Here is a 234,286-nt window from a genome sequence, read left to right as displayed (position 1 = left end):
AGGGTCTTAAGTCTTTTTAAACATTTTGTAGTGCCGCAACTTGCAATCGTTACACAAACTATTGAACCAAAAGTTTAAGCTGATGACTGTATGAAAAGCACTATGTCTCCACGCTTTATGAGCAGCACAATGATTTAAAGATGGTCCCCTTATTTTACTCAAACCCATGCCTTTACACGTTTTATAAAGCTGTACAGATAACTTAACTGATGCCAAGGCATCCATTTTGGCTGAAGGGGACTAATGTTAAAAACAAGTGAGTGCTCCTCATCTCTGCTCGAGGCTACATCAACCACAGATAACTCAAGGGTTTCATGAAGCAGCTGTCTAACACTGGCACATTTACAGAAACACAAATGTGCTTCAGTCTTGTAAATATATGAAGTCTGCGCAACATGAGATCACATTTCCACGGAAGATGTTACTCTGTGTGAGCTGAAGTAGGTCTGTTCTATTGAAGGTCAGGGTAAAGGCGCATAAAATATTGGACATGTTAGATGATCGTTTATAAAAAAAAAAAAATTGTGGAAAAAAATAGATTTTGTTGGCTACGACGAGGCTACACTCAGGCTTGTTGGCCATGTTTGGTCCGAAAAGAGCAATTTCACTAGAACACCATAAATCAATTTCGAGAGTTTAAATAATGAATAGTATTGTCACATGGGACTTTTCTTGTTTCTCACAGGGAATCTCTCTTATGTAACCCTGAGCCTCTTTTAAGGTCAAGACCAAAGATGTTGGTACCATATAAAACAAAAGGTTTATAGGTTAGAGATTAAAGGAGGAGCCCTTTCATCAGGCCGCAGGGCAGGCGCCCCTTTAAAGTAACTAACGTAACAGTTCTTTGCAACCTAAGGGGAGAGGAGGAAAGATTAAAAAAAGCAAAAAAAAAAAAAAACTATGTGCATGTTATGTTACATGTGATAGTTTTATAGTACTTTAACTGAAATGACAAGAGCATAGATGCTGTGAAGGAAAGCTTAGGTTAGTGATACAGGGAGACATTGGCTTATTAGCTAAATCTGGCCATGCAATAAAATAAATAAATAAAATAAAAATAAATTAGTAAATAAATAAAAATGATTTTTTTTTCATATTATAATTTAAGTCAGTGAATTTTAAGATGATTTTAACTAACCTGAAAGCAGCTTCTTCGGGCTGCAAATCAGTGCCATTAAAACCCCTGGACAATCACTTTTACTGATGTTTTAGGTTTTACTGCCACTAAAGTTGAAGAATTTGAGTATTTTTCTCTTTATCTCTTGCATAATTGGTATACTTAATGCACTTTGTTAATTTTTGCTTTGTGTATTGGTGTCTCTTAACCCTAAGAGTCACAGTATCATGCTTGTGTGAAGGTTAAATACTATTAATACAAAGTAAAGTCAATCTTTTTAACATTGTAGTATTTACTATCAGTCAATACAGAAAGGTAGTAATGAACAGAAATATCATTATTCAACTTTTTAAAGTAAATCACTTTAATTTTTTTTATTTTACTCAAACAAAATCAGAATGTGAAATGCAGAAAAATAAAATAAACATGCATAAAAAATTAATAAAATATGGTAAATCAATACTCCAAAGTTGATTAAAGTTATTTCCCTCATATAAATGAAAATGGAAAGTGGAATAATCCAGGTTTCAGTCTGTAATCATGACTAGTCATAGGGAGGAGCCATAGAGTTTGATGGCCACAGGTACATGTAGTACTGTAGTACTTCAGTTTACACTGTCACTGAATCTGCCCACATTTTAAAAGTTTTTAATTCAAACAATTGATTTTGTTTTATTATAACTGTAAAACAAAAACAAAAAAAACAAAAAAATTGTAAGTCACCCAATCTTGGTCATGGATACACTGAAATCTGTCATTTAACAAAGACCCAAACATTGATCATTAATTTATTCACGAATAAAATATAACAGTTTGAAACCACACAGTCCTAAACGTCCATACTATCTTTAAAACTACTGAAGGCATTGGTCTGGTGGTACTGTAATGAACACTTCTTAAAAATTATGACTTTCTGATCCTTTAGACCTCTACAGTTACAATTTTTTTTAATTACATCTGGAGTTTCTAAAGACTTTCAATGACTTTAAACTTTAAAATTATTGCATCCAGTTGTGGGGTTCTGATGAATGTCCTGAGCCACAGGACTCAGGATGTGGCTCAGATCCTAATTTTGTTTTGTTTTTGTTTTTTCTATCCCAAGCTCCTCCATCTTCATGATGAAGATATTTGGGGAAAGATAATTAACCTTCTGTTAAAGTTGCTGTATGAATGCCAGAATAAAGGCTGTTGTGTAAAACTGCTTTGAGGTGAGTAAAACCACTCCATTCAAAGGTTGGCTCATAAAAGTTGGCAAACATTTCAAACACTGTATTTTTCTTTATGAGCAAATTTACTTAAAGGCAGCTCTAATGGAGACCAATTGAATAACATTTTAACATGAAGCAGCTTTTGTGTGATTTTTTTCAGACATTTTTAGCTTGAAACAAGATCATGCTTTACAACAAGTCCAAAGCAACGACTTCTAATTCACTTTAGGTTAATAATATTGCCTCTATCACAGCTATCCAGCCAGTGAATTGCTCGTTTGCGTTTGCCTCTCGGGGCACTGATATGGGGTTGGAGGGCAACATCTTGAAGCAGATCTTTTTCCCCAGGTCTTAGTGACCCATCTGCTACCTCAGAGGTGACAGCTGCTGCTGCCTCTCACAAGGACCCAGTGGAGAGAGCACCAGCTGCGCTGGCATGAACAAACATCTTTGTCATGATTGGCTGAAAAGTTTCAGTGTTAATCTCGGCTTTGTTTTACTCTGTGTCTTATCAGTGTGTTCTTTCAGAGGAGCCCTGTTTGCACTGAGGGAGTAACCACCAGGTTTCAACACATCTTTCAGATAAAATGAGAAGCGCTGACTGACACAGCAGGCAGGACTGTTTCTCGCTCTGTTTGTTCTCAAGTAACACCTTGGCGACAGGGGAAAGTGGAAAATGGTTCTCTGTCTAAGTGCAGTTGTTATGACTGAGGATCCAAATTCAGAGAAAGAAGAGGTGCTAATAAGAGATGACACAATATCTTCAACATCTCATTCATCCTCTCAATGATCACAGAACTGAGTCGAGCTTGATCTCACAGCTACTTCTGGTTGTCTGTGCTAGAAATTTGGGGAAGGTGGAGAGAGAGCTCATGCAGGGCTCTATGATGTCATTAGGATATCAGTTAATAGAATAAAACAAAAATACCTAGAAGAGGTTGGAAAAAGAGGGAAGAAAGTCCAGCTCCTCCATTCTGTGGAATCTGGTTTCCGTGCATGAAATCCTCTGATATTTCCATCTATGGCTGCACTGTTAAAGCCTGAAGTCATACAAGTGGAAATAAGAAACATTTTTATCAGCAAACTGTAATAGCAGCAAATGTGAAAGCCATTAGGCAGCATAATTACATTTTAGCCTTACTGCATATTTAAGCCCAGCTGATCATTGGCAAGCCAATATTTACACCAGATATTAGCTATGTGTTGATGTATCAATATAATTTATAACAGGGAATAAATGAAAATTCTGAAGAGTAAAGAAAAGATGGGAGAAACACCATTCAACCATATTATAAGAATTGATGCTATATAGTTTGTCCACCAGAGGGCACTCTGCAGCGTCACTGTTGGTAACAGGCATGTTTGGAGACATTAACATAACATCCAGCTGATCCAAGTACATTCAGGCAAAGCATAAATTTAGGGAAATCCATTTATGTGCCCTTGAATGAATCAGGTAATATACTGGAATATTCTATTGATAAATTATGTTTTTATTCTGTTATTGGCCTCATTAAACTTTTATGCTAAAAAGTTAAACAAATATCACCATTTCTGGGACACAGCATGAAGTGAAAATCCATAAATATAATATCTGTGATTAAATTATTTACATATATGTACTTTTTTTAATGCAGCATAAGGAACAGAAAAGTATGCTTTCCTTTTCCTCGACTGTTGCCTGCATCTATTTGTCCCTCAGATGTTGCCCTGCGGTGAGCCTGTTAGTGTTGAGGAATGACTGGAGATGAGCGTGCAAACCTCATGCCTCAATAGGAGACCAATCAAGTGAAGCGAAGCTCATTTGATATCCTGCAGCAAAAGGAGGTTTTCATGCGATGCTCTCTTCCACTTGTTATTGTTAATTACCCCTGGCATTCCCTAACATTTGTGGGAAAGCCAATAAGATGTAATATTCTGTCATTTATAACTGTTTGGACTTTAGTCGTGTTCCATGCAGGTGACAAATGTTTGAAAGCAGAGAGAAACCACAATGCTCAAATTATTTCTGACATTATCTGATGGGGTTTGGGAAAGAAAATCAACTAGTTGCCTTAAATGCCAGATAATCTAAAGCCAGGCTGGAAAATGTAATTATAGTTACGTAAAGTATTTACTGTATACTGCATACATTGCCCGATACAGACAAATTAGAAGGTTTTCATGAACTAGATTAATCTTTCAGCTCTGAGAAAGCACACAGAAGCCAAACGTTGTTTCTTTCATCTGTGAAACCTCTGAGCACAACATAATCCAGATGTTTCTCTACTTGACATTACTTGAAAAAAAAAGTATCTTGTGAGGCTTTAAGATTACTTAAAGGATTTTTTTTTTAAAGTGGGCCTTAAAATAACTACCAAGTTCTCATAGAAGCACTGAAACATGAGATTCTTGCTGTAATCATTCCTCTTGTTCAAAGTGGTCAATAAAACCTCCCTAATCTACGTTCAGTGGCTATTTGGTACAAGTGAATGTTCCAACATTAATCTGAAGATAGTGGATGTTTTACAGTTGTTATGTTTTTGGGGATTTTTTTTTTGTATAACATCAATTTTCCTCTCTGTCGTTGTTCACATAGGTGCACAAGACAGATTTGTGCGTCTATTTTGTAAAAATATAGCTTTAAACCTTCATGCCTCGAGTACAATCACCAGCCACTTGGCAAAAAGAACAAGCAAAAAAATCACGCTGCTGATACTAAAATGACTCTCATTAGAAAGCCAAAATGGGCTGCCCTGAAAATAGTTATATGTTCCATCACAGCTGCAAAAAAATCTTTATATATATTGAAGTTGGGTTTTTTTGTTATGTTTTTTTTTTTTTTTTTTTTTTTTTTTTTTACATCCCAGCACATCTGTCACTTTTTCACATAAACAAAAGACTCCAAATATAAACTCTGCCTATGGACATATGATGAATGAATGCCTGCCATATAATCAGTCCTCGCTCACACTCTTGAAAAGATCTTAATGCTCTGTTTATGATACAAACGAAGATAGTTAATCTCATTACAAATCTTCCTCAGCACACTAAGTCCACGGGAACTCAAGAGCCATGACTTCACACTGTTACAATGCACACTCAGTTTGATAAGAAGGTACATCCTGGAGCAGATTGCCACATTTAGGCACAAAGACTTGTTGAATAATGTAGGTACTTGGAGTACAATACTGTGGTAATGTTGTGTTCCAGCACTTTAGTGTATATATTGAAGAAATATTGAATATTTTATAAATGTTTTAGATCAAAGAAATGTTAATATTAGACAAAGATAACATTTACAAAATGCAAAATGTTTTGTTTATTCAGAGAAAAAGGTTATCCAAACCTACCTGGCTCTGTGTGAAAAAAAGTCATTACTCTCTCTTCTTTCCAGAATTGTTTTATTTTGACCACATGGGAAGGTTTTCAAGCATATATGGCCTGTTTAAGGTCCAGCACCATGTTTGACTGTTGGTGTGATGTTCGTTTTATGAAATGCTGTTAATTTTAGGCAGATGTAACTCAAACCTTCCAAAAAGTTCAGCCTCTGTCTCGTCAGTCCACAGAATATTTCCCAAGTGTCTTGGGGATCAATCAAAATATATAATTTTTGGCAAATGTGAGACAGGCCTTTGTGTTCCTTTTGGTCAGCAGTGGTTTTCAGCTCTCACTGGCATCCCAAAGAGTTACAATGGCTTTGTAGCTCAGACTGATAGATGTGACTGATTTTGTTTCTCAGCTGTTTCTTTAGATCTTGTTATGGTGTGTCGCCTTTTGAGATCTATTAGCCTGCTTCACTCTGTCAGACAGGTTCTAAGTAAGTAATTTCTTTATTCAACAGTGACCAGAGTAACCTGAGTATGGCCAGTGGAATTAAAATCAGTGTCAAAAAATGTGGTCAATTACAGTTAATTCATGATTCTGTCTAATATTAGAATTTGATGCTCTGAAACATGTAAGAGTGACAAATATGCAAAAAAGAAAAAGAAAGAAAGAAAGAAAGAAGGAAGGGGGCAAATACTTTTTCACCGCACTGCACCTGTTAGGTGTGTTTATTTTATTTTATCTGACACTCTGTTAGATGTAGACAACTGACTTTGCATGTGTGTACAAGAGGAACCATTTCAGTTCCTTTTTCCAGTAATCCTAACAAACTTGATTTTATCCAGAGGCATTGTTAGGACAAAACATCAGTGACCTAAAGCTGTCCTCATTTTCATCCCCACTTCCTGGCATGTAGTATTTGTGCTATTTGACTTTGACATAGCAGCTAAGAATAGCTAATACGATTTAAAATGAGGTGGAAAAGGCCTGTAATGGGAATAATTTTTCAGTAGATCCTCCTTTTTACAGATATTCTTGTAATTTATAATTCTTAGGCTCAAAAGTTGTCCTTTATGTTTTATAAATCAGAGAGTGTAAATCTGATTTATCTGCAAGCAGAGCCTTGATGCTGATTTAATTTATCTGTCTTTGACTAGAAGGGCTTTGGTGGTGATGTTTGGAACAATTTATGACTTAAGCCTGCATAACAGCAACTTAAAATATCAAAAGCCTTGTCTACACTTACACTGCTGGCTTAACTCACATAGCTCTTATGAATATCCTGAGGTAAACTGGCAATGCACCAAGAAACACATTTTAACCTTTTCTGTGTGTCATAACTGTGAGCACTTATAGTGTTTCAAAACACTTCTTCCTTTTTTTAATACCCTCCCCCGAACACACACACACACACACACACACACACACACACACACACACACACACACACAAAATAAATATCTCAACAAAATTAATAATAATAAGAATATTGACACATTGTGTCAAATGTTGCATAAGAAGGAAAACATGGGCGGTGAGGCAAGACTAATTCGATAGAATAAGGTGTGCAATAGAGACTAAACACAAGATTTTGCATTCTCTAAGGGAGAACCAAAGAGGATTTCTAGAGTTATAAATCCCTTACTTTACTTATTGGCTAATTTCACCCCAGACTCAGATGGACTAATGTTGGGTGTTTGTTTTTTAATATTTTTTGGTAAACTATTGAGTATATGCTTGTTTATCTGAAGAGCTACAAAAATCCATGCAGTAAATGTGACTCTCGGGCAGGGGTGTAATTTCCAGGGGGGTTAGGAGGGTTATGACCCCCCCAAATAATCAGACCCAACCAATATAACCCTCTCACTAAAATTATGAATTATCTTGCATAAATAGGCTGTTGATTTTCTTTACTCATTTCCGGTATTACCAGCAATCTGGGAATTTACCCAGATTTATTTATTTATTTAGACAGAGATCTTGACCCCCCCCACCCCCCCCAATCCCAATGTTCAGCACAAAGTAACGCCGATTCTCTCAGGGGACAAGTACAAATGTTTGAAGTACATCCATGTGTATAGCCTCCTGAGACCCAACATATCCATCCATGTCCTCTGTAATGGACATTTGTTTTTGCTTTGTATCTTTTGACTTCTTTGAGCTACCCTAAATCCCTATGTGCTTAATGGAGGACATCCTGGGTTTTCCAATGGTATCTAATCTGTTTGGGTGGGCTCTTTTAAGAGTCAGGAAATCACAACAAAAGTTCTAGAAGATGCATTTTTCCTCGGTTCTCAAGATGAAATGGGTGGTAATATAAAATACATTTAAAACCGTCTTAAATTTAAAATGAAAAAAAAAAACTGATAAAAGAAAACGGAATATTGTGAAGACGTGTATGACGAACTATCCAGAGACCGTTCCCGAATTTACGAGTTACTATAAATGCACCATAAATGGGAGGTGCCAGTGTGGCCCAATAGAAAGCCCCAACCAGAGACACGTTGAACTTTTGCTTTAGTAGACATGTCAGCCCCCAGTGCTTAGAAACAACAGATAATAAACTGTGTAGTTCCTTTGCTAGGCTGAGAACTCCAAAATGGTAAGGTTACTGAAATTAAATTATCGAAGCGAAGTCGTGTCTGTATTCCTCTGTATTCAGACCCACGAGTAAGTCTTTCTCGTGGGTTCCTCAGTTCGTGGCTTAGCAGTTAGCCAGTAACGCTAGAAGAGTAATTGCAATTGCGATTGTCAGATGATCTCCCAACCAGCTGCTGACTTTCTGTCGTTCTGTGTGATATCAGGTCGTTGTTGACTCCGAGTCTGCGACTATTCTTCGTGTCAAAGGTCTGCTGGAGTTCAGATGTCAGCTGGACAGCACAGATGGTATGTTCAGAAACGTTTTTCCACAGTATGTCTTAAATGTACACACGTGTAAAGTTAAAACATCTGCAGTCGTGGTCAGTGCTTTACATCCACTCAGCTTGCGCATGATTGTCATGATATTTGTTATGATATGATTTCTTGGAACTGCTTTATTCCAAGCACAGCGCAGCATACATTTTTAATGACTTAAAAAATAATAATTGTGTGTCTGCACATGTTTATTTGGGGTTTTTTTTCTACTTCACACAGACTCAAAAGTATACATAAAGGTTCAAATAAATAAATACACTCATTTCATTCTTTTGATAAACGGAGATTAAGGTTCTAAAATGTATTTTAACTTGACAGGGCCAAAACCCGTTAAGGTCTCATTAGTGATCATGATTGATTAAGAAATTGTAGTTTCTCTTTGTATTTGTAAAAGTCAAAGGAACTCCCTGAAAATCTAAGAATGAGAATTACAGTTTTAAACAAGCTGAGAAGGTCTCACGGAGCCACTTACGAGCAACTGCAGATTCCTTAATCATCACTTCAAACAACTGTACATAATTACATGTTATTTACATATGTCACCACTTTGTCATGGTCTGGAAGAAGACCCAAACTATCACCCTTAGATGAGAGGGAATTGGTTAGGATGCTCAGGAACAACCCAGGAACGACCAAGGCTCAAACTTCCCATGAACTGGAAACTGCTGGAACACCAACATCACTGTCCACAGTGAAGAGAGTTTTACATTACCTTAGACTGAGAAAGAAGTCCCTGCTCCAAAATCAGTACCTTCAAGCTCAACTGAAGGACTATTTAAAATTTGTGGATTATGCTTAAAATCTGCGTCCGTGCCAGGAAACAAACCAGTTTAAATGAACTCTACCAATTCTGCCAAGAAGAGTGACCAAATATCTAGTCAGAATTATGCCAGAATTTTGTTGCTGGCTACCACGATGCAACTCTCTAAGTGACACTTAACCAGATATTAGTGTGGGTCTATCTATATATTTGATCCTGTGTGGATTATAGAACATGCCATTTTTCCAGGAATATAATTTCAATATACATGCTTGATGTAATGATGACCTCCTAAGACAAAACCCCAAAACATTGCTTGTCCTCATTTAGAAGAAATTTAGTTAACTAAAGTAAAATGTCTACATCTGTAGCTGTTTAGTGTACTACACACAGTAAATTCCATAACAGAGTGGCAGTAAATGATCAAATACAAATTCCAAAACTCAAACCATACAAATCTATTACCCTAACACTGTAGTAATGTTAAAGAGATACACTATTTTCTTCTTACAGAGCAGCTGGTGCGAAATGCCATCTCGAGAACGTTTGAGACGCTTCGCTCCCAGGTGAAATCTGAATCCTGTGTTCTGGCAGTTAGCGACAGTCCTGTTATTATATGGCCAAACAAAGATGCTTATGCCACACCTGAAGAAATAACTCCAAGTACACCATGTGAAGATATGCATCAATGGATACAGTAAGTACAGTCATTATTACACTACCTTATTTCACTCTTGTATAGATTCTTCATCTTATTTTGTAAGAAGAAGGCTGATCAACATGCAAGAATTGTGACAATATCTTTGATTGTGGCTCATGAACAGTGGTTCCTTGTTGCACCGTGAGAGATGTTCAGAGTTGTGGACCACAGATAATTTGGGACGTAATTATAAAAAAAATGTCTGAAATTTTATGACGACTACCACATAAATAAAACTGTTGCTACCAACTAACCAACAGGAATACAGTCTTTAGTGACGTATTGATCTGCATCTTTTAATGGCACCATGAAAAAAATCTAAAGCAGAATAGATGAAGGTAAAAAAAAAAAAATAATGCAAAGCTAAAGCAGAACATTTAGTATGAGTATCTTGCCCGAGGATAGTTTGGCATGCAAACTGGAGCAGCCAGGTATCGAACCACCAGGTACCTTCAGAGTAGACTCTATCTCCTGAGCTGCAGCCACCCACAGCAAATTTCAGATATTATGTAAAATTTCAGACATCTGTGGTCATGTGATACATTTTATGCACTCCATAACACACAAACTTTCTAGGAATAAATGCATTGATGTGTTTGGCACTGTGATTTGTCCTCATCTGTTTTAGTCTCTGTTTTGTTTTTTAAATGTGTGTTTGTGTGTGTCCTTATACTGTCCTGGACCTCTTTTATTGTCATTGCTGTTTCTTTGTCTTTTATTGGGCTATATTAAAAAGTGTGGGGTTTTTTGTTTTGTTTTTTATTTCAGGGCAGATGAACAAGAGACTTCAGGGAAAAAATCATCAAAAAAGAAAAGCAAAAAAAGTTCGCTGGCGGTACGTATCGAATAATTAGCAATATTTTGTGTTCTGTGAATAAAGTGGAGCCGTATTAAAGACTATAATCAGTTGGACAGTGATTTTTTTTTTTTTTTTTCTCAAATTATCTGACCAATTTTTGTTTATAAAAGAAAGAAGAAAATGGGAATGTTTCCTGAGCCCAGCGTGATGCTTTGATCCAGTCTAATCACAATAGTCCATTTCACAGTGACGATATATGATGAAAGTGCTGACACAGTAGAGCAGGCTCAGTCCTGCTGCCACAGGCCAGGCATGCTCGGTCTTTGTCAACCTGCTGCTCACTGCAGATGCGACTTGAACCTAGGCCACTGGCTAATTGTTTCAGCTCTCATCGTAACGTTTTTTTTTTTGGTTTTTTTTATGTCTAGTTGTCTTTATGGTGTTTGTGTTTACCTGTGAATATAAATTTACTCTTATTCCCTTGCAGAGTGTCATAAACCTTCGTCTGATGACGGAGGTGACAAAGCCAGGCCCCCTCTCAGCCCCCATCCTCACCAAAACAGTTCTGAAATCCCACTTTGTGAGTGTGACTCTTCCACTAGACTGTGTTGTCCGCACTGGCAGCAGCGATACAATCAAAGAGTATGTCTTATATACAAAACATCTGGTTTTATACCACTAACCAAAGCTTGTCTTTTACAGTAATATTACTTTTTGTCTTTTTATTCTGGTATTGCAGTGCCTGTGAGCAGCTAATTGAGGCGCTAACTCATCAGTTGTGTGAGATGGAGAAAGTGACCCTTCAGAACATGAAGGGAATGACATTACTTGTTCCTGAACCGGTCCACTTCCTCCTTCCAGAACCAAAAGGACTGGTGACTGTTGTTTATCCAGCAGGAGTGCCCGATAGCCAACTAGTAACACAACGTAAGGTTAGTGTCTTAATATGTGCTCAGGAAATTCCAAGAAGTTGATTCTGTTCATCTGGTTGTAGCGCTACGTCCAGATGAACAGAATCAACTTTTTGGGAAAGTAAAGTAAGAACCACATAATCGTAGATATATTAATACCAAGGAGTTCAACTTGTACTTTCTTGTTTTTTAAAAAAAAAAAAAAAAAAAAAAAAAAATGAATCACCTTTCCTTGAAACTTTATACATCTTTTTCTCTCTTTCTTTATTTTGTCTGAATAGGAGCTACATCAGCAGTTTGACCTACCAGATGACAGGCCTTACTTCAGAAGAGCCAACGCTTACCACTTTCCCAATGAGCCCTACAAAGATGGTTATCTCCGAAACCCTCATCTGGCTCTCACACACCCGACTCTGGACAATGGAAAGGTATATCTGATTACTTATTTTTAAATCCTTAATAGTATTCTGCTCTTTTGCAGAAGTAGATGAACATAGCAAGATTTTTTTTTTTTTGTTTTCTCAAGGTGTACTTGGTCCAGGGGATCTACAGCTATCACCACTACATGCAGAACCGTGTAGATGACAATGGCTGGGGCTGTGCTTATCGCTCCCTGCAGACTATCTGCTCTTGGTTCCAGCAGCAGGGTTACGTAGAGCGGCCTGTGCCCACTCACAAGGAGATCCAGCAGGTAGTTGCCCTATAAAATATGATTCGAGTACAAGATATGTCCACATTTCCTCTTTTTTTTTTTTTTTTTTAAATGTTATCAGACATGTCCAAGCTGCCTGGTTCTCTGCTTTCCAGGCTTTAGTGGATGTTGGAGACAAGCAGGCATCCTTCGTGGGGTCACGTCAGTGGATTGGATCCATTGAGGTTCAGGCTGTTCTGAGTCATTTGCTCGGGCTCACTTCCAAGATCCTGTTTGTGAGGTGGGATTGCATTTCTTGTGAATGATTATGTGTTTGTGGATAATTTTAATATATCTGACAACTAATCTGCCTTCTCTGTAGTCAGGGAGCTGAGCTGGCATCCAAAGGCCGAGAACTGGCCAACCACTTCCTCACTGAAGGAACTCCAGTCATGATTGGTCAGCTCACTTTCAAACTGTTATAGTTACATTAATTATATGACCTCGCAGAAACTTAATATTCTTGATATTGTTTATGATAAGCCTTATTTTTATAATTCATTATCCAAATATAGAAATGTTACCTCACCGCAAAAACTTGAAGAGAAGCAGAAGCCCACTATCATTCCCAGTTTTGTTTTGTTTTAATTGGCAACTTATTGATTTTGGATTTGGTAAAGAAGAGAGTTCATCATATTCAAAATCAGAATCAATAAACTTCATGTCCATTGCAAAGTAGTGGAAATTTGTCATGAATTTTGCTGTCAGTGAATGACAACATAAAACTCACTATAAACACCACATAGCAACATTAAAACATTTTTTTTAAAGTCACATCACCACAAAAACTCAAAGAAAACCAGAGCCTGCTATCATTCCCAGGATTTGTGTGTACAATCGACATTTTAAGAATTTTACTAATTGGCCCAAAAATATGAATTGTACTCTATGGATTTGGAAAAGGAGGAGCTGACTATTTTCAGAAGCTTGTGCTGTTGATGGCTAACATAGACAAAGCTTGTTCAAACTTGCATTGCTGTTTGCTCTGTGTTGCAGGAGGAGGCGTTTTAGCTCACACTATCCTGGGTGTGGCTTGGAGTGAGACCACAGGGCAGATCCGCTACCTCATCCTAGATCCTCATTACACTGGAGCAGAGGACTTGCAGGTTATCACAGACAAGGTAACAGAAAAGCATTCACACTGCCAGCAATTGTCAGTCTGAAAAGCGGGTTCCCGCACACGGTGCTGATATTGGTGTGGCTGTTATATTTCCAGGGCTGGTGTGGTTGGAAAGGGCCTGACTTTTGGGATCAAACTGCGTATTATAATCTGTGTCTGCCTCAGAGGCCGAAGGTCATCTGAGCTCCCCTCAGCCTTCCAGATGGGTCTCGTTTCAGTGAATCATCTTCAGAAATATGGAGGAGCACTCTAACTCGCCTTCTTTATGAACACGTGTCAACTTTTGCAAACTGAAGTAAAATGTGTTGTTATGTAAACTGCTTTGGTTTTGATTGAGTCCTGCATAAATGATTAACTTGCAGGTACAGTTGGAAGTAATGTTTGTACTGAAATAAGAAAATAGTTGTTTACTGTGCTTTCATTGTTTGACATGGTTTAATATAACAAAGACTCATCAATTATATCAATTATGCTCAGTTATATACATTAGCTGTTTGAAATGAAGTAAGATCAAACAGTTTTCTCATTGTCTTTTGTTCCTGGTGGATATATGAACCTACCATGAAAGATGGAGTCCTTGCTAAAATGTTCCAATCTGAGATGAAAAACTATATTTATTAAACAATTTAATTGAACAGAAAACCTATAAATGTTATAACTATTTTTTTTTTTTTTTACTCTTGTTGTTTTTGTAAGCCATAAGGGGCAATGCACTCTGGTCACTTTATCAGGTATACCTGTTTAACCGCTTGTTATTACAAATATCTAATCAAGTTACATAGCAACAATTCAATGAATTTAGGCAAGTAGACATGGTGAGGACAACCTGTTTAAATTCAAACTGAGCATCAACATGGGGAGGAAAGGTGATTTAAGTGATTTTATGCCATGATTGTTAGAGCCAGACAAGTTGGTCCTTCTCTGTAAACTCTATAGATGACTGTGAACTGTCTGAAAAAGAAAAATTATCCAGTGAGCGGCAGTTCTCAGAGTGAAAGTATGTTGTTGATGGCAGAAGAGAATGATCAAACTGCTTCAAGTTGACAACCAAGATATGCAGAAGAGCATCTTTTATGTATTGGACTTTGTAACAGGTGGAGTGCAACAGCAGAAGACCACACTGGGTGCTACTTTTGTCAATTACGAACAGGAAACTACATTTCGTGCAGGCTCACCCAAATTGGAAAAAAGAAGATTACAAGAATGTTGTTTGAAGAGTTTGATGTCTACTGCAACATTTGGATGGCAGGGTAAGAATTTGGTGTAAATAGTATAAAATCATGGATCCATCCTGCTTTGTATCAATAGTTCAGGCTGCTGGTGGTGTAATGGTGTGGGTTTTTGTTTGTTTGTTTGTTTGTTTATATCCCGAGTATTGCTGCTGACCATGTCCATCCCTTTATGACCTCAGGGTAACCATCTTCTGATCAATGCTTCCAGGATATGGACCCAAATCTTTTAGGAGTATTGCCAGCACCTTGTTGAATCTGTGCCACAATATTATTGTTTATATGATAAATAATTAGTTGGTTTCCTACATAAGACGACTAAAGAACAAACCTTACATCACATTGTGCGGATATGTATTCTGTATTCATTTGGAAACAACTTACAGTTGAAACAGAAATAAATTAATTCTATTTTTAATGAATAGAGTACATTTCACTGAAACGAACTCTCAGTTTGTAGGATATATAGGTATTCGTGTCTTGGGTTTAAAAAAATGGTTAATGAAAAAGTTATTTGTGGAAAACGGTCCTTCTCTGTAACTGAGGTTCCAATATTAGCCAGGCGTCACAGTCAAATGAGTGGTTTTCTTTCAAAGAAAACAGATTTATGAACTTTTTTCATCTTTTTCATACTACATTTGCAGTTACTTATGCCTTCATTGTCTGAGTATGGGACAAATAAAGAAAACCCCCTTATTCAATCCTCATTTCGACCCATCCTGCATTGGCATGTAAATTATATGACAATGACCAGTCACAGGTTTATACAACAGATTCCCCCAAGTGCTATTGTCCCAGGACATCGGCATTTCATTAGTGTGTGTCACTTCTTGGTCTAATTATGTTATTAAGAGTAAAACCATGACAAATTGTGATTTCAGGGGACGCGCCTCCAGATAATCCCCTTCTTGGTAATGGAGATGCCCTATGGGGAGCAGTTACTGTGGCATAATGGATCCACAGGAGAAACTTTTTCTTTTTTTTCTTTTTTTTTTCCCCTGTCCCGTATGGATCTTTAGCCATCAGAATTGTTGTCTTAAGGCCAAGAGAGATGCCAAGTGGATTTACTTTACCAACTGGATCATCATGGCCTTGCCATATTGATCCATTTGATTGACCTTTATTATAATTATGTATTTATTTTATTTTCAGTTGTTACAGCCGGGACAGACATGACTGGGAGATAGGACAGGGAGAAAGAATGAAAGAAAGAGAGGGAGAGAAAGAAAAATTGAGGGGAGAAGAGATGGCGAGAAAGGGGAGAAGAAAGAAAGAAAGAAAACAAACAAGACACCTGAATCACCTGTATGGAGAGAAAAAACAGAAGAGACAACAAACAAACAAACAAACAAAAAAAAAAACAGCTACATAATAAATACAGCACCATCACAATAAACTAGCTAGCAGTAGATAACAGTAGATACTAAATATTAAATGTTGTTGTGCAGCACACGAAGATAGATATAGCGCACAATGTGCTTTGAGGTAGCAGCCAAGAAAGGTGTAGTTTGTGTCTGTGAACACCCGTGTATACACCTGTGTGGATAAGTATGCTTGTATTCCAAAGGTTTCTCCATGTAACGATCTGCTAGGGAGTATGGGGAGCCATAGCCCCGTCCCCCAGGGCATGAAGCAGCCATGGAGGAGATCCAGGCCCCAGACATCCAGAGGCCCCAGAGTATGAGGACCCAAGGAGGACCACCAAAGGGGGGGAACCGTGCCACCCTCCTGGGAAGAGCTGAGTAGACCCCCAAACGAGAAGTCACCCAGCAGCCACAGAGCAGAGGCCGGAGGGGGTTGCAGTGGCGTGCCCGCGGGCTCTGCCAGCAGCCGGCTGCGCCAGAGAGGACCGAGCTTCAGGCCCAGAGGCCAGAGGCCTGAGGGCACCCCACCCCCTGGAAGGGGCCCAGCCAGGCCACAGGTGCCAGGCCCCGCCAATCGGCCACCAGGAGTGAGCCGGTACATACATGAGTGCCCAGCCCCAGTTGACAAGAACCACCAGCACACCAACGCCTGAGGGCATCAGCCACCGGCAGGGAGTGTGGTGAGGGAGATAGGCCTCCGCACTTTGGAGGGCCTGAGATGTTCCCAGAGAGGTAGAGTCTAAGGCCCAACCTGACATATAGACACAGACAAACAGACGCACACAGACTCAAGCGTGCATTCCCACCCCATATACACAACCAAATACTCGGCACTTACCCAACATGTAGACAGACACAAATAGACACTGCACAGACAATCACACTCCCCAAACATACTCTGTATCCCAGGTCCAGGTACCCCCACCCCCAGAGGGGCAAGCCGCACCTAGACCCAGGAGGTGTAACCCTTCTCTCTGGGGTGGAGGCAAGCGGACCGCCCCCCCATCTGCAGTAGCAGGGAGGCCCCGCATCCCAGACCCCAATCTGACGGCCAGCACCTCCTCCCAGCCCCCAGCCCTGACGGCTAACAGAACCGGGTGAGTGAAGACCCCAAACCTCCCTCCGCCCGCTCATATGTAGTGTTGCTGTGTGCTGTTCTAAAGTGCATTTAAAACACAGGAGGGCATGGTGCTTCCTGCCAGAGAGCAGCACGGCTCCTCCCGAAAACCCTCAGTGTCTATATGCATTAAAATTGAGGGTAGGGCACCAGCGCCAGAGGTGGGTTGGAATACACCGACCATCCTCTGGATGCTGTAAAACGTGCCCACCCCCAAGGCCCTATATGTATGTGTTATGTGAGAGTGTGAGTAATGTGGATGTCTAGGTTGCAGAATAAAATTGAGGCACAGGTGGCCAGAAGGGGACAGAGGGGGGAGTGCCTCCCTGCACCCTGGTGACACATCTGCACCCCAAGCCCTGTGTGTGTGGGTGGGTGTGGTAGAGCGGGAAGAGGGAGGCAGCTGAGGATGGGGAGGGAAGAAAGGAGGGCAGTGGCCCTCCTGGGGCCAGCTCCCCGCTGACCCCAGTAAGCACCCCAACTCTGGAACCCACCAGGGCAGGGGCCCAGGCCCATCCGGATCGGGGCCCCAGCAGCAGCACCGCCCAGCCCCGCAGAGTCCGGGCAGCCCACCCAACTCCACCGCAGAGAAAACTGCACCCACCCCATCATCCAATCATCTCCCAAACTACACAAGACAATAGACACCCAGGTTGAGTTCATTCTCTACCTCTCCTATATCTCTCCCCCACCTGCAAAGTGAGCTCCTGTAGAGAGGAGACCACCTGCAAAGATGTAACAGCCTCCCCACCAGTTAGAGAGTCCCCAGTTGGGCTGATGCACCAGAGGTCCCTGCACTGGGGCTGAGCCCCCCTGCACCCACCCGCCCACAGCCCCGGCGACACAACAGCCAGGACCCAGACCCCCAAGCCTCCACGCCTGTCCCGGACCCACCCGGGGGCAACCAGGCCACCAGGCCAGTAACCAACGTCCGCCAGTACAGACCCTCCCCCATCTCCGCTGTACGCAGCCACAAGGATAACACCATCTAGGAGCCATCAGAGCCCCTAACCAGGTCGTGGCCACATCCCCCGGGTTAGGCCCTCCAGGGAAAACATCCCTAGGGACTCCCCAGACGCCCTAAGGCCGTCCCTACCCCCATATCAACCAGGATCAAACCATGACCCCCCACCCCCACTAGGTGATGAAGCCGATCAAAGGAGCCCAAAGGGATTGATCAAATGTGGTGGCAGAGGCTGTATCAAGACTAATGTGATCTATTAGATGGTTTTTATATTGATTAGAATTAAGATTATTTTTTATTTTTCCAGTTAAGGAGGACTGTTTTCTTGGCAATGCATAGGGCTGTAAAAACAATGTGGGCTGTGTTTATTTCTGCAGTGACCTCATCCAAGTTGCTCAGCAAGCATACTAAAGGGAGGCTGGAATGTTGCATTTCAGACACTTTGATAAGTCTTCACATATCTCACGCCAAAACTTCTGAACTGGTGGACAGAACCAAAGAGCGTGGATGTAATTGTCCGGTGTATTTGCTAGACAGTGTGAGCAGTTGTTGGAAGATGTATAGCCCATCTTGAACATCCTATGACCAGTATAGTGCACTCTATGTAATATTTTGTATTGTATTAATTGCAAACTGGGATTTCTGATCCATTGAAAGGTTTTAAGCATATCTGAGACCAAAGGTTTTGGTCTAAGCTGACTGATAAATCTGCTTCCCATTTTGCAATAGGAAGGATATTGACTCATCTATTTTAGAAAGCATTCTGTATATTTTAGACAATAATTTGGGGGTTTTAGATTAAAAAATGTACCACACTTGGTGGTGTTTGTAATTCTGCTTCACTGGGAATAAATTTCTTTTTACTATGGATTTAATTTGTTGATATTCCAAAATCGTTTCTTGTTGATCCCATATTGTGTAACTAGTCTGTCAAACGAAATAAAGTCTGTTCCTTCCAATATATGTTCCAAGTATTTAATTCCTTTGCAACCCAATCTGGAAAGTTTATCATATTATTGTTTTGTAATATGTCCGGATTGTTCCAGATAGGTGTACGTTTGCATGGGATTAATGAGGACTCTGTCATTTTAGAAACTCCCACCATGCTGTCAGAGAAGAGCTGATGTTGATGCTTTTAAAGCATTCATGTCGTTTGATGTTTGAACTGATAAATGGTAGGTCTGAAATTTCTAGATTATTACATAGTGCCTGTTCTACATCTATCCAAGGTTCATCTAAGAAGGTGTGTTTAAACCATCTAGAGATGAACTGAAGCCTGTTAGCTAAAAAATAGTGATTAAAGTTAGGCAGATCTAATCCTCCTTTATCCTTGGTCCTTTGTAATGTTTTTAAGCTGATACGTGGGGGTTTGTCTTTCCAAAGGAATTTAGAAATACATGAGTCTAGAGATCTGAACCAATCTTGTGATGGCTTATTTGGGATCACTGAAAACAAATAGTTTATTTTTGGCAAGACCATCATTTTTATAGCGGCGACCCTTCCCATGAGTGATATGGGTAAAGATTTCCATCTAGCCAGATCGCTTTCTACTGTCTTTAAAAGTGGGATGTGGTTTAATTTAGTTAATTCTGAAAGCTTAGGAGAGACATTAATACCTAAATATTTTATATTTCCAGATTGCAGTGGTGTAGGAGAAGAATTATGGAAGGAGCAATTAATCGGAAGAACTGTAGATTTTGACCAGTTAATTGAATAATCTGAGACTCTTGAGAAAGAGTTTATCAATGCAATCACCCCAGAGATATTGGTTTGTGAGTTTTGGAGAAAAAGTAACACATCATCCGCATAAAGGCTAATTTTATGTTCTACATTCTTACATTTTATGCCCTTAATTGTTGTAGCCTGTCTAATTGCTGCTGCTAGTGGCTCAATAAAATTGCAAACAGTGAAGGGAGAGTGGGCATCCCTGCCTGGTGCCCCTCACGAGACAGAAGCTGGAGGATGTTTGGTCATTTGTTCTGACACAAGCTGTTGGGGAATTATATAATATTTTTAACCAGTTTATGAAAGAGGTTCCAAAACCAAATTTGTGCAAAGTTGCAAATAGAAATTTCCAGTTAACTCTGTCAAATGCTTTTTCTGCATCAAGAGACAATATTATGGTTTCAATGTTTTTACTGCATGAGTAGTCTATTAAATTAAGTAATCTACGTGTATTTGTTGATGAGTGCCTACCTTTTATGAAACCTGTTTGGTCAGGATGAATTAAGAGGGGGTCATTTTCTAATCTCTTTGAGAGAGCTTTGCAGATTATTTTAAGGTCTACATTAATAAGGGATATTGGACGATAGCTTGAGGCAAATACAGGGTCTTTGCCTGGTTTTAGTAAGAGACTGATATTTGCAGAGTTCATATTTGGTGGAAGTCTGCCATTTTCTTTGATTTCCTGCAACATTCTGTAAAAAACTGGTGCTAGAATCGTCCAGAATTCTTTGTAGAATTCTGCAGGAAAGCCGTCTGGACCTGGAGCCTTATTATTGGGCATACTTATCAGGGCTTCCTGGAGTTCACCTGGCGTCAGTGGCGAATCCAGTGCCATTGCTTCCACAGGAGATCCACAGGAGAAACTTAATGACCTCCCCTCTGTTTGTCTCCGGTATCTGTTTCTTGATGTGTTCCTTGAGTAGGTTAGAAATGTGTGCACAAAGATAAAAACAAACTATACAGGGCAACTCCTTTTTTGTTTGTTTGTTTTCTGCATAAAACAGACAGTAGGTTGGGTGGACAGATTGCTGGAAGTAAAGTAAATTTTATTGTGTATAAAGAACAAAACTTATAACCTCAAGAAAAAAGGTGAAAATCATGGAGTGCCATCATTGTATTAAGTCATATTTTATTAAGTAGACATGCTAAAAGAAATACAAGTGACATCTAAAGTAACAAAAACACAAATAAAGAATACAAATCAGAATAAAGGTGATTAAAATTCAAGTACATACATATATATGTTGTATTCTCTGTTGTCCCAGCGTATCAGTTGCATCAGTTATCTTGTTAATATGTTTTCTATCACTCAAAATCATGAGAAAACAATATACAGTGTAGTATAATAAAAATGAACTTTTCCTAAAATTACTCAACAAGAAAGCAGTTTGCAAATTGTACGTTAATTGAAATTTATCCTAAATACTTTCAAATATAACACAAAGCGTTTTTGTTAGATTCAGTACCAAAAAATAAATTTTGTTGTAATCAGTTTAACTTACTTTGATTGAAATAATCGGATTTAGCAAATCCACGTCAGAATTTTTGCTGTGATTGTCTTTATTAAATAAATCAAACTCTAATAACCCTCATAGCGATAAAAGGCTGGAGTGGACTGCTTCTCTTAACTACTGCAGAGATCTCCTAGGGCGACCGTTGCCAGGAAGTGACGTCGCGTAGTTACCAGGCACCGTGTTATTCAAGCTATAGCCTGCTAACGCTAAATGTGTTTTTTACTGCAGGTTTGCTCTGTATTTATTCAGATTCCTGACATTCTTTCTGAAGAAGAAACTTGCAAACGGTCTATCGTGCCTTCTTTCGTTAGGTAAGATAACTAAGGTATTCTTGGAGCTTAAGTTAGTTAAACCTAACGAATTGGACAAGTTAGCTATGTTACTGTTAACGTTAGTTAACTGCAAGGCTTGACGTGTGTTACACACGGAAAGCATTATACTCACCACACTTTATTACATACATTGTTATATTATTGTAGTAATGGAGGTTGAAAGTGTAGGTAAACAGATAACCAATAGTGTTAGTGGTTGAAGCTTGCTGCACACTGATGGATAGATTTCACAACAGTTTGCTGTTATGCCACTTGAAGCTAAATGAAACCCGGTCTTTGCACTGAGGAAAAGTATTGAAGAGGCTACTCTAGGGGGACCGACAAGCGAAATATGGGGCAAAGATTTGATTTATATGTGACAAAGCTTGCTAAAGCTACAAGATAGTATAAGATTTACTATCTAACCTCAACAAAAGCACACAGCCACAAACTATGCAGATGTCTTTTATTGACCTACCGTTACTGTATCTGACACAGAGGATCACATACAGATCATGGGCCTGAATATCTTGTTAATTTGGGGCTTTTAATTAATTTTTGTGGACTGTTCTTTTTCCAGGGTAGAATGATTATAAAGCTACATCTTTAATTACTCTAGTATTGGGTGCATAAGTTTTAATTTAATGTAGATTCTCTAATCCACACAAAGTCAAAAGTATACATGCACCCCCACTAATATTTGTGCCCTGAGCACACACCTTTGGTAGTCATCAGCAACTTTCTGGCATAATTCTGGTTTTGTATTTGACCACTCTTTTTGGCAGAATTAGTAGAGTTCATTTAAACTGGTCAGTTTCCTGTATTCAACCATGACTTTTAAGCATGGTCCACAAATTTTGAATAAGAAGGCCTTGAAGAACTTGAAGGTTTCGATTTTGGAACAGGGGCGTCTTTTTTCATTGGCGCCCCCTCAGTACATGGTGATGTAAAACTCTTCACTGTAGTTCGACCACCAGTGGCACTGGTGGTCAAACAGTTTCCAGTTCATGGCAGGCTCGAGCCTTGCTGTTTCCTGGGTTGATAATAAACATCCTCACACAATTTCCTTTCACTTGATGATCATACAGCAGTTTGAAGTGATGATCTGCCATTGTTTAGAAATGGATTCAAGTTCTGTAACTTGTGCAAATCAACATTTCTCCATCGTGTGTTTTAACTGAGTTCACTGGACTTTCTTATTGTTCTTGTTGTGGTTTTCTTGGATTTATGCAGTGTTACCTGTTTTATATTGCAAAAAACTTAAAAAAAAATGTTAAACTTTATTTTGTATTTCAGTATGGATCCCTGTTTGCACATGTCTGTTTAAACCACGTTTCTTGTGAGGATGTTTGTAAGCTAGAACCAGGTAAAATGTGGAACATTGTCTTGATATGTGGGACAGGACACAAAGGATAAAAATGCTGTGCAATCCAACATAAAGAGGGACACCTGGCCACTCATTTCAGTCTTTGAAAGCAGTCACTCTAGCAGGTTTTGCTAAGTTAGCTGTTATGTTAAATAAATGGGTTAAAAAACAAATAATTATTTAAGTGTCTCATATTACATCCTTACAGGTGTGCAGAGGGGAAATTGCCATGTTCAACCCCAGTGAACTGGAAGGTGAAGTGGATCACTCGTTTTTCGACAGCGATTGTGCTGAAAGCAGCGCAAATGCAGAACATAAGGTGGAGAAAGGCTTGAAGGCTGAGAAGAAGATCTCAAAAGCACATGACAAGTTACATGCAAAACACAGAGAGAATTATCATGGCGATCTGTCATCAAGGACTGATCAGACAAGAAAACATCTAAAGCAAGTGGAGACCAGTAATAGGAACAGTAGATCGTCTGTTTCCAGTACATCAGATAAAGTCAGCAGTGAAAGCAGTGATAGTGAAGATTGCACCAATTTACAACCTAAAAGGTCCAGTAGAACCTTCATGGCTTTACTGGCTAAAGCCAAAGAGGTAGATAATACAGATGTTTACATCCAGAGTCCAAAAGAGACCAAAGGAGAAGCATTACCATTCAGTGCCAGCTCTGACAGGAGAAATAAACAGTCTTCTAAAAAAGTAATAAGAAATTTGCGCAACCAAAGTCCTTCAGCTCCTCTAAGAAGGTCTGAGAGTCCTTCTCTTTCATCGACTGAGACCAGTGCAGATGCAGACTCTGAGGGCTCCTATAGCAGTAGCAGTCACCAGAGCAGCTTAGAGTCCCCTGCCCCCCCGAAACCAAGTGCAACTTCTTCTTCATGTCCAGGAATAAGAAGGACCAGAGTAGGCTCAGCAAGGCCTCGGGACTTGCCTGTTCTCCATACGGCAGACTCAGATGATACAGTGACAGATGTGACCCCACTCTCCTCACCTGACACCAGTCCTCTCCAGTCACTGGACTTGAATGTCACAGAGGTTGAAGAAGAAAGTCATAAAGAGGAGCAGGCGCGGGAGAGTGTGCCCTCCAGTGGTCTTAGAAACATACAAGATGACGACTCAGATCAGGATGTAGATGAGTGTGAGTACCGTTGAGCTTTACGTTATAATACTTGTATTTCTAAGCCCACATGGAGTTATGGCCTAGGCCTCTTTTCACAGCAGTCGTTTTGACATGTCATAGAAGCATAAATAGATAAAAGGTATTATGGTAACATTTCCTTTATAACGCCACACTCATTCCAGTGAGACAGCATGCATTACTAGGGACAAGGCCATAATTAACCTGCAAACACATTTCAGAATAGCGGCTATGAAAAAGGTTCATTGATGTGGTGAAAATGACATGAAAATTTGTTACACTTAAAATTGCAGTCTAACTATAAAAAACACTTCAGCCCCAAACCTGAAAAATAGGAACTGTTGCATAAACATGCATTTCACTAAAGATTTTATCTGGTAAGTGTAGTGTAAGCATTATATCAGCTTCTCTCTCTCTGTAAAACAGAAGTTTATTTCTCCTCCGTGAGTTCAGTAAATCAGCTTTTTTTTCCCAAAGTAATTGTAACGTGTATAAAAACAGTTGTCCACACAAAGATTTGTGAGTTTTTGTTGAATTCTGCTTCACATAAAAATCTTTTTCAAGGTTTTCTCTTTTGGTTTCAACATACTACCATCTTTCAAAATGTAGCTCAGAAGGGGTTTGCACAGAGTGTTCTTTATATTACAGAGCAAGCTCTTTTAAAAATTGACAAAGAAATAAAGTGCACAAAAAGATTCCACCTCGCTTATTCGTGACTGTTCAAAATGTACATGATGGAGGTCGCAGAAATGTAGTTCAAGACTATGGCTCTTCAAAAATTCAGTTTTCCATATCAGAGAACTAAATGTTACATAAGCAGTAGAAGTAAGTACAATTTTATTTATATAGAGAAATTCACAAGAAAAATGCTAAAACCTAAAAAAAAAAAAGACCCCAAAACAAGTTGAAAAAGATTCATTTTTAGCTACTTGCAGAGGATGTTCTGTTGTACTGATGCTTGACCTGAGCATCAGTACAACAGAGCATTTTCCACCACTAGCACAAAATGTGAAACTATAATTATGATACAACTGTTTGTTTTTCCTTTCAGGCTCTCTCAATTTAGAAAGTCAGCTAGGAAGAAAACTGGTCTTCCACTATCCTGGAGGGAGAAACAGGAAAAATTACTCCTTCAGCAATGAGGAGGTCCGGCGCATTGATTTAGAGAATCAGCGACTACTTCGCGAGCTGTCTCGCCTCTCTCCAGGTCCCAGATTGGGAAGCGCACCAGTGAAGAAAAGCCACGGGGCAAGTAACTCTCCTCGAATTCGCCTCACTCACAGTGCAGTGAACAGGCAACGAGAACAGCAACGGATTGAGCGGGAGAACCTGGTAAGTTTCACTTCTTGGGTCAAAACTCAATCCTTGATTTGCTTAATTTTTTTATATTAGGTGGTCTTAATAGCAAGAGAAACATTTGTGATAAACTGGGTAAGAAATTTATTTGCCTGTGTGTCTTTGTCTTTTGCAAACAACAGAAGAGAGGCGTACAACTCTTCATCCAGCAATGTATTGAATTGGATGATTCCCCCCCCAACTATGTAATGTTGGGGAAAACTTGTATGCTAAATTACTAAAATATCCAAGTGTTCTTCCCTCAATAGGGTTAGGGTTACCCTAACCCTCAATTAACTTTTGCTAGTGCAACATATTTTTAAATTGACTTTCAATTGCACAGCAGCATTAGCCGTTAGAGCCATGTTATTACATTGTTTTCATGGGGGTTTTTTTTTCACCAAACTTTTAGAAAGGATAAAAAAAATGTATTTTCTTTTGTTATATGTGCTATTTATTCAGTATTTGTATTAGCTTGTTTTTCAAATATCTCAAAATGCCCATGTTTGAAAGCAACTTTCTTCCATATGGTTTTGAGTAGAAAGACTGAAAAGAACAACACCTCACAGAAGTTCTCAAAACTAAGAAAGATAATTATTAACATGAGTGGATATGGAAAAGAGCAGAGAGATATAAGTCTGAAAAGTGCCAAATAGAAACCTTAGGACTGGTTTTGAGGTTTACTAATTCAAGTTAAAACTTTACAGTTTAAAGAAAAAGAGTTGTTTTGTTTTTTTCTTGTTGAATCTAAGTGTCTATGGATGTGAAATTAATAGAATAAAAATGACTTTTAGTTTGCTAGATAGAGGCAGAGTGATTTAATCTTTAAACACTGGCATTATTTTTTGTTAGGGGACGTCCAAAGTGTTTTTGGGTTCCTACTCTAAAAACAATCTTTTCTTACTGTATTTTAAATTCTTAAAAAGACTGTAAATACAACATGTAACTATAGAAGTTGACTTTTTCCACTAGACTTGTTACTAGACTTGTTACTCAAGTCGGTAACTCCCTTGAAAACCAGACTATATGTTAGTCTATACGTATTACATCCTACTATTTAATTATTTACTCTTTTTTTTAAAAAAAAATGTTTTTCCATTGCCTTTAGTAAACCATTGAAGAAACATAATGAAAACATTTTATGAAAAAAAGATGTTTCCTCACAAATACTTCAAGTAGAAAACAGATTAGAGAGAATAAAGAATAGAGATGTGTTTTGATTTGAGTTATCGTCAGTCCAAGAGTGCCACCTCTGCAAACGTACATGGAAAGACTTGGACAGATGGCAGCAGGTGGCAGCTAGCAGCAGTGCCACAGACTGACATTTGACAGAGTTCAATCTCTGCAGCTTTAGTCTCTCATCCCATATATTGACCTGACATGACCACATTTTTTATATCTAAGTGCAGCAGAGGTTCAAAAGAGGAGATGGGGAAGTAAAGATGTATTAATTATTGGTAGCCAGGAAGGCACTGGTGTTACTAAGTGAAAACCTGACTCCTTATATTTTTTACTCATCTTTTCCTGTAGTAATGATTAGATATTTTAATTTAATCCCTGCTGTTGCTCCTATGAGGCGGAATGTTTCTGTGGTTTTAAGGACAGACTGTCCTCTCTCTTGAGCCCATCTCTCTGCGTCAGGAGTGCTTTTCGCCTTCTCTATTCTTAGAGATTAGTAATTGAATCTGCCCGTGTGATCAGTGTATACGCCCCACACATCACACATGTAAGACACCACAAGTAGTAGCACTTCTATGTATTTGAATTGGTCAGTTACACTCTACACTTAGTATTCTTTCAAAGAAATGATATAATAATAATAATAGTATTAATCAATAATAGTAATAATAATAATGATAATAATAATACAATGGGTAGATTTTCATTGAAGATGTCTCCTGTAATGCAAACATTAGAAATATAGTAGGTGGCAATTCTGGCAGTATTAAGAAGCCTGTACTGCCTTTTCATGCCCTCTGGAAGACTTGATCTTCAGCACGACGGTCTGGTGATGCTTGAGCTTTTTCCTCATCGCATTGCTTCATATGGACATTTTGCTCACTGAGAGATTACAGCAGACCCTGCGTATGGGAGTGCATGCATGACATTTAGCCACTTGTCTACACTGATTTGCCTCATGCTGTTTTGTTGGGGTTGCTGTGTACCTTCCGCAAAGTCCTGGTGCACAGCAACTGGTAAATTGTTGACTGGTAAGTTTGACTTATTTAATAAAATAGTGACTTATTTTTAAGATATAGATTGTTTTAAAATACATTTTAGTGTATGTGCTGTACAATCAATCCAGTCAAATCAAATAATAAAAAAGTAATATTAAAAAAGTTATTTAAAAAAAAAATAAACTCTTACCATATATTTCTTTTGCACAGTGTTCATTTCAAGTTGTTTTATCTATATTTAACTGTGCTGCTTAGTTTAGATCAAGAGTGTCACACCAGTTTCATCCAAAGCGGGACATAGAGCACTTAAACTGTTTGACCACATAAAAACAAGAGAACACAAATATTTTAGAAATCTGTCAAAAACCTATTTAAAACTTAAAATTGCTCAATTAATTCACTGAATTAATGTTTTATACCGAAATTTGAAACAGCAGACTAGACTTCTCAGAGAAGTCTGAAATGAATCAAGCCTAATATTCAACTTTTTCTGCTGAGTATTGCAAAAAAACCCAAACAAACGGTAATTTAGCTTGTTAATCAAAAAATAATCATTTGCTTTACTATTTGTTTCAGCTTTTTTGTAAAATGGTAAATTTTAAAGTTCATGAAAAATAATTATTATATTTTTAGCGTTAAAAATCTTATTTTAATAAAAAAGCTTGCACACCAGCTTGGTGTTGAGTTAACCATTACCTAAACATAAAAAATATATTTTTGCCAATACAGTACTGTTAATTTCGGGCAGCTTTGGCATAACCCTAACATTGGGTGGTGGTCTAATAGATTTGTTAAGCACTTGAAAGAAACAATCTCACTGACTTCATGTTTGAAAAACCCCCAAAACAAACAAAAAACTGTGACAAGTTGATTATTCTAAACATTAGTGGGCCTGATGGGACTGGTGTTTGACATCATTGGTCTATATCACATACAATATTACAAACTGTATTTTTTCTGTCAGTACCTTAGGTCCAGTACCTAATTAAATGTAGTTACTTCCCACATTGGTTGGAGAACAGTTTACCTTTACAGTATTTTTTGAGTATTTATGAGGTAAAAATCTTTCTATTCCTCTCAGGCTTTCCTGAAGAGGCTGGAGTCTGTGAAGCCCACACCTGGCCTGAGGCGCTCAGAGCAACTGACAGACTATCAGCGCCAAGCCGGATACCTGGGAGGTTCTTCATATCCCATCTGCAGGTCCACCACAAAGAAAGATCGATCTAGCAGCAGGACTACCTCAGGTTGGTGTCTTACATCTTTGGCTGTTTTCCAACAATTTTTAATTTTAAGTACTTTAGTTTAGATAAGAGACACGTGCCTTCTAGTACATGCTATATCCTCCTCCAGTTACAGTTTATCATACTGCAATTAAAGCACAGCTACAGAATATTAACAATAAATAAAAAAAAACCTTTGCATGCAGACCTCAGTGTTTTTGTTCCACAAGCACACCACCTGCAGGAGTGTGTGTGGAGACATTTTGGAGAAGCCTGCTGTTATTTGCTTGTGTTGCATTAATTAAGGTAGAAAAAGGCATCAGCATGTGGTACACAGTCTTGTCAAACTGACGGCTGCAAATTTATCTCCAGATGGTTGCAAAGACTGGATTAAAGAGAATGAGAAGACTGTAAGAAGCAGCTCTTAACACTGCTATGAAATGAAATTCATAGCTCAGTAACTGACAAACTGTTTCTCCTCTTAACACCTTTTTGGCTTTTTAATGTTTGTGTTTCATCGTTGCTTCCTGGTGTTAAAATAAAATTTGAAATAATTAACCAATAACATATTCCAACTCTCATAAAACACACTTGTATGTGTGTGTTTGCCTGATTGTTTTTAATAACAGTTTCAAATATGTACATATTTTCTTAGCAGTGTAATAATGATTTTTAAAAGTGTGTTATTTTCTGATTAAAATGTAATCATAAGCCTGTAATCAGAGAGCATGTTTCTGTTATCCACCCAGCAGGTCCCAGGTCAGTCAACTCCAGGGCATCACTCCCCTCCAGTGACTCCAGCAGCAGACCTTCACCCAGGTCAAAAAAACCAGTTGCAGCCCGGGCAGCCTGGTGCTGAGAGCGCTGCTTAACAACATTAAATCTGCTAAAATCTGGTTTCTATTATCCATATTCAGTTGATATCTTTGCATCGCAAAATATTTAAAAGGTACAAAGCTCAAAGGTTCTTGTTATGTAAATGGGTTCAGCATACTTTCATCTGGCTTAATCAACTCTTCAGTGATTTTAGTGTCACCATGCGTATCCATTATAAACATTTTCTTTGAATCTGAAATTTGGTATGTGTGGCTTCTGCAGCAGTGTCACAGTACTTAAGTTAGCTGCACAAGCAGGAGATATTGCTTTGTTGAAGGTATAAATGTACAAATTGTTTATTATGACTGAATTTCAGTTCCTATAAATGTAACCTTTTTTTACATTGCTTGATTAAATAGGATGCACAAAGAAATTGTGTTTTTAAGTTATTTAAAGGTTTACTGGTTTATATTTATTCTGTTTCCTGTTAACTAAAGCTGTTTTCCCACCAATTAAAAGTGCGCTGTTTTGCATCTTTAAACAGGAGACCATGGTCTCCTGTTTAAAGATGCAATTTTTGTTCAAAACATTCTTGCTGGAAGCTGCATTTATGAGCTTTTATCATGGAAGACAATTGATGAGACAGCAGAAAAAAATGGGTTTAAATAATAAATCGAAAAGTCGCACTTTGCTGCTTCACTTCTGAAGCATTGTGTATGTTGGCTTGGTGTCCGTGTGGGGAGTTAAACAGAATATCTAATATGAAAACCAACAAGACTGTGACAACAGTGCATGCATCAAAAAGACTGGACTGTTAGAATAATACGTTTTTATTCTTAATAAAATAATTTATGAGGATCAGAGTGGTCACAGCATAACACATGGGTCTCCTCAACTTGCTTCACAAACTTACTAACATGGGAAGCATGACCTGAAGTGACAACATCATGTGCGTCATCACAAAATCTCCACCTGCTTGACTTTTACTGAACGACTGCCTGTTGGCATGTCCTAGATGGGATATATACACTTTTGGAGTTCACCCACCCTCCTTGCCTGGGCTGTCATATTGTAGACACCCACACTGTAAATTCACCAAGCTGTTATCACTGTATCACCAGAAATAAGACTTAAACAAAGTAAAGGGTTTCCTTGGGGATTGGTTGAAAGTTTAGTATGTGAACTTCTTGAACTCATCGTAAAGCACCAGCACAAAGGCACCACCCATGCCTCTGATCACATTAGACCAGGCACCTTTGAAGAAGGCTTTTGGTCCCTCGTCCTTGATGATCTTCTTCCAGCAGTCGATTGTGCCCTTGTACATGATGTCAGCTTTGGAAATAAAAAGAGAAGAAGAAGAAAAAAACGGATATGAATAATGTTGCATGATGCCCTCACATGAATGCTTAATAACTGTGCAATAACTGGGCCAAACAAATCGGCCATGGTTTCACCTCCTTTGCGTCCAGACTGCATCATCATACGACGTCTGACTGTGTCGAAGGGGTATGAGACGAGACCAGCTGCAGCAGTGACGGTTTGGGCGATCATCCAGCTGACGATGATGTGCGTGTTCTTGGGATCTGGCAGCATACCTATAAGAAGCACAAGTTAAGTCACCCATGTGTAAAATGCTCATGTACACTGTTAATACATTCTAGTGAAACAGGTGTGCGCACCTTTAGCCGTGTCGAAGCATCCAAAGTAGGCCGCTCTGTAGATGATAATACCCTGCACTGACACGTTGAATCCAAGGTAAAGACCCCTGAGGCCATCGGTTTTGAAGATCTTGGCAATACAGTTTCCAAGACCAGTGAACTCTCTCTCTGCTGGGCCCTTGCCGATGTCTGCAGCCAGCCTCGTTCTGGCGAAGTCGAGAGGATACACAAAACAGAGCGAAGTCGCGCCAGCGGCACCACCAGATGCCAGGTTGCCAGCGAAGTAACGCCAGAATTGTTTTTTTTGATCCACGCCACCGAGGAAGATCTTCTTGTACTTGTCTTTGAAGGCGAAGTTGAGGGCTTGGGTTGGGAAGTAACGGATGACATTGGCCAGGTTGCCTCTCCAGAAAGAAATGAAGCCCTGTTCCTTGGGGATTCTAACCACACAGTCAATGATTCCCTTGTACTGTGTTTCTGCTGTGATCTGCTTGCTGGCATGCTGGACCTGCAAACAAAGCATAAAAGTTCTGTATTGGACACACGTGTGCCAGAGTTCCATGTAAATGTAAACCTTGACACGACAGGGACCATTTTCTCTAAATAGTATGTAATATTTGAGCAAAATTTTAATTTTAAATACATCATTTTGGTGTTTACATAATCTTAGACTACTATGTTTAATATTCTCCGGACATACATGATGTAGTTGTAGGCCCAGCAGAGGCACACTCCTGTCACTTGAGACCTCACTGTGTATTAGATTACACACTTCAAGTTAAATTTAGCAGAGCACTTTCACTGACTATTGCAGCGGTCTTCTGTAATAATAAAGGATTAATTAACTTAATAAAAGCACAAACAGCATGATGAACTAGCTGCTTATGGTCCTTTTACTGCAACGCTTATTAGGAGGGCTTGCCACCCTTACTGTCACCAGAGGAATTCTGCGTAATTCGGCGCGTAAAACTATTTCCACATCAATCCGTGACCTCTCATGTGCCCACTGGCATTATGCACGAGACCAAATGAGTCCAAAGGACCATACAACTGGCCGTTTCTTTCTTGAAAAAGAATTCTTGTGTTACAGTTTGTGTTTGAGTTATCGCAGAAGCCCCACAATTACGCACGCTTTACGCACAAAAGAGCAGACATGCGACCGTGCCAGAGGCAGCAGTTGGTTCAGTCATTTTACCTGCAGCAACAGCTTGACTCTCTCAATGGGAGCGACAGCTGTTTTGGAGATGGCAGCGGCGATGCCACCGGCCAAAAAGTCTTTCATAAAACTAATCACCGCGTCCGACATGATTGGTTGTTTCTTGTGGAGATCCGAGACTTCTGACTTTTCCAAAGATGGCCAAGATCCTCAAGGAAACCTTACGCTTCTCCAAGTGGACGAGGCACCCCCATGTGTCTTAATATATGGGGGCCAATTATCGCGAGAATCTTGAGTGATGGATTTGCAGTTTGTCGAACAGATAAACGAGGCTGAATAAATTTCCGAGGTCAAAGTTCAACTCGTGCGCCATGTTTCTGAAGTCAAGAGTCGGCCTACCCGGGGACGTTTAAAGGACACAATGTGTGTAATTTGATAATTATTAAAAGTCAGATGTCACTAATCCTTATGATGGAGAAGTCCTTTATCTAAAGTCCGACTAGAGAACAGCTTTTGCCTTCTGTCTACACACACTTGTGAGGTTTCTTGAGTTTCCAGAAAACTGAAAAAAAAAAATCCGTCTTTATTAGAATAATATTAAGATAAAAATTAAATTCTATAGTGTATTAAATGTGTATCATGACTTCAACCCCATTACGACATTTACAGAAAGCTGTGTACACTGATCTCTCTTGGTGTAATTTTTATACAAAAATGACTCCAGTTGCTAAGGCCTCGGGAAACCAAAAGAACATAAAAGAGATTTTTATCTATCTATCTATCTATCTATCTATCTATCTATCTATCTATCTATCTATCTATCTATCTATCTATCTAAATACAATCTGTTCTGGGACAGGGCAAGTGGATGGAACACATTTTTTCTGAAAAAAAAGATAAAACTAAGGCCTTCCCTTGAATAACAGATACTGCTTAGAGATTTTTGTCTCATCACACTGGCAGTTTTGTTGCATATTCATTTATGATAAATATTCATTTCAAACATGTCAATTGTCCAACTTTGTTAGTAGGGAGTAGAGGTTATTCACTGCAGAGACACTGATAACCGTTGTTAGGGTAACACTCTTAAACTAAGTAATGCGTACCACTTGTCAAAAAGCAAAAATATAGTTTTAGGTCATTTTTTCTTGTTGCATAAGAGATGATATGAACTTACCTGAAAACAGGTAAACTGGTCAACCTGGACTTGTTCCACTGAGGGGTTGCCTAGCAAATATTAACCAACCAGAGCATCATGTCCTCTATAGTGTTCCAAAATTACCCCATTCACATATTTCCCCCAAAGACTTGCTTTCTGTTCAATAAGCCAGGGTAATACCAGATTCACTGCACAGAAGTACAATAACATCAATTTAAACAATTTACAAACTACGCTAGGCCTTTCTGACAAGTTTGAGCAAGAAGGACATATAAATTCCTCACAGTGTTCAAACCCAGGACCTTCTTGTTGTGAGGTAACGGTCCTAAACCACTGCACAGACATATATACACCATTGATTGATGAAGCAACTTGTGCACTATTAAAATACTTCAGCAGGTTTATAACTTTTACTGAAGTTAAAAGCATAAATAAGGTTTTTTTCCAATTTGCAAAGCAACTATCTAACACAAAATTATATTTAAAGTCTTATCCAGCTCCACTGTTCACATAATAAATTTGGAATAGGATTCGGGGGGTTCAGCCCCGTATTCTGAAAATTGTGCCCAATGTTAGCTTTTCTGCACAGATTTTATTTCTGATGAAATGTTTGATGATGAAATGTTTGATTTCCCGTTCCCCCCTGAAATGCTTTGTTCTTGTTTACACTCTAAGAATATGCCTATAACTAACTACGGATGATCTGATTGGTCACTTGCAATGTTGATCCTGGAACAACATTTTCATGATGATCTGGGAACAACACCAACACAACGATATCAGATCGTGCAACTAACTACCACCTTGTGGCCACTTGGTGGCGCTTCTTGACTGTTTAGATTCACAACCAACTTGAAGCTTCAAGGCGCCTCCTGTCAGGATAGCATCAGTAACCCCGTTGTAAGGCTACAAAACTCATTATTCCTGACATTTACACTCAGACTGTATGTATATGTGTGTATGTTAGACATAGAAACAGATGCTTCATGGTAGTATATCTAACACCATGGACACAATATTATTGTTATTATTTATTTATTTAGTTCATTATCAAAAAACATATTTGCTGATGCTCTTATTTATAGAATGGGGGAAACAATGTTTTTTATCTTTAACTTTTTAACTTAACTTTTTAACTGTCTTAAATGTTTATCTGGAGGCTCCCCTGGTTGTGGTCCTTCCCCAATTCCCTGCTGCTGAGTTTTGAATTAAAAGAAGTCACTGGGTGGCACCAGAGAGCTGAATTACACACCAGAGCATCACTAATGCCACCAGAGTGCAACTTGTGCACTCAGTAAAACAGGTGCTTTTCCTTATTTACTTACCACACAACAATGAAAATAATGCACCACTTTATTTGCTCCCCTCCCACCACCCAGGTCAGAGGTCAGGCTCAGCTGCAGGCGTGTGACCTTATTTCTAGTTAGGGATTCAGCATCTTGTTCACTTGAGCACTTCGGTAAGGCAGATGTTGGCTGGCACCGGGACTTGCACCTGCTTTTGAGTGAGCAAATGTTGGAGTTTTTGCAGTTTCAAGCGCACAGACTCAACACTTTTCTGGTTTACATCATTGTCTTCTAAGGCATCTTTATCTTGAGTTATGGCAGACAGCCTCATTTAATGGGATTATTAAAGGCTACTTTTGGAAAGTACTCTTGAAATGAAACTATATCTTGATCCACTGCATCAGTCATCATCTGTTAATTGAAGATGATGTGCACCGAGGGAGTTTTGGATCACCTTATATTCAAAGAGAGATTTTTTTTTTCTAAAAATGTTCTTATGACTTGTTATCTTCAAGGATTTTCAAAGTCTACAGGTCTACATATGAGCTGTGAATATTATCTGAAGTGATCTGATATCTCATAATAATTCTAGAGAAGCAGTTTACCGTTGCCTTTACTGCTGTCAAACCTCTTTTTGTGCCATTATTTAAATCTAATCTAGGTTTGCAAAAGTCGTTGCTCAGTAACCTTGGATTTTAGATTGAGGGAGGGGTCACCCGGGGTGGGGGTTGAGTTTGGATTTGCATTTTGAGTATGAAGAGCTGCAGGTGTCAGACAGTTAACCCCCTCCCACCCCTCCAAGAACACGCATACACAGAGCCGTTACACATTACTCTTACACTAATACAGTCACTGATTTTATCTGTTAAGAAGCAGGCACGGTTTTCTTTTTTGTTTTTTAATTCCTCTGAGCCCCTATTGTCTATTTGAGGCGCGATGAGAATGGAGATTATGAATGTCAGACAGGGTTAAAACCACTCATATGAAGGTCAGAACTCAGCAGCGTAGGTTTCTTCTGTCTCGAGGATTTAATTTAATTTTGCCAGAATGCAACAAAAACTGCTGCAAACGTCCTGCGCTGCCGTGACAGTAACGTTGTAGCGTTTAGACAAAAACATTATAAACGTTAATTTTTGGTTTATTTTGATTTACAGTATTCACTGTCCACAGTCGCTTAGTTACAAAAACTCATAAAATAGACTTTGCAAATAATAAGACAAAGACAAGAAACTGCATAAAGCCACCAATAATGCTGAAAATTATAGTCTTTATAAGGATGGTTTTCCAAGATACTTTGACCTCTCATGTACACAGGTTTTTTTTTTAAAAACAAAACCTTTCATATAAATTTGACCTTATTTCTTTTATTGATTTTTTTTAAAATCTCTTAACACTTTCTGACTTCCCTACACCTTCTGTGGCACTAAGCTCCAACTGGTCCTAAGGCAGCACGGGGATACAACACAAAAACCAATAATTATGCAGACATTTGGAGGATGTTTCATAATTCTTTGTCCTATCTACTACATATGAATCAGCAAACACCCTGCTCCCTCTTAAGAAAAAACCATATTGTTTATTTTCTTCCTCACAATACTCAGTCCTGTGAGCTTTGTGAGTTTAAAGGCACAATCTTAACACAATCCCGTGGCCTCAGATCCAGCATGAGTTCTCCCTGGCAGACAGAGACACTGAGCTCTTTGGGGCTCAGGAGATTATTTAAGTGCTTTCCTTCTTCTCTTTGGTGCCATTATTGGCTGTTGGCCCCTCTTCATAAACGTTAAAGGGGCTGACTGGGGACTAAACGTGTCAAAAGCACATATGTGTGTGTGTGTCTGTGGATATAAAAAAAGATGCAGACATGGCGAGAGGGAGAGCGCATCATGCAGCTGCCATTTAACACCCGCAGTCAGGGCAGTGCCCATGACAGAGCATGCAAGGTGGACGAACACACACACACAGCTGCGAAGGAGTAAAAATCTCCATGACCAATCAGAAGGACCTGGAGACATGCAGTCAGTGGGGGACTAAGGATGGACCGGGCAGGAGTGGGGGCTTCAGGTTGACAGACACTTGAGTGACAGGAAAAAATGGTTCATGAGAAAAGGAAGTGGGGGAGAGTGATGATATGAGAGCAGACGTGTTGCTGTGGAAAGAAGAAGAAAAGATGAGAGTTAAGAGCGAAGATGATGATTGCAGCTGTCAAATAAACCTGAGTACTCAAGTTCATTGTGTGTTGGTGTTTTGTTATGATAATGTCTGAACAACAATTACGTTATTAAAAATATGTTATTAAAAATATGTTATTAAAAATATCTATGAAGATGATTCAGTGCTGGGTGGTCTTGGCACAGCTACAGTAATTTTTTGACATGAGGATAAACATTCAGACACATGACTTGGAGCTGTGGGAATTTGTCATGGCCATTTTCATCATTGTCTGACCCTGAAGAGAAAAAGTGGTAATTGCTTGGTCAAGTAAATAATCTACAGATAAATATATAATATACAATATTGAAAATGATTGTAAGACAATGATCAACATATGTTAATATAACAGGGACATATTGTAAACAGAGTATCTCTTATGATGTGCTGCTCAAGGACCACAGCACAGGGTAGAAATATCCAGTAAAGCATTTTATCAGCTGCACAAATCAGGTCAAAGTGCTCTTATGAGAACTACTGAAGATAATACAAAATTGGATCACATCTTGGAGAAGCTCACTGCGGTCATGAGTTCTCAGAATTGGCTTTTTGAGCACAAGAATGACAACATCACGGGCGTAAGTTTGATAACATCATGGAGAAGCTCACAGCTCTCCAACGGGAGATTGAGAGACCAGTGTTGGACGTTAGAACAGCTTTGAAATTCATATGAGTTGTTCGCACTAAAGCAAAAACCATCATCATTTCATGCGGATACCCCTTTGGCGCCAGCTGCGGTCTCAAGGCTGGAGCTGAACAACAACACCCTGATAACGACTGTGTTTAGACCGTTCTTCCCATTCTATGCAAGGCCACCTGGGTTGGCTGGAAGACTGTTTACTTAGCCTGGCAGGGCGAAGGACACTGTCTCAGCTGAACTCTGGACACATACACACACACATGCACACAGACATATATACACATGCTGATGTACACTCATCCCCCCTCCCCCTCCAAATGCCTTCGACGCTTATTCCCTTCCGATGCTGACGATGGATCAAGGAGACCAGCGCATAGGCTGCAGGCCCGGATGTACTGTCTACATCGGCTGTCTCTCACCCTTTGCCCACCCCTGTTGCTTGTCATGTGTTTCTTTGGTGTATTAAGAGTTTTTTCATGTGCTATGTGCTAGAGATGGCACGATACCACTTTTTTATGTCCGATACCGATACCGATATCATAAATTTGGATATCTGCCGATACCGATATGAATCCGATATAGTGTTTTTTTTTAATCAATAAAACTGTTTTTTTAATATTTTGCTGCATTTTGTATAAGTTCATACTCAAGTTTAAATAAACAACAACACTAAAGCTATTCTGTTATACCTGTATGTAAAAAATACACTGCGCCCAAAATATTTCATAGTTCAGCAACACTGATCAATCTAATAAACTTAAACCTACTCCATCCTCCCTATTCTGGTATTTTAAAGAGTACTTAGCAGAAATAGTAAGCAACCTAACTAATAGGGTTGCAAATTCCCAGCAAAAAAATAAAAAATAGGGAACCACCCCCACCCTCCACCTCATGATGCTTAATCGATGTAATCAACTTTAATTTGATGCAGGGCGAAAAAAAATGCACAGAAATAAATTATTTTTCAAGAATAATTAAATAGGTTCAACATCTTTCTTCAACAGAATTGCAGACTGCACAGATGGTACCTTCCCAAAGGAAAAAGTACTATAGCTTACTAGGGTATATTAGACTTAACAGTTACTATATACAGTAATGGACTTCTATACATTTTACATCAGATTAAAACTTTGGGTGTAAGATTCAGATAATTATTTATTAAAAGCTAGATATTTTAAATGAGAATAAGAAAGAAAAGTATGTCTTTGTGCCCCTTTTCCCTGTTCATGCCCTATCGGCCCCCCTGGCTAAACTTTGCTAGATCCGCCCCTGCACAGTTACCAGCCGTCAGCTACGTAGAAAAGGATCCTGGTGTAGAAAGTAATATTAAATAAATTCTAACAACAGTCTATCAAGGTTAAACGTGCTGCTGTTGTTCAGCCGCTGGTTTCCTCTTTCTGGTGCAAAGTGGGCCAAAACAAAGAAGAGAGACGGACTCGCGACAAAAAGCCGATCAGCTGATCGTTAAGCAGTTTCACGATTGAAGTAGGGGCAGCAGAGGGAGAGAGAGAGAGAGAGAGAGAGAGGCAGTTGCTCCATATATTGGTTGTTAAGCTTAATGCGGGAATGCTTTACAAACATTCAGAGATGAACTTGCACACTTGCTTTACTTCTCTCTGGGATAACTTCCTCGGAGATTAAATGCTGGTTTGGTAGCGAGGCTACAAATACACACAGCCGCTCTATCACGTGAGGCATACTGCTGCAACGTGCTACGGTTATGAGCCGAGTTACGCCGTCGCAAGTTTTGTGAGCTGCTTTTTTGATATTTAATGGATCGGATTACATTTTTTATTTCTCGCCGATATCCGATCCAGTAATTTACGTCAGTATCGGACCGATACCGATACGTAATATCGGATCGGTCCATCTCTACTATGTGCAGAGGTGTTTTTTCTGTACGCAAACTGATCTCCCTATTGGAGCTCAATCTGAGGGGAGTTATTTTTTTCTCCTTATCTTTCCTCATGTTGTGCTTTTTCCATGTTATACCCCTCTGACCTGTCTTCCCCATGTGATGTTTGTGTAATGTATGTATGGTTGGAAGGGTAAGACGGCGCTGGCACGGCTGGCAGCCTTAACCCAATTTCCCTCGGGATGAATAAAGTGTCATCAATCAGTCAGTCAATCAATCAATATGTGCAGTAAGACGAAGTGCTAAGTGAGGTAGTAAAAGATGCTCCTCTGGTCCCAGAGAAGGACTGCAAGCATCCTCCTGAGAAAACTGCTGGATTTATGTATTTATACTACTTGTCTGGTCCTAATAAGGTGGTAAAGTAGTTTTAGTAACTGTTCATTTATTGATTCATTGCATTTTGCTGGTATTATTAGGGCCAAAACCTTTGTACAGTCCCAGTTAATTTTCCAAACTTGTTATACTTTTCCAGCCAGATTCCTATTCCAGGTTGTTTGAGGTGTCACATCTTCACCCAGTACCTCAAAACAAATATAAACTACTATAACAATAAGAAGCATTGCATTTGGTGCTAATAATGATTCACATACAAAATCATAGACTTAAGAAGCTTCTGTGCCGGTCTTTATTGATAAGATTTCAGGGATTCACAGATTAAGTTTCCTAAATTGGATAAATTTGCCATTTGTAAACTTTACTTAGAGTTCCTTTTCAGGATTTGGCGTGGTTGTGGTGTAGAATGAACGGTAACAGGATCACCCAGCTTTAGTCTCTGTGTGAGAGAGTGTTTTACAAGAGGTTTACTGCATTCATTCAATTCTTCTTCTTCTTTTAGATCTTTTTCACTTACTAAGAATGATCAAGTGTACTAAGGCTTTTACATTCTTTGTTCTGGTTTTTATGCATCAGAATATCTAATATGCATAAGCCTAGCGAAGGTTTATGCATATTAGCGTTCACATCCATCGGATAATTGATGTCATTCTTGTGTAATCCAGGTACACATTTGGCCGAGGAAATGTGTGCAAACCTCGTCAGCATAAAGCAAAGTAATGAACAAAATCTCTCTTTTCTTTGACGTTAAAGTCTCTTTTACCTTCCGCTGCCATGGTTTCTTTGCACCACAGCGTTGGAAATTTTAAATAGTTGCACTCATCTCTTCTCATAATAGGAGTATATCACTTGGACTGGTGGTCAGTGAAGACAAACTAATCAGTTCAGAGCAGTCACATACTTGTAAAACCCTCAAGATGATGGTCCCTCTCATAGAAGCGCATGCACGTCATTCATTCATTTGTCTTCCTGCTCAGAAAGACAACAACCTCTTCAAACTTTAGGGCCGTTTAAGACGGATTCTGAACCTTCTCAAGAGCTCTTACTTTCAAATTAGTGCTGCCATTATAGCTGTGAAATTATCTCTGCCCGGGTGAGAGTGTGTAATGAGGAAGGCTTTGTTGCACAACTTGTTGAGTTTAAATTTTAGAGGCTCTATTGTGTAAATGTACTTAAAAGTACAGGTTTTGTCTTGGAAATTTGTTGTACAAAGGCTCGGTCACTTTCTTGCACAGAGGGCATCTTTTAAGTTCACTTCGCATTTGCAGATAGAAAACAAGAAGACCACAGAAGAGATGACTTCAAAGGCTGTAAGAAAATATATTTTTAAAAATGCATATATATTTGTCATTATTTGAGTGTAATAATATTTAATTTTAAATTTAAATCGAATCTCAAATAAGTCAAGTAAAAAATGTAATGCTGCGTTAAACAAATAATAGTCTAATATATGTTGAAACAAATATGCTTTCATTATGGTGTCGATTAACCTTTTTTTTTGTTCTTCTTTAAAATTAACAAGTTTTTTTTAAAAAGTGGATAAAAGTGATCATCACAATTTTGCAGAACCTGGAGTGTTTTTATTCAGTGGATTGTTGATGAAAAACACACACACACAAAAACTAAAATCCTTCTGTTGGTTGATTGATTAATGACTTAGAATAGCTTAGCTTTTATTAACAAGTGTCAAAACAGTTAGTGCAAAATTGGTTTTGGAATTGGCACATATACTTTCGACAGTTGATGTTACTTATTTATTGGATTTTAATGTCAAATCGTGTTCTTAGGTAAGAGTATTTTAACTTACTCTTTCTTAAAGACAACTATGTGATATGTCATTATATTCTTATCCTCAACAGGTTAAATATTTTTGTTAAATCTTTATTGTTTTGTGTATTTGTTTTCATATTTATTCCATTATCTTTATTTAGGGTTTTGTGTGTATGTGTGTGTGTGTGTGTAAACTTTATTAAAAATAATATCAACCTTGCCTGCTCACACACCCAGATAGGTGCCAGTCTACAGCTGTTCGGAGATTAGAATCTGACAGACACAAAAATAAACTTTTTAAAGTGAAATGTGATTTTGTTTTTCAGATATTTTTGCTCCACTTCAGGAGAGCGAAGATGTTGTCATACATTTTTTGCTTCTGTCTGCTTTCTTATACTCACCTTCAACACTAATGTATCATTTTCATGCAAAGCACAGTCACAGAGTAATGTCTTCATGCTGTCTTTGTTTCAGGTTTTAGAGTATCTGAAAATCTTAAAGGTAGATTAGTTTAAAGCCACCTCAAAGCCTTTGATAAATCAATTTGTTTTCACGTGTGTTCCTGTGTGTGTGTGTCTGACAATGCATGGCTAATTCATTGATTGGGGGGTTAATTCTCTTCTTGTGCGTCCATCTTGATTTGATGGCCGGAGAGAGGGCAGATTGACCCCGTGACCTTTGTGTGTGGGGCGGCACTCTTCTCTTCGCTGTCCGGAGCTCCTGTCAGTGGGTTAATGAGCGACGGCTGCTCGGGGCATGCTGGGCCCTGGCTAAGTGACCAGACCGGATGACCACCCTCTGCCCCGACTCTTGCATCTCTCTATGGCCTTCAGTTAAATACCCTCTGCTCTTCCTCCCTCTCTGCAAGAGAAACTTTGACTCAGGATTTAAGCTCAGGTTTGTACAGCTGCTGCTCAAGCTTTCACTGCTCAGCAGCGGAAATGATCACTGAACCTGTGGCAGCTGTGCAGCAATTCTATCAACACAGGAGCATTATTATTAAAAAAAAAACGTGAAAGCTGAAACTGACTTTTAAGCATATATTTCATTGGAATAAAGGTTATCCTGATGCACTATTAAAACATGTTTTAATAGGTTTATTCGTGTAACTCATTGCTTTAGGCTTTTAGAATTTTTACACATGTAAAAACTTATTTCACTCACACTGAAAGAAGTTACAGCCTATTTAAAAGATTAGTACGTGCCTATATCCTGTTCTGCTATGTAAATGTAGTTTTACTCATCATCAGCTGGTTATCAACACAATACATTATAGTATGTAAGCTTTGTGGACATGAATAGTGATGTAATCCTTTTATAAGTGTTATAAGTACACAAATGCTAAAAATAGTTCATTTTAGTCCTCTGGTAATAATTGTTTCAATTATCCATCCATCCATCCATCCATCCATCCATCCATCCATCCATCCATCCATCCATCCATCCATCTTCTGTGGTGTAGGAGTATTGGCATCCTTTGCTGTAATAGTAACAATCTACTAAAACTGAAACTGCTTTTGAAACGCCTATCTCGAATTTCATAATAATCTACTTACAACACTGTAACAGATTACTCGAAAAAGTATACTGCACGTGACCCACTGATCTAGGTTAAGTGCTTCAGACCTTATTAAATACATGCTCTAACAGTGAAAGTGAAAGTGAGTGATGTATACAGATTTACCAAACTCAAACATCCCACTGGAAAGATGAAATTGTGATTTTCTTTATTGTTTAACTATTTAATTATTTTTCTTGATTAATTCAGTTTTGTGTTTTCCGTATTTCTCATTTGCTGATGTATTTTTGTAACCTCATAAATCCTTATTAGTTGAATCATGAACTAAAAAAGTCAATAGAACATCAGATAAACAGATTACAGTGACTTAATCAGGTAATATATTTAAATGCATAAACCCTGAGACATGAATAGATTCCAGAGGCATTTGATATCTTATACATTTTATACATTGTTGAAACAAAATTATTAATTACTATCTGTCTTTCTTTTTTTACTGGATTAGGATGGTTGGGATGTGAGGACAATAACTTTTAAATCGTCTTGCTAAATGTTTCTTTAGCTTTTTCTTTAACTCCTCTTAATTTGTCCTGTGTGTCCAACAGATTTGACCCATGGAGCAGCAGGCTTGTTTCTCCGACCTTAACCACAGCACGCCAAAGTACAGCTGAAAGCAGCCCATCCCAGAGCGGACGTTTGTTAAAGTGAACAGGGTAATGAATTTTAAACTGCTCTAGTAACAGCTCTCAGACATGTGGTTTTAGTGTGTGAGCATGGGTGAGTGGGTGGGCGTGTGTGTGTGTGCGGTTAGGATTTGCAGTTGTGGCTGTGTCTGTGTATCTGTATGAATGTAGGGGGATATGTGCATTAATGGTGGGGGTGTTGGGTGGGGGTTGGGAGTCAGCCTCTGTGTACGTGTGAGTGTATGTGCTGGGGATAAAGACCTAGCAAATTAGCCTGGCTTAGCTGACAGGTGACAAGGGTTGTTTTGAATGGGGATTTTGTAATACCAACAGTGAGCAAAAAGCCGGGGTACCAAGGGACTTTTGAAAAGAGAGAAAGAAGACTTTTCTTCTAGCAGTGAAGGAAGAGAGAAAGGGTCCTGAAGGCTTCGGGGGACTTAGGGATCCCACTAATCAAACTGCTCCACCGTCTAGCGCACTCATTTTTATTCAAAACGTAGAAATGCTAAATCATTCCAATCGGATTGATCCCTGTGTCAGTGCCTGTGTGGTATTCTCATTCTCTTCTTTCTGCCGTGTCCTCAACTTTGACATATCAGTCAAGCAAGGACACTCTGTCACAAAGAGCACTGATCCGAAGGCAGTCTGATGGTTAAGAAGTGGCATTTTAAATGTTATGTGTAAATTTGCATGTATTTATTAGGTCCTCTTGAAACAAACTGCTTAAAACACCTTTGTCTTTAGAACGCGCTTTAATTATTGCAACAAAAGTTCAAACTTCAACTTCAAACTGAGATACATCAAAGGTCAAACGAGTTGCCTTAATACTGCATAATTTGTGTCTGTATTGCTCGTGAAAGCAACATTAGACATGCTCCCCAAAAGTTGTTCTGTTCATCTGTCCAGTCATCTGGACGTTACTTATCCAAGTGACTTCTTCAGTCTCTGCTGATCTCTGGAGGTTTGCCCCAACCTTATAAACATTACGTTTGTATAATGACTGAAACTAGCACCACTGATGAACAGTCGGCTGTGAGGTCCGTTTCTTCATCATTAAACAGACATCCTGCTAAGTTGTGAATGACATTATTAAGTTCAGATTGTGTATAGGAATGTGTAATAAGACACAATCAGGAAGGTAATGATTTTGTTGCACACGTTAATTACACACACAATACATGCATTTTAATAATAAGGGTGTTTATAAAATGCTAAGCTCAAACACACACACACACACACACACAGACACACACATGCACACACATGGAGGCCATTACTTATGAGCGTAGTACATTAACTGGAGATTTATTTTTAATCTACTACTACTTGCCTCAAACTTACCGTTACCTAACCTTAAAACAAAAAATCCCTCTAAGATTTAGTGATTTACGTCATGCTTACACACACCTGTTATGTTGACCAGCTTAACAATGCAAAACGAGGAATAAATGAATTGGAATAAGTATTTAGAAATTTTATTTCCTAAAAGAATAATTCAAATGATGAATTAAATAATAATAAGTTTGTCTCTCTGCAAAATAGTTCATGCACTTTAGATTCAAACACTGCATTTTAATGTATTAAAGCTATGAGACTCTTTTTTTGCCATAAATGCATGTATACATTGAAATCATAGTTCATTTAGTCAGCCAGCCTTAATGAGACAGAAATGCCATAATTTTTTAAACATTGTTATTTTTAATTAAAAAAGATCTGAGAACAAGAAGCTTTCACAAAGAAAGCAATCGACAAACAAAAGCAACAGAACAATGCAACAAACAAGACATAAAAAGCAGCTGAAAGACATCCAGAAAATCGAAAACAAGTTTTAAAACCTCCAAACAGAAAATATGTGTCTAGTTTGCAGTATGAAATCTGCATATCATCATAATACTGTCTCTTTTCTGTCTTTAGAATATATAATATCTACATAGAACTCATATTTTTGGATTAAACTAAATGTTTGCTACTGAATATCTTCACATTAAACCTGTCAGAGATTTCAAAGTAAGTCTTCATATTACAGTTGAAACTTTTCAGCTCAGTCTGTTTACTCTGTGTCTTGTAATACTTCAGGCAACTTGAACTCCCATCTTTGCACGTGGTTTTAATGAACAAGTTCCTGTAAATTTCTTCAGCCAAAAACAAAAAAAACTTCAGTAATCACATATATCACCTTCTCCAAAATAAGATAAGATAACCTTTATCAGTCCCACACGTGGGAATTTGTATAAGACAGGATGCCGAGTAAAAAATTATCTCAAGACTATATTTAATCAAAATTAGTACCTAGATAGAGTTAAAATGAGAAATTTAATTTAAAAATACATGCTCTTTTTTTCTTTTCTTTGAGACAGTAGCATGTTTATCACTTTGTTGCATCACATCATTTTTTAAAAGCACTCTAAGCATTTTGGAAACTGAGAAAACCAAAAAGTAACATCTTTCCTCTTTCTTTTCTAATATACCATTTGGGCTGCTCTGTTTTTCAGGGCCACCTCTAACATATTTTTCATTTTGTAATGCATTGATTATATTCAGTGGATGGCAGGTCTGCACTTCAGGAGGAGTAGTTTAGTACTCGGTCTGTTACTCTGGAGCCATGCTGCTGGAATGTGGTTTGTTATTGTTGTGTTGTTGAAATAAACCTGGCAGTAAAATGTGACTCTAAAACCTGTAGATATGATTTAGCTTTATTAATGCTTTGCTAAAATTCCATATTTGGTTGTTCAGATCACAGCATAGTTTCCCACTACACCTATGGACAATGGACAATCACTGGTTAATCTAACCCTACTAAATGCATGTCTTTGGACTTTGTGAGGAAGCCAGAGTACCAGGAGAGAACTGACCTATATACGAACATGCAAACACCACACAGAAAGGCTCCAAACCCAAAACCTTCTTGATGTGAGGCAATAGTGTTAACCACTGAGCCACTGTTCTGCCCAACCAAAAAGTTGCCCAATAATCATTTATTCGCCTTCCTTTAGCTTTGATGACAGCATCCTTTCACAATTTCTGGTGCACATAATATTGCTGAATGTAAACCTCCATTTTTATTGACAAGCTGAAAATAGCAGCGATGTTCGGGAGTGGTCCTGAGGCCACACAGTGACTTTCCCTCTCTGGATTCTTTGGATCTTTGTGCTGTGAATTATATATTTTATATCAGTGTTGAAATCACCAAATTCTTGCAGTTTTATGTTAGCCGGTTATCCTGATTATATCTGAAATCTTCTTCCTCTTGTTTGCATTACACAAATGTTCCAGTCTTTTGTTGCCACCCTTGTCCCAGCCTTTCTGGAATTTGACAAGACATTTCGAAATGAGCTCTTTTTTTAATGAAACACTACATTTTGTATTTTTTTCACATTTAGTACATTGTAAAACCTGTTTGGGAAATTAGAGCGCAAATAACAAATGAACATTCTTTGTTTTTCACTATGCTAGGAATTGAAAACAGAAATAATCCAGCAGTTTTACAGCAAACTTTTGAAACATGCAATCATTGTAATGTCTTTGTATTATTGTAACATCTCTACCTTACAATAAAAAGTGCCTTTAGGTGACTTCTGTTGTTATTTAGTGCTATATAAATAAAACTGACTTGAATTAAATCTCATAAAAACACTAATGAAGTGAACAAATGAACAATCAGGACGGTAATAAGCAAATATGCCAATTTGGACCCCTTCTTTCCATCCATCTTGTTGATTTACATGCCCCAAGCTCTCCTGAATGTTTTCACCTTAGAAAATGGATGAACCTCAGAGTGGATTAGTGGTGGGAGTGAACAGAGAACTCGGTAATTGGTAAAAGAAACAAATTTTTAGGGTTAAACATCCCTGCTGTGACCCAGTCTGTCCTGCAGAGAACATTTACCCAGGCAAACAGTGGCCTCTCCCTAGCCCCCACCTCAGCCTCAACACACCCACCACAGTAGCACCCTAGGAATGAAAAGAGGAGCACTGACTCAACTCTCATCCTCTCCAGCATCCTCTCTGAGATTAAATCATGAAATCATTTAGTGTTTGTGTGGTCTTCTCTGGGACGTGGGGAGAAAGGATGGACCGGGCAGAGAAAGAGAAGAGCTTCAGTCAGTGTGTGGGAACCACATAGGAAGAAATCCCTGGCTGATCCTGGCCAAGACACTTTGTTTTTCTCCCCTCCTCTCCCACCCCTTCCCTCCCTCTCTTTCTGTCCATCCATTTTTTGGGGTTTTCATTTTTATTCATAGGGTGGTCGGGGTGGAGGGAAGGGTGTCAAGAAAGCAGGGGGCAGTTTGTGTGTGTGTGTGTGTGTGTGTGTGTGTGTGTGTAGGAGGAAGGGATTGTTCATCGGCCGATGCCAGTGGAAATAGGTGCAGGCCTCAGACCAGGCCTGGCAACAATAGCCACAGTGTTGTTTGGGTAGTTGCGTCCAGGACTCTTGGACATTCTTCCCATGTCAGTATAATCACTACTGGGAGGTAGCTCCATTACGGATTACCATATCATTAATAGTATCCATGACTTTTGTTCAAAGGCTACTTGTGTAATGTTGCCTTGTGGATGACGGCTAATCCGCTGAGCTGCAGCTGTAGGAAAGAAGAGGGGTAGATCCCACCATCAGTCTCTCTCTCTCTCTGCCTCACACACACACATATAGACACACACTCACATGCAAACACATATAGAGGCATCTCCCTGTCCAGGCCCACGGGGATCAGGCCGCTGAAAGACAGATACAAACAACAGTCAAATACAAAGTTCCCCCCATAGCGAAAAAGAAACATCCATTCTACACTTCCCAACTGATCCCCTCCTTAAAGCCAAAGACCAGCCCCCTGCCTCCACCACCACCACCACCACCACCAGCACCATCATCTCTCCCTCCTCCCCTCATCTCCCCTGTAACTGAGTTGGCTGTCATCCTCCCATTAAAGCCCTGCGCTCTTTAGCGCAGCCTTCCTCTCAGATGGTGGGCCAGATTAGGAGGGGAACAATAACAGTTTTCAATGTAAAATGTGCATCTTGTTAGTCTTTTTTCTCTCCTCGCCTATCTTAAAGAGAGAAGCGTAAGCAGCCATTCAGAAAGTTATCTGTGGGTGTTTTCTCTCCCCACAAACCGAGGCTTGTTCTGTAGCTGTTTTAATCCCCCTGTTTTTCTTTCGACCGATGGATTTTCGGTTTTCTCAGCTCAGATATCTCAACTCAGCACTCATTTGAACTTTAGCAAGATTTGAAGTTTCACACTGATGTGTCTTTATGTGTTAGCACCGCCTACAGAGATGCTGTGGGAGTCCCTTCACATGTTTTAAAGCTTCAAATTTAATTTGCTCTTTCTTTCTGGCAATTTTAAAAAGCGGTGGGAAAACAAAAGCAACATATATTTACAATAAATCCTTAACGTTGCTATGATTATTTTCGATATCTTTAAGATGTATTACTATTAAACCAAGTGGCTTCGTTGTCACTCTGAACAGATCCCAGCTCGTGTTGAGAAACCAGAGTTTTTTTCCCCAATGTTGGCAGGAAGAGCTGCCAAGTCTGAGTGCAGCAGATACCCCTAAAGCCCTTTTTGTTTTCCTAAAGGGTATTAATGCTGGGCAATAAAAATAATCTTTTTTGTAATACAGTCCTGCAGTGACAGTGGGTGTTCAGAGCACTGACATTAAGCTGAACTTACAGAAATCGCATGTGGACATCAGCTTTAACATCAGTGGCTTGTAATAAACTGGAAATTCAATCTTTATGCGAAACAAAAAGTTCTACTCTTAAAAATGTGGGAATAACAACACATGTTATGCAGACACCAAACAGTCTTCTTCTGCCTCCCTGAAGCAGTGAAAGGTTTGTGCATAGCTGTTGATACACATCCCAACAGAGATAAAGTGCATGTGATTGAAATTATAGGTTGGCTAACCTCGATTCATTCAATGCCAGTTTGTGTGAGGTTAAAAGTAAAAAGACATCTGTGTCATGTGTGGAAACTTGTTTATGTCACTGAAAAAAATGGATTAGGTATTGCAGAATTTCAACGTACTAACTGAGAAAATATTTTGACATTTCATATAATATTTTGAGATAATCCCGTGAAAAATTCACTTATGGAAGGAAAGAAATTCTTTTATTTTTTCCAGTGGCAAATAGTGTCGTCATCACAGTCGTCACAGTGTCCTCAAAGCCCCCGTTCTCGGTCTTAATGGGGATCTTTATTGCACGTCACCCTCTCATACTCTATATATCTATATTATAATAATAATTATTATTGTGTCTTTCTTGTTCTGCTGGCTGTTCATGTCGTGCTGCATCATGTTCCCAGTGTTGGACACTGGTGTCATGCTGTGAAGGTCACAGTGAGGTCACTGGGGCTGTGACTGTTTCACCCAGCTGTCACGATGACCACTGATTTTTAACCAGTCGGATGTTAAAAATTCTGATTATTTTCATTCACAGTATTGTTTATTATTTTAAAAACTTACAAACAGTTATCTTGTTATTATGTTAAAGTCTGTCTCTGTGATGTGTATTCAGAAGCAAGCTTACTTGCTCCCCCTCCCACTAAAAAACTTTCACTTTGTCCCTACTATAACTTTCACACGAGAGCATTCATTTGCTCATTCACTTTGAACACATGCACTCACTTGAGATCAAGTTTTCCACCCTCTCTGGCTGCCAATCTCATTCCTGCTGGGGGTTTTTTTCCTTTCTCGATTGGTTACTCAGATCGTGACCTCAGAGCCTGACCCGAGCCCTGAGGTCCCCTCTTGCTGGCCCTGCGCTTGCCCCCAGGAGCATCTAAATACAGAGGAGCAGCCGTCATCTTACCGGACAAAAGGGCAAACATACCATGCTCACCCCTCATGAGTCCAGCCAAGCGCACAGGGAGCACATTAGGACCTCTGGGTTTTATTTACCCTTTCTTTTTGCCCCTGCAAAGAGTCGACTGGGTCGTCAAGTTTGTCAGGTGCCTCAGCTGTGACCGTCTGACCACGTCACGCTCTCACACAGCCCTTCAGATTCCCAAAGAGCCTCATGTTGCACTCTCCTGATTCACGCTGTCAGGTTTCATGCTTCATGGTACTGAAGCGTTATGTTTGAGAAAGATTTCTGGGGCGAATGAACCGGTTACAACTTGCAGGCTTTCCTGAAGAAACCCTAGGCGTGAATACGGTCTCACGAGCATGGTGTGATTGAAGCTGAAAGGACGGATCTCCCCTTTCAAACACAAGAAGGGGATTCCAGTGGTGCTGGAGATCTTGAGCTCTACTTTCAGAATAGAGACAGCAACATGATAGCTTACAAAGGAAATAAAAAGTACAAGTTTATTACTTAAATTACAGACAATCTCTGATTTTGAGTACAAAAAAATCACTGCTAGTTTTGCTCTATTTAAACACACAAAACTTAAAAATATTTAAGTGGCTATATTCAGATTGCTATTTGAATCTTTTTATTAGTATTAATGTTCCCCGCACATTAATATATCATTTATAAACATGTTTATTTGTTTGTTGTTATTGTATTTTAGTTATTTGGCATAGATTCAACAAGGTGCTGGAAAGATTCCTCAGAGATTTTGGTCCATATTGACATGATAGCATCACACAGTTGCTGCAGACTGGTCAGCCATGTTACCCATGATGTTAATCTCCTGTTTCATCATATCCCAAAAGTGCTTGGGCTGGATTATTGGTTTGAGATGTGGTGACTGGAGGCCATTTGAGTACAGTGAGGTTGCTGTCATATTCAAGAAACCAGTTGATGATTTGAGCTTTGTGACATGGTGTGTTATGCTGCTGGAAGCAGCTGCCAAAAGATGGGTACACTGGTCATAAAAGGATGGACATGGTCAGCATCCATACTAAGGTAGGCTGTGACATCTAAACAATGCTCAGTTGGTACTAAGGGGCCAAAGGTGTGTTATACACTGTTATACCAGCGGGATGGATCCATGCTTTCATTTTGTTTATGCCAAAGTCTGACCTGACCATTCAAATGTCACAGCAGAAATCGAGACTCATCAGACGAGACAATGTTTTTCAAATGTTCTATTGTCCGGTTTTGGTGAGCCTGAGTGAACCGTAGCCTCAGTTTTCTGTTCTTAGCTGCAGGAGTGGCATCCAGGTGGTCATTAGCTGCTCTAGCTGCTACTTCATGTTTTTTGCATTCAGAGATGCTCTTCTGCATACCCTGTAACAATTGTAACAAATGGTTATTTGAGTTGCTGTTGCCTTTCTATCTCTAGTGTTTACAGAGAATGGTCTGAGAAAGAGACAAGAGCCAGTGATGACAGTTCATGCCTTGATGATGCCAGAGGTCAGAAGATAATGTCTAGACTGATGGGAGCTGATGGTTTTATGGGAAAATCCCAGTATATCAGCAGACTCCAACTAGTCCCTATGGCACCAACAACCATAACATGTTTAAGAGTCTATCATATATCATTTTGGACTGACTTTAATTTCAACTGATATATGACTGTTTATTTTCTTTATTTCCAAATATTTTTCAATGCCAGTCTCAAGTATCAAGTTTAAGTAAAGAAATAAAGGAGTGAGGAGATAGAAACAAACTATTGCAAGCAAAAAGTAAAACTGTGTGTTATAATATTATAAATACTTACGGCCTTAAATATTATTTAGGTTAAGATTTCTTTAACATATTTTTCCAATATGAATAATTTATGGATGTTGTTATTGTTGTTAACTTAATGCCTTTAATCTTTAACAAAAAGGCCTTAAATTTTAAATTATGCCACTCTATTGGACGCCTTGTGAAATTACTCACACGGGGTTACATTTGCCAGGAACTGGAATGACTGGTGCTCATTGTCCAACTACCATGCAAAATTACCTGATTTATCTTGAGCACTTTCCAATGTCACACTGTCTGTGCTCATGACAAAAGTGTCCCTTGTTGTGGCACACCAGATAACTAAACCCTCCCTTGTGAAACACTCAGCACCGATCCAAAACGCACTTTCTCAACCTTTTGTCCTCCAAAAACAAAGAACTGCACTTTCTCTTGGCAAATGATGCCTTAATTGTGCAACTTAACAAGCTTGCTCCTTTTTTTCCCATGAATAACAAAGAGTTTGATTCAAGTTTGTTTCTTTTTCTTTATTTCTTTGTTTTCCTTTTTTCTTTTTGCTTGTTGTGTTGTTTCTTTTGCAGTGTACTGCTGCATGCTGGTTGGGGTGTTCCCATGCGGCCGTGTGGCCTGATATGTTTCAGACTGCAGCAACTGTGCTGCGCTGTAAACTAGAAAAACATTACCGAACAACAGAACGACACAAAGCAGCAAGAAAAGCAAGGGCGTGACTAAAATCGTGGTGCACAGTGGGATATTTTGTACAGTCTTCATTATGTTTTCATTTATATCGGAGATGTCTTTGACCCTTCGTTGCTCCCTCTCCTTTAAAACACTGCCTCCTTTATCACTCTATTCATTTTTGGCTCAAATATCTTCGCTCTAAATGGTGGTAGTGTTGAATAGAGCATCTCCATGGATTTGCATAATCTGATGGCATTGCTGGTGTGCACATAGAGGGTTGTGCCAAGTGCAAAAAGGTGAAGCCCTCATCCCTTGGCAGGGGGCAGAAACAGCTATGAAAACCCTCCTCCGGCAGGATGATAGCAAGTTTTATTTGTTCTGCTTGCACTCATTTTTTGCCCATCTTGTTCAAAACATACGCTTTGCATAGAGAATTGTGACACTTATTTAATATGTGTACACACACCCTCAAAACCCACATGATCAAATCAAATCCTATCACTTTTCACACTGGCTAAAAGCTCAGCAAGGTCCTCTCGCCAGAATCACTCCCAGACAATCAAAAGCAATTGATAAGTGCCGTTTTCCCCCCCAAACAGACTCCATTCATGTCTGCCGTCGTCTTACAGTGGCTGTCATTCTTCAGACATCACTGGTGCCAAGGCAGTGGGATGGCTGCCTCTCTCTGATGGGAAACTGTTGCTCATGTGCTGGGTTGGCTGCCAAGTTTTGGCATTATTGGTGAGGAAGGGGTGGGGAGGGAGAGGGTGGGGAGTGGGGGGAGTACAGAAAGGGGGCCCTTTAAACCCTGTGAGATAGTGCTATCTGTTGTGGGAATGATCTTCATCCCTTTCCCCCCTTTTCTGAGACTTAGGGCTCTCGCTCTCTCCCTCTCTATCTCTTGCTGTTTCTGTTTCTCGCACTCACTCTCTTCTTCTTTCTCTCCGTTTCACCCCCCTCCTGAACCCCCCCTCTCTCCCCAGTCTCTGTCTTTTCATGCTGTAGATCAGACAACCATCCTGAGGTGAGCTGGCAGAGATCCGATGCCACTGGAGCACTTTGATTATCAACCAGCACTGACTTGGATTTCTCACAGCTTGGGTACTTCTTTGGCTTCACTCCCAAAGTATGACTGTAAACCTCCTTCAAGCACACACACACTCACACACACACACACACACATACAAAGACGCAATGCAAATGCAGTACAACAGGAGATGTTGTGCCCTGAGAAGCTTAGCTAAGCTTGACTTTAGTGCAAAGATCAAACAGGAGCTTTGAGACACATATTGAGCGAATCAGCATTTAGAATTTCCAACCTTACCGGTTTATGGCCTCTTAAATGAAAAGTTATGTAAATGCACATTTTCTGTGTCTGTAAAATAAATACAAGTGGCTTAGTTTAGCCTGATATTACGCTGGGAAAGACGGTTAAACAGTGCCTGTTTCTTTCTGAAAGTATCAAAGCAGACAAGCTGTCCATAATCTCTTTGATCTGAAACTGAAGTATAAAAACAAAGAAAGAAGAAAATCACAGGTTCGTGTTATTTACATTGGGAGAAGATTTATTCGCTGAGAGTAGTAAATTACTCCCCCACTTGCTTCTGCTTCCAGCCTGGAAAAAGAAAACAATATGCAAGGCTCTATTGTCATTGTGCAAGTGTAATGAAATTAAGGCAATACTCCCTCACATGGTGCAAAAAAAACCATAAACACCACAAATATAATGATAAAATACAATATTTAAATGGAATTTACTGACATAAATGGACCCATGCATGAAAAGTAAAAAAGTTTAATATGTGCATAGATTCATATACACAGACACATGTATTTGTGTGCATTCATACATAGACACACAGCAAAGCAGTAGCTATTCTTCACACTGTGACGCTGCAACAGCTCAACACAGAGACAAAGAACATCTTAACAAAACAATAACTGAAACACGCACACCAACAAAACAAGGTCCTTCCAGCACAAACCATGCCCAGCGAGCAGTCAGTTGTTAAAGCGCAGACATTATAGCAGAGTTCATTCGATCAATTTTACCTGTGATCAGAAATCCTTTGAGAAAAAAAAGATTTTTTTTATCTTCATCTAATTCTACCAGCTGAGGCTTTTACGCATTCTCACCGTGTTTGTTCTGTAGTAACAACCAAACACAGTGTGTGCTGCTCTGTTTTCAGCCATTCATTGTTCCAGTAGACTATACTGCTGGGCAATAATCAAAACGACACAATACCAAAGCCCACTGTTTTCATTTCTGAACTTTAGAGGTGGTCGAGGGCTTTTTTAACATTTGCATGTAATACTTTTCCTCTGTTAAGCTAAACCACTTGCAAGGCTCAAATAAGCAGGCTGTTTGCATCCTTTCATCTGGTTCTTGTTACGGATGTGAATAAAGACATTTTCCAAAATTTTTCCCTTAAGATAAACTGATCTCTAATCATGAGTCATGAAATGGACATTTTCTTTCTCAGACTTTGATTGAATGAATATATTTATTATTTAAGAAGACAAGAGGCAGAATTTAAAAAGCAAAACAAAAAAGAAAACAAAAACAAAAACACTACAGTAGCATGATCATAGCTGTAAACATTGTTCTCTTATCGGATAATTTCTGGACTATTTGGTAGAAGTTAATTGTGCCCATCTTGTTATCCCAAAGATCTTGGGGAACTTTTAGAAGTGTTAAGATATGATTTATTATTTGGTTATTTTATCTTATCTTATATGTACGCCTATCCACAGCACTGTGCAAGATTTTAGGCACTAAAAGTGAACTTAAGACACAAGATGTGTTTGGATATGTCTGAGCAAAAACAAACCTGGGAGAGAGTGCATCGGGAAGACAGGCAGTAAATGGCCTCAAGCCCAGGCCTCTGCAATAGCCTCACAGCATATGGGTCACCTGGTCAATGCAGTGAGCTATACCGATCATCAGCAATGCAGTTTTTATTTATCACATTCCTCTAAACATGGACACAGTGATACTTAAAAACAGTTAACTTGCTGATATTATTTTCTGTGTTGAATTGCAGAAATTTTATTCTGTTTACTTATCAGATATGAAACAGGGTTTATTTTTTGTTTCTTTGTTTTTTACTTTAAATAAATGTATAACATCAAAAATAATTCACAAGTGAAACTTTGACAGCAAAAATGATCAAAAAATATCCGTGCTATGCAGAATGAAACAAATCAGTGTATTTATTACATAATATGGAATATGAGTTATTGTTTATGATGCAGTCAGTAATAATAATCAGAACTGTAATGCTGAGTTATTGAATCTGTAAATATACAACTTTTTTTTAACTAATCACATTTGGTCTGAAAAATCTTCAAAACAAAAGTACAAAAGAAAACTGCAGAAAATGTAAAGAATTTCTTATTAGTGAAGATGATGTTTGGCTATTCAGATAAAGAATCTACCAAGTAGCAGTGGTGGAATTCTTCCACCACTGCTACTTGGTACATTCATTATACACAGTTTTAACTTTTACATTTAAAACCTTGAAAACATGATTTTACAGAGGCAAAACTAATTTTGCAATAAATTTGATCTTTTTTGATTCCATTTTTTAAGTCCTTCAAAAAAAATTTAAGACAAAAGTGAATGAAGTCTTTTAATTAAGCATTAACAGACGTTAAGCATTAACACATCACAATGACAGGAGCAGCTGCCTGGATATTTAGCTTAAGAAGAACTTTTAATAATGATGAAGTTATGCAAGACCTTCTTTTTCAAATGATGCAGGAAAAACTGCTATATATAGCACTATATATATGTAGTACACAACCAGCATAATTATAGTGACTCTAACATGTATTCAGACAAAAAATGGTCATGTCACTCTTGAAGAGAATCTGGCTGGTGTGCAAAGAGTCTTGTCAGTATAAAAAAACAGCAAATGTAGTCTTGGTTACTTTTACAAACAAAATCAGAGCAAGTGAAGAATTGTGTCTCATGTGTCTTGCATGTTACGCAAATCCATTTCTCAGAAAGTGCACAGAAAGGAGTTGCAGTTAAAAAGTGTGTAAACGGATGAATACGCAAATCTTTTTAAGGTTTATTTTACTTTATCTTTATAAAATACTTTTATCTTTGTCCCGTAGGATGATAAAACTCCTCTTTTTTCCTTATGAAGTTGCCTGACTTCATTCTCCTCAAAGTCCAACTCTAAGATTTAGGTCTGACGGTGAGGTGCTTTGATATTCCCGTGATGAATAATTTTATGAAAGAGCCGATTGTTAATGTTCAGCCTGTGATATTAATGCTAAAATAAACATTCTCCAACTGAAGCTTTACCACCGCGGCTCATTTTTACATGACAATGAATGGTGAATGGTCTGGAGTCTGTTTTTTATTCCTGCTCAATTTATTATTATTCATGTGAGGTGCTGTGGCTAAATCTTTCTCATCTGGTTGAACATGAGTCTTTCTTCCTGTTTAGAGTCAGGATTTAAACCAATATTGAGGCTGCAGGGATCCAAGTACTCCTTGAAAAGCCTTTCCTCTTTCATCGTATTGTTACTTTTCCATCTGCGTGGCCACTGTCTTTCATTTCTTTCATTTGCTTGCTTGTTGCTTGTCTTTTTGGTCAGAGGCTGGTTAATGTGGGTTTATCCAGCCATCCAGGCGATTAATATGGGCTTATCCAGCCATCCTCCACCTATCCACTGAGTAATGATTCCCACACCTATCCATTAATCTTAACATGACAACATGCACATGAAGACACCTACCCACCTTCCTTTTTCTCTGTTAGTACCACATCGGAGGGCAGATGCCTAAAGTGGCAAAGGGGGTAAGCTACGTTTAATAATTTCAGCTTTGCCCCTGAATTAAAACACAGAGAAAGGGTTTACTTGCTGTCCTCTCAGAGAGAAACTTTGATTTCATGGTGTTGATTATTTTTCTTCGCAGTCACTCAAGGATGAAGCAGAAGGATTCATCAATTGTTCCCCTTCCAGATGCACCACAAAGGAGCTTCTTGGTTTTAAAAAAACAACAACATGTGGTTTCCCCCACTCTTTCTTTCTTACCTTTTTTTTCAGAAAGTAAGAAAGAAAGGGGGCTGAAAGCACTTTGTTGCACTTATTGAGATGTGGCAGTCACATACAGCAGACACAAGCTTGCCAAAAACAAGTTCTTATTCTGCTGAAGGCAAAGAAACCTACAGACTGTAAAGGTTGATCAGCGCAATAAAATTGTTGGTGCTATGTTGCTCTTAAGAGGCAACAAATCTCAAATGTAAATAAACAGAAACTTTCTAACTGTGGCAGGTTTTCTTTTTCCTGCATAGCATCCTTCTTTAATCCTGATGAATAAAAATCCTCATTTCCCTAAATATATGGAAACATGAAAACTTGGCTAAAGTTCAGACAGGATAACTTTTTTTTCTCTTACAGTCCCCTGAGATCAATAAAATGCAACTTTGATTTAAAAGTACACAAACACACACATAAGGAAAAAAAATATTTCTAATCAGATGTGTAGGCTTGTGTTACTCATATTTGAACTAGAACATTTACTCTATAGAGAACTGTTCATCATGCCCAGCTTCCAGTAGACGTGGCATCCCTCAAGGATCCATTTTGGGTCCTCTGCTGTTTTCAGTTTACAAGTACCCCTCTGCTCTGTCTTTTAGAAACATAATATTTAATAGCACTGTTATGCAGATAATATTCTATCTGATTGTAAGTGACAGTGACTATTCTGTGAAGAACCTCTTGAAATCTTGTAATGATTTTAAATAGTCTTAAGTCTTAACTAAATTTCCAGCAAAGCTCAGGTAAATTTATTTTGCCCCAACCCATCCTCAAAATCACTACCATCAAGGCCCTTGGTCTTAACTGTAGATGAAAATTATTATGCTTTTATGGATAGTTTGATGACTTTTAACAGTCAAATCAGTAGCGTTGTGAAGAACAGCTTTTACTAACTGTGATTCATACTAAATTGAAACCAGTTTTGCCTCTAACGAGCTTAGAAAAAATTATCCATGCCTTCATCACCACTTGGGTTGACTATTGTAACTCCCGGATTTTATTATTCCACTCATTTTCAATTGCATGTGGGTCAAAACTTCTTTCATTTTACCTCATTTACACTGAGTAGCTGCATAGGTCCATATTTGCTCCAAGGTCACTGAGGTCATCCTCCCAACAGCTTCTCTTAGTGTCACCTACTCACCTAAACAACTAAAGGAGATTATGATTTCTCTAATATTTCCATCTGACATGAGGACCTGTCCAACCGCTGAACTTTGAATCATTTTTAAAGGCGTACGTATTTTATATTTGCCTTTAGTCATGCTTTGAGGTCAAGGTTTTGTCAGTCACACTGCATGTCTTCTTACTTCTGTTTTAACAAAGTTATTGTTTGTTCTTTTGTGATTTTTCCAAGGGTTGTTTTTTATTCAATTTCCTTTATTGTTGCAAGTTTATTGCTATTGTAATTGTTACTGTGGCTTTCATTGTTATCATGTTATTTGTTTATGTGGGGTTTTTGTTTTGAAATTGGATTTTTGGAAATCTGGAATGCAGATTCATCTGCCTGGAAAACACACTGGGGGTAAGAATGGGGGGGCATCCTGTTGTGTTAAATGTGAATGTTGAAAACTTTTATTGACATAAAAACTATGCTTAAACAGCATGTTGAAATTAATTTAAGTAAGGGGTAATTTGGGGTTTCTTTGGTGCAGGCTTGGTTAAGTCAGGGGTGGCTGGGAATCAGACTCATGTTTACACCCTCTAACCTTATTTGTCAGCCCTCACAGCCACAGATCCTAGCCTGGGATAAATACTTAAAGCTATTCTTTGGATACATTTTTCAGTTTTGTTTAGCTCATATCAAGAGCACTTCAGACTTGTGTGTCACCATTCTCTCTCATGTCCAAATGACTCAATTTACTCTCAAATCTACTCCAATCAGATTTTACTTAACTTTTGTTTAAATATACCAGGAAAAAAGTTTGTAGCATGCTGTTTTTTGTATAGTTCTAGTAGTTCTCTAGTAGTTCTCTAGTTCTCTTTTCAGGCAATGTAGGGAATTCACGAACTGCTAAAAATGAACCCTTTTCCCTTTCTTTTGTAAACATCTTTTCCCAAAGTTGTGGTTTATCCTGCTATCTCTCTCTATCTCTCTCTATCTCTCTCTGTTGCTTTATTGGGAGATTTAGGCACTCTTGCTCACCTCATGTAAGTGTAATGATAACAAAACAAGCAGTAATTTATTCAGAAATACTCTATTTATTCACAACATTTACATGATCCATATGCATAAATAAAAAACATAAAACAAGGCTATTTACATGGCGTGTTGCGCATTGTGCAAACTAAACGTATTTGCGTGCGTGTGCCCGATGAAGTTGAAATAGTGGTGATCGAGTCCCTGCACCGGCGACAAGTATCCACCGTGCTGCTGTGTGTGGGCAGAGAGTGGCACTGTTGGGTATGAGATGCCTGGACTGCGGGCAGAGCTGTGCCACGAGAAGTGTCCCGGTGGACTCTGTTGGTACACGGAGTCACTGGGGCTGTGGTTTTGGTGCTCCGGGGAGGAGTGCAGCTGGCTAAGATATTCAGACGGTTCTGGCATCGCGCCGACAGAACCGAACACAGGCTCGGTGACCACACGGGACTTTGACTGTAAAAAGGCGAGGATCCTTGCGTACTTGATGTCTTTGGTTTCAGCTCTATCCTCTGTGGTCAGGTAGTGCACCAAGTTCTTCATACACTCGTGGTATCCGTAGTGGAAGTAGTTTGCAAATTCAGCAAGTAGTTCGCCTGAAATTAGCCAAAGTGAAACGTACATTAAAAAAACAAAGTCTGCCAAATTTTACACGACCAGCACGTTTGAAGCTATTAACTTAGCTGGCAGGATGATGGTAATGTCATGCGTAAAGTACAAGAGCTCGTTACAAGAGTTTACTGACCTTTCTCTCTCCCGCGGGGAAAGTCCGCTGAGTGGAGCGCTCGCAGGTACTGAACCGTCATCTCCAGGATTTCAGCTTTCTCCAGTTTTCCAGAGTTCTGAGAAAAAAAAAATTACAATTATTTTTTTAAATCATTTTAAAATATTTACATATATAGAAGACTGGACTGCCCTATTAACTCTTTTATTTGTCATTTTAGATGTTATATAATAAAGCCAGCCAACAATAAATACATTTCACAATACCTGTTTAGCCAACGCCATTGGAACTGTTTTTCCCAGTTCGTTCAGGCAACGATTAATGCGGTCCCGTCTTCTTTTCTCGATGACTTTGTGGGAGATTGGAGTTCTCTGCGAAAACAGGGAAAGAGACATGAGTAAACGGAATCGTTGTATTGCCTCCCTTTTACGGCCCTAAACAAGCCAAAATAGATTTTTTTTAAAAAGAAAAGAAAAGGAAATCCCACAATTTTCAAAATAATACGAAATAATGTGGAAGAGATCCTAAGGAGAGCTACAAATCCTGGCGGGTTTTACGCGTCGCGCGCTGTGCTGCTCCAGGAGCGCGCAGCGGCCACCTGCGCTCTCGACAAATTCGTTATCTCTGAGGCAAGTAAACGATACTCTGACTATCGTTTAACGAGTGTAACACATTATAAAGGTCTGTGATAAATGTATTCACACTGCTGCCACCAGATACTGCCGAACTGCATAATATGGTCTTTCACGTCAACAGAAGTTAGGCTTCTCCTTAACGCGCGCCACATGGAGATGCACAAAAGACTTTTACTCCTTTAAAGTGAAAAGTCCGGGAAACAGCAGTTTTACACTTTTAGCTGTATATAGAGAAGCAAATAATTCCAACAGTGTACTCAAAAGTCTTAAAAAGTGCCAGGTTCCAAATTATTTCTGTCCTCAAAATGCCGAGCGCACAGGGAGCGCATACCTTCCTGTCTTTCATTTTAGATGCCATCAACGAATCCCTGATAAACGTCTTAAAAATGAATTTAGCTCGAAGCTGTAGAGATGTCCTGGTCTGGAAAGTGAAGGAGAAGACTGAGGTTTGAGCAGAGAGCTGTCCTTTATAAAGGATCCATCCAAGGGACTCTCGCATTCATGGTGTAAATTATTCCATGGGATTAGAGACGTGCATTGGGTAAATGTGTGCATTTTGGATCAGTTAAAGAAATAGTAAAAATCTAAAGCCATAGGCTAGCAGGGGGGCAAACCTGCTTTGTTAATCCACGTGGCTGTTCAAAAGACACGTGATTACTTTTGGAATATTATTTGCATAGTAACAACCCAGGCGGGAAATAAGAACTGAGCGCTGGGATCGGCTGATCCGGCGGGGCGCACTGTGCGCACTGAAAACAAAGCCGGCGAAAAAAGAATCCCTTTTTCTTCCAACTCGCGTTTCTCACACGATCGCCTGTTTACAAATCCCAGCAAGCGATCTTAACTCTCATCCAAGCCCGGTCCGAGTTTTAAGGCCTGTCCAGTGTCATTAGAGTAATTAAGTAAGCCTTTAATAGGCTGTTCCGCCAAGTTCAGGGGAGATCTTTTGGAGACGGAGTCCCCCCGTTTGTTCCCGGCGCTTCTCACACGACTTGGTGACACGTCCATCTTTTATGAGAGATGGCAAGCTTTTTGTTTACATTCTTTATTTTGTTGGACTCCTCGGCAGGTGTGTGATTAGCCCTGGCACACGAGCGTCGTCCGCGTCAAGGCCAGCGTCTCCAGCAGCCTCTGGCACACGAGGGTTACCCACCACTGGAGACTCTTTGGAGAGGCTCAATTTGTATCCTATTATCCTATAAGAAAATGTCTATTCACTCGAATGAATAGTTTCATTGGCCTAAATTTTAATAATGCTGTGAAAGAAAGGGAGAAATAAAGAAGAATGCAGCTGGTGTGAACGCGCATTATTCCCCGTCACCTGCAAGATGGGTAGCCTGGAGACCCCTATTCATTTGCCTAATTTCGGTCAACTTAACAAACTTTGGGAGAAATTATACTGCCATTGTTATGAAGGGTGAAGCTTTCTGATCGAATTAACAGCATGTTTTGATCCGGTAAATGTCATTAGAAAGAAAGAAACAATCGCGTTTAAAGGGGCCTGGGTAATGCGCCAAGTGGAGACGCCAAAGCGCAAACAGCACAAAGGGTGCTGGTAAATGCCACAGGGGACTTTTGTACCCTCACATTGCTGAAGTTTTTCCCCCAAACAAAGGGCATTATTTTATACTTGAATACATTTCATACAACAATTGGCTGTTTTCTTCAAACATATTTTCACAGCAAGGTTAACAACAGATTTATTGTGTGCGCTCCTTCTCACAGATTCAAAGTGCTCTCATGCGCCAAAACAGTTTGATCCAGCTCCTTTTTTTTTCTTCCAATGAGAACGTTTTAATCTCAAAACTTTCACTGTGCTTGGATATATTTGATCCTGTGAGCGATGTCGACGAATTAAAAGCAGCGGAGATCGAGAAAGAAAAGCTCACAAGACATCTGAAGCTTTTGGAGAGTTTTTAGAGCACCATGGAGAGAAAAGCGCGAGCGTGCTAGACGGGGGCATAAAATCCAATTACTTGAGTGTGGAGTTTTTAACACTTTTTTATGTGTTTGTCCTTTGAAATATTGTGGGACTTGTGCGCTGTTGCTTTTGTAAAAGAAACTGAATTAAATACTGGAAGTTTTTGCTGTCAGACTTTAAACGGCAGAGTTGCGTCAGAAGGAAACCAGCTCGTGACTCGGGATTTTTCAGCCTAACAGTTTTTGTTTCGTAGTGATGCATTAAATGTATTTCATATTCAGATAATTATTGTTGGTAAAACTTCGAATGTTTTAATAAATGGGATATATATTCATAGTTTTTTTTGTGCCTTGTCAATGAAATCACTCATCTGTCAGCTTTTACCACACCGTGTTTCTCCTTCTTTCTCAGCTTCTGTAACATTTTTGCAGCAAATTAACTGCTTAACTTTTGAAGTTTGTTCAGGTACAAAAGCTTTACTATCTTTTTTAGAGCATATTAAATAATCTACTTTGAATGAAATCAAACTGCTGCAGAGTCTGTACACGCACTGGACACAGAATCGCGCTTTCTGGGCTGATTTATCTCATGCGCACTTGCATTCAGTCGCAAAGCAAGCACCTGTTGAACACCACAGAAAGAAAAAGTTCTTAAAAAAAAATCAGCAAAAACGTGTAGATGACTTTTGTATTAGCTAATTTAATTCAATTTACTGAGAAATAAACTCTAACGCGGACTTTTGACACAAGAGCGCATATGAATAAATATGCATTTAAATATCACTCTGTTCCCCTAAAATGGCACAAAATGGCAAGTGGTATAAAATGACATTTACTCTAAGACATCTTAGCGAAAATGTAACACAGCTAACTGAATATAAATCAGATGTGAATTCTCTTTGTGAACATTTTAATACATTTGTTGTATATATTTAATAAATTTCCCTGTCAATGGTGTATGTATAAAGTGAGCTTATAGTGTTCCTAACAGGACACATCACTCATGTTAAATCCATTTTTTAGTTTTACTTTACATGCAAAAGTAGATCAACAAGATGTGAACATAAATCAGATTATTAAGACTCTTTTTGTATGATAATGTTAGATGTAGCTCATGTGTGCGTGATCAGTTTTTTCTTGCTAAAATTAACTTTTTTGTACAGTTGTATCAGCGGGCTGCTAAGGAAATTGAGTGTAGATGTTCAAATGGTTTAAGTTGTCTGTTCAAAGCTCCAGTTTGCACATAAAAGAATAATATTCACCCAGAGGATCTGTTTTTAAGATGATTGACAAGTCTGCCTGCGGGAGTCTGGCGTAATCTTTGCATTTTAGGTTATTTTTTAATCAAATAATTTATTTTATTGGAAATGGCATCGCTGCGAGATAAAAGCCCCCACTGAAGCACCATAAACAAGCCTCCAGTCACGAAGCCTAACAGCGGCTCAGTGTGCAGCAGTAGCCGCTGTGGACCGTGTTGTCAGGCGCTGCGCTCTGACCCGTGGTGACCTCTGAGGGTCCCAGACACAATCCTTTGGCTTGGTGCGCCACCCTCCGCCTGAACTGCAGCAGTTCACACGGTCCCCAATGAGCCCGTGGAAATGATCTAAGCTGAGTTCAGACTGCATGGTTCAGCAGCTTCAGGGCCCCTTTGAAAAACGAAGATTGGAACTATTTAAGCCATTTTCTCATTAAAGCTAGAGAAGGAAGCTTGTCCGTTTAAATTCAGACTATTACCAAAGTAATATCTGGGCCTTTGTCAGAAAAATGCTATTTAAATATAGAGTAGCAAAGAAATCTGCAAAAATATGTGTGAACGTTGCATAAAATACAAACATTCACATACCTCTAAATTACAGTTTTTTATACTTTGACCTGAGTTTCGATTAGCTAGGAGAAACCTTGACTATCATTACACTCTTTAAAGTTTTTAACACTTAAGTCATATTAACACAAGACATCTAGGACTGTAATATATAAAGTTGGGGACATCTTGTCTCAGAGCGATGCTGTCCAAAACTAGTCCAGCTCTCTCTGAAGGGCCTTCCCTTGATACTAACAAAGACCAGAAAGACAGATTGCCCATATTTAAAGTCCCACATAGTCATCATCGTCACAGAGCTCTTCCTTTTTCCTAGTTGTGATTCCTTGATTCCTTTTTTTCATAAATTAGAAAGGAAGGCAGACTTATCAGACTCTGGGGTAACTTCTTGAGTTTTAAAACGACGACTCAAAACTTACACGTTTGGAAACGGTTTGCATTTACACCGCCAGTTTGCATGCCATCAATTTATCTTTCCATGTCTTTCTGCAGATATCTCCTGCTGAACAGCATGTTTCTGATCAGCAGTTACAGAAGTCTTACATTACTACTGACCCACAAGAAACTTAAAATAAACACATTTTCTCCACAACAAATGATATTGTAATTTTGTCAGAGAGAATTTAGATCCTTGAATAGGAGGCTTGTGATCGAATACTCAACAACAGAACTAATATCTGCTCTAAAGGCAAAAGCGCTCCCTCTTGTGTTACTTTCCGGGAAATGCAGTGGCCAGCATCTTTATGTAGAGACACTGTTCATTTTGCTTTCTTTTAAAAACCAATAAACAATATTATAGTGCTCCAGGTTACTGTGGTACGTGATAGTTGCTTTCCACTACCAGGATAAACTCTTTAAAATAAGTGTTCACTATGTTTGAATTGGATAATGGCACTCATAAAGTTATATGTTATATGTGGTAGTCTGGAAAGACAATAACTGGACTTCTGAGAACCTGCAGAGGCATTCATCTTAAATCATTTGAAAATATTGACTTAGATTTGGGATTGGGCTTTTTTGTTTTGTTTTGTTTTTTTGGCAAGCACTCAAACAAGTCCATGAGAGTTCAATGGGGTAAGTTAGCTGTGGGGTGTTTTGCAGATAAACCTAATGAAGAAACGGAAAGGGTGACTTTTGGTGTATTGTAAACTTCTCTCAATGTAAATACTAAATACAAAATTGCATTTAGTATTTACTTGGGTTATCTTTGTCTAATATTGGAATTTGTTTGATGATTTGAAACATTTAAGTGGACCAAAGAAAAACCGAAGTACTCTGGAGGGGGACCTCAGGATCAACGGTCAACAAGAATTTTAGAAATACTATGTTAGAGATATTATAATTCAGTCCACCTCTAGTGTATTTTTTGAAAGTTTCATAAAAGTTTAAATTTGCTGTAGTTTAAAAATACTAAAGTCATCCTAAAGAGGCTTTCCAATTCCCAAAGCATCAAATCTCACAGAAAATTGGACGTGAACGTCGTATCCAAAATAGAAAGATTACATAATGGTTCCCACAATTGTTTGCAGTTTAAGTTGTTCACTGGCTACGGTCTGAATTTAACAAGTGCATACAGCTGTGAAAAAGGTAGAATTTTTCCCTTTCAGATAGTGGCTTGTAGTAGTGTGAAATGCAGCATATGATCACATATGTAATGTAAATGCTTATCTCTAAACTGTAGTTAAAATTTGACAGTATGCTTGTTTACTTTGTACAACTCGGTGCTGTTTGTAAAGCTAGAGTTATCAGAGGTGGTTACGATGTAGGTGAGGGGAACAGGTCACCTTTAACCTCTCTGGTGGTGATATAACAGACTGCCAGTGACTTCATAGCAAGCATTATTGATTCTCTGTTTCAGAGTGTGCACCCTTTTTTTATTGCTGTTGCTGTTTTTCCAGTCTTTGGGTTGGTTCATTGCCTTTATGGACTTCTGTCGTCATAGCTGTCTTAAAAGGTGTTTTTATGTCACCATAATGTTAAATTATAATGTTTGTCAAATGACTATCAGTTTCCTGTTGCAGGTTGTCTAAGGGGAGGAGGAGCAGATTTCTTGCTAAGAGCACTTTTGCCTCTCAGCAAGAAGGTCCTGTGTTTTTTAAACTCCCAGAGTCCAAACATGTTAACTAGTGACTCGAAATTGACTTCAGATATGAATGTGAACCTGAATGATTGCCTCCACGTGTTAGCTCTGACCTGTCCAGGGTACACCCTGCGTGCCACGTATGACAGCTTGGATAAGCTCCAGCCCCTGACTGTGAATTTGATAAGCCAGAGATGTCAATTCCATTTTTAAATCATAGGCCATATACAGGCCGCTTTGATCTCACGTGGGCCGAGCCAGTGCAACTCCTCTTTCTGTCAGTTTAAAGAACTTAAGTAGACTTTGACTGCACATCTAAACCCTGAGATATTTTAATATAAGAAAAGAACTACAGTTTCAATGTAAAATTCTCCTTCAAGAGTTCTTTTAACAAGATAAAGAAATACCTCTTTCTAAAACTAAACATGAAAAACTAGACATGAAAAAGATTTTAGATACCCCCCTCATAATTGAAACAATTTTCAAACTTAGAAAACTAAAACCCTGGTTTTAGTATTTGTTAGTTTACTGATAGACATGCTTATTGAGGACATCTACGAGGCTGTGAGTCGACTGCTTTCAAAAAGTTGTGTTTTTATTGTAATGCCTGTGCTGAATTTACTCAATTTGGCCTCTGGCACTTGCCCTCCATACAGTAATCATTAAAAACACTAAAACCAACACAGAATTGAATAAAAACTCAACATTTTCAAACAACAAAAATTAAACCAAAATAAGAAGATAAGCCCTGGAAGCTAACTGAAACTACACCGAATTAAAAAACAAAAAGTCAAAATGAAATAAAAATTAATTAGAAAATACAAAACTAAGATAATTGTGATTGTAACTTTATGTGTTCAAATTGTGTATGTAAGTACATTTTATGTATTCCATGTGCAGTGGATATATTGGAAAAAGATGTTGAAGATGGAAAAGGAGGAAAGGCAGCAGATAGAATAAGAAGACTTATATATTTGACTAATGACAAACACATGATAAATGTTCAAAGTACCTTGTTTAAGATTCAAGTGGTGATTTCTGGCTGGTGCTTGATTGTCTGGTTGTCAGGTAGTAGTTGTTAACAGGTGTTCACATAACTTCTTTGAAAAGCTTGTAATTGAGTATTTTTACATTGTTGAATTGGAACTTTTAATTTAAGGTGCCTTCAGGTGCCACCTTAAATTGATATTCTTTAATCAATGAACTCCCTAAAGGACTGACTGTATATTTTAAGTTGGGGGTGGAAATAACTTCGGTTCGGATGTACCTGATTTCATTCACATGGATGTGAAACGCTCTATCGACCGTCACAACACACTGACCAATGACCGAACGCCTCTCAAACTTTACGAAAGCAACACATGAACCCGCCTCTGATTGGCTGGGAGCTGCACCAGCTGAACAACGTGTAGACCGCCACTGCCACCCGCCGCTGCTGCTGCTGCCGCTGCTTCCTCAAGAAACGCGTTAAAGTCTGCTGCTGCAAACAGGTTAGTGCCAACATTTGACTCTTAAAAACCGAAAAAAGGCAGCGTAGCTCTGAGCTCCTCTACCGAGGCCCGTGTGCAAAAGTTAGAGCATGATGAAGCCACCGAAAGGGCTGCTCTTATTGTTGCTTTAAATAGACCAGACCCCAACCTCTTTTTATGTCTTTTCTCCGCATCATATCTTCGTTTCCGCTAATCTCACGATGAGCAGCATGATATTTAGTGCGTGATCAGAACGAGCTGTTCATTTTTGATGTTCGTAGGTCTGTTTATCCGCGACAAACCCGCGTGTAGGCTGAACGGACCAGCCCTCTGAAAAGAAAACAGACAGGGACACGTAGCAACAGGGATGTAACAGTCACCACGCCTCTGATGATAAACCTTTTTCTTTTTTTTCAAAAACAACTTTTTATTTCATATGTATTATTTCTTTATTACTAACATCACTGCTGGTAGTCGGCGTGAGCGTGCTACACGCGCACGTCATTGTTAAATAAAGATAAGAAGTGGACAAGGAGTAACAATGTAACTTATCTACTGTGGTGGCATCCCGCCAAATCATTCATAACTCCGCCTGTATATGTGTGTGTGTGTGTGTGTGTGTGTGTGTGTGTGTGTGTGTGTGTGTGTGTGTGTGTGTGTTTGAATGAGTGACCCAAGTGGTCCACACCGGATACTAGTAGCGCGTGCTGCTGTTTCCTCCAATTTCCACTCAATGTCAAAATGTTGGCGACATCTACTTTGTTTAAAATGAGAACATGGCTTTTAGTGAAGCCATCGCCGTGAACTTGAACTGTTTCTTTTTTCCGCTTTTGGAAAGTTGTAAACTTTGAGAATGAATCTGGAAACACGGATTGAGAGTTTAAAAGTTTTGTTTTTGCTTTCTGACCACAGTGTGTAACTGTGCAGGACCAAGTTGCTGTTTTAAGGATGATGTGCTAAGCAACAGGCAGATATTCCAGGAACTTTCCATGTCCTTACCAGTGACCAGTGGAGCATATCATAATAACACAATGTCTTTAACTTTGTCGTTAGAGATCCACCATTGTAGTTTTCTTGGCCTATTCCATTTTCGTCTAGTGTGACTTGCCCATAGTGATTTTTGCATATTCAGGATTTTTTGTGATAAAGACTTATTTAAACGTGACAGGCTTCTGTAAGTTATATACTTTTCTCTCAAAACTGAAAGTAAACTGTCCTGCCCCTGGAAAAAGTTACAAATAATGAATGAACATGAGTTGCTGTACACCCACCTTTACCTGACATATTTTACCACAGCTAACAAGTGCAGCAGATTTATTTACAAAAATAAACGTCAGGTACTTAGATAATTTTTCTGTATTTTTATATTGTTGCCAGATAACAGATCATCAGCCTTTTCCCTTTTTTCTGTTCCACTCCCCATAACTGATCTGATCCTTTGCTCATACCGAGGCTGCTAGCTTGTGGCTAGCCATTTTACCTTTTTAGCTTCTTTAAAATCTCCATGTTTAAGTGTCTTGTTAAGTTTGTTGTTTCAGATATTTTTGCAGTTTACTTTAGTGACCTTTACGTCTTCACTCATATCCAACAACGTGGCTTCGGTTGTGAGTTTGCGTGGGACTATTTGCCTGTGCTGCCATGTGTGAGTAGCGCATGCATGACCAGCCAGTCACCAATCCACGTTAAGAACGGTGGAAATTGTATGATTCTGGTTCCTGGCTGGTCAATCAGTGCATCTCAATTTCTTTCTCCACAGCCCACAGCTATTCTGACTGGCCTGTGATTGCTGCCTGTTTGAGATGCAGATGGCCATCATTTACTCTACATTCAGTTGTAGCTCTTTCACTTGCCAGCAGATACTTTATATCTTGCCTACTTATGCTGGAGGACAACATACATGTTCCAGATATCAAATTAAACATAAGATTGTTGAGCAGACATCTGTTCACTTTCATGCATATTAGACAAATCAAGCAGGTTTTAACAGCTTGTTGAAATGTGAAGCATTCGTGTGTTTAGAATTAACTGCAGATATGAGAAAAACAGCAGGTTTTCCACTCAAAAGCTGGACTGTTTCTGTCATTTCCCCTCAAAGGAAAAAAAAACTCTCAGACTAGAAGTCATGGACAGCTGGTAGCCGGTAGTTGGATACTTGAGTATTATGAATAAGTTTCAGAGTTCCACCCTCTTCTTTAAGAAAGAAAATTATGTGAAAGTGAATCATAATTGAGTGCTTAGCAGTCAGTTGTTGGTGTACATCACATTTTGGAGAGCAGCTCTGATATGTGCTTGCTTCTGAAGGCGTTTTTATGCAAACTTCCTCTAACTGGAATCTCTGGAATGCCGCCTGCTGTTTTCCTCCCATTTAAACCCAATTTTTGAAACACTAGGTAATGCTGTTGCGGTCATGCAGGGCAGTCACATGAACAGTTACCATAAAGATGCAATCGTGTGGGCGGTTTTAGTACTCAAGTAGAGGAGGAGCTTTCATTAAAGCAAACCCAGGATGTGGCCTTTAGTCATTCGACAGTACCAGTATCAGCCTTTCTGTCTGTTTTTGGTGATAGCAAGGTGAGAGGGCTGAGCTGGATGATGTTTACACAACAGTCAGCTCTGGCATGCTTCTTTTGTGGCAGATTGCTTATAAAATAAGAAAAATCCCCCCAAAATTTTCACTCATGTCACAAACTGATTCAATGGAATTTGAAAGAATCATGTGAGCACAGCAGCTGGCTTGAACTGAATTACCGTGATTGATGTTGCATCAGTTAAAAATAATAGTTACATTCTTGGAAAAGATGATCCAATTGTACAAAAAAAAAAAAAAATAGCCATGTACTTCAAACCAATTCTGTTTTTCTTTTTTAAATTGTTTTAGCTTATTCATGTAACACCCTGTTAGTTCAGTGCAGGCTCTGATAGCTCTGAAAATATAGAAAGGGCAGTCATGCAGTTTTCCAAAGAGATTTAGTCTCTCAAGAGGATCTTGGAGGATCCCCTTTTTTTCTTTTAGCACCTCTTTAGTGAAAAATCTGCTAAATGGATTCAAGTTTGCCACAAATCCACTGACATTTCCAGCCCTCCCTGTGATCTGTATTAATTAGCACATGTTGGCAAGCGCAACTATTTACCGTGTAAATATTGCTTGCTAAACTTCAGGTTGGCAGCAAATCTTAGTAATTTAAAGCATAATGATGCAAATTGAAGCATAATGATGCCTTTTGGGTTTTATAATGTAATGTTTCATTGTGAAAGCACTATGTCAGTTTGTTGTTCTTTCGTCTGCTTTGCCCCACTGGTGTGTCGGGAGTTGTTAAGAGTTGTGTGACCTTTGTCCTACTTAAGCGAGCTCGTCCTCCACCCTCTCTTTCCCCCTCTACATTTCTCCGCTGTGTGACCATGTGACTTGGAGTGTGTGGTTTCATCAAGGAGGTTATGACCTGCAATCTTTAGTCTGGTTGTCTTGTGCAAGGTCGGTCATGTGTAAGAAAACTGGAGTTAAAAGTCACAGTCAGCCATAGGATCGCAGCACAAGAGAGGCGCTATAGTGAAGCCTCATACGAGTTAAAGTAGGCCTCCGGTAGCTGTGCTGGGATGTCTCTCAGTGTAATGCTGGTCATGTCAGTTGGTCTGCCATGTTGATCACATAAAAATGGGTGGAGGTCTTCTCTTCCTGTGCGCCTTTCAGAGTGCCCCTCATCTGCCACGCTAATCAGGAAAAACTGGTTTGTCAGTTGCCTTTAGGGTGTGTGAATGTGATACCCTTGTGAATTTATACTGTATGCAAGGATATCTCATTACATCCACAAGAATGTATTGACTCCTCTTTTTTTTTTTTTAATTCACTTCCTGTGCGCTGTGCTGTGCTTAATTTTTCAAACTGTTGAATTATCAGTGAGGTTTTTGGTGTGTTTCCTCTCACCAGTGAGAAAGCTGTAGTCAAGTTTCAACACATGTTGCATTAAGCCTGGTCTCGTCATGAAGAAGTTATGATACCGTGTCTCAGAGTACAAAAAAAGTGTGCCGCTTTAGTGAGCTATTTAAAGAGGAAAATCTTTAACAGACAACCAATGAGGAAGTGCAGCAGCCACTGATTTATAGATGCGCACGGTGATGATTTGCACAGAAATACCATGCTAGTTTTCTTTACCTTGGCAAATCAGAAAAGAATTATACTATTACATACAGTGGCTTGCAAAAGTATGGGCAAGAATTTCAGTCTCTAGATGTGCAAAGCTGGTAGAGACATACCCTAAAAGACTGGCAGCTGTAATTGCAGCAAAAGGTGGTTCAACAAAGTATTGACTCAGGGGGCTGAATAATTACGCACACCCCACTTTGCAGTTATTTATTTGTAAAAAATGTTTGGAATCATGTATGATTTTCGTTCCACTTCTCACGTGTACACCACTTTGTATTGGTCTTTTATGTGGAACTCCAATAAAATTGATTCATGTTTGTGGCTGTAATGTGACAAAATGTGGGAAAGTTCAAGGGGGCCGAATACTTTTGCAAGCCACTGTATACCTATATATCTCAGTTAAACACAAAGTCTAAGATGCAGAGATTGGTTTATGATCCACTCTTCTCAGACCATTGCAAACTGACACCACACAGACTTTGCACCAAGGAGCTAGCAGGTTAAAACCGTTTAATGTTTGCCTGCATGGACTTTTGTGTTGTCACATGCAACTCCATCAGGGTCGGCGTGCATGTGTGAAAATGGTTTTAGCTACTGTCAAAACCATGTGTTCTCACACAGTAGAAGCAGTGCTTCACTGCCAGGCACTAACTGATGCTTTTTTTTTTTCTCAGCTGGACCTACTATTGACCGCATTCGGGTCTGAAAGGGGAAGCCAGTGTGGAAGTGCTTCAAACCTGCATTCTTTCTAATGGCAGGTTATGTGGGTTATGGTCCTGTTTTGAGTAAAATAGACAATGAGAGGTAGGCTTTAGGGAGTGGCGACTTTGGGATTAACAAGTCCCTGTGATATAAGCATGCAGCGTCCTTGGTTTCTCAGTTAGTTCCACCGCTCACCTGTGAAGTTTGGTTTCAACAAAACAAATTTAAACGTTCATTTTAGTACAGCCATGACACAACACACATTATTTAATTTACTTTAAAAAAAAAAGACACTTACTGTTTTAGTCATACTGTATACCACCGCAGTTCGTGTAAAGCTGAGAGAAAGCAGCTGGCTTGTTAAAATTGGATTATGTTTTATGTGTTTAAAAGCTTAATGTTTAACCCTCCTTTAATAAGGTAGTAATAATGAGATTAAACAGGTTTATCTGATGCTCAACAACTGACTAAGCAGCTCAGTATCACACTGCTTTAAGGTTTCAGATGTCTTGCATCATTCAAGTATGACTGACCAACTATGTGCTTTTTTGTAGCTTCCTGACTGTGGTAAGAGTGTCTCTTATACCAAACAGCTGTAACCTGCCTGCAAGCTTGAGGCTGTTGCCAACTTATCTTCATGTTCTGTTATGTGTCAAATGAACCCACTGCCCCTCCACCTCTTTTTTTTCCAGTGCCTTATGTTTGTGGGGTGATTGCCGAGCTGGCTCTGCCATTGGCTCCTCATCCTCCCAGGCCAAGTATGGTTAGTGGGGGTGGTGGTGGGTGTAGTGGTACCTTTTGCCTCTGACAACTCTTAGCAAAGCATGACACCAGTGTCATGTGCCACTGCTGGCCATCAAACAGAAACACGTACTCTCACAGTAGGTCTGTAATGAACACTTGCAAAATAAGATGTGGAAGATGTCACTCGGGCTGTGCAAATGTGTGGTTTACTGATGCAAATAATAAATTATTGAACCAAGATTGTTAAATTATTTCTATATGAAACCAATTAAAACAAAATCAGGTTTGTTTCCGTTTAAAAACAATATTTTTACAATATTAACACAACACAAAACACAATCAAATCTCCACATTTCTTAGGTTTGTATTTTAAAATGTTAAATGATTTTATAAACACATTCTTAATGTATTAGGTCATTTTGGATCCCTGCAGGCTGTCTTGTATGGTAGGCTAGTGTAGGGTTTTTGCATCAGTGTGATTTGTATATAAAGGAGTGGATACAATGACATTGCCTTTGTACCTGATGAAGATCAGTGCGGCATAAACACTGTAATTTAATAAAGGAGTTAGTAGTAAGCGAGATGTGTGCATGAGTTACATTTAGTCATTTTTTTGGGACTTTTTTTCTCTGTTGCTCATTAAGGAGTTCAGAGATTTTGAACTAGTTGGTTATCGGTGTGAACCCAACTTATGCTAATGAGGTCCTATTTTTAAATGCATACTTTACTTGTGACCAACAGGACCAGAAAAACAGCTGTAAAAACAGTGTCCTGTGAATGTTTTGAAACATTATATACATGATAATGGCTGATAAATAAAAATATGGAAGAAACACCATTCAACCATGTTATTTTTCAGTTTGTCCATCAGAGGGCGCTCTGCAATTTCCTGTTGGTTTGGATCACTACAGTTAAATAAATGACTAAAAATGTAACAACCGTAAACAAAATCTATTTACGTTCCGTGGGTCCCAAAGAAAGAAAAATATCAGCCATATATATTAGAATATCACATTTAAATCACTGAATATCAGTATCAGTCTTAAAAATTAAAAATGGGTTGAACTCTTAAAATTATTCATATCCACATTGAGTTTTCTTGACTCATGCATGTCTACATTTTAGCCTGCTGCTTCCTTTACTTTTCACAAAAATCTGCATTCACTTTGTTCAGTATAGCCACAACTTATCACACTTATTCGACTCGGTCCACTTATCGATTTGCTAGAGCCGGAAGACTTTAAATCCATGTAGAAACTGTGTAATACACTAAATGTCCAGACTCCCAAATTAACTCGTCTTAGTTAGCCATAATTATTTGGAAACGTTATTTTTATTCATCTTAGACACTGAGGACTCTGCACATATGGTTTGCACACATTATTTGGTGACTTTGTACATTCTTAGATGAGTGTATGTTGGTGTTGACATCTCTGCTATATCAGGTCTGTCAACATATCTATCACACAGAATACACAGCATGACATATAATCAGTATGTACCTCTTTGTTCCACAGCTTCATTAGATTGGCTGCTCAGCAACAGAAGAACTTAACACTCCGTTTGTGTAGATAAAGACAATGTGTGATAAGATACTGGTGATTCACTCTTGAATAAACATAAATAAAAATGCTTGAATCTCTCAGATCAGCTTTCAGTTTGTTCTGAGCTTTTTCTAAGATTACTCTTAAGCTACTTTTACAAACAGACAAATGCACACCTGTGTTCACAAACACATCAGGAAAGAAATTGGCAATGAGTTTGAGTTAGCCTGTTAGCTAAACAGTACCTCAGTGAGTGACGTGTGTGTGTGTGTGTGTGTGTGTGTGTGTGTGTGTGTGTGTGTGTGTGTGTGTGTGTGTGTGTGTGTGTGTGTGTGTGTGTGTGTGTGTGTGTGTGTGTGTGTGTGTGTGTGTGTGTGTGTGTGTGTGTGTGTAAGGGGCGTGTTTCTGCTATTCATAGTTGTGAGAACTTCAGAGGTCTATTAGAGGTCAGTCTGAGTCCTTCTAATAGCAACTGCAGCAGCACAGGGCCTTTCAAATATCCACTGTGGACACAGTCTCGACCTTTCTTCAGACACACACTGTGAGCAGTGAGTAAAGAGATTGATTTTTATTTCTGCCTGTCAATAATCAGTGCTTAGATTTGAGAAAATGTACTTAGCTGCACTTAAGGTTGTCCTTGAGGTGATTTGAAAGAGATGTTATTGCTGCTTCTCTTTTGTAGTTTTTAAAAATACAGTTTAATCTGACGTTTATGATTTCTGAACCTTTTCTTTTCCTTCCGAGAGGATAAACGGATCCGAACGCTTGTAAAGAATGTAGCCTTTACTTTGTGGTTTGTTCTTCAATATAAAAATTCTCATCTCAGCTCAGTTTACAGTAGCTTATTGGTCATTTAATATATATATATATATATAAATTGAATTGAATCCACAATTATAAGTCAATGATAGCTTCACTGCAGAACTTTGTGCCAGTTGGCAGTGCTTCCATTTGTCACAGGTTTGTTGATAATAATAGAAGTAGGTGAAAAGTCAATTGTTGTTGCTGCTCGCTCGCTCATTTACCTCACAGAGGTCAAAAGAGTTAAACACAGTTCATGTGCTTCCAGCCACCCAGGCTGATAAAAATGTGAGCTGCACAGGAGGCAAAATGAAATGTTGGAGGTCTAAATGATTATTTAATGTGCTGCTTCCATATTAACACATAATAATTAAAAAAATTTCTAGTTGACTATTTTAGTGAATTTAAATAGGTTTTTCCTTCATCGGGCTTCTCATATTTCATTTAACATGTCATTAAAAATAATGCATTCAGCCTAATTGTGACTCACTTTTATTGTTGTATGAATATTTTATTAGAATAGAGCCATATGTCCATGAGAGTGAAGAGTGAGCCCAGCCCAGTGAGCTCATTTCTAAACCATCCAAAGCAGAAAGCTTCTCCTTTTGTTCAGCATCTGCGGTCGCCCATCCTGTTATATTTCCACTGAGGTTTGTGATCAGAAAATGTGTCGGGAGTCATTTTTATTTCCCATGTCCTTGTTGTCAAGTGCACAGCTGTTGAATGGGATAGCACATCATCTTCTTTTTCTTCTATTAACAACATCAGTAAAAAACAAAAAACAAAAAAAACGGAAGGAAAACAGGCAAATGTGCAAGTATGTTTCATTCATTCTTTAGAGATTTAAATCAGTTTTTAATTAAAAAAAAATGTCTTCAATTTTATTTTATTCACCTGAACAATTTAGAAAAGACAAAGATAACAAATAACACACAGTGCAGCAGGGGATGAAGTTGACCTTGAAGCTGCCATTTATTTAATATATGAGAAATATCATTGTTGTGGAAAAACACAACATTTGCACACAATAAATGATCTGACTACATAAAATGAATGTCAGATTACTGAAATGTTTTTAAATGAAGAAGAAGAAGAACTATAGAAAATTACCTCTGCAAATGAGGAATTTAGGAAATAAAGATGGGAAATAAAGCTGAGTAATCATGTACCTGTGAGGTCACATTAAAGTGAGTCTGCTTAGGGAGATTTCCTTTGCTAGAATATAACCTTACATACTAGATGGATATTGATGTCATAAATAGCAGAAATCTTAAGCTTCCAAATAAAGAAACAGATGCGATATATGACTCTGAACACGATGCAGTCCTAACAAAAAACACTAATGTAAGAGTTCTGCAGAGAGCAGCAGGAAACGCACTCGCTCAAACTACATTACAAAAGGAAAGAGAGGGATAAATGAAGCTATTAATCATTAAGGAAACTGGTTTTAAGTGCAAGATAGCTAACCCTCCTCATTGTATCAGTGGATTTGTTGATTTTTCTGCTAACCCAGCCAGTATGCTTTTTCAAGCTCTTATCAACCATAATTCCCAGGAGCTGATATTTGCGGCATTTCAACAAACATGATTATGATTTTTGCTGTTTTATTAAATAGTTTTATATATAAATCTTGATGTTTTAAACACATAGCCTTAAGTATTTTCATTTTTCAGTCTTCAGTATTCACATTCACTGAAAGGAAGATTCACATTTACATCCAATATTTGACTCATAAGTCTGGTACTCAGATTTGAAACCACAGAAGAAGAAGAAAAACACAGTTGCAGTGAAGAGTTGGTTCATTACTGAATCACTGAGCTGTGCTCCTGCTCCATCTCTGCGGCGAGCCTCGAATGATTCACTCTCAGTTTATCCTTGAAGCTTTTATTTTGCGCAGTACGTTTTTCTGTTATCACGTCAGTTTGCCAGAAATAGATGCTTTAGTTTTATAGAGAACAGTTCTGTATGTGTTCCTGTTGTAATGTGAAGGTCAGAATGTATTTTTAAAATAATGGTTTAGCCTGGTTTGTTTGTTTCCTTACAGCCTCAGAAAATAGTTGGAGTTTGGCCCTTTAAACATGTTGCATGAGGAGGGATGCTAAATATTACCCTGGAGCCTACAGGTGGATGGCAGGGTGGTGTAGGTTAGAAAAGCAGCACTAACGTGTCTGAGGGACAGATGGCTGATTTTTTTTACAGCTAAAACAGACCACAAACCAGGGGCTGTGTTTCGAACATGATGTGAGAAAAGTGAGGCCATGAAACTGTTCAGCTTGAGTTGCCAGCATCAAGTAGCTTCAGGCTCTTTCCAGAATTTCACTAAATGGAAAAAGTTTCTATTACAGTCATATTATGTGCTAAATATTTCACTCCTCCACACAAATCTCTGAGCTAAATTAAAACTAAAACTTGAGACCAATTAACTTGTTTGTTTTCTGTTCATCTGCAGGTTCAGTGCAAAACGACCATGCAGGCTCAGGAAGTCCTGAGACAGCTGCGGATTCCCGAGCTGGATGACTTTCGGCAGTACGTCCGAAGCTTTCCCACCAATGCCCTCATGGGTATGGGTGCCTTCGCGGCCATCACCACCTACTGGTTTGCCACCCGGCCAAAAGCCCTCAAACCACCCTGTGATCTTGGACTGCAGTCAGTGGAGTTACCAGTGAGTGATCTCTTTTCTTCTCCAGTTAAACTCTCTGGATTTAGGTTTCGGTTTTACGGTCATAGTTGTTAGTGGAATTTCTGAGGCTTGATCCCTTATACAATGACGCTGGGCAAAAAGCACTGAACGGTTGGCTTCATTCACTGGAAATGTTAATGGATTCTCTCCAGGAACTCAATCACAGCTGGTGTTAGTGTCAGTTTTAGGAGTTACAAGCCATGACTTCATCACTTCCTGTTACATTAAAAGTGCTAAAATGTTTTTCACACAGTCACTGTTGGCGCTGCTGATGAAGGGGGGCTCATTGAATGTTGTTTTATTATTTCAGGGTGCGCAGTGTTGTCACTTGTAGCCCAGTCTTTGCATTGGAGCTCATGAGTAGATAAACGTGTTAAGGGTCATGGCGAGTTTGCTAATTATTAGTTTTTGAACTTTGTTTCCTTGCAGGGTGGTGAGCGTGCGAGAAGATCGGTGTTGTGCGAAGACGGCTCTTACCTGACACACTACTACGACGATGCACGCACGTTATACGAAGTGTTCCTACGAGGGCTCAGAGTATCAAGTCAGTGTCTCTCTTATACTTGCTAAATGTGAGAAATCCCCAAAGATACTGATGTTGGATAAAAGTTTCTCTTTTGCAGATAATGGACCTTGTCTCGGATCAAGGAAACCAAACCAGCCATATGAATGGCAGACTTATAAAGAGGTTAGATGGGCACCACGGACATGCCAGTGTGGGATTTTACAACCATCAAAGTGGGAATTTATTTTATAACTGGATTTTATTTTATTTTTTGCACAGGTAATAGATAGAGGAGAATGCATCGGCTCCGCCCTCCTTCACAGAGGACACTCTCACACAGGAGACAAATTCATCGGCATCTTCTCTCAGAACAGACCAGAGGTAAAGCTTACGTCATCCTCTCATGTTATCCTACAGTGTTTCTATTATCACTAACCACAAGCTAACTGCATTCTTGCGTTACAAGGGCAGATTAAAAGGGTAAATATATACTCAGCGGATACTCCTCTTTCAACTAAGGAGATATTTGTTTGGTGATTTCACAGCAGATCAGCAGTTTCTGAAATAATGAGATCAGCCCGTCTGGTACTAACAACCATTTCATGCTCAGAGTCATGATGCTCATGTTGAACTTGAGTAGGTCATCTTGACCATGTCTGTAGACATAAAAGCAGGTTGCTACCCTGTAATTTGCTGATTTACATTAATGAGCAGCTGAACAGGTGATCCTAGCAAAGTGTCTGGTTTAGTTAGACACACTGCACACTTCCCATTTCTGATGGGAGACCTGATAGAAAGAGTTAGCTAATGACTAATTCATCCATCTGACATAAATACTGTTTGTACTGTACTAGAAACTGTTATATTGTTAGTCAAAAGGTGTATCAGATATTGAACTCTTTCCAAATTTTCCATTAAGATCTCTGTGACATAAATGATTCGTGCTTTTATATTAGCAGCATTACCAAGTTCTGTTTATTGCTCTTTTTCCTTTTTTTCCACGGCTCAACTCAAATTAATGATACTGTTTCTGTGCAGTGGACCATTACAGAGCTCGCCTGTTACACGTACTCCTTGGTGGCTGTCCCGCTGTATGACACACTCGGCACTGAAGCCATTGACTACATTATTGATAGAGGTATAAAAAAGGGCACCATCTCACACTAACCACACATCGCCTGCAGCACTGTCGGAGTGCTTTATAAATCAAAGGCCGCGACGATGGAAGATTAAATTAATGGTTCATTTGGCGCCGTCTGTTTCACAGCCGCCATCTCAACGGTGATCTGTGATGTCCCTGAAAAGGCCCGGATGATTCTGGATTGTGTCAGCGGAAAAGCACGAGCGGTGAAGAGCATTATTGTCATCGAGGCGTTCGACAGCGACCTGGTGACCCGCGCAAAGGAGAACGGCATCGAGCTCCTGAGTTTGAAGGAGCTGGAGGTGAGAATAAGAATCGGATTTGTCATTTACAGATGTTTGAGTTTCACAGATGTTCATTCTTGATGTGAAATGCAAATTGTGTCGTCTTCTGTGTTATGTCTGCACTATAGAGTAGTCCCCAGAAAGTTGATTCTGTTCATCTTGACGTAGCATTGTCACTGGGAGAGACGTTTCATCACTCATCCAAGTGACTTCTTCAGTCCCAGCTGACTGCAGGTTTCCCCAATCTTATAAACAGTACATTTGTATAATGGCATAATGCTCTTTGATTAATTCTTATGACCATTTGCATAGTAACGATCAAGAAACTGACCTCACAGCCGATTGTTCACCAGTGGTGCTGTTTTCAGTCATTATGCAAATGTACTGTTTATAAGGTTGAAGAAACCTGCAGTCAGCTGAGACTGAATAATGCCTTACTGGGATGATAAAGCATGCATCAAGACACTGTTGAATACAATTGTAATTTTGTTGCATGCAAGTAAAAATGACAGTGAAGGCGACTCTGATTTGAATATTTCAGCATGTTTCTGTTTGTGTTTTTGAAACCATCCAGCCGTGTTCGAGCTAAGTAGAAATCGGACCCTTATCAGGACTTCCTGCAGATGTACTAATAGACCGTACATTTTTGTTTCCAGGCCTTGGGTAAAGCTAACCTCAAGCAACCAGTGGTGAGTAGGAACAGCACGCCATCTTTATCTGATCTACATGATTTTTTTTTTTTTTTTAAAGGCTCTTCTTTTTGACTAAATTACTCCAGGGAGAGTCATTGGTGAAACTTCGATGAATTTGCTTGATCAACTGGTCTCCATCTTTAAAAAAAAAGTATTTGAAATGTAATAGACGTTCATGCTTCATATGTATCAGTGTTGCTCTGTGATTACAGCCTCCCAAACCAAAGGACCAGGCTCTTATCTGCTTTACCTCTGGAACAACAGGTGACTACGGGGTTGTTATCGCGTTAACGTTTCAGAAATGTTATGTTTTTATGTTATATGTCATCATAATTGTTTTTATTGTGTTTGTTTTGCTTAAACTTTACTTTCAGGATACCCAAAAGGTGCAATGATTTCTCATGAAAACGTAATCTGCAACACTGGCGCTTTCATTAAAATAACCAAGGTAAACAAACCCACCCACCGGCACTCTAATATTTTCAATTGGTTTATCTCACTGAAACCTTTCCAAACAATAATAACACAGAGGCTCTCATCTGGGTCGCCTTCAGGTTGTCATCAGACTGTAAGAAATCATGTAACCTCTTTTTTTCATGTACTCCTTTAAAGATGCAATAAATGAACATCAAAGATGAGGCAGAAAGGCAACACTTGATAAAGAAAAGAAGCATGAAGTCTCAGTTCTTAATTAAGTTAAATGGTGTTTTGAAGTACACAAGCTGTTCTATAACAAATGTAAAGGTAGACTATAGAAAAAAAAAAAACATGTCATTGAGTTTATTACTAAATGTAATAAAAAAAACAAAACAAATCTTCATTCATGTTTGAACTGTGCTGAATCAGCTTCTACAATCAAACCTCTTCTTTTGTTCTCGTAAGATCTACGTCAGATAGAAAAAAAACATGAAGCTGACTGATGGCTCTAATATCCCTGTCTGGCCCCTGTTGCCTCTCCTTGATTCCTCTTTGTATTTTCCTCTGTCCATTTGTCTTGCTCCCTCGTCTGTCCCGTCCTGTGTGGTGTCATTCGTCGTCTAGGAGACACTGAAGCCCACAAGTAAAGATGTGCTCATCTCCTTCCTGCCTTTGGCCCATATGTTTGAGCGTGTAGTGGAGGTAAAGTACAGAGTGCTTCACCTGCATGCATTTTGTGTGTCCCTCTGCAGGTAAACTGCATGCTGAACGTCCATGACATTCACGTATCCTATCTCCCTCTAGCTCACATGTTTGAGAGGGTTGTGGAGGTATGTTGCTTACCTTAAGATGCACTGCACAGTGAATTTATTAGTGGAGGTAATATTTAGGAGTCAGCAGAGGACTGCTAGTATAATGTTTGTGAGACCCCTTAATGTCTAGCGTATAGTATTTGATACGTGTGTTTTTGTGAGCTTTATCAGCAGTGTGATTTATACAGTTAAAGGTTTAAAATTTATGCACTCCTTCACGTTTTCCACAGTTGTCCAGTAGGTCAGATTAGAGTCTTTGGCAGACCGATTCTGGCCCTTGTGCCTTATGTGTGACACCCCTGCCTTAGTGTGTTTAAATGTAGCGTTAGTGCCCTCGTGTGGTCAAAATATCATTTTTAATTTGTTAAAGTTGGAATGAGCAGCATCTTTTTCCCTCCATCAGTGTGTCGTACTCGTCCACGGGGGTCGAATCGGCTACTTCCAAGGGGACATTCGACTCTTGATGGATGATCTGAAAACACTCCAGCCAACAGTCTTCCCTGTCGTGCCCCGCCTCCTCAACCGCATGTTTGACAAGGTCAGTTTATGCTGTTTATGTGCTTTTGTGGTCAGAAGTGCCGTTTCTCTGGTCTGCTGCTTTGCATGAAACACGATTTGGATATTTCTCATTGCTCTGCAGGTTTTTGGTCAGGCCAACACGCCACTGAAAAGATGGCTGCTTGATTTTGCCTTCAGAAGGAAAGAGGCGGAGCTTAAAAATGGAGTGGTCCGAAAAGACAGCATGTGGGACAAACTCATCTTCAACAAAGTGCAGGTAAACACGAAACACTTTAAAGCACTTGGAGAGGTTACATGCTGCCTAACAATCTTTCAAAGAGCATGTACACTAAAGCATGGCAAGGAACAAAGACACAAAATGGATAAACACGTCCACACATTTGACCTTTTCATCAAAATTGTTTTGTTAAATGAATCTGCAGCGGTTTTTGTGATGCATAATAAATTAGTTTTGATTTGACATTTTGGAGCCTTCATGTTTGTTTTGCACTGTAGGCGAGCCTCGGCGGCCGCGTGAGACTCATGATTACAGGAGCAGCCCCGGTATCCCCGACCATCCTGACGTTCCTGAGAGCTGCTCTCGGCTGTCAGGTGAGCCACATTCACAGTCATCTCATCTGTAATTTTTTTAATACTTTGTTTATGAATATCATTAATAACGTGAGAGCTTTCCACAGTTTTATGAAGGTTACGGTCAGACTGAATGCACAGCTGGCTGTACCATGTCGATGCCTGGGGACTGGTCAGCAGGTAAAATATAAAACTTTCTCTAAATTTTGATATTTGTAGACACAGTGATGCTTGTAAGAATGAAACGACACTATGACTGTTCTGTCATCAGGTCACGTTGGGCCTCCTCTGCCCTGCAATGCTGTTAAACTGGTGGATGTGGCAGAAATGAATTACCTGGCAGCCAATGGAGAGGGAGAGGTGAGGAATAGGATTCATCTAATGCATATGGCCATTACGGAGACTTACAGTCAGTTTTCACACAACTATACATCCCTGTAGAAAAAGTACTGCCTTACTGCTTCTATAGGAATAAAGAGCAGCCATTTGCTGATAATCAAATGTACTTGGTTAACTGATCATCAGCAAGTATGAGCACTTCTATAAATGAGTTTTGGCACTTTGCTGCTCTGGAGCATTCAGGTGTGTGTTGACACAAGGCCACAATCTTCCAAAGAGTGAACAGTAAATATAACCCAAGGTCAGGCCGTGCAACGCTCAGAGAAACGCAAAAGAGCTACATCTTTGACTGTACAGGCCTCAGTTAACATATTAAATGTTACAGTTCATAACAGCACAATTTAAAAAAAAAAAAAAAAAAAAAAAGACTGAACAAGCTCGCCTTGTTTTAGAAGGGTTGCCAAGACCAAGCCTCTTCTCCTTTCCTTTAAAAAGAACATGTCGGGTTTGCAAAGTTGCATCTAAAAAAAGAGAACAAACTGTTTGCTCACAATGCACAGCTTCATGTTTGGAGAAAGCCACACACAGCATATCAGCGCAAACACTTCATACCAAGTGTCAGCGCGATGGTGGAGGGGTGATGACTTGCACTTGTTTTGCTAAAGTCAAATGTGAGGCCATCTGTCTGACAATTGAAGCTTGGCACACATCTGGTTACACAATAACTGAACAGAGTTTTTTTCTTGGTACATGGCCGTGAGCAGATTTCTAGAGGCCAAAACTGAATTTATTATTTTAACATGAACTTTGTGCAACAGGATCCAGATTTTTTTTTTTTTTTTTTTTAAGAACCAAAAACATGACACAGACCTTACATGCAAAACTATTATAAACATATTAAAAAAACACAATGTGTATTTAAGTCACACATTTCTTCTATAAACTGACATGGTAATTGTATTATTTTGAAACTAGCCTCAGTGTCTTGAGGTTTACATTATCCTCATAAATTTTCAATTCAGTATTCAAACACATAATTAGAAGCTTGCCTTACAACAAAAGGAAACCCTTTAAAGTATAGGCTGTCCTTTAACATTTTAAACCAATGTTGGCTTCAAACGGGGACATGAGCAAGAAACTATTTGCAAAAACAAAATGTAGTGGGGTTGATAAAAAACAAAATAAAAACAAGAACAACAAACCAAACAGCTTCTTATTTATTATCTCGATTGTTCTAGGTGTGCGTCAAAGGACCAAATGTATTCCAGGGATACCTGAAAGATCCTGACAGAACAGCTGAGGCAATTGATAAGGATGGATGGCTGCACACTGGTGACATTGGGAAATGGCTTCCTGTGAGTAAAACAGGCTGAGTGATGATATGAATGGTGATGATCACTGTGCATAAACCTAAACTTACATTGCTCTTGTGGTTCCCTGCAGAATGGCACTCTGAAGATCATTGACAGAAAGAAACACATTTTTAAGCTGGCACAGGGAGAGTACATCGCCCCGGAGAAAATCGAAACCATCTATGTGCGCAGCGACCCCGTGGCCCAGGTGTTTGTTCATGGTGACAGCTTACAGGTAAGGCTTAAATCTCAGACTTTTAATTTTTTTTTTTTTTTTTTTTTTTATCTACACAAATAGTCTGTTTGAAGCATTTGATTCTCATCTGGTCCATGTTGTGTTTTAAAGGCATGCCTGGTGGGGATAGTGGTGCCCGATCCAGACTTCTTACCTATTTGGGCCAAGAAAAAAGGGTTTGAAGGCTCTTACTCTGAGCTGTGTGATAACAAGGTCCGATTTATTACTATCAGCAATCTGAGCATGCACTCTCACTCTCTATGTGTAACATCTTCTGACCTTTTTTTTTTTTTTTTTTTTTTTTTCTTCTTTTTTTGGTTTTAGGATGTGAAGAAGGCAATTCTGGAGGACATCTTGAATTTGGGCAAAGAAGCAGGACTCAAGTCCTTTGAACAGGTGACTGGTGTTGTCTAACTTCAAGTGCAGCCAGTGCTTCCAACAAACAGACTTCATTTGAACGGGATGCCCAGGCATATTAATGTCCACTGAAGTATATTTGGAAAATAATTTTAGTTTTTCCACTCAAGGAAAATATTGCCAGGAAATTAATGGTGCACAATCACTTTGGTTTTATTTTGAAAGATCCAAACGTTCCTGCCTTGTATTTCCTGCAGGCCAGGTTACTGTGACGGTCCTAATCTCTTATCCGTGCTTTGAATATATTGTGCAGTTATTTAGTATTTAATAATTAGAATAATTTCCGCAGAGGACCTTACATGAATGTATTTTTTTTTTTTTACTTGAAAAAGCACAAGTGAGTCTCTTCCTGGTTTCACAAGAACTCTGAGTGCTTGTGAAACCAGTGCAAGATTAACACTTCAGAGACCCAGAATTTTGCAATATATGCATCCTTAAAAATTAGTTGCAGCAATACTTAAGTAAATGTTTGCTCTGTCATTTATCTTTTTTTCCTCTGCAGGTGAGGGACATTGTGTTACATCCCGAGATGTTCTCTATCCAGAACGGTCTGCTGACTCCAACCCTGAAAGCCAAGAGGACTGAGCTTCGGAGCTGCTTCAGAGAACAGATCGATGAACTCTATGCCAAAATTAAGATGTAAGCCAAGTTCAAGGTGTATTATAGGGAAGCCGTTCAGAGACAGCCAGAACCAAACCGTGTGCTGAGGGAATCCGTCTCACTTTCTCTGCAAGTGACAATCTTAATAGTTATATGGGGAAAAAGCTTTCAGGATAATTGGATAATGAATTTCATTTTAAAAGTGCATTTTATCCCCACTTTGATCAATAATCACACAGATGTATTATCCCAGCTAACACTGGCTAACTGGCAAAGAGATCCGCAGAACCCGCATCAAGTTTCTTGTGTAGTTTATCCAAGAATAAGGGTTAAAATGGCACAGAGGAAGTTTTACTTCCTGCTTTTATGTATGACAACTTCACGGTCAGAAAGGTGAATCCTGAAAACATTTCTGTTAGTTTTATTCGTGAGAGCAACAAGAGAAGATCTTTGAAAATGCTTCTACAACAGTGACAGATATTAACTATTTATATGCCATGACATTTCATGCTTTGGTTATCTATTTAAGGGGATATTTAATATCATCTTTTTGTAAATAGTGTATCTGCTGGAAAATTTGTGTACAGGGTACCATGCCAGATACTCTGTAGCTTCCCTGCATTCCCATGTTTCTCAGTGCTGCCGGCTGAAGGACTTTAATGAAGTTTTTGGTTAACAGCCTACTGAAAATCATGTCGGTTCACAGATTTTGGGCTTTTGTTTTTGGTGTTATTTTTAAATGTTGCATGTAACATATTCACTGTTGCTTTCTAAATGCCTAACATTGCAATGCCAAAGGCTGAGGAATGAAGCTGCACAACCGTCGTTTGTATATTCTGCAAGTATTTGGGGTAAAAACATTTAGTAACAGTGATTTTTATCGTTGATTTTTAAGAAGTCAATTGATTCAAATTGTTTCCATGTCCTTCACTGACACTTTGCAAAATCAGCAGTCTTTATTTCAGCCATTTGACAAAAAGGGTTTTTTTGTGAATGCCGGTTTTCTGACTGATGAATGATCATGATGTACATCCAATCGTGTCAAAGACCTCTTAACAGCACAAGCTGTACTGTTTAGTTGTTTTTTTTTTAATGACTTGTGATCTCAAAAAGGGAGAAAGGTCCAGTTTTGTGCTATAATGGAAAGTGTATCTGTCAAATGTACCAAATAAACACAATATGGTCGTGCAGTTGTTAGCACTGTCACCTCATAGCAAGAAGGTCCTCCATGCTGCCATTCGGTGTGGTATTTGTATGGGTTCTCTCCAGGTACTTCCAGGGATGTTTATAAAATTAGCAGGAGCAGTGGAGGCAGCCTGGAGATGGTGGAGAAGATGATCTCAAACAGAAACGTGGCCAAAAATTTAATCTAGTGTGGTCTGCAGAGCTGATCTGATCACATTCCCAAACCATCTCAGCTGGCTCCTTTGAATGCAGCAGAGCAGCAGCTGTGCTATGTTACAGTTCATGTTCGGTTTGAACTTGAGCAGGCAGTCAAGGATCTCCACTTGAGCAGAAGCACAAACACCTGCAGCTACGTACAAAACAGCGAACAGCTTCCTTCTCCACGGCACATGTAATAAATATTATTACATGTAGTATTTATTACATGTTTCCACAATGTTTAAAGTGCTGCCAGCGTCTTTTATGCAATACTGCAAAACAACACAAATCTCATGCTCTACTGGGAATCAAAATCTGCCATACAACTGAGCAGGAGCTGGTCTGAGATCTCTTCACTCTTCTGTTCAAAATCATCTAGACTCTCCAAATAGTCCCGATCATCCCGTTCATCTCCCCACACATCAGATTTCTCCTCCTCTGTGTGAACTGTGCTCTGTGGGCCCATGGGTTTATGTTTCTGGCTGCTTTCAATATTGCCAGCATCGTCCATGAGGTACACCTGGTCCTCCTCATCCTGTAAGAAACAGAAGTTGTGATTACTGACTGATGCACGTTAAAGCTAAAACGCTGTTAAAATAAATGAACTAACCAGCGTCAAGATGTAGCTGATACAGATCTCTTGTGGCAGTGGGTAACCTGTAACAGGGACATGATGTTACTTCAGTCAGATCATGTTTCCTTGAATTATTTCGAATACAAGTCAGTATGGCAGCTCTTTCGGATCGTAACATACTCGAGGACCTGAAGTTCCTGCAGTCAGGATCGTGGCACTTCTGGTACCACACTTCCTCTTTCAGATCCACAACGATCCTGCAGAGGGTGACAGAGCCAAATCAGAAAGCGGAAGAACACCCTCAACACTCTTCAGAAGATGAAGGAAACAAACTGCACTCACATGATGTTGTTGCTTTTGTGAAACCGCCCCACGTTTTCACACCAGCGGTATTTGGCGATGTCATAAACAAGAAGTTGCTCTGCGGCGAAGTAGTTCCATCGTCTTAAGCCTGTCCAAATTTATGAGATCATAAAAGTCAGGCAGGACGGTCGATGTGCACTGCTACAAAAAAACGGTAATATCTAAATGTTTCACTTGTCACGTCAGAAAACCACAATTTTAGGGCAGATGAACTCTACAGACTGAAATATTTCACGAGCAAATGTTTTCGCAGCATAATACTTACTTCCTTGTATCCCATCCTTTCTAACCACCGTTAATACAAAGTTGTCCACTTCTTGGTGAGGGGATGACAGGAAGCCAGAAAGTGCACCTGTCAGTAATATGCGGGAAAAATTTTCATGAATCAAATAATTTCACACTGAAGTTTTTGAGGTGAAACCAACAACAACATTTATGCCATAAACTAACTATATGCAGGAATACTTCACATGTGTATATGCAGAAGATTAAGAAACTCTTGTCTCAGTTCAGCGTTACCTGAGTCTGAACCCGACCCTTGTTGGCACTTAGAGGGAGAGATTTTGGGCTCACTTGATTCTGGGACATCCCATGTAAGAATCCTCTGACCTGTGAAGCTGATACACGGGAGGAGAGAATATGTGTGGCACTTTTTAAAAAAAATATCACAGCATACAGGAATCTGAGCTGTTTGTACCCAATGTACCTCACGTTACACACTAAGGAGGCCAAGAAAATGCTTTCCTCCAAAGAAGTTCCCTTCTCAGGTTTGGCAATACACTGGTTATCTTCTGCCACAGTGAACGCAGCATTCTTCCCCGCTTTAGACGACTTGTACAGGCGGAAATTTCTGTTCTTTGTGTAGACGCCTGTGTGTTGAAATAAAAATCCACGGTACGTGAAGGGAAATTGTGTAAATGCATATCTTTATGCATAAAAAAGGACATAATTTTAAAAAATCTGATTTCCCTTACCAAGATCCACAAAGAGAGAGTCTCTACCATCTTTGTTTTTCACCTGGAGGAAGCTGAGGTCTCTCCCTTCCTCTTTACGCCTCTTCATCTCTGGACTCGCTGCTTGTGTTCTATTCAGGTTGAATAAGTGCAAAATATTAACCTTAAACTCTGAGCACATAGAAATAAAAACATGCAGTTTTTACAGGTCTGGGAAAACAAACCGTGTTTCCACTCCATTATCAAGGTGGCTTCCATTTTTGGGTTTGTTTAGGACAGGCTGAAGAATTGCATGGATGAACCTTCCTACAAAACCCCAATCAGATGAAATATATGATTATTATGCAGGTATTACCATGCTGATGTTTTCCATGTAGGACTGAACATACCAACATGAATGTTGTCTTTGAAAGCTGCTTGTTGGAGACAGAAGATGAGATGTCTGCTGAATTTCTCCTCAGTGCTGGAGTCGAGATTGAGGACATTTTTCGCAGAGCATTCAATCCCATAAACTTCCAATAATTTGTCACAGACGTACTGTCACCACACAAAGCAGAGAGGGGTAATCATATAAACATATCAAATGTTTAAACTGAGAAATTTTACTATTACATGGAAAACATTAGCTCAGTTTGAATTAGATGGATGCTAAATCACATACTGCATCTATTAAAACAGCATGGCTTAGAAGAGTCTAGGTGCAGTCCAGACCTGTTTCAATGGGACAAAATTTATCTCCCAGAAGTCCAGCAGCTAGTCTTTTCAGTTTCCAGGCATTTGCAGACTGTTGTTTAAAAAAAGAGGTGATGCCGTGCCCCACTTTTTTTTTAAGACATGTTGCGATCAAATACAAAATGAGCTGTTATTTTTCTTAAAATTGTACATTTTTTTAGTTTAGGCACTTCATAGTGTTTCTGTGCTCAACTGTGAATAAAATCTGGGTCAAAGAGATTTGTAAATCTTTGCATTCTGTTTTCATTCACATTATACGCAGGGTCCCACCTTTTGTGGACTTTGTGCTGTACATAAATGTGTCTCACTAGTCAGACGTCAGGGTCCAGAAGCAAGTTATAACCATTAGTGTTTACAGATTAATTTTCATTACTACATTTCATTATTAGCAGTAAAATAAACTCCTTCTTCAGGAATTTCAAATCAGTTTTATTTGTATATCTTTCCAGTTGACAACAACAGCAGTCATTTCAAGGCTCACTATGAAAATACTACAGTCTATGTAAATCCATTCATAATTAATGTCCAAATGTGTGTGAATCAAGCTGCTTTATTAAACTCCTTTGAACAGGAAGTAGTAAAGCAGAAAAATGGACCCCACCTGGATAAGCAAAGACACCATAGTTTTCCCATCAGATCCATTGTTTGAAGGTTTGTGAAACTCCAAGTCCAAGTAGAGCTTACAGACAGCTCCCTCTGGTATCACCTCGTAACAGTGCATCAAAGACTGGGTGTAAGTCCTGTAAAAATACACAGAATCAACAGCTGAACATAATTTTTTTACTGAGCACAAAAGGAGCTGCATCCAAAGCCAGTATTAACTGATATATATTTATATTACCTGTAGTAAAACCACAGCTCACTGTAACTGGTAACCAGGTAAATCCTTTGACCCACCGCCTCCTTTTCTTTTTCAAGTGCAAAAACGTGCACAGCCTTGAAAGTGAAAGGCACAAAATTCAGCAACTTCCCCTCCACATACAGTATGGAAACATTAAAGGAGAGGGTCTTGTGTACCTCTTTGCAGCTCTGAGCGAAGCTGATAGCCATGCATTGACGAGGGAAGAATTTCCAAACAGACGAAGGCTGGCAGGGCCACAGTCGAGGCTTGTAAGGTGTCGTCAGAGGATTTTTCTGGAACGACTGAGCGAGCTGCTCAACTTTCTTCAGTCGATCCCCCCACTTACTCATCTTCAAGTCCGTATTAACCTCCAATTAGCAAATTCTCTGTTATACTCACTCAAGGACAGTTTCACTCAGTGATCTTTAGTTATCCTGTCATTCTTCAACCTGAAATAAAAACTACATATTGATTAGATGGAGCTGTGCACTACAGTTTAAGAACACTGTAACCTATACACTGTGAGCTTATAAACTGGCAAGCTACAAGGCCACAGCAGGTAGTGTGATTTGCTAACTTTGTGTGATTTGCTTGTGTACTTTTCTTCATATCTGGCAGCTGAGCCTTCGCAGTATGTAAAATGGGCAAATATGTTATACAGTTATAACAGTTATATCCTGCTGCACATCTGCCTGATATCCGAGTCATTCTACTCTAAAGAGTCAAAAATCTGTTTCTGAAATGTCAAGTTTTTTGTTCTTTTTTTACATGTAATGTTGTATTTTCCAAGTATGAGTACTTGTAAAGTACTCGTAAATACTTCTTCAGCCACTGTAATCTATCTACTGTACTACCTATTTGTACACAGGCACAGACTGTTCACTTAGACGGTCAAAGTGAACAACAGTGAAACAAAGCTAATGTAACTGTAAATTAGCTCGCATTAACTTTGAAGTGAGATCATGCTAAAGGTTACTAAGGTTTAAGGAGGTAATTAAATTGTTTTACCGTTGTGTTTATGTCCACCTAGTCTCTCGTCACTCGGTCAGGATGAATGGTTACTACAGATGTAAACAGACGTGCGGAACGTCACGTCTTGTTTTTCGTTTTTGGCGCGTCGGGAACCGGAATTGAGACTGTTTCCGGTTTCAAGACCGGAGAAAGCCGTTGGCAGCCAGAAAAGAGCAGTTTTTCTTACCTTCATAGTTCATATTATTAAAGTCTGAAGTGTTTATACGTACACAAGCGCTTAATATTAAGTATTGTCAGTACCGGAAACACCAACAGCACAGGATTTACACTCCCTGGATTAAAACTGCGTTTTAACAAAATAAAAGCCTTGATTTGAACTATATTACAGCATTTCAAACGTAATATAAAGTTTATTTATAATTTTTTTGTCTTACACAATTTCCTCCGACCCATCTGCCAAAATCATCTTTTAACTGTGATTCACTACATGTTTTGGAAAGCTGAGGACAGCCACACAGTCCCGTTGAATCAAGAAATCATATAAATAAAACCTGCAAAACCCAGCAATGTGGCTGAATTCAAACTATTCTGGAAAGAAGAGTGGGCTAAAATGTGGGATGCATCAGTGAGGGTGATGAGATGGAGTAATGGGCTATGGTTGACTCTTTTGTCACGTGGTGCAAGCAGAATCATCTGCAGCTCAATTTGACAAAGACCAAAGAACTGATTGTGGACTTTAGGAGGACCGGGAAACCTGTGACCCCTGTTTCAGTCCAGGGAGTTGATGTGGACATTTGTAGGACTGTAAAAACCTTGGAGTATACATAGATAATAAACTGGATGGGGTTAAAAACACAACTGCACTTACAGGAAGGGCCAGAGTCATCTCTATTTTCTGATGCGGCTTAGGTCTTTTAACATCTGTCAGACAATGCTCAGGACTTTCTCTGAGTCTGCTGTGGCCAGTGCCATCCTCTATGCTGCATGCTGGGGCAGCAGCTTGAGGGATGTAGATGCCAACAGACTCAATAAACTGATCCACAAGGCCAGTAATGTTGTGGGGATGGAGCTGGAATCACTTAGGGTGGTGTCTAAGAGCAGGATGTTGTCCAAGATAATGAAAATGCTGCACAAAACCTTCCACCCACTCCATGACATGCTTGCTCGTCACAGGAGCACGTTCAGTGTGAGACTGAGATTACCAAAATGCTACAATAGCAGGTGCTACAAACTAAAAATGGTCCAAGAATGGTTTGAGGATCACAACAATGAGTTTGAGGTGTTGACTCAAACTCATTTTTTGAGTCAACACCACAGTTGAGCATCTGTGGGATGTGCTGGAAAACAAGTCCGTCCATGGACATTCATGTCGAAATATATGTGAAATATATGAAACTCTATCTAATCTCTACGCCTGGTACTGCTTGAATCCACAGCACTCCCTCCTTCCTCTGTTCTAACTGAACAGTTTTGCAGTACAAAGTCCTGTCAGAGTGATCTGCAAACCTAAGTTTTAGCATGCATGTTTTCCTGCAAAGCAAGGGAGGGCGTGAGTGAAAAGTAGGAAACAGAACATGATCTTGCTCAGCAGGAATTTACTCTTAACAAGCACCAGAGAACAGCGGAGAAAACAATGCTACATACAGTGGAAAGTCATCAGGTATGTGTGCACTAAAAAGTGTTTAGATTAGTGCTTAATTTACCAGTTATATCATATGAAGAGCATCAAGTGATTACTTCACTAGTACTTTATATTAAGTTTATATTAAGAAAATTATTGTTACATTTCTTCCATGCTGATTGCTGACATGTCACAGTGAAATGTTTGTAAGTGGGTACATCATGACACTACTTACTATCAAAGCAAAATCATGTAGTGAGGTTAATGTGTTAAGTTACTGCTCAGTGTGGACAACAGTACTGTGAGCTCAGAACTTGTCACACTGTAACTTTAAGATGTTCAACTAGGGCTGCTGGAGTCTCCTGTTTACTTTAGATAAAGGCTGCATGGAAGGATTACTGAGGTATTTGGCCCCATCAGCTGTACTGAAATTATGTTAGAACACAGATAAATTATTGCTGGTTTGAAGGGGCAAAACTATGCAACCATTACTCTGGCTATAAAGCATTTTACAACAAACCTGAACAAGCTTAGAGGAATTGGGTAGCTTAAGCAGGATAAATAACTGGATAACTGACCCCCAGTGCCCTTTTACTTCCTTCCACAGGAAAGACTAAGAAGTTCTATTGTATGACATTTTGATTCATTCCACTCCACACCCTGTGTTCCCTGCAGTTTGATGCAGCCTTTTTGTGAGTTGCTAACACAAGTTTACTCTTCTTGCTTCAGGTATGTGCTTTTCAATCTTTCCAACATTTAAAATTTTAAACTTGCCAAATTCCACAGAAACCAAACAATTAACAGATTATTTATATCTTGTCAGGTCCAAGTTTCTGGATTGTGTAAAGTGTTAAAGTTTTTTTTTCTGTCCACATTTGATCCTGCAGTGCTTTCTTTCAGAAGAAGAAGAGAACAAAAAATGGGGTGCAGAAGAAAAGTGCTTCTTGCTGCAATAATTTTCACACTTGTCTGCTACAAAGTAAGAATTGTGTTTAAAAAAATATTAGAAGGTTAGAAAAATTATACATTTAAAAATGTGTTTTTTAAAATGTGATACACCTCAATTAAAGGTGACCGCACAGGATACAAGATTACTGGATGTCCAAAAGACCACAGATGTTGTAGATGACCAGTATGATGGATGCCGTGATGAGGCCATGAAGAAGTTCATCGAGTCAGACGTGTTAAAACAAGAACTAAGCAACAGTGAAGGATTTCAGAAAGCGTGGACTAAAAGTATCGAGTGTTCAAAGCAGATTCCTGGAGGAAGAAAAGAGCATACTGCTGCACTTTCAGTCTATCCTCAAGGGGATAAATCGTTCATACAAATACTGAACAATGCAATAGAGACAATGGGTGGAAATGTTAACATCTATGAAAACAACTTCCACTTCAAGTCTCTTCATTTCCTGCTGATGGACTCCATGAGGCTGCTGAAGCCAAAGGAGTGCAAGAACTTTTATGTTTTTCAAGATGGTCAAAACCAACCACAGAAAGGCTCCACAGTGAGATTTACAAGTTTCACCTTAGCTCATTCAGACTATGAAGAGCTACAGAGTTTTGAAGATGTCACTGAGAGTACTATTTTACATCTCACTTCTTGTTTCTTTGTCAACCTGAAAGACTACATGTGCGGTAAAGAACAGGATGAAGTACTCTTATCGCCAGCAGAAGTTTTCACTGTGGAACGAGTGGAAACAAAAACTACATCGGATGGTGACGAATACCTTGAGATTGTTTTAAACCACTCAGGACTGAACAGCTCACACAACTGTTACATCTCTTCACGGTAAGATTCATATTCTCTCAATTAAAGTGAAATATTTTTCATATTAATTTCACAAATTTTGATCTTGGAAGCAGTGTGGTATTAAAGACATAAATATTTACCGTTTAAAGCACATGAAAACATTTCATATATCCAGCTACTTAAAAAATTTATATGTATTTCAAATAAATTATTAATTTCAAAATGTTCTGAATCTCTGAGGTTTTACCATCTGGAAATGTCTCATGTTGGGTTTTTAGTAACTAAAAAAACGATATTACAGTAAACCCCCTCTCTGCTTTGTTTCCATGTCTTCAGGTCTCCTCCAGCTGTTGTCTCCACCCTGTGGCTTGTATCAGTGTTTGCGGCCTCATCTTTGTTTTCTGTAACTGTTTAGTAAAAACAGTTTCCTGAGTGTTATCATCTACAGTACTGCTTTGTTTATTCATTTCACAATTTATTGGCCCTTTATTTGGCAGATTGTAGTATCTACCAAATAAAGTTTTAAAGTAGGCTGCCAAAATATAATCAAATATTCTTTTCTGCTTCTGTCATATGTTATGAATTACAGACCCAATTCACATTTATTATTTGTGCATGTGTTTATTATTTCTTGTACTTGTGTACTTTAAAAGAATGACAACAAATGAGAGATGGGAATTACTTGCAGCTGTGACCAGCTGAATTCAGACTGAGTGTTGTGGAGCTTTAACTCCCCACAGCAGGAGTGTTTCCAGGATTTTTTTAATGGGCTGGCACGAGAGGACTGAGAACAAGGCAGAGTGGCACATAGAAAATCCAAATAGTTGAGAAATTTTGTTTTTAGGTTCAGAAAATTGGTGTAGACCACACTGGGTTACATGTTTAGGCTCATGTGCAGCCACAGCCAATGTCACATGTAAGTAAACTATGAGTCTGACAGATGAACTGAATCTTTGAACCAAAAAATAGGATTTAGTATCGTAGGTATCAGTTTTCTGTCTTTCTTTGATTAATCTGTGAACTCATCCATTTTTACATTTTCATCAGTGAACATTTTCTAAGTTGAATATTGCTTACAACTTCCTTCAGTGTGTGTATATCTGTAAAATACTGGCTCACGAGTTTTAGAATGCTTTTTTTAGTCGTTACAGTCAGCAATGCTCTTCCTCTAAGACTGCATCTAAAGACACCATGCCTCAAGGATTCCTTCTGTTTCCACATCAAATAAACAACATGCAAAAATCAAAAGGCTTTACAACAAATTTAATGTGATCACACAAACATTTTACCTACAATTAACGATTTTTTTGTTTTGTTTTTACAAATATACACATTAAGTCCAAGTTCCCCAAATTAAACACCATAATACATCACTGGCCCAGTCGCCGGACAATAATTACTGTCTAAATGTAACACTCATCATTAGACTTCACATTAGTGACGCGCACACACACACACACACACACACACACACACACACAAACACACATTCACTGTAAAGGCTAAATATTTCTTTTTTTGTGTTCATGTGTGAGTCAGCAGCAAAATATTTAAATATTATAATACGTATTATTATTATTATTATTAGCAAATTACTTACATTAATACCTACATACTGTTAGAACACTAATATACAGAAAGATCACACCGTTCACACAGCACATGCTTCCTGCAACTGCATCAGCAAGCACTTGTGAATTTACATGTACAAACATGAAACACTGGTAACATCTGAACACCTTCAACAACAGTGTCACTAGAACTGATTTAAAGACATTAAAGTCAGTAAAGCAACATTGCTGTTGATGCTGAAGTTAATCAGAGCCACTGAGATCTACAATGATGTCAAATGTGTTAATGTAATCAGAACAAACAAGAGAAATTGAATTTTTTCATACTTTTTATAGAAAGTTCTCCCTTTTTACCTCTGGGTACTCAGTAACAGAAATATTTAAAATTCTTTGTTATGCATTTATGAAAAATTAAATGTAGTCACAGTTGTATGGTGTGATTTAGTGCCTTTGCAAAAAAAAAAAACCCAAAAAACAAAAAAAAACCCCACCACATATGTAATTTCTCACATGATCACATAATTCAATTTACACACATACACCCACAACATTCATGTAGACAAAACAACGAAAAATATGAAGTTTCGACAATTTATTAACAAAAATATATTCAGAAACATGTCATAATAAAAAAAAAATGAAACTATTAAACATTTTAACCAATGGAAGGCAGTAATAGTAAAATAGTAAAGGAAAACAGATACATTTCATAGTTATATTTATGATTTCTAAAATTAGAATAATCCACAAAAGTATTCATCAAAAAGATGTATGTCTATGATTTATGTGTGTTCAGGATTAATGCACCATCACTTCCTTTGTCAGCTGTCAGGCACAATAAAAGGCCCAAATCAACAGGCAGGGCTTTACAACTACATACCTGTTTTTCTTTTTGTTGGTTTGTTTTTAACCACCAGCAAAGAGGCTGCCTTTTTCTGCCTAGTTGTATCATTCTTCTCCTTCTGCGTGCCATTTTAATCCTTCATAATAAGTAAATAATGATTATTTATATAGCACTTTTCACAGGTATTAAATTCACAAATCGATGTACAACAATTAAACAAAATTAATTACAAAAGAGAAGCATTTTAAAACAGAATCAAAATAAATAAAAACACACATAAAAAAAAGAATTCATCAGAAGGCCTGATTAAATAAAAGCGTTTTCAAATTTTGTTGGTTTTTTTTCTTTTAAAAAGACCTCACAGAGTCTGCTAAACAAAGCCAGAGTGGTAAACAGTTTCAGAGACCCTTGGTGCCACAGACTGAAAAGCTCTCTTCCCCCCTGGTCTCTTTTCTTGTACGAGGGGCAACTAACAGACTTTGAGTTTGTCAAAAAAAAAAAAAAAAAAAAAAAATCACAGGGAAAAAAAAGGAAGCAATCAGCTCAAAATAATGTAAAAGAAATAAAAAAATCCACAACTAAAAAATTCAGGTTGAGCTGGAGTGCGCTCATTGGATCAGAAACACCCTAACTGTCTTTATTATTCAGCTCAGAGTTGGGTTTCAACCTGTTTCCACGAGTGCTCTTGTCTTTGCTCAGGATGCTGGTGCACACGCTGCTCTGGTGACACGGTCGAAGTCTTGTGCTTTGGAGCTCCAGCTCATCGTAGCTCGACACCCGGACAAAAGGGCACCAGCGGAAAACCTGCTTGAAACCAGCTCGAAACCTGCAGCCGACAAAACGCTGACATGCAGTTATGCTCTAATTAGTGTTGGTGAGGTGATGAGGTAGACTGACTTGGACTCACCTGCTATTGAGGCAGCAGTAGATGATGGGATTGTACATGGTGGAGCTCATTGCAAGCCACAGCACGGACAGGTAAACCTGCTGGATGTACTTCCACTTGCTCAGACGCTTGTTGAGACCCGTCGCGATGAAGTAGACATGATACGGCAGCCAGCAGAGGGCGAAGGTAACCACTACAATAATCATCATCTTCACCACCTGCAGGACAAAAGCCATCAGCAGGAGGGCAAATCAGTAGGCGGGCCCCCACCCCCAGAAGACATTCTGACATTTCACAGGAAAGCGGAAAAGGAGAGGCACCAGTAATAAAATGAATGATGGCTTAATTCCGTTCAGCTGCTTCTATTTCTGGGTGCTGGTATTTTGCATGCTGGCTCGCTGCCACACTGTCGTGTCTCGCTGGGGCACTTGAAAAGAACAGAGCCTTCATTAGTGTCAGGAGTGACACGTGATTTTCCTGCTGTCAAAGTGCTGCAAACGGGTCTATTTTACAGCACAGTGATTTTTGACAGACAGCCTACTTCAGTGTGCAAAATGGCAAATGTAACATAAGTAACTGCGAGAAAATGTGCTCGTATCACATAATAACACAACATCCTTGTCTGGGGAATTATGAGATAAACTCAGATGTGGCATCTGAGACAATAAACCATGGAAAAAAATAATCAGAAGTTTTGTAGCAGGCTGTTAGCATCACAAAAAAAAAATGTTTTAAAAAATATGTACAAATGACTATATCATAATCCGAACATACCACCATGAATAGAAACAGGAACAAATTATTCTTTCCTATCTTTAGTTTCTTAAAGCATCAATACAGTAAAGGTGTCTTTAAATCATGGTGGTGGTAAATCTAAAGCAAATATTTGATTGCACAGGATTTTATTATATATGGGGATGTACCAGTACAGTGAAGGATAGATGCATGAAAACTGGAGCTGAGAATATCTGATATGCTGAGGGAAACCAAGACATCTGATCTTTTTAACAATAGTCTTTGCATAAATGATAGAACACTGACACAAGCCTTTCAACTGGAAAATTACCAGTTATTATTATTATTAATACCAAATAGTTCCATTTGGTATTAGTTAGTGAGGTTTTGATGTTGATTAGGAGGAATTCCACTAATGCTGAATGTGTATTTTTATGTAAGCTCTGTAGCTTGGGAACGCCTTGGGGAAGAGATTGAGACCATTTAACTTGTATAACTCTAAAGATGTAAGCGTGCAGCAGAAACTCAAATGGATCTGGGTAATTTGTTTTCCTCCTGCCTTGTTTGTGTATGTCTTGTCTTTTACCCCAGAAAGGCTCTAATGAGAATGAAAATAAAGACTAAAGAAAGAATAATACAGTATCCAGTAAGCTGCTTTATTTGTCTTCCTCACTGGACAGTGAAACAAAAAAAATCTACATCTGAGTTGTCAGACCACAGAATGTCTGAATAAAAATCTGATGTTGAGTTTCTAATTACCTATTGGCTGCTCATTGGGCTGAAACTGAGCTAAACAAAAAAGTGGAGGATGTAAAACTGAATCTGAGCTGATAGGGACAGAGAAACGCTGTTGGATGATTGATTTGTCACTATACTTTATACCTTTCACACTACATATAGTTTAAACTGTATCCAGCAAATCTTCATATTCAAAAGCTACATTTTTGCTAGTTTAGATTAATTCCACTTTGTCACACTTTGCAATTGTTCCTTATTCAAACTTCCATACTATCCATAGCTGCATCCTAAACATCATTCTTAGCAGGAGAAATATCATATTATGAGTGCAAACATATCTCTAAATGCCACTTAAGTGTACAACATTTGGCACCGTGGTAGCTCTGATGCACAGCGTAGGAAATAATGAGTTTATTGACCATTTTTATCTCTCTGTAATTATAATTTCGATTCATTGAATCCAGGATGGCTGTCATGAGGAGAGGGAAAGGTCAGGCATGACGCACCAGTACCCAGGAGGTTTCAGGTAGGATGGAAGAGAGAGCACCGCAGAACACATCAGCGAGTTACAGCACAATGCAAAGCTGTGGGGGGTTAAAAAGGAGCAGGCAGCGATTCATGAGCAGAAGCGCATCTGCAACAGCATGCTTCTTATCTGATGCAGTGCCATGAAATATTCTTAAAAGACTCCTGCAAGCAACAGACTCGTTTTAAACTTTATAGAAGTATGTGGTTGTTTTGTTCTCTGTCCTCAGTTTGCAGGAAAAAAGTGCCAAATATGGCTAAAACTATATATGAGATCATTAAAATCAAACTGGGAAACTGTTGCTGGGTCAAAGACAAATAAAACCACAGATTTATTCCTTTTAATTCCATCCAACACACCCTTAATCAATGAATACTTCCAGTGTCTGACCCTTAGGGTCCCTCTTTGAATAATCCTACATGGAGCATTTATCAATGAACTGACGTTAATCCCAGGCCCATCTTGATAGATGCTCATCATGACATCTGCAATGACCTTAATCCCTGCTCAACCCAGCACTCACAGTAGCTGCTGGAAAGCACACTGTGCCGTCTGGCTGAGGAGTGAATCGACTGCCTCCGGATCCCATCCTCTGCTATTAGGATGTGGCCAGTTTCTTTACTTCTGTGTGATCAGGCTGTTTCGATGGGTTGTGTTTGCAAAGGTCAACATTAGTGCCCGGCAATAAAGAGACAGCTTGTGCGGGTGCATTTGTTCTGTATATGGTTTTCAGATAAAAGCTGAACCGCTGCTGCATCACATTTTACTGATCAAAGCTGGAAGCGGTCAGCGGACGTGCTCGTATTTATTTTATTTTTTTTCATTTGATTGTTCATTGTGTTGGGATTTCCTTTAAACCTGCAGATGTGTCATCAAACATCTGCACTCTTATAGCTGTTGTGCACTAGCATACCATCGCTTCTCCTGGGATGTTTTAACGCAGTATTAACTTAAAGCATTTCAACATTTCATTACTTGTTGTATCACTTTTAAGATGGAAAGACTTTGCATGTTGGATTTCAGTTACAGAGCTGGTAGTTTTCCTCTCTGGTTTTAGGTAAGTGTTTTTTTAATATATATATATTTTCTCAAATAGGAGAAATAACTTTTGCCATTTTTCTTGGTTAGCTACAGTAAATGTAGAAGACCTAACATTTGCCTTTTCTGTAAAATTTGATTATTGAACAGGTTATGTTAAATTTCAAGTTTGTTTTTCTCCATAAACATTTTACATTATTAATCAAAAGAAAATCATTAAGGCAGAGGATGAATGCATTGGATGAGCACAGTGATTACCTTCCTTTTGGCCTGTAGCTGTCCTTGGTAGTTATCAGATGAATCTCCAGGGATCTCACCTCCCCATAGTGTCACCCCCACAATGGTATAGGTGATGCCCATCACCACTAAGGGCAGTATGTAGACCAGAACTGTAACTATGATATGATACCTGTGCAAATAATGAAGCAGATGCCAAGCTTTTAAGGGAAGTGTGTGAAGCTGCTTGGCCAAAGCAGCTTTAGATGGAGTGATGGTGATGCAAGCTATGAGAAACAAGACAGCTCAAATCTGAATTGTGATAAGGATGGTTAAGTTTTTAGCAATGGAGAAAAACAGAGGAGGGTGTCAGTGTGATCTCACATGAAGGAGTCTTCAGCCATGCGGGGCCAGGCCACGTAGCAGACGGTCCTTTGGGGCAGAGTTCGGATGGTGGAGAAGTAGCAGAGCGGGAAGGCCAGAACCACAGCCAAGCTCCAGATACAGACAATGACCCCCAGAGTGGCTTTAGCAGGCAGACGAGGCTTCATAGGGTGGATGATCGCCATGTACCTACAACCGAGAGCCCACAACTTAGTGAGTGAGTGAGCTCAGCTATCAGTTGATGCCCACAAGTGTGAGTTTCTCCATGGTAGGTGGGATGCAAACCCTGAAATGGCCGTTTCTGTGGCAGAATACTATTTACCCAAGACCTCATTAGACCCAAAGACCCATTTTCAGGCATATAAAGTGTGTAATTCATCAGTTGTAGTTTATTTTTAAAGTTAGAGATGGAAAAAAATTAAAACTTTAACAATTTAAAAATAAGTATTTTCAGACCAAATTCAGACAAAACAATTAACGAAGCAGTGAATAAAATAACACTGAACACTACTGTTCAGCTGCAACTGATGTACAGCGGGGGTCATTTTAAAATAAACCAAACTAAAAAAAAAAAAAAGTGTTCGTAAAAAGAGGTCACCGAAAGGGCTTCCGCGTCTCTCCAGCTTAATATTAACGCAGTCGTACCTGTCGATGGCGATCGCGGTCATGGAGTAGATGCTGGCAAACACGGCGGTGACGGGAAAGAAGTTGTGGAACCTGCAGTACACCTGCCCGAAGTACCACTCTCCGTGAGCCGCGTAGATGAAGTTGATGAGCGTGTTGAAAGCGGCCATGGAAACGTCAGAGAAAGCCAAGTTCAGCAGGAAATAGTTGGTGACAGTCCTCATCCGCTTGTGCGCCAGAATAATCCAAATCACTATCAGGTTCCCGAAGACCGCCACGGCCAGCACTGTGCTGTAAGCCACCGACCACAGCGCGACGCGCCACGGAGGCTGCACGAACTGGTTGGTCAGACCTCTGGTTGTGTTTTCCATTCCTCAGGTGTGCACGGTCCGATCTGTTTCACTCAGTCTGCTGCTGCCAGAGATCTCTACAAAGATGCGCCACAGACGCGCGACGTGCCCAAAGGACATGTGACCGGTGAGGCAGAGAGAATTCTCCACATGGGTCTGCCATCGTTCAACAAATCAAACAAACATATAAACTCTCTGATCCTAGTTTTCACATTTTAGTCTGCACAATCAAACAAGCACACAGACTTTTAAGGAGAAATTAATACTTTATGCAGTTCTGTCAGTGTCTGTTATTAGAAACACATATTGTTTTTGGTTGAAGTCATAGACCTCTTTCAGCTAAAACACATAATTCAAAGGCAAATAAACAAGTAATATAATAAATAAATGGGTTGCTATTGGGATAACTGTTACTGGCTATTTGCACTTCCGCAATACCATCAAATCCACATTACAAGCCCTTGGAATTGATCACATTCCTAATTTCATATGGAAAAAGTGACAGACAAATGAATCTGAAAGACAAGGAAGTGTTCTACATTCATAAATTACAGACTGCTAAACACACTGGTTTAAATGATGATTGAGATTTTGCAGGTGTTTTTTTTTTGTTTTTACTTTTCAAATTTTGTTTGTCCCTAGAAATGCATTTGTATTATCTGTGGTTGATGGTATTGTGTGTTGCTTATGTACATTTGATTTAAATGTAATAAATATTTTGGATATCATGTTGACACCCTATCCTGCAGTTTTGAAAGTTCTTTCTATTGGTGGAGCATCGCTGGTGGACGCTTACCACTGGTGGAACATGAAGATCCAGCATTACGATGAACTGTGTTAATTTATCACTTATCTGCTTAAAGATGTTGGAGTATTCTAGGTTAAACGTGACAATAAATGTTAAAACAAGTATAATTTTTTGCTTTTTTTGCTCAAATTTTGGTCATAACTTCAGGAGAAATCAAATAAATTTCATTGTAAAACATACAAAATGTTGCTGTAGCATTAGATCTGTCTGAAGCTTTAAATCAGCCTGAGGGTGATACCGTTAAATCCTTAATAACTGTTTCATCCCATGCAAAGCTCGTGGTGTCAGGATTTTATGGGTTTGTCTGTATTATGTAAGAGGTTCAGCCGATGTGAGAGCCCATAGGTTAGCCGGACTTAGTGGTTCATATACAGAATCTGTTTATAGAGAATAAAGCTCAGTAAAACCAGTAAGTGTAGAATATAGTCTCTTTAGGGTGCTAGTGAGTACACTCCTCACATTATTGTAAATATTTTGTTATATCTTTTCATGGGGCAACATTCAAGATATGACACTTTGACACAATGTAAAGTAGTCAGTGTACAGCTTGTATAACAGTGTAAATTTCCTGTCACCTCAAAATAACTCAACAACATTAATGTCTAAACCACTGGCGACAAAAGTGAGTACACCCCTAGGTGAAAATGTTCAAACTGTGCCCAAAGTGTCAATATTTTGTGTGGCAATCATTATTTTCCAACACTGCCTTAAATGTGTTGGAAATGGAGTTCACTAGAGCTTCACAGGGTGCCACTGGAATCCTCTCCCACTCCTCCATGATGACATCATGGAGCTGGTGGATGTTAGAGACCTTGCCCTCCTTCACCTTCCATTTGAGGATACCCCACAGGTGCTCAATAGGGTTTAAGTCTGGAGACATGCTTGGCCAGTCAAGTACCTTTACCCTCAGTTTATTTTAAGGCACTGGTCTTTTTAGAGGTGTGTTTGGGGTTGTTATCATGTTGGAATACTGTCCCGTGACCCAGTTTTTGAAGGGAGGGGATCATCCTCTGCTTCAGTATGTCACCGTACATGTTGGCATTCATGGTTCCCTCAATTAACTGTAGCTCCCCAGTGCCATCAGCAATCATGCGGCCTCAAACGATGACGTTCCACTACTATGCTTGACTGTAGGCAAGACACACTTGTCTTTGTACTCCTCACCTGCCACACACCCTTAACACCATCTGAACCAAATAGGTTTGCGTTGGTCTCATCAGACCACAGGTAATCCATGTCCTTCGTCTGCTTCTCTTCAGCAAACTGTTTGCGGGATTTCTTGTGCATTATCTTTAGAAGAGGCTTCCTTCTAGGATGACAGCCATGCAGACCAGTTTGATGTAGTGTGTGGCGTATGGTCTGAGCACTGACAAGCTGACTCTCCACACTTTCAATCTTTGCAGCGATGCTTGCAGCACTCATACATCTATTTTTAAAAGACAACCTCTGGATGTGACGCTGAGCATGTGCACTCAACTTCTTTGATCGACCATGGCGGGGTTTGTTCTGACTGGAACCTGTCCTGTTAAACTGCTGTATGGTGTTGACTACCGTACTGCAGCTCAGTTTCAGGGTGTTGGCAATCTTCTTATAGCCTAGGCCATCTTTATGGAGAGTAAAAATTATTTTTTTCAGATCCTCAGAGAATTCTTTGCTTTGATGTGCCGTGTTAAACTTCCAGTGACTAATATGAGAGAGTGTGAGAGCAATTGCACCAAATACAACACACCTTATCCCCATTTGCACCTCACACCTTGTAATACTAACGAGTCACATGACACCAATCGGGCACAAACTGGACATTTTCACTTAGGAGTGTACTCACTTTTGTTGCCAGCGGTTTAGGCAATGATGGCTGTATGTTGAGTTATTTAAAGGGGGCAGTAAATTTACACTGTTATACAAGATGTACACTGACTACTTTACATTGTGTCAAAGTGTCATATCTTCAATGTTGTCCCATGAAAAGATACAACAAAATATTTACAAAAATGTGAGGGGTGTACTCACTTTTGTGAGTATTTCTTGTTTCAGATTAAAGCCAAAAAATTTTTGGATGTAGGACTAATTTATGAACACGTCTATAAAAGATCTATTTTCTGTTTCTGAGCTTCTTCATGACAGTAGATTAAAACAGTAATTGTCCATCCATCCATCCATTTGCTTCCGCTTATCCTTTACAGGGTCGTGGGGGGTGCTGGAGCCTATTCCAGCTGTCATAGGGCGAGAGGTGGGGTACACCCTGGACAGGTCGCCAGTCTGTCGCAGGGCTAACACACAAGGACAGACAACCATTTGCACTCACATTTACTCCCACATTCACACCTATGGGCAATTTAGATTCACCTTTTAATTTTATTTTGGTACATGACAATGATTAAGGTCAAACTGTTATTAAACCCAAACAGTTGCATTTGTTAATAAAAACTGAAAATAAAAATAGTATTACTTTGTGTATTAAAAGTTTACTCATTCTCACAGGGTCAGACTCCTTTTGTCGGCCTATTCTGATGTGATTTGCTTTTCACTGATCAAACCTCACACAGAGATCAGACACCTGACAAGAAGACACATCCATACCCCCCACTGCCGCCCCCCGACTAAATAACTGATGCCTGAATTATTCAAAGCGAAAAGAGGGTGAAAGTTTAGGATACAGCTAATGATACTATCAGCTGTTACTAAATAGCTCCTGACCTTTTCAGTATGGAAGTAAGGGCGTGTTTACAACAGTTTTGAACACTGACATTTTAAAGAGGGAGTGGCCCAGAAGAGGTGGCCTCTGGGTAATGAGTTCTTGCTGAGAGGAAACAGACTTTCTGACCTTCTTTTGGTCTTTTCACAGTGTGCTCAGCTTAAAATGGCCCACAGCCTCTATGATAAAACCCAGCAGAGTGCAGTCTTTCAGTAAATACATACTGAAAACAAGTGCCGCTCTGTAAAAGTGCGAGAATATGGAAACATCAAACAACCCACGTCACTGAGGAGCTCATAAAAACAAGATTGCTCGAGGCGCTTTTTGAGTTAATTGCAGTCATACACAGCAGGACAAAAACAAAACACTTACTGGGCATTATAATTGTGACGCTGATGTCTGCGTGGCAACACATCAAATAACTGATTTGTTATTAACATTAGTGTCAATAGAAAATTGTATTTTGTTAGGGTATTGTATTTTTTAGTCAGTATAAGCTTTTAATGATATAAGTTTGCTTGTGATAGAATGCTGCATGATGATCATTTCCTTGCTTAGAGCTGGTTGTTCTTTTCATTGTTCAGGACTGATTGTTCTTTATAAAACATGTTCTGATATTTGTATCTGAGTCTTCTCACAGCGATAGCAAGAAGACAAACAAGCAGTTCTGACCTCGAACACACACACACACACACACACACACACACACACACACACACACACACACACACACACACAATCACATACGCACATGCTCACGTCAAATGTATTCATTTTTCTTGTGTATAATTAAAGACAAGTGCAAGAGCAGAGCGCGCATCACAGGGCCCCCACTCTGGTGTGAGCGTTCTGTGATCGCCCTTGTATACAAGTAAATGCTGCAGCGTCTGTGTGTGTTTCTCCTCTTAGACTCTTAGCTGAAGAAGTGTCTTTAGAATAAATCTCTTGACAATTAGACAACCTGAAGTGAATAATGCAACGCGCAGCACTGGCAGAGCCCAAAGCTGGATTTTACAAACACAGATTTCAAGAGTCCTCCTGATACACTCGCCTTTTAATTAGTTTATTCATCATTTTATTTAGCCAGAGTCAGTGAGACAATGTGGAGGACTGGACATGTATTCAGAGGAACAGTTGCAAGGAAGAAGGAGGAGTCATTTTTTTGTTTAGTTAAAGATGTTTTGAATGGTTTTCTCCTAAATGAGGTTGTAGTTGGATATATATTGCATGTATTGTTTCTAGCACGTGAAAAGCACAAGTTACAGAAGCATGTGCTCCTCACATGCTACACAGCTTGAAACTGGATAGCACACTAACAATGGATGCCTGGTTAGCCTGAATCCTCAGAGTACCATTTAGATACTTTACATTTGTTATGTAGTAGCAACAGTAAGCTATCATTTATCATGTGGATCAAACATTACAATTTTTTTTCACTGTAAAGGTAACTGTGTCAAAACCAAAACGTAAAATATGATTTTCTTATTTTTATATATTCATATCAGCTGATATTATGAACAGGCTCAGTATTTAAAAATGGTTTCAGTTCACCCTTCCTAAATCATAAAATCATACCAGAAATACAAAAGAGCAAAGAAGCAGAGCCCTTAAGTAGTAAGAATGTACTACTCAAGGTCAAGGAAGCATTTCTAAATGTGTAAATGTATCCAGCTGACCTGGAGGTAAAATACAGCTGTCAAAACGAGGTATAAACAAACCGACCTAATTAAGTGAGACACAACATTATACTCACAAATCAAACCATTTAACAGCCAGAGGTGAAATAAACACCACCCCCGTGCTGTCACACATGATGGTGTGGTCCTTTTGTTAGGCCGAAACCTAGCACGTGTAAACTACTGACAGGCCAACTTATAGCCCTCATTTAGCACCGCAGTATGTTAAAAAAGATTTAAAACACGTGTTATATAAGTTAGGTAACTACAAAGGTGACTGAGTATGGTAATGATGTGTGAGAGGGTGAACCCAAGATCTGTATTTGACTCTGTTAATTAATGGTTGAATATTGCTCACTCCTTCGTGTTTGTTTTTTGTTTGTTTTTTAACTTTATGCTAATATAGCTAACAATGAGTTAGGCAGCTTTCCAAACCACACTATTTCAGCCCAGTTTGCCAGTTTTATGTCACTGTAAACAATGTTACCCATGTTTGTTGTTGAATAATACCCTAGTTTTAAAGAGAGTTTGGTTTTTTACTTGAAGTTAAGAAAAAAAAAAAAACTTTTAGTGTTCTTGGAAAGTTAATATTGTTAATTTTTATTCTAACCTTGTTCATCAGAGATTAACTTTTGCCCTTTGGACCAAATCTGAAGTGTCTCCTTTTTCAGAGACACTGACACAGCATGAATTTGACCTATTATCTCCTTTACTTTAAAACAGCAAACACACTGTACAACATTTGAAAAACTTTTGCTTTAACATCTATGCATATCTACACACTGCCTGGTTTATTATTGTTGAAGCACTGTCAGCATGCGCTTCACAGAGGCTAGAGCTTAAAGGGCCTGCATCACACACAGGGTCCTAAAGGGCAAGGTTGGTAACAAGAGCAACATTTCTATTTATTTATTCACTTAGCTGATTTAAATATAAATTTTGTACTTCTGGCAACACTTCCAGCCATGTTTAGATCACTCCCATATTGACTTGCATTTGTTCATCTACATGAAGGGTGACTCTCCAGCTTTAGTTTTACTTTGCGTCTCCACAAAATATCATGTGATGGGACAGTTGCAGACACCAAAGTACAGGTTGTGTTTGCCAGATGTCACAGGAGTCAGGATCAGGCTTTCAGCCCAGTGTTGAGAGTCTGAAACTGGAGCTGAATTTAGTGTTTAAAACCCCAAGAAAGTATGAATACATTCAACGGGAAGTTTTTCTTTATTGTATTCTGTGTTCAATGTGATGATACACAGTTTTACCACAGCACATATAGATCTACTTTCAGCTGTTTTCTTATCAAGACAGGTAGTTCTGCATATTTGATTTTATTTATTTTTTATTTTTTTCCAGATGCCCTTCCTGACCCAAAGAGACTTGTGTCTGCTCCTGGAATCAAACCAGGGATCTTTCACTTGTTAGAAAAATGAGTAAACCACTATTCAGTGGAGCCACTTTCTGAGCTACTTCCTGACAAATTGATATAAAAATTAAAAAAGAAAGCACACATTCACACAACCACATAAACACAAGGAAAAAAGGAAGAAATATCTTCATAAATACAGGAAATTAGAATGCCATTAGCCAGCACAGCCTGCGGGGTTAAAGCATAAAAGAGATGAAATCAAGTGAATTGAATTGAACTGAGAGACAGAGGCGGAGGACGAGAAAGAGAGAGCGACAGAGTGAACGAGTGAGAGGAAGCAGCTTATCATCAAGCGACAGATCAAAAAGGATTACATGTCTAAATGGAGCTTAGGTCTTCTTTCGAGAGTTGCAGGCTGTGAGAAAACGGACGGTTGTATGGAGTGGAAAGATTGCAAAGTTGTGAGGTAATTAACATTTTTAGATTACAGATTCCTCAACTAGATTCATTCATTTGAATGATTCGTATGATAAGAAATTGATGAAATAGATGTCCAAGAACTGCTGCTGCTAGATAACTACTGTAAATAAATCCTATATCACTTAGACTGTTTCACCTTTATTTAGACAATAAACTAAAAAATTAAGCAGACTTTTGCACAAAAACATCCATGCCTTTAGTGTTTGTTTACTGATAAATTATCAGATATATTTATTCATAGTTAGCAGTGGCAGTGGAAATGTTTGGAGTGTTTTGATACAGCTGCAATAAAGCATCTGCCGAGGTTTGGGTTCCTCTGCAGTGAAACATCTTATGTGCCATTTACTTGTTGTTGTTGTTGTTGTTGTTATTGTTGCAGCACCTCAAAGTTGCACCACAGGCCAAAGAGCAATGAGAGCGGCTCCTGCTGGTTTAGCAGAAAACAACAGAGTGACTTCCTGTTACATCACAAAAATGAAATTTGAGCTGAAGAAACAGATAGAGGAGGGCCGCTGTAAGAAGGTACAAACACAAGGAAGCCTGAAGGCGGGCGCAGTCAATCGAAGCAGTCTGTACTTGCATGTGGGTTGGTTGGCTAAGCAGCTGCTGTGGGCTGAAAGTGTTTTTTTGTACAGGTTATGAAATAGCACACTTCTGCCCCGACACAACTTCCCCTCTGGGTTCAAAGGTTGATGAATCCAGTGAATGCTAAACAAGGCTGAATTTTGACGTGAAAGGTAAGACGTGAAGTCAATTTAATGCAGTTTTATGCATATTTTATTGGCTGTATTGACAGAGGCAAGCTGCCAAAGCCTTAAAAACCAGTTTCTCAGATTTTACTACTTTATTTTTCTCTTTTGCTGCTGCTGCTGCTGCTGTAGTAGTAGGTGTAAATATGCACTTACTAGTGCTTACAGACACATTGTAATATGATTGTATGACAGCGCAGTGTGCTCCTATTTATATTTCTGCCATCACCTACATTGTAAATAGCAGATCCAGTTCTTCAGCTGGCATCATATCAGTGATCCAAAACCTGGGGTATAATGAGTATAATGACACTGCAGCATTCAGATGGCATAAATATCATAAAGAATAGGTGTGGCCTTGTGCTGTATTCCCACTTACTATCGCGACAGATGCCAGGTTCTCTAAAACTAATATAGATAATAATGTGAAATAGCCACTTTTAATATTTATTTTTAATAAGAATTGAAATGCAAACGTATGTATTAAATATTTTAAGTACAGTTGAACAGAAAGTTATAAAAGGGCTCAATTGAGGGCAGTATCTGACTTTCCCTCAATAAACTGGGGCCTCTATCAGCAGATGTGCGATCCCCTGTGGTTCCCAGTGTGGACATTGGACGAGTGAGCAGTGTTAGGAAAGGTGGTTTCAAAGGACCGCTACCTAAAGCCTTTCTGGTTGACAAAGAGTGTTTATTTCAGGTTTCTCGATAGCAAGATTTGTTTCATCAGCTCTATTTGTACTTCTGAACTCTTAAAGTAGTATTCCTGGTGAAAAGGAAACAAAGGCGATAAGGCCTGTTATGCTTAAAAGGTGACCAAAGTATAAACAACAAACTGCCACAGGGAAGATTTATCCATGGTTCAGAATTTCCCAACTTCTGTTCTCTTAAACAAGCCAGAGCAAGGGAAGTAAAACTGTAGTTCCTTATGAACTGAGTGTTGTCACCTATTTATCACTTATGCTGCTAAATATTTTATTATTTTTATTATTATAAACTGATTTACCTATAAATGGTAAAGGAGAGAGCTACCACCTGGAAAACTGTCTTTTGGAGAGTTGCCTCTCCAGTGCACCTATTGTCTGCTTTTTTTCCCCAAAGCAGTAAAACTGGATTCACAGTGGTTCATGCTTCTTAAAGGGGCAGATCCGTATTCCTGAAGTTAATTTTACACTGTAAGAATCAAGTGTTAATCATAAATGAGTTAGATGTGTTGGACTTTATGACTCTTACACTCCATTTAGTCAATGAATGACTGCCAGGACATCATCAGTACTTTTGTTTGTTCGTTTGTTTATACAACAAAAAAAGAGAATCCAACATTCAGCTAACACTCTCTTTTTTTTTCTCCTGGAAACAGATGGAGTCCGTGTCTTTCCCACTGCTGTCCAGGGTTGCCATTTGTGGTGGCACTCATGGAAATGAGATGACAGGGGTTTACATGATGAGACATTTGCAGAAAGAGAAGATAGATAAAATTGGATCTGTTGCTGTCTCCACTGTCCTGTCAAACCCACGGGCTGTGGAGGTTTGCAGGAGATACGTAGAAACCGACCTTAACCGCTGTTTCACAGAAGCCTTGCTAAAGTAAGTTCAAAAACAAAACTGACACCAAAGCTTTATGTAGGTAATGAAGCTTTAAAGGTTTTGGCTAACTGCGCTACACTGTGAGAGCAAAGTAAAACTTCTCAAATCTGCTATGTGTGAGACATCTTTGTTTTATTTTCCTGATTCTAGTTCCCCAGTAACAGATTCAACACCCTATGAACTGAGACGAGCTCAGGAGCTGAACGCTCAAATTGGGCCCAAAGGAAGCAAAGAGGCCGTGGACCTGCTCATAGACATCCACAACACCACTTCCAACATGGGCCTCTGCCTCATCTTTTACTCCATAGACTGGTTCACCCTGCACATTCTCAAATACCTACAGGTACAAGAGTAGTACAAACAGATATTTCAAGTCATTCATGTGGAATGTGCATCTATAATGTTTCTGATAAAGAAAATATGTATAAACTGTGAACTACTAAAGGTCTCATATCTTAAAGTTTAAATAACTTAAATTTTGCTAAATGTCAGGTTAACCTTCGCAGTGATGGTATGGTGAGATAGCAGCAGCAGTTTTCAAAAGCAAGAATGCAAATAAAATAAATAAATAATAGAAACAGTGCTTACCTTCTTCAGTACTGGATGAGTGAAAACTTGGACCTATTATTTATGTTAATCACAAAAGTAATTCAGAAATTCTGATGAATCCTCAGTTCATTCCCATATGTTAAGGCCTAACTGGCCACTTTATTGGGCACTACTCGCTTGTACTGAGTTGGGCTTTTACTTCCAGAATGGGCTTGATTCTTTGTGGCACAGATTCAACAAAGTGCGGGTAACATTCCTCAAAGATGTAGGTAATGTTCTTAGGTGTTCTATTGGACTAATCTGGTGACTGAAGCCATTTAAATACAAGAAGCCCATTTGAGATTATTTGAGTTTTGTGACATGATGTGTTATCCAGTTGGAAGTAACTATCAGTAGATGTGTACATTGTGGTCATAAAGGTTTGGACCTCATTAGCAAAATTACTAGGGTTAAATGCTCAGTCGGTAACAAAGTGCCCAAAGTGTCCCAAGAAAATATTCCCCACGCCACTAAACTAATAGCAATGGCCTGAAACTTTGACACAAGGCAAGGTGGATCCATGCCTTCATGTTGTTTGAACCAAAGTCTGACCCTACTATCAATATGTTGCATCAGATATCAAGACTCATCAGACCAGACAACATTTTTTAAATCTTCTGTTGTGCAATTTTGGTAAACCCATATGAATTGTAGCCACAGTTTTCCGGTCTTAGCTGATGGCAGCAGAAGACCACACTGCAGAGATGCTGTTCTGCATACCTTGGTTGTAACACATAGTTATTTGGGTAACTGTTGCCTTCTTGTCAAATTGAAGAGGTCTGGTTATTCTCTGCTGACCTCTAGCATCAACAAGGCATTTTCATCCAGTGTGTTTCAAACCACTAGATCAGCAGTTTCTGAAATAGACAAATACTCAGATAAGCCTGTCTGGTGCCAACAACCATAATATATTCAAAGTCACTTCCCCATTCTGATGCTCAATTTGAACTTGAGAAGGTCACTTTGACATCTCTACGTGCCTAAATGTGTATTGTTGCCATTTGTTATCATGTCATTAATACCACAGACAATAACAGATACAAATACAGTCCTGTCAGTAATCCTCCCTAAACACAAAAGTTAACCACATTAAGCTGTATAATGTGTTGTCTTCAAGCACCAATCCTGCTGTTTTTTAACCAAACTGCCTGAGGAATTTTTCTTAGTCTTTGTTTTAATGTTTCTACTGGTAGTAGTATTTTCTAATCAAAAAACTTAAAGTATGTCTGTGTTGCTTGTACATCACTCGTGCAGTTATGTTCGTTACTCAGTAAAATCAGGTTCTAAAGCTATAAGCTAAATCCGGGATAAACATGTAGTTTATTTTAAAGCTCAGCCTATCGTACCTAAGCACAGTGTGCAGTCAACAGTAAACATATTTGATTTTCAGAGTAAAATGACTTCTGTGGAAGTTAGAGCAATCCAGCTGGACATACCGATCTCTGAGGCTTATTCTTTAGAATCGGTGGGCAAGCATGGCTTTGGTAAGTGTGTCTGTGTGCATCTTTTGCAAAGCTGAGCTTATTAAATATTTAGATGATTGTTTCCCTTGTTCCTTGCAGCAATAGAGGTTGGCCCACAGCCCAATGGTGTGGTCAGAGCGGATATCTATAACATGGTGAAAGAGGCAGTGGATCATGTATTCAGTTGGCTTCAGGAATTCAATTCTGGTAAGATGCTACCGCTTTTAAAAATGCCGCGCATGCCCATTCTTTTAAGCTTTGGTTTAAATATTTATTTAAATTATTTTGTAGTCTGTAGTTGTTCAGTTAGCCACTTTTCAGTGTTTTTTTTTTTTTTACAATTGCCATGGCGATATCTTCAGTTAAATTTATTCTGGTTTTGAGATACAAGAAGATGACAAAAAAACAGAAACAAACTGTGGTGGAATTTTATGTTAATGAAGTCTGCAACGTGATCAGCTGTGGCCAAGCATTTAATTACTGCATGCAGAAGAGCTTACAGGAGAATAAACAAGAATTTTTCCGATTACACAAACAAACCAAATAACGAGGGGAAACATATCTGATGCATATGCTTCCTCACATGTGTAATGTATTGTACAGTTAACCAATTAATTATAGAATACATCCTGTGGCTGGAGCTTCACCTCACATGGATGTTTCAGTGGGAGCAGGGACTAAAGTGGCCTCTGCAATCTGTTAGATATATAAATATTTGGGTAATGACACATGTTTTTTGTAATTTTGCTGCTGTATACTACAATAGTTGGTCCAAACAATCATCACCTGAATAAAATGCAGACTTTTTACTTTTATTGAAGAAGTTTATCAAAAGCATTGCATTAACTCTTTAGGTATTACAGTCGTTTTTCAACACAGTTCCCTCATTTCCAGAGGGGTAGTTTCACTGGAGAAGCTTTAAGTCATCAAACATCAGTAAATTAGACAGTGGGGTTAACAGTGAACAATTGTGCAATGGCAAACAACAACATCAGGTGGACCTACAGAGGCAAAATCAAACCATAGCTCTGTCTGAAAGGACTCCACTAACTCTGCAACTTTTATCCTCATCAGGAAGCACATTTGAAGAAGGTGAAGTAGAAGCATACACCTTGGTGAAAAGCATAGATTACCCTAGGAATCCAGTGACTGGGGAAATCACTGCTGCCATACACTCCCAGCTACAGGTACAGTACAAGATGGATGCACGTTTTATAGTCTAAGCTTTCACACTTTTCATGATCTGAGTCTGGGTCACAGTTGCAGCAGTTTTAGAAGCACCTAGGTGCTTCCAAGCCAGCTGAGAGACCTAAAACCTCTCCAGTCTATCTGTCTAGCTTATCCTTATCCTCGGGTCTCCTGCCCATTAGACATGTCCAGTGTCCACACAATAAATACTGAGTCTTTTGGCAGATTCCCTCACACCCTCAGGTATCCTTGAGAGGTTGTGTAAAAGTTTGGCCTTAAACAAGCCTTCCTAACCTGGTTTCATCTGAACATTTACATTCATGAATTCAAAGACTGTCAAGCAGTAAATGCCGTATTTGCATGTCTTTCTCCAGGATAATGACTTCAAGCTTCTGCAGCGGGGCGATCCAATATTCCTGTCATTTTCCGGGGAGACAGTGAAGTATGACGATGAAGACCTCTACCCTTTCTTTGTCAATGAGTGCGCCTACTACGAGAAGAAGATCGCTTTTCATTTAGCTCGAAAGATAAAATTGACACTTCCACCCATAAAAGTGACAGGCTGAGAGTGCTAAATTTAAATATCCCAATTTTAAATTATAATAAAGTAAATGAGAATTATTCTGATTATTTGAAATATGCAAATGAACAAACGTGATTTCATGACTGACAAATATAAGGTGTCTAAAACATAACTCCATCCTCCAGTGCAGTACAGGAGCTCTGAAACAGCTACTACCTCTGTTAATATGTAAAATGAAGCTTATTCGAGCTTTATCTGAGGGGTGTGTTCTCTGTGCACAGGCTCTAGAGTTGAAGTCCACCCATTTCATATTTTTAAAAGTAAATTTAACATGCAGAAATCGTTTTTAATGAATGACTGAATAAATGAACGTGAATGAATTTTACATACAATCTTCTTAGCACTGTGTATTTGATTTGGATTTACATAAAATAAATAGATCAGCTCGGTTATCAGCAGGAATATGATCATCAGTCAGTGCAACTACATGCTCCAGAGTGTTTATCAAGTACACTTTACAACATTGGTTTGTCCTAACATTACACTGTGAGTGATAATTATTTTCAATGAAATGACCAACGGATGCAAAAGAAATCTATCATATTTATCTACGGTGCTTAAAAAGACTTTTTTTTTTATGATTTCAGTTGTCTCTATGTTCCTTACACATGTTTTTAAATCTTTCAGCAGACACTTTATAACTGTGTTAAGGAAAATTTGTTATAAATAAAGTTAATTGTATAATACAAGCATGCAGTAATGGGTTCTTAACACAGTAATGGTCAAAAAAGCCCATAAAACAAAAAATATTACTTTTGAGTGAAATCTGACGAAAACTCTGGGATGAGAAGTGATTCACAGATGACCGACACCTCTCAGATCATCAGGTGGCAATATTTTAAATATTTCTACAATCAGTTCCAAATGTGCAAACACTTTTTTAACTACTTGCACTAAAATCTGACCAACACTGCAGGATTAGCTGTAGGTCCTGTTCTTTGGAGCAAGCTGCCTGGTGACCTGAGATCAATTGGATCTTGAAAAACCCTTCTTTTTCACACCCGCTTACACTCAATAGAAGCGCATTTTTCTTTTTCAAGTTTTCTTTTGTTGTTTTCACAAAATATATCAAATTGCCATTGTTCTTCCTGAAGACATGTAAGACGTGACAAGACATTGTAAGGTTGTAAGTAAGAACTCATCATCTTTACTCATCTCCTTTAACCTCCTAAGACCCAAACTCTTTCATGGTGTCCACTTTTAATTTCTCTTTGCTATTTGGGCTGATTGGGACCTGATGAATGTAAAAACAAAGAATTACCTGATTTTTTTTTTTTTTTTTTTACCTGATTTTTGTTTCTGAGAAAAATAAGATCCACATAAGAGGTCATTCATTTTAAATTTTGATAGAACAGTGGCAGTGTAATGTCCCTGTAAGTGGATATCAGGCCCTTGTTAGAGCAAAATTTAGTAACTGGTCTAGACAACCCAAAATGTGATGTCCACATATGTGGACGCCAGATCCTAGGAGGTTAAAAGGGATTACATAAAACAAACATAAAAGTCAGCAAATGCCAAATTTATTAAGACATAATCAGTACAGTGTGCTTCTGGATACATAAAAACATTTACAAAAAGCCAGAGTGTTTACACGTCAGACATGTAACAAATCATTCTGACACAAAACATTACAGTTTGTTCTGTTTAGTATTCATCAGTGCTGACATATTACTCATTTTGGACTTTTACACACACAAAAATGTGCAAGTGGTCACAGATTCAAGAGGATTTAAACTTTTTGGAAAATTTGATTGTTATTTTAAAAAGTCACACTCTGAAACGCTGACATACTGTATCAACAGTAAACATCTGAAAGCTTACCAAACCACTCAGACAAGTAACTGTTTGAAAAGATGGGAGAACTGACTCAAACTCCAGCCTGCAAACATTTAGGTGGTGTTGAGCAGCGAACCCTCTGTAAAATGGCAGTATAGCAGATCATTTGGGGCTTAAGGTCACAGGTTTGTGTGGCATCACTTTAGCTTTTTTGTTTGTCTTTTTAAATATTCAAACTAACTAAATTAATACATCTACAAACACAGGCGACAGATGAGTGGTCACATTTGTGATGACACTTAGAAAATACCACAGGCTGAAATGAACAATCACCACAGACGATGATAAAAAGGCATGCACAGGCTGGATATTTTAAATTATGCAAAAACAGAACTGAAGAAAAAAAAACGTAAAACAAATAAAATAAACTCTTGTTTAATATTTTTTCATGCACAGAGAAAACTACCATGTCCTGGATAACTCCAGGTGTGAAGTTAAGGGCAATGTGGTGAGCAGCTTCAGAAGAAAATGGCAACCAAAAGGAAGGCAATAAAATAATGCACAAAAAAACATGGTTAACACCAGAAATAGTAAGTGATCTGCAACCCTTAAAGATTAAAACCATTAAGAACATGCTTTGGGTAAAACACAGGTTAGAAATGCAAGAAAAAGCACTGGTGAAATAACTCAAATGGTATTAAACCACCACTCCTTTCTACAGGTCTGAGATACTGGAAATTAGTTTTTTTTTCCTTTTTTAAGTATGAAAATTCTGTTACAGATGAAGTGAAAAGCACCCTTTATCCTAGTTACATCCTCTCCTAACCGGAAACCATTTTCTGAGGACGTAATGAAACCCGTAAGCTGTCTTAAACTGTATGATTGTCAGTCTCTCTCTTTCACGCTACCCTGTAAGCGGTCATGCGAGTGTAATTTTTGCGATGACTTTTGGCCGCCCACAGGAACAGAGCAGCTGCCATCATCTGCAGAGGGAAGGATATGAGGGCAAGGTAAAGAGACCAGCCCAAGGTGCCCTCCACCCCAGCAGGCAGAGGGAAATACTGGTGGACCAAATCCACCCCGGCCAGGAAACAGCAGACGGTGCCCAGAGAACACAGACCTGAGGAGTCAAAAGCAGCGATGAAGGAACGGGATGAGATCGTGTGAACGTTTATGTTTGTGGTCATTTGGATCTTTAAAAAAAAAAAAAAAAAACTGGACTAAGCTTCTAATGCAAAGCAGAAACAAATCTAGCAGATGCACTCCACCTTTATTGTACTCTGGCTAAGACCAAAGTAAATGAATGAAAGCAGAGGAAGGTTTTTGGTTGAACAAATGTTCTGGTGCAGTGCTTTTCAAAGTGGGTTCTGGGGACCCTCAAAGGTCGTCAGTCTTGAAACCTTGGGAACAAGCACCAATGGTTTTGGATGATTTGCATGCATTTTGACTTCTGTGTGAATCTTTGTCGAGACTACGATGTAACCTGGCTGACATTGGTGCTGGCATTTATGCTGGGGCAAGTGCATTATTTGTTAATTGCCCCAGTGTTTTACATGCACTGCCAGCCAAGATGAAAACAAACAGAATTCTGGGACTTTTTTCCCCTCCCGGGTCCCCGCTCTTTATTATGATCAGTTTTTTATGGGGCAAACATATTTGTCCCTCAACTTTTTCCACTTTTTCCCTCATGTCAATTCCAATAGTTTCAGCAAACTCCCTCCAGGAACTTGGTGACAATCATACCGATGCTATGATTGTTTTCTCTCACTGCAAAATTAAGTAAATAAGTAGCTGGAAGTTCACAGGAGGACTCGATGGCACTAAACAGGACAATCACAGTGGTTTCAGGTTGTGTGAACCAGACGTGTAGTTACATTTCTAGGAAGGTGCACATCAGGTTAAGCTGTACGTTATGGCGTAGGATTTTATAGGGTTTTGGGTATCTATGGCCCTAGTAAGCCATGCACAGCTGAAGCCAAAAGTCACTACAGAGGGGTGTACTACCAAGTATGTTCATAGCCAGGATTACTTTGTGTAAGCTAGCTTCACAAAACCCAAAAAAAATCCACTCAGAGATAACAGGTATCACACTGGTGGGCATCGACCATCTTTGTTCACCCTGGCTTTGTGCTTCAGGTTCTCACATAAAAGAGGTCATTTGACGCATCATTGGACTCTTCTTCAAAATGGATTGACTGAATCAATCGGAGATGTTATCAGAGAAACGGGTAACAGGGACATAAATATAACAATAAGGTGGGGAAAAAAGGATATTAACACTTGCTGCTCTGTGTTTATTTCTACCTTATAGCTCCACATAAGAACTCTAAAACTTTAAACTGGATGCAGTGAAACATTAATGGTTTCTCACTATGGTCAGTTAAAACTCTGTCCCAAAGTCATGTGGAGTCATGTGTATAAAGAGCATGTGGAAATCACCTTTCAATCACTTTTTGTTGCCTGATCAAAGTAACACTAATTGTATTGATCGCAACTGTAACTTGTAAGTTCAAAACTGCATGCCAGTAGCTGCAATTCCAGCTGTGTAAATGACATTCAGCAGCAGATAAACACAAACCATTCATTTATACAGTACGGTGTACAGTCTGAGCTGCTGTAACTTTACAGCTGGCTTCATTAGGTGGTGTTAGTAAAGTAAAACTCTAATGTTGTGTATATATAATTTACTGATTGTGCCACTAGTTTTTGTCAAAATTAATCATGCAGTAAAAATAGTAAGAAATTAAACTGTCAGTTCAGAAAAAATGCAAGATATTATATTTTTTTAAGAGACCATAAAAACTATCTTGCTTTGTAAATGTGTGTGTTTCTCTCACCTGCAAGAAGATGGAGCACTCCCACACAGAAGGTCGGTGTAAAGCTGCGGCACAAGCAGGCACAGACCCCAACGAGGACACTGAGGAACACCAGCGCCAGAGACACCAAGGGCAGCAGAAACTGGCACCTCCACAAGTCTGCACAACAATCATTACAGGATAAACTCAAACTCTGTCAATACTTTCTAATGTTTAACAAATGATGTGCAAGTAAAGACAGTGAAAGGAGCAGAAGTGAGGAAGATGGGTTAAAAAATGTAAGAATCGCTCATTAAAAAACTTTTAAAAAAATCATGTTATGAACTACAGGTATCCCAGGATAGACTGAGGGAGAGTAAGGACACACTCACATGTTCTTAGCAGGTCTTCCTCCTCATTTCCAGGTTTGTACTTTGTACCTAACTGATCAGAAAGACTAAAGCTTGAACAGCGGGTTTCCATCTTGCGATCTAAAGCAAAAAAAGTCAGAGAACACAAATCCAACTAAATCTTCTCATTAACTAACAGTGTAAAGCATTTAACACAGGACTGGGCATTATAACAATCAACTGCACTGGTTAAACCAAGGCTGAATGCAGAAAAGTCAGCGAGGCAAATCAATGTGCAGAATTAATCTAAATAAAATTCCTTAAATTTAAAAATGGAGTTTAACAGACAAATGATCTTGTTCCAGATTTTCTTCTTAAATTTAGAAAGCAGCACTATCATTAAACAAACTATTGGTCAGTGAGGATGCTGAACAGGTGTGCCACTGTGAGTAATACCTGGAGATTTGAACCAGTATGAGGGGCTGGCTACCAGGATACACCTCCACCATAGTGCCAGAGTGCCGTTCATGGGGAATATGGGTTCGCTGTTGGTTGTATTATTAGCTTCCTGGGTATTGTACTCATACCAGTGCTGAGTCCCCACAGCCACGGAGAGGTACACCGTGGCCAGCAGGCTCAGCACCGAGCCGATGACCAGAGCTGTGGCGTACCGGTTATCCACCATGGTAGAGAAGAAGACAGGTCCTTAGGAGAACAAACACAGTCTACAATGTCAAATGAGGTTTGGCTTCCTCAGTTGGAAGGCTAACAATTAGATGTCGGCTTGTTGCTTTGGCTCCACGGCATGTGGTCAGTTGGCACTGGAAATGTCCCAGTATCCGAGCATTCTGCTTTCTTCAGTTAAGCTGCATATTTGCTGCAGTTTCGATGAGGTCCACAGAAGCGTTCACAATCTGCCGAGGAATCCAACATAAGCAATACATAAGCAACAAGTACGAAATACGAGGTGGTTAGCGTCGTTTGTAGCTTAATTAGCTTGTAATTAGTGATCATAACAGCTTTGTACTCTTAATTCATGTTATTAACGTTAATTCTGCTTCACTTTGCTAACAATAACAAAGACAGCTTTCTCACTTGTGTCAGGAAGTTAGCATCCTACTTGCCAGCTGATGCTAAACATAGCTTCTTGCAGCAGAGTGCGACATTATCGAGCTATTTAACAGACACCTGAACGTTACAGATTTCACTCGAGCTCTTTTTTTTACCTCATTATTGGCCAAAACCTTCCAGTTATAGCCTTATCTCATCTTCTCTGCTCTACCGATTTGTAGCTGACCTCCGCCTTCTTCTTCGCCCGTTTTTTCTTCTTTGTTTGATGGAATGAGTTTGTACATTATGGCCACCTTCTGCTTCGGAGGAGAGGTGTCGCGATATCGGAGATGATAATCCCAGCTAAAAGAGTTCGCAATAACAGTATTGTCGCGATATCTGTGGAAAGGGTGACGCTTTAATAGTAATCAGCCAGAGTCAGTCATAATTTATTTTTTTAATTCATAAATTATAAGATAAAATATGTTTTACATTATGAATGAATCTGACTAACGCAGATTCATTCATAACGCTCTAGGAGCGTTGGAAACTGAACATAGAAACCATAACCAAGAGAAGTGCCTACAAACTATAACAACTATAAATATTACATAATATTATTAAAACTACACTTAAATTTAATCTTTTAGTTGTCGTGGTTATGGTAGATATTGCATCACACATATCAAATGTTTAGTAGACCAGACACTATTCAATTTATGCTTAGTTCAATTAAATTTTATTTATATGGCACCAAGTCACTACAACAGTCATCTCAAGGTGCTCCCAACCAACACTGCCTATCTATAGTCATAGACATGTATGCAGTTGGTAAAACCTCAATTTTACTCCTAAAAAACTTTAACACACACACACAAAAAAAACTTTTCTAGTCTTAGTTAGCATGCTACATTTCTAAAAGAAAATAATGTGTTTGTGTGTTATTTAACCCAACATGTAATTGGCGCTGGCAGACCCTTTGTACATATGAATAGTAAATCACTTTTTCCTCCATCATCCGACCTGCTGCCAGAACAAACGGATCAAACCACTGGCTCAGTCTTAGCTGTCCCCATACCCACAGTCCTGACATGAACCAGCCCCACTGATACCTAAAGTAGGTGAGTTATCTTTTGTGATAATAACACATTGTCATTATAAGCCACATAAACAGAGCAGTGCAAGTGTGCATTGCTCGTGGGAATATTTTTCCTGCTTTACCAAACTGCTTTAAGTGACCTGGTTAACTTTGATTAAGCTTCCACTCTAACATGTAGTGGTGGTGTCTTTATGAACTTCTAACAGGAATGACACATAATGCCTTCTCCTAAAGATTAAACATGACCCTTCACATCAAGCTGCACAGAGACGCAATAAAAGGCATCATTTTTTTATCCGGTTATATCTAACACATTATATTTTTACACTGATGCTTTCTGTTGTTTAAAACATTTAGTTGTGAGTTTTAAATGTTTTCTTAAAACACCAAGTCTGAATATTTGTAACAAATTGTACAAAGTTTATATCCTAGTTGTTTTGTTTAGTAACTTGAAACAAGTGGGCTTATTTGTGTAAACAAAAAAAAATGTTGTGATCCTGTGAGAGGTTTAAACTTAAAATTATTTCAACTAACCAGTGAGATCAGATTCATTAATACTCAGTATATGTGGAACTTTACCAATGATATTTTACTAATACTTTGGGCTTAATTAAATGAAAAACAAATAAACCCCAGTATTTAGAAGCCACCTTTAGCAGTAATAAGTTGAAGTAATTACTTTCTGTATGATGTTATCCGTCTGTCACATCATTGTGTTGATCTGTGGAACCCAGTACATAACATCTGGACTGGCTCTCCGTATAAAAAGTCTAGTCTCTGATCCCATCGATACTACCCAGCAGGCAGTGCAGAGCTAGGATGGAGCCAAAGCATGAGAGGATTCACTCAGGTCTAACTGCCTGTCTATCCTGCCTACTCTGATAGCATATCTGACCTTAAGAAGCCTTGCAGACCTGGTATCCTACCTTACTTACCTTTACTTTTTTTGCAAAGGGTTAAAAACATAATGTCCACAATTTAGACTTTTTGAATGCTGGATGTTTTATTAGAGCAATTTAACAGGAGCAAAACACGCTTTTTTATATTTATTTACCGATTTGCATCTCCCTTCTTTCTCCACCAGTTTTATCTCTGGACATCCAATCACCGTTGTTGACATACAAACACATGACTTCATAACACAAAAGGAACCAGAAAACTATATTTGATTATATTTCGCAGATACCACAGTCTGCCAGATCAATTATGAAAAACAATTACACAAATAAGCAAAGCAGTATTGTAGAAAATGATAACTGTTTTTACTAAACAGATAAGGATAAGGCCGCAAACACTAATACAAGAAACAGGGTGGAGACAACAGCTGGAGGAGACCTGAAGACATGGAAGCAAAGCAGAGAGACAGATTATTACTACTACTAATAATAATAATAATGATTTACTTTATTTTTTGTGAAGTATTTTTCTTATATTTTCTTATATTTGTATTTTATGGACTTGGCACATGTGACATGTTTGTATCTCCTTTAAATATGTAAATACTAGTTCAACTAACAGTTCCAAGCTTAATATGTGAAGAATGAATATACAAAAAAAATCACTTTACTTGAGAGAATATGAATCTTACCGTGAAAAGATGTAACAGTTGTGGGAGCTTTTCAACCCTGACTGTTTCAAAACAATCTCAAGGTATTCGTCATCATCCGATGTAGTTTTTGTCTCCACTTGTTCCACAGTGAAAACTTCTGCTGGAGATAAGAGTATTTCATCCAGTTCTTGGCCGCACACATAGTCTTTCAGGTTGACAAAGAAACAAGAAGTGAGATGTAAAATCATATTCTCATCGACATCTTCAAGTCTCTTTAGCTCTTCATAGTCTGAATAAGCTAAGGTGAAACTTGTAAATCTCACTGTGGAGCCTTTCTGTGGTTGGTTTTGACCATCTTGAAAAACATAAAAGTTCTTGCACTCCTTTGGCTTCAGCAGCCTCATGGAGTCCATCAGCAGGAAATGAAGAGACTTGAAGTGGAAGTGGTTTTCATAGATGCTAACATTTCCACCCATTGTCTCTATTGCTTTGTTCAGTGTTTGTATGAAGGGTCGATCTCCTTTAAGATAGACTGAAAGTGCAGCAGTATGCTCTTTTCTTCCTCCAGGGATCTGCTTTGAGCACTCGTTACTTTTATTCCACGCTTTCTGAAATCCTTTACTGTTGCTTAGTTCTTGTTTTAACACGCCTGACTCGATGAACTTCTTCATGGCCTCATCACGGCATCCATTGTACTGGTCATCTACAACATCTGTGTTATTTAGAAAACCCAGTAGTCTTGTTTCCTGTGCAGACACCTTTAATTGATATATCACATTTAAAAACACATTTTTAAATGTATAATTTTTCAAACTTTCTAATATTTGTTTGAAACACAATTCTTACTTTGCTGCAGGCAGCTGTGAAAATTATTGCAACAAGCACTTTTCTTCTGTTCTCCATTTTTTGGCCTCTTAGTCTTCTACAGAGTGCAAGAAAGCCCTGAAACATAAAATATGGATAAAAAAAAAGTTTGGTAACACTTTACATGGTCCAGAAACTTGGAAGTGACAAAATCTAAAAGACTGAAAAGACTAAAAGGCACTTACCTGGAGCAAGGAGAGCAGCAAAGAGCACATCAAACTGCAGGAAAGCAATGAGAACAACAGGGTCAGAGGAACTGAAACAAGTTAACATACAGTGCAGCTCTTTAGTCTTTCCTGTGTAACTGAGCTACTGTGTTCCTGTTAGCTGGTTCAGGTTTAGCCCCTTTAAGCTCAGCCATAAATTATCTATATATCTCTGATCTAGCATGATTTCAGTATACTGTAGCTCATGGGGGCAAATACCTCAGTACCTCGTCAATGCAGACTTTATAAAAAATGAACTGGAGTCTTACTGATGAATATAAATAAAATTTAGCCTTTACAGCGAATGTGTGTGTGTAAGCAATCAGCTTTTATTTCACTGGTGTGTAGCTTAATGATGAGAGTTACATAGTTATCGCCCTGCTGCTGGACCAGTGATGTATTGTGTTTTTAAATGTAACATAAGAAAAAAAAACTTACTGATGTCTGTCTGATATGATTACATTCATTGTGAAGCCTTTTACATTTTGTATGCTCTTTATTTGACAGAGAAACAGAAAGATTCATCAAGGCGTGGTTTTTTTAGAAGCAGGAAGATAATCGCTGACTAACTCAGGATATAAATATAAACACACTGACGACATGTGTAAACATGTTCAACTTAAAAATCCACTCCCTGGAAAATAGTCACAGAGGAAAATGTAAAAAGTGAAGAAGTTCACTAATGTTGAGAGAAAGTTCAATAAAGAAATTGATATTGACTTCACTTTTATGGATAGAAAAATTCAGTTTTTCTATCACAATCACACTTCATTAATAGGTGGTATTGGCTGTGCTCATAGCCTGAAAATTGAACCCAGTGTATTTTATACCAATTTTCTGCACCCCTTTAAAAGTTTTTAATAAATGTTTTGATTTTCTATGTGCCACTCTGCCTTGTTCTTGGCCTACTCATGCACGCCCATTGACAAAATCCTGGAAACACTCCTGCTGTGGGAGTTAAAGCTGCCACCATAAACTCCAGAATATCCAGTCTGAATCCAGCTGGGAAAAGCTGCAAGTTATTCCCCTCTCTCGTTTCTTATCATCCTTTTAAAGGCACACAATGTTTAACAAGAATCACTGAAAGTATGTCTTTATAACATATGACAGAAACAGAAAACAATATTTGATTATATTTTGGTAGCTTAATGCAACACCTTATTTGGCAGATAGCACAATCTGCCAGACAAAGTCCAAACAACTGCAAGAATAAACAAAGCAGCATTGTAGATGATAAAATTCTAAATGATAACTGTTTTTGCTAAACAGTTAAAGAAAACAAAGATAAGGCCACAAGCACTGATAGAAGCCACAGGGTGGAGACAACAGCTGGAGGAGACCTGAAGACATGGAAACAAAGTAGAGAAGGAGATTAGTGTAACAGCCATCCATCTATTTTCTGCCACTTGTCCAGCTTGTAGATATGGAAATAAAACAGTAATAATAATCATTTACCTATCTCTCTCTGTGACAGCTGTGAAAGGTTCCAGCTCTCCTGAGACCCTGAATTGTATAAGCAGAATATAATGCTTTAAGCGAAATGTGCTGATGTGTGCGTTCGTTTACTAATGCTGTCAGCATTATCAGGCCAATTCAAACCACACCCAACTCCACTGGAGAAACACTACGAGGGTTTCATAATCCTGTTTGGGTTTTTTCACTTTTTATGTCACCTCATGCTTTCCTGCTGGGAAATCTTTCGGTTGATCAAAACCTCGAGTATAATCCAGTCGTTACTTTGTATTTACAGCATTTGCTACCGCCTGTAATGAAGCAACAGGCTGTTTCATATAACACCAATGATTAGAAATGTTCATCTATATTTTTTTTAAATTGTCTAAATACCTGTTGAGATAAATAAGTATATTTTACAATTTTTTTTGTGTGGCTTGTGATGTATTTTTCTTATATGTACTTTAGACAAGTTAAATGTTTTTATCTCCTCCAAATATTTGTATGTTTAACAGCACAGTGAAAATTATTTAAGCACTTCAAAGTTTAATGTTTGGGAAATGAGCCAACAAAATCTTTTGCTTTAATTGAGAGAATATGTGTCTTACCTCGGAAAGATAAAACAGTTGTGTGAGCTTTTCAGTCCTGAATGTTTCAAAACAATCTCAACATATTCTTCACCATCCTCCATAGTTTTGCTATTTACGCCATCCACAGTGAAAACCTCTGCTGGAGATAAGAGAAATGTATCCTCTGCTTTAGTGCAAATGTGTTCTTCCAGGTTGACAAAGAAACAAGATGTGATCTTTAAAACGATGTCCTCAAACAGATCATAATAATTGTTTGGCGCTTCATAGTTTGAATGAGCTACGGTGAAACTTGGAAATCTCACTGTGGAGCCTTTCTGTGGTTGGTTTTGACCACTTAGCAGAACATAAAAGTTCTTGCAGTCCTTTGGCTTCAGCAGCCTCATGGAGTCCATCAGCAGGAAATGAAGAGACTTGAAGTGGAAGTGGTTTTCATAGATGCTAACATTTCCACCCATTGTCTCTATTGCATTGTTCAGTGTTTGTATGAAAGGCCGATCTCCTTTAAGATAGACTGAAAGTGCAGCAGTATGCTCTTTTCTTCCTCCAGGGATCTGCTTTGAACACTCGTTACTTTTATTCCATGCTTTCTGAAATCCTTCACTGTTATTTAGTTCTTGTTTTAACACTCCTGACTCAACGAACTTCTTCATGGCCTCTTCACGGCATCCATTGTACTGGTCATCTACAACATCTGTGGTCTTTTGGACATCCAATACTCTTGTATCCTGTGCAGTCACCTTTAATTGAGGTGTATCACATTAAAAACTCATTTTTTAGTCAATAATTTTTCTAACCTTCTAAAATTTGTTTGTATGAAACACATTTCTTACTTTGTAGCAGACAGCTCTGAAAATGATTGCAGCAAGAAACACTTTTCTTCTGTACTCCATTTTTTATCGACTTCTTCTTCTTCTACAGACTAAAAGAAAGCATTGCAGGATCAAATGTGGGTATAAAAGGGTTCTTTAACACTTTTCACAGTCAACTTGGATTTGGAAAGATGTAAAAAATCTAATATTTGTTTGGTTTTCTTGGAATATGACAACTTAAAAATTTAAATGTTGAAAAGACAGAAAGTCACATACCTGGAGCAAGAACAAAAAAACTTGTCTTAGCAACTCACAGAAATGAGTCTATTCAATTTCCGAGCAGCACTGAGCACAACAGGCTCGGGGGAGTACAGTAAGTTATCTTACAATGCAGCTCTATAGTTTTTCCTGTAGAAGATTGTAACTTGTCACTGTGGGACATGGTGTCCCCTTATTGGTTCTGCCTCAGCTACTGAGTTCCTATAAGCTCCCTTTTTTGGCATAACTGATGAGGCCAAGTCCCACAGTACTTCTTCAATGTAGACTTTTCAAAGTGGGCAGTTCCAAGCCCACTTTGAAATGTTGTACTTTTTCCCAAAGAAAGGGGTTAACTAGGAACTTGCAGTTCAGGTCGGCAGAGCACTTTGTCAGCACTTTTTTATTACGAAACTCTTCAATTTGAGCTAATAGTTAGGTGGATGTCAGGTTTAGAAGACAGTCAGCAAGTGTTAATTTTGTTGACTAATAGTATTAGTAATGATGAAAAGAAGATGATAACTAAATTAAAACTAATGCACGAGGACAAAAACTATGATGAAATGTAATGACACTTAAAAATGAGATGAAAATGTTCTGGAGTCTTCTTTATAACTAAAGAAGTTGTGTAGAAAGGCAGGACGAGTTTGGAAGTCCTTGTGTAGTAAAGTCAGACAAACACATTTTGATCCACCCAGGGTGGGGAGGGAGGCTCAGCTGACTAAACCTACTGTAATCTTATGATATTTAGTAAACTAAAATTTATCCAAATTATGATGAAATTAAGTTAAACTAAATCAAAATTTATTTAAAAAATTTTAATTAATTAATTTGTTAAAATGAAACTGCAGTCAGCTCACATAAAATGGAATTACTGAGTTGTGATTGTGTTTGGAGCTACAATCAACATTTATTTCCCTAATTTTTCAATTATTCAGTGGACTCTATTCTTCATTAATATATTGCTTGTTTTCATAAAGTATCAGATGCATCTTTTCAACCAAAGCTGCAATCGGATGTATTTTGTCAGTTCGTTGTCACAGCTGTACCCATTTCTCTCTCTCTTTCGTGTCGGATGAAAAGCACAGATCTTGAAGATTATGGTGAAGTTTATCATTCCACACGGTGCACAGATGATAACATTCTAGATACCAACAGACTACCAGCTCTTTTGACATTTTTTATTGACACTCACACCTCTGCAAACCACGCAGCAGGACTGGTAATCTGGGACACTGGGTATTTTCCAGAAGGGCTGCTGCACACCGGCCGTACATGCACTAACTGTCCACTCGTTCATTTTCATTGCTGATACTGAATTGCCCAATCAAATCCCTTAACCCGGCCAGTCTCTCCCCTATTGCACCTAAGAATTAACTCAACAAAACTGTACCAACTTTATTAATACCTGTTTCTATAGCTATAATAAAACCAAGTTACAAAGTAAAGTGATTTCAGGATTGGTGGTGCAGACACGACTTCAATTCAGATGTTTGAAGTTGTGTATAAGCTAACAAAGACATGTTTGGTGTACTTGATTTATCATGCCTCCAGAGTCTTAGTCCCAACAAGTGATGATCAAAAATAATTTGGTCCCTGCATAAGGTGGAAACCTGTGTGTGTGTGTGTGTGTGTGTGTGTGTGTGTGTGTGTGTGTGTGTGTGTGTGTGTGTGTGTGTGTGTGTGTGTGTGTGTGTGTGTGTGTGTCTGTCTGTCTGTCTGTCTGGAGGAGAGAGAGAGAGAGAGAGAGAGAGAGAGAGAGAGAGAGAAAGAGAAGCGTTTGTATCACTATTGTGTAACCTAATGATGAGTGTTACATTTAGGCAGTAATTACCGCCCTGCTACTGGTACAAACCTGTTAGGCTTTGTAAATGTAACACGAGGAAAAACAAACGTATTTGTCTATTTGTGTGATCAGATTAAATTAATTGCAAAGCTATTTAAAATTTCCATGTTGTTTATTTGACAGGGAAACAGAAATTCCTGATGTCTTTAGAAGCAGGAACATTTGCTGCAAGTTATTCCCATCTCTCATTTCTTATCATCCTTTTAAAGTCGCACAATACTTGACAAGAAATAACAAACAAAGTTTGCAGTATATTTTTCTAACATGCATAAAAAAGATGTAAACTGAGTCTATAATTCATAACATATGATAGAAGCAAAAAACTAAATTACACAATACCTTGGCACCCTATTGTAATACCAGATTTGGCACATACCACAATCTGGCAAATAAAGCGCCAAACAATTATATGAATAATCAAAGCAGTATTGGAAATAATAACACTCGATCGCAGTTAGTGTATTTCTAGTTCTAGTATTTTGCACCCCTTTAAAATCTTTATCAAATATTCTGAAGTAATGAAGTCTATAATTCATAGCATAAGCACAGAAGCAGAAAATTACTACTAAGACAAAGTTATTCATCACAATCTGTCAAATAACGTAAGTAAGTAAGTAAAAATTTATTTATATAGCGCTTTTCCCAGATAAAAATCACAAGATGCTTCACAATACAAAGCATGAAAATACAACATATAACAATGTAAAACAATAAAATACAACATAAAAACAACAAACTAATTGAAAGCTTGTCTATATAAAAATGTCACCAACTGCTTTTTAAAAGAATCAGTGGAGTCAGTAACAGCGTAAAAATAGTGGAAGAGAATTCCACAACCGTGGTGCCACTGCCCGAAAGGCCCAATCACCACGAGTTTTGAATTGAGTGCATGGGGCCACCGGCAGTCTCTGACCTGATGACCTTAGAGATCGGGAAGTGGAATGCGATTTCAGCAGGTGAGATATGTACTGGGAAGCTTGAACATGTAGGTCCCTAAAGGTTAGAACTAACATTTTTCAATGAAACCTAAAACTTACAGGCAACCAGTGAAGGGAGGCTAAAACTGGAGTGATATGTGATCTTCTGTTGGTGCCTGTTGAGAGTCTTGCTGCAGCATTCTTCACAGTCTGAGGATGATTTAAAGCTAATTTGTTAAAACAAATAAAAAGACCATTCCAATAATCCAAACGGGAAGAAATAAAAGCATGAATAATCATCTCAAGTTCAGCCTTTGACACCATTAGTCCGAGTTTTGAAATATTCCTTGGATGATAAAAACAGTTCTGGACCAGCCATTTGGAATGTTGCTCAAGGGAAACGGAGCTGTCAAATATGACACCAAGGTTTCTAAGGCTCGATTTAACAGAAGGCTCTAAGAAGCTGATGCTGCCTAATTTCTGAGATCATATGGTCGGGAACAATAATCAAAGTTTCTGTTTTATCATAATTTAGCTGGAGGAAGTTGTCGTTTAACCGTTGCTTGATTTCTGTCAGGCAATTACTTAAACTAGACAATTTATAAAACTCAGAGACTTTAAAAGAGCAGTATAACTGAATCTAATCAGCATAGAGATGATGGGCGATATTATTGTAGCCCCCATTTAATTTGGCCTAGGTGAAATATATATAAAGCAAAAAGGGAATTGGACCCAGGACAGATCCCTGAGGCACTCCACAAGGCAAAACTGTTGATTTGGACATCACTTGAGTCATACAAACAGTAAAAGATCTTTCAGATAAATATGACATGAACCATTTTTTTGACATTGTATGAATATTTGCAGCAATATTGTAGATGATAAAACCCAGAAAACTGAATGATAACTGTTTTTGCTAAACAGCTAAAAAACAAAACAAAGATAAGGCCGAAAGCACTGATACAAGCCACAGGATGGAGACAACAGCTGGAGGAGACCTAAAGACATGGAAACAAAGCAGAAAGGGGGATTACTGTAATATTCATACATACACACTGTCCCTTATCCAACTCACGGGGGTAACAGTCAAAGCAGATTTTCTAAACCTCCCTCTCCCCAGCTACCTGCTCTTTTTGGGGGACATCAAGGCATTCTGAAGCTAGCCAAGAGATGTAATCTCTTCAGCTTGTCATGGGTCTGCCCGGGGCCTCATGTTGAAGTGCCTCACCTGAAGTCCCTCAGTAGGACAATAGAGCAAACCAGCACCCCAATCAGGGACCTCAAGATGGCCGGGTAATAACTGGTTTCCAGAAGGAAAAGCCTCTGGGTTTCTCAGGATGTTAAAATGCTGAGTATCTTCCAGTTATTACTTTGTACAGACACTATTTACAAGCACTAAGTTATAACAGATGCAACAAACATATTTTATTATATGCACTTACATGTAAAATTTAAATTTTTTCAAATATTTAAATATTTATATCTTTAAAAATATTTTGAATGTTGACTTTACATTCCCATACTAAACATTTGTAAAACTAACATGGAAATTGTCAAACTTTTTCACTTTGTTTGAAAGACTGTGACTCTTACCGTGAAAAGATGTAGCAGTTGTGTGAGCTTTCAAGTCCTGAATGTTTCAAAACAATTTCTACATATTGAGAATCTTCATCTGCATCCACAAGTTTGCTATTTATGTCCTCCACAGTGAAAACTTCTGCTGGAGACAAGAGTATTTCATCCTGTTCTTGGCCGCACACATAGTCTTTCAGGTTGACAAAAAAGCAAGAAGTGAGATTTAAAACGACCTCCTCATACAGATCAGTTTCACTTTTTAGCTTTTCATAGTCTGAATAAGCTGAGGTGAAACTAGGAAATCTCACTGTGGAGCCTTTCTGTGGTTGGCGTCGACCACTTAGCAGAACATAAAAGTTCTTGCAGTCCTTTGGCTTCAGCAGCCTCATGGAGTCCATCAGCAGGAAATGAAGAGACTTGAAGTGGAAGTGGTTTTCATAGATGCTAACATTTCCACCCATTGTCTCTATTGCTTTGTTCAGTGTTTGTATGAAATTGTGATCCCCATTAAGATAGACTGAAAGTGCAGCAGTATGCTCTTTTCTTCCTCCTGGAATCTTCTTTGAACACTCGTTACTTTTATTCCACGCTTTCTGAAATCCTTCACTGTTGCTTAGTTCTTGTTTTAACACGTCTGACTCGATGAACTTCTTCATGGCCTCATCACGGCATCCATTGTACTGGTCATCTACGACATCTGTGTTATTTAGAAAATCCAGTAGTCTTGTTTCCTGTGTGGTCACCTTTAATCGAGATATATCACATTTAAAAACACATTTTTAAGTAAAGAATGTTTTAACCTTCTAATATTTGTTTGTATGAAACTTAATTCTTACTTTGCTGCAGGCAACTGTGAAAATTATTGCAACAATAAGCACTTTTCTTCTGTACTCCATTTTTTGTCCTCTTCTTCTACAGACTGAAAGAAAGCACTGCAGGATCAAATGTAGTCAAAAAACAGCTCTGTGACATTTTACATACAACAGACTTACACTAAGTCTGGACTGGACTACTACAGTTCTCTGTATTTGTGTCTTGAACACTCATCTCTCCACTGCATTCAAAATTCAAAATGTTGCTGCAAGTCATTTAACAGGTATTAAAGGGAAGATTACGTCGCTCGTGTATGTAGACGTACACGTATTACGTAGCTTAATTTTTTACCTTGGCTTTTAATTTAAGTTCAGTTTGTGTCCCATCTGGATTTTTTATGTTGTGGTTTCTTAGTTTTACTTTGTTTTTAGGCACATTATATTGTATTTGTTTGCTTATATAATTCATTGTCTTTACTTTATTGGTCTTACTATTGAAATATGCCATCCAAATAACATTAAAATTGACATTGACACAGTCCAGTAAATTTGGATCTGGGAAGATTTAAATTAACAATTATCTTCTCTACCTCCTGGAATTCGGCAAGTTAAAAAATTAAAATGTTGAAAAGACTGAAAAGTACATACCTGAAGCAAGGAGACTGAACTCGTATTAGCAACTTAGCGAAAAGAGTCGATCAAACTGATGGGAACCAATGAGAACAAAGCCTGGGAAGTGAAACAAGTTATTTTACAATGAACTCCTTAGTCTGAGTCTAGTTCCCAAAAGCTTGTTCAGATTTGTTGCACAATGATTTATAACCAGAGTAACACTGAGATAATTTAGCCACTTTAAGCCCAGCCCAGTGATAGCATATCTTTGTATCTCTGTTCTAACATGATTTCAAATACCTCAGTACTTCTTCATTGCAGTTTTTGCCTAAAGTAAACAGGAGGCACCAGCAATCATAGTTGGAAAATCTGGGTATCTTGAAATTTAAGGAATGAAAATGCACCAAACAATGTGAATAATTTGGTCTCACAGAACTGTTCACCACACTGGGCAGTAACAAATGAACTTAACTGACAACAGTTTGATGTTGAGAGGTGTCATGATCTATCCACTTTTGAATTTTTCAGTTTTGCCCACCTGAAGAGCTAAACTAAAAACTTGGAAATGTTAAAACATGCCCTGATTCAGCTTGGATGAAACATGCCCACTGACACCTTTTCAGTGCACTTTTTATTTCACCCTGCTCCACCCTGACCTTGGAAAATGACTGACAGTCACTTGCTCCTGAAGCACCAAATCTTGATTTAATTTCTTTAGTGGAGAGTACTCACAGACATCGAGCAGACATCTATACTCCGATTGCAGCTGATTTTCTGGAACTGCCAGTTGTTTCACACTTCTGTCTGTAGCATTACAAAGGCTGGGACACAGTCAAGCCCTGCTCTGCCTCTCCACTCACTCTCCTGCGTCTCCCAGTGTCTCTCATCCCTCCCACTAAACCCCTTTTAGCCCTCTGGCTGATAGAGGTCTGTCCTGATTGGCTGATGCCAGTGTCCTTCAAGGCCATGAACTCACACAGGTGTGAGCACTAAAAAATGAACAAATTTACAATAAAAGCATGAAATAAAATTCACAACCATTAAAGATTAACTCATGTAATTCAAAAAACAAACAATAAATCAATAAGAAGTACATCCAGCAAACTTCCCTGACAGCGCTGTTGTTGGCAATATCATCATCTACTGCTGGCTCAGTTACAGGTGAGTACAAACCAGTCCATCCTACAGCTTTACCAACACATCTGAATATATTTGATACTTTATTTATATATTAAATGCTATTTTGGAGAGTTTTATTTGTTTTATTAGATCAAGATTAGGATGTTTCTGGTCATAAGTCTGAAAATTTGTAAGAAATTGTGCAAGCGTTATATGTTGTCTTTTTTAGTAACACATAGGTAGTGGGCTTTTATTACACAGCATACATGGTGCTTTAAAAATGGGACTTCATTACAGCAGTCACAGTCTTATGGAAAAAATGTCTTTGCATAAATGTTTTGGATTTTCACTCAGTAACATCACATTTTTAAGGGTGTTTACTATATTTTATAGGGAAAATTGTCCCAGATTGTTGCACATTGTCAGGTGTGTTAGTCTGTCTGTAAATAAATTATCCTATAAACATGAGTCATTCATTATTATTTTTACTTTAACCAGCAGGAGTAAAACCTTGAAGTCATATGCAAGATCGTATGCTGACAGCATTTAGCTCTACTGTTAAACTTTTCCAACTGTGGACTCATAGCTTCTTTTTAAACTGTAATAAACTGTGTTTTTGTCTTTTGGATGCTCACCTGTTCTTCATCTTTCCTCATGTTTGGTGTCTCACTCTTAATTCTAGTCTGCACTATTAATCTCCTCTGCTCTCTCCTATCCTGGTAGTAAAAAGAAAGCAGTCAGCATGTGCCAGTCAAGTTCTAACCAAATCTGTAATTCTTGATGTGATGATTTGATATTTTTTCCCGCCATTTCCTGATGGTCTGAATAACATTGGTATGAGTAATTAATTTGTTTTTTTAAGACTTTCTTTTTCACCACTGTTGTGAGTACAATAGATTTTTCAGAATTGTATATAAAAGATTATACACATATTTGCAGTACTGAATAAAGTAAACAGGCAGCTCTTGCACAAAGCATCAGGGATATTAAATTTCATCAGTTTATTCTGGCTCTGTCAACGCTTGACATCATTGCCACCTTCTTTACTTGTAAATTTTCTAGTGCTGTCAAAATTAACGAGTTAACGCAAATTAATCCGCCATTAAAATTTTTAACGCAATTAATGCATCCGGCGTGCAGAATGACTCAAAATCCCTGATATTTCTCTTTCAATGCATTTCGGGCAGTTTGTCCAAGTAGAGTTACCTTCGCACATGCGCAAATGGGCAGTAGATCTGGTAGCTGAACAAATCAACTCAATCTGGAAGATGATAAACGTACATTGGCCCTACATTGGCCCTCTCGATGGGAAATTTGAGTATTAAAAAAAATAACAAGACGGAACAGTCGACTGACATAAAGTATTACGCACATTGTGCAAGAAGGAATTTTCTTTTCACTGAAGCACTTTCAGTTTAAAATATCACATTGACGCGAAGCATACGTTAGTCGGGGATGCTGCAACACGGTGACTGACACAATTGCCAAGTGGATTGCAACAAACTGCAGACCTATTAATATCGCTGAGAACACGCGCTTTAGACAGCTTTGGTTCCTTGTTTCAAGGACTTGAAGTGCCTCCCCAAGAGTGACAGAGAGAGTGGATACATGTTTACAGAGTTTTTTGTTAACATGAATGTTCAAGATGTTCAATAAACATGTTAAGTGTGTATATTTTCCCTTTTTTCTCGAGTCTGTTTGCTCATACAAAATGAAATGCGATTAATATAGAATAAAAATGAATGATATTTAATCGTGATTAATCAAAATAATTCCACAGTAACCCTGTGATGAATCTGATTAAACATTTTAATTGTTTGACAGCACTAATATATATTATATATTAGTGTATACTTACCTATTAGTATATAGGGTTTTTTTAACTTGTATTTCACAGGAGAGAACCTGTGTTAAAAGATTGAAGAAAACTATTCAAATTATCTTTGAATTGAAGCACACATTCTTTGTGTTTATTCTGCATTCTAAAATGTTCATGTCTTTGTTTACTCACACAAACATGCTCTATACGTAGTGAGGTGCACTGTTTCTCAGGGGCTGTGATTAACTTCAGTGTCAAAGTAATGTTGCTTTACTGATTTTAATGTCTTTAAATCAGTTTTAGTGACACTGTTGTTGAACGTGTTCAGATGTTACCTGTGTTTCATGTTTGTACATGTAAATTCACAAGTGCTTGCTGATACTGTTAGCTGCGGAAGCATGTGCCATGTGAACTGTGTGATTTTTCTGTATATTTGTGTATTAACAGTATTTAGGTATTATATTTAAAGATTTTGTTGCTGTCTCGCAGACAAATACAAATATCATTTAGCCTTTACAGTGAATGTTGGTGTGTGTGTGAGATCAGCTTTAATACCAATAATGTGAAGTCTAGTGATGAGTGTTTGTAATTATCGCCCTGCTACTGCACCAGTGACGTATTCTGTTATTTAGTTTGGAGAATTTTTTGGAATTTTTAAATGTAACATGAGAAAAACAACAGACTTATTTGTGGGTAAAATGTTTGTGTAATCAGATTAAATTAAATTGCAAAGCCTTTTATATTTTGCATGTTGTTTATTGGACAGAAGCAGTTTGGCAGGAAGAGCATCAGCGACTGTTTGGGACAGAGTGCTGTCGTAGGTCCTTCAAACCAGTATATGTTATCACTCACATTGCACTTTATGTACATATATCAGAATCTCTGTTAGATACGGTGGCCCTGAGAGGCCAAACGGACTGCAACTTCAGAAAACACTTGCAAAAAGAAAAATGCTGCAAAAAGAAAAACGCTGCAAAAAGAAAAACACCTGCAAAAAGAAAAATGCTGCAAAAAGAAAAACACCTGCAAAAAGAAAAACACCTGCAAAAAGAAAAACGCTGCAAAAAGAAAAACACCTGCAAAAAGAAAAACACCTGCAAAAAGAAAAACGCTGCAAAAAGAAAAACACCTGCAAAAAGAAAAACGCTGCAAAAAGAAAAACACCTGCAAAAAGAAAAATGCTGCAAAAAGAAAAACGCTGCAAAAAGAAAAACACCTGCAAAAAGAAAAATGCTGCAAAAAGAAAAACGCTGCAAAAAGAAAAACACCTGCAAAAAGAAAAACGCTGCAAAAAAGAAAAACACCTGCAAAAAGAAAAACGCTGCAAAAGCACACAAAACACAACGGAAATGTTTCTGGGGAGACAATAACCCGACGGACCAGTTGCACGAACCAAAACATGCTAACAAGTGCACTGGGACTGGGAGACACTTCAAAGAAGGAGGAGAGGTAAATGTGTTGTAATCATATGATTCTAATAATACTACAGATATCTGGAATATCCTCCTAAGACCCCAACTCTTCCACAGCATGCATTTTTAATTTCTCTGTGATATTTGGGCATATTGGGGCCCGATGAATGTTTTTATTTTTTACCAAATTTTCGTTTCAATGAAAAATGAGAGCCACAAATGAGGATATTTGTTTAAAATTTCAATAGAACAGTAGCAGTATAATGTCCTCGTAAGTGGATATCAGGCCCTTGTAGAGCAAAATTGAGTCTAAATAACCCAAAATGTGATGTCCACATATGTGGACGCCAGGTCCTAGGAAGATATAGGCTGTATCCCAATTCAGGGTCTGCAGCCTTAAAGGCCGCATTTTAAGGCCAATTAAAACATATCCCAGACTTCATAGCGCGGCGGTGGTGTGGATAATTTTGCCGAAAAAAACGGTGGAAGCGGGGCGGCCAAAGAGTAAACTTATTTATGTGCAAATGTTTAATAATGAAGAACATTAAAACATTACTGTTGGCCACATGCCAGCAAAGTTATGTGACATAGCGATGTTTGTACTTTCAGCGTTTACTTTGTTTTAAAGCCTTTACTTTATACGCCGTTCGATAGTTGACCTTAATCCTACAGAGAATGTGATGATTTTATGGATAATTAAAGTCAGTCTTATATTCACAAACACAACAAGCTGAAAGTCAGTGATGCTGCTCGGTTTGCAGTCCTGAATATCACAGCACAAGCAGGATTCACTGCACTGTTAATGTTAGCTATGTTATATTGTTGCCTCTGTTCGGTGGTGTCGAGCCAAACGGACTTTAACGTGTGTTTGAACGAGCTGACGGTTCACTCGTTAAGCTGAAAGAAAGATGCTTTAATCACAGGAGTCACACATGTGTCCACTGTAGCATCTGGAACTATTCTTGTTTAGCACTCGTAATAACACAAACACTAAATCCTCCTTCTCTTGTGCTGTTTTGTAGCAGTGTATACACCTGAGACTGTCCCCTGTCTGTCTGTCCTGCACTCTCTCTCTGTTTCTTTCTCTCTGATTGTGGAATAAAAGTATGAACATGTATTTATAAGTTACACTTGTGTTTGAATCCTGCAGCTTATCACACATTTGATTTCCATGTGTGACAACTGCAAGTGTCCAGAGTGAGGACAGACTGAGGGACCCACTGCTGCACATCATCTGTGAGGCTTTGCACCCCTCATGATCCACCAGGACAAACTCAGCAGTGTGTGAGGAAGAGGAGGAGGAAGATCCAGCAGCAGCTGACAGATGGAGAGAATAGACAGACTGTTCCCTGTTTGTGAAGGACTGCTAGAAAAGTTTAAAATAATTAATTGTCTGTCCTGAATCAGTCTTATTAGGTAATGTTCAAATAATTTTATCATTCCAGTGTTTTCAGTGTGGGAGAAAGTACTCGGGGCCTTCAAGTTACACACTGTGAAAGGCAGCAACAAGTTTAATGTTCAGAAACCTAAAGTATGTATCAGCAGCAGAATGGACCTAAAAATGTTTGTTTCAGTATCAGAAACAGTTATCACAGCTCGTACATTTTCTTTTTACACATATATGTAAGCATTGAGCCAAATTTAGTAATGCCAACATATTAAAAGAACAATATTTGTCTCTTATATATTGTAAGGACAAGAAAGACATTGTGGACAAAACAGGACACCCCCCAATAATCTTTAGTTACAATATTATAGTTAGTTAAATGGTCTGATTGTTCAAGTATGTATTTTCTTTGATTGTTGTAAAATAATGTGTGCCCCAGTCTCCAAAAATGGCATACTGCAGGAAGGGTAGTTATTCCTCCGTTACACCACAAGAGGGAGTATCCCCTAAAATGAGCAGCTCTAGCGGGAGTAAATGAGCCCAGCCACTAACCATAAGGCAGTGCGCCTATAAGAGTTGTGTGAAACTGCAAAAGTGTGAAACGTTGTGCTATGTCTACATACCGGTATATATTTGCAGGTAAGCAGATACAAGATGGTAAATAACTTAAAATGTATCTACAGATGAGTCCACGGGGTCGCAGAGAATGTGGGAAAGTTGGCCGTTAATCCCCATTATGTGTCATTAGTATATAAGTTATTGGTAGCGATGTGAATTAGCCGTGAAGCTAACGATTAGCAGCTAGAGCTAATTCATTAGTTTGTGCGGAAACCTCGTGGCGCTTTTGTGGATTTGTACCTGTACCGGGCTGTAATCACAGCAGATATAGACTGGTGGATCACACTATCTTTTGTTTATGTTTATTTCATTGTTGTACTGTAAGGAATATTAGTGATTTGAGTTTAACGACTAACCATAAGGCAGTGCGCCTATAAGAGTTGTGTGAGACTGCAAAAGTGTGTAACGTTGTGCTATGTCAATATATATATTTGCAGATACAGTAAAGGCGAACTCACAAAACCACACTGGTTTCAATTCATTTTAATCCAAGTGTGCAACAATATAATACATCTATAGATACACTGTCACAGATACTTGTCTTTGAGTGAAGATTTAAGGTGATAGGAAATATAAATAAATGCAACTTGAATCTTTACTGAAGCTCAGTATTTGATACGGAGTTCAAACTCGCTGTTGTAATAACTAATAATGATTAATATAATAACTATAATATTGGCCATACTATATTTACATTACCAAAGTGAGATGACTTTAGTCTCCTGAACAACATTAGCTAATTGTTATTTACTAGCTAATCTTAAGATGACTGTTCACTACTGAAATGAAGCCCAACAATCATGTTTTACAGTCCTGTGGTCTCAGCCTCAGATACTTATCAAATCACACAAAGCTCATGTAGAAACAAATGTACAAAATATGTTCTCCTTCATTTCTGTCAAGCAAAGCTGTATGAAACGTTTCCAGCTGTTAGTATCATGGTTGCTAGGTAGAGCTGGGCGATATAAGATTTTTTTCATATCACGATATGTTTTTTTCATTTCAGGCGATAACGATATATATCACGATATAAGCCAAATAACTATATTTGTAAGATTTAAATGTGCCGTTGCTCACAAGTAAAATGTGAAATAATTAGCAGCTTGTTTTAATTAAAATATTTATTTCCCATAATAAGTTCAACAGGGTAGATGTACTTAAGGAACATGAGATTTCAGTTTCAGATAAATAAAGGCAAATATTGCAAACTACACAAAAGGCAGCCGCTAAAGCGTTTAAGTTTCAAAATAGAACAAACAAAACAGACTACTAAATTGTCAATTCCACTTAGAAACAAAATATTAATTCTAAAAATAAATCTTAGGTCGTTTTACAGAAGAACAGACAAAATTGACTAACTTTTGTCAATATCAAATAAACTGAGAAACTAAAAGGAAATTCTCAATCTCTCCTTGTTGTATAGCTTAGCTTTTCAAACAGTTTTAACAGTTACTTTAGTCTGACAAAAGCCGAATGATAATTAGCGTTTTCAGTCAGAGATTGAGCATGCACCGCTTTATTGTATTTCCAGACTTGCTTTCGCACAATTTACAGTGCGCGCTACTCTGTTTTTGTCAGACTTGAAATAGCCGAAATACCTTCACACCACGGAACTTCTGTGGCCCTTCCGTTCGACAATCTCTCCGGCATTGGAACCATCATCTGTTTTTTTCTTCGTAACCTTCGCTCACGCTCTCGGTTGATTTTTCTCTAGTCGGCAAACTCATTTCCTTCATTACCCGGCTGCACGGCTGCAAAACAAATACACATGTGCGCCTTGGCGCTTGTGCTGTACGTAACAAGTCACGTGACATGACGCTGCGGCTGTGATTGGTTCGGCTCTGCGCTACTTAATTTGGATTGGCTGTTCTTTTTTTTTTTTAAGAGGACAAGAGAGATGAGGCCTATCGCAATAGTTTAATTTTTCTATCGAGAAAAAGTTATTTCGCAATACATATCGTTATCGTTTTATCGCCCAGCTCTATTGCTAGGCAACCTGGGCAGCACGATGGAGGCTAGACTGTCCCATTTCACAAGCCTACAAGCCCCGCACTTCCGGCCTTAGCGGTCTTTGAGTACGCAGCCCTTGAGGACCATTAAGGCTGCGTACTTTAAGGCTGCAGACCCTGAATTGGAATACAGCCATACATACATGTTTTGGTTCGTGCAACTGGTCCGTCGGGTTATTGTCTCCCCAGAAACATTTCCGTTGTGCTTTGTGTGCTTTTGCAGTGTTTTTCTTTTTGCAGGTGTTTTTCTTTTTGCAGCGTTTTTCTTTTTGCAGGTGTTTTTCTTTTTGGAGGTGTTTTTCTTTTTGCAGCATTTTTCTTTTTGCAGCATTTTTCTTTTTGCAAGTGTTTTCTGAAGTTGCAGTCCGTTTGGCCTTTCAGGGCCACCGTAGTTAGATGTCTTCAAGTGTAGTTTACTGTAGCAACATATATAGTAAAAAATACTTTTCTATAGTATTTTAGTTTTTGAGTTGTACACTAAAGACTGCAGTTGCACGTGAGCTTGAAATATGAACACAGCGTATTTTACACCAATTTTCTGCACTCCTTTAAAATCTTTATCAAATATTCTGAAGTCATGCAGTCTATATTTCATAACATATGATAGAAGCAGAAAATTACTGCAACTAATTCAACACAATCAGTCAGATAACGTGTCAAATAATTGTATGAAGAATCACAGCAATACTGTAGATGATAAAACTCTGAAACTCTGAATGATAACTGTTTTTGCTAAACAGCTAAAGAAAACAAAGCTACGACCACAAGCACCGATACAAGCCACAGGGTGGAGACAACAGCTGGAGGAGACCTGAAGACATGGAAACAAAGCAGAGAGACAGGAAGAGATTACTGTTGTTGTTGTTGTTGTTGTTTATAATAATAATTATAATAATTTACCTATTTCGGTCTGTGACAACTGTGGCAGTCTCCTGCCCTCCTGGAACACTGAATTGGAAAAGAAGAAATAAATCAACGGATAATAATAATAATAATAATGATAATAATAATAATAATAATTTACCTGTTTCGGTCTGTGATTACTGTGGTAGTCTCCTGCCCTCCTGGAACACTGAATTGGAAAAGAAGAAATAAATCAACGGATAATAATAATGACAATAATAATAATAATAATAATAATAATAATAATAATAGTTTACCTGACTTGCTCTGTGACAGCTGTGGTAGTCTCCTGCCCTCCTGACATCCTAAATTGGATAAGCAGAAGAAAGTACTTTAAATGTGCTGACACATGTCCGTTTCTCTGATAATGCTAAGCTACACCCAGCTCCACTGGAGAAGTAGACAGAAAATTGTCCCTGTTTTTGCCACTTTCCCCCCCAGTTATAACTGTGTACTTACTCCATAAAAAACAACATAAAAAACATATTTATATATTTAACATTACACTGAAAGTTAACTTTGCACTTTGAAGGTTAATATTTGTAAGACAAGTATAAAAAATTTTCACTTTAATTGAGAGAATATGAATCTTACTGTGGAAAGATGTAACAGTTGTGTGAGCTGTTCAGTCCTGAGTGGTTTAAAACAATCTCGAGGTATTCGTCACCATCCGATGTAGTTTTTGTTTCCATTTGTTCCACAGTGAAAACTTCTGCTGGAGATAAGAGTATTTCATCCTGTTCTTGACCGCACACATAGTCTTTCAGGTTGACAAAGAAACAAGAAGTGAGATGTAAAATCGTATTTTCATCGACATCTTCAAAACTCTTTAGCTCTTCATAGTTTGAATAAGCTAAGGTGAAACTTGTAAATCTCACTGTGGAGCCTTTCTGTGGTTTGTTTTGACCATCTTGAAAAACATAAAAGTTCTTGCAGTCCTTTGGCTTCAGCAGCCTCATGGAGTCCATCAGCAGGAAATGAAGAGACTTGAAGTGGAAGTGGTTTTCATAGATGCTAACATTTCCACCCATTGTCTCTATTGCTTTGTTCAGTGTTTGTATGAAAGGCCGATCTCCTTTAAGATAGACTGAAAGTGCAGCAGTATGCTCTTTTCTTCCTCCAGGGATCTGCTTTGAGCACTCGATACTTTTATTCCACGCTTTCTGAAATCCTTCACTGTTATTTAGTTCTTGTTTTAACACGTCTGACTCGATGAACTTCTTCATGGCCTCATCACGGCATCCATCATACTGGTCATCTACAACATCTGTGTTATTTAGAAAATCCAGTAGTCTTGTTTCCTGTGTGGTCACCTTTAATCGAGATATATCACATTTAAAAACACATTTTTAAGTAAAGAATGTTTTAACCTTCTAATATTTGTTTGTATGAAACTTAATTCTTACTTTGCTGCAGGCAACTGTGAAAATTATTGCAACAACAAGCACTTCTCTTCTGTACTCCATTTTTTGTCCTCTTCTTCTACAGACTGAAAGAAAGCACAAGATTACGTCACTCCAGTTTTTAGCACGTTTACATTGGCTGCTTGTCTATTTTTGGATTGATTTGAAAATTATTTTACTTACTTTCAAATCTTTAAATGCTATGGTGCCCAGCTTTTAAACCAAACTGCTCAAATTACATGATCCGAGAAGAGCACCAAGATCATCTGCCCAGATGTTTTAGTGTAGCCAAGGTCTCGATTTAAGCATAGAGAGTTGGATCCACTAGACTCTCGTATAACCACTTGATATTCCTACTGCAGAGTCAGTCTTTAAATCCTGTCTGAAAACCACATTTTTTACCTTGGCTTTTAATTTAAGTTCATGTTGAGTCTTATCAGGGGTTTTTTATGTTGTGGTCTCTTTATTTCAGTTTGTTTTTAGTCACATAATATTGTAATTGTTTGCTTATATAATTTATTGTATTGTCTTTATTGATTTTGCTATAGAAATATATATATTTCTATAGCTTAATGTTATTTCATATAAATCACATTAAAATTGCCATTGACACAGTCCAGTAAATTTGGATCTGGTAAGATGTAAATTAACAATGATCTTTTCTACTTCTTGGAATTTGTTAAAAAAAGTTAAAGTTAAAAAATTTAAATGTTGAAAAGACTGAAAGGTACATACCTGAAGCAAGGAGATTGAACTCGTATTAGCAACTTAGCGAAAAGAGTCGATCAAACTGATGGGAACCAATGAGAACAACAGCCTGGGAAGCGAAACAAGTTATTTTACAATGAACTGCTTAGTCTGAGTCTAGTTCCCGAAAGCTTGTTCAGATTTGTTGCACAATGATTTATACGAGCGTAATACTTACATCATTAAGCCCATTTTAAGCCCAGCCCAGTGATAACTTATCTTTGTATCGCTGTTCTAACATGATTTCAAATACCTCAGTACTTCTCTTTACTGTAGATTTTGCCTAAAGTTAACCGGACACATCATAGTTGGAAAATCTGGGTATATTGAAATTAAAGCAATAAAAAGTCACCAAACAATGTGAATAATCTGGTCTCACAGAACTGTTCACCACAGTGGGCAGTAACAAATGAACTTAACTGACAACACTTTCATATTGAGAGATCTCATGATCTTTTGAATTTCTCATTGTTGGGAAACTTGCAAATGTTGAAACATGCCATGATTCAGCTTGGATGAAACATGCCCACTGACACTTACATTTCCAGTGAACTTTGACTGTACTTTCTATTTCAAAACTCTTCAGCTTGAGTATGAGGAAGTCGGTACTACTGGGCAGATTCGAGGCATTCGAAGACAATTGTATACACTGGGTTATATTTCTGTGTAAACAACATCCTTCATATTTCCATGAAGCCTGTTCTTTAAAGTGCTTTGAGTGCTCAAGTACAGTAGAAACACACCAATCTACTTGCCACCTTGCCAAGTGCTGCACCCCAACCTTGGAAAACAACTGACAGTCACTTGATTTACTTTAGTGGAGCAGTACTCACAGACATCGTGCAGGAGTCTATACTCCACCTGCAGCTGACGTTCTGGAACTGCCAGCTGTTTCAAACTTCTGTCTGTAGCATTACAAAGGCTGGGACATATACATAGCCTGCTTTGCCTCTCCACTCTTTCTCCAGCATCTCCTATTGTCTCTCATCCCTCCCACCAAACCCCTTTTAGTCCTCTGGCTGATAGAGGCCTGTCCTAATTGTCTGATGCCAGTGTCCTTCAAGGCCATGAACTCACACAGGCGTGAGCACTAAAAAAACATTAAAATGTAACAATAAAATCATGCAATACAAAAACAAACAAACAATAAATCAATAAAAAGAAAAACAATACTTCCCCGGCATGACTGAGCAGATGAAAGTACATAATATAAGAAGGAAAAAAAACTTATTTGTGGGTAAAATGTTTGTGTGATCAGGCTAAATTCATTGCAAAACCTTTTATATTTTGCATGTTGTTTATTTGACAGGGAAACAGAAGCAGTTTGGCAGGAAGAGCATCAGCGACTGTTTAGGACAGAGCGCTGTCGTAGGTCCTTCAAATCAGTCAGACTGCGCACATATCACAGATACCTACTGAAATACATACATGTATATGTTATCACTCCCACTGCACTTTATATACATATAACATAATCTCTGTGACATGTCTTGCAGTGTATTTTACTATAGCAACATACATAGTACAAAACACTTTTCTATAGTTTTTTGTTTTTTTATTCATACATTTTTTTTCTTATTTTTATTCTTTTTTTCTAATCAATATCAAATTCACTTTGTTCTTGCTGATCCCTGTGCCGCCGGAATAAATGAATTGAGCAGGATTAATAAAGTCTATAAAGCGTATCAATATCTATCTATCGATCTATGTGACCATAACAACAAATAAAAGCATCTCATGATCGCAGAATATTTCTACTTGGTGTTGACTGCAGCTGCACGGAAGCCTGAAATTTGAACCCCCTGTATTTTACACCAATTTTCTGCACCCCTTTAAAATCTTTATCAAATATTCTGAAGTCATGCAGTCTATATTTCATAACATATGACAGAAGCAGAAAGTTACTGCTTAGACAACTAATTCAACACAATCAGTCAGATAACGTGTCAAATAATTGTATGAAGAATCACAGCAATACTGTAGATGATAAAACTCTGAAACTCTGAATGATAACTGTTTTTGCTAAACAGCTAAAGAAAACAAAGATACGACCACAAGCACCGATACAAGCCACAGGGTGGAGACAACAGCTGGAGGAGACCTGAAGACATGGAAACAAAACAGAGAGACAGGAAGACATTACTGTTGTTGTTTATAATATTAATAATAATAATAATAATAATTTACCTGTTTCGGTCTGTGACAACTGTGGCAGTCTCATGCACTCCTGGAACACTGAATTGGAAAAGAAGAAATAAATTAACGGATAATAATAATAGTAATAATAATAATAATAATAATAGTTACCTGGATCGCTCTATGACAGTTGTGGTAGTCTCATGCCCTCCTGGAAAACTGAATTGGATAAAAAAAGAAGTAAATTGGTGGATAATAATAATAATAATAGTAATGATAACAATAAAACTGGAACACTGAATTGGAAAAGAAGGAATAAATCAACGGATAATAATAATAAAAATAATAATAATAATAACAACAATAAAAATAATAATAATAGTCACCTGGATCGCTCTATGACAGCTGTGGTAGTCTCATGCCCTCTTGAGATCCTGAATTGGATAAGCCAAAAAAGTACTTGAAGTAAATGTGCTGACACATGTCCGTTTTCAAACCACACCCAACCTCCACACTGGGGATGTGGAGAGACAATCCTCACTTTTAAAATCCCGTTTTTGCCACTTTTCATGTCACTTCCACTCACTTCATGCTTTCCTGACAACACCTGTGATTTTTCTTAGTACTTTTCATTGTTTCAGTTTATGCATATTTATTAAGATGAATAAATATGTGTTAGTAATATTTTTGGTTATATAGAAATACAGAATGTATGGGGATTATGAAGTATTTTTATCATATTTTTATTATATACACTTAGGATACGTAAAATGTTTGTATCTCCTCAAATATTTAAACATTCACATGATTAACACCACATTAAAAGTTACCTTTGCAGTTCCAAGTTTAATATTTGTAGAAATAATAGAAAAATAGTTCACTTTAAATGAGAGAATATGAATCTTACCGTGGAAAGATGTAACAGTTGTGTGAGCTGTTCAGTCCTGAGTGGTTTAAAACAATCTCAAGGTATTCGTCATCATCCGATATAGTTTTTGTTTCCACTTGTTCCACAGTGAAAACTTCTGCTGGAGATAAGAGTATTTCATCCTCTTTTTGACCGCACACATAGTCTTTCAGGTTGACAAAGAAACAAGAAGTGAGATTTAAAACGCTGTCCTCATACAGATCAGTTTCACTTTTTAGATTTTCATAATCTGAATAAGCTGAGGTGAAACTAGGAAATCTCACTGTGGAGCCTTTCTGTGGTTGGCGTCGACCACTTAGCAGAACATAAACGTTCTTGCACTCCTTTGGCTTCAGCAGCCTCATGGAGTCCATCAGCAGGAAATGAAGAGACTTGAAGTGGAAGTGGTTTTCATAGATGCTAACATTTCCACCCATTGTCTCTATTGCTTTGTTCAGTGTTTGTATGAAATTGTGATCCCCTTGAGGATAGACTGAAAGTGCAGCAGTATGCTCTTTTCTTCCTCCTGGGATCTGCTTTGAACACTCGTTACTTTTATTCCACGCTTTCTGAAATCCTTTACTGTTGCTTAGTTCTTCTTTTAACACGCCTGACTCGATGAACTTCTTCATGGCCTCATCACGGCATCCATCATACTGGTCATCTACAACATCTGTGGTCTTTTGGACATCCAGTAATCTTATTTCCTGTGCAGTCACCTTTAATCGAGATATATCATTTTTAAAAGCATTTTTAGGAGGATAATTTTTCAAACTTTCTAATATTTGTTTGTATGAAACATAATTCTTACTTTGCTGCAGACAGCTATGAAAAAACTTATTGTAGCAAGAAGCCCTTTTTTTCTGTACTCCATTTTTTTCCTCTTCTTCTACAGACTGAAAGAAAGCACTGCAGGATCACATGTGGATAGAAAAAAGTTCTTTAAGACTTTACACGGTCCAGAAACCTTGATGTGGAAAAAAATATATAAATAAAAGACTAAAAGGCACTTACCAGAAGCAAGGAGAGTAAACTTGTGTTAGCAACTCACAGCAAAGGGTCCATCAAACAGCTGGGATGCCCATTAGGGTCTGAAGAAGTGAAGCAAGTTATCTTACCGTAGAACTTCTTAGTCCTTCCTGTGGAAGGAAGCAACATGGCACTGGGGGATTTGTTTTCCACTGATTTTTCCTGTTACTTGTCCTGCTTGAGCTACTGAGTTTCTGTAATCTTGTTTAGATTTGTGAAGTAAGGCCTACATAACTTACCTCCTTAAAGCCGAACCAAAGCACTAAATTGCCTTTACATCCCTGTTCTAAGATTATTTCAGTATAACTGATGGGACCAAATACCACAGTCCTTGTTCCATGCAGATTTTATCTAAAGTAAACAAGAGACTCCAGCAGCCCTAGTTGGACAAATGAGGGCATATTAAAGTTACAGGAATGCAACTGTACAAAAACAAAGTGTTGTATAACAGAACTGCCGTCCACACTGGGCTGCACCTTAACTTTATGTATGTTATGTAGGAAGGAGTAAGAGGAGCACATTAAAAACAAAAAATATTTTTCATTTTGAGATTAAAGTTGAAATAGGCAGATTACAGTTATTGTTTCTATTCAAACGACTGCCACGCCTCCTATACCCTCAACAAAATTCCTTGTGTAGATCAGTTAGTGAAACAACTTGATCAGCTATGTTATTGTGTATTGTGATACAACATACATCCTCCTTATTGCACAAGGGTGTAAACATCAGTATCCTTGCATCTGTTCATTGCACAATCTCCTGAATTGTTTCCATTTCTTGATTTCTAAAGCCATGTGACAGCCTACCATCCACAGCCTAGCCACATTCTCCCCTGACACCACCTTGCAGTCTCCTCTGCCTTTCAGGTTGCACCTGCTATGCATTTACTGCCTTCCCGATTTCTTTTTTTTTTAAACCAAGGAGATTCTGTTTTTGGTATTGGGTTTGCGTGTGTACGTGTCATCCATCTGAAAAACATGATAGCTCGAACAGTTTTGAATGAATTCTGATATAACTTTGTAGGGGTGTAGGGTGTGGTCATGTTCACATGCTAGTTATTACCTCTGTTCCCTTCACCTAGATGTCCACTAAGATCTAAGCTTCAAACACCACTTTTTTCGATTCCTTGTAATTTCCAGCTGCAAAATTATGATCCTGTCTGACACTCTACCTTCACAACCCTATTCAAAAGCTCTTATCTCAAGATTACCCTTACTCTGTTTTTCTTCCCATCTACTGTAGAGGGGGACAGAGAGGAAGTGCAGTTGCAAAGGTCTTAAGCAAACCCTCATATCTTTATAACACAGAAAGTGGACACAGGGATTTAGTGAAACATGTTTAAACAGCCACACTACAGTCAGTGACCAGAGCTGTGGTCCACCATTGCAGAGAAGAAGACAGGACAAACACATCCTGCAGTGTTAAATGAAAAAGAATGAGGTATGGCTTCCTGCCAGGCTCAGGAAGTCTCGCAATATCCGAGCATTGTCTTTTATTCAGTTCAGCAGTTTCTTTGTTGCATGTTTTTCAATGACGTCCACAGAAATGTTCACAACCTGCTCAAGAATCAAACATGCACAGGTTTAGTCTTAGCCTAGGTTCTCTCGGTTAAGTGATGTCAGGCTGGGTGGTTGGCATCAATCGTAGTTTAATTAGCAAGTAATTAATTATCATAAAAAGCTAGAATGACCCTACCAATTAATCCAGATTGTCTAATAAATCCTCAGGAAAACCTATGGCATGTACAATTTTCTATCAATATTACTGTCTTAATTAGGGATGGAAATCAAGAACCAGCTCTTCTAGAAAACTGGTTCCCAGTAGTCCCAATTCCTTGGAATTGTTCGCCTGCCTGCCTATCGATCAGGCTTATTGGTCCTTGCGCTCGCACTACAATCAACCGATTTCAGTTCTCTTGTCAGAGGAAGAAAAAAGTGACACAGTCCACAGTGTGGATATGGACATTTACTTTATTTTTATTGCACAAAAAGACAGGATAAATGGCAAAGTGCAAAACTGCATCCAGGACAGAAACAACTGCATTATGCTGCTAACTCTAACTTCAGCACTTGGCAAGCATCTGCCAAGATAGCATGCTAATGCTAAGCTAGCCAAGACCCACAGTGAAAGCTGAGTGAATGACGACCCCAACAGGTAACAAGAAGATGAGCAGTTAGGCTGCAGCTTCGCTTTCTACCTGTTCACATTTCTAAAGCAGAATCCCTTTTTTTTTGTTGGTTTTCTTTTTTTTGTATGTCAGCTTTGTATTCTACTAAGAGAAAGATGTTAGAGACATGTGTCCTGATTAGGGATTTGTGTTGGTCTGTGGGCCTGTAGCCTCAGGTTATATTGTGAAATGCTGATTATGAGTCAGTAATTACTTTTTTGAGTAACACTGATCACAACAAAGTGGGGAAATACCTCAACAAACATGCACAAATATTTGACCCACAGCAACAATTAATTTGCATGAATGTAATTAAAGTTCATAAGTCTGACTATTTGTAACAAATTATACAAAATTATTCATTTTAGTTATTTTGTTTAGTAACATGAACGAAGTGGGCTTAGTTGTGTAAACAAACAAAATGATCATGTGAGAAGTTTCAGTTTTGTAAAACCTCCAGTGAAAGCAAACGTATTAACACAGAGTATATATGGAACTTTAACAATGGCAGTTCATTTATACTTTGGGCACATACATTGGGACACACAAAAAACCAATTCAGTTTGAATAAAATTATATTTATGTGGCACCAAACCACAACAACTAGAGTTGCTTTATATTGTAAGAAAAATCCCTACAATAATACCAAGTAATAAAAACTAAAGAAAACCAAAAAACCTAAGTACCCATGATTCAGTAGCTTGTACAAACACCTTTAGCAGCAGTAGCTTGATATAATCATTCCATGTATGACTTTGTCAGTCTGTCACATCATTGTGAAGAAATTTTGGAAGTTGCTTCAGTTTCTTGAGGGGTGCAAACATTTGTTCATGCACAGCTCTCTTAACAGCTCAGCATTTCAGTTAGATTGTGGTCTGGACTTTGACTGGTCTCAATGCAACACCTTCATTCCTTTCTTACTCAGCCATTATGTTGCAGATTTGCTGCTGTGCTTGAGATCATTGTCCTGTTGCATGAGCAAGTTTGAGTCAAACTTCAGATGTCAGGCAGATGGCCTCACATTTCACTCTAGAATATTTTAGTATAAAGATGAGTTCATGGTCCACTCAGTGACTGCAAGGTTCCCAGGTCCTGTGACTACAAAACAAACCAAAGCAACTTTGCAAATCTAAGCTGTGCTTCATGATGTTTTTAGATAGAAGAAGCTTTATCCTGGCAAAACCTTCAAACAAGTCATACCTGTTCAGAGTTTTTCTAATTGTCCTAAAGTTTAATATTTGACATGTTAACTGAGGCCTGTAGAGTCTAAAATGCAACTCTTTAGGCTTTTTGTGATTTTACTGGGAAGACCAGACATGGAAAGATTATAGCATTGAGTTAACACAAAGCTGAATGCTCCAGTGCCAAAAAGTGTTTTATAGAGATGGCAGTACCTGAATGCTACTTACCCTAATCAGTAAGGGCGTATTTAGTTTAGTCCTGTGAAATCTTTCTTTTTCACAACTGTGAATCATACGTCACAATTTTCCTGAAAGTCATTTATGTTGTAATATACATATATTATACATAATATACAATAATTTTTCCAGAATTGCATTAAAGAATTATTGTATTTCCAATGTTGATATATATTTCAAGTATGCCGTACATTTTTCTAACGTGCATAAAGAAAATAAGAACTGAGTTTATAATTCATAATATATGACAGAAGCAGAAAACTGTATTTGACTATATTTTGACACAATACTGCAATACCTTATTCACCACAAGCTGCCAAATAAAGACCTAAAAAAAAGTGTATGAATAATCAAAGCAATACTGTAGATGATAAAACTCAGAAAACACTGAATGATAACTGTTTTTGCTAAACAGCTAAAGAAACAGAAGATAAGGCTGCAAGCACTGATACAAGCCACAGGGTGGAGACAACAGCTGAAGGAGACCTGAAGACATGGAAACAAAGCATATTAGTATCATTATTATTATTATTATTAGTAGTAGTAGTAGTAGTATCATCATTATTAAAATAATCATTAATAATAATAATTTACCTGTTTCGCTCTGCAACAGCTGTGGTAGTTTCTTGCCCTACTGACATCCTGAATTGATAAAGAAGAGAAAATACTTTAAATAAAATGTGCTGACACATGTGGTTTTATTCAAACCACACTCAACCCCAGTGGAGATGTGGAGGGCAATCCTCACATTTTAAAATCCTGTTTTTGCTACTTTTCACATCACTTACTTTTACGTCATGCTTTCCAGATGGGAAATCTCTGAGTTTATAAAGGCTTTGATAAGCTGAGTATTCCCCAGTTATTACTGTGTACTTACAGCAATAACAACCACTAAGTTATAACAGAGTAACAGACTGTTTCAGACACCAGTTTTTCCCTCTTTTGATTTATGGGGCTTAAGTATTTTAGTATATGCAATTAGAACATTTTTTTTTCAAATACATAAAAACATATTTATATATTTAACATCACACTGAAAGATAACTTTGCAGTACCAAGTTTAATTTCTGTAGAACTAATAGAAAAATATTTCACTTTAATTAAGAGAATATGAATCTTACCATGAAAAGATGTAACAGTTGTGGGAGCTTTTCAGTCCCGACTGTTTCAAAACAATCTTTTTTGTTTCCACTTGTTCCACAGTGAAAACTTCTGCTGGAGATAAGAGTATTTTATCCTTGTCTTGACCGCACACATAGTCTTTCAGGTTGACAAAGAAACAAGAAGTGAGATATAAAATCGTCTTCTCGGTGACATCTTCAAAACTCTTTAGCTCTTCATAGGTTGAATAAGCTAAGGTGAAACTTGTAAATCTCACTGTGGAGCCTTTCTGTGGTTGGGTTTGACCATCTTGAAAAACATAAAAGTTCTTGCACTCCTGTGGCTTCAGCAGCCTCATGGAGTCCATCAGCAGGAAATGAAGAGACTTGAAGTGGAAGTGGTTTTCATAGATGCTAACATTTCCACCCATTGTCTCTATTGCTTTGTTCAGTGTTTTTATGAAAGACCAATCTCCTTTAAGATAGGTTGAAAGTGCAGCAGTATGCTCTTTTCTTCCTCTTGGGATCTGCTTTGAACACTCGATACTTTTATTCCACGCTTTCTGAAATCCTTCACTGTTATTTAGTTCTTGTTTTAACACATCTGACTCGATGAACTTCTTCATGGCCTCTTCACGGCATCCATAGTACAGATCATCCACAACATTTGTGGTGTTTTGGACATCCAGTAGTCTTGTTTCCTGTGCAGTCACCTATTTGATATATCACATTTAAAAAGACATTTTTAAATGTATAATTTTTCTAACCTTCTAATATTTGTTTGAATCACAATTCTTACTTTGTAACAGACCGCTGTAAAAATTATTGCAGCAAGAAGCATTTTTCTTTTCTGCCCCATTTTTTTGCCTCTTCTTCTACAGACTGCAAGATAGAAAAAAGTTCTTTAACACTTTACACAGTCCAGAAACACGGAACTGACAAGATGTGAATGATCAATTATTTGTTTAGTTTCTTTTGAATATGACAACTTCAAAATGTTAATGTTAAAAAAGGCTGAAAGGCACATACCTGAAACAAGGCGAGTAAACTTGTCTTAGCACCTCACAAAAAGGGTCCGTCAAACTGCAGGGAAGCCACAAGCACAGCAGGCTCTGGGAAATGTAGAAAATATATATTATGCAGCAGTATTTCAGTAAGTGTCATAGTAATCCAGAAGTTAATAAATGTGCAAATCATAGGGTATTAAAAGAAGGAACTGCATACGGTAAAGTTGGAACAGGATGGTCTTGTGTGCTCAGGATGTGAAACTCATGATCATGGGCCTCATAACGAGAACAACAGGAAACAGCTCGGCGCGAAAGAGCGTTGAGACTGTAAGTGAGGTGTAAACATTACTGCCTTAGAGAGGGTTGAAGTTAACAGTCACTGTTGCATATGCAGACAGTACGTGTTCAGCCCATTGACTGTAGAAAACATGGACTTGACAGCTCCCCAAAACGTCTCTATCGCCCCCTGGTGTCTGGCTGCAGTATAGGTCATAAACCCCGCCTCCTCCATGTTAGCGGATGGGACTGGGGTCAGACTAAAATAAATTTATTGTCCTCAGATAATTTTTTTCCAAAGATTCTTTTTTTTGTTATCAATAGTTTTCATCACGCTGATTGATGTCCAAGGGGTCTCCTCTCCCATAAGTTTGATTCTAATTCCTACCGCGGCGATGTTAAATTGGGGTGAAACGTCATCATAACAGCTTTGACTGGCAGCTGCAGTCACGGAGAATCTTGTGTATCTCTATTCGGAGGAGTGAACCAATGACTCATTGGTTCAGCCCTTTAAAATAGTGAAGCCTGTGTGCTTCCTCTTTGAGACCTACCGGACCGCGCTTTGGGTGGTGTCATGTGGTTCTACCACATATATGCGCTTAATAAATAATTGTTGTTGACCGGACCTGCTCAGAGTATTGGTTGTTTATTCTCAGCCCATCATAAAAGAATCGGGACAGAAATGAAATACATTATCTTACTATGCAGTTCTTTAGTCTTTCCTGTGGAAGGAAGTAACTTCTCACTGGAATACCTGATATCGAGTCATTCTGCTTTATCTACTGAGTTCCTGTAACCTTGTTCAGATTTGTTTTATAACCAGAGAAATCCCCACAGTGCTGTGAAAAAGTATCTCCCCTTTCCTGAGTTTTTTTCTGTGTGTGTGTGTCTATTTCTCACAATTACATGTTTCAGATCATCAAATAACTTTTAACATTAGTGAAAGACAACTTGAAAAAATATAAATTCAGTTTTCAAGGATTCAAGGAAGCTTTATTGTCATTCTCATCGCATGTTTACATGAGATGGAACGAAATTACGTACCCACGGTTCCGGTTTTCCATAAAAACAACAGAATGACAGGTAATAAAATAATACAAATAAGTAACTAGAAAGTGCATTTTCTGAAGAAACTGCAGTGTGAATGCTTGAATCTGAATGTATGCACTGAAATGAATTAATTGCTGAATTTAAAGTTAAAAAGTTTGAATGAGATAAAAAAAATACCAACAGAATTTAACCTGAAATCAAAAGTGCTGAACTGCTAAAAGCTGATGTTTACACAGAAGAAGAAGTTAGAAAGTAGCTGAAAATGTTTTAAATGTAAATTAGGAAAACCTAAGAAATGAGAAAAGAAAATTTAAAGTCAGAAAACATCTGAATGAATATTAAAAGTTCATATTCTTTGAATCACTGAATGACTAAAATGTGATCCCTCCACTTGGATACACACAGTTTAAAAAGTTTAAATGTCTGAGCTTTGAAAGACACGGTGTTGGAAAGAGAACAACGATGGCTACGTTTTGAGGGTAAAATGATGTCTGTAGAGCAAACACTGTGGACACAGCAGCAGTTGAAAGAGAAGTGTTTAAGATGAATCTTGGCACAGTGAGAGAGAGAGCTCGTCAAGCAGGCAGGTGTGAGCCTGGTTGCTATAGTGACTGCACCCAATGGCTCCATACACACGCACACAGACATGCACCTCACTTTTGCTGCTTAAAATGAACAGAAAAGTCAGCCCGAAACAAATCCTTCCCAAATGAAAAGTACAAGTCGTATTGACAAAATTCTTTCACCGTGAGCGCCAGCAATGTCCAGTCTACCAAATTCTCAGTTTTCATGCCTGTGGAGTTTATTATATGGACGTGGTGACAGTGTAAAGACAACCTGTACTTCTGATTTTCAAACGAACCTTCTGAGCCATTTTAACATTAGAGTCTATGGAAGAGTTGGAGGGAGGAGGCTGTGCATTGATGACATTTATGAAAGAACCATAACACCTAGTACAATAGTAAACACATTGGATGAAAGAGGACAGCGATGGCTACGTTTTGAGGGTAAAATCATACCTGTAGAGCAAACGCTGTGGAGACAGCAGCAGTTTTAAAAAAAGATTTTAAGATTAATTCCCCCCCCTCCTCTCACTCTAGCAGTTGAGCTGTCTCACTCTAGCCCCAACATTCCGTCCCATACACACCCATTATAAACTCTGAAACGGCTGAAAAAAAAGCATGAAACTTAAACTGGAACTGAAGAAAAAGTATAATAGATATTGAAAAGATAAATACAAGTTGAATAGTTAAATGTTTTGTCTTCGTTTTAAAGTTTGAATGGTGGCTCTACGTCAATGTATGTGGAAGTAGTTAGAGTTTAAAGAGGAGTGAGTTGAAGGAGAATTTGAAGGGTCTCCCCAGTGAAATACATGGGAAATTTTTGTTGAAAAAAGGTGGTGGACTTGCTAGTATGTTTCTAATCACTGCACTGCTGCATAACCTGAGCTCTTGAACTTCAGGGCATAAACTGATGGCCGGACATGCTTCTTCAGAATTTTCTGTTAGAGAGCAGAATTCATCCATCCATCAAGTCATGCAGGTCCTGCATCCTGACACAAGGATGGATGGATCCATTGTTTTATATCCAATTCTGACCCCAGCATCCAAATGTTGCACCAGAAATCAAGACTTTTTAGAGCAGGCAATGTTTTTCAATTCAGTTCAATTTTATACAGCACCAAATCACAACAACAGCCACCTCAAGATGATTTATATTGTAAGTTGGACCCGACAATAATACATACAGAGAAAAACCCAGCAATCATATGATGCCCCTATGAGCAAGCACTTTGGCGACAGTGGGAAGGAAAAACTCCCTTTTAACAGGAAGACACCTCCAGCAGAACCAGTCTCAGGGAGGGGCGGCCATCTACCGCGACCGGTTGGGGTGAGAGAAGGAAGACAGGACAAAAGCCATGCTGTGGAAGAGAGACAGAGATTGTAAAATACCATCCAATCTACTTATTGTTGCCTTCCTATCAGCTGGAGACAGTCTGGCTCTTCTCATCTGACCTCAAAACACTTTCACTCAGAGAACCGCTGCTCACTGGGTATCACAGTGCAGGAAAATCCCAGCAGAATCTACAATATTCAGACCACGTTCAGTCACTTAGACTTATCAGGTTGTTTTCACCATGACTACATATCTAAATGCATTGAGTTGATGCCATGTGACTGGATGATTAGACATTTGTGTTAACAAGCTAAATGACTAATTATATCTAATAAAGTGCCCATAATGGCTTTGTTTGCCTTATGGTAATGGATACACCACACCCAGTATTTCCCACCACAAACAACACTTACCTTTATAGAGAGGACTACATGTTTTTGTCCACTTAGATGCAGCAGTGTCTCACCTAAGGCCACTTCAGAAGAACCTACAGCCATGTTTTTGCACACAGAGAAGCCTCGGCAGCAGATCCCAACCCTTCCAACCACTGTACCACCACAGCAGCCAGGCGGACTGGTATCTTCTCATACAAAGACAAGACACAGGTGATTTTTGAAATACCAAAATTATTTGGTTTACTTTTTATTTGAAAGGTATATAAAGGTAAATCAAACTCAGAGTGCATGTAAGCCTCTCCTAAAAGAATAAGCAGCAATCCCGCAGTAATTTAAAAATACAATAATTCCCTGATCTGAGCTTTGAACAACAAAGAAAAAAAATCTGCTTTCAGTGGCTTTCACTTCATTCCCTTTTTGAAGAAGAAAAAAATGTCTCTGAATGAATCTCATGTGGAATCAGTGAGGTAGAGAAACCCGAAGTTAATGTGCTGATAAAACACAGGCTAAGATAATTCAGCAAAATGCACAAAAACAATCATCATTGATATCATTTCCCAAATTTAACCACTTTTCATAGTTTAAAAAAAAGAAAGCTTGTTGAGGTGACCCAACAAGTGCTAAATCAATGAGTCTAGTGCAAATAGATCCCTTTTGTGCAGCGGGGAGTTTTCTTATCATCACAGTAAATCCTCTTTAACAAACAGCCTCCTGTGCTGTTTGTAGTCAGACTGGACTGTTGCATTGAGGATGGGGGTGTTGGTGAACTCCACGATGCACGGCTCAGAGCCACAGAGAGCCCCTTCCAGCTCCAGGACGGTCACATTGTTTGGTGCAGCTGTGCTGAGGATGTTAGCAGGGACAAAAAGTGTCATCTGAGGCCCTCGAGTCGGCCAGTAACGTCCTACATTAAAGCCGTTTATCCAGATCTGTCCCTGAAAAACACAAAGTCACAAAGACAAGTTCTTAGCCCATTTTTCATCAAAATAAAATTAAATAATTAACAAAAATTGTATTTAAATGTATTTATATCTTGTGTATCTATCTAGATGTCAAAGGTCTAACACACCACCTGGTCCTAAAAAATTGTACACATTAATTTCACTTACAAGGATGCAACTAAAAATGAATATTCCGTCTGTATACTGTCACATAAACACATGTACTTTGAGGTCAAACTGTCACCTTCTATCCAGCAGACCCTCTAAAACCAAAAATATTAAATGCATAAGAACATTCAGCAGAGAAAAGCAAAACCTGTCTTTTGACAAGTTAGCACCAGTGTGTGCTATAAAACTCCTGTGCATGTCACATGCCTTTCTCCAACTGCTCAGCTTGATGTAGGTGTCCTGAGGGAGGTCTGGGATGCCGTCGGGTATCACGAAGCTTCCCCCATAGAAAGCTGGAGGGGAGAGATCAGCTGGCTGAGGTGGATCAAAAAGTGCCGGCTCTTTTTCTCCAAGGAGGCCCTTCATGACTGCTTCATCAATACTGAGACTGTACATGGTCCAGTTGGTGAGAAGGTCCGCCCCCAGGGTCAGATTAGACACCAAGCCCTGCGATAAGAGAAGAGAAGATCTGAGCAAGAGCTCATGGGACGGTTTTTTTAAACAGTTAACAATAGTAATAATAATAATAGATAAACAGCAAATAGTTTTGTTTGTGTGTCAATTATAATTTTTTAATATCTGATCTCTGATTGATGAAACTCTGAAGAATCAAAAAACCCCCAAATCAACCTCCGGACAATTTTTGCAAAAGTGACCAAATTCCACATGACCGTAACCTGCGATAGCTACACAAACACTAAAATATCCAAAGGACAAACATCAGCACGACAAACAAACCTTAAAATCGTTGATCTGTTTTCCGTAGTTTACTCGGCCCATGTTCTCCACCAGTATGTCCACCTGACTTCCAGCGTTCCCGGTCACATTGATGCTTAAGACTTTATCCCTTTCAAGAATTCCTACAGCCAGCTTGAGAAGAAAGAAGAACGTTTTTATCAGTCAAAATCCAGATTATAGCAGAAATAATCACATTTTCTTGATCAGTGCAAAGCAGTTTTGGGGGAAAAAGTGGAGATTATATCAAGTTTAAAAAGCTTAGCCTGTTTTGTTTACTAATCTATCTTATTATATTACCTATATTTTTAGACTTAAATGAAAATGTAAGAAAGATTAAGAACCACGAGGAGGTAACGGAAATGGCACTTTTAAAATATTATTTTCAAAATAATGATTCACAAAAAAATCCCACACAAAGTGTCACATCTGAAACAGATTTGAAGGGAAATTTGATTTTAAGGGAAATCTAAACATCTAGACCTCCTTTTTCTTTTCTTTTAATTTCAGATCTTTTAAGATGAGGGAAGAAGAATCCAGATGCAAAAAAAAGAAAACCTACTCAGTGAAAAAGGAGAGAATGATTTCAAGGTCTCTGTGAATGGTGGTCTCTCACTGATCAGTGGGCTTTGATCAGTAGTTGTTGATCAACGGTCATGACAATTTGCATATGAATGATCAAGAAACTGACCTCACAGCCCATCGTTCATTCAGTGGGCTAGTTTCAGTTGTTGTGCAATGTACTGTTTATAAGGTTGGGGAAACCTGCAGTCAGCTGAGACTGAAGAAACTAAATGATTTTTCCCACTGAAAACGCTACATCTAGATGAACAGAATCAACCTTTTGGGGTCTCTGTTTGTACTGAACAATAATCAAAGGAAAGTGGTTTTATGGGTTTCTTCTGCTGGCAGAAAACTCTACTACACCAGAATCATGCAAAACCTATCAGTTTGTTCAAATGTTGCCAACTTTATGTCAAACTTCTTATATAGCGGCTTTCTGCTCAGTTAAGGTAGAACTAATAAAGTCATTTTGTCTTTATTAGTTCGACCTTAATTGTGGAATATCTCTTTTTTATTTATCCTGTTGTTGTTTGGCAGTGAAGTGTGCCGTCCTTGTTGTGTCATTGTATGCGGTTGTACTTTGTGGTTATTGCAGATCAGTTTTTTTCAGTGTTTCATTTCTGTTTTCATCTTTTGTAACATATCCAGCTGCATCTTTAATGATTTTGCATTTTTCTTGTTTTATCCACAGCGGCTACTGCAAAATAAAATTATGGGTTTTGATGCAAAAGACATCGAAGTTTGTTAATGAATAAATAAGTGACACATGGACACATGAGCCTGATCAAAAAAACATCTATTTAAAACAAAACATATCAGAGGGACTGTGAGGGTTTTGCATCTGAAAAGTGATTTTTTAACAAGACAACAACTTAATGAAAGCAAAAGTTGTGTAAGTTGCATGATGCATACGTTTGGCTTCCACCGAAACATTTAAGAATAACAGCTAGTCTAAACTTGAACTGAGTGAGCGAACTGTGATAAAGTCTGGCTTCATATGAAGAAGGACCTCCACCTAACATCTGATACTCACCCCGTCCACTGACACGTATGCTCTGTCATGGACCCCGTTCAGTGGAGATGACAGTGGAGTTGGTGTGGTGCAGTCCATGGGCAGGGTGGTCCTATAGAGCATAAAACCGAAAGCCTAGAGGAGCATAAGAGACTCGTTAATGACGGTACAAACTTATTATTGCTGATAAAACAGGAAAATGGAACAATTACTGGTACCTGATTCAAGTCGATGAAAGTCTGAGGATGGGTGCTTTTGACAGGGCCAGAGAGGGACAGTACGTCTAGGGCATCCGACACGGTCTGGAGCTGCAGGTGGCACAAGGTCAAACTTTACTCTTTAATTTTCATCAGTCCATAAGCTTCATTATCCATTTTTTAATAAAGCAATCTGAAAATCATTATTAAAGTGCTAAAAAAGTAGCTGTTTTAATGACTTTAATAAAGGTGATGAGTATCACCCACCTTCTTCATTGTTACGGCACCATACGCATACTTTGGGGTTGTTGGTGGTATCGGCCCCTCTGGTACCTTACTGTACTGTTGGAAAAATGCAAGTTTGTCGAAATGACTTATACAAGAAAAACATACTCAAAAGACAAAAACAATGACTTACTCATAGTAACTACAGTTAGCGTATGCTAATGAAATGCTGCCACAGTGTTTTAGATATTAGACACTGTAAAAGTAGAAGCTTACGCTTGTGTTCGTACCATTTTGATCACCTCTCGGATGGCAAAATATTTCTCTGTGAGGTCTCCGGCTTCTGTGAGCGGAGCATCGTAGTCATAGCTTGTAGGCTGTGCAGCGTATGGCGTATTAGCCCCTGAGGGTATTAAGTGACAGTCAGACAAATGTCAGTGTTTTCGTCAGAAGTCATGTGAAACAATCATCATCTCATCAGACCAGTCTGTCAAAGTGGACTCACCATTCCAGTATCCAAAGTTGGTTCCTCCTATGAACATGTACCTGTGTGAGGAGGAAGGAAGGCGAGTATATAAACTAAAATATGCACCTGCTGTATTTGCAAATGTAGAGAAATTAGCTAGTATCCAATTATTTTACATAGCAATGTGTATATTCTAGCTTATTTCAATCACTGTTTGCCATAGTTTCACCTTTTTTTTTCAAGAAGGAAATGTTCAAGTGTGGATTTAAGATCAGACTCATTATTAATCACACACTACACAGAGTAATAATGTTTTACAGATCTGCTTCTTTTCACCTGCTCCCTGTAGGGGTCACCTCAGAAGCTCATATGCCTCAATCTTACCCGATCTCTTAGCATGTCACACCAACTCCTGCTCCTTTACTACATCCACGAATCTTCTCTTTTCCTCCTGCCTGACAGCTCCATCTTTAACATCGTTTGTCCAGTATATCCACTATCCGTCTTATACACATGTCTAAACAATCTCAGCCCTGTCTCTCTCTCCCTCAGTGTCACATGACTTTTTTTATAACCTCTCTGTTACTGTTATTCACAACTGTGTTGTCAAAGGAGATGTCTTTTTTTTTTATTGTACAAGAAACATTTGGCTGAAACTTTTTTGATTACCCTGTGCTCAGTACCCTGTGGCTTCCATTATAAATGCAGGCCACTGTAAGTGCAGAGCCCATTAGTGTGTATTTGTTAACCCTTAAATGTCGGTCAGTCACCTGCTACGACAAGTTGGAGATGAGGAGAAGGACACAAGACAAAAGACACAGTGTGGAAATGTAGAATGGTGTATAAACACCAGAGAATGAAAAAGGTAAATGAGGGAGAAATGCTCAGTGCATTATGGGATGGGATGGTAGATAGGTACCAAAGATTTTTGTCACTTAAGCCTGTTGCAAGGTTGTTGCTAGGCACATCTAATTTAATGTTTGTGTGACAGTTGTGAAATTAAAATGATACAAAGCCAGTGCATAAATCCAAAAAATAGGTCATTTTAGCATGTTGCTAAGTGGCTGCTAAGCAACATGACGCTGCCATAATGTCTGATAGAAAAGAACCTTCAGGGGTCTATCATGTATCTATGCACCAAGTTTGGCCAATCACTGTATTAGGTGGCAGTTGTAGCAGTGGATTGATCCCTGGAGGCATCACTTCACCAATACATTTCTAGCTTTAGATGATGCAGCCCTTCACTGTCTCTAACAATCAGTCTCTGAGATGCATAAACTCACAAGTTGACGTTTGCTCCCATGAGCAGCATCTCGCTGAGGGCCTTAGCCACTTGAGTGGGCGACACAACCGAGTGAGGTGATCCCCAGTGGTCCAGCCATCCAGTGTAAAATTCAGAGTTCACCTGTGAATGAAACAACACCATGAGCACCTAAAGAGAAAATGTGCCATGCTGTGAGAACACTGTGAGGGCGACCCTTACCAAAGGCCCATGAGGTTGAACTTGTCGCTGTGGCTCAAAGGCAGCAGTAATATTAGCACCTAGCAAAAGGAAGAGACAATAATAATCATGCATTTGTTTTTGCAACTTCTCCGTGAATGACTAATGAAATGTGACAAGGAGTCAGTGCAGAAAAAAAACAAGAAGTTAGCTTACAGTGTTACCTCACTCTGCATTTTACCGTTTGCTCTTTGAGAAACACTAACAGATACCTACCCGGCCCGAAATCCACAGTGGCGTAGAGGTCTTGTATTGAGCCACACTTGAGGTAGCCCAGCCCAGCCCCATCTGTAGTGAACAGCACCACCTCGTCACCCAGGTAAGAGCGGAACAGCTTGGACAGGTGACGCATGTAGTTGTAGTCACAGGCGAAGTAACTGCCGTATTCATTCTCCACCTATCAAACAGGTATGTAATGATGATGTAAAACATAACAACAGCAGCTAAAGCAGGTACAAATCCAAAGACCAGGAAAGTCCAGGACTCACCTGAACAGTGATGATAGGACCACCATTCTGATAGAGATACGGCTTTATCATAGGCAGCAACTTCCCCATCCATTTATCCACTGCTGCGATGTAGTCTGGAATACACAAACGACTCTGTTGCGAATCATGTTGTATATACAATTTGTACTGGTTACATTACCATTTGCCTTTGTTTCTCACCTGGATCTGTAGATCGCAGTACGATGTCTTTCTTTTTGAGAAGCCAGGCAGGCAGACCACCCTGGTTGGCAGAATTACACAAAACTAGATAACATGAAATTTTAAATACACCATAAAGTCCAGTGAAACTTAAACAGATTTAGCAGAAATATAACTTGCAATTGATACTAATATTAAGAAATTTTTGCTAAATGCATGTTTAAAGCTTTGGGGCATGGCGTAGCATAGAATCTCTGTTTCTACTCGCTGCTAAAATTACTATGGAGACCACAGAGTATGTATTGAAAGAGAGGTTAATTATGCAGCGGGCTGGGTGACAGTGGATGTTATGATGCTTTGCACCAAAGGCTGTGAAGCTTTGTAATTCGGTTCATCCAGAGGGAAATATAAAATTTTACAGCAGTGTTCCTGGTCCCCACAGGATGAACTCTGTTGAAAATTGTTACTTATCCTTTTACCCATCAATTATTCATCAACAGTTTCTGACCAAACATTTAAATTAAAAAACGAAAATCAATGCTATCTGATTCATAAATTGCCGCAGATTTCAGATGAAGATGATACTAAACTGCACAGTACTTCTGTTATAACAGCATGACTTTGCAGCCTGGATGATGAACAGGCGTGACTGCATTTCAGACTTCTCACCACCTAAAAGCATTTAGTGCTTTAGTAAAACAAAAATACTGCAAAGAAGACCCCAGGGCTGTTGAGCAGCTAGATCTGATATGAAACAAGAGCAGGACAGCATTCCTCTCCCTAAAGTTGGTCACATCAGTTCCCAGATGTTTAGAGACTGTAGTTAAAAGAAGAAGGGATGCTACAGAGTGGTAAACATGGCCCATCCACAACCTTTTTGAGGCATGTTGATACCTTCAAATTCAAAATTACCTCTCCAAATCACTGCACTATACACGGCGTCCCAGCTTTTTTGGAATCGAGTGTGTAGATGAGCAGGTAAGAAGCGGTTAAGACTGATGGAGGGATCGGTCTCTCCACATCATTAATAAAAGGCAAGTGCATGTTTTAAGTGTCCTGTAATCGTTTATTATAAAAACACAGTCAACAAACGCTTTCACTCACCATGTCCCACTCTGCGCATATGTAGGGTCCTGGCCGGAGGATGACCAGCAAACCGACGTCCTGCGCCAGCTTAAGGAAATGCTCCAAATCTCTGTCTCCACTGAAGTTGTACAAGCCTGGAACCTCTTCATGGTAGTTCCAGAGAACGTAACTGCAAAGTGACTGAAACGTCAGCGTCATCCAAACAAACAGGAAACCTGTCAGATGTGTGTGTGTGTGTGTGTGTGTGTGTGTGTGTGTGTGTGTGTGTGTGTGTGTGTGTGTGTGTGTGTGTGTGTGTGTGTGCTTTCATTAACATGAAGCTTTAAATCAGATCATACATCATTAGTTCTGTAACTATTTTGTCATGATTACTCCGTATATTAATTTGGATTCACCAACATGTAATCTATTAACAGTTTAGTTTATAAAGCATCATAGTGCTAAGATTATGTGTTTGTTTGCATCAACAGAGCAAAACTGTCCCAGTTATTAACTTGTAAGCTGAGTTCATTCGCTTCAGTTTTCACATCAGTCCCACAGATATGTGACCAACTGAAGATTACAGAGAGTGAGAGGGAGTAAGCCTACGTCTGGATGGCGTTCAGGCCTGCCATGTACATCTTGAGCAGCCGATCTTTCCAGTAGACTCTGGGTATCCTGTTGTAATGGATGCTTCCTGATATGTATTGAAACTTCTCCCCATCTTTACGGAAGCAGTCATTCTGGTAGTCCACGGTGAATGAAGGAGATTCCCCGAGCTGCAGACAGATCACAACACAACGGATTCACATTTGATTCTTTCTCTTTTTTTTGCATATTTGTCACACTTAGATGTTTCATATCATTTTAAAATTAGACAACATAACCCAAGCACGTACAAAATATTCATTTTAAATGATGATTTAATTTCTTAAGGGAAAAAAGTCATCTAAACCCACCTGGTGCTGTGTGAAAAAAGTTATTGCTCCCTAAACCTAATACATGGTTGGGTCACCCTTAGCAGCAACAGCTACAATCAAGCACTTGCAATACCTGGCAACATCACTGTGGAGGAACTGGGCCCAGCCTGTTCAGGGTTGTGCCAAAGAATCTCAGTCGGATTGAAATCCAAACTTTGACTTAGCTCAACAAAAGAAACCTTCATTTTTTTGTTGAGCCATTCAGAGTCGCTGGTGTGTTTCGGATCACTGTTCTGTTAAGTACCTCAGGTGAGTTTGAGCTTCAGATATTCTCCTTCAGGATTTGCTGGTCGAGAGCAGAATTCATGTTTCTATCAATTACAGCAAGTTGTTCAGGGTCTGAAGCAGCAAATCAGCCCCAGAACATCACTCTACCACCACCATGTTTGACTGTTGGCATTATGTTCTTTTAATGCAGACCTTCCAAAAAGTTCAGATTTCGTGTCATCAATCAACAGAATATTTCCCCCAAAGTCTCGGGGATCGTCAACATGTTTTTTCAAATGTGTGCCTTTGTCTTCTTTGTGGTCAGCAGTGGTTTTCTCCTTGAACTCTCCCATGGATGCCATTTTTGCCCAGTCTCTTTCTTATTCTTGAATCATGAACTAAACTGAGGAAACTGAGGCCTGCAGTTCATTGGATCTTGTTCTGGGTTCTTCGGCGACCCCCTTCATGAGTTGTTGATGCGAGGCCGTACACTCCTGGGAAAGTTCACCACTGTTCCACGTTTTCTCCTTTTGTGGATAATGGCTCTCACAGTGCTTCACTGGAGTCCCAAACCTTTAGAAATGGGCATTTGCAGGCTGATCAGCATCAATGACTTTGTTTCTCATGTGTTTCTTTAGATTGTCCCATGATGTGTTACTTTTGGACATCTTTTAGCCGACTTCACTTTGTCTGACTGGTTCTGTTTAAGTGATTTCTTGAATCAGCAGGCCTGACAGTAACCAGACTTGAGTGTGGCTAATGAGACTATGTATATTCATGATTTGAGAAAGAAGGACATGGTTCACACAGGGCCGGGTACATTTGGATAACTTTTTTTTTTGTTATTTATTAAAAAAATGAAATGATCAGTTAAAAACAACATTTTGTATTCACTCAGCTTATCTTGGTCTAACATTACAAATGTGTTTAATGATCTGAAACATGTTGGTGTGACAAATATGCCAAAATATAAGCAAACCAGGAAGCGCTGTTTCTTAGCACTGTATATTGCAGTGGTCATAATTTGGCAAGTTCATGTTTTTATGGCACAGGGCTGACATCTCAGGTGATCTCAGGATGTCTCAGTAAAAAATGTCTCACTAAGATCCTGTAGTTATCCCAACATGGTTTTAAATGTTTCAGCTCTGCTAGGCATTCCAGTGTAACCTATCTTTATAGTCTAAAACTGAGCAGAGCACAAACAACAACCGATACATGAGCTTGACACTACTCATGTTACAAACCTTTATGATCTCACATCACAGCACCCTATTTCATGTTCGTGTAATGGGGCTGCAAAGTATGCACGAGGAGGAAGTTTAAAACTTTATGTTTTAAAGAGTAGTCTACTCACTGATCGTCCAAAGAGCATCAGCAGAAGCAGCACGCAGCCAGTTCTGAGCAGCAACATGATTACGAGTCCTCTCAGGAGTCCTGCTGCTCTGTTTCAGGCTCGGAGTGCGTCCAAAGTTACCAAAACATGCAGAATTGACCTGCACACGGTCAGCGACAGACCTTACGTCCCTGGATCTACTGCGCTGTTTTCATTGAGTCGTTTCATTTGGGCTCGCGGAAGTGAAATCATGTGATGTGATATGCTGGTGGAGTGTGGACGCTTTTACATCAGCAGAGGGCAGTGTTGAGCTTTTTACTCAAAGGGTTTGAAATAATTACAGTCGTTGTTTTGAACTATGGGATAGAAGCCTTTTTTAAATGTACAATCTGACAGTATACAGTAAAAATACAATAAACAGCAGAATTAAATATGGGTTAGAAAAAGACAATTTATAAAATCCGCAATATTTTTATGTCTGGAAATCATCAGAGAGGTGAGGAACAGATGGATGAAGGATGTTAAATAAGGAGCTGCCAGGCAGGAGGAAAAGAGGAAGGCCTAATTTTATAATAATAATAATTATTATGATGATTATTATTATTATTATTATTATTATTATTATTATTATTATTATTATTATTATTATTATTGTGCCGTCATATGCTGGTGGCGTATGGACGCTTTTAAGCCAGCAGGTGGCAGTGTTGGGCCTTTTATTTAAGGCACTGAAGACTTTTTTTAATATTCACAATGTAACATTTTACTTTAAAAGGTCACATTGTGAATTTAAGGAACATGTGTGTCAAGTAAGCTGTTTCATTTGGACTGAAATCGTGGTGTGGTGTGTGGTGGTCTACAGATACTTGGCCTTGGCCTTGAGGCAGGGACACTGTGAGAAAACTGTTTGGATGTGGTTTAACTAGAGATAAAAATGTGGAGATAAAGACTTTGTGCAAGTTTTAGAGAATTTTGTTAAAAAACAAAAACAGTGGAGGATGGATAGCTGGTTCACCTCTGACAGGTGAGATCCCACCCTGAAAAACTTTAGAACAAAGTAAGGCAGTACAGTCACGAGTTCTGGGCCTTATAGTTTTTTATACCAATTGGTCAGGCACGGTCTAATTCTCCTTAAAGCTTAGATCTTATCGCAGTTAAAACAAAATATTTAATTCTTTATAAGCAGTGTAATTATACAGAAGGCTGATGAGCCTATGAGCGGTGGGATGGCCACGGATGTGGAGGGAAAACAAGTTCAGGTTCCCCTCTGATGGGTAAGATTCCCCTACAAAACAACAGCCATGAACACTTGAAAACACTTGGCCTGTTTTCTGCTGTGAGCAGGAACATGTGCAACAGTCTATCTTCTGGGATCTTGTAAAAAAAAATCACAAGATTTCAAATTTACATCAGATAGAAGTGCGAGAGGGCAGAGCTGTGCTATTTAAGAAGGTTTTGGTACACTGAGACAGGTTTGCTTGTTGTAATTTAATTTGCTGTCGTAATTGTAATTTAATTTAAAAGTTGTATTTGATCCAAGTCTCTGGTACACTAATTGTCAGTATTTTTCAGCATAAGGACACATCACCTGAAAAAAGCATATTAGAAGTTGCCTCTCCAAGCCCCAGGCATCAATAAAGTCAATCCATGTCAAAGTGTTCCTGTTAGTACCTGGTTAATAATCAATTAACATGCCCTTTATGGTTGGATTAAACAGAAAGGAAATTTTGGGCAGGTCTAAAAAGGTGAAAGGTCAAATCATGTCATAGTTTCCTGTCCTCCAGGTGCAGTTCTGTTGTCTAGCTTTCTCTACCTCTATAAGTTGCATGTATGTTCTTTTCCAGGAGTCGGTGTGGTCGAGGGAAGACTCGAGCAAGCAAACCTGTTTCGCGTTTCCGCTTACTGACAGCACTTTCCTGTCCCAATTCCTCAGTCTCATCGGAGACTCATCTGTTCTGGAACGTTAACTGCAAGCCTTACCCTCCCAGTTCCTGTGGAAATACTTGTCTGAATCCATGTTTTGGTAACACTTACCTGAGGGAAGTCCTGGTCCTTGGAAAACTGCTTGTGAACATTCTGTGCTGTTGCACATTCCTGAAACTGTTCACTGAAACCTGTTAAACGGTTCAGCTGTGTCCCATCACTGTGGATCTTGGGTAACACCTAAACACTAACACACTTTGCCAGGATAGTGATGAAGTCACTCTGGCGTTAAAGTCAGACTCTTCCATCAGGGTCTGGAGGGTGATGTAGTCACATCAAAGAAGGAAGAGGATATTTAGTAAAAAAAAAAAAAAATGTTTTCACATCTCCCACAGTTAAGGCTCGGCTAAGGTTAAATGTCACGACTGAGGTCTCAGTTTTAATATCTGCTTCTAATAACTTCTGATATTTGTACCTGTCAAAAACATAATTAATTAGCTGCACTATGAAATATAAAAATACAACAAATCAAAAAAGGGGGTTGCAAGCTTTACAACTTGCATGGGTGTGATGTGATGAATCCAAACAAAGCCCTATTCCTTCTTTTTAAACTAAATTTGCTGCCCTTAAGGAAAAAACAAGAGTAAAATTGTTAGCTTATTTAACTTATTGCATTTCTGAAAATTAAATCAGTAATAAGTTTGTAAATCGGGATCAGGTTGAGATCAGTGAAGCGCAAATTATTTCTGAGGGTTCAAATCTCTAAGGAGTATTACAAAGAGCAAACACCACAGAGGAAGTTCAAATTTGTAGTTTGCCCTCCAGAACTGGAGGTGGCGGTAATGTGAAGCCATGTTGTTTATCGTCGACACCGGAAATAACGCGACGTACACAACGCTGGGAGAGCTCACACGTGGAAACAGAAGTAAGGTATAGTAATGAGTTGTTACTTTATTTAAAAATATGCCAAAAAGAGGAAAACCCGTGTCAGAAGAGAAAGCCGCCGATGGAGCGGAACCAGGAGCGGAGCAGGTCCCGGAACCGCCGGCGGAGGGCAGACGGACCCGCAGCGGCCGCACGTTCCGGACTCCCGCACCGGTGCTCGGCTCTGAAGCCCCGGTGAGGACTCCCAGCCGGAGGAGCAGGAGGTCAGTCCTCCAGGAGCTACCGGTACAGGTGGAGGAAACAAATACAGAGGAGAAACCTGCGAGTCCGGCCGAGGACAGGTCCAGCATGCCAGCGGAACCAGAGCCGTGTCCCGGGGCAGAGCAGCCGACACCGGAACCAGCAGAGCCGCAGACAGTGACTCCAGCGGCGGATACAGACGCTCCTCAGTACAGACCTGATCCAGCAGAGCCGGTCCCGAAGAAGCCTCACCTAGCTCCCAGTGAGAAGCCCCGCCCGGCCATTCCTCTGGGAAAACCGAAATCTGGAAGAGTGTGGAAGGACCGGAGCAAGGCGAGGTGAGGACGAACCTTATCATTATTATTATGTTAAAGGATTTTAGTACTTTATTCGAATGAAAAGTACGTGCATGGCAGTTAATGAAGAAGGGTGATGGTGATGAGGGTTCTTGGTAATAAGGTTTTGTTTATAATGAGATGTCCTGTACAGATCGCCCTAAAGGTTGTTGGTAAAACTTTAGTGTGTATCGTTTTTGGCTTCTAAGGTTTTCAGCTTTAGTGAGAGACAAACAATTGTGCTCCTCTTGGGAAAAGAAGATGGAGGCGAAGCGGGAGAAGGCACTCGTGAAGCAGTATTCTTTGCAGCTTAAGGAGGAGAAAGCTCGACAGAAGGAGGTAAGGAGGCAGGCTGTGTGAGTGATGCAGGTCTGTCTGACCATTGTGTTGTCAACGCTTTGCACCTCACTTGTTTTTGTGTTTTTGCCTGTTTTAATAGGAAAAGAGGAAAAGAAGAGAAGAGAACTTAAAACGTCGAGAAGAGAATGAACGCAAAGCTGAGATCGTTCAAGTGGTACGTCGACTTGTCTGCAGCTCAAAGGGATACTGGCATATTGTTCAGTTCCTTGTGTGTTGTGCTTTCTCGGTTTGTGTATTATTCCAATCAGCTCAGGCTTGACTTTTATGTCTCATTTGTTTCTCAGATCCGAAATACTTCAAAGATCAAGAGGATGAAGAAGAAACATCTCAGAAAGATTGAGAAGCGAGACACGCTGGCTCTGCTGCAGAAGTCACAGAAGCAGAATGACAAACCCACAAAGAAACAGAAAAACTCTGACCAAGATTTCACTTAAAGTCTAGAAATAAATGTGATCAAATTTATCTGTTCTGGATTTTGACTCATTCTTTTCTTCCCCTCATTTATTTATTTACACTTTACTGAGGCTGAGGGGAAGCACTGGTGGCTGACAGTATGTTTTTATCACTACAAACTCACTTCAGCGCAACTACAAAAATCTGGTTTTATATTTGTAAAACTGTGTTTGATGATTAATGGGCTGTTAACTGATGGTTTATTCAGAACTTCAGAAATGGGAATTTGAGATCATTTAGGAGCAGATTTTGGTCCAAAAGTACATTTTTGAGCTATAAAAACATCCCGTTCTTAAGATCTAAAGGCTAGACACACTCACTGGACTTGTTAGTACTGAGTTAGACCCCCTTTTTGCCTTCAGAGCTGTTTTAATTTTTCATGGCGTAGATTCAACAAACTGCTTAAAACATTTCCTCAGAGATTTTGGTCCATATGAAAATGACAGCATCACTGTTATGTCCTCCGGGACACAGCCATCTGAAGATAGGTGCACTGTAGTTATTATTGTCAACAACAACACTCGGGTAATACTCACACTCAAACAAGTGCCAAGAAAATATCCCCCACACTGCTACACCACCAGCAGCCGCCTGATCCATGCAATCATGAAGATAAACTGTTGCACATGTTCTTGCTTTTTTAATCTTAATGCTTTTTTTTTTTTTTTGCTGGCAACCAATTACATATGATTGGTTCCCATTGCTTTAGCTGTATCTAGCCAGCCAACATACGGGGAAGAGCTTTGAATGTCCTTCAAGATGCCTGGAAATCTAATTATGAAGACTGCTTAAAGAAAATACAAGAAACTCATCAGTATCTGTACAGAAAGTTCTCTAGTAAAAAGTGTCTCTGCTGTCCAATTCAAGTCCAGTTCAGTGTTTTTCACACATCTGTTCAGGTTCTCAGCAAATGAAAAATGTACCTAACTAAATCACTACATCATGGGGCTTTCATTAACACCAAGAGCAGAGAGAGGGGAGGAAGTGGGACAAAAAGTGTCCAATTCAATCAAAAGATTTTTCTTTGTGTCTGGAGTTTTTGTTCTGAAGGAAGAAGATCTAACATGTTTTTCTTAAACATGCCTAAAAAAATCAAAGAAGTTGTTTAAGTGCAGTTAATAAATGATTATATAAATATAGCAGAATCATCATGATGTAAGACATTAGGCATAATTTAGCAATGATGTCCAATAGATGAGTCTGTGGGACTTTTGAACAAAGCAGTTTGTTAAACTGAGGTGACTGATGTGAGAGGAATGGCCATCCTTCAAAGATGTCTCTTTCATGTCATTACTCATGTCTGCCATTCACAGTATAAAGGATGGGAAGAACTCACAGCTTGAGGCGGAGTTGCTCATCTGAGGTGTAAGAAGACTCAGGCACTGAGACAACTTCACAACTGAGCTGAGAGAAATTAAAATACAGGCGTGTTGTAAGTAACACACTTTTAACAGATTGTTCAGCTTTCTTTTTTAGACTGTTTGCTTGTTAGACAGTAATGTTTAAAGTAAAAATATTACAATTTTCCTTTTGGTTTTCAGGATTCACAGAGCTCAAAAATGCTTGCGACCATTCTGATACAGATCCTGATCATCGGTGAGTAAAACACAGTTTCTCATTTAAGTGTTTACTTTATTCTCTTTCTGTCTCATACTGATGTTTTACTCATCGATCAGCAGCATCAGCAAATGCCCAGACAAATTCCACAGCAAATTCAACCTCTCCTACCATTGCCACTGCCACGACTGCAACAAACATGACGAGCACAATCAGCACCGCTACTGCGAACAACACAGCAACAACAACAACTTCAAGCAACGCCGCGGTGGCCTCTCACCCTGGGATCATGTTCATGAGCAGTCTGGCTGTGTGCTACTTCACTGTCCTTCACTTCCTTACTGTGTAGCTTCTTCTTGTGTTGCCTTCATCTAATCATTGTTAATCACAGAGAGGCATCGCATACAATGTATCCTTAAATATCAAACAGTGTAATCATGACATGAAGCACTTCTGTTGACAGGTTTGAAGATCTGGGTGATACAAGGTGTTCACATGTTTTAATAAAAGTGATCAAACTGAAAGTTTGTTGTTCTTTTTTCCCCTTTCTTTAAATATGTGTTCAAATGACGTTTTCGATCACTTTGGCTCAAATGGAGTTATAATACTGTTATTATTTCCTGAAATAATGCCGAAAATCAATTTTTATGTAATCTACACAAAATAAGGACGTCTACCTTCAATTATCTGAATTCAAGATGAAAATAAATCAGATCATGGAGTCTTTTGAAGCAGATCTTTAAAAACGTAATTTGGCCCTTTAGGATAGACCGTGGAAGACCGACCAATAGTGTGAACCCAACAAAACTAGGACATGAGGTAAAGTGGGCCATCTTATCGCTTTAAAATTCAACAGACAGTAATTGCAAACCATTTCAAACTGTTGCCAAAGCAACACTGGACATTCAGCATTTAATTGATTTTGGTCAGAGGTTGCTTAGAGGACCAGGGCTAGTCCTCATTTTCACACTTCCACAGAAAACTGCTGACGAGTGGGCTGACGTATCTATGCTTACTTGTCAATGTAAGGGTTGATAAGTAAATAACACATATAGAAACATTTATCTATCAGGTAATGCATCATAATCTATGTCAGGACTGCCCCTTGTCAAAAAAAATACTGATATTTTGCCAGATAAACTACATTTTTATGAAAAAGCATTTTTAGATACTGGACCAATTTCCCATTATGGGTCAGATCAAATGAGCCATCTATCGGAGTTTTCACAGATATTCTGATGGTTTCTCTTCTTAAAAATGATGTAAAATATTTGGTAGCACTTTATAATAATTTCACACTATTAAGTATTAAATAAGGTATTGGCAAGTGCTTAATTCATCTTTTACAGAGCATTACTCCTCCCTAATGTGTCATTTATAAATATATAATGATAATGATGTATCTGTATTTATAAATGTCATCATAAATGATGAATTAAGCTCTTGCTAGTACCTTACTAATATCTTAATCATGCTTAATAGTGTGACATCATTATAAAGTGCTACCTAATATTTATAGATTTTAAGTTTGTATGTCATATGACACAAATTCAAACGCTCACTAAAATGCAGACACAAGACATGAGCTCACAGTCACTGAAAAGGAAGAGGCTGAAATAGGAATGCTGATATAAAAGTGATCGGTGTTGAAGTAAAGTAGAATTAACCTAGCATTAGGATAAAAATATGTTGAGAATGAGACCATTTTACAGGGTGACAAAAACAAGCCACACCAGCACTTTCTCAGCCTGTTTTGTCTGTCAGTTATTAACATGTACATCAGCCTCTGTTTACTGACACACACACACAAAACAGACGAACCCTGAGTGTGCTGTGCCCTGATGAAGGGTTTCTAACATGAGTTAAAACCAGCTGCTGTTTTTGTGTCGAAATGCTGTGTGGCCGGATGTTGCTGAGTGCTCCCATTTGTTTAAGTACAAACAAACTTACAGTAGCCACGACAACAGAGGATGAGTCCTGAGGACGACAGGCTGGGGACGGGTTAATTGAATTTTGACATCATCCTTTGATGTAATAAATGCATATATTCCTACTGACAGGTAAAAATACTCAATTTAAAGAAAAAAGTGAGACTGTTAGAGTGTCCCCAGCTGTAACAGTGGTTGGGAACATTGTCCACTGTATTTCAAATAAAAGGACACCTAAGAAGGGTATTGTGCTCATTTCCAACTCTACATTTTTTACACTTGGACTGAAGTCCAAGTCTTATGCACTCAAACCACTTTTAAAAACCATGCAAATCAATATTGAAATTAATATTTTACATAGACTGAAGGCCACTATATTAGGTAAACCCGTCCAGCTGCTCATAAACCCAAATATGTGGCAGTGACTGAGTGCATTTAGGCATATAGACATGGTCTATGCGACCTGCTGATGTTCAATCTGAGCATGAGAATGAGGAAGAAAGGGGATTTAAGTGACCTTGGATGTGGCATAACTCTGGGGCCAGAGTATTTGTAGTCTGATTATTGTAGTAATCTGAGTATTTCAGAAACCAAGGATCTGCTGGGATTTTCCCACACAACCATCTCTAGGATTCACAGAGAAGATTCCCACAGGCAACAGTAACTCCAGTAACTTAATTGGGTATGCCTAGAAGCATCTCTGAATGCAAAACACGTTGATCCTTGAAGCAGATGGACACACCGGGAGCCACAACTAAGGACAGGAAACTGAAGCTAGCATTCACACGGGCTCACCAAAATTGGGCAACAGAAAATTGGAAAAACGTTGTGTGGTCTGATGACTCTCGATAACTGCTGAAACATTTGGATGGCAGGGTTAGAATTTGGTGTAAACAACATAAAAGCATGGATCCAGCTTACCTTGTGTCAATGGTTCAGGCTGGTGTCGGTTTAATGGTGCGGGGGATATTTTCTTGGCACTGGCTGAGCATCATTTAAACACCACAGCCTACCTGAGTATTGACCATGTCCAACCCTTTATGGCCCGGTGTGTAGTGCCCATGTGTGTGGAAGAAAAATGTTTTCAGCTACATCAAAAAATTAATCAATTTTGTCAAAACTTGTGATTGAAATTGTCCTGCTTTTCACAGGCAGGAAGAATCATACTGGGCGTGCCGAGTGTCATGATTCTAGTTTATTTCTTTTTGGAGAAAATAAAAGTGTTACAGTTGCCTCTCGTCTGTCCTGCTCAACAACCAGGACCACATCCATCTACGAACTACCAACAAATATCCAGTCAATAAAAATTTACTGTATTTTAACTGAAAATGCAGTTTAAACTTTTTTGTATTTAACCAGAAGGTGGCGCTGGTGCATCATATTTACTGATGCTTACTGGCAAACAGTCCCAACAAGAAGTAAATGGTATCAGTGAAGAAAAAAAAAAAGACTTAAGCAGAGGTGGCCTTAAATTTCTGAGGCCATTGTCAGTCACCAGGATAACACCGGAACATTATTTTTATTTATATTTATAATTTCGATTTAAGTCAAATCAGGTTTATTTATATAGCATCAAAACACAATAACATCACTTCAAGGTGGTTTAAACTGTGAGGTAAAAATCTCTGTACAGCATCCTGGAGAAAATCTAGACAACTAAGCGTAAGCAAGTTTGTGGATTTAACAGGAAGCCAATGCAGAGAATTACTAGTCTCACAGCATAGTTTTGGATCAACAGAAGGCTTTTAGGGAACTTGTAAAACACCCTGCTAATAATGAATTACATCAGTCCAGCCAAGAAGTACTGAATGCATCTGGAGACAGGACATACAGACATTATTTTTCCCGAGTTGTCAATTTAGTGATACATTTTGACTACATCTACAAGAGGAACAGACAAAACACAACACAAACATCTTTCCAAAACTTGGAAACTTTATTTACAGTTCAACTCAAGTCACATGCAACATTTTCTTGAAATGAATACCCATGAAATTAGCAAAAAACGAGAAAAAAAAAAGCATATTAATTTTTCCAAAATAACAATATACAAAAATAGAGCTTACAAATACTGTACAGCGACTGTCTCCAAAAATATTCTGGCTGCAGAATTCTTAGTTTTACAAACAAATGTCTGTGAAAGTCCACAAACATAATCAGTGTTAACAAAAAAGAGGCATGAGGGTGTGTTCAGGAACGCTGCTCAAGGTGGGAGGTGGGACGATTTGTTTGGACAACATTTAAAATAAAAAAACGAAGGGGGGGGGGGGGGTATTTGTGGGTAAGGAGGTCACTACTGGAGCTGTGGTGAAATAAATAGCACACCATACAAAGAAGAAGAAAGTTCACTTCAGGGCGGCAGTGATAGAGATTTAAAACTAAAATTAAATGGTCTGGTCGCTAAAACCAACCACGGAAATGTAACGCAACCCTCATCTGAAAGGGAAAAGAAACAACTTTACTCTTGTATGAATTGAAGTGTAGTCTGTCACATTCTCCCATCAAACGTCTTGCCCTAAAGGGACAATAATAAAAGTGGCTTTGTGAGGCCATTATTCGGAAGCTCTCCACTCACAATACGAGTAGATTCTCTGTGTAAAACTGTGCTCCTGACTGTCGTCTATTTATAGCCCGAGGTAACTCAGGAGCAGCGCTGACGTCAATGGTGATTTCAGCGGTGGGAAGTCGTTCATTACTATATTCATGACTGGCTCAGCTTCCAGCCTCTTCTGCCCACAGCCTCACAGAAACTCCCTCGCATCTCTTTGCTCGATCAATCTGATTCACCGTGAGTTGGCACGCTCTCTTTTAGCGGGATCGGGACGGCACGCGGGAAGGAAAAAAAATCAGGTGGAAGGTGTTTTACAATCGAGCAACATTTAAGATAGACCAGACTGCGGGGAAGTGTCAGCTGCCGTTCAGTTTACAGGAAGGAGCTTTTTCTTTTCTTTGTGCACCGTGTGTAAATACATTATTTACGATACTAGCATCTACATACATCTAACAGTGGTGAAACAAAGTGGCAACTTGACTACGCAAAATAGCACATTTTCACATTAAATCTCTCCTTTCTCTCCTGAACCATACATTCAAAGACAAATCCACTACCAGGAACAAAGCATTAAGACTTGTGTTATTACCAGCGTCTATCGGGGGACAGTCGAAGAAAGATAAAGTGAAGTTCTGGGAATAATATAAGTGTAGAAAAACAGTCACAGCCTTTTCGTAACCGAGAAGAGAGAAGGCAACAAATACTGCCTGTCACATGCTGCAGCATTTGATGCCGCTTCATTTGTTCAACATAAAACTCTTTTGAAGTGTTGTCTGATACACGCCCTGCTCAGCAAGTGTCCTAATAAGTCTGTTTGGGATTGGCCAATACGTTTCAATCAGCCTCAACATTTTTATGTAGCACCTTGCTGCTTCCATGCAGGAGGACTGACCCTCACACAAGACAGAAAAAAAACCCTGTTTTTGTTCTTATTTAATGTCCACAGAGGTCAACACTGCGGTGTGTGTGGCCTGACATTCAGATCAAACTAACAATGGAAGAAGCACCGTCCACATATTGGGAACCTCAACCTTTGTGTAATAATTTAGAAAGAAAGCAGCCAGAAAACAGAACAATCAGTTAGCATGTTAGCCCTGACAGAAAGCTCACTTTTTGTAGCGGGGGCTCATTTTTTGTTGTTGTTGTTTGTGCTTCTAAAAAGGTAACACACAGCTGTTACTGGATAGCACACATCATTGATAAAATGACAATCTCTAATTCATCTCAAAGCAATGAAGCTTTTTTTCTTTTAGCCCCACAACATATTAACAGGAGATAAAAACAAAAACACAAAGGCGAGGGGTTCAGGGTTAATGTATGTGTGGCACAAAACAAAAGCACCCTGTACCATACAGAGAGAGGCGAGAGGCGAAAGCGCCAGAATACCACGGCCAAAAAGCTGAACCTGTGTGCATGTGTGTGAATGAAACTGCTGCTTCATTACAACCTGCTGACTGCTACCTCTGTGGGTGGGGGTGGGGGTAGGAGGGGGTTCGCGACTCGAGCCCCTCCCAATGTGCATGTATGTGTGGAAATGTTGACTGAAAGCTATGCTGAGTCCACTAACTCGTTCTCTCTATGAAGCTGTACCGAGATATCACAATAAATATATATATATATTTAAAAAAAAGCATAAATACTAGAGCGGAAGCAAAAACAAATTCAACGGTAAATGCAGCGCGCTTAAACTCAGAAGTCATTCAGATTCAGAGGGACGTGCGGCGATGTTTCGAGTGACGCTGACTCGACAGTATGACACTTTGTTTCTGTGAAATGTTTGCGAAGACGAGCCGCTGCGGCGCAGCTCAGCTTCAATGAAATAAAAACACTGAAGCAAAGCGCAACATCTGTGTTACTTGTGAAACGTCTGAGTGCTCGATTACTTCTGTTGGCTCTGTTTAACTGTTTAAAGATCAAGCATCAGTGCATACACACCAACACAATTTGAGATTATAACAGTGGGCACTGTGAAATGTTGATTTCCTGTCACTGATCCTAACTGTGAGTAATGCCTGGATTGTGGAGGGGTGACAGTATCCACACACGTCTGATGCTATAATTTGTTCAGTGCATCATCTTTATGTGTTCAAATCCTTAAAAAAAGGAGAACTGTAACACTATGAATGAGTAATGAGCGAGGTGATTCTTCATGTTTCATCTGAATTGTGTGTGGGTGTGTGCGTGTAAAAACCTTTCACATTCAGTCAGACGTAAAAGTCGAGGATACTTTGACTTCGGTTTCTTGTGTGTGTGCAGCACAAACTAAACAAACTGTCCAAATTTCCCAGCATGCACCGCCGTGGGTATCGATGTCCCTTTCTGATGTGTATGTACATTTTGTTTGTTAAAAAAAAAAATCCAAACTGACCTAACCCTGGTTTATTTGTACTGTACATGGAAATGAGAGTTAATAATAAAATATAAAGCATGACCTTGGGACTACGAGCCACAAGCAAATTCAGGTTTGACTTTCTCATAAAGTGCTTGTTAAATAAAAGAAAAACTATTCAGATTTTAGTGTACTGTAGTTCTTTTGTCTTTTCCTTCTTCCTCCTGGTCTTTCGCTGGTGTCCCCAGAAAAGTGCTTTGGTTGTGAAAAAGTTATCGACCGTCTCGGTCGAAAAGGAAAACTTCTTCGTTATCAGCTCTTCTTCATTGTCCGTGAAAATAAAAATACATGAAAACAGCTGATTCTCAGTCAGAGCCGATGTCAGGAAATCCTTTTGTGAACCGATGCAAAAAGATACGTGAGGTGGCGATGGCGGCAGATTCGCAGCTTTTGCGTAGATCTGAGCATTAGCTCCAGTTTCTCCAGTCTGTCCACGCACTCATACCAAAAGTGTACCTGTACAGGTAAGAGCATGAGTGTCGGGATGCGTGTGTTTGTAGTGTACTGTAAAGGAGGCCGTCAGTCTGCTACACCAAGTTCTCAATACCAGGCAAAGGCTGCTCTATCTGCACAGGAGGGTCTGTGCTGCCGGCCTGCTGGGCGAGCTGCAAGACGGGCATGTTGCACAGCGGGCACACTTTCCTCACCTCCAGCCACTTAATGAGGCACCTGGAGGGAAGAAAAAGCACAGCGGTTAAAGTTAAAGGCAGGGATGAAAGAAGCGAGCAATTCAGTAAAGTACAAAGGGTACAGGAAATATAGGATAGCAGATTGTAAGCAGGAAAAAGCATCAAAATCAGAATCAGCTTTATTGATTATTATGGGTTCACATACACAGAGATGGGCTCCGGTTAGCTCTTTGCACTCAATGTACGCAACGGAATTGATAACTGACAACAGCAACACGTATGGCATATTTATATTTATATGTGCATTGGTGCCAAAATGTTGGAATAAATTATGGAATAAACAAAATACGGTATGTTTAAATCAATTTAGAGAATGTGCCATGACATAGTTTTTCCACCAGTGGGCGCTAATAAATGGCATGATGTAGCCATTAACGCATTTGCTTTACTGGGGGGGGTGTTACACTTCTGTTTTAAATCTACCCCATAGGTACGTCATAACCACAGACCCCTTTGACGGAAACAAAATGATAACTAAGTATGAAGAACTATGAAGAAATGCACTGACACTTTTGTTAACAAATAAACACAAGACGAAAATTTTCTGGAGAGACAAGAGCCAATCAGAATTAATCTCCTGCAGTAAGGTTAGATGCACACGTTTGATCAGCCCCCCCATTTTTTTAAAGCTAAAACTAGACCAAAGCTACAAGAATTCAGATGCCTAAATTATGACTAAAACTAAGTATGAATTAAAGACTTGCACATGAGTCTCAGGAGGGGTCACAAGCTAGTGATGTGCCGATTCCAATCCTGGATAAATGGGAGAATTACATCTGGAAGACCATCTGGTATAAAATCTGTCTCAAATCAAAAAAACACAGAGTGGAAAATAAAGGGGGCAAATAAATGTAAAACCTCATATACCAAAGACAACTTTTTTTTTCTGGGTTTATTCTATAATATTTGTGTCTGCATGTTCTCCACATGCTTGCGCGGCTTTCTCCAGGAGTTTTATTTCCACCTGGCCTAATGGGGGTGCCCTTTTAAAAGCATTCTTTGCCACAAGTTTCATCTCATAAGTAAATATGTGTTTTGTTTCTCAATCTTTTGGTCATTACCCAGAGCTCATAATAATAATTAAGTGGTCAAATCACCAGAGGCTTTGCTTTCTGTCTCCCAGTGGCTGTGTTCAAGAGGAAAATATGAAGCGTATATCAGCTCATTAACTAGGAAAAAAAATGCAGGTATATACTTTTTTTATATTTTAGATTAAGCTATAAATCTTCACATACATTTGCAAACCGTCGCATCTATTCCTAGAGCCGCTCAGACCCAAGCGTAGCCAAAATCCTCATAAAAAGACAGCCAGGTGAGAGGAGATTTATTTCCAGCTCTCAGAGTGCAACACTTTAAGCCATTAATACCCGCAAACACACATCTACAACTGTGTGTACACATTCACAAATCTTGATACAGATTTTGATTACACGCAAGGATTAAGACAAACATATCTCTAAATTCGCAAATAATTCTGTACTTGCATGACTCACTAGCACTTCTCTTTATTGCATTTCTTTTTTCATTAAACAAACACTCACAGGAACCCTATTTTTCTTGTATAATTTGCCTCTCTTGTCATCATTTGTAAAAAGATCTACCTAGCAACACCCTCCTCAATAAACCTTTTCCTCTGTACAGCTGCATGCCTTTCCTTACCTTGCACTAGAGCAGAGCAGTGTATATATAGAGGTGAGGGGTCACTACTCTTGCAGCAACTGCAGAGAAAAACTAGGCCAAGGGAGGCATCGTGCTGATATAGTGAACTCAGTTGAAGTAGGAGGTCATGGGGGGAGGTGTGGGACAAACAGGCTGAACCAATCCAACATGTCATCTGCAGTTCCCGAGTCATAAACACTGGGCTTTAGTTTTGTCCCAAAAACATGCAACTCTGAGGCATTTGTTATTGTTGGCTTCCACACAAACACAACAAGCTTGACAATAACTGTTCACCCTGAGTCTCTGAAATTGCGGAACATTTACCGATTTGTATTTACTATACCTACAAAGTGGGAAAATCAATGGAAATACACCATCCAGATAAGGAAATCTATAAAGACTCGTTTGTCCTTGACTGGATGTGTACAAACATGTGTGTGTCTGCGTCTGCGTGTGCATGTCAATAAGACTGTGTACTTACTTCCTATGAAAGGCGTGTTTGCATGGACAAATCCCCAGCTCATCTTTCTGTTTGAACTCCTCCAAGCACACTGCACAAATCTGAAAGAGATCGGGGGAGTTAGGAGGTGCTTTCTGTATAAAGACATGCATCATCTTTAGCTTTGTGTTAGTGAAAAGAACAAACACACACATTTAAAAACTTTTACCAACAACACCAAAAACTTAATAAAAAAACCCCCTAAAACCCCCCCCGAAAAAACACCCAAAACCACGGTAAACATTCCAACTGACCAACTATGTCCTGTTGTATAACTCTGATGCAACTCTCATGGGGACTTGTTCGGTTCTCGGCCAAAAGGCCACACATTACAGTAGTGATGGTTTTCCCCTTTTCAACAGGAAAACAATCAACACTGTAATGCAGATGGTGAGAAATTATCAGTTCATTTCTGGAGCTGCAAGTTAGAAAAGCTGAGAGATCTTCAGATCTGGTTTAGTATGCTTTCTTGTTTCATTCAAAGCCCACACTATGACTATGACTAAGATTCAAGACTTTAAACTCGATTATATGACAGTAACCATTTCTGGGCAGTTCAGCCCGAGTTCCCTGAAAAAAAGTCCTTGTCAGGGTCATTGAGAAATTCCTGATGAGCAGGGTGTGGATGCCATTTTGGTTTAAACAAAAACACTTTCAACTAGCGTAACAGGTCACCTTATAGTTTTAGCTAACTGTTGTGGTTGTGTGGAATTCTTGGAAATAGGAAGTGAAACATGTGGGGATGGAAAAAATAATAGTCCACTGATCCATTCACCCCTCCACCGCCTGTAACTTCTATTCTGGTGGTTTTAGATGAGCGTGATGATGAGCCCTTGACCTTTAACTGGGTTAAGAATAGATCCTGGGTTTATAATGTTGTCACAATCCATTGCAGCAATATTATGATAGCCTAATATGAGCAACACTGGCTCAATCATCCCCTTCCCCCTGACTTTGAGTAACTGCAGGCCTTTCATCAAAGAAACAATGCAGGCCTTTCATGTAGTCGCTGGAATTCGGCGCTCATCACCATTCCCCTATGGGCGACCCAGCAGAGAACGTTATTTCTACAACTCCTACAGCATCCATCCATCCATCTATACATTTTCTTCCACCAATCCGTTTCAAGGTTGCAGAGTTACTACAGTCTATCCCATCTGTCATAGGGTGGAAGGCAGGCTACAATTAGTTTTTCCCCATACAATACTGAGTTTAAATTAACTGGCAACTCAAGAAACCATCGTTATACCCAGATTTATCGTCATTACAACTGCTTTGGAAAGGCTAGGAGAGCTTCCTAGCGGTCTTGGTAATGTGGCCAGACTGATTTCAAAAGGGTTGCCATTACTCCCCAACCGTTTTACATGGATTATGACTTTTCTGCACTTAGAGTAACAGGTTTTCTTCACTTCACCCGTCTCTTCTTTGCTTCATTTCATACATATGGAAGGGAACAGACATAAGTATATTATTCCAGAAATAGAAAACTAGACTCTGAAATCACATTAGCTTCTGTCTATTTTCTCTCTTTTTTGTGTTCGATCAATGTAGCTGACTGACACGCACGCTCATATTAATGTTGTGCAGAGGTGCAAGCGTTGAACAATGCCTGTGCACGACCGTCGGTGACGCAGGTGTTATTATGACGGAGATGCTGACGTGAATCAATGGCGGGGCAAATTATACAGTTCACAAACACCCAAGAACCACACTAAGCGCTATGTGAAGTGCTACTTATTTCAGGCATGCCAGCTACATTTGATCAACACTACATCACCTACGAATAAGTAATTTCCTTTCAGCTGGATTTCTCTTCCAGTAAGAAGAGCGCTCTCTCAGTTTAATGTTACTTGAACCAAATTAAAATGAGAAGTGTTTCATTGTTACCAACTGTTCCTATAACTTGCAGCAAATCTTACTACCTATCCATGCCATCAATGGCCAGTTGGAATGATTTCACAGTGGAGGTAAAGTCTAGGGAAGTATTGTGAACTCTGAAATAGATAAACTGTTGGTCTACAAAGCCACAAATTTTCATACAGCCTTTACAGTAGAAGCTCACTGGCTATTCAAACTCGGTGACATTTTCTCTCTCTAACTTCTATTTTACGAGTGTTGAATGGATGACTGTGGATGAAAAGAACAGTATGGGGTCCCTGAGCTTTCACTCCTGAGGAGTTTTGGACACAGAACACTTCTCTGTTAAGATGTCTGCTTTGCTCTCTTTATTGGTGAATAGATCAGTGTTCTTGTTTTTCTCAGTGCCTTTTTCTGTGGCGTCACCCTCACGGCTTAGATGTGACACTGTCGGCCAACTTTTGACAGAACCTATTTTTTCACTGTTAAGTGGATTAATTCCGCAAGCTTCCAAAAACTGCACACAAAAAACGAAAGACACAGACTTAATTTTATGGAGAAACTCTACCCTCTTGTCGATTTTATTAAAGCAAGAACAGTACATGAACGCTAAGCAATGCTCTGCACGCACAAATTCAGCAGACAAAGAGCGTTCTTCATTCAAGTCAGCCAAGCAACAGAAAGAGATTAAATTAACAGGTAGAGAAAAAGACCATCCGAGGATCAGCTTAATGCTTAAAACGAAATTGTGAGAAAGAGCAGACGTGTGAAGGACTCCAATCTCCTCATCTCTAGTGATGAGAACATGTTGCCTAGCACGCTGGGACCAGAAACTGTAATTACCACCCACAGTCTTACCACTTTCTACTGCGTAAAGAGGTACTAAGAGGAACATTAATACCAAGAGTTTCACAGTTTACCCATCTGCAGATGTTTACTTACATTTCAATCATTGCATGTACGCTTTTTAAAATTAAAAAAAAGTTTAGAGGAAGCTGAAGTTTATGATGATGCACTTACATTAAATCAGGTCACTAATCTTTAGCCATCATAAAAAATTTTTTTTATCCTAACAGGAACACGCAACATGTAACATACAGTTAAAAAAGATTTCTTAAAAAGCTCCACCAACATAAAAAAAAAAAAAAAAAAAAAAAAAAAAGTATTCTTTGAATTTACTGCAGCAAACATCTTTTTAAAAAAAAAAAAGAAAAGAAAAACCCCAAAAATAAACAAAATAAAATCCTCACAAAGCAAAATTAACCCTGTAATGCCAAATATTTGATACATGAGTTTATGATACCTCCACATTATCAATCTAATTCTATTTTTAAAGATAGAATGTAAACAATAACTTGCACAAATGACAAATAACATTAATTCATTAATTTTGTATTTGTCAGAAACTTCAATAAACACTCTAGTTTCAAATAATTTTACTTTTCTGGGCTTTACATGGTTAAAACAACTGAATGTTTGCAGTAGGTGGTTGTTGCCATTTGCTAACAGTGTTGTTGCATACATATTCCCAGGCTATTCATCCAGTTCAACATCAGTAACTGTCAACATATGACCAGCAACCTTATCAAACTGATAAAGCAAGTTACACAGCGCTAGATAAGATGAATTTAAGATAAAGATATGAAATCATTACCTCTGCCCTATATAGATAGGAAAATGCAACAACAGCAAATAGACACACAGCGTTATGTATTTCACTGCTGAAACATGAAGGCATATTTCATGCAGGTCTCAAGGCGTGACTTTAATTTTTCTTTTATCAAAGTCATTCAGCACTGATGTGTTTGTGCAGCTTTTCCTATTTTAAAAACGTCCCAACACCTACACGACACGCTCGGGAGTTGGGGGGAGGGTTTCCAAGCATCTGGTATATTTTTAGATGTGTGCACTTGTTTATAACTACAAATACACACGCACACAAAAAAGTCTGAGAAAACACAGAAGCATGAACTTCGTGTGATTCTATTACGACAGCCACTCTTTACATAAAACCAACACAACATGTAAAGCAGTTAAATGTAGACTGGGATCAAAGCCATGCTAAAAACAGCACCAGCTTAGGATAGCTGTTCAAGTTACAAACTTATATAAACACTCAACGGGTTCCATATTACACTGCTATGCTATATATTGCATAAAAGACCAAATCCACGTAGGTTAGGCTGTGCTCATTTCCACCGGGTAATCCTGTGAGCCTGGAACTGGGTCAGCCTTGTGTGCATATATATTATTGTCCTTAAACACAGCTTGGTTACTCTGTCACACGCTTCATTCACACGACGCTTTGTGATGCTTTCTCTCTCGATTCCTAATAACATAAATAAAACCCCGAAGCCTGATGGGACAGCCGGAAATTCCAGCACTGCTGACAAGAAAATATGGCCAGGCCTGTGCCAAAGCACACACGAAGATGCTATTTGTTGACATTTCACTTTCGCTGCTCTGTTAAAGGGCTGTCCGCAAGAAGCGATGCAGCTTTACTTCTGTGTTTGTAATTTTCCAACTAGACTGAGCTGACACCGAGCATTACGTAATAATAACAGGGAGGACGTTAATGCCTTAACTACACGATGCTCATTTTCACATGACAATGAGTGAAGACACATGTTGAATGTCGGATGACAAACAGTGCGTACGTCATCACTGTTGTCAAACCAAATCTTAACAAACCCTGTTCAAACACGGTGAACATCTGCTCCGGATGCTTATTGCATAACATCTTCTTTGCGGACGTCGCACTCGTTTTACATTGTGGGCCACATAGGGCTCACTTTGATGTTAATCCCAGAGATATATTAACATAAAAAAAGAAATGCAATTCCAACAGCATGTGTCAGTTTCTCTACACGATAAAAAAAAAAAAACGCTGCTGTAGTAAATGAAAAAAACTTATGTCATAATGAGTCTTTTGGCTGAAACTGTGAGAAATAAATGTTTGAAATTACAGTTAAAGTCTTAGTTAAAAGTCTAAAATCTATGCCGTCCTTCACTTGTTCCAAAGCCATCCAGTTGGCCAGATTGGAGGCTTTCCCAGGCCAATTCTAGCCCCTGGGTCTTATGTTTGATACCTCTGCTCTAAACTTTTTTGTAACATTAAATTGTTGCTTCACAGGCCCAGGGCTTGGGACTTTGTTTTAAATTAAATGACGACCCAGGACATTGTGGATTTCTATGCAAGTACAAAACTAAGAGGATGGGATTAAAAACCTGAATAAAAACACACAGTGGGGCTACAGCTAAGACGTTTGTGACTGACAGGTTTAAAATTGGCAGAGAACAGTGTCTGCTGCTGATATTGTGCGATAAACTGTTGCAGTACACGCAGCAAGCTTTGACAATGATGCCTGATATTAGCCAACGAAACAGAAAAGCGCTTACCTCATGCAAATTTAGCTCTTTGACTTTTTCCTTCTGAATGACCTAAAGGTGCAACAACAAAAGAAGAACCATTAGTCAGATTATCACTGTATGTGGATAATTACAACCAATTACAAAACATCACAATATTAAACACTAAATGTGTGATAAAATAAAAGATAGAAAACAATCAGACAAACACAATGCACAAAACACGTGTTTACACTCTATGAGGCCATGTTTGGATGCTTTTTGCATGCTGGTAATACACAGTATTACATAATATAAGTTTGTTTATGCCTTCCATCTCTCTTTCTTTCTTTACACGCTATTATCTGCTCACATCTTTTACATAACCCTGACTTTTCCATCGCTTTACTCTTATCCAGAAGTGCTGGAAGTGCAAGCGTGCTTACAAAAAACTTTAAAACACAAAACCTTTCAAATTCTTGCAGCTGCCTAAGGAGTCAGCAATGGGAATTTTAAATGATGGCCAATGCACAGCTGACACAAACTAGACACTGCAATGATACTTCATTTCTGCTGTGCATTTAGCTACAGATGATTTCCTATCTCTGAAGTGTGTGTGTGTGGTTTTTCTTACTTGTTTGTAAGCATATAGCTCTTTGTGCGCCTGGTGCCGTAACCTGGGGAGAAGTAAAGACAAAACACCTTTCTGATTAATAATTGGCCTCCTCCACTTGACTCTATAACACAGAAACAATCCATATGTCCTGAAAAAAAATTCCTAGAGTCAGTCTACTCTAGTTTATCAGCAGGGGTGCTTTAATTAAAATGATAAATACTGTAATAACTTTGTGTACATAACTAGTTCAGAAATGATTTCGCTAAGAGACAGAGCAGTGCGCAACCATGAGATATGTTTGGGTTGTGCATTTTTCTCGTGAGTGCACGAGTCCTGTCTCTGGCAAACTTCACCCCCTCACACAGGGTAAGTAAAATATTTCTAAAGCAATGTGTTTTTAAATCTTTTTGACTAGCAATGCAGAAGCTGAGAGCAGGGAAGAGAGCCTGGAGAGATGGAGGTATGCAATGGAGAGGAGAAAGAGTAAAGGCAGTAGAAGCGAGATAGACTACACGTGTGTGAATGAGAGGACAACAGCAGGAAAGGAGAACATGCAAGGATGAAAGGTAGTGAAGGTCGATGAGTTTAAATACCTGGGGTCAACCATCCAAAGAAACAGACAATGGATAAGAGAGGTGAAGAAGAGAGTACAGACACGGAGATGAGAGAAGGTTTACAAGATGGTAGTGAGACCTACTATGATGTATGATTTGGAGCCGGTGGCATGGACAAAAAGACAGGAGGCTAAGCTGAAGATGCTAAATTTTTCACTGGGAATGAAACAACTAGAAACGGCTACATCAGGGTTTGGACACAAAGTTGAAGCGGCAAAGCCAAGATGGTTTATTGCAGAGGAGGGCTAATGGATATATTCAAAAAAAGGGTGTTGAAGATGGAGCTGCCAGGCAGGAGGAAAAGAGGAAGATCACAGAAGTTCATGGAAGGAAAGAAAAGGAAGATGATGAAGGAGAACGCAGCAGTAAGCAAATTACATATTAACAGATAGATACCCTTGGTTTCTTGTCAAAACAAACACTGAACCTAAGGTAAAATATCAACTCACATCACCCAAAACACAGCGGATCATACATTAAAAGCATTACTGCAGGTTGCTGAGGCACTCTATAAAAGCACAACAAGAGTACCGGTCGATGCAACCCGAGTTTAAGCTACAAAAAACATTCAGACAACAGGAAGAACACTGGATAAGAGGTTCTAGGTACTGAGAGGGAGAATAGCATATGCAAAAACAAATAAATAAATCAATCAATCAATAAAAAATTAGGGAAGGAAAAAAAGAGCAAAAGAGATAGGAAAAATTCATAGGTTTGTAAGATTTACCTCCATTACAAGTAACCTTAACCTCTCGCAGCAGAGTGAGAGGGATCTGTAAAACAAGCAGCACAGTCTAGGAGAGAAACTGACATTTTGAAAGAGGTCAGCAGGTAAAGGTGCAGAGACTCCCAAGGGTAGGGGACAAGGTCATGGGAGGGTGGGTCATAGAAGACTGATGGGGGGGTGGGGGTGCTCATTAGCCCACAAGTACAATGTAAAAGTGGGCAAAAGTGGGAGAATACTTAATATGAAAACCAGGTGTCAAATAGGATAGAATTACACTGCAGTCAGTGCCACCTACATAAAAACATGTGTCATCTGCCCTGTGGTATCATGAGCGTAATGAATATTATAAACTGCAGTGATGACTAACAGATTCAAATATACTTGCCGCATTTGTTCAGAGCGACTATTAGTGCTCCTTTTCCACGTTACAGAAACATCCAATACTTAAGAGACTCTTTGAATGTTTGTGCAAACTCAACTGCATGTTTCACACCTGTGTGTGTATGGATTAGAGACTCGCTGAGAGATGTGGTTGAGTTTTTCTGTGAGAGTCTGCCTTCTGTCAAAATGTATCTGGGAGTATATGTCTGCTGGAATCTTGCGAGTCAACTCTAACATGTTACTTCATCTCTCCTTTCTCGCCCCTGACGGTGATGCTTTACTGCACAGAAACCTTAAGATTGCCCCTTCATGGTGGTGTGAGCCGTGTCCACAGAGCTCCACAAAGTATTTCCCAAATACGGAGCAATCATGTCATTTTTTTAAGTTATCTGACACCATGAAAAAATTTATACATATACTCATAACTGATTTCATCCTTTGGGAGACTGCATCTTTAGAAGCCTTTTTATGGAGCCAAAATTGCTCATTTGCATTTAGAGAGTGAACCTGGGCAATCTCAGCTTTTAGTACTGAATCATGGTACTGCATCAAAGTCATTAAGTGTCTCTTTACAGTTAGATGAGGAATTGTAAGGACACAAGAGGAGTTAATCTACTTACCATTTGCCCTGCAAGACAGGACATGACAAGACAGCGAGGGGAGAAATTTTTGGGCAACTGCTGCTTCTCACTGTTTTAGATAAAAAACGCTGGGCATTATTTGCGTTCAGTCTGCTGCTGCTAGGCTAGGATAAAACCCCTGTTGCAACAGCAGCCGGGACAATTTGATTAGACCAGTCGGCTTACAAAAGGAGCTAGCAAGGGAATGAAACCGTGTCCGCACTAATACGTTTTCATTTTAAAAAGCAAAACTTTCTGGATGTTTATGGCTTGTGTCCACATGGCCCTGACTCCTACAGCAAAGTTCTAAAAATTCTGCTCGTGCTTTCACACACTTACCAGACTTGTTCCCACTTCTGGGAATTCTTAGTTGGGTTCAGTCACAAGCAGGCAGAACAGACACAAGGTGGGATATCAATTGACCTGCTGTGAATCCTCTGGACATTTGTCTGTTCTATATTATTCAAGCTAGGAGCGCCGCAGATCAAAGACAGTTTAATGTCAAGTCAAGCTAATTAGGACGTTTTAGCTAACAGCTCTGCCAGGTCATTTCTAGAATAGCTCAGTGTGTAAAGGCTGGGGATATCACCACACTAGAGTTTTAAACTCTCCAAAAAACTCCTTCTCTTAAATGAACATTATGCTGTCTCTTAACATTACAGACAAGCGGGACTTGCACCTTTTGCTGCCATGCTTCAACATTACTGCTATCTTTTTATTAGCTAGCTACAGCCGCTAACTTAATGATACTTCACGGAAAAGAAATGTAGCTACGCGGTAACATTTAACTGTGTGCGCCGGTTTGGTTAATATGTACGGTAACAGTTGGATACTTTGATGTTGTTGAAGCAGCAGCTTTACTGACCTCATGATAGTCTTTATAAAGATCAGGCATCAGTGTCTCAGCTGCTTTGCCAAGTCTGTTGCGTTGCTGTGGCTGCGTGTCCGTGAAGATCGCACCATTACGATAATTTGCAAACGAGTATCTAAATTTTGGTACTAAATGCTAAATTAAGAATTGGCCTCATCTGGACAGCCAGACACGCATTTGGAAGCAGTTAGTATTTGCTGTCCTCTAATTAGGCACTCCTCTACCTCATGACCTTCTCTAGAGAACAAAAAGACATCAGCCCTGACTAACTGGACATTTCAACATGGATTATGAATCACAACACGTTCACGCCACTTCTGTCGACACGAACAGTTATGCGATGTACGCTTTTAACCATTTCAGTAAGTCCAGAGATCATTTTTGTAACAATGCTGAAACACTCATCTGTTTAGAGATCGTTTTTTGTCTAAAGCAGCGTTTTAAAATGAAAACGTATTAGTGTAGATGTAGCTGGTAAGTAGCAATCTCTGCTTTTTCCTTTAAGGGAAATAATTACACTAAAGATGCTGTGCTTACAAAGGGGCTTAAAAAAAGATTAGTTACAAGCAACATGTTTAAACACCAGTGGAAGTTTAATGCATATCCAAAAAGTTTAGGTTAGGTAAGTGGCAATAAAGCAGCAAATAAATAAATGAATAAAAAAAGTTATTACTAGTTTCTTTGACATGTAGTGCCATGATCATCATAATATCAGCCATTTTTAAATATCTTTTAAGATATCAAATTGTTATATATGTATATCAGAGAAACTTTCTCCAAACTGTGCTGTTGAAACTTTTTTCCCCACTTGTGAATAAACTATTAGCGAATGCTTATTAACACACATTTCTCAAAAAAAGGAAGAAAACAAGAGCTGTTTTTTTTTTCTTTCCCCACAAAGTCTCAGCCTAAAGCAGCAGTGACAAGTGCCACACAGTATGTTGTTAAAGGCTACAAGGTCATGTCATGTAACCAGCTTGCACGTATGCACAAGCATTTCCATGTTTCTGAATTACTAGTTATAAAGAACTCATTAGCATTAAGCCATTTTCAGTACTCAACATCTCCTCACATTATGCAAAAATATGGACAGAGCTAAAGTGAAACAGTACAAGGGCAATTCTGAATGAATGTGAGGCAAACAGACCTAGAGAAAGTGCTATCGTGCCCTTGCATAATGACAGTTTTTGAGTAATAACATGCGGCTCTCGTCATTTTCAAGTCTCAGATGAGCACTGGCGCTGATGGTTTGGTGGTCAAGTGGTACGCTGTGTTCAAAACCACCATCGTCTTCGAAAACATGCTTCACACAACCTCTTCTGGACAGAGCTGTGTGAATTACAAATGTGCACACAAATTCCAAGCCTGCTGGGGCTGATTTACAGGAATGGGAGAGCAATGATTGGAATTTGCTTCCTAATTTGCACATGTAAAAGAATTTGTAAGTTAGGCAAATCTGGGAGGCTTCTCAAGTTGACTGATTTACCAATGCCAACACAAAAATCAATAAGTAAATGTAATAGATAAAAAAAAATTAATGAATTAAAAAATACAAAAATGTGTCTCTTTAAAATGATTAATAAATATTTGTATCTTCCATCCTAGCTTTTCAGAGAGCACATGCGGTACTAGCACCAGATTAATCTGATGCACACACTAATGTTGCCTGTATGACACTTTATGCCACAAACCTGCATGGCAAAGCAGCCATTTCTCACACACACACACACACACACACATTATAAAAATTCCAATCCTCCGCTGATCCCAAGCTAAAGTCTGCATGGCTCTTACCTTATTAAGTAGCAGCAGAAGAGGAGGCTGAGGATGAAGACAAAGATGGCTGTCCCAAACACCACAATGTAGATGTTAAGGGGAAGGTTCTGGAACCCTATATTTGGCATCCTGAAACTGTAGTGTGGGAAATCGGAGCTCATGGATAGCCTGGATGGAAAGACACAAATGGACATAAGTACTTCCAGACACCAACACACTGCACATAAAGAAAAACCCTTTGTACCAATAACAAAACTAAATGACTCTAAGGAGCTGGAGCTGAGGGCAGGTCTTTCACTCCCAACTGCAACCTTCAAAGTTACCAAAAACAACAACATCTCTTTTTGCAGAAACATTTAAGTGCTTACACAGTTTTTATTCTGCATCCTGTTCAAAAGACAGGTTAAACTTTCATAGCATTTGGGCTACTCACTGCGGGTACTGTGCATGTTTGTGCTCCTCATATGACATAACAATAAACCTGACACAGCTTAAATTGAGCAGAAAGGTAATGAGATAAGTAAGCAATAGTGGCCACGGTATCCTGCATTCACATTATTATACTGATGCGGTTTACTTTCCATCATTTTAGAAGTGCTGCTTAACTGTAATTAGTTAACCTTGATGAAGTGATATAAAATACAATGTAATCATAAAAATACTGACAAGGATTAACTGTGACTTGTTGTCCAAAGACAAAAACCCTCCTGCATGAAGGTAAACTTAAACCTTGGAATCTGCAATGAAAACAAACAGCAGAGCAATGACGCAACGAGTAATAAAGGGCAACTCAGAAAGCATACTGTGACATTATAGCATTTACAACCTCTTGGTATCAAACCACTAAAGCTTTGTTTCTACCAAAACAAGACAAAAGAAGAGAGAAAATTGCTTATTTATGCATTTATATAATTTAAAAAGAGTGTAAACACTTGTGCAGGCAACTTTTGTTTAATATTTTCTTCCATGTTTGTACTTCTGATAAACTTAATCCATCAAATCCAAGGAACACTAACAAGGATAAACTGGCCAAGTGCTCTTACTTAACATATGAAAAAGGACAAGACTAGGCATGTCTAAGCCTACCCACAGAAGATGAGGAGGGGGGACAGGAATAACTTTGCTCCTTTTGGACCCGTGTCTTGTGCTCCTCCCTCTTCCCTAAAGGCTTCATTCCTGTACACTTCCCGAGTGGAAAGTTTTGGAGGTTTTACTGAGGCCATTAACAATCCCCTCCTCACTGTATAATTGTCCACTCCCTCCAAAAAAAGAAGAAAAAAAACCTCAACCGCTTTCTATTACATAACAGAGTCACCTCCATATGGTGAGCACTTTCTTAGCTTTATTTCCAGGCGCTTCTACATGACATTACTCCAGCTGGTATTAGCAATCATGATAGTGGTCTCGCTCCAGAGCTGCAAGTCATCCATACATAAACGTGGTTGGCACAGAGTCTCTTTCTAGCTTTACACAAGAAGGCACATGGTTTATGATACAGGAGAAGTAAAGGACCTGATGTTCTCCTTCTACCAAATGTTTCAGTGTCTCAGCATGACCGAGATTTATCCCATAAATATAAAGAGCTCTGGGTGAACGGAGCACATGTAGTCACTGGTTTAAAGGGGGATGAAAAGGGAAAAAATGTCCCAAAAATTAGGCACAACAGCCAGGTCAAGCTTGAGTAGTGTCTCAGTGGAAACTGAGCCCAAATTGTATGTGTGAGTCTTACATCCCAGAGTTAGGATGGCATCCGGCATTTAAGATAAGCATAGCTTAGATAAGGAATGAAGCTAGCGTGCCATCTTCAGAAGAAAGGCTACTGAACTCAAAAGCTAACGGGTGCCACAAGTTTTGTGTTTGTTTTTTTCTCCAAAGACACTTTGAAAAGACAATTGCTGACTCAGAATAGAAATGAAATTCTTGTGACAGTTTCTTTTACATCCTCTGCTGGCCTGCAAACCATTGTGGCGCATGTAGAGATCAGAGTATTACACGAACATCAGGGAAAGTCTATTGTAATCAATTTCAAATATCCTAAACCCATAGGGCCCCCGGATGCTTTTGGGGTCGGGAACACCGAAAAGAAAAATGTTAATCATTCATGAACGAGCAGCAAAAAAAAGACATTTTAGTTACTGATTTTGCCAGCTAACTGAAGCTTGGTAGCCTCACATGTGCCAAACTCAAACCCTGAGCTCAACTGTCTTCTTCACAAACACAGTCCAGGCAACCACGCTCTTGTTATCCGATAACAAACATGCCTCTGTGCTGCGTGCCTTTGACACAATGTGAGGAACACCTCCAAAACTTGAAAACAAAACACACACTTTCATTTACAAGATTAGTCCTCTGTTGCAATCTTGCGTCAGTTCACAGTTAGAATCATTTCTTTGAGTAGTTTAAGCTACCAAGTTACACAACTACATGTTAATGAAATTATCTCCAGCCTGCATCACTTATATTTTTGTTAAATGTAGAATAAAGAAACTCAAATATACATACCCTATTGGTGCTTTCATGCTGAAGAGCAGAAAAGTGTGCATCTATCTGTAACACAGGCCTTTAAAAAGTGCCATGCTGTGTCCTTGAGAGCCTTTTCACTGAGTGCATTCTGTTGACTTGTTTGGATCATATCTGCGCCCTGTTCATAAAGGCTCCCTGCCAACTCGAGCCCCTCTCTGCGCTCTGACTCTTTTTGGCTTCTCTGTATTAACAAGAGCTGAGCCGAAACTGAAGTTTTGAGGCCAATTCCGACTTACAAACTGTAGTCGAGATGGAAGGTTGGAGACACGGCTCGACTCCAAACCGCATTGTGACACATGCTCTGTTATTTGTGAGACTCTTATAAACAATGGAGCCAAACTGGACACACTACTATAACTACTGTAAGACACAGTTTCTAAACTACCTTTATCTGCATTCAAGTTCAGAGGAAAAAAGAAAAAGCTTCTGTCTGATATATCAGGCCAATATTGGTCAACAATGTCCAACCGACACAGCCGCAGCATCATACCCGAGCTTATCTAACCACAGAAACATGCTGTGCAAACACCTCTGGAGAAATCTGAGTGCGACACACTGACAAATCTGTTCTTCATAGTAGATAATTAGGACAGAGGTCTTCAGCACAATCTGGAAAAACAGATCCTGGAAAATTGGAAAATAAAACTAAACTCCTACAGTTTGAAAAACTAGTATTTAGTCCTTCCCCAAATATTATATATTTTTATATTTCTAGTATTATTTTTTATTATTAAGTTTTTAAATTTCATTCATAAAGAGTGGCATTTTGTCAATGGGGAACAATTTAAATACAATAATGAGGCTAAAAACAATTCTTTCCACAGTTCTTAAATATCACAAAGTAAACAAAAGCACATAAACTGACAATCAGCATGTGACTTTCTCTGAAATCCACCACAGATATGACTCTGCCTTTATGCTTTTATTGCTTGCTATATGAGAGACATGTAGGTCAGGAATCTGGTTCCTGGGATGCGTCATTGTAGGTATGCTGGTCACGGCTAATACGATCAGACTGAAAGACAGGTTTAAAAAGTCTTTTGCCCTAAACCATGAGGCTGTCTTTCACTCTGTGCAGAATCCCTTCAGTATCAAGATTCGCTGACTGACAGGGTCGTGGGTACATCAAGATCTTGAAATGTAACCCCTTTGCAGTCAACAACTTACATACCTCCAATTTTTTGGTGTGTGTGTGTGTGTGTGTGTGTGTGTGTGTGTGTGGGGTGGGGTGGGGGGAGTATTACGTTGTCAAACACAGGAGAGTATTACAAAAGGAGCCAGTGTGAACTGGGTGATATAAATCATTCTTTTTGTATTAAATGTATCTGCTATCCTCATTCCTCCCTTTCTTTCACCATCTGCCTGTCTCCCTCAGACATTTTTACATGGCCTCACCCTATTACGTAACCAGCAACAAGGCTATGCACACTGCAGATGCATTGGAAATGAGGATGAGTGGGAAAATCTTCCCATTCCTTGTGCATGGCTTTGTGAGACATGATTGAAGAAAAACAAAGCGAAAGTAATTATTCTATTTTCATCGACAGTAAAACAGAAACGAGTACATGCAAAGTACAAATGAGGAAAACATGACTTGTGGATTGTAAAGCTTCAAAGTCTCAGTTGATCTCATTGCAAAACAGAAAATGAAACATGTTCACCTAGAGTACCTTTTGTCTGACCTCTGATATTTTATTGTGCAGATTCATGTGCGATGGGACTAGAAAGTTGCTCCACATTGAGCTCCTATATGTGATAACAGCATATTCTTTCAAGTTGCATGATCCTCACGACCAACCACAATTCTTCAGTTTAATGTCACATCTTGGGGATGAATACACACAGGAAGAGGCATGACGAGCAAAGTAGTTCCTCGTAAAATGTTCATAACTGAACACTGGAATGTCCAGTACACACGTAAGCTTGTCACGTGTGTCACAAGCAGCAGAATCATGCATCATTATGGTCAACTGGTTACATACCAGATTATTTTAGCGTAACTGACAGCACAATGCCCAAAGTACAGTGCCACAGCACAATGACTAAAGGAAACAAAGGATGTATTTTGCCTGCCGTATCATGGGATTAAAAAAAAACAAAACAACAACATTATCAGGGTGTATCTGCAGATTCTGTTGTTTTTGTGTCAGCAGGATGTAGTTAAACACAATACACAGGGCACATAACATCATGAAGGTCAGCAGCAGACTGTAAAAACAACAACCATGTAACACATGACAAGAGGAGCAATTACATGCGAATTATACTTGTGCGTCAGATCTACGTCGTAACTTACGCCATAAGCGGAACCCCACTTAACCCTACGCTGCAACCTTCTACGTAACCTGGTGTGCACCTCCCAATTAATGTAACAACATTTGAGTCGACGTTTTTTTTTTTTGTTTATAGCTATGAAGATATTTGTTTATACAAACATAGTAAAATTATAAAGCGAGCACTGATAAAGCCAGCCAGCACGTGCAGAACATTTCCCTAACCAGAGAAAACTGAAAAACTCAGATTTTTTCCACAGTTTTATAAAATGAAGATAAACACGTGCGGCCTAACTTACTGGGAAGTCTGCAATCAATTTTCCACAAAAGAAAGTCATCTTAAGGACACGCATGAACAAAAAAAAAAATCAATGAAACTTCAGATATTTGTGTACATTCGCAGCCTGTGTTTGTTTTGTTCCTACCTACAACTGAGCCTGATTCTGATTTGATCACAAAATTTCAACTCAGTTTAATTTGAAGCAACAGCTCTCCTTAGACTCGACACAAAAACAAGCCGGAAAAAATAATGGGAGAGCTGTTGCTTCCCATTTGTCGGAACACTGTGCTTCTCCTGAGGATAACATCAACTTCCTAACTAAGAGAGGAGCAAAGACAATGTCTCAGACTGCACTTTTTCATCTCTGCTGGCAGGCAGTTTCAACTTTTAAACTATTTCATAACTTTTTTGTGATTTTTTTTTTTAACTGACTCCAGCCCATGAAGGAACTTTTCCAGTAAGCCAGTGACTCATGATTTATCTGTGCAACAGACTGAAAGCAAAACAATGTTATGCAGTTGTTTCACACTGTAAAACATTCACATCCACTTGAGTCTGATTGGTCAGCCTGATAGAAAAATCTACACGTACGTTAAACCCACTAAAACAAACCAGACAACAATGTAGCCAGTACAGAATAAAGAATAAAATCCTTATAAGAACATTAAAAAGGCTCACCCTTGGACACAGACCTAATGTTTTGAATGTACAACCCAGGATTTTTAACCTCTGATCAGAGAACCTTCCCTTTCCATTCGCTCATCACCACACCTCCTGATCAGCATTGTGTAACTTATTAATGATATAACTCACTGTTTGTAAACCTTAAACATAAAGAACACACCCCGCCTCCACCACCCACAATCCTGCCTTGAACTTCTGATCAATAGAAGCTGAACCTTTTGAACGACTACCACATGATAGCTCTATGTTTCTAATTTCTTTTGTCTAGCAGCTGGTGAGTTTTACTGCCACTGGGTTCCAGCGAGGAAAAAGTAGTTAAAAGCTTAACAGAAGAAAAAAACGTTAACTATATAAATAAATACCAAACTGCTTTTAAAACAACGCCTAAACTTTTAAATGTGTTGTACAGTTTCTTGTTATCAGCCCTCAACATTATAATACACAAGATGCTGTATGCAGAGAAGTGGAAATTTCCACTAGCAGCCATGGACGGCCATGAGATTTGCACATCTGAAACTTAATATGCCAAAGGGCAGCAACAAACACCAGGGCCTCGCAGGCAGAGTAAGGGGCTCTTTAAAATGTGCTGGCAGCGAAAAGTGAAATGTCTGCACTCACATGACACTTTACTTACATATCATATTTTCAGCAGTTTAATGTTCAGATAACTGAATCTAAACACAGCTGATCCTTATGCCTTAAGACAAGGGTATGATACAAGTCTCAGCGCGAGAGAAGAAAGCTTTAAAAAGCACATTTTTAAACAGTAACTCAATGAAAAAGATGGATTATGTTTTGTATGCAGCAGATAAAGACATGGTTGTGCATCTCACTATTTACTTTTGGCTAGCAGTGCCCACAAACGCTTGCTTTTCCAAAGTTGGACCGAGTTCTACAATAAGTAGGTCACTGTAGCTGTAAATCTAGTTATGGAGACGTGGGAGACATAGGGTTGTCAACGGAGGCGAGCTCATAGCAGCTGATGACACCTAACAGAACTACATGCGCACTTATATATTCAGAAACATGCACAAAATCCACACATATAACAAGCAGTCTTCGTCATCATTAAGTTTCCCTAGAAACTGTTAACTGTAAGGCTTCTTTTCTAGTGCCAGAAATGTTGAGTATCCTTTGTCACTAGCAAAGACGTCACCCCTCATTTGCTGATTGGCTGTTCGATACAGTGTTAGCCTTACTTTTAATCTACCTGTGCATATTTACAGACTCAACACTGGTGAATCTGTGAGGAGGGCATTTTTACGATAAGTAGCCAATCATTTGTAGACTTCTCAAAATAAATCACTCTTTATTAATTGTATCTCCCTCCAACAGAGACAGAAAGCCAGGAACAGTTTTATAAAAGGAAGTCATTAAAGAGACACTGGGGACTGGTGTGATTACTTAATAATAATGGATGAAACATGAATGCAGTAGTACAGGATTTTAAGGATATTCTGGCATGCCCCAGTTCAAAAGCCAAAAAGTTTACAAACCACAACTTTTAACCCTCATGAACCAAAAAGAAAAAAGTCTCCAGCATCAACAACCTCTTGTTTATTTTCATTGATCGTATTCACTCAACTTTCATATTCATATTTTTTCCCTGCTTGTCTGTACTCTACCTGCCTTGCCTCCACGCCACAGCTTTAGAACCACTGGTGTAGTATACTGAAGGGCTGTATTTGCAGTAGGCTAATTAGAGTTTTATGATATCAGTATAGCCTGTTCCCATCCCGCCGCCATTAATTACTGCATATTTGTCAAAGCTAGTGGCTCAGTCAGGTACACGGTGGCCTTGGAAATTTTTGCTCCTGACACACTGGGTCAAAGCATCAGTGAATCAGTGTGGTCACTCCCACCTCATCGTTTGTCACATTTTAAACTGAACCAAGCGGCTGTCAGTGCTGAAATATAACCAGCAAAAGTAAAAGGCCTTGAAGATTTGTTACAAGAAAACCTAATTTAACTATAACTTCAAGCCACAAGTGAGACAAAGGCTCACAGTAGAGTTGTCATGAGCGGGGAGATAACCTACAGAGACCACTTGTGTACCAGGCTGTACATGGGCGATTATAGTCTATAGGGATCGACTCCCTTTTGGCGCCAGCAACAAATGGCCATTTGAAGCTTGGCATGTTTTGGCACTTGTGCTTTGGCTTAATGTTCAAACCCCAAAGGCTCACTTGTTTACAAGTTTCTTTGAGCGTTCTTTCGCTTTCACTAGTCTACCATGCTGTAATTCACTCCTTTACTTTTGCCATTAGAGTTTACCTTGATGGTTTTTCCCCTATGGTGTTTTGCATGCGGTGATAAGTTGTTATTTTTCGCTCGGTTTAGTCTCGATAGTGTTGCTTCTAAATGAGAAAATCTGCTGCCTACTTCATGCTAACTTTTAGAGTATGTTTTTTGAGGCCATATTCAAGCCATACTTGAACATTTGATTGATTTCTCTTCCTTTTTAACCATTTCTGTCTCTCTCCGTCTCCATGAGCTCATCATCGTTCCTCAGTGGACTTTCACAGTAACACAAGACGACACAAATACGAGAAAACTGACACACACAGCTGTCTCATAGCACTCTTGCCCCTGCGCTTCTCTGCAGTTTCTTTTTGCCCCCTCCTTTCAGCACTCAGTGTCACCTCATTAACCATTTTCCATTTGACTGTCAAAGTTTTACTTTCTTTTCTGCTCTTCATTTTATTTGCAACTTCTCGACTGTTTATTCGCCTTCTTACAGGCAGCAGGATTGCTGAACAAGCTCGTGTTTAAATTGTAGCAAGCAGCGTCCTTTCACAACTACCTACTTTAGGGAAATGGGACCCTTGGGTCTGCAAAGTGCAGGGTCACAGTTAGTATAAATAACCTGTAGTCATGTGAGGGTGAGTAAGTCAAGTAGAAACATGAAAACAAGCTGAAGTCATATCAATTCTTAGCGTTATCTGCTACTGACCCACAGGGAATCAACAACCAGCCTATGTCAAGTGCAACTTTTGTAAAGAAAACAAGCTGTAAAACTAGTCAGTGAACCCATAGTTAGTATCAGTGAGACCATACTTAAGTGAATTTAGTACTTAGAGTTGAGGCCAAGAGCCACAAGTGAATGATCAGTGGGTGAAATCTAAGCATTAGATGATTTTCAAAGGGGATCATAAGTATCTTTCTTCACCATATACTCACTAACAGAAACCCTATATTTTGGCTTATTTACTTGAGAAGAATAATTAAATTGGTTATAATTTGTGAAGGGTTACTGTGATGCAGATACATGTGAGCACAGGAGCGTACACAAGGATTTGTGGATCAATTACATCTTAAGCGCTGCAGCCATCAAGCTTGTATATCCAGACCGGAGAATATTTGGAACATGTTGGACAGGCTTTAAGGATACACCATGAATCTGTTATGTCACTTGTCCATTTAACCTTTTCCCTTAAGGGATTAGAGCACTTGTAGGAGGGGGGGCCTCCCAGCTTAATATGATAATGCTCATTTCCTGTTAAACAGGAAAATTACACAAGAAGCATTAACACACATGCAGTAATAAATTACAGTCCCCCATGTTGTCATTAGCAAGGTACTGTAAGGAAGGTTTTATCAAGTTAATTGAAGTATAACTAATCGCTTTAATCAATTCAATTCAATTCAGTTTTATTTGTATAGCACCATATCACCACAGTTGCTTCAAAGTGCTTTGTATTTTGAGGTAAAGACTCTACAAAAATACAAAGAAAACCCCAACAATCATATGACCCCCTACAAGCAAGCGCTTTGGTGAAAGTGGGATGGAAAAACTCCCCTTTAACAGGAAGAAACCTCCAGCAAAACCAGGCTCAGGAAGGGGTGCCATCTGCCGCTACCGGTCGAGGATGAACGGATGAAGACAGAACAGAGACATGGAAGAAAGGCAGAAATTAATAATAACAAATAATTAAATGCAGATGTGTGTAGACACATAGTAGGTGAAAAAGGTGACTGAAGAAGAAGTACTCAAGGCATCATGGGAATCTTCCAGCAGCCTAGACCTATTGCAGCGTAATTAAGGGATCACAGGAGGATGTTTTTGTATCTGTGACACAGCTGAGCCTAGTTTTTCTGAGTATCTAATGAGTCTTCAAAGAAGTCATTAAAAAAGCAGAACGGCCATCACTGATGCTCTGTCATACAGTGAAGTAAGAGGAAGCCCATCCCCTTACTGTTACAGAAATCCAGTGTTGCATCACCAGGTGCCCTTGAGGAAAAGAAAACAGCCCAATTTCTAAGTAAATGGACATGGACTTCACTCCTTCCCTCATGGAAAATTTCAGTGTAATCGGTTGCACCATCAACTCATAGGTAGATGACTTCTTTCCTTCTTTCTTTTTTTTTATGCTGACTTACTTCACGTTGCTTCATTTAGCTACCTAAAGATATGAACATGAAAGTTGTGTTATGTCAAGTACAAACTAACAGCTGTGAAAACAGATGCTTGGTGCTTTCTTGAAAGTGCAAATTTTAAAAAAGATAAAAGAACACACTGTAAGTGTGCATACATGAACCTACAATTTTTCCTCCAACTAACACCAATTTTTATAGACTCACAAGCTATTACCATCATGGGCTGTTCGCTGCCTGCTCTGACAGAATTTTCACTTACATTTTTCGGTAGTTAACTTTTGTCACAATGTTTTCTTTTCTTTTTGATGCCTGAAACTGCACAGAATCAAACATGCTACTTCAAATGCTTGAAGGCTGTTAAAATAAACTTTATTAGATGGACTTCACATTTATGAGCAGGTTAGTGTTAATGTATAACCAATCCACTTGAAGACTGAGTGATTGCTAATGCTACTATCTTTATCAATACGCTAGATATAGACATTATACATACATAACCCATTTATTATATTGTACAAATTAAATCCCCTTGCTTGCCTTACTTGTAGAGGAAAGAAAGATTTGGGGGGAACTACCAAGCCATTTTTACTCAGTTTTGTATGTATCATTCAGTCACATGCACAAACCTGTCATTAGTACTGGTGGATAATGTTTAAAGGCTTAACAAATTCAAACTTTTGGAACAAGCCATTTATTACTTCATAGCCCGAAATCACAAAGCAACAGTTCATACAGCGTGCACAAGGACTCTATTCTTAGACCCCTGAAAATCAGGGAACAGTTGAAATATAAACTGTTAAATGCTGCGACTGCATGTTATCTTTTCCTAGAATGAGTGGGTGATTACAGCGTTGAATGTGTGATTACACTTTACATTGTCTCGAATTGTCTACTTCACAGCTGAGACCACAGCTGGAAGTCAGGTTTGCAAGAGTCAGTGCAATACTGCAACATTGCATCTAGAATTCACAAACCGGTTCAGCACAAAGACAGCATAACACTTTTTTTTTTTTTTTGCCACAATCATCTATGAGATGTTGAACTATTCACATAACCCATGTTAAACACACTGTAATAGCAGAGAAAGGCTAAAAATATTCTTTAATATTTAATATATTGCTCATTAATCCTTTTGGAATATATAGTAAAATATATAAACAAATCGTTGCCTTAACGTCTTAGAAATCCACACTATTTTTCCTCAGTTATAATCAGAATGCAGAGTCATATGTGGGTGACCAGATACAAAAAAATGTGTTTGTGTGGGGCAGTGCTGCCAGGTAGATATTTTCATATTGAACTTAAAAATAAAAATACATAAACTCTGCAGGGTGCCAGATATGCACCTAAAGGCAAAATATATTGTATCTGAAAGTTACTTATCCAACTCTCTTGATGAGTAAATACAATAAGCCTAAAAGGGGGAGTTGAAGTTTGCTCTTATTGTCTCATACTCTTTATATTATGTGCATTGTCTGTATTTTCAGCTGTTTTTCTGTCTGCTGATCATCACTGGAGTTCAGCGGGGATGCACCCATCGATCGTCATGCTTTTCTAAGCCATATCTGATGATTCAGATTATTTATGTGTCACTTCAGGCCACATTTTCCTCTGTGTGAAATTGAAGAAAAACTATATTTCCCACTGTCGTTTCATTTTCTTTTAAGTAGTTTATATTACATTCATTTCTGGTGAATTCTTTCCCTCATGGACACAGATAGGATCAAACAGGCTAACCTCTACTGGAATAGTAAAAATAGTAAAAAGCCTTCCCTGCTTTGTTCACATTCACTAAAAGCCAGACTTTAGAAAACTACAAGTACTGCAGAGCCAGTCAAAATGTAGGACACTGTCTCAGTATGTGGAACAAAGGTGACAAGGCGATAAAATGCTTTGCAGTCCCACATAATGAGGGGCATCTGGTCACTCCCCATATACAGGCCCAGTAACTGTACTGGTATGAGAAGTCGGTGCAAAGCGAGCATGATTTCTCCCAATAAAGGTGGGCTGGGGGGGGGGGGCTGGCTCACCTAACTCAGTTTTTATCACACCTCGATGATTCATGAATACGCAAACTAAATGAACACGCCACCTAAACAGCCTCATAAACTACTACGAGCTACACCCACTTACACTGATTAACGTGTCGGGTGTCTTTTTTAGGTCCACACAGTGTTATCAGTGTTGCCGGAAACACTGGCTACCACGCGAGGGTTATTACTATCCACGATACAGCGAAGAAGTGGGTTTACGATTAACCTGCGGTGGATGAGGGGAGAGGGAGACCACTGCGATAAGCACAAAGTGGGATTTTCATAGAGATATGAGGGCATCCCTGAGCTACTTTACTTTGGGTCAGTCGTTGAGCTCAGATAGACAGCTAATGTTTTATGTACTGTTATCCACACGAGGCTGGGATCTCTGTGGTGAAACTGAGCCATTCATGATATGGTTGTTGCTCATTAAATAACAGGAGACCAATTGGGCGTGGGCTCCCTAGCTAGTAGCCGTCAGGCTAACCTTAGCTTCAAATGACATAGCATTACTTAACGTGAGCAGCCCCCCTCCACCCCCTTTCCTTTACTACTGAAAAACCATTTAAGTTCATTTACACAAATTCATAAACATTTAGTCATTTCCCTTAAACGTTTTTAAGTTGCTTTATAATAACTTGAAGAGTAATTTAGTGCAATACTGTTATTTTTGGCTGGTTTTGAACTTGAATTGGGAGCATCAGTGCTTTTTACCAAGTTGGGCTCATTGGATGTTAACAGTTGACAGTGAGCTAGCAACTAGCAGCTACAGATAACGGTTAATTAAAATAAAAAGAAAGTACTATCAACTCACCAGCGATCCCCCCAGCAGCCCCAGTAGTAGCCGTGCTCTTCTACAACGTGCTTCTTCTAATAGGCTTTTAAAAAAAAAAGGCGACAAGTCGATCCAAACCGACACTCGTCCTGGCAGCAAAAAGCCGTCTTATCTCTGCGTTCCCAAATCCCCGCTGCAGGGCGATCTCATCACACAACCCCCCCGGCCTGCGGTGTTCACGACTGCTGGCTGTTGTGGTTATCACGATTCTTGATTAATTTGATTCAAAATCAGCGATGAGTAAGACAGCAGCTTACAGTGGCGAATAACTGTCTCAGAAGCGGGCGGTCTTAGTTTTTTTCCAGAAAAAAAAGAGCGCTTATGGGAGTGGTAACCGAGCTTGGCAGTCTGCACGGTTCGCACGTAGTCGTTTGTTAGCCCACTACCACAACTAGATCCCACCTCCTCCTGCTAGTCGGATCAGCGTGCACAGACCGAGACGGCCAACGCCACTGGAGGTTTTGAGGACAGCCTGTACGAGGGGAGTGATGCTAGGGATGGAGGGAGGGGGGATGCTGCACATGATGGTCACGTAGCTGATTGCAAAGCTGCACTCACAAATAATGGTTGGAGTCAGAACCGATGCTAGTTCTCTAAAGGTTCATAGGTTTCACAGAAGCTGCTGGCTTTCAGCGCAGTCATTTCCTGATTTATCGACATAAATATTGAGCTCACCTTTTTGAGGCTTTGAACTTCAAGCATTTGTTTTGTTACCGCCCCTTACTGTGCAGCACAAGTTCAATACGGAAGCGTGTAACATTCACATGGTAAAAAAAAACAAAACAAAAAAACCCAACTCCTAACTTCTGAATTAACTATGTTTTATGTTTTCTAAATATTTTCTTGTAAAAACAGAATATCGTCTCCAACAACTCTGTTTTAACGTTTTAAAATATTTCTATTCCCAAAGAGCAAACACTTACTTGAAAATTTAATACAGTTTTTCTTGGTTCTCTCTTGGTTTTCGTGGTGAATTACTAAATTCACTTGTAATAACAACACTTTGAGTTTTGTAACAACTTTTGTAACAAGTTTTGTAAAAACTTGTAATGGTAGAGTAAACTTCAAATACATATTACAAAATTGTTTTAGCTCCGGTCAAGCAATAATATTTCCATTTCTGTACATTCTGTAACCATAATGACAAAAAAGTAAAGCTACACTTATTTTAAATATTATTTTATGTGGCTCATGACTAACTTACATTGGTTTTTGTGTATTTTATACTGAGTATTATATGCATTGTAGTTCATTATATACTGCATATAACTACTTTCAAACTACTAGGTCACAAAGCATTGGAAAGACCTTACATGAATTATATATCTCTTTACATGTTAGCCTGAATTTTAAATAACTAATGAACCGTATTATAGTGCACATTTGCTTTTAGCTACAACATATTTATTTCCTTTTGCTGTTTTAGTCCCCGCAGGTGGTATTATTATGTGTGTTTTACTTTGATTTGGTTGTGGAAGTTGTGCTCAGATCCTCAAGGTAGGGTTAGACTTAAAAGAATTTAAAGTAAAAAGTTCCACATGGCCTCATATGATCAGTCTTTAAAATCCAATCAAGTCGATTAGTTCTTTCAGTGTTTTACTCTTATAGGGATGAAACTGAAGCTTACTAGCCTGCATTTTATTTACTGAGCAGAGCTGGCTCACAGATTTTTGAAGTATTTAAGTACCTCAAAGTCAGAGCTAAATAAATGCTCATCACTAAAGAAGAGGGTATGAGTCATAGTGTAGATACTTGACATATTTCATTAAAAGCATACAAAGTTACTGGGTGAAAATCTATTCATTGACATGCTACTAACATGTTTAACTATAGTGACTCAACTGTTACCATGTTAAAGAATCAGACACCCTTGAGTATTATTTAATGTTATTCAAACCTACAATTGTTTGAAATCTATCTCTAAATATCTAAAAGAAACAACTATTATTAGTCATTAAACCATCCAACATTATACTTTATTAGAAGGTGAAATGTTGGTAGTTCAATTTAATGTAAAATTCCCAAATATTTTTCGTCATTGCTAGCCTAAAACATTTACATAAGTTTCGTTATTTTAAGAAGCAAATTAAAAAGACAGAATAATTTCTTTACTGTAAAGAACCAGCACAGGTTCTAAAGTGAACCCTTGTTTTTAAGGGTGGTTCTAATAGCAGCAAACATTGTTTATTCATGTCTACTGTAGTGAACTGCAGGCTCAGGTTTTTCTCAGATTTAAAAATAAATGTGGTTCTTGTCCTTTTTTTTAGTGAGGGCAGAGAAGCAGAGCCGTAACTGGCAGTAATAGCTTAAAATGACCTAATTTGTAATCAGTGCCTAATTTTAGGTTAATTTTTACCGCACAGAAAGGACAGTGGGGATTTTCTCTGAAATCAGTTTTATTTTAATTGAATCTAAAATGATAATAATGCATGACAGAGCTTTAGAGACTTTTTGGTAGGTGATTCATGCTCCATCAGATTACTAACCTCTTGATTTCCTTTGCTGCTAAAGCACTGACGAGCAAAACCTGTTGCAAGGGCTCTTCTTTCTTTGTTCATTTATTTTTATAGCAAGTCTCATCCTTCCTTATCAGCCAATGTTCAGCCTGAGGTCCTCAGATAAGATTATCTTTGAAAACTACTTTTTAAAAGATTATTTTTAGCAGTTAGTCTATGTTTGTGTTTCCGTCTGTATTTAGCATATTGCAGATGTTCAGTTTGTATCTTGTTTCTCTTACTCTGGTTTATGAGGTCAGTTTATGAGTTTTATCTACATATCTCTGTTCTGTTTGTTCAAATTGATTTGCTTTGTTTGCTTTGCTTTGTGACTTCAGGTGACAAAATCCCGTCATTGGCACTAAAATGAGATTTAAACACAACAAAAGAAAATTAGTTACTTTGAAAACTTTAACTGTAACTCATTCTACACTCTTATAGCAAGACTATCGTTATCGTCATTGCGATTTGCCATTCACAGTAGTAACGGAGTTAAAGGTTGTGGGAGGTTGGCATGTTACTTCTGCTGAAACTCGCTGCCAGCTCCTGACACACATTTCAGCACTTCCTTCCAAGAAATATGAACACCGTATCCAGGAAGCCACACTTTGGCCACCCAGCCCGGCACTTCATTTCCTTTGAAACTAGTGGAAGAGCACAACCATTCCCCGATGCACATCACCATGAGCGCATGTCAATGAGGTGCCAATGACAGGGGCGCATTGTGAGATGGGAGCAGAGTGGGAGTGCCATGTGACACTCCTGAATGGGCTGCCGGGGGTTGGCTGGGGGAGGAGGATGGCAGCATCCACAAAAGCCCATTGAAGGATTGCAGACTAGGTACAAGTCTGGCACTGGTCCTCCTTCCCTTCCATGGGACAGCAGGAGGAGGCTGCTGCTTGGTACTGCCTGAATGGGGGGATTATTTCGGAAGAATTGGAGAGAGGAGGTTTATTATCACCATATTACACTTCCTCCAGTATGTCGATGGCCATTATGCCCAGATCTGCATATACACTACTGTCTTGTGTGCTTCACCAGCATAGAAAAGACTGTTGTGTTAATGTGTTTTCTGCAGCACAGTTAAGCATTGTGGTAAATGGCCCATAATGTGAGCCATGCACACACGATTGCATACATCCACCCTGTACTAAGGGCTTAAGTAACTGTGACACTCCTGTAAGTCTTCTTTTAGCCATAAAATCACTTTGTTAAATCACCATAAACTGATACGTATGTTTAGTGACTTGTAAAACATGCTTGAAGTTTGATATATTTTTTGTGAAAAAGTAAATTTACCATGGTTTACTATGTCTTGTGATCCTGGCAGTGTTTGTAAAATAAAAGCTTGCATAGAGGACATAACTAGTAGTAACTAATGGTAAATGGTCTGTCATTTATATAGTGCCTTTCTAGTCAAACTGAGCACTCAAAATACTTTTTACTACAAGTGTCATTCACCCAGCCACACGCATGTTTCATGCAGCACTTTTATATGTGCCTAAGCACTTTGTCTAACATTCACACTCTCAATCACACTCCGATGGATTCAGTATCTTGCCTAGGCCTACTATGGTGTGCAGAAAATCATAGCAAATCTCAAAAGCAGGACTGAGTTCAGGGTAGTTCTTATTACAACTTACTGTAGCAGCGTGAACTGTGACATATTATGGAGAGTTTGCAGATTGCCACAGCTTTTTGGATAATTAAGAATGAAAACCAGAGTTAAGTATCAACAAAAAACAAAAGAGATTTATTACAATACGTGAAGCCTTTATAGTACACAACATAATTGTCAATCGGGGCAATATTTTTCAAAGCTTTTCACCCTGTTTTATTTCTTGAGGTTACAGGAATCTACCACAATCCCACAAATATCTTTCTCCACCTATGTGTGCACAAGTCCACTCCAGGACAGAGAAACATACCTTTGCTTGGTGTAACTTGTGACTGGCCCTCATGGCAGAGTCGTATTAATTCATATTTGCTTCCCTCCAGTGGTGATGACAGTGAATTACATAGGACCCAAAATATTTCACATGTGAAGATGCTATACATCCACTGCACAGAAAGACTGTCACACTCACTGTACGTGAGAAAAATACAAACAGGAAAACACCAATTATTATTTGACATAATACCACCTTTCAAATATGATAAGCTATTAAAAAAAATGCTTTTTTTATGAGTTGTACCAGAAAGGCATCAAGACAAAATGTAAAAAAAAACAGGCTAATTAAATTTCAGGGGTTAAATAGCATATATGATATATGATAAAAAGATTATTTAAAATAAGACAGCAGCATTGGTTGATAGTGGATTAAAAGCAACAGTAAACAGAGAAGCTTTAAGGCCCAGTTGTATCCCAGATACAGTGCATTAAAAACATAATGTGTAGTTTTGACTCATAGAGAAAGTAAGCAGACCCATCCACATTAGTCTGGATGCTTCATAACGGATCAGCACGAGTGGTGATTTTCAGTGCTTTACTGTATAAACCAAAAACAGACATTCAAAGTCAAACTAACTGGATTACATTAATAAAAAGCCAAGGTTCAGTATGATATCACTTCATTGTGCTTTTATTCTTACCAGCAATGACAGTGCCAGTGACACCTTAACACAAGGGAAGCTGGGACTTTTACACAGAGAAAGTCATCTCAAACATACCAGAAGGAAGGTTAGAAAACATCAGCAGGAAACATGAAGGGAATGTTAAAGTTATTGGTGGGATTTATGCACAGCAGTGCTGAGCTTTGCCTGTAGAGGGCAGAGTTGTGGTTTTTAGGCTGTGCTGCACTCAAAAAATGGGAAACCTGAAGGATTTAGTTTATGTTGGATCTAAAATATCTTTGAGAACATTAATGCAGTATTTCTATATTTCTGTGTTTGAGGACAGATCATATTTTCTGTCCTCAAACTGAAATATTAATAAAAAAAATATCATTTTTCTGTCCTAAAATGCTTCAGTTAAAACAGCCACGTGTTACATGTTACATACTGTTGCCCTTTGCCCTCTGACATTATAACTTGTTGCATGTATCCTTTCAGAGGATGAAAGTGGGTGTGATGTATTCATTCAAAGGTGCTGCTGTTACTCTGTGTTTACATTTCAGAGACAAGTTGTTCTTGTACTTGTGCAATTACAGTTGCCCTGCCCGCTTGGGTGTGTTAGCACTATACAGTCTTGTCGTTTACATGCGTAGATATTAAAATGCAAAACTTAGAGGAGCAATAACATGGTTCATGTATACGTGCAGTTTAAAAAATGTGCAGGATATAAACAGATAACTGTATTTATGTAGCATATTGTCTATGGTAGCAACAGGACAATGAATGTTGCTGTATTTTAATGGGATATAGTCTCAAGAAGTTAATAGTAATACTTTGGGTTTTTTAAGCATAACAAACATAATTAATTTGAACTCAGAATTTGACAAAAAAAATTGCATTCCTAGTACTTTGTTGTAAATAAATAAGGTAAAAATGTGATATCTGCTTTCCATAAATGATTTATCTAGTGAAAATAGACGATTTGTAGTTGTATTAAAGTTTTAATGAGTTTTCAGCAGTGTCAGTCATGCTTTACCATCACTGGCATCATTGATAGCATACTGTATGTTAGCTGGTGGGGTGTCAGCTACCTCACTAAACAAATGAATCGAGTCTCACCAGCTGTCATTAAGGATGCCTGAAGCTAGGGTGGGGGGATTCCCAACCCTGCCACTCCCCACTGGCCGTAAATAAATAAAATAGAAAAGATTAACAAGAGGAGCCCACGGAGAGTGTATAGTGCTCCTGTTGGGAAAACCAATGTGTTTGGCACAGCAAAGCATTTAGACCATTTTTCTGCTTGCTCCAACTGCCAGATAGGACGTGTGTTTAAAAAAGTGAAATAAAAAAAAGGATGCCTGGAGCGCAACTGAACTTAAACTATGATAGAATGAAAACTGTGGCGTCTTTTTCAGCATCCCAAACCTCCTCTATTGGACTGTGATTTGGTGACAGTGGAGGACATCTGAGTACTTATCCTACAGGAAACAGCCAGCAGAAGATGGGTAAACTGTGGTCCTGAAGGGATGGACGTGATCAGCTCAAAGCAGTTGACCATTCACATTTGACCTCTGGCATCGATGAGGCATTTTCACCCATAGAACTGCGGCTCACTGGATAACTTTTTTTTTTCCAGGCTATTCTGTGTAAACCATAGAGATGGTTGTGTGGGAACATCCCAGTAGACCAGTAGTTTCTGAAACAGTGTGTTTACACCATACACCATGCCACATTCAAAGTCACTTAAATCACCTTTGTTCCTCATTCTGATGCTCAGTTTGAACATCAGCAGGTTGTCTTGACTATGTCTACATGGTCACATGCATTGAGATACTGCTACATAATAATATTTTGTATGAGGTTTTAAAATGCATCATTGTGTTGTGGCTCTTTAATAACGCTGTTGAAGTTACTGTCCAACTTTAACCTCTTAGGAGTCCACCTTCTTTTCATTAAAAGTTTGTGCTGCTGTGCAGATCACCCATGTTCAAGACTTTGTTTACAAAGCCAGCGAGCTGTGATTAAAACTTGAAGAACATGCTGCATGTGAGAGAGTCAGCATCTCCTGCAGTTTCTGTGACATTTAGAATCAGCAAGGTTGTTCAGCTGCAGTGCGTGTTTTGTAACAAGAGAGGCCTACAGTCAAATAACTCCCCCAGCGCTCCCACTGGGATACACATAGCAGAGTGGCTTGTAACGAGGCGGCATATCCAGTGACAAACACAGCAAACACAGCCCAGATGGAAACAACAGTGTGTTTGTTGACCTCACATGGATCAAAGTATGAAGGAGGGCGAGTACCAGCGATGCACAACTGTAGCTGTAATCCGTCCGTCCATTTTCTCTTGCTTATCCAATTCAGGCTCGCGAGGGGGGCTGAAGACTATCCCAGCTGTCATAGGACGAAAGACAGGGTACAGAACAGCCTGTAGCAGGGCTAACAGATAGAGACAGGCAATCATTCACACCTACGGCCAATTTAGAATTGCCAGTTAACTCATGCATGGACTGTGGGAGGGAGCCAGAGAGCCCAGAGAGAACCCACACAGGCATGGAGAGAACATGCAGCCTCCACACAGAAAAGCCCCAGCTGGCCATGGATTCAAACACAGCACCTTCTTGCTGTGAGGCAACAATGCTAACCGGCAAACCATCATCCGTAGCTATGAGTTAAATCTAATTCAGAGTCTGTAATCTATTTTTTGCATCGTGGCTTCATTTTGAACATGTTGAAATACAATAACAACAACAATAATTAGAATAATAAATTTAATAAGTTCAAAAAGGAGTAGGAAGAAACATATGCTTATTTAATCCCACCAACTTTCTACAATTTAGTAACTACTAATCATTACATTTGTTTCCTTGTTTATGCCCTATCCTATTCACAAATCCTTCTTTCCAATTTGTTACATTTATTTGGCTTTAATCCCAAGTAAGTATACACACACACATATACATACACATACATGTCCATACACACACATATGTCAGAACACCCAGTCAAAGCCCTACCTCCTCCTTGAACTTTGCGAGAACTATATTTCTGTATCGGTTTTTCCTCACTGAGCCTGTTCCTCAGCTTCATTTAACCTTTTGAGTATGGTAAATTTAATTCCCTCCTCAAATTGTATCCGCCATCTCTTTTGGACAACAAAAGGATAGCTTTATCAGGAAGTAGGTTGTTTACTGTTCCATACATAATTTGTGTCATAATTTTAGATGCAGCAGAACATACCACTTTTTTAGGCTTTATAACAATTTTTCTGTTTCACTGGATTCCAAATGCAGCAGGGCACTGCTTCTTCTGATAAAGCTGAAGATAAGCTGGCAGGATGGAAAATGAAGTCATTATTTTTCTAGACATTGTCGTAAGTTGAACTGCAAAAACAAAAACAAAAAAATGAGTTAGTTAGCAATAAAATTGTTAATGTATTACAAAATGTGTAAAATATAAACAGATCACAGGAAAATTATGCTGTATTTTAATGGGATATAGTCTCAAGAAGTTAATAATAATACAAACAAGCATAACAAACATAATTAATTTAAAAATTATGCATATGATTTTATTGCCATACATATATATATATATATATATGGAGAGAGAGAGAGAGAGAGAGAGAGAGAGATATTCACTTGCATGAATTGTTCAAAAAAGATTAAACATGGAAGTTTTCCCCACTACTGAGCATTGTAGGTTCCGATATAGTTTATTACCACTGTATTTTTCCATGACAGAGCGCCAAAAATAACTGCTTTAAGGGGAAAAATACAGTAATTATATTTTAAATCCTTCTTATTTGTAATATACTGCAGCCCCAAACCTTTTGTCTGAGGTGTTGCTTCTGTTCTTAGCTGATGATTGGAAATGGGTTCACAGCTGCACTTCAGTGAAACACTGCATCTGGGTGTTGGTCACTCATCCTTTTCCTGGACTTCTAAAATAACCTCAACATGTGTACAGGTCAGGTCAGCGGGTTACCGCTAGCTTCCCGCTGCCCTGTAGGAGCACCGGATGACACACTGCAAAGAGCCTGGATGGTAATGTGATTATCATGCGTCATTTTTTTGTTCTTCAGGCTAAAGATAAAGCAGGAAATTGTATTCACTATCATTCCCGTCCCTCTACATGTCTATCTTTGTCTACTTCCTACCTCCTGAAACTCAACATCCATCTTAGTGCTTGTTTTATCTTTATGAAGCGACCCATTGAAAGTGATTGTATCAGGGAAGTTTTCAGCCACATGAAGGCAGAACCACTTTTTTCACCTTGACATATGCTGTTTTTTCTACTGATTAAGTAAACAAGAGTTATTGTTTTAATAAATGAATTTATAGAGGTGTTAGCAGAAGGATGCAGCAATAATCTTTGGACTGAGTTTTGGCTTGGCTAAGCTAACTACCTAGTGGCAGTTGCTTTATATTAAGAGTACAAATAAATTTGTACAACGTTACTCAAAAAGCAAGCCTTATAGCATGATTAGTTTCTTCAGTTTGCTGTATTTGCTATAATGTAGCCATGCCAACTGCATAGGCTGCAAGCCCTGTTGCTTTATGTTTGACAACAGGGATGTCAAACATAAAGCCCAGGGGCTAGAATCGGCCCAGCAAAAAGTCAAATCTGGCCCTCTGGGTGTCTTTGGAAAATGTGAAGGCACAGATTTTTTGACTTTTAACTGTATTTTCATAGATTTTACAGCTTTTCCTACTGTTAATGACCTCTCCTGTTATTCATACTACACCAAAGATATTAGAAGCCATTTTGGCATCTCTACATTGGCACCGTGTTTAATTTAAATGTTTGGAGTAATTATTATATAGCGCTTTTCTACTCTCCCAGAGGATTCAAAGCATCTTATCCAACTTATATATATTCACATGTTTTCTATGCTTAAGTGCTTTCATCTAACCCAGGGGTCCTCAATCCCAGTCCACGAGGGCCAGTGTCCCTGCAGGTTTTAGATGTGTCCTTGATCCATCACAGCTGATTTAAATGGATAAATTACCTCCTCAACATGTCTTGAAGTTCTCCAGAGGCCTGGTAACGAACTAATCATGTGATTCAGGTGTGTTGACCCTGGGTGAGATCTAAAATCTGCAGGGACACCGGCCCTCGTGGACTGAGATTGGGGACCCCTGATCTAACCAGTCACACCTGTTCATATTTCAGTGGGCGTCAGTATCTTGCCCAAGGCATCCATACTGGAGCCAGGATCTACTCACTGATTAGTAGATGACCTGCTCTACCTCCAGGTCAGGCTGACTGGTTTGTGAGAGCAACATGTCAACTATCAAGCTAAGAACTACGCTGTGAGCAGGATTTGAACCTGCGCAGGGAAACCCCACTGGATTTCGAGTCCAACGCCTTAACCACTCGGCCATCACAGCTGTATGCTCGCACCCTTCCCCTCACATACAAGGTCTTAAATAATAAGGTTTTAAATAATAAGGCCAACTCCAATAAAGAACTGTTGGGGCTTCCCATGATGCACGGAGTGTTTCCTGTTCACCTTTTTTTAATTTACTATGTGCTTACAAACGTCTTCATTTAATCAGTAGTTTTTATTACTATCTGTTTTTTGCCCTGTCTTTGCTCCCATCATCCCCATCTGGTTGCAGGTGGCTGCCCTGCCCTGAGCCTGGTTCTGCTGGAGGCTTCTTCCTGTTAAGAGGGAGTTTTTCCTTTCCACGGTCGACAAAGCTCTTTCTCAAAGGAAGTCATTTCATTGTTGAGGTATCTTTGTAAAATTTTGAAGGTTCATTACCTGACAATATAAAGCACCTATTTGGCATAAATAAAATGTAATTGATTTAAGTAACAGATAAACACCTAAAACACAGAAAAATTGCCATGTTTTTTTTCTTTGAACTATATTGTCTATGGAAATTTCTGCTCCTAACAATGAAATTTTCTGTAAATTTATGTAGACTGAATTTACAATAAAAAATGTTGCAGAACATTTTCTGTAACTTTACATTTGTTTATTCATAGATACAGCACCTGTTTTTCTTTGACTAAGTGCAATTGAATGTGTAATTAAACATCTTTACACCACAGAAAGGGAGTTTCGCTGGTTCGGCCCACTTAAGTTTAGACGGGGTTTAATGTGGCCCTCGATGTAAAATGAGTTTGACATCTCTGCACTAGAATTTCTTTTTCAGAGATTCAAAGAGATAAAGAGTTACAGAAGGTTGTGTTTATAAGGGTAAGAAGCACAAAAATAATAATTTTGTTCTTCAGACTTCATCAATTGCACCACCGGAACTCTTGAGGGATTTTACTTGCCAATACGTTGAGTAAGCTGCAGACATTTGAGTCCTTGCTGTCTAAAGGTGAGACTGGTCACCCTTATCATCCTGTCAAGCCGCTACATGGGATCCCATAAAATCCAGCATAGACAGTCTCAGTGACTGAATAGTTCTTGCGTGGTTTAGATGTCTGTTTTGGGTCATTGTTTTATTATTGGAGGAAACTGGCTTCAGCTATCAGGCTTCTTTTCTTTTGTCTTAAATCTTCTTTTCAGACAAATGCACCAAAGAAGTAAAGAAGTATTTTACAGCTCTGCAAAGAAGCAGTATCGTCTTTATTTCTAACATTGTCACCGGTGTGCTGCTATGGCCATTATTAGGCTAATATTTGAGGAGCTCCAGAGCATTTGTTTCTCTAGCTAGACTCTGACATATTGTCTCTGTTCTCAGATCTGTGCAGCACCTCCCACTTTACTTTCTATTCTGGTTCGAGCCAGTTTGTGCTGTCCTGTGAAGAGAGTAGTACAAACTGTGCAATGAAGTGGAAATTCCTGGAAAGTTTTATCTTTTTTTTTTTTTCCATTTCATGATCACATTCAAGCACACACCGTCTCTGAAAGCTATATCTTGCTTAATCAGTACAGCAGCTTTAAGCTGGGTTAACATAAATGGAAAAGTGCCTTTTGATTGTTTAGTTGGAGTAAAAATGTGACAAAATCATACTCCAGAATACAGGAGTGACGCTAAAAATGGTCCCATTCAGTAGATGTTTTATTTATAAATAATTAGGAATTTATGATAAATGACCAGTTCTGTTTTGGTTTTTCTACTTCTAAAGCTAAAAAAGACACAAAGATTATCTATCTAATTATCTGACAGCAGTTGGAATAATGGGAATGTAAAGAGAAATATTTCACTCACAAACCATTCTGTTGTTTCAGATGAATAAAAAACAAAAACAAAAAGCTAGACTGGAAGTGTTCCTCTTCCCTCAGCATTTTCCTTTATCCTGTTTGCTTTTTAGTTTGGGTCAACAGACATCTTTAGCTTAAAAAAATGCATCATTGCAGCATGTTCCGCTGATTCAGATGGAGAAGTAAAAATGGGCCAAGGAATTGAATATGCTGAGTAGAAACAAACATCCAAGTGAACAGACACTGACATAGTGAGCAGCTCAGTGTTACCACAGTGTACTTACTACTGATCTGATGTATTTACAGAAATCCATCCATGTTTCTATGCTTGATTTTCTGGAGCGTAAAAACAGAACCTTTTAAAAAAGCCACCAGCTGTTAGACTGGAACTACCAGATTAGACTAAAGAGAAACAAAAAAATAAAAATAAAAAATAGAGTGAGACAAACCACATACAACACTGTATAAGAGATTGCAGCTGTTCATTTGGTGTAAAATCTCTGCTGGCATTATATCAAAAATGTCCTTATGTAGATTTTTTTCACTATGCAATTAAAAAAAGGAGTGGTATTGTTATTAGTTTATTGTAGGGGTACATATAAATACTAAAGTATTGTTTGGTCTGTGATTTTCAGCCCATTTGTAGTTTGTTGGTAAGGAACACAAAGTAGTCATAATATCTGATATAGATAAAAACCTTCAGGGGTATAACATGTACGCATGTGCTGATTTTGTTTGCTAAACTCCTGATCATGTAGGATGACGTTTGAGGGCAAAAACACAGAAATTTCCCCTCATAAGAACCATTTAGTTTTTTCTCTTATATTTTTACATAAAGCAACTGCATCACCTGTGCAGTTGCAGTGTCTGAAGATGGCACTGAAAACCTTACAGTCACACTTTGTGTGTGTTCCCTCACATGCAATATGACATTGTCACTTTTCAACAATGATTTCCTCCAAAACTCCTTTTGTTTTAATCACAGGGGAGATCATTACTGGTTCAGTGCAGATCCCTTTAATCCTGGAGCTTCAAAGCTTCATAGGTTCTTTGTAAATGTGCAGTTTTTAATATGGTCGCATGTACCGTCTTTATTCTATAATCAAACCTGCATTAACCTGAAGCTGTGATTCAGAGATGTTCATGGTTGCCGTGCTTTTGTTTGTTTTTGGCCATGGTTTTCTGTACTTGACAGTGACTTCAAATGGGAACACAGTGGCCTCTAAAGCTAAATTAAATTAGCACATCGAGATCATGTGGAGAAAATATTCAGATAATCTTAGCACAGACGCAGTTCAGAAAAGCAAAGCAGTACTTCTAATGGGAAGTCTTTATTTCCAAAAGCATGGATCTGGACACAGCCACAAACCTGATGAAAACAGGTTAACTGTAGAAGAAATAAAAAGAAATGAAAGAAACTGAGAAATAAAAAATAAGAATCTCCCGTCCTTTCACTCTTACTTTAGCTGACGTTTAGAAACCCAGATGTGCATTTATTGAAAACACAATTCTCAACAGGGTAATTTAATCTCCCCTTTTGGATTCATGATCACTTTAAAGACTTCTTTTAGTAACACTTCTTTCACTTCCTATATCCTACTAAGCACATGTCCTTGCTTTATGTTTTTCTTATGAAATAAAAAGTAAGAAGGAGGGAGGCCAGGATAGATTTTTACAGCTCTGGCATAATAGTCTAAACTGAGTTGTGTTATTCTTTTGGACCTCCCCAACAGGCAGTTTAATAGTTAACATGTTTGATATAAGGCAACTTGAGACTAGAGAGAGTTGAGGAGGAGGGAAGCATCAGTTTCAGCGAGCAGGGAAAGATTTGGCCGAAACACTTCGTCACAGGGCTCCTTGTTACACTACAACAACAGAAAACTCAGACCTCTAGCCAAGACCTGTTGCATAACCGGTGGTGTGATAGTATACACAAAAGGGAGTGAAACAGAGTAAGGGGCAGCAGGGATGAAAGGATACAAAAGAAAGTGGAGCTGACAGTGAAGTCTCTGGAGAATTAACGCCTGCCGCGATTAACACTTCAAACTTATACACTCCCATAGATGCTTTAACATGCTGTGGTGTGATTATACTATATTCCTTAACTCAGCCTAGCTATGACATGAAAAATATCTATCTAAACTCTTCAGATGTCACTTTAAGTTGTGTAAATGTATGCAAAGAGGGTCATTCATGGTGTGAACGTGTCTAATTTTATACTGTGGTAAGACACAGCGGACGCTCTGCTTTGTTCTTGGACAGCTCGTAAATGCAGCGGAAGCAGAATCTGTGCAGGCAGCGGTCCAGGCGGGAAATGTTGCTGAATGCTTCCAAACAGATGGGGCACTTGGAGTCAGGTCACACCTCTCCAGACGTCATTTCAGCGGATCTTTTCTGCCATTCTTGGCACGGATGCAGGCCGATCTTGAATGCTGACATGATCTGACGTGATAACAGAAACGAATATTAATTAATTAGTAATTTGGAAATACTCACATTTACAAAAAGACACTATATTGAGTGGCTCACATTAAATTACACCCTAATAAGTTTTCCGTTTGAGATCATAGTAAGCAGACTTTTCAGTAAAGACACCATCCGAGCAACTTTTCTGCTTCACGTTCTGTGATATTCATATTGTTGTGTATCAGGCAACATAAACACACCATGAGACATGTCTGTACATTTACACAGGGCACGTCTGCAATTGTTAGCATGCTAATTGCTGCCAGTGGTAAAACCAGTAATGCATGTGATATATGAAAATGTAACCACATTAGTTTCAGTGAAAAGCACTACTTATGACTAGTCTGTCCTTTATGTTAGTGCTAATGTAGCGATCACAACCATGATAATCCTGTATGTGACAGAGACATTCTCAGGACTATAAAACCAGCTTGAAGGCCACAGCATTTTTCAATCAGGTTGAGGTCTGGACTTGACTGTGTCGTTGCAACACCTTCATTATTTTAATTTTCAGCTATACTGGTGTAGATTTATTGCCATGCTTGGGATTATTGTCTTGTTTGTCTTTGGTATACAGAGGAAATTATGATCAATTCAAGGTAACTGCAAGGTGCCCAGATCCTGTGTGCTGATATGCTGTGGTTAGTGTTAAAACGGCACTCTGTATTATTCCCTAAAAGCCCCACTTTGGTCTGTCCATAGGACATTGTCCCAGAAGTCTTTGTTTGTTAAGTTTGTTAAGAGGCAGCTTCACAAAACTACACCATGCTAACTGCTGTTTCAGAGAGAAGAGGTTTTCTCCTGGCAGTCCTTCCAAATAATCTACACTTGTTCCATTCTTTTCTAATTGTACTTGAACTTCAATTTTTAACATGCAAACTGAGGTCTGTAGAGTCTGAGATGTAGCTCATGGGGTTTTTACAGTTTCTCTGAGCATTGCTCAGTCTGACCTTGGGGTGAATTTGCTGGGGCCTCCACTGCCAGGAAGACTGTGGCGGTGTGTTGACACACATCTGAATGCTCCAGACCAGCAAACTGACAATACTTGGTCTTTTACAGAGATGCTCACACTTGCTGATGATTTTTAATTAAACTCTATCTTAGTAATATGAGCTTTTATTTAGCCTCTTAACTCCTAATGGAAGAAGTCAGAATCAGAATACTTTATTAATCTCTAAGGAAAATATGTAAACATTTGCTTGCAAGAAATGTGCTGTCAGAAGTGGGATTTGAACCCACGCCTCCAGGGGAGACTGCGGCCTAAATGCAGCGCCTTAGACCTCTCGGCCATCCTGCCTAGCAAAGTGAAGGTGCACTTAAATTTTCACAGGACTACATACAGTCTTGTGAGAACTTTCTTTTTCACAGCTATATTTGAAAGCTCTTTTAGGTGGTTTTAATAGCAAAGGTGAGCTGGATATAGTGTCTTCAAGCTTATCTTACTTGTCTAATTATATCTAATAAAAGCAACAGTAGTTGAGGTGGGTAGGGCTTGTGAAAAGGTAAATTACAATTGGACCCGGAGAGTCCTCAGCTACTGTCGTTATTACACTGTTGCCTATTAATGATCAACCTGGATGCTGAATTAAGTCTCCCAATGCTAATAAATGTGCTAATAGATAAAATACAGCTTTTATAAAGGCAGACTTTTCATTTATTCCAGAAAACATTTGGGCCTCTTACATAAGTAAGAAAACTTCCTTACAAAATGTTCTGCACTGAACGCCCTGAGACTCAGTAGCGAATGCTCTTTCGAACTCAAAGTAGACCTTGAAGTCTGACCAAAGAAAATTTACACTACAGCAATAAAGCCTGCTAGTAAAGATTGCACTCTGATTGGTCTTTTGCACCCTGCTCACTGCTTCCTGGTGGTGCTGGAGGTAATGAGTCACTCTGTAGTGTTCATGCAAGTTGCTTGTTGCTGGGAAATGGCTCAAGATCATAAAAGGCAGTTGTAGCCAGCTGACTGGCTCCCCTCTTCATTGAGTTCCTGTGCATGCTCCAAGTTACCCATGAATGAAAAGCCACTTTCTTCCTCTTCTCTGGTGCGTGGCTACGCAGGAGAGTGAAAGGGAGGTGGGAAAGCAACGGACAATACAGTAACCCAGCGCTGGCCTGACACACAATGTGAGGTCTCTGTGCCCTGGTGGACCAACAGACAGAGAGGCCTTTCTCGTGATCCAACTGCTTCTCCAATCCCACGCCAGCATTTCTGTGCACTTTAATTACGCAGCAAGCACATGCATATTCACGTGCTAATCACGTCACCTCAGCAGAGACACCCTGTAAAGTAATTAAGACAGCACAGGAACATGTAATCAAAGTGGATCAGCACAAAGAAAGGACATTAATTGTCTTGCGCTTATATAATACTGTCAGTCAGAGCAGGCTGTGTTGATATGTCTTGCTGTGACCAAAGGGTTTCCTGCTGTGTCCTTCAGTGAGCTAAAATAGCAAAACAATGATCTCATCAGCACTCGTATTCAAGAAAGTGTGCAATATAATCTACATTTACCTCAACTGCTGTTTATTAAACTACAAATTATTTGCACTTTGCATTTATGGCTAAACTGTAAGTTTTGTGCAAAAAAACTCAGTTTCGATAATGCTGGAAGATGCTGTACAGACAAATTGAGCAAAGGCTACTTAGTATATTACATAGGAACATATGTATGCATGATACATACAGGTTATCCTTCCATATGATATTCCACTAGACTGATTTTCTTGCGCAGGATGCTACTTTCAGTAAAGTTAGAGGACAATTCAGTGAGATGCTTCTATTCTCCTTTCATATAACAGAATATAAAGTACCTTACTTTATAACTTAATGGTAAAACAGCTCATCATTGGTGTAGCATCTGTTAAGGTACTGCTTTTGAAGTTATTTGTGCCTTTGTGATCAGTGCCTTACAGTGTAAGGATTTCTACAACAAATTAACCATTTAAAAACTTGGGCACCCATGAAACTTGAAACATACTTATGATAATTCTTTACTGTAACATAGAAAAATGTTAAAATGATATAAATAAAAATTGAAGCACCAGTTTTGAAGTTTTGTTTGCCTCAGTGTACAATAATTAGGCCCAGAGAATACATTAATGTCTGTAGGAACAGAAGTGAACTTTTACTGCATCCTTCTGTCCAAGATGTTTGCTACATGACTGAAATAAACTAACCCTTAGATTTGCACATGCTCAAAAAAGCCTGCTGGAACCCTGCTGGCAGCACAGAAAGGCTTGTTCAGCAGAAAAAGCAGAGCAGTGTTGTGGCTGATACTTGATCTTTTATTGGATTTTATTTTCTGGGCAAGCACCCAGTTAGAAAAACAAAGACAAAATGTTTTGTTAGCTTGATATTCTGCAGTATGATTTGTCAAGCTCCCAAAATCAGATAGTATAAAGTAGCAACACTTTGCCCTGAAATTTAATAGTACCATTTATATGCAAAGCCTCTTAAATTGAAGGCATTCACACAGTGGAGCTCTTGAAGCTTTCTGCTTCACAAGTTTCTGAAGACTCAGCTGAGGTGCAGTGCTTTGTGGGAATATACCTCTGACGGCATAAGCTGCATCATTCCAGTACACTTCTAGTGGAAGAAATTGTAGCACAAGTTTTAATTTTTTAAAACTTGGGAGGGATTTTCTCTAATCAACACAGGGTAAAATAAAAATACCTATAATCCTGTCTGCAAATATATCCATACATCCCCATTATTATTTGTTTTAATGTCCCCTCATCAAGTTGCACCTCAGCCAGATGCTTCCTATAGGCATCAATGAGATTCTGGTATAATCCTGGCCGGATACTTGAACACACTTCTTGACAGAATTTGTAAAGTTTCATGAAACTTGGTTGGCACAAACTCAGTTCTTAAGCATAGTCCACAAATCTTCAGTATTTTCAGGCCAGCACTTTGGGAAGGCCATTCCAGAAGTTTGACATTAGCCTTCTTTATCTTTCAAAAAACAGTCTTGATTTTTTGTTTGGGATCATTTTGACCATCTAACTGTTGCCCTAGAGCATGATGCTACCAACACCATGCTTGACAGCTGGTACAGTGTTCTTAGGTTTGAAAGTCTCACCTTTACACCACCAAACGTTTCTCTTGTCATTGTGCCCAAATAGTTTAACCTTTATTTCATCTGACCATTAAACCTTTCTCCAGAAGGCATTTGCCCTGTCCATGTGGACAACTCCAATTTTCAGTTGAGCTTGAAGATGTCGACTTTGGAGCAGGGGCTTTGTTTTTTGTGCAGCTCTTGGTGGTTCCTGGGTTGTTCCTAACTCGTGCCTTCTCAGGTGTCAGTCCGTATAATAACTTGTACTTATGTACAATTGTTGGAATCTGCAGTTGTTTAGAAATAGTTCCAAAAGACCTGAATTATAAATCTACACTTCTCCTTCTTAGATCTTCACTGAGTCCCTTGGACTTTCCTATTGCTCTAGTATTGGTCAATCCAATGAGTGCTAGCACAAAAAATATTTTTATGCTATGAAAGAGAAACTACCAATTTCTACTAGTCAATCGTGATCACCAACGAAATAAACAGGCCTGGTTTAAAGATACTGTAAAACCTTCATCAGCGCTTATTTAAAGATTTAGGTTAGTGTATGCTTACACAATAACATTCATGCTCATGATGAGTGCATGTACATTTCCTTTATTACTTCACACTGTGACTGGTGAGCTATACAGAGTTTTCTGAACTCTAACAGTTAAAGAGAGCACAGATCATATACTAACATATTTAACACAGAACATTGTTTGAAATATGTGAACAACAGCAGAGTTTTATCAGTTTTAGGTGTACAAGAGGGAGCTTCAATGGAAAAAGGCTAGGCTGGGGTTGGGTGGTTTCTGGCATGAGTCAGTCATTTCAGTTCTCCAGAAAGAGGAAATACCTAAAAGAAACTAAGCCAGGACTGTTGGAGGTGTGTGCTGATAATTTTGTATTTGTTCCAAACAGCATCTAAACTGAAGCTTTCAAGGTGAGATTCAGGGAATAAAGTAAAGTAAAGCCTTAAACCTGAACAGGAAAAGCAACTAAGCCAATTTAATGATTAGCACACAACTCCAGTCAGACCAGTTACACTTTCAACAAACTGTGATTGTTTCACTGGCACAAAAAATATTGCTGGAAACATTTCTGAGTCTGTTTAATCCATTTCAGACTTGGTAACTTGGAGCACTGATAAGAGAAATACCCCGCTGTCATGCACAGAAAAGCAGTTCCCATTTTTTCAGCAGCAAGATCACACTTTACAGTTTATCTGAGCCATTTACTGATGGTGATTTACACACAGGAATTAGTCATGTGGTGTTAAACTACGTCAGATTTATTTACCAACATATTTTTTAATTATATCTCCACTTGTTTCAATAATGTCCTGAGAGTCAGATGATATTTTTTTGGACTGGGACAATGTGACTGAAAGACTAAATCAGCAGATTATGAATAATCTGCTGATTATTCAAAAGATTCAAACTTCCTTCTTTTGACTAAGCACCGAAAAAGTACAGCACAGGAAGGGTGGCAACGTGCAAGATCAACGTCTACAATTATCGGCCAGAGCACAAACGCCGAAGACATCCGAGAGGTGCATGACTGAATCATCAGGATAACTTCCTGTTGACTTATGGGTTTGGACTTGTGGACAAAACAGCAAGGGGTGGTCTAGAAGTTAAACTAAGGGTCAATCCATTAAACAAACAGCTCCTGCTTCCCATGGAATTTCCTCCTTCACATGAAACACGTCCACTGCAGGGACATTGATTTATATACAGTGTCTTGTCATGGAGAAGACAGTCTCCACAGTGTTTAACAGATGTCTGCAAAACTCTGTCGTACCTCTCTCTTCTCCCCCTCATGTACGTACTGATAACAATTTGAGCCAAACTTTGGATTTATCACTCCATATCAAGTGTTTCTACTGATTTTCCATCCAGTTCTTGTGTAATTTGGCATACCTCAGCCTTTTCTCCCTGTTTCCTGTCCTTAAGAACGGCTTCTTGACCCTTCCACTCACATCATTTCTGATGAGGCTTCAGTGAACAGTAAATGGATCATCTGAAGGTTCAGATGCATCTCCCAGGTCGTGTGTCAGGTCTTTGTTTGGATTTTTCCTATTTCTGAAGGACAGGACTTTCAGATACTGTTCATTTGATGTATATAATTTTCTAGGCCTGCCACATCTTCTTTTGTCCTGCACTTGTCCAGTTTTCTCAAAGGTTTTTAAGGCCACACTGTACACCACACTGAGATATGCCAAATTTTGGCTATAGCTTATATTTCCACATCACTCTGATTGATACAAATACTTACCGACCTTGTATTGATTATTGACAAATACTTTTGATCTCATCATTGTTTTATCACTAATTCAATATTTCACCTCCCTACAAACAAGAAGACCTGGTCACTCTGTGGTATTCAAACCTCTGATATCCTTTAGTATTTACTTGTGGTAACTACAGTAAACTTCCCAGTTGTTATATAAACTTTGATTTTCTTTATGTAACTCAAACCCTGACCAAACTGGTTTTAGGTTCATTAAATCTTTTTAATGAAAGGTAAGATGCTGCAGACTAGACTCGACCTGTGGGCATGGTGTAGAGCTTTTTTAAAGCTTACTTTACATTAACCCCTTAACTGTGTTAAATCTGTTTGTTGTTTGATGCGTTGTTCTTATTTTTAATGTTTTGCATTCTCCTATTCATACCTTAAGAGGGAGTGCAATGGAAAAATTATGTTAAAGGGTAATTATTCACCTCTCCTCTGAACTTGTTTGCTTTGACTCTCTTTATGACCAGTTCTTTGTGCACTACACATTATTGTGTACTTAATGATGTGGTCCTATCAAAACAGATTAATCTATTTTAATTATAAAACCATGCTGGATAAACACCCTATTTATCCGTATAATCTCCTATCATGTACCAACAGATGTTATAATTCACCCTCCTTAATAGCTACTTACCCTGGATTTACTCAGAACTATACAACATCTTTTTGTTTGCACACAGGTCAGACAATAATCTTTAAAACACAAACACACACACACACACACACACACACACACACACACACACACACACACACACACACACACACACACACACTGATATGGTACAAAATCTCTAATAAATTTTTAACTGCTATTCCTACTCTGGATTGTTCATTATGTACAATGAATCCAGCCCTGTGAAAAATATACAATATATTAAAAATAAAAATAAAATATTAAAATTTGCAATATACATCATCTCTTCCAAAAGCATGCTTTCTGGCTATAATTGAAAAAAGTGTGGTTGGTACAAAAACAGCACATCATCAGCAGAATGCCAAAGCCTTAATGATAGATGGTGGTAGCAGCGTCGGGCTTTGGAGCTCTTTTTGGCAGCTTCACTCGAGGTGGAGAAAGTTATGAACAATTACAGATAACAGTCAATTTTTACACTGAACCTTCAGGCCTGGTTCAGCTAAAGGCCCAGACCTGAATACAAATTGAAAATTTGTACTGATGCTCTCAGTATTTTATTACATGGAGGGCACATGTCAGAGGCAAGATATAGGAAAATTAGTCTCAATAAACACATCCATCAAAGCCTCATCAGCCAAGCTGTGATAAGACCTACAAAAATAAAATAATTTTTTATGAGTTAAAACTTACTACAACAGCCTGGTTATGTTGATGGGCACATCCTTAAACTAATACTGCTGAAGTACTATTTCATTTTAATAGAGCATTCAGACTTCTTGTTCATGAGCCTGTCTTCATTCAGCCACACTTGCCCACTCTCCCGTGTTAAAAGCGCTCCAGATCTGTCAGACTGTGAGGGCATCTCCTGTGCACAGCCCTCTTCTCACAGCCTTACGGATATTTCTACTGGATCCAGGTCTTGGTTTTAGCCTTGTTCTGGTGAAGCCATTCTTTTAATGATTTGGAAGCATGCTTTGGATTGCTGTGCTGAAAGTCATTCAGCATCCTTATGTAAGACTTCCCTCTCTATGAATAACTTTTTTTTAATTGCAGTTCAGCCAACATTTAAAAGATTTAGATACAAAGATCACACGTAACACAGGTCATCAGACACGTGGCGAAAGAAATCACATGTAACACAGCTGACACCAGATAGACAATTGATCAGACACGTGTGGATAAAAGAAACCTTTAAGATAAAGACGTTTTATTTTCTGTCTGTTTTTTGTTTTGTTTTTTGTTTTTTTTACAAACATGAAGCTCTTCCCTCAGAAGCAGCATCTGGCACTGCTCCTCATCTCCCTCACACATAAAACACTCAGTTTAATACAAATGTATGTAGCACTTACTTGTTATGGATCAAGTTAAAAAATATCTGCATGAAACCATCCATTGAAATTGACTCATACCAAAATGAACCATACTGCATGAAATCACTTCTGCTGATACAAGTATTGATTGAAGATAACACAAATGATGTTTTGTTTTTAAGTCTAGTGAACTCTAGTTAGGGTGCAATTTTTTATTCAGTGTAATGTATACTGTACCTACATGGATATGGGGTGGGCAATTAATTTTTCCAAGGGGCCAGGAAACAGGGAAAACTGGGACTGTTGCGGAGGGTCACACCAATAAGCTGAACTCATTTCGATTTTATCTGCTTTAACTTCTACTGGTAAGAGTAGATGTTACAATTAGGCAATGAAAATGTGAACTAGGTATAGTAAACACAGCAACATTTTATCGCTATTTTATCAATATTCCTAAAAAAAAAGAAGTAAATAAAATTTGCATGTTTTTGCTAAATTTCAAAAACTTAACTTTTGCTTTTTAAAGTGCTACTGCTATTTTGCTTGTAGTTTAATTTCTTCATCTGCAGTTTTCCTTTCTCTTTTCTCTCAGCTTTGGGCTTGAACAAAAG

General features: G+C 38.8%; 18 protein-coding genes and 2 non-coding genes across 36 annotated transcripts; 6 read left to right on the top strand and 14 right to left on the bottom strand.

Moving 5' to 3' along the window:
* Positions 1–8,117: 8,117 nt before the first annotated feature.
* On the top strand, positions 8,118–14,339 carry ufsp2 (ufm1-specific peptidase 2). Its single transcript, XM_031752321.2, has 12 exons — positions 8,118–8,233; positions 8,436–8,517; positions 9,821–10,004; positions 10,776–10,842; positions 11,294–11,448; positions 11,546–11,738; positions 11,999–12,145; positions 12,244–12,408; positions 12,525–12,649; positions 12,731–12,807; positions 13,405–13,529; positions 13,625–14,339. Exons 1-12 carry the CDS (start codon positions 8,231–8,233, stop codon positions 13,709–13,711), a joined length of 1,410 nt encoding a protein of 469 aa, XP_031608181.2. The 5' UTR covers positions 8,118–8,230; the 3' UTR covers positions 13,712–14,339.
* Positions 14,340–21,582: 7,243 nt separating this feature from the next.
* On the top strand, positions 21,583–30,259 carry cfap97 (cilia and flagella associated protein 97). Of its 2 annotated transcripts, none has more exons than XM_031752146.2 (5): positions 21,583–21,752; positions 23,327–24,260; positions 25,312–25,592; positions 28,854–29,016; positions 29,745–30,259. In XM_031752146.2, the coding sequence occupies exons 2-5, from the start codon at positions 23,348–23,350 to the stop codon at positions 29,849–29,851; spliced, it is 1,464 nt and encodes a 487-aa protein (XP_031608006.1). In that variant the 5' UTR covers positions 21,583–21,752; positions 23,327–23,347; the 3' UTR covers positions 29,852–30,259. The 2 variants fall into 2 exon arrangements, with proteins under 2 accessions (XP_031608006.1, XP_031608005.1); XM_031752145.2 differs by having other exon boundaries at positions 29,742–30,259.
* A 361-nt stretch (positions 30,260–30,620) lies between these two features.
* On the bottom strand, positions 30,621–32,878 carry slc25a4 (solute carrier family 25 member 4). Its single transcript, XM_031752363.2, has 4 exons — positions 32,662–32,878; positions 31,488–31,974; positions 31,263–31,403; positions 30,621–31,140 (listed from the first exon to the last, which is right to left on the bottom strand). Exons 1-4 carry the CDS (start codon positions 32,770–32,772, stop codon positions 30,980–30,982), a joined length of 900 nt encoding a protein of 299 aa, XP_031608223.1. The 5' UTR covers positions 32,773–32,878; the 3' UTR covers positions 30,621–30,979.
* Positions 32,879–60,668: 27,790 nt separating this feature from the next.
* Positions 60,669–62,912, bottom strand: helt (helt bHLH transcription factor). The gene is made up of 4 exons (XM_031752297.2): positions 62,284–62,912; positions 61,584–61,688; positions 61,339–61,435; positions 60,669–61,189 (listed from the first exon to the last, which is right to left on the bottom strand). The coding sequence occupies exons 1-4, from the start codon at positions 62,449–62,451 to the stop codon at positions 60,714–60,716; spliced, it is 846 nt and encodes a 281-aa protein (XP_031608157.2). The 5' UTR covers positions 62,452–62,912; the 3' UTR covers positions 60,669–60,713.
* Positions 62,913–69,134: 6,222 nt separating this feature from the next.
* On the top strand, positions 69,135–88,925 carry acsl1a (acyl-CoA synthetase long chain family member 1a). Of its 3 annotated transcripts, none has more exons than XM_031752151.2 (21): positions 69,135–69,261; positions 79,622–79,834; positions 80,282–80,396; positions 80,476–80,540; positions 80,637–80,738; positions 81,396–81,495; positions 81,625–81,800; positions 82,439–82,471; positions 82,687–82,738; positions 82,849–82,922; positions 83,644–83,721; positions 84,107–84,241; positions 84,344–84,478; positions 84,718–84,813; positions 84,900–84,972; positions 85,064–85,152; positions 86,370–86,486; positions 86,575–86,718; positions 86,830–86,931; positions 87,043–87,114; positions 87,638–88,925. In XM_031752151.2, the coding sequence occupies exons 2-21, from the start codon at positions 79,640–79,642 to the stop codon at positions 87,776–87,778; spliced, it is 2,094 nt and encodes a 697-aa protein (XP_031608011.1). In that variant the 5' UTR covers positions 69,135–69,261; positions 79,622–79,639; the 3' UTR covers positions 87,779–88,925. The 3 variants fall into 3 exon arrangements, with proteins under 3 accessions (XP_031608011.1, XP_031608008.1, XP_039469397.1); XM_031752148.2 differs by lacking the exon at positions 83,644–83,721 and adding an exon at positions 83,516–83,593; XM_039613463.1 differs by lacking the exon at positions 69,135–69,261 and adding an exon at positions 76,777–76,919.
* primpol (primase and polymerase (DNA-directed)) lies at positions 88,396–93,848 on the bottom strand. 2 transcript variants are annotated; one of them, XM_031752154.2, is made up of 14 exons: positions 93,590–93,848; positions 92,758–93,042; positions 92,582–92,676; positions 92,342–92,480; positions 91,398–91,545; positions 91,233–91,314; positions 91,030–91,139; positions 90,762–90,924; positions 90,575–90,672; positions 90,321–90,407; positions 90,035–90,143; positions 89,873–89,949; positions 89,729–89,775; positions 88,396–89,653 (listed from the first exon to the last, which is right to left on the bottom strand). In XM_031752154.2, the coding sequence occupies exons 2-14, from the start codon at positions 92,929–92,931 to the stop codon at positions 89,417–89,419; spliced, it is 1,566 nt and encodes a 521-aa protein (XP_031608014.1). In that variant the 5' UTR covers positions 92,932–93,042; positions 93,590–93,848; the 3' UTR covers positions 88,396–89,416. The 2 variants fall into 2 exon arrangements, with proteins under 2 accessions (XP_031608014.1, XP_031608013.1); XM_031752153.2 differs by having other exon boundaries at positions 92,758–93,030.
* Positions 93,849–95,040: 1,192 nt separating this feature from the next.
* On the top strand, positions 95,041–98,172 carry LOC116330122 (ecto-ADP-ribosyltransferase 4-like). 5 transcript variants are annotated; one of them, XM_039613942.1, is made up of 6 exons: positions 95,041–95,213; positions 95,850–95,903; positions 96,075–96,153; positions 96,245–96,679; positions 96,798–96,963; positions 97,261–98,172. In XM_039613942.1, the coding sequence occupies exons 1-5, from the start codon at positions 95,128–95,130 to the stop codon at positions 96,915–96,917; spliced, it is 774 nt and encodes a 257-aa protein (XP_039469876.1). In that variant the 5' UTR covers positions 95,041–95,127; the 3' UTR covers positions 96,918–96,963; positions 97,261–98,172. The 5 variants fall into 5 exon arrangements, with proteins under 5 accessions (XP_039469876.1, XP_031608185.2, XP_031608186.2 ...); XM_031752325.2 differs by having other exon boundaries at positions 95,044–95,213; positions 96,245–96,963; XM_031752326.2 differs by having other exon boundaries at positions 95,059–95,213; positions 95,782–95,903; positions 96,245–96,963.
* Positions 98,173–99,675: 1,503 nt separating this feature from the next.
* On the bottom strand, positions 99,676–104,874 carry tacr3l (tachykinin receptor 3-like). Its single transcript, XM_031752323.2, has 5 exons — positions 104,508–104,874; positions 103,863–104,051; positions 103,521–103,671; positions 100,247–100,443; positions 99,676–100,165 (listed from the first exon to the last, which is right to left on the bottom strand). The coding sequence occupies exons 1-5, from the start codon at positions 104,855–104,857 to the stop codon at positions 99,967–99,969; spliced, it is 1,086 nt and encodes a 361-aa protein (XP_031608183.1). The 5' UTR covers positions 104,858–104,874; the 3' UTR covers positions 99,676–99,966.
* Positions 104,875–111,597: 6,723 nt separating this feature from the next.
* LOC116330058 (N-acyl-aromatic-L-amino acid amidohydrolase (carboxylate-forming) B-like) lies at positions 111,598–118,611 on the top strand. Of its 2 annotated transcripts, XM_031752236.2 has the most exons (9): positions 111,598–111,850; positions 112,244–112,386; positions 112,500–112,601; positions 113,974–114,200; positions 114,351–114,543; positions 116,179–116,272; positions 116,351–116,458; positions 117,326–117,438; positions 117,814–118,611. In XM_031752236.2, exons 4-9 carry the CDS (start codon positions 113,974–113,976, stop codon positions 118,003–118,005), a joined length of 927 nt encoding a protein of 308 aa, XP_031608096.1. In that variant the 5' UTR covers positions 111,598–111,850; positions 112,244–112,386; positions 112,500–112,601; the 3' UTR covers positions 118,006–118,611. The 2 variants fall into 2 exon arrangements, with proteins under 2 accessions (XP_031608096.1, XP_031608095.1); XM_031752235.2 differs by lacking the exons at positions 111,598–111,850; positions 112,244–112,386 and having other exon boundaries at positions 112,404–112,601.
* A 909-nt stretch (positions 118,612–119,520) lies between these two features.
* Positions 119,521–124,313, bottom strand: cldnd1b (claudin domain containing 1b). 2 transcript variants are annotated; one of them, XM_031752233.2, is made up of 5 exons: positions 124,170–124,313; positions 123,400–123,857; positions 122,986–123,084; positions 122,636–122,773; positions 119,521–120,918 (listed from the first exon to the last, which is right to left on the bottom strand). In XM_031752233.2, the coding sequence occupies exons 2-5, from the start codon at positions 123,626–123,628 to the stop codon at positions 120,698–120,700; spliced, it is 687 nt and encodes a 228-aa protein (XP_031608093.1). In that variant the 5' UTR covers positions 123,629–123,857; positions 124,170–124,313; the 3' UTR covers positions 119,521–120,697. The 2 variants fall into 2 exon arrangements, with proteins under 2 accessions (XP_031608093.1, XP_031608094.1); XM_031752234.2 differs by having other exon boundaries at positions 124,039–124,180.
* A 1,761-nt stretch (positions 124,314–126,074) lies between these two features.
* On the bottom strand, positions 126,075–130,941 carry LOC116330133 (ecto-ADP-ribosyltransferase 4-like). Its single transcript, XM_031752340.2, has 9 exons — positions 130,839–130,941; positions 130,584–130,672; positions 129,772–130,490; positions 129,167–129,214; positions 128,869–129,051; positions 127,691–127,724; positions 127,488–127,583; positions 126,681–127,399; positions 126,075–126,427 (listed from the first exon to the last, which is right to left on the bottom strand). The coding sequence occupies exons 5-9, from the start codon at positions 128,934–128,936 to the stop codon at positions 126,358–126,360; spliced, it is 987 nt and encodes a 328-aa protein (XP_031608200.2). The 5' UTR covers positions 128,937–129,051; positions 129,167–129,214; positions 129,772–130,490; positions 130,584–130,672; positions 130,839–130,941; the 3' UTR covers positions 126,075–126,357.
* A 1,815-nt stretch (positions 130,942–132,756) lies between these two features.
* LOC120432718 (ecto-ADP-ribosyltransferase 5-like) lies at positions 132,757–137,434 on the bottom strand. 3 transcript variants are annotated; one of them, XM_039613054.1, is made up of 5 exons: positions 137,312–137,434; positions 136,616–136,696; positions 135,992–136,087; positions 135,174–135,898; positions 132,757–134,578 (listed from the first exon to the last, which is right to left on the bottom strand). In XM_039613054.1, the coding sequence occupies exons 3-5, from the start codon at positions 136,049–136,051 to the stop codon at positions 134,497–134,499; spliced, it is 867 nt and encodes a 288-aa protein (XP_039468988.1). In that variant the 5' UTR covers positions 136,052–136,087; positions 136,616–136,696; positions 137,312–137,434; the 3' UTR covers positions 132,757–134,496. The 3 variants fall into 3 exon arrangements, with proteins under 3 accessions (XP_039468988.1, XP_039468986.1, XP_039468989.1); XM_039613052.1 differs by having other exon boundaries at positions 135,992–136,074; XM_039613055.1 differs by lacking the exon at positions 136,616–136,696 and having other exon boundaries at positions 135,992–136,074; positions 137,312–137,421.
* A 7,513-nt stretch (positions 137,435–144,947) lies between these two features.
* On the bottom strand, positions 144,948–149,126 carry LOC116330071 (ecto-ADP-ribosyltransferase 5-like). Of its 3 annotated transcripts, XM_039613893.1 has the most exons (8): positions 148,175–149,126; positions 147,985–148,066; positions 147,253–147,335; positions 146,441–147,159; positions 146,104–146,151; positions 145,968–146,015; positions 145,844–145,891; positions 144,948–145,754 (listed from the first exon to the last, which is right to left on the bottom strand). In XM_039613893.1, exons 3-8 carry the CDS (start codon positions 147,310–147,312, stop codon positions 145,676–145,678), a joined length of 1,002 nt encoding a protein of 333 aa, XP_039469827.1. In that variant the 5' UTR covers positions 147,313–147,335; positions 147,985–148,066; positions 148,175–149,126; the 3' UTR covers positions 144,948–145,675. The 3 variants fall into 3 exon arrangements, with proteins under 3 accessions (XP_039469827.1, XP_039469826.1, XP_039469825.1); XM_039613892.1 differs by having other exon boundaries at positions 147,433–149,126; XM_039613891.1 differs by having other exon boundaries at positions 147,985–149,126.
* Positions 149,127–149,274: 148 nt separating this feature from the next.
* On the bottom strand, positions 149,275–152,392 carry LOC116330069 (ecto-ADP-ribosyltransferase 5-like). Of its 3 annotated transcripts, none has more exons than XM_039613889.1 (8): positions 152,308–152,391; positions 152,054–152,178; positions 151,851–151,935; positions 151,040–151,758; positions 150,519–150,566; positions 150,304–150,351; positions 150,184–150,231; positions 149,275–150,097 (listed from the first exon to the last, which is right to left on the bottom strand). In XM_039613889.1, the coding sequence occupies exons 3-8, from the start codon at positions 151,911–151,913 to the stop codon at positions 150,019–150,021; spliced, it is 1,005 nt and encodes a 334-aa protein (XP_039469823.1). In that variant the 5' UTR covers positions 151,914–151,935; positions 152,054–152,178; positions 152,308–152,391; the 3' UTR covers positions 149,275–150,018. The 3 variants fall into 3 exon arrangements, with proteins under 3 accessions (XP_039469823.1, XP_039469822.1, XP_039469824.1); XM_039613888.1 differs by having other exon boundaries at positions 151,851–151,948; positions 152,308–152,389; XM_039613890.1 differs by lacking the exon at positions 150,304–150,351 and having other exon boundaries at positions 151,851–151,948; positions 152,308–152,392.
* A 1,628-nt stretch (positions 152,393–154,020) lies between these two features.
* LOC116330114 (ecto-ADP-ribosyltransferase 4-like) lies at positions 154,021–158,136 on the bottom strand. Its single transcript, XM_031752313.2, has 6 exons — positions 157,978–158,136; positions 157,783–157,865; positions 157,553–157,635; positions 156,775–157,466; positions 156,248–156,295; positions 154,021–156,139 (listed from the first exon to the last, which is right to left on the bottom strand). Exons 3-6 carry the CDS (start codon positions 157,610–157,612, stop codon positions 156,061–156,063), a joined length of 879 nt encoding a protein of 292 aa, XP_031608173.1. The 5' UTR covers positions 157,613–157,635; positions 157,783–157,865; positions 157,978–158,136; the 3' UTR covers positions 154,021–156,060.
* A 3,455-nt stretch (positions 158,137–161,591) lies between these two features.
* Positions 161,592–171,674, bottom strand: glb1 (galactosidase, beta 1). The gene is made up of 16 exons (XM_031752214.2): positions 171,440–171,674; positions 169,508–169,677; positions 168,938–169,088; positions 167,855–167,915; positions 167,675–167,769; positions 167,403–167,583; positions 167,169–167,227; positions 166,969–167,090; positions 165,725–165,765; positions 165,510–165,622; positions 165,262–165,336; positions 165,016–165,105; positions 164,819–164,932; positions 163,225–163,356; positions 162,694–162,933; positions 161,592–162,312 (listed from the first exon to the last, which is right to left on the bottom strand). Exons 1-16 carry the CDS (start codon positions 171,494–171,496, stop codon positions 162,058–162,060), a joined length of 1,956 nt encoding a protein of 651 aa, XP_031608074.1. The 5' UTR covers positions 171,497–171,674; the 3' UTR covers positions 161,592–162,057.
* A 2,502-nt stretch (positions 171,675–174,176) lies between these two features.
* ccdc86 (coiled-coil domain containing 86) lies at positions 174,177–175,623 on the top strand. Its single transcript, XM_031752208.2, has 4 exons — positions 174,177–174,804; positions 175,011–175,140; positions 175,241–175,315; positions 175,446–175,623. The coding sequence occupies exons 1-4, from the start codon at positions 174,305–174,307 to the stop codon at positions 175,593–175,595; spliced, it is 855 nt and encodes a 284-aa protein (XP_031608068.2). The 5' UTR covers positions 174,177–174,304; the 3' UTR covers positions 175,596–175,623.
* A 5,393-nt stretch (positions 175,624–181,016) lies between these two features.
* Positions 181,017–211,145, bottom strand: rnf24 (ring finger protein 24). Its single transcript, XM_031752215.2, has 6 exons — positions 210,681–211,145; positions 197,715–197,864; positions 192,726–192,768; positions 192,143–192,184; positions 186,869–186,948; positions 181,017–184,708 (listed from the first exon to the last, which is right to left on the bottom strand). Exons 2-6 carry the CDS (start codon positions 197,855–197,857, stop codon positions 184,567–184,569), a joined length of 450 nt encoding a protein of 149 aa, XP_031608075.1. The 5' UTR covers positions 197,858–197,864; positions 210,681–211,145; the 3' UTR covers positions 181,017–184,566.
* Positions 211,146–221,058: 9,913 nt separating this feature from the next.
* On the bottom strand, positions 221,059–221,140 carry trnas-cga. The gene has a single exon. It is a non-coding gene; the product is annotated as a tRNA-Ser (tRNA).
* Positions 221,141–226,595: 5,455 nt separating this feature from the next.
* trnal-uag lies at positions 226,596–226,678 on the bottom strand. Its single transcript has one exon. It is a non-coding gene; the product is annotated as a tRNA-Leu (tRNA).
* Between the last annotated feature and the right edge of the window lie 7,608 nt (positions 226,679–234,286).

Source organism: Oreochromis aureus, linkage group 6 (assembly GCF_013358895.1).
Source record: "Oreochromis aureus strain Israel breed Guangdong linkage group 6, ZZ_aureus, whole genome shotgun sequence".
NCBI lineage: Eukaryota > Metazoa > Chordata > Actinopteri > Cichliformes > Cichlidae > Oreochromis > Oreochromis aureus.
The sequence above is the reverse complement of the archived record's forward strand: the minus strand, read 5'-3'. Positions and strand labels throughout refer to the sequence as shown.

Coding starts and splice junctions, on each gene's coding strand:
- ufsp2 (XM_031752321.2), top strand. Junction 8,518..9,820: donor TCAGCTGGACAGCACAGATG/GTATGTTCAGAA, acceptor TTCTTCTTACAG/AGCAGCTGGTGCGAAATGCC. Junction 12,409..12,524: donor CTCACAAGGAGATCCAGCAG/GTAGTTGCCCTA, acceptor TCTGCTTTCCAG/GCTTTAGTGGATGTTGGAGA.
- cfap97 (XM_031752145.2), top strand. CDS start 23,348: ATGTTCAACCCCAGTGAACTGGAAGGTGAAGTGGATCACTCGTTTTTC. Junction 25,593..28,853: donor GGATTGAGCGGGAGAACCTG/GTAAGTTTCACT, acceptor TATTCCTCTCAG/GCTTTCCTGAAGAGGCTGGA. Junction 29,017..29,741: donor TAGCAGCAGGACTACCTCAG/GTTGGTGTCTTA, acceptor TTATCCACCCAG/CAGGTCCCAGGTCAGTCAAC.
- slc25a4 (XM_031752363.2), bottom strand. CDS start 32,772: ATGTCGGACGCGGTGATTAGTTTTATGAAAGACTTTTTGGCCGGTGGC. Junction 31,404..31,487: donor ATGCTTCGACACGGCTAAAG/GTGCGCACACCT, acceptor TGCTTCTTATAG/GTATGCTGCCAGATCCCAAG. Junction 31,141..31,262: donor GCAGTCTGGACGCAAAGGAG/GTGAAACCATGG, acceptor TTATTTCCAAAG/CTGACATCATGTACAAGGGC.
- helt (XM_031752297.2), bottom strand. CDS start 62,451: ATGCGAGAGTCCCTTGGATGGATCCTTTATAAAGGACAGCTCTCTGCT. Junction 61,436..61,583: donor CAATGGCGTTGGCTAAACAG/GTATTGTGAAAT, acceptor TTTTTTTCTCAG/AACTCTGGAAAACTGGAGAA. Junction 61,190..61,338: donor TCCCCGCGGGAGAGAGAAAG/GTCAGTAAACTC, acceptor GGCTAATTTCAG/GCGAACTACTTGCTGAATTT.
- acsl1a (XM_031752151.2), top strand. CDS start 79,640: ATGCAGGCTCAGGAAGTCCTGAGACAGCTGCGGATTCCCGAGCTGGAT. Junction 81,801..82,438: donor TGAGTTTGAAGGAGCTGGAG/GTGAGAATAAGA, acceptor TTTTGTTTCCAG/GCCTTGGGTAAAGCTAACCT. Junction 83,722..84,106: donor TGTTTGAGAGGGTTGTGGAG/GTATGTTGCTTA, acceptor TCCCTCCATCAG/TGTGTCGTACTCGTCCACGG.
- primpol (XM_031752154.2), bottom strand. CDS start 92,931: ATGAGTAAGTGGGGGGATCGACTGAAGAAAGTTGAGCAGCTCGCTCAG. Junction 90,673..90,761: donor TCCTTAGTGTGTAACGTGAG/GTACATTGGGTA, acceptor CCCGTGTATCAG/CTTCACAGGTCAGAGGATTC. Junction 90,408..90,574: donor AGGGTCGGGTTCAGACTCAG/GTAACGCTGAAC, acceptor TATTACTGACAG/GTGCACTTTCTGGCTTCCTG.
- LOC116330122 (XM_031752325.2), top strand. CDS start 95,128: ATGATCTTGCTCAGCAGGAATTTACTCTTAACAAGCACCAGAGAACAG. Junction 95,904..96,074: donor GTTTACTCTTCTTGCTTCAG/GTATGTGCTTTT, acceptor GCTTTCTTTCAG/AAGAAGAAGAGAACAAAAAA. Junction 96,964..97,260: donor AACTGTTACATCTCTTCACG/GTAAGATTCATA, acceptor CCATGTCTTCAG/GTCTCCTCCAGCTGTTGTCT.
- tacr3l (XM_031752323.2), bottom strand. CDS start 104,857: ATGGAAAACACAACCAGAGGTCTGACCAACCAGTTCGTGCAGCCTCCG. Junction 100,444..103,520: donor AGCTACAGGCCAAAAGGAAG/GTAATCACTGTG, acceptor TTTGTCCTGCAG/GTGGTGAAGATGATGATTAT. Junction 100,166..100,246: donor TACTGCTGCCTCAATAGCAG/GTGAGTCCAAGT, acceptor TGTCGGCTGCAG/GTTTCGAGCTGGTTTCAAGC.
- LOC116330058 (XM_031752236.2), top strand. CDS start 113,974: ATGGAGTCCGTGTCTTTCCCACTGCTGTCCAGGGTTGCCATTTGTGGT. Junction 116,273..116,350: donor GGTGGGCAAGCATGGCTTTG/GTAAGTGTGTCT, acceptor TGTTCCTTGCAG/CAATAGAGGTTGGCCCACAG. Junction 116,459..117,325: donor GCTTCAGGAATTCAATTCTG/GTAAGATGCTAC, acceptor TATCCTCATCAG/GAAGCACATTTGAAGAAGGT.
- cldnd1b (XM_031752233.2), bottom strand. CDS start 123,628: ATGGTGGATAACCGGTACGCCACAGCTCTGGTCATCGGCTCGGTGCTG. Junction 123,085..123,399: donor ATACTGGTTCAAATCTCCAG/GTATTACTCACA, acceptor TTTTTGCTTTAG/ATCGCAAGATGGAAACCCGC. Junction 120,919..122,635: donor AGTGCTCCATCTTCTTGCAG/GTGAGAGAAACA, acceptor TTGACTCCTCAG/GTCTGTGTTCTCTGGGCACC.
- LOC116330133 (XM_031752340.2), bottom strand. CDS start 128,936: ATGCTGCTTTGTTTATTCTTGCAGTTGTTTGGACTTTGTCTGGCAGAT. Junction 127,725..128,868: donor TGTGCTATCTGCCAAATAAG/GTGTTGCATTAA, acceptor GCTTTCCTGCAG/TTTGATGTGCTCTTTGCTGC. Junction 126,428..126,680: donor AACTGTTACATCTTTTCACG/GTAAGATTCATA, acceptor CCATGTCTTCAG/GTCTCCTCCAGCTGTTGTCT.
- LOC120432718 (XM_039613054.1), bottom strand. CDS start 136,051: ATGGAGTACAGAAGAAAAGTGCTTATTGTTGCAATAATTTTCACAGTT. Junction 135,899..135,991: donor TCACAGTTGCCTGCAGCAAA/GTAAGAATTAAG, acceptor TCTCGATTAAAG/GTGACCACACAGGAAACAAG. Junction 134,579..135,173: donor AACTGCTACATCTTTTCACG/GTAAGAGTCACA, acceptor CCATGTCTTTAG/GTCTCCTCCAGCTGTTGTCT.
- LOC116330071 (XM_039613892.1), bottom strand. CDS start 147,312: ATGGAGTACAGAAGAGAAGTGCTTGTTGTTGCAATAATTTTCACAGTT. Junction 146,152..146,440: donor AACTGTTACATCTTTCCACA/GTAAGATTCATA, acceptor TATCCAATTTAG/GATGTCAGGAGGGCAGGAGA. Junction 145,755..145,843: donor GTTGTCACAGACCGAAATAG/GTAAATTATTAT, acceptor CCATGTCTTCAG/GTCTCCTCCAGCTGTTGTCT.
- LOC116330069 (XM_039613889.1), bottom strand. CDS start 151,913: ATGGAGTACAGAAAAAAAGGGCTTCTTGCTACAATAAGTTTTTTCATA. Junction 151,759..151,850: donor TCATAGCTGTCTGCAGCAAA/GTAAGAATTATG, acceptor TCTCGATTAAAG/GTGACTGCACAGGAAATAAG. Junction 150,352..150,518: donor GCTGTCATAGAGCGATCCAG/GTGACTATTATT, acceptor TATCCAATTCAG/TTTTCCAGGAGGGCATGAGA.
- LOC116330114 (XM_031752313.2), bottom strand. CDS start 157,612: ATGGGGCAGAAAAGAAAAATGCTTCTTGCTGCAATAATTTTTACAGCG. Junction 157,467..157,552: donor TTACAGCGGTCTGTTACAAA/GTAAGAATTGTG, acceptor TATATCAAATAG/GTGACTGCACAGGAAACAAG. Junction 156,296..156,774: donor AACTGTTACATCTTTTCATG/GTAAGATTCATA, acceptor TTATCAATTCAG/GATGTCAGTAGGGCAAGAAA.
- glb1 (XM_031752214.2), bottom strand. CDS start 171,496: ATGTTGCTGCTCAGAACTGGCTGCGTGCTGCTTCTGCTGATGCTCTTT. Junction 169,678..171,439: donor TGATGCTCTTTGGACGATCA/GTGAGTAGACTA, acceptor ATCTGTCTGCAG/CTCGGGGAATCTCCTTCATT. Junction 167,228..167,402: donor CACTGTGGATTTCGGGCCGG/GTAGGTATCTGT, acceptor TCCTTTTGCTAG/GTGCTAATATTACTGCTGCC.
- ccdc86 (XM_031752208.2), top strand. CDS start 174,305: ATGCCAAAAAGAGGAAAACCCGTGTCAGAAGAGAAAGCCGCCGATGGA. Junction 174,805..175,010: donor AAGGACCGGAGCAAGGCGAG/GTGAGGACGAAC, acceptor TTGGCTTCTAAG/GTTTTCAGCTTTAGTGAGAG. Junction 175,141..175,240: donor AGAAAGCTCGACAGAAGGAG/GTAAGGAGGCAG, acceptor CTGTTTTAATAG/GAAAAGAGGAAAAGAAGAGA.
- rnf24 (XM_031752215.2), bottom strand. CDS start 197,857: ATGAGCTCCGATTTCCCACACTACAGTTTCAGGATGCCAAATATAGGG. Junction 192,769..197,714: donor TTCTGCTGCTACTTAATAAG/GTAAGAGCCATG, acceptor ACTTCTCCCCAG/GTTACGGCACCAGGCGCACA. Junction 186,949..192,142: donor AAGAGCTAAATTTGCATGAG/GTAAGCGCTTTT, acceptor GATCTCTTTCAG/ATTTGTGCAGTGTGCTTGGA.